We start from the raw sequence: 268,357 nt of genomic DNA, 5'->3' as shown, positions 1-268,357 counted from the left end.
ACCAAGAAACCCGGAGAAGAGGCACAAGGGGGGTTTATCAAAAAGGAGCTTTAAAAGAGGTTTCGATACAGAGGACGCGGCGAGCATGGACACCGTCCACACAAACAGGCACCAAAGTCTCATTGCGGCAACATTAAGCCGTGACTTTACATGCCTCCTAGTTTTAGGCTGCTTGTTCCAATGCCTTCGCGATAAGCCGGCAGAATCAAAACTCTTTTTTTCTTTCTTTCCCCCTCTCTCTCTCTCTCTCTCTCTCGGCAGCTTTGAACCCGTGGAATTGGGGGGGGAGAGGGAATGTTATCAGCAACAAACAAAAAAAAAAAGTGTGTTTGTGGAGAGGGGAGGTAGTGGTAAAGGCGGCAGACCAGGTTTTTTTCCCCCAAGCCGATCTCTTTCGCGGCGTATCCAGCCCGACCCCATTCAGAAGAAAGGCTGCAGCCGGAAAGAAACGGGGGGGGAAGACATCTGTACCTTTTGTTACATACACACACACGAAACCCACAGTTTTCTGGCCTCTCGCGCAGATCTGTTGTGGGGTGGGGTGGGTGGGAGCCACATAATTCCGGAGGCGAAAAGGGGCACAGGGATATTTCCAGAAATGAGCGAAATAATGCAATCCACGTAGCGACGCCCATATTCTCCCGTTCAGATTCTACCTCTGGCTGAGAGAAAACTGCCTTGAAAGTTTCTCTGCTGCCCTCCCACCCTTTAAACCTGAGACCCTGCCTCGTTTGCAGACTAGAGCACTTCTTTCCCCCGCCCGATTAGCCCAGGTTAAAATCTTAAAAGCTCGGGCGCCCCTCAAGCCGCTTCTCCCAACATCGGGATGAACGAGAAAGCCGTTTTAGCTTCACCTATTCTTCCACACACACCCCTCCACCCCGGAAGGTAACTTAGCGCTGCTCCTCCTTTCCCCATGGCTTTTCTGGTTGTAATTGTTGCTGCTGCTGCCACCGAGGCTGCTCCTTCATCTCCGCCCGCTGCACCAGACCCAGCCCGGCCAGCACCGCTGTGGCTCCCGCAGTCCAAGCGGATCGGCACCCGGGCTCGCAGGCAAAGGGTGGGAGTGCACAGCGCACTTTTCTGGCTTGGCGCCGATCCGGACGGCTGCAGAAGGAACTGGGCACCGGCTGTCATGTCTTTTCTGCTGTGCGGGATTCGGCACCTGGGCTCCCGGGGTTTAAGCCTCCGGGCCGGCCCGCGCTGCTCCAGGATGTTCGCTTCGGGCTCCTTGGAATCACTGCCGGGCGGTTCTTCCCATTGGGGCGATGGTGGGTGGCTGCGAGCCTGGAAGAGGTGGTGAAATGCAGAGCAATACCTCGTGGGGAAGGAGTTCGCCGTGGCTCCCGCAGTCCAAGCGACACCGATCGCTGCCACCCACCATCGCCCCAATGGGAAGAACTGCCCGGCAGCGATTCCAAGGAGCCCGAAGCGAACATCCTGGAGCAGCGCGGGCCGGCCCGGAGGCTTAAACCCTGGGAGCCCAGGTGCCGAATCCCGCACAGCAGAAAAGACATGACAGCCGGTGCCCAGTTCCTTCTGCAGCCGTCCGGATCGGCGCCAAGCCAGGAAAGTGCGCTGCGCACTCCCACCCTTCGCCTGCGAGCCCGGGTGCCGATCTGCTTGGACTGCGGGAGCCACAGCGGTGCTGGCCGGGCTGGGTCTGGTGCGGCGGGCGGAGATGAAGGAGCAGCCTCGGTGGCAGCAGCAGCAACAATTACAACCGGAAAAGCCATGGGGAAAGGAGGACGAGGAAGATCTAGCAAGGCGGTGCGAGCACTTCATGGCTCCTCCGGTGAGCGGATTGCGAGAGCTGCGCGACTGGGGCGGAGACATGCGAAGTCGCATGGAGCTTCTCATAATGGAGACGCAGAGCCAGGTGTGCAAGGCGCTGGCCCAGGTCGACCGCGGCGCCGCTTTCACCGTGGACTGCTGGGAAAGAAAGGAAGGTGACCCGAATTCTGGGGTAGAGTGGGGACGCGTTCCTTTCTCATGGGCCGTGCACTGCCTGGCACCTCTTGTAGGTTGGAACTAATTTGGAGTACAGCTTCCCCTCAATGTTGCCGGCGCTCCCAAAGTGTCATCGGTCAGCACCAGCAACTCAGATTCGGGTACCCGGCGTATAAGACGACCCCCGACTTTTGAGATGATTTTCCTGGGTTAAAAAGTCGTCTTATACGCCGGAAAATACGGTAATTAGGTTTAAGGATTTGATAAAGGAACAGGGAAATTTGAAAACCAAACAAGAATTAGAAGACCAGGGTATAGATATAGACTGATGGACATACACACAAATTCAGTCCAAATATAGAAAGGATATAAAATTATATGAATTTCAAAACGAGCAGTAGGAATTAGATAGAATTTTACAGGGAAAAACTAATTAGCAAAATATACAAATATTTACTGAGATATAAGATGGAAGATGAGGTGGTTAAAGAGACATGCTGGGCAAAAAAATTTGGATACAGTATAGAACTGGAGAAATGGGAAAAATTGCGGGAAACAAATGTAAAATTGACAATGTCAGCAGCATACAAGGAAAACCAGGACAAGATGTTTTATAGATGGCATCTCCCACCGGCAAGACTCACCAAGATGTTTCCAAATACATCACCGATTTGTTGGAAATGTAAGAAATCTTTTGGAACATATTATCATTTATGGTAGACATGTGCATCTGCAAAAAAATATTGGACTAAAATCAAAAAGTGGCTTGAAGAGATAACTGAACACAATATAGACTGAAAACAGGAACTATTTTTATTGGGAATACTCTCCAGAAACCATACCAAAGAAATGCAATATCTAATTTTACACATTATAATGGCAGCCAGGATAACATATACACAGAATTGGAAAAGCAACATTATACCAAAAGAGGAAGAGGTGATAAGGAAAGTCTTGGATTGTGCAGAGATGGACAAATTGACGAAAGAGATAAAAGAAAAAGATGAAATGGAATATTATTTAATATGGAATAAATGGTATAAATGGCTAGAGGTCAGGAATAGCAAGAAAGAAGGATTACTAATATGCCACTAAACAGACAATGTAAAGTAATATAAAGATACAATAATATGTATAACAGATAAAGAAATACATACATAAATAAGGAACAAGGGAACCACAAATATAAATATATGTAAAGATGAGGAGGGGAAAATGTGAATTTTAGAAGAACACCAATATGAAATTGTTGTAAAATGGAAAATTTATGTTTTGTGTTTGTTTCTGTTCTTGTTTTTAAAGAAAAATTAATAATAAAAATTATTTTAAAAAAAAAGACAGCCATTTTTGCTTTGGCCCCCAACCTTTGGAATAGCATGCTTCCCAAAGTAAGATCAGCTCCCACCCTCTTGGCTTTCCTAAAACCTGGCTTTGCCAACGGGATTGGTACCCCAATGGGGGAACCCTATTTTGGAGGTGACAGTAGATCAGTAGAATATCTCCACCTGGTCTATACATCAGTTTTTTATCCATTTTAATGTTAATTTTAATGTCTTAGCTTTTAATGTCTGATATTTTAATGTTTTAATCCTATAATAGTTTATTCTGTATTTATGCTTATACTTATTGTATAAGTCGCCTACAATCACTTGTTGGACAGTATAAAATATTTAATGAAGGAAGGGAAGGGAAGGGAAGGGGAGGGGAGGGGAGGGAGGGAGGGAGGGAGGAAGGAAGGAAGGAAGGAAGGAAGGAAGGAAGGAGAAAGAAAGAAAGAAAGAAAGAAAGAAAGAAAGAAAGAAAGAAAGAAAGAAAGAAAGAAAGAAAGAAAGAAAGAAAGAAAGAAAGAAAGAAAGAAAGAAAGAAAGAAGAGACCTCACAGGCCTAGAAAATTGCCAGATTCTATTGGAGTGCAGCTGGAAATTGTAAGGTAAGGTAACAGAAATCCCTAATGCCATTGTGTAATTCCATTTGATTTTTGATAGCCATAGGTTATCCCAAAATCTCTCTTTTCAACTAAATTACTTTCTTCCAGTGTGGCTATTACAATCCGTAACAGACTTGGAAGGAAACTTGGAGGTCATCTAGTCCAACCTCCTGCTCACGCAGGAGACCTGTACTAGGGATTCGAACCGCCAAACTACCGACCTTTCTGATTGACAAGCTCAGTGTCTGAGCCACCTAGTCAGGGTAGGTGGATGGAAACATCAATAGATGGATACATCAAGGTAGGGTTAGTAAATCGATAATAGCATAGCAAATACAATAGATATGTCTATACGTTCACAGGTTAGAATAAATACAATAATAAAAGCAATTTTATTATTGTAGTTTTAATTTAACAGTAGGAATGAAGAAAATTGCATATTATTTTCTGGCCAAATATTTCCTTTCTTGAAGTAAATATCTTTAAAGCCAGATAGTTGAAGAACATATGATACTTTTACGCTTTCCATGCTTTTTCTTCAGTATGAAGAATCAGTATGAAGCAATATATATGAGCAGAAAAAGACCCAGATATTTCTTATCAACAATTAGTTCCAGTTTGGTGTAGTGTTTAAAGCATCAGGTTAGAAAACAGGAGAGTTCAGTTTAAGTCTGCCTTAGGCCTGAAACTATCTAGGCGATAGGGTTGCCAGGTGTCCACTATTTGAGCGGACAGTCCACTTTTTTCACATTATGTTCACTATTTTTTTCACAAAATAGTGGACATTTTTTTTATTCAAAAGCTTTCTGATGAAATGGTACGTAATCTAAAGCTGTACAGTCTAAGAGAATAAGGATAGGAGAATCACGTTTTGTCTTTTTTTTCATAAGTTAGAATGAGACAAAGATCAAATGCTCATTGTAATAATCACATTTTACACAACAGCGTAAAAATGCATTAAAGTAGTTATCTTTTGATATCAAAAATGTAGTGCTGAAGGTTTTTGCCGAATTTTCGAATTCTGCGAAGAAACGAGAAGAGTTGAAATCATTTTTTGAGTTTTGCGAGTCAGAATTCCATGAAGTTTTGTGCCATGTTCCAACACGTTGGTTAAGTTTGTTTAAAGTGGTCGAAAGACTTCTTTTAAACTGGATACCTCTAAAATCGTATTTTATTTCTCTTGGATCTGATGAGTGCCATAAGGTTATCTGGAACCTTATTTCGGATCAGGAAAATGAACTCGCAAAGGACGATGAACCAACAATTTCAGAATTGTATTTTATTTCACACACTTCTTCATGTCAATAATGCAAGACACCTACTGAAGCTGGAACGCAAGAAAATTCTTGCATGTGATCTTCACATTATCATGTGTAAGCTGCGTGATTCTTTGCAAAAAAAATACGATGAGCAGTTTTTTGGAATGAAAGTTTTATTTGCCTTACGTAAAAAACATTTGCCTGAGAATGCCGTGCAAAAGTTCAAGAAAGAAGCCATCAACGTGTATCAAAGAGCCATTGCGTACCTAGAAAAGTGGTATAATTTCACCGATTCAGTATATGAGACACTAAGTTGTTTCAATCTAATTGATCTCAATAATCCTCCAACTTTAGAAGAAATGACGAACATCAGGTTATTATCACCATGGCGAGAAGAACTTCCACCCAACACTCTCTTCGATGAAATTTCTGCCTTAGAAGAAGTTTATGTTCATCTGCAGGGCGATTCATCCCTTGATAAGTGGACGTACTTTTTCAAGAAAGGGCTAGCTCCGACTTTACTGAAACTGTTCCAGTATTGTGCATCAATTCTGGTATTAAATGCAAACGTTGAACGAATTTTCAGCGTCATGGGAAATTTGTGGACTGACGAACGTAACCGACTGCTTGTATCAGTTTGAACTGAACTTTGCATATTTTTTAATATTTCTCAACGTTGTACTGAAATTAAAGAATTATTCCTTAAACACAAAGAATTGATCAAAGCTGCGCAGTCAAATAAAAAATACACACGACAGCAAAGTAAAATGTAATTTAATATTTTACATATTATTATAATATGTTTGATGTTTTGAATTTTAAGTAAAGTTTTGAAGTGATTATTTTAATACATGTTAAAATGTTTGTAAGAAAATATATAATTTAATTGTAATTTTTTTTTTTTACTACTAACCCCCCAACCCCACCCCACACCCCGCTTGCCTGCTATTTTTTGGAAGCAGACCTGGCAACCCTACTAGGCGATCTTGAACCAATCACTGTCTTTTATGTTGAGGAAGAAGGTAAGGGCAAACCACTTTAGAAAATTTTGCCCCCAAAATTGAAGGGATTTTTCCTGTGAGTCATCAAGACTCAAGTCACACCAGAAAAAGAAGGAAAGAGGCTTAAAAAAAGAGTGGTTTTTGTAAGTTTTAACTACTTGATATATTATTTGTAAGTATTATATGTCTTACCTTTGGAATTAAAAATGAATGCTGGTGATGAAATAACATTTTAATAATACTTTCTTCCAGTGAACCCATTGTGACCTCAGGAAGTTGTAAAGTAGTCCTTTTCATATTAAATCAAATGTCTCTAGCTCACAAGACCAGTTGTTGCCTTTCTCCTTCCTCAGACTGCAATGATTAATACAAACAGATGAAAAGGGGGGAAAGAGCTAATAAAATTATTAACCAGAAACAAATCAGAGTGAATGCTCTAATTATTGTCTTGTTCAAATTCTTGTGCATTTTGTTTTTTTTAAAAAAAGACATGAGTTGATTTGGCTACTTCTGACTCCATGGACATCCATGTTGTCTTCTTGGATACAGTACTGTGCAATTGCTATTCCTTAAAGGTCTACCAGCCACATATTTGTTTGTTCATATTGTTAGATTTCTGTTCCATTTCCCCTCAAGGCAGCATAGATAGCACTTTCTCCCCACCCACTCTGTCTCCTCCCACAACAACCCCATGAACCTGAATCTCCTCAGTCGTATTATTATGTGTTCAACTCCGAATACTTTCTTAGCCTTCTTCAGTTCCTTTTCATTTCTTTCCATCTCCCAAGTGAGACACTGCCAATTTTTTTAGATGGCCACCATCCTCTTTTTACCTGTTCTTTGGACTCCAAACTCCACATCTTCAGAAGAGGCTGGTGTGCATTTTTAAAATATTTTTGTGGCAAGGGTCTCTCCCTCAATGTACCTAACTCTGTTGATCTTTTGTTAAAAATACGAGTTCAGAAGTGAAGATCTTTTCAGAATTCATGTGGAGACGTTTAAGGGTTTTTCCTATAAACTTGCACAGTAATGCATATATACTCACATGCATTTTGACTAATTTGTTGCAATTCAAATTATGCAACAGCAAACTCTTCTACTAAGGGAGTAGTAACTCTTTGTTTGCTAATTATGGTACATCTTGTTCTAATAGGCAAGTGGATAGAAAATGTGCCTTTGAGCTTTCATTTCATTTCAAAGCATTTTCTTCCTATTGGGTGCCTGAAAGAATTAGTTCAAGAGTTTGTTGGTTGATTATTTAGTGATGGTTAATTATTTAGTGTTGGTTGATTATTTAGTGATGTCTCTGCCTTATCTTAAGACAATATTTAAGAGCACTAAATAGTGGCATGTAACACATTGAGGTAGAGCTGCAAACTCACATAACTGGATGGTTTTTCTTCTTACCTGAAGCATTCTGATCTGATCTTATCAACTATGTTCTAACCTTGTAGCATTTTGAAAAGCCAGCTAGATTTTCTGTTAGCAGTATGCAGATAATACCCAGCTCCACTTCTCAATCCCAGACTGTGCAGATGAAGCTGTCAATCCACTAACTCAGTGCCTCAAGGCTGTTTGCATCTGGTTGGGGAGGAGCAGACCAGTTAATTCCAGGCAATGCATAATAACAGAGTTGGAAGGATCTTGGAGATCTTCTAGCTCAACTCCATGCTCCAGCAGGAGACCCTATATCATTCCAGACAAATGGCTGTCCAATCGTTTCCTAAGAACCTCTAGTGATGAAGCACCCACAACCTCTGGATTGGTTCATTGGTTAGTTGTTTTCACTGTCAGGAAATTTCTTCTTAATTCTAGATTTCACCCATTACTTCTTGTTCTAGCGTCAGGTGCTTTTGAAAATAGGTTGACCGCCCTCTTCTCTGTGAGACCCCCTCAAATATTGGAAGATTAATATCATGTCACCGCTAGTTCTTTTCTTTGTAAGATATCTCCACTGCATCCATTGTTCAGAAAAACTCTCTGCAAACCAAAATACAGAATCTCTTGTCAGTTTTTGACTAGTTAAGATACTGCCAGGCAACAAATCCATTTTCCAAAATTGATCTATTGTCCCAGGAAAGTCCAGTCAAATTGTTTCTAGTTATATATAATAAATACATTCTCCAATCTCCATCAATCTTCTTAAGACAGTTCAGTTCATCACTCATCCAACCTGTCAATTTTAAGTCTATAAAATTCATGTTTTAGCCTTCTGAAACATGCCTTCTGTTTTCCAGCCATTTTCTTCTTCAGATCTCCAACAATGACTTAGATTCCAATCGATCCAATTTTAAGTCTGGCTTGGCTGAAGTCATGTGCATCTGGGTATCCTCTTTAAGTTGATTTGAAACCCTGGTAATTTTATCAAGTTTTTTCACCAAAGTTTTCAATTTTATCTTGTAAATTACAAAGAGATTCTAGGGTATGGCTACCCTCAACCTTTTCTTCTCTCCCCCATCCAGTTCAGAATTGCATAGTCTCTTATATTGGTCCTGTCTCTGGAATATACTGCTCCCTCCCTGGGAAACTTTGGTATTCTTGCTGAGAATTCCCACTCCTTCTCCAGTTGTACTTTATATCACAATATAATGTTTTGTATTCTGTTCTATATCTTATTTATGTCATCCCTGTCCTGTTGGAATTAAAGCTGAATGCACCTAACACTCCCTCCTCCATAAGAGATAAGTTGGATGGGGAATGTTTCCATGAGTGAGGATGGGCTTCATCCTGTGTTCAGACACTTAATCAATTAACAGCACCATGTTTCTTTGGGTGATTAACATTGGATTGTTTGTTTGTTTGTTTGTTTGTTTGTTTGTTTGTTTTCTATAGTGACCATCTCACTAATACAATGACTCTTTGGAACCTCTGAGGAAGTGCTTGATGTTTCCACTTTGCTATATTTACATTCTTTATGGAAATTCTTGCTGTAACAGGAGTTTTGAAGTGGTCTACACTATTTTATTTTAAATTCCTCCAGATGTTATAGTTTGGACCAAGTAATTTAACAACCAGTTCTGTCCTAATAATTTCTTCCAACAGCCAGTTTGTCAAACTGCTCAGAAAGTTAACAACCGGTTCTCCCGAAGTGGTGCGAACTGGCTGAATCCCACCACTGGTTTGGACTCATATAATATATTCAGTCCCTAAATCATGAGTAATATTAAGTAACAGGCCCTCTCCTTTGGGTATTTTGAATTAAAGGAGAATTTAGGTGGCTAATGAAACTAACAATAATCATTATAACAAGTTGTGACTAAACACATATATGAATTAAAAGCAATGCACCTTGTGGTTTTTGATTTCTAAATAGTCTCTTAAATTACTAGCTATACATGAAGATAATATGTGGGGATCCATATAGTTTTCAGGAGGTGTTAAATTTCACAGAGATGGACCAGTTATTGAAAAAACTTGTTTCTTGGGCCTCGTCCCCCATTTCATGAGCTGAACTGGTGCAGAGGTTAGACTGCAGTACTGCAGGCTGACTCTGCTGACTGTCAGCAGTTCGATTCTGACCAGCTCAAAGTTGACTCAGGCTTCCATCCTAGCAAAGTAAGTAAAATGAGGACCCAGATCGTTAGGGGCAATATGCTGACTTGGTAAACCACTTAGAGAGGGATGTAAAGCACTATGAAACTGTATATAAGTTTAAGTGCTTAATTGCTATTGTTATTTTGAGGAGGAGCAACTCAGGAGATATCTTCATGTAAGGAGCAAACAGAACAGGAAGATATCTTCTGAATGAACTTATTCCATATGTAGAAAAAGGCCTTATATTTGTGAAACAATCACCCACAATACTTTTCAGAAGTTGTTCCAACTATAGTTTCTTTTATTTTACTGAACTACATGTTATTTATTTGCTTATGTAGGTTTTCTGCACATATTGTGCTGTGATCCCGCAGTTATTCTCTCTCATATATATATATATATATATATATATATATATATATATATATATATATATATATATATATATATATATATATATATATATATATATATAATCAATCCTGAGCAATTCTGATGAGGGATTCTTCTTATCATAGCAGTCCTATGACAATCAACCTTGTGATATACAGATGTCTGATCTTAATGGATTTTCTTCAGGAAGAAAAATGATAGAAGATGTGGTCAGAAAAGGCACTAGCAATAGCACTTAGGCTTATATACTTCTCCATAGTGCTTTAAAGTACTCTCTGAGTGGTTTACAATGTCACCATACTGCCTCCAACAATCTGGGTCCTATTTTACCAATCTCAGAAGGATGGAAGTCAACATGAGTCAATATTGAGCTAGTCAGGATCAAACTCCTGGCTGTGGGCAGAGTTAGCCTGCAATCCTGCATTCTAAAAGCTTCATCACCACTTCTTCCTCCACAATAGAGGAACAAAGATGGAATTGTCAGCCTGGATGTACTGTACTGAGGAGCACAGGAATCAACAACAGAATTCAAGAGTTACTCCAACAATTAGGCATGCATGTAAAGTTGCATGGAATATATGAACAACTGTAGTTCATGTAATTCAGAACCTTAATTTTTTAAAAAAGATTAATTCCAAAGAATGGTAGCTATGGAATGCTAATAAGCTTTTAAGAAACATTTTTAATATGAAACGAAGGGTTAGAGATTTGCAGAGAACAAAAATAAATACATGAAGTAGAAGCCATGCTAAATAGGACCTATGTGTTTAGTATTTGTACAAAGCACACCAGATCAGTGATGTGGCAGGGCTGAGCTCATAGAATAAAAGATTGGAGATGTCAGACCTATCTCTTCTCCTAGGAACAGATTCTTGCTATACTCCTGGTCTGCTTTCTGGCCTTGATGTACCATTTTCCCCCGAAAATAAGACCCTGTCTTATATATTTTTGAACCCTGAAATAAGCACTTGGCCTTATTTTCAGGGAGGTCTTATTATTTTGGGGCACATGGAGCAAGACAGGGCTCCTCTTGCCATCTTACCTGATTTCCATCTCTGCCTCCCTAACCCTAAGCAGAGGAAATGGTGGGGACTGGTTGCACATGCATTTAAATATTTTTGGGGAGGGCTTATTTAAGAGGAGGGCTTATTTTCGGGGGAGGGCTTATTTTCGTGCATGTGCTCAAAAACCCAATTGGGCTTATTATCCGGGGAGATCTTATTTTTGGAGAAACACGGTAGCTGCTTGGTAAATATTGCTGCCACTTCTCATCTTCTACTGGAAACTTTGTTACCTGGTATTGTTATCCTCAAACTGGCATGTAAAAATAGATAAGACTCACATAATATATACCTTTCTTGCAAATAATAATGATAACAATTGTTGATAGGAAAGACAAAAAAACTCTGAATTGCAGCACCTGGAGACATCAGAAGAGAAAGAACTAGAAAATGTGGTCAGAAAACACAATAGCAATAGCACTTAAATGTATATACTGCTCCATAGTGCTTTAAAGTATTCTCTGAGTGGTTTACAATGTCAGCAAACTGCCCCCAGCAATTTGGGTCTTCATTCTACCAACCTTGGAAAGATGGAAGGCTGAGTAAACCTTGAGCTCCATCAGGATCGAATTCCAGGCTATAAGCAGAGTTTGCCTGCAACACTGCATTCTAACCACTGCATCACCATAGAATGCAAAGACCTGCAAATAGAAGTAGGATGACTGTGACAAAAGAAAGCAAAGATGGCAATGGCAATAGCCACCAGGTTCAATTCCAAAACATCTGGAGCAGCGATGAAATCCTGCTGGATCTATCCGGCTCGCATGAACCAGTAGCACCGGCAGCGGGAAGGTCTGTCCACCCGCTGGGACGCCATTACTTCTCATTTTTGACTCTCTGCGCATGCACAGAAGGCACATATGCACGTAGCACGTCCTCCCGCGTGCTCCGGTTCCCAACCCGGTAGCAAAAGTAAATGGATTTCACTGCTGATCTGGAGCATCATTTAAGCACCAATGGCATGGAACAAAATATCAATTGATAAAAATTATATTCAGTATCACCCCTACAGTCTACCCCAATTAGTCCCACATATGCCGATCTCAATCGAACCATTTTGCTTAAGTACTATGCTATGTTAAATGTTATTTTCATATTCTGGCCGCATATAAGTTAAGGTTTTTTTTTTGTTTTTTTTTTTAAATTTGATTTATATGCCGCCCTTCTCCGGAGACTCAGGGCGGCTTACAGTGCATTCAGCAAGTTGTTTTTATATGGGGATCCCAATGGGTCATTCATTGGTATATAGATCAAGGTACCTGTCTCTCACCCTCTAATACAGGCAACAATCAAATAGGATGTGAGCCAGGTCTTCTACCTCTGCCGCTCTGCAAATGCAGAGATGTCCATTGTAGGATATAGAATGGAATCTCCCATATCTGACCATTGGGTCAAGCCAGGGGTGGGTTCTACTTACCTTTACTACTGGTTCGCAGTGGGGCCGCATGAACACTCTTCTGCGCAAGCACAGAAACTTCTGCACATGCGCAGAAGCGTTTTGATGACATCAGGGTCGGTGGGCAGAGCCTTCCACCGGTTTTATTCTATTTATTCTATAGAACTTTATTCTATAGAACCAGTGCGAACCCGGGGCAACCCACCACTGGGTCAAGCTGTTCGAATCTCGCTCCCATAAATATCTCCGTAAGATGTTTTGGCAGTTGTAACTTCAAATAGCTGTCTATTTGAAAAGTGTGTTTCTATTTGCTCAGCCATTTCATGTTACCCACCTTACTAAGGATAGCTGTATTATTTTGTGCTTCTATATCCTTAATTCTTTGGGCAGCTCTTTTTTTAAAATTGTGCTCCTGTTACACAAGAGACAGGAAGGCCACAGCTTCTTACAAAATTTGTTAGTTTGATGATCCAGGAGATTTGTGATTGCAATTTTATTTGCTCTAGTAGACATAACTTGGGGAGTCTATCAGTCTCCATTTCATTGACTTTGTGCCAGTAGTTATATGCTCTAATTCAATGGCATTGAACAAAATATCAATTGCAGAAGGCAGCTTTACTTGCGACAGTTTACCTTCTGAGATGATACCTTTAATGCCACCAACAACATCTGCCTCTCCTAGAAAGGACTCAATAAATGGATAAAAATGCCAGATCCAGTCTAAACATCTGTATGACTATGTGATTAATAATGGCAATAAATAAACCCTATAAAGGCCAAATAAAGAAGGAGGAGGAGGAGGAGGTCATCAAAGGGAACACTGCTTTTAAATTTGTTAATAGCCTCTCCCCAAAGAAATTTAGTATAAGATATAACTTGCTGGGAAGTTCATAAGATGAAAAAGATTCAAACAGACTGAGCTTGAATAGAAACAGCGACACAAGTATATCAGGCAGCATTGATATCAGACTTAAAATACATAAAAAATAAAAATGGTCTTAGTACATCATTAAATATAGCCTATTTCTGATAAAATATTCATTTTTCAAACAAATTTACTTCCATCTCAATTTTAGGGATTTATTTATTTATTTTTCTATATTCTATCTACTCTAGTCTAAAACGGCTCTGGATCTCTTACATTAATGTAACTTTAAAGAATTAAAAGAATGAAAAGTATTCTTGAGCTGCTCAATTAAATTGGGATCAAGGGAAGAGGTTTTTTCTAGAAGACATTTCATAAAGTTTGTACCAGCTTTGAAAAACTCCTGCCTCTTTTATCCATCCAATCAGAGCAGGTCCTTTGATGTTCAACAGTCAGTGATGGAGCAATCCAGATTCGGTAGGGGAAAAATTATTTTGAGCATCTTTTGGCACCCACAAGAGAAAGTACAGATTATTCCAAAAGTTCCCAACAGACACACCTGAATGTCCACAGGTGATTTGAATAATCTTTTTCTCTTAGAAACTAGATTGCTGCACAGCCTTCTTGATTGCAGTGCAATTTACAGAGTGGAAACATGAAATGTGTTTGTGTTTTATGCTTCATCCCGTAGACTGTCTTCAGCTTGTCTTTTCTTGCCAAAGATATATATGGTATTAATATATTTAACATGTTTTTACAGGATATCTCAATGCATTACCCGATTAGGAACTCTTGCAAAGGTCCTGCAAAAGAAAACAAATGATGGCATCACCACAGTCTTATATGAATGACAGTCAGTCGCATATGAATGACATGTTAGATAAGAGGATTTATTTATCATCCGATGTTAGATATATGGAATATTATTTATTAGTTTATTTATTAGTCCAATTTATATGCCACCCTTCTCTGTAGATTCAGGGCGGCTTACAATGCATTATAGCAATAGCCTGCATACTTTTTTGTATATACCTGCTTATTAGGGCTTTCGGGGGGCCCTAAGCAGTGTTGTTCTATACAAAGTTGGCTTATTGCCCCCACAATCTGGGTCCTCAATTTACCTACCTCGAAAGGATGGAAGGCTGAGTCAACCTTGAGCCTGGTGAAATTTGAACTCGCACTAATCTCAGGCAGCTGGCAGCTAAGTGCTAGCACTTAACAGCACTTAGTCCGCTGCACCACCGAGAATAATATTGCACAATTTGGCTTCAGCTGAACTAAAATTAAGCTCTGGCTTCATTCACATAGTCAACTGTATTTCCCTTTTTGTACATACATAGGACAGGGGTTCCTAAATATTTTGCCATTGTACCTCCTTTAGTTTAATCCTAACGTATACTCCTCCCTTAAAAATTAAAACACCAAAGTGAACATAAATGAACAATGAAATTTTAGGAAAGGTGGATTTATTGTAAGAATGTAATCATATATTGCCCCTTGGTTTAAAATGACTGGACCAGAAATTAAGTGACAAGGCTATAAGGTGTGCCTTCATGTGATGGAGCTGACTTGTGGTAGCAATTCCAGCAGTCCAGTTGCCATTGTTGGCCGAATCCTGTGCAGTCATTAGGCGTGACATCACGTGAGTGCCATGTACAACTCCATTGACATTGTTTGTAGGCAGTTAGTAAAGAAAGTGCAAATGATGGTCGTGTGATCGCTGAATGCTGCAACAGTCACAATTTTGAGGAACAGTTCCTGTTCAGAACTGTCATAACTTCAAACAGTCACTGAATAAACGGTCATTAACTAAGACTATCCGTAGAAGGTTCTTTACACCTCCTTTGGATTCTGCATCACCACAAGGGAGGTACACCTTCATGCTTCTCCTCAAACAGAAGAAAGAGTCCAGAGAAAATCCGATATTTACACCACCTACTCTTTATATGCGCTAACTCCATATATTATTCGGGGAGGATCATGTGGTCGGTAAGCCTGGACACCCTCTTGACTGCACATAATCAATTAAAAAATACCTATATTAGGTATGTTGTTCATGTGTTTTTTAAATTTATTTTTCGTGGCAAACCTTTTTTGAAATCTATCACACTGCCGATGTCCTGATAATATCAGGGGGAAATTATTACTGATTACGCCACAAGGCTCCTTAACCAAAGGGTAACGTTGAACCAAGGAAACGAAAACGCAGCGGAGGCAAGCAGGCAGGCAGACGAAAAGAAACCGTCGTCACGGGCTCGGAGTTCGGCGAGTGTTGGCCACAGGGCGGCGCCGCTCCCACAGCCAAAACCTTCCGGCATCTTTGCGCTCAATTGCCAAGCTCAGCGTCTTGGCCCAAAATGCCCGGGTCCTGCTCGGAGATCAAATTGCGGGGAAGAGCTCTATGCGTCTCCTGGCTTTCCTGGGCCCTCTGGGGCAGCTTGGCCCTGGCTCCGGCTTGCGGGTACGTGATCGTGAATTCGGTCTCCTGGTCGGTGCCCAACGAGGTGGAAGAAGAGCTGGACAGCTCCTCCAACGAAGAGGCTCTCCCCGCCCTCCTTGAAGACACCAGCAGCATTTGGAAGCAGAGCTACCCGGCCTCGGTGTACAAAGAAGAAGAGGAAATGCGAACCCGGCCGGGAACGGGGAGATCGAAGCAAATCTCTTCGCCGTCGCGGATGTTTTCTTACCGGAAGGAGAGCTCCAAAGGAGCAGACAGCCCAGCGCTTCCTCTGGAGCAAGCAGCCAGAACGGCCCGGTTCCTGATGCATCGCCACGGCTGGGGCTTCTTGGCCACGATATCAACTCAAGAAAAGGTACCACCACCGTAAACCTGTCTGGTAGCAGCCGGGAAAGGAGCGTTTGCGTTTTCTCCCTCCGAGCGCTCCTCTGCAACAGCGCTGCTGTGGTCCTCTTTTCCAGCCTAGTTGCTGCCATTCAGGTCTGTCCGGCCACGCACTGGCTCTATGGAGCCACGCGGTTGTCATTTGGGGACAAATCCACCACAGTTGAATAGTGGCTTGAATGAGGTGGTTTAATGGGCTTCCTTCCCCAGCCCTGAAAAACAGGAGGACGATTTTGCCTCTTTAGCGACACCTGCAACCTGGATACAAAGAGGGGGAAAAATCCGAAACCAATCAATCAGAAGAAAAATGTGTCCAATCTCCAATAATGTCGGATAATTGTTGCAATTGTAATAGACAGATTCAAATTTGGTCTTTGTTTTTTTACAATTTAAATATAGGGACCGAATTATTAACAATTGCATGAAGTTTTCATTTATGTATTGTACTTTACTTAAAATTTACTAGTCCAACACTAACATTGAAATGTATTTTCCCCTCATTACTTAAAGAATCCTGATAATTCCAATTCACTAACAATGGTGCCAGAAGATGCTTGTAATGTAGTAATTTCAAACTGGCTGTGATAAATGGGAAAAGAAAAGCCAAGTTTGAAATAATTTAAATGCACTTTTAAGAATTGCTACTCCAACAATGAAATGTGTGTTTGCATGTTTACTCTTCTTATAACTTGGAGTCTAGGCATACTGTATGTAAGAACTTTCCAGAAGAGCCTTTTATACATGATTATTTCAACAATGAGATTCAGTTTGTTGTAGTGGTTATAAGGCACCAGGTTAGAGACCCAAAGACTAGGAATTCTTGTCCCAGCTCAGGTGTAAAGGCATCTCAGTGATGTTGGACCAGTCACTCTTTTTTTCAGCCCTAGGAAGAAACCAATGGTAAACCACTCCTGAAATCTTCTTAAGAAATCTGCAGGAGTGAAAACTTGACTGGAATGCACAAAATCCAATGATATACCTATAGCATTTCAATAAAGTTACACATTTAATTCTGAAATCAAATATCACATCTCCATGATGTTCAAGATGCTTCCTGTAATTGAATTGTGAAAGAAGAGTCAATTGTGACTTCAGTTTCCAATATATGTCATTTTTTAAAATATGCACTTCATTTTTACATTGGGCATACCTGAAATTCATATAGAATAGAATTCTTTATTGGCCAAGTGTGATTGGACATACAAGGAATTTATCTCTTGTCCATATAATTCTAATCTTTATCTTATCCTACTTTAAATTTATAAATATACCTTTTCATATACTGGCTTTCCATGAGAAATATCAAGGCTACGTACATCACTTAGAATTTTCTCCATCTCTTCCAAAGTATTAAGCCTCTTAGTTTGGGAACATCTGCATAGCAGATAATTGTCCCCTCAATTGCTTCACCCAGGTCATTAATTAAAATGTTGAATAGCATTTATTTGATACTGTTCTGCAAATTGACACAGAATCATTTATGAGTATTCTCTGGATAGGGTCAATCAACTGGTTATGAAGTCATTTATCAGTTGTGCCATCTACCTCCTATTTAACTATTTTAATAATGCGATATAAAATATATGATTCATAAATTGGCTCACAGAAATTAACGCTATGAATGAGATGACCTGGATGAATTTTAACTTAAAAAGAAAATAAGAAATTACATGTTTTGAGGATCTAAAGAAATTAAGCAAAGTATAATTTGCTACAGATATAACAGCCACAACAACCTGTAATCTAATTTATTCCATGTAGGTATCTGAGCAGGTGTCACCAACCAGCTCACCTGACCTGATCATGAAAAGCCAGGCAGGATAGTCCTTTTCATTCCTTGATAGCACTCTGCCTCTGAATGATAGAAATTGTAATCTAGGGTAGTGAGGAAATGTTTGATTGGGGAGGTCTGCTTGCTAACAAAAGTAATTGATAACATTTTCTCTTTTGCCCAATGGAAGCTTATAATTCAGCCCTATAAATTTCATGCTTGAATGATGAAGTTTTAATTGTTGTTGCTTCTGTCCTTGCAATATTTTTAATAGGACTGTGTTATGAACATGCCTGTTGTGTATGCCTTTTATAACATATAAGTCAAAAGCCAAAGAACATGCTGTAATTCACAATTATCCCCACAGGACCAAACAAGTCCAATGTTTATTTAAAATGCTGTCTGATTTGTCCCAGAGCAAACTCTCTTTGAAAGTAAGAGAAGTATAGCAACATTTTTGGATACAGCCCAAGGAAAAATAGGGATTATGCTTCAAAGGAGAAAAGAAAAAGTTAGGATTTCTCCTGGTCACAGCTCAAGTCAGCATTTTGTTTGTGATTCATAAGCAATTTACTTTGCCCTCAAATTTTAAATTCATTAGTAAGCACTGTGCACTGCTTCAAAGTTACCCCATATTGCAATTTGCAATCCAGAAAAAAAAATAACATGATGTGATATTACCTCCCTATTCTCTGAAACACTTTGTAAGCTAAACTGAAGTGCTGCACTACCCTAATTAATAACTTCGTTATTTACAACAATATTGTTAAAATTCATGCAGAACTGGAAGCTACTATAGCTGACTATTAACATTCTTACCACACACCTTTATATATGCCAAAATAAATCCTAATTTGATTTTCTTTCTATCAAGTATTACTTTGAAGTCACAGCAGATGGCTAACTCAGAAGGTGAAGTAAGACTGCATCTATAGTAATTAATATTTGATTGGTGGATCACCAGTAAATCTCAGGGATGTAGGCTAAACTGGAAATTCCAAAAAATAATATAATCCACTACTACTCTATTGTTAGCCCACCACCAAAGGGGGAAAAACTGTTCTTAGAGATATGCATACATACAACAAAGATCAAGCTCAATTCAAGGGAATGTTTCATCTTGAAAAGTTACATTAAAAGAATTCTTGCATTAAATATTTTGCCATTCATATTTAAAGATCAAGGTAAAATATTACTTTCAGATCTTGTTATAAGTAGCTCTTCATATACGACATACATAAGGCATTTGTATCTGTACCTGCCTTTATACTGTTGTTTAAAACATTGTTATTTGATTTTAATTACTTTTGTGCCATTCTGCTTTATTCAACTTGCAATGAATAAATGGGGTATAATACTCATAAATAAAAGTAATTGGCTTTTGTGAATAAATAAAAATATAGTTTCCCTAAATTGCTCGGAATTCTGTTAAAAATATTTAGCTCTCTGCATAGAATTATTGCTCCCAAAACAATATGACTTTATAAATTATCATAAATATTTATTTATTTATTTATTTATTTATTTATTTATTTATTTATTTATTTATTTATTTATTTATTTATTTATTTATTTATTTATTTATTTATTTATTGGTTCAATTTATATGCCGCTCTTCTCCGGAGACTCAGGGCGGCTTACAATGCATTAAGCAATAACCTTCTAGACTTTTGTATATACCTGCTTAGTAGGGCTTTCGGCCCCCCCAAGCGGTGTTCTTTTTTATACAAAGTCAGTTTATTGCCCCCACAATCCAGGTCCTCATTTTACCTACCTCAAAAGGATGGAAGGCTGAGTCAACCTTGAGCCTGGTGAGATTTGAATTTGCAGTAATTGCAGGCAGCTGGTGTTACTTAACAGCACTTTAGTGTGCTGCACCACCAAGGCTCAGCACCAGGAATACTAGGAAGGTATGCAGTATGCAGTAATTTATTTGCTTCTGCACTACAACTATTCCTTTTTATTAGTTTCTAAACAGTGTGTGATAAAAATACCCATTTTAATCCGAAACATCGAAGAAAAAGTAAAAAAAATAATAATCTATGAGTAACAGAATAAAACTCCTGTTCTCTTCAATAGATACTTTTTCTTTCTTAGTATTTCAGATTAAATATGATAAATTGCAAATCACTTCTGATATCTAGTAAAGTTCAGAATAAATAATAACGATATCTAGACTTTAAACTTGCTTCAAAATATTTGTATCAAAGGTGCTTTATAAGAGCTAATCATTTGAATTTTTTCAGATCCAGGGGGCACCATTTGGGACTTGTTTATCTATCAGTGATGGCCCCTCAGACAACAGCACCGGGATTCCTTACTTTTACATGACTCCAAAGGATAAAACTGTAGCTGATCTGGTGAAAAATTCAATTGCTTCATTGACATTACCTGAAGCAGAAGGAGATTTTTGCAGGTACAATAATTTTGGTAACTTTTACTGCATAATAATATTTATTTCTTTGTATCTCACCTTTATTATTTTTATAAATAACTAAAGGCAGTGAATGTATCCAACACACTTTTCTCCTCCTATTTTACCCACACAACAACCCTGTGAGGTGGATTGGGCTAAGAGAGAGTGACTGGCCCAAAGTCATCCAGCTGACTTTCCTGGCTAAAGTGGGACTAGAATTCACAGTCTCCTGCTTTCTAACCTGGTGCCTTAATCACTAGATGAAAGTGACTCTTTTTCAGAACTTCAACAGTTAACTCTTACTAGATAGCAATTCAGCACAATAAATGTGTTGTTACTCTTCATTTGCTTTGCGAGTTGCATGCATAACCTTTCGGCACTGTTGAAAGTGGTTGCTTGAACTCCATCAACTCCAAAATTTAATCCAAAAATGTGAAAGAAATAAGATCAGAAAATCTCTGATTTAGTTGTGTATCTAGAATAGCAAATCATAGCTATATTTTCCAAAAGAGAAGCAAATGGCAATATAATTTTTCCCCAATTCAGTAGCTTTAGAAATAACTTTGCTACATAATTATCTGCAGTCCACTTATTCAATTACTTAGTTTTGCAGATTCATATATTTACTACCACAGAAAACTACATCTTTGCCAAGTACAAAGTTGACTTCTTAAATGAAGTCATTTACTTTTTCTTGAGTTTCTGATATGAAGATATAGCAGATGAATTTGCAAATTTTAAGCAAATTGTACCAAGCAGGATACAAGAATTGTGATCTGAGCAAAAGGATGATAGTCTAATATATAGGACTAGTGGGTTCCATTTTGACCCATTTAAACAACTGACAGTTGCTGAGTTTGAAGTTCAAAATACTGCCTTAGACTGATCTATATTACCAATGATGCACAGTTCTATAACTAATACAATAGTACAGAGAGTTCAGAAAGCTGAAAAAACATTTTGCTACCTCAGATGGTTGATGTTTGGAGTTATGACAGAATGTTGGACTGTTTAATTTTATTGTATTTGTACTCTAAGGTGGGGGTGCATAACCCCAGGTCCATGACCCTATATCCATTGGGAACTGGGCCACGGAAGTGGCAAGCAAGCAGGCAAGACACAAAGCTCCATTTGTGTAAGTGGCGGGCACGGACATGAAACCAGAGGTGGTATTCAGCAGGTTCTGACCAGTTCTGGAGAACCGGTAGTGGAAAGTTTGACTAGTTCGGAGAACCTGTAAATACCACCTCTGACTGGCCCCGCCCCCTCTGCCTCCCAAGTCCCAGCTGATCGGGAGGAAATGCGGATTTTAGAGTAGCCTTCCCCTGGAGCGGGGAGAAAATGGAGATTTTCTCCTGCCATGCCCACCAAGCCATGCCCACAAAACCAGTAGTAAAAAATGCTTAATCTCACCACTGCACGAAATCATCCCCTCCCCCCCCCCCACCACCAGTCCACAGAGCCTGAAAGGCTGGGGATCACTGCTCTAAAGGATAGGAAAGTCCTATAGGATTTTTTTTTATTATTTTAACAAAATCTTAACTTGAAAGGTTGGGGCCCACTGCTCTAAGGGATAGGAAAGTCCTATAGGATTTGTTTTATTTTAACAAACTCTTATTTTAGGTACTATGCATCTTGATAGGGAGAGAAGGGGAAATGTAATAGGAAAACAGTTTGTAGGTCTATTAACATATTTACCTCAGCAGGTGGCAGCACTTAGCTTTTCTTGGAAACTAAGGAGCATCACATCTGGTTAATGGTTGGATGAGGGAGCATTTCAGGGCAGAAAGCAAGACTGAGAAGTCAAAAAACATTTTCTGGGAGAAGATAACATCAAACCTGTTTTACTACATAAAATTGTCAAATAATTTTGAATGGATGCAGTCAGCAGGAGATGGAACTCAAACCTGGAGTCTCTTATCTAGGCACAAAATTACATGCCAATATATTGACCAGTTTTCTCAACATGAGCAACTTTATGATGTGTGGATTTCAACTCGCAATTCCCCAGTCAACCACGCTGGGGTTCTCCACGTTTGAGACTAAAGATTGAACAGCTATTTCTTCGAGGAAACAACAATTTCAAAAACATGTGGCCCTAAATAGTCAGCATGAGAAGTGCTTAGCCCTTTCTCTACCAACAAGTTTTCTATCTCATATACGACCTTCTTAAGTTGCTTTTCTCTTACCAAGATTGAATTTCAATTTTTCTATGATAAATGGATATCTAGTACCTGAAGGCAGGAATGTTTAAAACACAAAGAGGGAGGATATCAAATGATGTAACAACCAACGAAGGTGACAATTAAGCATTAACTTTCTCATTACTTTTCTGCTTGTAGCCATCCTCTCTGAAAAGTGTAATGAGAATGAGATGAAATGAGATAGCTACCTACTTGACAATAGCCAAAAAAAAAGGTAGGCGCAAGTAGTTTTCCTGGATCTTATTGCCACAATGCCTTTCTAAAAGAACAAATGATATAGAGCACAAGAGATAATCATGGCCATCTTTGAAACTAGTGATCGCTATTAGAAAAATAATAATTTCAAGGTCTATTCCACATATGACCACCTATTGGTAATTATACATTAGAACCATGAATTAAAAGTTCCTGCTGGGCCAGACTCTTAATATTAAGTCAATTAGTTAAATTAAAAGACACTTTAGCTTTTGTAGCTCATTTTAGTTGAGTTTAGTTTACTTTATTGTCATTGCACATGGTACAATAAAATTAAATGCCGTCTTCAGTGTACATTATAACTATAAAAATAAAAACACAAACATACATCCTTTACATTTTATATAATTTTCAGGATAATTTAATATCTTTTGGGGAAGGAGATTTTTTAAAGATTATTTTATTATTATGAGGGGATGGGCATTGGTATCAAATGTCTCCAATCCTATAAAATTGTTTAATATATATTCCCTTTTTTAATAGCCAAACTATGGTGCAGTGATTAGAGTGCAGTACTGCAGGCTACCTTTGCTGACTGCCAGCTGCCTGCAATTTGGCAGTTCAAATCTCACCAGGCTCAAGGTTAACTCAGCCTTCCATCCTTCCGAGGTGGATAAAATGAGGACCCAAATTGTTGGGGGCAATATGCTGACTCTGTAAACTGCTTAGAGAAGGCTGTAAAGTACTGTGAAGCAGTATATAAGTCTAAATGCTAATGCTATTTACTGAAAAACACCATCATATTTTATTTTTTCATTATGAGACTACCAGTCTTATTACTGATCATAATTTTGCTTGTATCTAATGTCTACATGGTAGAAATATTTAAAGTGAGCAGTTATGGTTTCTGCCAAATAAATCTGAAATATTACATTCATGGTCTATTAAAAAGCTTGTGCTCAGAATTCAACTCCGCAGAGTTGAATTTGTTTCTGTTTGTTTCTGTAAGAAAGTATTTATTAGATGTTTATCTGCCACAATTAAGAGATAGTAGTTCATTGGCTGAAACATATAGCTTCTTGTTTTTTTTAAAGGCTATATACCAGGTGAAGTGTATCATGAAACACCTTGTTGGATAAGCTACACTCTTTAAGTTTGCTGTAGTGAATCAATGTAATTCTTTTTATTTTCTTGACAACTGTGAATGAGAAGATACAGAGCAGATAAAATTGTTAATCCAGTAGACTTTATGCTGGCAGTATTGTTACAGAGACATATATTTTAATAAGCAGGTTGCTTGTCTCTCAGCCATTTTAAACTTGGTAGTTTAAAATGGAAGAGCCTTGGTAGTACAGTGGTCTAAGGCACCCTGTTATTAAGCTGGTTATTAAGACCAGCTGCCTGCAATTACTGCAGGTTCGAATCTCGCCAAGGCTCAAGGTTGACTCAGCCTTCCATCCTTTCTAAGGTAGGTAAATTGAGGACCCAGTTGTGGGGGCAATAAGCTGACTTTGTATAAATATACAAAAGGATGCAGGCTATTGCTGAGCACATTGTAAGCCGCCCTGAGTCTCCGGAGGGCGGCATATAAATCAAATAAAAAAAAAAAACTGGGGATTTCTGTTGAGTGAAAAAAACAGGAAGTAGTAGGTTGGATGAAAAAATTATTAGCATATGATTCACTTGGAATTACGTAAGACTTTATGTCCTCATAAGCTACAATCCATTTATTATATACAAGTATTTTGTTTTGAGATGACTGAATATACTGTGCTTATAATAAATATATTTTCAAGTATCAGCATATCAGTTTATTTCTATTAGTTTACTTCTATTAATTTACATTAAGTAGAATATAATTTCTATTAATAACATTATGCAGTGACAGTTCAGTTTTTATTGAACTAAACATCTCTGCATGGTAAGCACGTTAGAAAAATTATTACAATAACTCTTTTCTAAAAAAACTATATTCTTTTCCCTTCCTTGCCAATGTAACCTGTCCTCAGCCCTTACCAAAAATATTGTGGTATTAATAATAAAAACACTAGCCTTTTTCTGTATTCATTTCCTGCTTATCTGTAAATCTATCTGCTAATTTTACTAAACTGTTCTGTTGAATGGTATAGAAAGTAACTGGGAGGAAAGGAAAAAGCTATAAGCTTTCACCTGGAAGAGAGCTCTACAAATGCATCATTCCTGTGGGACCCATCTTATAGGAATTTCCGTCTTTTCCATTAAGGAGATCATCTGGAATTTTTACTGACTAAGAAGAGTATGGTCCAAAACAGGGGCCCATTCATTGAATGGCTACTATAGTGAATGTGGCTGGTCACAAAGCACTCATTTCATAAACTAGTAAATTGGTGGCAACCATACAAGCAACCTGCCTAAGAAACTGAGTGCAGAGCAAAAGTGGAGCATATGACAAAGCACACATTTCTTTTTCTTGCTTAGGAATGCTCTACATGCACAACTTCCTTTTCCACTCCATTCCTGGATAGTGTATTAATTACATATGGATCTTATATCTGGTTATATAAGACAGTGGTTCACTTTGAAGGACTTCAGACTATCTAGATTTGGAATTCACAAGCAAGATAAAAGTTTTTGTCACGGGGAAAGTGTCTGCAAGCAAGCAATGACATCTCAATATTTTTTTTTCTAAAGAAAATCCTGGAAAATGTCCAATTCATCATGAGCCACAGTTGAGTCAAAAATAAACTTTGGGAGCAGCATCAATTTCTGCCTGGAAATGTCTAGTTTCTGGTTGCATCAAAGGATTCTGAAACAACAATACTTGAAAAATAAATTTGAGCTTGAGCTGATGCTTTGAATCCATCTTCATACATAAATGTTACTGTTACATAGATTTGGACAAAAAGAATTTGTAATATTATACAGAATTTGAAATAAAAATATTTATAGTACTGTTTTTTTTTCTCAATTAAAGGTGAGCACCAACAATTAAGCAAATAAATGCATTTGTAAGCAAACATGTCTTTCTTATGGATAGGACTTTACTAAATAAATAATGGTTCTATTTTGGATTTATTAAGATATTAATTATTATACACGTCTATGTTTATAGAAAAACAATTATTGACCCTGATGACCCAAAGTGTACCAGGCTAACTTTTATTGGAAATATGGTTACAGTGCCTCCAGAAGAACTGGAATCTGTCAAGCAAGCTCTGTTTTCTAGGTCTGTATGAATCTACTGTTATCCTCTGAAGTGTGTCTGGTTGGAAGAGGGGGAGAGAATATAAAATAAGCATTTGGAGTATTATTGGAAAATGTAAGCACTGTCTTCTTGAATACCAGAAAGTCTTTGGAAGAAATTGCTTACTAATCAGATTGTTTAGGTAGTCCTTAATTTATGACCACAATTGAGCCCAGAATTTCTGTTGCTAAGCAAGGCAATTGTAACTGAATTGCACCCAATTTTATGACCTTTTTTGCCAAAGTTGTTAAGGTCATTGCAGTTGTTAAATGAATCACCCAATTGTTAAGTGACTCTGGCTTCTCCCATTGACTTTGCTCGTTTGAAGCTCAAATGGCAATTATGTGACCCCAAATGTTGCAACCGTTGTAAACACATACCAATTGTCAAGTGCCTGAATTTTAATCATGTGACTACAGAGATGCTGCATAAAGGCAAGGATCGCATGATTCAGCATCATTGTAACTTTGAATAGTCACTAAACGAATGATTGCAAGTAAAAGACTACCTGTAATTGAAAGCAAAAATTCATTCCAGCCATTATTAAGCTCTTTTAAATTCCTTTGGTCAAAAATTCAGTTCTCCTAATTATATCACTGTTAACTGAGTAATAACCAACTTTAGCATGAGGAAATAATAAATAACAAAGTAACTGACCAAATTAAATAGATTTTTCTTACTCTGAGATAGCTCAGTTTTAAGATTATCAAAATTAAACTGTCCAAACATCGAATTTCCTAAAACTCTGTGACATACATTACTTCTGTTTATTCTACAGTTTCTCTTTGCATGTATCCCATATTATAATAGAAGAATAATTGTTTTGAGTTCCTTCCCTCCATTCTTTCCAAGCCATGACATAATGTATGGCTATGTAGTTGAATAAAATGGAAAGCAAAAAGGATACATTTTCAAGAGGCATTGTGCAATGATTAGCCAATAGAATTTGACGAATCTTGCAGTTCAAACAATCACTGTTTAATATTCACTTTTGTATTTTCTAAATATATTTAACTGCTGCTAAGTCATAGACAAATCTATAAAATAATGTCAGCCAATCATTTCTAGCTGTTTGGTTGTTCTTCCAGGCACCCCATAATGAGAAAATGGCCTCGCAATTATGAATGGTTCTTTATGAAAATGAATATTGAACATATATGGCTACAGGACTGGTATGGAGGAATTACAATTATTACTTTGGAGGAATATTTCAAAGCAGTTCCTAGTAAAACATAATTGAACTTTTAAGTATGAGAATTCAGCATTTTCATATTTAATTCAGAACAAAGAGTTTTATATACTATGTTATCAGGTATTTATTTAATATTTTTGTGCAAAGTTTTGAATGTGGCTCCATCTTAACTGAAGCAGAATTACTTCTGAACATTAGAAAAAAAGCTGCAGATGTTAAAACAGCCTGGAGACAGATCATACTAAGTTATTGCTTAAAATGTTTTGAATACTTTTGGATTTTTATAAATATGAATCTCACAAGATCTATTGAAATAATACAATCTAAAACTAGGCAGAAATTGCAAACCTATATGTAATGAGTGGTATAATGATTGATATATTAATGTGCTTAACTGCTGTTAATCAAACATCTAATAACATATTTTATATATGTTGCATTTTAATTAAATTTATATTATAGATTTAATTTTTCCATAGCTACAGATTTATCTCTTAAATGAACAATTTAGAAATAGCTTTATGAAAAAAGTAAAAAAAAACTAAGATCTGAAACTTTCCAGAAATGATTAGATAATTTACTTTACTTCATTTTCAGACCAACATATAATATACTAAGAATGCAGCTGGCAGTTACTGTTCTGCACATAAATATTAAGCTATTGCATGAAACCCTTACTACTTCTCAGAACTTCCTTGCTTCAGGAAAAAGAGATCTGAAGTTTTTACTTCATTTCCAATATTATACAGTATTTCTGCTATTGTTTAAGTCTAAACAAGCTACAGAGTATTAACAATAGACTGTGAATTTTAAATAATGGTTTATAAATCTATTTATTTATTTATTTTTTATTTATTTACTTATTTACTTACTTACTTACTTATTTATTTGATTGATTGATTGATCGATCGATCGATCAATTTATTGACTTGTATCCCTCCATTTTACATTTGTGAGTTCTCAAGGTGACCAAGAAAAGTTAAAAATGGTAACATTAGCTAGCTGATAATTTAAAACCAACACTAAAATTTAAGCTGTTATCAATTAAATTCTTGATAAAATATGCATCAGTAGAAATATTAATTCTGGGAGTAGGGGCCAACCACAACTTACGAGGGCCGGGAAATAAACAAAAGGCCATTTCCTGCATGTCAGAAAGATAAACCAGTGGGAATATCTTCAAGACGGCTATTCCTGCTGGTTCCTTTTTAGTATGCATGGTAATAACAGGCCAAGTGCTACCTTAGAGAGAAAAGTCCTGAGCTGTTTAGGATTTAAAGGTCAATTTCAACACTTTAAAGCACTGGCAACCAATGTAGATCTTTCACTAAAGGCATTGTGTGATTCTGGTATCTTGACAGCAGTCTATCAACTACGTTTGTATAATGCAGTACTAGTTCTATTTTTAATTTGCAGTTCTATTTTTTCAAGAATTGCCCACTATTGTGTACTGTACTAGTTGAGATGGGACACAATCAAGGCACAAAACAGCATCTCCAATCCTAGTGGGTCATAAATTGTCATGGCTGGCATAACAGGTGTGTCATTGTGAAAAAGCATTCCTCACTGTAGCAGATTTTAAATCAAATGCCTACAAATTTAAGACAGCTAAAACTGAGCAAGTCCTCCCACATTACAAATCTAGTCTCTCGGGGAAGTGTAGCCTTGTCATTTGGACACAATGAGATACTACAATTAATTAAAAATTGAAGCATAAGCTTTGTCATTGAATTCCCAGAGACCTGAATAGAGAAGGGGTATCAGACTAGGTCAGCCTAAAAACTCACATATATATTAAATGTGGCAACTTCAACACAGCCAAGTTGAAGATATTACTAGCCCACAATAAGGCATTCTCCTTTTTATGCTGATGTTACAGTGTCAAAAACCAATCCCTTTCTAAAAGTTAAGGGATAATTTGTTTTATTTTGGGACCAGTTAATAAAGAACAGAGTAGACATTCTTAAATAATCTCTGTAATATAATTTATAATCCCTGCATCACCTAATATGTGGGATTGATTTTAGAGCCAGGCCAGTTTCAAGTGTGCATGTTTCTCCTACACCTCCCAATAGTGTGATTTATTACATTTATATCACCTTTTTATACTGTAACATTATGTTCATGATGATCAGAACTGACAATAATGGGTTGTTACATCTAGAAATGCTCTAAATTATATATTTTAGCCATTTTATTTTGCTTGTATCCAAGAGGAGGTCAATGAAAACTTGTAAATTCCTTACCCCCATAGTAAATTTCAAATGGCTTTCCTGTACTGGAATTATTATTTTAAGATGCCATATGGCAAGCAAAAGATGGATCAATAGATTTTATTCTTATTTATGAAGAAGAGTAAAATATTGTAATGTGCATGCCCTTGTTGTTCAGAGTAAAACAGAATGACATGTATTGGTTTGATTGTGCTTCACTAGTACTGTATATTGAAAGTAATGCATTTTTGTGCCTTTGGTGTGATATCATGTATTTTTAGAGTGATAAACAAAGGACATCATCAAGTTGCTCTTAAGAATTCCATTCAGGTCTATCATACCAAACACTAAAACAATCAAAAACAATCTAGCATGATCATGCATTAAATAAGTGATTTACAATCAAGAAGTGAGAATATTTCTTTTGGAAGAGTAGCATAAATCTTTTAACATCGCATAAAGATTGTCAATTATTTTATATACAGCATTATGCAACAGATCTTTAGCAATGGTATAATTATTGTAAATAGCACAATATTAATTTATGCCCCAAATTTAATGTGATTTAACTATTTATTTATTTATTTATTTATTTATTTATTTATTTATTTATTTATTTATTTATTTATTTATTTATTTATTTATTTATTTATTGGATTTGTATGCCATCCTTCTCCCGAAGGACTCAGGGCGGCTCACAACAATAAGAAACAGAAAATACAAAAGTTAAAAGACAAATTAAATCAGAATATCCAATAAATAAGATTAAGCGTGGGAATACAAATTCAAATTTAAAATTTAAGAATTTAAAAAGCTGCTAAAATCAATTTAGGGTCAACCCAGGCCCACCCGCTGGAAGAGCCAGGTCTTCAAGGCCCGGCGGAAGGTTCGGAGATCGGGGATTATCCGGAGCTCCAGGGGTAACGTATTCCAGAGGGTTGACTGGTGACTGGGGGTCACCAGTCGACATTGTCTGGCCGAAGGTACCCTGAGGAGGCCAACTCTGTGGGAGCGAACCGGGCAATGGGAGTCTACCGGTGGCAGGAGGTGGTCTCGCAAATACTCTGGTCCTAAGCCACGTAGGGCTTTAAAGGTGATCACCAGCATCTTGAATTGCACTTGGAAGACAACCAGGAGCCAATGCAGACCGCGAAGGAATGGTATGACATGGGAGTACTGAGGTACCCCCATGACAACCCACGTGGCCACATTCTGCACCAGTTGAAGTCTCCGAGTGCTCCTCAAGGGCAGCCCCATGTAAAGTGCATTGCAGTAGTCCAAACGAGAGGTGATGAGGGCATGAGTAACTGTAAGGCATCTCGGTCCAAAAAGGGGCGCAATTGGCGAACCAGGTGAACCTGGACAAAGGTCCCCCTGGCTCCGGCAGTCAAATGATCTTCTGAGTTGTCTTCATATTTCCTGGTATCTCACACAAATATGGCTTTCATAGTGCCAAGATAAAAGCAACACACATGCCTTCTGTTCCTGTTGGAGGTACATGCCTGTTGAGGTACATGCCATTTGCATATGGGCAACACAGGATTTATGTAGTTTGTTGACGGCAAAGTGAGTTGTGCCCAGAATATTTTGGGAGGTGTTTCAATAGTTTTGAAAGAGAAATAGGGGCCTTAAACATCTGTAATGTGTGAAGAATCTATTTTGCTTCCTTGCCTTCCCATGTGCAAAGTTTGGGTCCTTTCTACTTTACAAGCTTTAGGAAATATAAAAGAGCTACTAAAGGTAGGAGTCTGCAAATTTTACTCTGCTAGTCATTGTCAGCTATAGGGGGCAGTGCTCATCTGTTTATAGGCCATTGAACCAGTGCTGTCCAAAGACATTTTTATGGTCATGTGGCCAGCATGAAGTCATGGAGCATTGGAGCACTGTTACCTTCCCACTGAAGTGGTACCTATTGATCTACTTGCATTTGTATGCTTTCAAACTATTAAGTTGGCAGGAGCTGGGGCAAGGACGGGAGCTCATACTGTCATGTGGAACTCAGGTCTCGAACCTAGCTGACTTTCCAGCTGACAAGCTCAGCGTCTTAATCTCTGAGCCACCACGCCACCTGCTAATGAACTGTTTATTTATTCATTTGTTTATTTAATTTATCAAATTTAGAGATTTAGCAACTGCCCATCTCTCAGAACCATTCTTTTTGGACCAGTGGTGGAGGCATTTCCCTCACTTCAGTTGAAGGATGCATCCATCCTCATACAACTTTTCACCTTAAAGAGATTCCAATTTTGTTTTTATAATATCTATTAAAATATAGAATTCAGAATAAATGTCTGCTAAACTCCTCAGTGAGGTTTTCTTCAGCTAAACATTTCCCTAATTGTGATTTAGTGATGCCGTGTAAAATTTCCTATGGAGATCTTAATCTTGTTGATTTTGATTGGCAAAGTAAAATCATTATGTATTCAGTCATAAAAAGAGGTATTCAGAATCAGAGACTTAACATGTACAGTATTTTAATATATTTATATTATCTCTGATATTAATATTTCAAAAGTCTAGCAGGCATTAAGCTCTCTTTCTAACAAAACAGGTCCATAATAACCATGTTTTATATCTGCTGTATCTCTGGTGAAAAATTTATATATTTTAAAATATAATTTCAACTGGGTAAAATTACACAATCAGTAATATAGTACCTGTGGAAGAACTAAGCATTGTTTTATTTGCTACTTAACCAAAGAATGTATTTCAAAAATATTTTCCTCAACTGGATAAAAATATTTTGCTTGTTTTGCCCTACTTGTCCATTTGCACTTATGAATGACTTGATCATTGTAACGCACTTATCAAACATTAAATGTTAATAAAATAAAATGTTAATAAAGTACTAATGGAAATGGCCATTCTTTTATTAATAAAATACATTAATGTATCAATGCCTGGTGTAATGTATGAACTCGGCCAATTATCTTTAAGTCCAATCATTTTTTTTCCAGTAGTACTGTATGTAATCACATTGGCTTGGAAATATGAGAATTGTAAATACAATTCAAGATCATTGAAAAATAAAAGTTAACAAGATTAAGTGCCAGAAGCAGGCATGCATGTAAAAATAAGAAAACAAAAATAAATGAGGGTATACCATAATATCCCTATATGGTATTGTAGGAAGAAATATTACATATGTAATGTACATACAAATGTACATAGTACATAATACATTAGTATTGCAGTTACTGAACAGATAATTCAGTTTCAACAAAATGGAGACACAACAGATGAGAAAGAAAAAACTGGATTCACATACTTCGGGAAAGAAATGAACAGGTAAAACTATTTAAACACATACAGTGAGTGCAAGACTGAATTTTTTCTTGTAAATGAACTTAAAATGTTTCCTCATAAACTTGAGTTGTTACTTTAAGATACAGAGAGGGAAGGAGAAAAAAACAGAAATAAAATGAAAAGTTCTCTTTACTCTGTTCTTGTTGGCCATACAAATACAGGGCAAAGGCTCTTTCTTTCTTTTTTCTCTCTCTCCTCCATTTTTCATTGCTTCAATCTTTTTTTTTTTTATTTCTCTAACAATTTCAAATTCTTGTCTCTAGGGATCAGATACATTTTACAGTTACAATTATCTTGAGGGCGCACAAAGACTTAGACATACACACATAAAAACAAGGAAGACAAAGAGAGGAAAGCAGAACTCTGAGATTTACACACACACTGATTATTCCCACCATAAATCTCAGTTAAATTAGGAAAGGCACAAATCTTAAACAAAAATTCCACATGGTTGCATAGAAGACAGAGAGACAATCAAACAAATAAAACAAACAAAAGCCCCAACATTCCTATTTATACATTTCCCTTTTCTTTAAAGTACCTTTATTTAGCCAAATTTGTCTCCCGGTGTTATCTCTTAGCACAGCCCATTTTCTGCACAATTTCCGAGCTTTCCTTTTGCTCATGCCAGGTAACACTGGTGTCCACCTGGCGTCCCAGGCCACAATCAATTCCTCCAGGGGATTTCCTACCACCCTCGAGCTACTGCTTCCCATGGTCCTTGGAATGTAAGGTTCACTTTGGCTGTAGCCGGGCACCACTCCTACGGTTTTCAGAAAAAAGGTTCTGGGAAGGACTTTGATTCCCTGATGAAGTACGGGCCCCTTCCTATTTAGGGAATTTGTCTAGGTTTTTGGATCAAAAAAAGGATCCGGGAGGACCTCACTGCCCCTACAGCTAGTACTAGCACCTCCCTCACTTCAATACTCAATACTCACAAATACACTGGGCTGCTTTCTGGAATACACCGGGGACTCTCTTTTACTCTTTTATTTTATCCCCCTTTTCCACTTTCTCCTTGCGTTCTCTCGGCTTTCATTCCCTTCAAACACAAAGTTCCACGTTTGGCAACCCCCCCTTGCTTTCTCTATCCTACCAGTCACGGCTCGGTGGAGCTAGCAGTAGGCAGAGGGGTGGCTAGAGGTCGCTCAAAGAGGTGGAATCAGACTGTTATCCAAGTGAAATCCCACACACACACTTCCTCCTACCCTAACAGAAGGTCCTGTGCTCTGGCAAAACCCCCATGCTCTCCAGACTGTTGGTCTTTCTGCAGCTAGGAAATGCACAGAGGAAGCAAGATCCAGCTGTGATTGGGAGAAGGGCCCTCGCACACACATGCAGGCATACACACATTTCCCATGCTTTTCCATGCTTTAAAATTAAAATTTTAGAGGTACTAACTTTCTTTCCAAGCAGCCTTTGAGCTCAACACTTAAAACCCCTTTAAAACCTAGTTCCAAATGGCCAAGGTCCACAAAAACATACCCACAGACTCAATGGGCCTGCTGCTAGCAAGGAAGGCTTACCTGGGCCTCGTCCATTGTTTAGGTTAACTTGGAGTCCCATGTGGATCGCCAAATTGTAGGAAGAAATATCCTCCTTCTGGGTTCTGGTCCAAGTGGGGAAAAAGACATTGGAAACATGGAGACTGCTTGGAAAGATGGTTTAATGGTGGACACGATCACATGGATTGAGTTCCTGAACAGAAAAAGGGCAGATAAAGCTGAGTTCCCAGGTTTTATGCTCTCTCTGGCTTTCAACTTCCTGGGGCCCCGAAAGAGTATCCTGATTGGTTGTCAGACTCCCAGGGGATGCGGGTCTTAGCTAGCTTTGCTGGCTGATGTAATCTTCCCAGGTGCCATGTGGTGAGTTTCTGTCCTAGATGGGTCCTCTTGTGTTGTAGATTTGTTTGACAAAGGATTGGATTTCTGCCTCTGGCTCATTGACAAAGGAGGGGGGGAGTTGCTTTGTCTTTAAAACATGCTTCTCCATTTCTCATCCAGGGAAACATAATATTCTGCCTTTTTAATATTTCCTAAAATATTTCATTCTTCTAGGAAAGGGGTAGGTGCTAACTTCCTACAGTATTTTTTTCATAAAAGCACACACACACAATAAGCATGCAGCCTTGAACATATGTGCAGTATTTTATTTCTTTACATATGTAATCATTGATACTTGCTTCCTTTTAATCAGGGGTGAAATCTAAACATTTTTGCTACCAGTTCTGTGGGCGTGGCTTAATTAGTGGGTGTGACTTGGTGGTAAGGTGACTGGAAGGGCGTGGCTTGGTGGTAAGGTAGGCGTGGCCAAGTCAATGTCACTTCTTTGCCCTTTTTTAACCTACAAAACACAACACAACACAACTGGCTCACCCACAATATAAAAGCAGCTGTGCTAGACCCAAAATGGCCCCTGCAATAAGCAGGAACCTTATACAGCCACAAAAAGCCCAAACAAACAACTTTCACACTTCACACACACAAAATTCCACATACAGCTTTGTGAGATTTTGTGTATTTGTGTAGTTAGAGTGAAACACTACAGAAACACACTAAATCTCAGAAAGCTGCACAAATATTATTTTATTTTATTTTTATTTTTATATAAAAGCAGCTAAATTTAAAACTTCCTAAACTTTAAATGGCTAGGTCTAAAAAAAGAACAACTAAAAAAAACCCTAATTAATTATTTTTTTAAAGCTCCCAAAGGGGAAAAAAACTTACCCAATAGAACAGGGGTCTCCAACCTTGGCAACTTTAAGACTTGTAGACTTCAACTCCCAGAATTCCTCAGCCAGCTTTGCTTTGCTGGCTGAGGAATTCTGGGAGTTGAAGTCCCCAACTCCCTGCCTGCTTGATTGCAGGCAGGGAGATTCAGTTGCTTGCTGATGCAATGGATTGCATTGCGACCAGCAGCTAAGGTAAGCAAGCTGAGGGGGGGAGGGGGAGGGATCGTCAGAGCCATTTAAAAGGAAAAAGTTTTTTTCTTTTACATGGCTCTGGCGATCCAAGCTGAGTTGCCTGATCAGCAGGCAACTCAGCTGGGATCGTCAGAGCTTGGCTGGTCAGAGCCATTTAAAAGAAAAAAAAGGCTCTGATGATCGCGCGGCTCAGCTGGGCATGGGGGGCAGGGGCAGGGATTTTTGCTACCAGTTCTCCAAACTGCCCACCGCCATCGCTATCTACTTGCCCGAGCCGGTCCGAACCGGGAACATTTCATCCCTGCTTTTAATGTAGACTAACTACAAACTTTTAATGTGACAAGAGCAAGGATGAAGTCACTCAGTTTCAATACAGAAAGTGCAAGGCCTGTTCTCAAGAGGTAAAAAAAAATACTACATCTATCATTGGTTTAAGAATGTGAAAATTCAATAAGGGTTGGGAGGGGAAAAAAATTTATGCTTGATGAAAAATGTTGTCACGTGTGTACCAAGATTTTCAAATGATTTAATTCTTTTGTCTGCAATTAAGCCCGTTAGAAGAAATATCCTTCTGGGTTCAGCTTCAAGTAGGTGTAGGAAGAAATATCCTTCTGGGTTCAGCTCCAAGTGGGGAAAAAGACACTGGAAACATGGGGACTGCTTGGAAAGATGATTTAATGGTGGACACAATCACATGGATTGAGTTCCTGAACAGAAAAAGGGCAGATAAAGCTGAGTCCCCGGGTTTTATGCTCTCTCTGGCTTTCAACTTCCTGGGGCCCCGAAAGAGTATCCTGATTGGTTGTCAGACTCCCAGGGGATGCAGGTCTTAGCTAGCCTTGCTGCCTGATGTAATCTTCCCAGGTGCCATGTGGTGAGTTTCTGTCCTAGATAGGTCCTCTTGCGTTGCAGATTTGTTTGACAAAGGATTGGGTTTCTGCCTCTGGCCCATTGACAAAAGGCAGGTGGGGAGGCAGGAAGATGGGAGTTGCTTTGTCTTTAAAACATGCTTCTCCATTTCTCATCCAGGGAAACATAATATTCTGCCTTTTTAATATTTCCCAAAATATTTCATTCCTCTAGGAAAAGGGTGGGTGCTGATTTCCTACATAGGGAAAAAGACACTGGAATCATGGAGACTGCTTGGAAAGATGGTTTAATGGTGGAGAGGATCACATGGTTTGAGTTTCTGAACAGAAAAAGGGGGCGAGATGCTGAGCGTGCCTTGGTTTTATGCCCTCTCTGGCTTTGAACTTCCTGGGGCCCAGGAAGAGAATCCTGATTGGTTGCTGTCATAAATAGCCTTTTAGGTTATCTGTGTGCCAAGTTTGGTTGAAACTTGGTGGGTGGTGCAATAAGGGGCAATTAAATGGCTCTGCCTGAAGGAGGTAGATCGTTGTTATGTAGAATAGACTGGCTCAGGCCTTAATAGCCCATTAACAAAGGTGGGGGGCTGAGTTTCTGCTTCTCTGAGTTTCTACTTCTCTTTTAAGGAAAATATTCTGCCTTTTAAATATATCCTAAAATATTTCATTTTTCTAGGAGGGGGGTGGGTGCTAACTTCCTACACCTCAAATCAACTTTTCTACAAAATCTAGCTTTCAATCAAAAGCTGAAAGGGTGGAGGGAATAGGGATTTTAGTGTAATTCAGTAATTATCAACCTTGGCAAGTTTATATGTGTGGACTTCAACTCTAGAATTCATCAGACAGCTAAATTTAAATTTGCCTAGGTTGAGAAACACTAGTTTAATTGCTCAAAGTGCTGCCAAAATGCTAAGTGAATAAAACTGTGAATGAATAAAAAAGCTTTCACAACGAGTCTGGTCTTCTTAACAGCTCGCTTTAATAGAGCCTCTTTCACCCATCGAAATTTAACTCTGGACTCCAAACTTAGTCTCACGCTTTTTCTCCAGAAAGAGGGCCTTTTTTTTCTCTAGCCAGCTTATTCTATGACAGGGGTGGGGAACTACTACGGCCCTTTTTACGGTCTGTGAACTTCAACTCCCAGAATTGAATGGCATGGCTGGCTCAGGAATTCTGGGAGTTGAAGTTCACAGACTGTAAAAAGGGCCATAGTAGTTCTCCATCCCTGGCTCTATGGGGAAAGACTTAAAGAGGCTGAATCGTACGCCGAGATGGAAAACACGACCAGAGTCTTGAGTTGCAAGCAAGATGTAATAAGCGTCCGTTGGTTGATGCATACTCTAACTGGGTAGAGGCTACTATCATGGCATCAACCTCTTCAGGAGCCATAAATAGGGTCCTATGCAAACTATTTGCCACTCACGGCCTGCCCGACGTGGTGGTATCAGATAATGGGCCGCAGTTCACCTCGGCTAATTTCCAGATGTTCCTGGCAGGGTTGGGTATTAGGCATGCCCAGGTGGCACCCTATCATCCTGCCAGCAATGGCCGGGCTGAGCAAGCCGTCCGGTCTGTTAAGGAAGCTCTGGCCAGGTTTGGGCAGGGAGACTGGCAGGATAAACTAACAAAATATCTTTTGGCACAGCACGCCACCCCATGCCCAACTACAAATCGCAACCCGGCCGAGCTTCTAATGGGCCGGCGCCTTTGGACCACCCTGGATAGGTTGCACCCTAGCTATGCCACTGATAAACCACTGGACTCATCCAGCCAAATCAGAAATTTCGGACTAGGGGACAGGGTGTATGCCCAGAACTATGGGGGGGGGAAATCCCCTATGGTTACCCGGACAAATTGTTCAAGTAACAGGACCCTGTTCTTACAGGGTAGAGCTCGATGCTGGGCATACCTGGTGGCGCCACGTAGACCAACTTTGTGGACGTCCATACACCATCCCTGTAACACCTTGCAGTTCACCTCCCGGGATCCCTGTGGGGCCGACCCAAGCACTACGCAGCCAGCTGATGTCCACAACATACTGTCCCAATCAATGCTTCTGACGCCCGGCTTACCTGCAGACCCTGTTCTTCATCCATTGGCTGACTCGCCTAGCTTGACTAGATCACCAGCCCCAGTAGTTCCTGAGGGTCCAGAACAAGCGCCTCCTCCATCATTCGAGGCCCCAAAATTACGCCGATCCGGAAGGGTGCGCAGGCGCCCAGCGTATTTTCAGGAATACACATGCACCATCCAAGGAGGGAGGAGTGTGGCATATGTAGCCACACCTCTGCCCAGCAACACGGAAGTGTTGCCTATTGGCTGTGAAGTGACAGCTCGGCAGGAGGGAGAAATGAGTGCATGTGATTTGCCACCTGTTTGACAGCTGCTGTATAAATAGCAGCCCTGACAGAAATTGTTGCCTTGTTCATTCGTCCTACTGTAATGGGTGTTTGCTGTTGTTATGACCTGAGGCCTTGCCTAGTAAAGGGCATTGTTATTTAACACCGTCTCGCCTCTTCTCACCTCGCTTCAAACAAAGCAGTTGGGAATCCAGAAGTGCTTGGTTTAAGCCACCGAATCTCGCGTCCCAGGTGAACGGCCGACACCATTCCGCCTCAGACGCTGCCTGGACGGACCGTTCGCCTTGCGCATCCGGAAGCGATGAGGCTGCTGTCGCAACGCATGATGCTGCCGCTGCTTTTCCTGGCGGCGGGGGGATGGCCGCGGGTCTCCTGGTCGCTGGTCTGGTACACAGCCTGGGTGAGCACGGTGTACACCGAGCCGGGCACCAACCACACAGTGCGGGACAGCGCGGAAAGCGGGCGCTATGGGAACAGCTCGCCCAAGGAGAGCGCACAGGGCCTACTGGGCATCCCTTTTGGAGGAATGGCCCACCACGTAGAGGGCTGTGACCCCAAGGGGGAATACGAGATCCCCATGGTGCCCGGAAGCTCCTCGGGAGAAAAAGAAGCTGGAGCGCCCTTCTTGCCGCCTCAGTCCTGGATCGCCTTAGTGGCCCACGGAGGCTGCCACTTGAAGGACAAAGTCGCCAACGCAGCTAGGAGGAAAGTGGCTGCTGTGGTCATCTACAACAAGCCTCGGTTCGGCAACTCCACTCTTACCTCTGTGTCGTACCTCGGTCAGTGTAGTGAGGGGAGAAATAAGGAAAGTAATTTGAAAACTACCTTATTTTTATTGCGAAGGTGGTTGGGTGGGTACCGACAGCGATGGTAATGGGCAGGGAAGGTTTGAAAAATGAATTCAAACTTCTTTTCCCACCAGTTACCTGCAAATATCTCTTTAAAAATCTCTTATTTTGCACCTCCCACGTGGAAAGTATCATATTTCATCCTTGAGCAGGGATGTAAAAGCCCAAACTAGAAAATATTTTATTTCTGGGGTGCAAAATTCAAAAGCCTGGTCTTCTCTTTAAAATGAAGCAAATCCATTTTAATTCATTTTAAAGACACTGATTCAGAAATAGGTTGGAAATTAGATGTAATTACAGAGTTTCTTCTGTAATGTGTTGGTTAAGTCAAGAAACTGGATGGGAGGTAACAAAATTCTGCTGCTCTTTTATGGAAAAAAATGCTATTTCAAGTATCGAAGAAAATTAGGCTAATTAGATTCATGCTATTTAATGAATTTCTATATGAAGAATTTGTTATACCCATTATATTCTGTTTTGATTATGAATACATCTTTCAGTTTTAGGTAGATTAATATTGATTGTTGCAGATTGTCTAAGAACTGTAAAAGTTCTGATCAATATTATGTGTAAATTCTAGGGTTACATATTGTCTTTATATGATATGAAGTCAACTTTGGATATTCTTGCTGAGAAAGAAACTAAAGTTGTTTCTCTATGGATGAAAGTGGATTTTGGCCTTGCAGATTTTGCTGAATCCTCATTGTCTATGTTTATCTGGACTGCCGGGAGTTATAGTTCAGTAACATCTGGAGGGCCCTTTCTATTTTAGGTAATTTTTCTTGAATTTTATTAAACTTTTTAATTTTTGGTTTATCAAATTAGTTTATGAGAAGATTAGTGTTTTAACTGTTTCCAATGGTCTCATTGCTGAAGCAAATTTATGATTCCTTTAAAATTTGAAAAGGCTTTATGTTTTTATGTTTTTTTTTCTATAATTTTTCTTTTCATTTAGTTTTGTTTGTTTTATTGTTGAGATTCCTAATCTATCTCAGAATGGCTACATGTATTCTGGAGGGGTATGCTGGAAGCAGAGGAATACAAAATACTACTGGGCTACAGTGAAAGTTTTGAAACATCAGGTAGCTTTACTGTGAATTTTTCAGTACTTGCTATATATAGTGTTAAGGACATGCAGCTATGATAATAGAAAAATTGCATGTTGCTTATTTCTAAGCAACAAATGATAAACATCTGTTCCATCAGAAAAGCAAAATATATGAGTTTCCAGTTGTTAGTTCTGAAGCCAAAGAAGATGTAATATATGTGGAAATTGGAGGGAGGCAGAGATCATGGGAAAAACTGGGCTGGAAAAAGTAAGGTTAAATTATATCCCACATTTGGAATGCATTCTTGATAAAATGTTGTTAAATATTAAAATATGAAACTGGATTTTCTCATTAAAATGCCTTTATGTTTATGGTTTTATGTTTTTTAAAACTACAGACCCATTTAAATACAATTATTTTATTCCAGTAGTGTGAAGCCCAAATAAACTGGGCTGTAAAAATTCCCAATGTCCATTTAGTAGAAATTATATCACTGCCCTGTTCCTTTCAGACTTTAGTGGATTTTTTTCTTTAAATCTGACCCATTGTTGCCTTTAATACTAGAAATGGATCATGGGCCAGCAACTTAAATATTTTGAACAAATGTGGCAGAAAAAATGCTGCAAAAAATTCAATTAATTTTAACATGAATCTTGAGTAGTCAAATTCTATTTTTACTATTTTGCATACTCACACTTTATCTGTTTTGTTGTGCGGTAGCAATCTGTGTATGCTCCAGAGCAACTGGAGGTTGCACAAGGAAAAAAAGTCTTGCTTAAAAAAGATCAACAGATTTAATTTTTATACTTCAGTGCAAGAGGTGATCATGCTAGGAAATATCCTTGCCTACTCCCTTTAGTTCATAGTCATATTCTTGGGACCAAGAAATCTTGGAAGTAAAAGTACGGCAAGAACAATTTTAATTTACTTATAACTATCAGCAAGATGGCTTGAGTTTCCTTCAGCAAATAAGAGTTGTAGAAGAATGCATCTGATTCCTGTTTTTCTTTTTTTCAATAGGTACTGCTGATACAATTGTAATTATGGTTGGGTATCCAAAAGGAATGGAGATCCTGGAGCCAGTCCTAAGAGGAATTCCAGTGAAAATTACTATTAGTGTTGGTAAACAACATGTACAAGAATAAATCAACGGACAGTCAGTTGTGTTTGTAGCAATTGCATTTATCACAATGATGATTATATCTTTAGCATGGCTTATATTTTTTTATGTACAACGTTTTCTCTATACTGGATCACAATTTCGAAGCCAGGTAATTACTGGTGCTGATTATCTTTTTACCTTGTGTAATATAAGTCCATCTTTCTGCCCAATCTTTGAATGCTGTTTAACCTGAAAAGTTCTCTTAATGTGCTGCCTGTTACTATCTGTTATAACTTGTTTCCAGAACTAGATATACCTGAAAATTATAGTTCAGATTAGTACTTTAAGCTAGAAGTAGGTAGCAGTTATTTTCTGTTGATGAAACTAATTGTTATACTTATCCTTATTTTTCTATTATCTGTGGAGGTGTAACCAAGTTGAACTGCCTCTTTAATTAATTTAACAATATACTTAGTACAAGGTGAGGCTGTTCAGAACTGTCAAAAGTATTTCAACAAGCAGGTGTTGTACAAACACTTAACAGTATTCCAATTGTTGAAACAGCTGCTCCTGAGCTACTTCCAGCACAACTGCTTTAACAAATTTTTAAAATAATCCTTTGTCCATGTTTCTATGCATTACATTTCAAACGCTTTGCATGGCTCTGCTGAGCAAACAGTCAAATAAGCTCAGGATTTTAATCCTTGCAACTTCAGCTTCTCTAGTACAAATTTCCATAAATTAGGCATAAAGCAGATATGATGGAAAAGCTTAATGTGATTTTTAAATTATCTTTTTTCTCCTGTTTGTCTATTGCTGCTTGTTCTTTTCTCTCTTCAATCTATTTGTCTATACTAGTATAACTCAAAGAATCACAGAGTTGCAGGGCCCTTCAAAGTCACCTTACTCAGCCCTCATCTAGATAAAATCCACTAGAGCAGGGGTGGACAAATATGGCCCCTTTATGACCTGTGGACTTCAACTCTTAGAATTCCTGAGCCAGCTTGGCTGTCTCAGGAATTCTGGGAGTTGAAGTCCACAGGTTGTAAAAGGGCCACAGTTGCCCACCCCTGCACTAGAGCATGATGTCCAAACCTTTGGCTTACCTGGGCCACATTGAGTAAAGAGGAGTTGTCTTGGATCACATATAAAATATATAAATAACAATCTTCCTTTATTGTTTACATTTTTATTACGACCTTGTGGGGCTGTGTTACTAGCTGTCCAGGGCGCATGCAGCCCATGGGTTGGACATGTCTGCAACAGAAAATCCCTGATGACCATTTTCATTTTTCTATATGAAGATCTCTAGAAAAAAACTTACTACCTCACATTGCAGTTAGTTTCCCTGGCTGACAATTCATATAGTCTGTACTTTTAACTCATTGGTTCCAGCCTGCTCTGTGGGGTGACAGGAATAAACTCCCTAATTTACACCCTAGGAAATATTTGAAGATCGCTACCATACAGTATCGACCCTCAGTCTTGTAACGGTTTCTCAGAGGGTTTTGTTTTAATACTGTTCACTAGCTTGCTAGAATTTTCCAAACTTTCCCCAATTTGTCACTGTCCCCTTTGAATTATGGAGCCCAGAACTGGACACATTACTCCAAATTAGTCCTCATTTGAACCATGTCAAATGAGACAATTACTTTCAGTGTTCTGGACTGCCTGTAAAGTGCCCAGGATACCTTTTGTTTTTTGTTTGGGGTTTTTTGGCAGATATATCACATCACTTTGGTGGCTTGTGTTGATACCCTGATTCTTTTTATGTGTACTACTTTCTCTTTCTACAACTGTCACATTTTTCTTCACCCGTTGAAGAACTTAGTTTTTCCCCTATTAAATTCTATCTTATTGTTTAAACCAGGAGTAGTCAACCTGGTCCCTACCGTCCACTAGTGGGCATTCCAGCTTTCATGGTGGGCAGTAGGGGTTTTGTCCGATACTGAAGCACTTTCCTTTTTTTAATTTAATTGATTTTTTTAAAGATTTTATAGCATTATTTAAAAACACTTTCATTAGGTTTTCATAAAATTCCCTGTGACAATTTAAATTTCTGAAAATATACTATTTGTATCGTCCGCGCATAAGTTTAGTCCACGTTACATAAGTGAAACTAAATGGCGCTATAGTGCGACCGCAAACAAAAGAGCCTCGTCCCAGAATAGCTCGTGCATTACCATTACTGGGGAACTGGTGGGCGGTTAGAAAATTTTACGACTAACAGAGATACAAAAGTGGGCGGTAGGTATAAAAAGGTTGACTACCCCTGGTTTAAACCCTCTGCTCGAATATTAACCAATGGAAATATTTTCCTATGGCTCTTAACTAATGAATCAAGCCATTTGAGCAAATATTCTTGGAAGTCTTAATTTTTTAACATGAAGCCATTGTAACTATTTTGTTCAATAAAAAGAGAATGTTAGCAAAATGGTTATCATCTGAATTGTGCTATTGCATTCATGCAAAATTTTGGTCCTTATAGCATACTCTATGGATTTTCATTTTATGTCTTCAACTTATAATACTGCCCTAATCAAGGAACTACAAACACAAAGAAGCTTTCTAATAGTAAACAACAGCCTACTGAAAGAACCACCAAGAACACTCCCAGCCACACTGACAGGGCAAGCCACTAGTACATAAAAATAAGAGCAAACCCCATTCCCTTCAAGCACTGATGGTGTTACCTATTTTGGTAATGAAACACTTGCAAGAAAACTACCAAGCTCAGAGAGCACCAAGGATCTCTAATGGTGCAGATTTACTTATACTATGACAGATCTTAGATGAGTGCTGCTCAGAACACTGAGCAACATATTTCTTTGTAACATGCATATTTATATATCTTATTTTTTTAAGGGTCAGAGAGAAGAAACTATTGCTGCAATTGCCCAGCTGCCACTGTATACTCTGAAGGATGAAGATAAGGTAATTACCTAAATTTGGCATTGGGAATAATAAACTTCACTTTTCTAATAAGGTTTTTTTTTAATATTTGCAATTCCTTTCAAAATGAATGCATTTTCTATGCCATACAAATTATCAGTGGAAGTTTAGTAGGATTAATAGATCTCTTCATCTTAACTTACTGTATTTTCTTTCAATTTGAGATTAAACAGCTAACTAATTATACTGACAGTTGCATCTCACGTATTTTATGGACATATTCCTTCATATGAAATTGAGTTTATATGTTGTGTTTCAATATATTGTAATTAAGTAGGTTTCTGATGATTTGCATCATTAAGATCATAAAAGGTATCTAAACCATAAATAAAAGAAATAATCTTATGCAGTGACAGCATCCTTGTATTCAAATGCCTTCCAGACTAATCAAGTTTTAATTTTATTTATTTATTTATTTATTTAAATTTGATTTATATGCCGCCCTTCTCCGGAGACTTACAATGTGCTCAGCAATGTGCTTACAATGTGCTCAGCAATAATTAATTTTTGGAACTCCAAAAATAAGGGTGTTTCCCTAATCTGGGATGATGCTGTTCCTAAGTATAGGTGCCACTAATGAAAAATGTTATTTGCAGGCCCATGTTCCTTTCACCTCAAGCAAATACTAGAAAATTTAGGTGGAGTGTACATACCAGACAATGCAGACTGATTACTTCTGCATTGAAGAGGTGGTCCTATTTGTATCAACAAACTATATAGAGATTTATAGATTAAAATCAATTTTTGAATTGTACCCAGATACCTATTGGCAACCAGTGCAGTGAATACTAACAGTCGTCAACTTTTGACTGTAATTTAGCATTTGTCTGAAATGTTATAGGATTTCTTGCTTAAGCAGGGGTTTGACTAGAGGTCCCTTTCAACTTTATTCTGATTTTAAGGAATTATGGTTTTTAAGTCATTAAGCAGGTCACCATATGACCAGACCTGATTTTATAATATTTTTTACAACTTTTTTGCTGCAGTCTTAAGCAATTCAATTTTACCCAATAGCCATTTTTTGCCAGAAACCAGTAATAAACGAGAGGAACCAGCAAAAGTTAAAAATCATGGTCACATGATTATGGAAGGCTGCAAATGGCCATAAAAGTAAGCCAGTTGCCAAGCTCCCCAAATCTGAACACATGACCATGGGTGGGAATAGTGGTGAAGCTATTATAACTTTGAATTTGGGTCATAAGTGTCTTTTAGTATAGGGGTGTCAAACTCAATTTCATTGAGGGCCGCATCAGGATTGTGGTTGACTTCGAGTGGGGGGGCAGCTGACACTGCTGCTGTGTTTGCTCTCCTTGGCCAGGTTGCTCATGGTGTGTGCAGGAGGGCAAAGTGTGTGGATCAGAGGGAGGCCCACTTCATCTCATTAGGAGACCAGGCTTTGTAACCAAAGCATCCTCAATGATAGGATGGAAGACCACTAGGAGAGGTCAGGAGGGGACAAGGGGATGGCAAAAGGCAGCAGGGCTGCTGGTGGCCAAGTGCTTCCTTCCCTCCCTCCCTTCTTTTTCCTTCCCTCTTATTTATTTATTCATTCATTCATTCCCCCTTCCCCCTTTTCTTCTTTTTCCTTCCTTGCTCTTTCCCTCTTTCCTTGTCCTGTTTTCCCCACTGGAAATAGCTGTTTGCAACACACAAGGAGGGGATACTTTCCTAAGAACTCACAATTCAAGAATACCAATGTGCACCTGAGTTATCTCAGGGTGGGGAAGGCCATGGGGGGCCTAGTAATAGAATAGGCCCTCAAGACCTCCCTGACCCACTAAAATACCTCATGCTTCTCCCTCCATTCCTTCCACAAGGACTCACTTACCTTGCAAACATCTATCTCCTTTCTTTGTTTCTCTGTTTCTTTGCCTTTGCTTTGAGGAAGGGAGAGTTGTCTGGGAAATGCTTTTCGTGCCGAGAATGGACGCTACAATATCGCACAGATTCAGGCACCCCTCCTCTTTTGCAGTGTCAGGGACCCAGAAACGTTAATCTCGACGTGAAAAGTGTTTGCTGGTCTTCTGCTCCTCCCTTCCCCCCTCCCCAACTACTTTCCACTTAACTACTTAATGAAACCTTGTTGCCCCATAGAGCATACTTGCATGCAAATGGGGGGAGAGAGAGAGAGAGAGAGAGAGAGAGAGAGAGAGAGAGAGGGAGGGAGGGAGGGAGGGAGAGAGAGAGAGAGAGAGAGCGCAATCCAATTGTGTTTGTGTATGGGAGAGAGAGCGATCCCTACAGGGCACCCAAGCTGTTGACAGGAGCCACTGAGCAATGAGGCGGGGTGGTGGTGGAGTATGAAGCAAGGCGAGGGTGTGTGAAGCTGCCCCCCTCCCCTTTGACCCACACCGGCTTACCTGAGCGCCTTGCAGCCAGGCACTGAAGCACGAGACAGCGAGACAGGGGGGCGCGGGGGGGGGGGCTCTCCAAACTCTCTGTGTATGCTCCATGGCTTAGGACCAAGGTACTTACAAGACCGCCTTCTGCCACCAATAGCCTCCCATCAACCAGTATGCTCCCACAGAGAGGGACTCTGCCTTCTCTGTGGGGGGCACCTGCCCTCTGGAATGAGCTGCCCCCGGAGATTCGTAGGATCCCCGACCTTTGCACCTTTCGCCGTGCCCTCAAAACGCTATTGTTTCACCAAGGAGGGCTGGCCTAAATGCTATTTTAATGGGTGGTTTCTATTTTAGCTCTTTCGGCCAAATTATTTAATATTTTTAAATTGTCTTTTAACTTTCATATAGTTGTGGATTTTATTTTTGACTGTACACCGCCCTGAGTCCTTCGGGAGAAGGACGGTATAAAAATTTAATAAAATATATAAATAAATAAATGATGAAAGAGAGCGTGATCCCTGCTTTAGTTGGGGCATTCAAGATGCTGGGGGGTGGGGAGAGAGAGAACTAAGCAGCCGGTTTTCTCCTTGTCCTCCCCACTCAAGCAGTCCAGGGTCTGTGGGATAGCAAGGCCTCTCATCCCTCCTCCCCCCCCCCCGCACGGCAAACTCCAGCTTCAGTCAGGGCATTTAAGCTGCCCCAGCGCAGCGAACTTTGGCGGACTGGAGGCGGGTGTGAAAGGCCTGGCCCTGCAGTGATTCCTCGCTCAGTTGAAAAGCTTCGTTCAGCTTTCAAATAGGAAGGCTGGCCCACGTAAGTAAGCAGCGCACCAGGGCCACGGATGGCATTGTTTCCTGCACCCAGCCAATTCTGATTCCATGGCCGGCCTTACTGTTGGTGACGCTTCAGTGCCTGGCTGGCGGAGCTCTCAGGTAAGCCACTGCGGGGCGTGGAGTGGTGTGGTGGTGCAGCTCCACATACACCCCACCTTGCTTCGTACTCCACCCACCACCACCTCTCTTTCGCACCAGTGCGTTGCTCAGCCTCCTGCTAGGCGAGCAAGAAGTGGTGAAGAACAAAGCAAGGGCGGGGGTGTGGAGGCCGAAGCAAGGCAGGGGTGCATAGCTGCCCCACCCGCCCCACTCCAGTTTACCTGACGGCCCTTCATCCAGGCCAAACCCTCACCACCATCCCGCCACCCAGGGCAGCCACATCCCTTCACTAATTTTTCCAGCTCCTTTCGCCACCATGTGCAGATTAACTAAAGTAGTCTGTGGGACTAAGGTTAAAAAAATAGTTCAGACCTTCCAACTTTCAACAGGAATGGAGGAGAAAGCCTTGGTGCGGGGGGGGAGGAAACTACAGAGTTTGTGAGCCCCCTCCCCACACATTTTGGGTTGGAAAAGCCACCTGCACCAATCCAGAAGCCAAAAAGGGACACAGGGCGCATGTGCAGGGGGCGCTCACATTGCATTTTGGGATTGGGGCATGCGTCCATTCGCGTGCACGCTCTTGCACTTTTTTTTTTAATTTGACTTATATGCCGCCCTTCTCCGGAGACTCAGGGCGGCTTACAATGCGTTAAGCAATAGCCTTCATACTTTTGTATATTTTTACAAAGTCAGCTTATTGCCCCCACAAACTGGGTCCTCAATTTACCTACTTAGAAAGGATGCAAGGCTGAGTCAACCTTGAGCCTGGCAAGATTCGAATTTACTAATTGCAGCCAGCTGGAGTTAAATTACAATGCATTAGTCTGTTGAGCTATCCAGGCTCCTGGTGCCGAATGCTTTGGGCATTCGGCACCAAAAAGATTAAGCATCCCTGTCCTATTAGACTATGTACCAGTTACAAAGTCTGGTAGATCTTTGTATGACAAGGAGTTAGCCATCTTGGTTTTAAATACCATCAACTCGGTGCTCTTCCAAACATTATAACTGACTACTGAATTGAAGCAATTAACAATTATTCGATTCTGGTTCTTAGAATTATTTAATTTCAAATCCTATTTCCTTTGTACAAAGTTCCAACTAATGGAATTCAGAGTTTTAATAAAAACAATAGAAGATGGCAGCATTGCACACAATTATCCTAGTCTTTCATTTTTCCAAAAATTCTAGTTCTACTGCCTGACTGAGTACATTGATTGCTTCTTCTCAGAGTTGGCCCTGAGTGTAATATATACTTCAATCTGTTTTTGTTTTGCCAATATACTTAAATGTAGCTTTATTTTTTTTTTAAGTGTTGGGCTATTGATACAGAAAATTGTGCTATATGCATCGAAAACTATAAAGCCAAAGATACTGTTCGGCGTCTGCCTTGCAAGTAAGATTATTAAACTTTTTAATTTTATTTTAGTGGGTCTTGATTAAAAATATTCAATGAAAAAAGACTGTTTAAAAGAGGGTACATACATTGAAGCTATTATCCAATATGTAGTTCATTCAAGTACAAAGACTGAAATCACTAAATCTATCTCACAACGTGACTTTTGTATGTCATGCTGAGAAAAACTGGGATGTGCAGTAAATCTAATAAATTTAAGAGAACGTGTTTTGATTGATATTAAGACAAGTTTTCCTTTTTAAGTTTTTACAAATCTCAAGTATTATTGTCATTTGAAGAATTATTTTATGGACTAGAAATATCGTATCTAAAGGCAATTATTATAAAATCACATTTCCAAACTTATTTCTGCTGGAATATATTTAGAAGAGGTGGTTCGTTTTCCCTATTGGTCTCACATTGGATAATTTATTCTCCTTAAGCAAGTGATCATTAACTAAGTGTGTCTTCAGGGCATAAAATATTTCAACAATAATTCATATTACAAGAGATATCACTCTGTCTTGGTTTGCTTGTTTAGGAAATTTATCAGATCAGAGCTTAATTTCACATATGTAACTTACGGTTTTTGTATTTAATATATTTATGAATATGAATTTACCAAAGACTTTGGGCAGTGAATCAACAAAAAACAATCACAGTCCATCATATCAGTTAAAAATGGCTTAAAATGAATAGTAGTAGTCCCCCAAAAAGAAAAAGTACCCTCATCAGAGCTCCAGTTGCCAAATGCTAAATAAATAAGAGCTCCAGTAGCATCCTGGCCCCAATGCCTGGAGGTATAACCAGGTCCCAATAGAAAATAAATTGCGTTGAACTGTGGGATCTTTGGTGGCCTCTGAGCTTGGTTTTCTTGCAGACATTTCATTACCATACTAGGTAACATTAGTGGTAACAATCAAGCTCAGAGATCACCATGAGCCCCTCAGTATAGCCAGATCTTTATGGATTTGCAGAAACCAGCTAGGTTGGCTGCATATTTCAGGGAGGAGGTTAATTCTATAAGATGGGCACCATGATAGAAAAGGGACATTTCTCGGCACAGAGAATGGAGCTCTTTCCTTCTGCACCACCACGGCACATTGCCACCATTGGATAGGCATAAATTATCATGGTAATTGAAATCTTCTGGAAAAAAAAATTCAACACACCTGTAAATTTTGCTTTGCACAAACAAGGAATGATAATTGATATGTATTCTGCAAGAACTCTCTGAATGCCACCTATTGTTTTCATTGAATGTTACATTTTTGTGTTAGTTTATAATTTTTCTGTTATTGTACGTAAAGATATGAATTATGAGCCTAATATATTGGCAAGTGAGGCGTTTCTTTATTCAGTTTGTCAAACCCAAGATGAAAATAGATTTCCTATATTAAGCTTTTATTATCACGTTTTGACCAGCTGATTTTATTATATAAATATGAATTTGTATTTATAATACTAATTCTATAAATATGAATTAGAATGTCCTTATACTTGATTTTGATGGTAGTGTCTCTATCATTAGACATATCTTCCATAAACTGTGTATTGATCCCTAGTTGCTGGAACAGAGAATATGTCCAATGTGTAAATTAGATATCATGAAAGCACTAGAATATTGGGTATGTAGCAAACATATGTAATAAAATATATTTATTTTTGGTAATGCCTATGTTTTCTACAACTTGTGTGTAGAAAATAAAAAGTAGAAAATAACTTGTGTTATTAGCCCATCAAAATCAGTAAGAGATCTCAGATTTTCAAGTTTGCCATTAAGGTTTTGAAAGTACACTGGGTGGGGATATAGAAAAACAATTCTGGAGCTGCATGTGAGCTAAACTTCAAATGTTGTTCTTGGTATGTAATACTGTGTGTGCTTCTGTAATACTGTATGTGCTTCTCTGAACGATGCTTGTTGTTAAAATACTTGCTTTTCTTCAGAGATAATCTTTTGCTGGTTTCAAATACTACAAAGTCTAATTCCATCAAATTTAATTTTAAAAAATAATTTTATTCTTAGAATTTATCGATTAAACTTCTCTCCCGGTTCTATCCCTTCCATAGTAATTAATGGGATTTTCTCTAACTTTAAAGGAAGGATCTAAAAAAGTTGCAGTGCCTGAATCAATGAGTAACATACCAATTGAAAACAGGATATAGAATATTTCTATGGAAGAAGATAATAACAAAACAAGTGGCTTATCAGTATCCTGTACTAGCTCAATTGCATTAAATAATGTTTTAAAAGAAAATCCATGTGAAACAACAATTTTACTTGGTAGGTAATTTTAGAGATTTTTCTTTTTCTAGGAAAAAAGTATTTGTAAATTTAGACTTAGTGACGGATATGTTTTACCTTTATCTTTATATCATTTAAATATCTGGGTAATTCACAAAAGCTCTTATATCATTTCTGTTTGCATAGAGCATTGATCTCAGAATTATAAAATTTGAGTCTTTTCTAGATTAGAAAATAATTTGTGACATACTTATCATTAGGAATCAGTACAGTAGTATTTTGTTCTTTCATCAGAATAATAATTACAGATAGTTCCATAAGAAATAAATATGATACATGGAAAGTAAAACGACTCAGCTAAAAATGAACTAGGGAAAAGAATGGGAAAAAACATGAATATAAATTATATTAGTTCTAGGAAACTTTTTTAACTGTTTTGGAAATTCAAATTGAATGTATTTAGAGATTTATTTCATTTGTCTTTAATATTGATTATAAGCCAAGTTGGGATGTTTTTATTAAAAGTTAAACTGATGCAATGCATATTATAAGCAAATGTTACTTGTTATAATTCTTACATTTAGAGTGTAGTTCAACATCACGAATTTCGTATTTCTTTTTATAGAACTGGAGAGTGGAGATAATGAACGTGATCATTTGTCTTCTGGATCACTACAAATTTAATGAGAATTTGAGAAACTTGAACTCATAGTAAAAAAAATGTTTTTCAAAAATGTTTATGGACTTGAATCTAGCTTAATAAATACATACTTCCTAACATACTTCCTACTTCCTAGCAAGACTAATGTCTTGCTTACAGAGCTTTTCTCTATACAAGATAAAATACCGTATTTTCCGGCGTATAAGACGACTTTTTAACACATGAAAATCTTCTCAAAAGTCGGGGGTCGTCTTATACGCCGGGTGTCGTTCTCCTGTAACCAGGCAGACCAGCCCAAAAGGCTCTGACGAGCCTTAAATGGCTCTGGCGATCCCAGCTCTGGCGATCCCAGCTCTGGCGATCCCAACTGAGTTCCCTGCAACTCAGCTGGGATGGCCAGAGCCATGTAAAGGATAAAAAGTTTTCCCCCTCCAGCTTGCTCACCTCAGCTGCTAGTCCCAACGCTTGCCTTGCTTCGCTTGCCTGAATCTATTCCATCAGCAATCAGCAATCAAGCAAGCAGGGAGTTGTGGACTTCAACTCCCAGAATTCCTCAGCCAGCAAAGCAAAGCTGGCTGAGGAATTCTGGGAGTTGAAGTCTACAAGTCTTAATGTTGCCAAGGTTAGAGACCCCTGTTCTATTGGGTAAGTTTTTTTCCCCTTTGGGAGCTTTAAAAAAAATAGTCAATTGGGTTTTTTTCAGTTGTTCTTTTTTAGACCTAGCCATTTAAAGTTTAGGAAGTTTTAAATTTAGCTTTCATATAAAAATAAAAATAAAATAAAATAATATTTGTGCAGCTTTCTGAGATTTAGTGTGTTTCTGTAGTGTTTCACTCTAACTACACAAACACACAAAATCTCACAAAGCTGTATGTGGAATTTTGTGTGTGTTTAGAGTGTGAAAGTTTTTTGGGGGGGCTTTTTGTGGCTGTGTGAGGTTCCTGCTTGTTGCAGGGGCCATTTTGGGTCTAGCACAGCTGCTTTTACATTGTGGGTGAGCCAGTTGTGTTGTGTTGTGTGTGTTTAGAGTGTGAAAGTTTTTTGGGGGGGCTTTTTGTGGCTGTGTGAGGTTCCTGCTTGTTGCAGGGGCCATTTTGGGACTAGCACAGCTGCTTTTACATTGTGGGTGAGCCAGTTGTGTTGTGTTGTGTGTTTGTAGAGTGTGAAAGTTTTTTGGGGGGCTTTTTGTGGCTGTGTGAGGTTCCTGCTTGTTGCAGGGGCCATTTTGGGACTAGCACAGCTGCTTTTACATTGTGGGTGAGCCAGTTGTGTTGTGTTGTGTGTGTTTATAGAGTGTGAAAGTTTTTTGGGGGGGCTTTTTGTGGCTGTGTGAGGTTCCTGCTTGTTGCAGGGGCCATTTTGGGTCTAGCACAGCTGCTTTTACATTGTAGGTGAGCCAGTTGATGTTTTTTAATTTTTATTTGGTGTGCATTGGAAGAGGTGTAGTCTTATATGGCGAGTATAGCCCAAACCCTATATTTTAACAGGAAAAGTTGGGGGCCGTCATATACGCCCAGTCGTCTTATACGCCGGAAAATACGGTACACTAGTTCTGTTTTTGATCTACGAGAAGAAGGGAGGGAAAGAAAAAAACCTGCTTTTTAAAAAGATTATCTGAAGGTGTCAGGTTGTTACTTATTCTCAGAAAAAAAATGGTGCCTTTCATAGAATGACATTCCTACCTCTTTCTATCCCTTGTCCTATTATTTGTAACAAAATAAAATTTTATCAGGAAAAAACAAGTTATAACTATTTCAAAAATACATTTGGAAGACTAATACAGAACCATGAGTACAGTCAATAGAATCTTAAAAATGGCCTAATGATAAAATATAGCAAAAAAACCCCAAGAAATTCGTAAATACCAGATTCTGTTCCTAGGGAGTTTGTTCTAAAACTATAGGTAGACAAAAGCATTTAACAATATAGATAAAGGGATTTATTGGTATTGGTCCACTTATTAACAGTGATTCTATTGACATACCTCTATTCTAGGCATGGGAGAGCATCAAGTACATGGTTTATGTTGTGCCTAAATGCAACAGCTGTTTACTTTGTAATCATTTAGAAAAGAACTTGTTGCAGAGAGCATAGACTGTTTTGTCTTTTTATGGTGCTGCCAAGGTCAGATAAAAAGGTCGCTTCGGGAACTTTGTCATCATGCCTCAAGAGAGTAAACTGTTAAGAGGCACTGCAATTCGGCCTTTCATTGTCATCACTCCTAAGCAGCACACAGGTATACATTTTTATAGACATAATTTGCATTTATCTAAGATAAATTCCAGTTAGTTCCAAATTGTAATTGAATACATTGTTTAAAATTTGGTTCTGTAAAGGATTAGGAATAAGATTGTTTTTTCCAAGAAAATTATTTTTTAACAACTTTATATTATGATTTTGCAGGGTATTAGCCATCCCTTGTTTCCCAGCCTTTGTTTTTCAGGGATTTAGAGAGAATATTGGTGGAAATATGCCATTTCTGCCTTTCTATAAAAAAAGTAATTTTTCAAAACTTAAGATTTATTGATCCTTTCTTTTATAAACTATTGTTTGTGTAAGTATATTTGAGAATAAATATTTCTGCTACATTTTTATATTACATGAAGGGGATGGGATTCCCATTAAAATTTTCCTTAATCTGTTCTAGAATACTATACAATAATTATATCACCAATTTAGGCACCATTACTGTACGCAAGCCCAGCATTGATCAATAAGGCAGTCCTCATGAACGGGTTCCCCAAAAATAAGACCTATCCTGAAAATAAGACCTAGCTTGATTTTTACAAGTGCCCAATATAAGCCCTACTCCCAAAATAAGCCCTAGTTAAGTCCCATACCACTCTGTTGCACCTGGTTGCATGAGGTGGGACGAGGCCCACGGGTAAAAAGCTAGGGTGGGGATGGGGGGTCGAGTTGTTCCACATGCCCTGCACCCACTTACCTTAGGACAGTGCAGCCAAGCCTCGCACACCCTGACACCTACCTCGCCAGCCCACTTCTGTGGCCATTTGCGCATGTCACCCCCAGCCTCTGTTTCACCGTCAAGAGGCCTTTCTTGAAGGCCTCTGCAGCTGAGAAAGGAGCTCTGGACTGACGCGTGCAGCATCCCCCGGCCTTCGTTTCACCGTCAAGCGCTGTCAGAGCTCGTTTCTCGACTGCAAAGGTTTTTCCTGAAGGCCTCTGATGATGAAACAGACCATGGGTGTTGTGGGAGAGCGACAAATACCCGTAGAAGTGGGCCAGCAGCAGCCACACAGGCTCCTGCTGCGCAGGGCTGTTGATGCCGTGAGGCAAGACAGTGAAAGACTTTCCCTGAAAATAAGACCTAATGCCTTTTTTGGAGGCAAAAAAAAAAAAAAAAAAGACCGGATCTTATTTTTGGGAAAACACAGTAATTAAGTAAAAATGATTGCCATTTGATGACACCTTGAAAGTGTCTTCTCGAAATAGAATTGAATGTGTTTTTGAACATCCATTTTCAGAAGACAATTGGCTACAAAAATACCTGGGAGATGAAACAGAAGTATCCTGAATTACATTTGTTTTTTCTGACAAGATTTCAAATGTCAAAATATTTTAAACTTAATATTAGATATCAAAACATCTATTTTGTTGTACAAAACTGTTGTACAAAACTGAAAAATCTTTATAATATAATCTTATTCTAATCTGTGACGTGTAAAGCTTAATTATTAGTCTGATGTTTATACCATTAGAACTTATTACTGCTTGTATCTTTTTAAAACAATCTTTTATTCTAAGTTATTAAAGGAGTGCCTTAAAAACAAATGTTTTTGCCCCAAAATAGCAAGAATTTCTCCCATTACATTTACAGATATCCTTTCTTATTTTTTGTGAAGCTTTATTATGGACTATAGTAATTCAGGAGATTTATCAAAAACTATAAAAGGTTTAACTAACCGCTTTGCAGAGTGAAATAAGACTTTAAGAAATCACTTTCAAAATGCCGCTTCTCAATTATCAGAAGCAAATACAGTATTTCACATTAGCAAGATCACTGCCATGATCTGTTTCTGACACCCACTATTTCCTGATGCATAAAGTTAAATTCCTAGTATTCTCAGTAATGTCATATTGACTGGGAATTCCTGGGAGTTTAATGCCATTGATCTTAAACTTGCTTAAAACAATCCTAGATCAAGTACTTGATTAAATCAAACATATACATCTACAAAACTTACAATAAACGAAGCGGTCTACTCATAGCATTTAGTAGCACTTTTAAAAAGTAGCATCTTTTAAAGGGTGATGTTGGCATGTTCTAAGCTCAATAGCAGCCCTTTACAAGAATGGGCTCCTTTTGGGTCCACAATTTTATTATTTTTAGTGGGTGATCTGTTAATTGGAAATACATAAGTTCCCAAGTTTTTCTAATTTATTTTTTTAAAACTATTGATTAAAAATAAAAATTATCTGGGACTCAAACGAGAATAACAGAATATTTTGCTAGGTAGGTTGGCACCAATTTAGCGTTTCAGGTTTAACATCAGGTTATTTTACTTGAAGTTCAAATTAGTTTAAGTAGTTCCATCATCAACAAAAGCTTCAACAAACAGGCATTATTTAATAAAGCACAAACATTTTAATTGTAAGGAACAAAAAAACTATACAGAAATTTTTTCACACTAATCAAGTAAAAAAAAAAGTTCCAAATCAGTCTTATTTGGACGTCTTTGTTTCTGAAGGATTTTCACCAGTGTCGAGTGTCTTCAGCAATCGAAAAAGTCCAGCTGCTTCTCTTATCCGACTGAATTCAATACAAAAGGCTTGTACCTCTATAAATAAGTCCTGTACATTAATTATTTTGTTTCGAATCAAGGATTGCAGGAATACACAAACAAGGCGTACCAGCCGATTCTAAAGCAAACAAATAATGGATTTTTTAAAGAAACAGATTTCAATCTTGATATGGCAAAAAAATATTTAAAGATGCCAAGTCATCTCATAATTTATCTAAATTTGCAAATTTTAAATTCTGCAATTAACTGATGTTCCTAATAGCACATAAGTATTTACTGAAATGTCATTATTTCAAATGAATTTCGAATTACAGGTAGTCTCAACTTACAACCCTTCGTTTGGTAACCCTTCAAAGTTAAACTACTGAAAAGTGATAGCCAGACCTCATATTTACAACCATTTTGGCATCTCCACAGTCACATGATTAAAATTTAGGCACTTGGTAAACAGCATGTATTTTAGGACAGCTGCATCTTGAAGTCATGTGACACCATTTGCAGCCTTCCCAGCTGGTTTCCAATGAGCCAAGTCAATGCGGAAAACTATACTTGTTTAATGACATCATGATTCACTTAACTGCAAAGATTCACTTAACCATCATGGCAAATAAAATAGAAGATGAGGCTCAATCACCTTGCTTAACAACGGAATTTTGGTCTCAATTGTGGTTTTAAATTGGGGACTACCTGTATCAAAGGAATTAAGACAAAGTGAAATAGGATTCTTTTGTTCTACTGTTCTGAAAACAAGCCTTTTTTGTTTCCCTTTTTATATTCACTACGTACAACCCCAAAAGAATATAATTAATGTAGCAAATGCTACATTAGTAGGTTTCTCACAATTTAATGGTGGATTGTTCTTTCTACTCTATAATAATCCACGGTACGGTAAACAGGCTTATAAATATGTTTTTATAAAAGAAAACTAGTTGTGTTCCTGCCTAGATTCCGACAGCAAAGCATTACCTCTCCCACTTTGTTTCTTCTTCTCTTCCCTCAAAAATGACAAGAAAAAAAGAAACTGAGATGATAGCCATAGCATTTAGACTTATATACCACTTCACAGTGCTTTACAGCCCTCTCTAAGCAGTTTACAGAGTCAGCAATTGCCCCCAACAACCTGGGTCCTCATTTTACCCACCTCGGAAGGATGAGTCAACCTTGAGCCACTCAGGATCAAACTGTCAAACTGCTGGCAGCCAGCAGTCAGCAGAAGTAGCCTGCATTACTGCATTCTAACCATTGCAAAAATCAGGGCTCCTCCTATAGGACCCAATGATCTCAAAGTATGGCTAAAGTACTAAAGGCTGCTGTTTCTAATAGCCTTTCCCAAAATTGCCCTATTTTTGCTAAGAGTTTACTAATCAAATAAGTCATTCCAGAGTACTTAGACCCATAATTATATCCCAGTGAAGTTATTTAACAAAATAAAAGATTTGTGCAAGAATACTACGTGCTGATTGACTTTAGTCAGAAATGTTATCTCTGGAGCAGGGAATTAGTATAAAATAGGAATTATCAAAAACTAGTTTCTTTCAAGATAAGCAGAGTAGCTAACAGTGAAGTCTCTTAATAGATCTACTAGTTTATGTGAAATTTCAAAAAGCTACTAATTATCTACATAGTGACCCTTGTAAGGATGGTGAAAGCAGCAAATGACTCATTTATCATCACAATGATATGCACCATTATCTGAAATTTTAAGATTGGGAAAAAGCAGGAATAGATTAAGTTGTTTTTTCATCCAATTTCCAATCTAGATTCACCTTGAAAGCACTATCATTGTAATAGATACCAGCTGCTTGCTCATATGATGTCAGCCCACTGGGTAAAAATCAACTCCACAGGTAGGCTACTTTTATTGAGATAGGTTATAATAAAATATTGCAACAAATTCTGAATTAGAGAGGCATCTGCTTGAGCTGCTCCTGAATGTTATCTCATTGTGGATTTTAACAAATGCTTCAACCTTTTTTCTGTAGGCAATGGATTTTGCATGTTTCCATCAAAGGTTCCTTTTTCCCTACAGTTCATTTAAGAATGTCTGCATTCATCAAAGTCAGGAAAATGGCATATTAATAAAATCTGACATGTAAATGGAACATAGGCTCAACAGCTCACCCTTTAAAGGGGAAAAATCTGGAGAAATCTTTGTCCAAATGGGAAGAGATAAATATCAATACAAATATAAATGTTTCAAAAGGTTAAAATCCTCCTTCAAATGTAGAACCAACAGTTATGGGTCCCTGAGTTGTTAAAAATATCCAGAAACTACAGGGCTACCATCGAAGCAACATTCCCATTCAACCAGAAAGTTCTTTGCAGCAATGACTTTTTGTATTTTAGCTGTCAATAAACAACATATTCAAGCATATGAATAAACAAATTTATACAGAGATACTGAAATACTCTGCTCTATTCATTGTAGACATACATTTAAAGTATTTAAAATATAGTGATGAACAGAATTTTGCTATCATGTTTACATGTTTGAAAAAAACTGATGACTATTTCTGTGATTTTTGTTTATGCCCTTGGTCTTCTAAGTATGCAACAATACATCATCATAATATGCTGTATGTGAAATATGCCGAAAACATAAGGAACTTACTTTCTTTCTAGTCAAGGGGTTTTGCAGTTCTTAAACTCTGCAACAATATTTTTTGCTTCCCCAAGTTTTTTTACTGCATTTTCAATTACTTTATTCAAAAAGCCTATAGTTTCTTTTTGGACACTTACCTGCATATACTTATCCTTAATTTGTTCACAAGTAGAAATACAATTGGATATATAAAGATGAATAAATTCTGGAGGAAGATCAACTGCTGTAGTGAGCCTATTGAATATTTAAAAGTTAATTATTTTCAAATTGGCCATCTTTGCTAATAATCCATCTGTCACTTCAGTTCTATCGTAACAGAGAGCCAGTTTGCATAGTGATTAAGGCATCAGTTTAGAAACCATAAGACTATGAGTTCTAGTTTTGTCACGAAAGGCAGCTGGGTGACTTTGGGCCAGTTAGTGTCTCTCAACCTAACCCACCTCATAGGGTGGTTGTTATGGGTAAAATAGGAGAAGAAAGCAATATTAGAAATGTTCATCATGAGTTATTTATAAAAATAATAAAGGCATGATATAAAAATATTTTTTAAAATATTTTGTTTTTTTATTAATATATACATTGTATTCTTATTCTATTATATTCCGTGTTTCTGAACATTCTGTTCCTTTAGTCCTCAAACTTTTTAAATGGGGCCAATTCACAATCCCTCAGACTGTTGGGGGGCCGAATTGGCTGGTTGGGCGTGGCTAGTTGCTGGTGACTGGGTGGGTGTGGCTATTTGGTCATGTGACTGGGTGGGCGTGGCCAATTTAGCAGTCCATTAAACAATACACATAAATTAAACTTTAATTTGTTTTGCTCCTGGGGTGTTTTATTTGCTTTTATCCTGACAGAAGAAGCAACATTTGTCCTAATTTTAAAAAGATGATTGTTATTCTTGATACAATCCACAACTTGTTTTTCAACTAGAACAATAATTCTGAGTGATTGTATATGACTGTTGCCATATTTCCTTCAAAATACTTATTATATCTCTTTTGTGTAAAATAAAGCATCTAACACGACTAGCAATACTATTATTAAATGTTATTATACATAAAATGTTAAATAGTTAAATGTACCAAAATAACATGCTGTGCTAGAGAACACGGAGTAAATTTAATATCTATACATCCATCCTTTTTCAGAATGCAACTAAATAATCATTATTGGTTAGATTATGGATATATGAATATAGTTCACATCAAATATTCTATTCAGAATGTTATCTTTCCCTTCCTCAAAGGAAAGGAAACTTTGCAGTCTTTAAAAGTATGAACAATTGTTTTCAGTCACACCATAAGATGCCATTATGTACCAGTATAGCATATTTGAGTATTGACTTTTTATAAACTGAATATAGTCAAATATTATATATGAATAGTTACTGTGTTAATCATGGTGCCAAAAAGAGTAAATATTCTTGAAATTTATCTTAAAGAATCACCAATACAAATTGTCCTGATATTATAAAAATTACACTGAGTTAACTGTCTTTGAGTCCAATTAAATAACTATAAGTGTGTCATTAGGACATCACTTCCAGGCAAGACTCTTTCTTATAATTTTCTTTTCCCCAATATTCTCCCTCCCATGCATATAGACAAGATCTGCTCTATCCTATTACAGTATCTGAAACTGCAATCAGAACACCAACATAATCATAATTATAAAGTACCTCCCATAATCACAATTAGCCATTTATACAGGAGAACAAAGATGTTACTAGAGTGGATAGTAAACTAACCTATAGTTGTCCTAATATCTCAAAAGGTTAGGCTTAGGACTTTAGATTACCGTATATTCCAAACTGCAATTTACTTTCCACAGAACCTGTGAAAATCAAATTATAGGTAGTCCTCGACTTACAACCATTCATTTAGTGACGTTTGAAGTTACAATGACACTAAAGAGATGATTTATGACTGGTCCTCACACTTATGCAGCATCCCTATGGTCATATGATCAAAATTCAGATGCTTAGCAACCAGCATGTTTTTATGATGGTTGCACCGTCTCAAGGTCATACTACCATTTGCAACTTTCCCAGCCAGCTTCCAATAAGCAACAGAACCATGTGATTCACTTAACAATTAGATTTAAATCATAAAATTGGGTGAAATTCATTTAACAACCAACTTGCTTAGCAACTGAAATTCTGGTTCCAGTGGTAAATTGAGGACTACCTGTATTCCACTAATACAATCATTCAAAGTATAATTTCTTAATGGGAGAAAACTGTGATGGAATTTTGTAGATGTTCATGTAGATGTTGAAAAATCAAGCTTGTTTAACTAAATATATATATAGTAAAGAAGCATTTTACTTACCGATTTACAACTTCCATTGAATGTAGAGACATATCCATGTTGACTAATACTGAAAAGTACTCAGTTATCTGACTTGATTGCATTAATTTAAGCAGCATTTCTATAGCTACTAAAGGATTGTTTTCCACCAGATCAGGCAATTTGGCAGGAGTGAGGCCAATATGGTAAACAAGCTTAGGATCTTTCTCCAATTCTCCTAGAAGCTGCATTTTAAAAATATAAAACAGTTTAACTATTAACAATTATGTGATTACCTTTCAACTTAATTTATTTATCTAGATTGCTAGTTAAAATAAAATTATAGAAAAATCACAGTAATTATTGACGGCCAATATGGCATGATGTGCAAAAATGAGGGAGATTGGCAGTAAAGGTTTTAATTCTATTGCTAGTAAAAGTGATTTCTGTTGAACTAATTTTTAAGCATTCATGTTCTATTTTATAAAATTAACACAAGGTCCAAACATTAAACAAGTAAATAAATCTACAAGTCAGCAATTTAATTATCTACTCTATCCCCCATATGAAGCCATATGAAGCTTTAAAGACATGTGCCATGCATATATTGAATTTAAACTCAGTCAATATGAAATTAAATAAATAAATTTTAATTTCAGTAAATAAAACATTTCAATTTATTAACTGGGTTTTAGTCTTATCTGGATGATTGTGCTCACCATAGCCAGGTATACTCCTAGATTTTCAGGTTGTAGCTATGGCAAGAAGCACTCTGAAAAGTTTAGGAAACTGCAATTGCTTCAAAGTGGCTGCTAGACTAGAAATTAGTGTAAGATAGTGTTGTTCCGGAATGATGATCTCAACTATGGAATTCTTTTTTGGCACATTTAAAGCTGACATTAAGCCATAAAACAGTACAGCCTGGTAACCTAAGGTACAACTTCTCAATTATCTGGTTACCTGAAAAACAACCTCTCAATTATAAACCTGATATGAAGGACTGCAGAAGCTGTTCTTGAAGTTGCCCATATGTTCAGAGGCTTTTTACAAGATACAAAGAAAATGGCCTTTTCTGCAATTGTTTATTCATTCATTCATCAAATTTAGCTGCATGTAGATTGCATTACAGTAATCCAACTAGATCAGGCCTGTCAAACTGGCACCCACCTCTCACCAGCCCACAGAGAGCATACCCACCCCAGCTCCGCAAAGGCAAAAAATATTGTGATACATCACAATATGGCCCGCGATGCGAGCGGGTTTGACACCCCTGAACTAGATGGTGATTAGATTGTCTAAGTGACTGAGTAGAGCCTCTCAACCTAGGAATAGGTACAATTGACACCCAGTACAAAGTTGAGTAAAGGTCTTCCTAGTCATGAGTACCACCTGCTCTTTGATCAGAAGTCATGAATCTCTGTGATGAAATACATGAATATCTTGCAGAAAGAGGATCTGCCTAGGAAACAATAGGCATGATCCCACAGTTGCTTAATAGTCAAAGAAAAAACTAAGACTGATCTTAATGGATCCAATACTTAAAACTGAAAGCAAGAACTTTATGCCTCCAGCCTTGCAAGAGTCTGCTAATATGGTCTTACAACCAAGCAGAATTAGTTCATCTTGTCATATTTTCAAGCGGTTTTGCCTGGGAAGATGCACAGTCTTGTCCTCATATTGTGCATGGGATCTGTCTGGAGAGTTTAGCCCATCCAGCACCAAAGATGGCACAGTCCTAGAACCTGCAAGGCTCAAAACCCAAAACAGCTATCGGAAGATGTAATAAGGGTGGAAAATTACTGACACTTTACCACTCTAACCACCACAAAGTAGGCCTTAACAGCAATTCTAACTCATGTCCAATCAAGTTCTTCTCCCTCTATAATGCCAGCGGTGCTCTATTTATCTCTTGTCTTGCTTCATCTGACTTAATTGCTCTGTAAATCGCAGGGAGTGACAGTATCCATGAGATGGTAGTGGTTGTAAAGGCACAATCAATCTAAAGCTGTTTTCTCATTCAAATTGGCAACCAAGGCTTCAGATGGACCATGCAGCAGACTAGCAGGAATAGCCCCCAGCTTTCTCTGACAACCATCAGAGTCCATCAGTGGCCAGAGAGAACTGATCATATTGCTCCCAGATTACAGTACACAGCTCTTTTGTAGTTGGTTGGCTACTTCTTTCTTGTGTCTTTAGGAAGATTCTTTTTACCCCAATCTTTAAAGCCAATTTTTAATTATGTTTTAATAACTTAAAAATTAAGAAAAGTTAGTGAACACTGTAAAGTGCTTTGAGTTCTCAGTTTCAATGGCAAGGCAGTACATGTCAAGTCAATATAATAATCTTAAAGCAGCAACTCATGGCAAGGTTACAGGGGAATGTTTTTACTTTTTGATGTGGTTACTGAACTGTTAATCTTATATCACAATTTTGGGGTTCTAGTAAACTTGAGCTAGCTTTAATTTAGTTAAAATTAAGATATTATTTTAATAATAGAATTAAACAAGTCAGCAATTGACTTCATACCTGCGTTTGTTGCTGTGATGACAAAGGACTTTTGAATGCTTTGGCCATGATTCGTTTGATTTCCACTCCAGCGCTATTTTTAACACACATTGACTTATCCCACTGAATTGTATGATCTGGCTCTATTGGATTTAACCAAGCTAATTCATCTTCACAAATATGGAGAGGTGGTGGTGGGCGGATAAATTCTGGTCGAAAATGACCTGAAAAATATATTACATTCTTTTTAAAAATATCTCTTAAAAGTCAAAATATTTATCCAACAATCAAAATGTTCCCAAGCATATGATCTGTTTCTATATGTTATATTGTATATAATACAATATATCATTCTTTGTAGCTTACGTTGCAATATATAGTATAGCGTATTTAATCTACAAACTGATAATCCCAAGCATTTAGACCAGCATATTTCTATGCTCATCTTTCTTAGCATCTATTGATCCTAATTTTATATAAAGTGGCAAACTTTTTGCAGAGATATCCTTTACAGAACTCTCCAATGCCAATTGGGATAGTAATAAAATCACCATGCCATACTGTCCAACAAAGCTATATTCTGGAAAAGTAAAGCATAAGGAACAGAATTTAAGACCATTAAAAATCAACTTTATGATTCTAAACAAACATGCAACCATCTTTTCCTTACATCCTGCTTTTCAATCTGAAGGACTGCATTCATATGAACAACACTAACTATAAACACCAATTTCAGATATAAACACGAACAGAAATAAGGCATGGAAAAGAATATGATTATTTAATTCTTATGTTGTAACCCTATAAAAGGTATCCCAAAATGATGCATACTTTCAATAGGTGGTTTTGGTCCACTCACTAAGGCTTCAGTAATCTGGGATGCAACAGAACTGTCAAAACCAGAATTTGAAGAATCTGGATCAGGATCACTGAGAATGCTAGGAAAGCTAGCTTTACTTTGTGTTGGTAGTTCAGACTGACGTTCTGAAAGAAAAATTAGATTAATTCAATTTCAGCATCCAAAATCTTGAATCACAAAAACAAGAATAAACTTGTTGACAAATCCAGACTATTTCTGTTAATGAGAAATTAGGATTATCTGCAAAAATTAGGCACCAGGCTAGAAAGTAGGAGACTGTGAATTCTAGTCCCACCTTAGCCATGAAAGCCAGCTGGGGGACCTTGTGCCAGTCACTCTCTCTCAGTCCACATCACCTCACAGGATTGTTGTTGTGGGGAAATTAGGAGGAGGCAGGTCTGTTCACCGCCTTGAAATATTTGTAAAATAACTACAAATACAAATAAACAAATCATTCCTTCTTTTAAAATCCAAAATTTTTAATCTCTAGTAGCTCTTTGACCATACTACTTTATTTTTAAAGATAAAGCTGAGTTTCCAACAAGCGACTATTGGTGGACAAAATAGTTTACACAAATTATTCCATAAATACTCAGTTATTTGGATTAACAAAATGGTTCATTATCACATCACTATTGGTATTTTGAGTTCCATAACTCTTCCTGCATGTCTGCTGTGATTCCTATTAAGCAACAATGTTATTCTTGGCCTTCATACATCATTCTTTATAGCTGAAAAGGAAACACTTTGTCTCCACGTATTACATTTATAAAACATCATACTTTTTAAACTGTAAACTTGGCACCTGAGAATCAGTCAGTACCAGAGACAAAGTTTCTGAATATACCTTGGTACCCAACTGCTTTGAAACTCATTGAATTTGGTACTCAAGGCATTTTGATGCAAAAAAATTATTCTGGTACTCTTTCTTTGGTACTCAATGCACAAGCTAGAACTTGTTAATGTCAATTGTTTTGTGATTCACTATATTATTCCTTATGGGAAAAATTTGTTTGGTATGCATTGTTTTTAGTAGTCATTGCACCTCCCAGAACCAATTAATGAGTACTGATGTACCACTGTAGCAGTTAAATGGTAATCAATTTACTGACAGACAGAGAAAAAAAATCTAATTTTTATTGTCTGGAGACACTTATATACCACTACTGTTTATAACAAAATTTTCCTTTAAAATGGACAGACTTAAATATAAAAGAAAATAAAATGCAAGCATGTAATTTCTGTAGTGTCCATGATCAGGGTTAATTTTTAGGAAGGGTTTTGACTGTGTCAGTTTCATTCTACCATTCAATATATTATTTTGAAGTGTGTTTAATCTATGGAATTAACTTCTAAATATTAAACTTAGATCACTCATCCCAAGATACAGTGACCATAGTTACTTTTTTAAACACAAAAGAAAGAGAATGAATTTAGCCATCATCCTATAATGTATATTGCAAATAAATTATAGAATGGTCCATCAAAACTAATTTACTATTATAATGTGTGAGCTATGCTTACTGATATAAATGGCATGAAACTACTATCAATGCCTTTCTCACACTTCTGATAAAGATTAGAAAAAATAAGCCCATCTGTTACTTACACTATATTTTCTGTAGGTGAAAAGCAAAGGTAGCCATATTAGCCTTCAGAAAAAAAACATCATCAGAGCAATTTCTTTTCCTTAAGACCACAAACAGCACACAAATTTTCAAGTTCTCTAGTGCTCTTTGAGACCAAGAAGGTAAATAGAACAAATAAAAGGGAAAGAGTCTGATTTTCAAATGACCAGGTCTACTAAAATATCTACCTAATAATCTAAGAATCAGATTAAAAATTAAAGTTGTTCATAGTTTCATTCACCTTTATAAAAAATATTATGAGAATAGATTCTAATCTCAATATGACCATAGTATTGATTGATAGGAGTTTCAAGTCAGTTTGCTACAAGGAAGAGTTTGAAAATTTCAAGTTTATAGCAAGGGTCAAAAGCTTTTTTAAAAAATCTAATAATAAAACCTCAGAACCAGCTCAATTATAACTCTCTCTTCTCAAAGCAGGGAAAATGAAGTGAATCTCACGTTGCACTAATGAAGTATTTCTATACTCAACAATATTAGCATAAAATTCCATATATAAAGTGAATTCTGGGGGAGTGGGAAAATGAGTTTATGAGATTTTTATTATATATATATATATATATATATATATATATATATATATATATATATATATATATATATATATATATATATATATATATATATATATATATATATACACACACACACACACACACACACACACAAACACACACACATACACATATATACATATATATATATATATACATACACATACAGACACGCACATGTTATGAATCATACAAAAAAGCAATGTTCTGAATTACTATCACAGCTCTTATAGAAGCGCATTGCATTTCAGAGTATTTGTCATTTCAATAATAGATATTAACATAGCAAAGGCTTAGAACTTTGACTGGATTTGCAATTCTCACTATGCACAAATGACACATCACATATAGATTCAAAATTTCTATAAAAGGATATTTTATTTTACAGGGAAATTTTTATTTTAAGTATAGGATGTTGATTTTCAAATAATGACAAAACAATGAAGTATTGCTTATGTGCTTTGTTGATTTAGGAACAAAAACACACAGTGACTCCATAGCAAATTGGAAATTATTATTTTACTTTCTAATATGTCATAAATTATTTCTTCAAAACTATACATACCAGTAATTAACATTGCAGAAACTCATATAATTAACTTCAGGCAAAACTAAAAATGTGCTATGGAGTTATGAGGAAAAAGAAAAATATTCACATGCAAGTTTAAACACATTTTATATTTCATTAAAACAGAGGTCTGTAGGAATGATTTGTTTGTTACCTGCTAATGCTAACTGAAGACCGCTTATATCTACAGATTGGCCCATATTTCCTACATCCATCGATACAATTTGTCTTGGAGTCTTTTTGAAGAGTTCTCTAGGAGGGGCCAACATCAGCTGGGAAAGAAAGAATCTTTCTGGTGGAGTAATTGCGGGCAAAAAGCCTTTAAAAAGAAGAAGTTATTTTATAATACCAGCAATTTTCAAAGAAGTTATAGCATTTCTATTGTTATGAGCTCAATCCAGAAAGGTATGAATTCAGTGAAATTAGTATTCTTGCAGATAAAAGCAGGGGAAGGGGATTCTCACCATGCAACCACCCATCTGATAGTCCGGGCTTCCTAGGCTGTCCAAAATCCATTCGAGAAAATTTGGGAGAGGAGACTCTAGCAGTGCTAAAAGTGAGGTTCTGGACTGAGGGAATTGTGAAAATACATTTTTCCTTCTGTCTTCAAGACTACCAAGTAAGCAGAGTAGAAGTGCCCATTAAGAAAATACTAGGTTAGCTTTTCACAAGCGACATCTCCTTTTTTTGTATGCTAAATCATACAATAAAATGAAATACAAAGCTTCTGTTCAGCTAAGAGAACCAGAACCATAGAGAAGCGATAGAAATAATGGATGACAAAATGTAAATAAGGCAGGAAAAAGTCCACCATCATCTTTCCCAATTTGAAGGGAATGCTGCTCACATGACCATAATAGTGCATATATCATTGGCTATTTTCATATGCCCCACGTATAAGGGTTCCATGATATCAATAAATACAAAACACTACCTTCATTATTTGCCACAATTCATTGATCTTATCCATAGATAAAACCAAATCAAATAATGGCAGTTTGTTATTTATCTAAACAAATCATTAGCTGTTATTAATCACTTTCTAGTAACAATTAAATAGAAAGGACAGAGGAAATATTACTTCCAGTATGAGACTTAGTTTCCAAACATAGCTGAAAGTCGTGTTTGATAAATATGCATTTATTGCTGTACAAATACTTGTTAACAAAAAGCATGCTGATAAACACAGAATATATGCTACCTATTCATCAACTGTCTACTTTCATTTTGTGTGGACATTTTTATACCAAAACCTGCAGGTTAATAAACTATGTAAGGCATAGATGGTTAAATTAGAACAGAATAGGAATGTTTTCCAATCTTTCATCAGGTAACATTTAGCATTAAACTGGGGATCCCAGTCTCAACAACAATCAAAAGTTGGGAACTGAAGACATCTGAAAAGAATTAACGAAGGATTACAGGAGGAGCAGTTATTGCAATTAGATTTAAGATTATGTCACACATCAAAAGGCCAAGAGGGATATATTGAACCCCCGATAACAGAGAAATTATTCCTCTCAATCTGGTTGAAGCGACTGAACTATGGTTGCCCCCTCAGTTTAAAAGAAGGGAGAAAGAAACTCGAAGTTGCAAAATGCTCAGATATTACAACCCAGCTTTCAAAGTCTATAGAGATTCTCAATCATCCGGGTCATGGTTGACCCAAAGGTGCTTTTTCAGGAGGCCAGCTTGTTTTTTTTCTTTGAAGACGTTTCACTTTTCATCCAAGAAGCTTCTTCAGCTCTGAAGAAGCTCTGAGCTGAAGAAGCTGAGAAGATAAAAATCTTCAAAAAAAAAAACAACCCCAAAGTCCAGTTGGCCTCCAGAAAAAGCATCTTCAAAGACTTCATGTTGCGTCCTACTCTCCCCCACCCCCCAATTTCAAAACTCTTTCTGGGAAAGTCCAGGCTTTTTACCGAAATGGCAAAAGGGCGCCGACCCCAATGGCAATTCGCCCAGGCCCAACTGGAGGCCAGGTGAGGGAGCTACCTGAGAGCGGCGGCCTTTCGTTGTCGTCCCCGCCGCCGCTCCCTGCCGCTCCGGGGCCCGAGCCGGCGGGGGCGCGCTCGGGGGGCGCCGGATTCAGGAGGTGGGCGAAGATGGCGGCGAAGGGGTTGGCGGCGAGCGGCTCGGTGCGATACATCTCCCAGAGGAGGTAGAGGGCAGTCAGGCGCTGCGGCGGCGTGGGAAGCAGATCCGGCTGCTGCAGCAGCAACACCAGGACGGAGCCTACGCGGAAATGCTCGGCCTTTCCGAAGTAGTGGTGGAAGGCGGTGGAGAGGCCCTCGAAGGTGCTGCCTCCGGCCTCCTCAGACACGATGCTCAGCAGGCTCGTCAGCTCCTTCGGAGAAAGGCTCATCTTTCCCGGCAGCGACGCGACGGTCTCACTGTTGTTGTTGTTGCCGCCGCTGTTGCTACTATAACCGGCGACGGAAGCAGCGCCGTCCCCACCACCGGGAATCGAACCTGCCGCCGCTTCCACAGCACGGCCAGGCTCGGGACTGAGGCGGACCCCGCTCGCTAGCATCCAGCTCCACCCTTCCCGCTCTCGGCGGCCTGCTGCGCGCGCCCCTGCACTCGACCTACCTAGCGACTCCTCCCCTCATTATTTTGTTTTCCCTTCCCCGCGCGCGCGCGTGCCTCAAAGAGCCACGACTCTCCCCACCACCCACCCGATTCTTTTCCCCCTCCCGCGTTCCCCGGATTTATTTATTTTTTTCCTCCCCCTGCCGCTGCTGCCGTAAAGCGGTTTGTATCGTTTGAAATGATTACTCTTTTTCAGTACTGCCGTAAAGCCAAGAAAACAGGAGGAGGAGAAGGAGGAGGATATCGATAGAGCGGTGTTTCTCAAGCTTGGCAAATTTAAGATGTATGGACTTCAACTCCCAGAAATCCCTAACCAGCCGTGCTGACTGGGGAGGTTCGGGATTTGAAGTCCACACATCTTAAAAGTTGCCAAGATTAAGAAACACTGCCATGTAAGAATGGAAACTAGGAGCTATTTCATTAGCTGTTTAAAAACGTCATCTCAGGAAAACAAAAGGAAGAAATTGTTTTCCTTGCGTGTTGATTTTTGAAGTCTGGAACGAATATGTTGCTTTGTTAATAGACTGGTAGTTTAAATTCCAAATGGAACTTTAAATAAAAAGTAGGAAACTGAATCTCATCTTAATATTTTTAGAGGTAAAAATGAAGAACTTTTATTGCACCGTACAATGTAAAATCTATGGGTTTAAGTACTTCTCTATTTGGCATCTTGCTTGATCTTGAAAAGCTAAGCTGGGTCAGCCTGGTTAATACTTTTTGGGATGGCTACCAAGAAATAGATAGATAGACTGTAGACTATATCTGAATATTGGGGAGGGAAACCCCAAGAAGACAATGGCAACAGTACTTCAGGACGTGTTACCAGGAAATCTACATAGATGTATCTATAAAGTCATCAAAAGTCAAACTCAGTTCAAGGAGACTTTTCCCTTTATGTTATCAGGTACATTCTGTGACGTTTAACAGAGTTTATTTCTCTTATTTCACCCTGAGTTTTTATCTTATTGTATCCATTTAATTTTAAGCAAATCTGGAGTATAGTTAAGCTGAGACAATTATTTTCATGGCTATCTGATCTGAATATGTTATCTGCACATTTGATTCTGTTGAAGATTTAAACTAGTTCTGTGCTCTAGTGCAAAATTGGTTCAAATCCCATAAGCATAAAATCCAAAAATAAAAAAAATTAATACTTTGAATGTCTTAATGTCTCATTGATGCATTAATGAATGCATCTTCCTACTTTTGGGGTCTGGGTGAAGTATGTATCCCTTCATATCCTTAGGATTTTTCCCCATAATATTCAACTGAAATTATTGAAATACAAATCACATTTGTCTATTCAGAATGAGATAATTACATCTTAGCTAATAATCATTGTCACTACTATGATACAGAAGTGTGGATCTGATGGTTTTATATTGGATCAACCTGAAAACAGTCAAATTAAAAATCACATCCATCTGCCAAGTTTAATTATTTTCAAATACAATATAACTTGTTTTACTTTACACTGTTAGGAAGAAATGAAGAAGATAAAATCAAACTAGAAAATTTGCTAGTAATATGTGAAAGTGAACATGAAAATAAACTGGGAAAATCAAAGCAGGAAATTAAAAGACATTATGAAACTAAATATAAAAATAAAGAGGGGAAATCAAAGTAGGGCCTTTTTAAAAGACATTGTGAAACTGAGTACAAATTCTGGAATGGATTATCTGATAAATTTACTAGGTATGGGTTTTTGATAGAGAAATTAACAAGAGTCTGCAGCCTAGTTGATTTAACTGTAATGCCTAGTGTAATACTGTAAATTGGCAAGATTAAATATTCTAAGTTTTTTCTATTTTTTTTACTCTCTTTTGTTTACTACTACCCACTATTTGCACTATATTATTTAAGCCCTAAGTTTGATATGGATTCATAAATACTGGGAGATATAAAAGTTATAATAAATAGTTATTAAGTATTATATCCATTTTAAAATATTTTTCAATATTTGTACTAGGATCATATTGTGTAGCTGAAAAAATTAAAATTGTTTCACATGAGTTTGATCATGATGGAACACTAAAATCTCATCTAGGATGATTTTATTGATTACCAGGACCCTGAGTTATAAAGAATCTATCTTATCTACATGAGGTTTCAGTTTATTTCTTATCCTCTCCAGAGTTGTCAGCAGAAAATCTATAGTATATTTCCTGAAACTCATTTTATGACTGAAGCACAGTAGTGACAGAATTGATTTCAAACAGAATGGCTGTCTAAGAGAAATAGTGCAATATCTACACTGTTTAAAATGTGAATAAAGAACATATCAATCAATAGTGTTGTAATAAAGAAGAAGTAGATGGATATAAACCTTAATTTTTGTTTCTAAAGTAACTGATAACATCACAAGAGAAGACTGTTTTCAAGTCCCTTAATTTTATGCAATTATGCAAATATACATAGTAACATTTAAAAATTAACTATAATTTATATATAACTATATATTATATATAACTATAATTTATAGACATTTCTCTGTCCAAATGGAAACTTTGTCTTCTTCCTTTATCAGCACCTAGATGTAAATATTTGCATAAATATTATGAATTGCCATTTGCTAACTGATCTCAGGTTTATATCTTACCAACCAGCTAGAGCTTCATTATTTTTAATCAACTTTACAAACAGGACAAAAAAAAGTTCTTTAATTTTCTTTTTATTTATTTTTCTTTATATATTAAATTTATATGCCATCCAACTTGCCAAGAGGAGACTCCAGATTGCTTACAAAACTTTTAAATACATATAATATAGTGTGTTTCTTGCTTTAGCAGCATCCCATAATTCAAATTTAAACCCATAATGCTACTGTTTTGAAAGAGACCATACTCAGCAACATACAGAAATTCTAACTGAATGCAACATGTTTCGTAAAAGGAGTCACATAAAAATAGTTTTACTGAGAAAGAATGGTATCAAAACAATGGATAAGAGGATTATATTTCATGAATTTGACCATAACATTATAGGGCAAAATCCCTATGCACAGTAATCAGTTTTTGGGGTGAAGGGAGTATTGGACCTATATAAACAGAGGAATAGCTGTGTGTCTTCTATTAAACATACTGAAAATGCATTTGATATTGCAAGGGAGAAAGAACATGAAAAGTTCAAAGATCAGCATTAGTGTGGGAGGAGGGGAAGTGAAGATAAGTGAGAGAAGAAGAGAAAGAGACACACTGGGAAGATTGGGAAATCAGTGGTCAGATGAGTGGGATATACAGCTGAGACCCCTGCAGTAAGGAACAAGTACATATGCCAGTGGATACATCCCTCAAAATCATTCTGGGATCCCTCCAGATTTCATGGTCTAGAGGACTGAAAAGGCATTAATCATTAGCAATACTTTCTTCCAGATTTCATTGTCCAAATTAACATTCTGTCCTATGTTCCAAGGTAGAGAAATAATATAGAAGATTATGATGGTTGAAGATGCAGCATGCACCTAAAAGATATTTAAGAAACCAGAAAATCACATTCTTCTTATCCATTATGCAGCCTTGCGTTAATGATAAAACAAATTGTGTATATGATTTTGGGATTCAAGTGGATTTGACATAAACATCATGAAGATACATGGCTCAGATCCAAATTTTTGCAACTTGGCAATGCCCAAATCAGTTGAATCCCAAATTTTAATTGCTCTTTATTTTTATTTATTAAATGTATATGCTGTCCATTTCACTATCCAAAGTTTATCTGAAAACTTTATTTATTTGAACAATTCATAATATGGCCCATTTGTAAATCTAGACAGGAAATCAGCAGCAGAAACCACAAAATCATGCAATTAAGTAAAAATAAATATCAACCACAAGCACCTATACTCAAATGATTATGTACATACAGATATAATCTTGTGTTTTGATCATCACTTTAGGAGATAATAAATAAGTACAGTTAGCAGCAGACATATTTTTACATAATTCAGAGCCCCAGTTTATCATGGCTAAATTAAAATAGAGATAATTCTGGTTACTGCCTGTTACTATCATTCACATCATCCATAACCTGCAACAAAATAAAGAAGTATGTTAAAGGAAAGATGAATGCAGCCAAAACTCATAATTCTATTTTATTTTGGAGATTGGCTCTACCTCCTCTGCATACTTAGCCATCACAGTTAGAGTGCCATAGCCCATAAACAACATGAGAAAGTTACTTGTAAAAGCTACATGCTCAACAAAAAAAAAAAACCTGCCCCCTGATAGAAGCTGAATCAAGCCAGTTAAAATCTGCCAAGGTGCCCAGAATAGACTGTCCCTCCTGGGTTGATTAAAAGCAATCCTAAATGGTCAATTACTGTCCAGACTGCTTTTTATGTATATTGATAGCACCGATGGAATTCCAAAAGATCAGACCTAATATTCCTATTTATAGAATTGTAACAGGCTACTTTACTGATTATCATTCATTCAGTCTATTCAGCAGAATCTATGCCAGACAGCTGTAGTGGAAGTTGCCAAACAGGTTGAACTCAAACATTGCCCCGACAGGGAGACAAGCAAGCTTTTGACATCAGTTGATTACTGCCTAATATTAAATCATCTGGAAGAAAAATATACACAAAAGTTGATGTCTGCTTTACATGCAGCTTTTGTCAATTTTAAGCAAGCTTTCAGTCAGATTCACAAATACAAACTTTCAGTTGGAATTTCATCTATATAAAACCATACCTGATGATGAAATATATAAAAATATATAAGAAATACTTTATGCCACCAGACTTGAAATTTTGAGTTTAGACAACTTAGAACTTCACCGTCTTCGGTCTGACCTAAGCATAGTACATAAAATCATCTGCTACAATGTCCTACCAGCCAATGAATACTTCAGCTTCAACCAAAACAATACAAGAGCACACAATAGCTACAAACTCATGGTAAACCGATCCAAACTAGACTGCAGAAAATACGACTTTAGTAACAGAGTTGTCAACGCCTGGAATGCACTACCTGACTCTGTGGTTTCTTCCCCAAATTCCCAAAACTTTAACCTTAAGACTGTTTACTGTAGACCTCACCCCATTCCTAAGAGGTCTGTAAGGGGCGTGCATAAGCACAGCAGCGTGCCTACCATCCCTGTCCTAATGTTTTCTTTTATTTGTATCCATTTCTTGTATTTATAATTATGTTTACACTTGTATCTGTCATAAAATACATGCTTGACAAAATAAATAAATAAATAAAATGATAATCTGTCATCTATATTAAATACTGATGCTGTATAACACGGTAATTCTTTCTCCATCATCAATAAGGCTAAAGAGAATAGTGTGGATTTTTTTACTGTAGAAAACAATAGATGGATATACATTTTGATAAAACAAAAATGATGATTTTTCTCTAAGACAGGTGGGGAATTATGGCCCTTTTATGACTTGTGAACTTCAACTCCTGAAGTTCACAGATCGTAAAAGGGCCAGTCACCCACCCCTGCTCTAAGCTCTAATCCATCTGAATTCTATAATGAAAGGTATATAAACCAAGAGATGATATCTGGGAGACAGTTCTCATTCAATGAATAGACCTAAAGCGTATACAATTTATGCGACTTAAATCCTAAAACATACAATTGAAATAAGATAAATGGATAGAAATATTATCCCTAATCAAAGTACAAGAAAGAAGCTGAATGGCATCCATGATTTACTATATGTAAACTGTAAAAGGAAGGGAGGAGTCAATTGTCCTGCTGTATCATATTGGAAACGTCAGTTCACAACTCAGATCGCCAATGTCCGATGACGGATATGGCACAAGAATAATAATTACCTCACCAGTTTGTAAGTAGCAGACTATAGTTTAGAAATAGGTCGTATGACATGAGGCGAAACCATAATGTGGTTTGCTTGGCTTTGACTTAGCATATGTGCCAACACCAACCAACTGCAGTTCATTCATAAAAATCATAAAATTATAAATTCATAATCTGGAAGTTTGCAAAATATTTCTTGACTTCTGATTTTTTTTACAGTTGATGAATCCTAGAAGCATAATTTATTCACCACTTCAATATCTTCATTATAAGTTCCAAGGCTGACTGTGATACTAAAGGATCATCAGCAAAGTCTAATTACCGTATTTTTCAGAGTCTAAGATGCACCTTTCCCCCCCCCCAAAAGGGGGTGAAAATTTAGGTGCTTCTTATACACCAAATGTAGCCCCGCCCACCCACTGGCCCCCACCCTTTGGCCTCTGCCTCGCAGCAGTTACCTTCTTGCAAGCAAACAGCAAGAAAAAACAGCTCCTTTCAGTTTCAGCACAGCATAATTAGCACAAGTTGATTGGATCCGCCTCCCGACTCTCAGCTGATTTGCTCTCAGCTGTTCTGTGCAGGGCTCTGCTGCTTGCTGCAAGGAAGAAAATTGCTGGAGCAGATTTTTTTTCCCCCTTGTGCTAATCAAGCTATGCTGAAAACAAAAATGAAAGTAAAGTAGGCTGTTTGCTGTTTGCTGCAAGGAGGCAAAATTTCTCAGAGACAGAGGCAGATTTCTTTTTCTTTTTTTCCTCACCAAAAAAGGTAGGTGCATCTTATAGTCCGGTGTGTCTTATACTCCGAAATATATGGTATTTGGTTATTGGTTACATTGTGACCAAGTACTGGTTACTGTTACTGCTATATACTTCCTGATTATGTAAACAAAGTTATTGCTATATACTTCCTGATTATGTAAACAAAGTTATTCCTCCTTCTCTTCTTCCTTCTCTTTCTTCAGTGAGATTGACAGACACAACTGTCCAATTCCAGGCCACTTCTATTCACTAATGTCTAAAATGTCAACATGTTGTCTATTCATTTAATATTTCAAAGTGCTTTCCTGCATTTGTGGTTCTTACATTCTGTGTTCTCACTCTAATTCTATCTCTGCAGCTTTGGATTTCTTTCCTGCTTGGCAACTTTAGCAACTAAACATTCCAAACGTTTTAATCTTGCCACGTCATAAATACCTTTAGCACTTTAAAAGAGTATCAGCTCTTCCTCAGCAGCACACTGAGTCTATCTTATCCAAGGGGCCCATTATACCAAACGATATCATCAGTCATTTTATCTTATCTGTCTATTGGGTTTTCCTGATAAAATACAGCAATAGTTTATATTACCTTTTCCAAAGCTGTATGAAATGAGGCAGGGGTGAAATCTACTTACCTTCCCTACCAGTTTGGAAGTGCGTGCACGTGTGCACATCACATGCGATTTTGGACCCTCTGCACATGCGCAAAGCCTTCTGATTAAAACCAGGAAATAATGACGTCCGGGCGGGTGGGTTGAGCCTCTCACTGCCGCCACTACCGGTTCTCCAAACCACCCGCCGCCATCGCTACCGGTTCGCATTTCACCCCTGAAATGAGGCCTTTATAGTTGCCATTAAAGTAATCATCTGCCTTCAACATTTTCCTATATTGATGCTTTCTGACATAATTTTATACACACACACATATCTACATCTACATCTATACATATGAATACCTATATATACAAACATACACATATATATACACTTATATACATATTTCTTTTGAGAGTGGGCTTCAAAATTTCATTTTAATATGTACCATTGTGTATACAGAAAAGTGACAATAAAGTTTATGTCATTTCATGTCATGTCATCTTAATCTGGGCGACTGGGATGTCTTTCATGCTTTGTGTGAACCTGTAATCTTAGCCTATATTGCCTGAATTTTTTGCTCATCCATCCAAGAAACACTATTACCTAACAGAGTATGATAAGGGAGCTTAGCAGCCTTTGGGGGAAACACACGTACATGCTTTAATTCTAGAAGAGACAGAACATGAAGCATATGATTCTTTTAAACAGGTAGAAAAATGGATATAGATACTGCCCGACAAACTACTGAAATGGCATTACTTTCCTCTGATTGTCCCTCCTTGTCTTGTTTGTCTCAAAAATGCCAGTTGCTAGAGGACATTCTGAGACATATATCATGAGTAATTTTAGGACGTGTCAAATTTTTCAACTTTCAACTTCCAAACATTAGGGGTGCTCAAACGCTTTGACATGCCTTGGGGATTATACAGATATTTTGGTTACTTTAATATAATTTAGATGTGCTTGGTAAGTAACTACATAAGTATAACTGTTTTAACATTTTGTTTGTTTCATTTAAATATTGCAGTGTGCATGTTTTCAATATCATTGAGTATTGCGGGGCCTTTAGTTTTAGTATACAGGCAGTCATCAATTTACAACCACAATTGAGCCCAACGTTACATGGCTAAGGAAGGCATTTGTTGTGAGATGAGTCTCATTTTATGACTTTTTTGCCACAGTGGTTAAGCAAATCACTGCAGTTTAAAGTGAATCATGCAATTGTTAAGCAAATCTGGCTTCCCCCATTGACTTTGCTTGTTGGAAGCTGGCTGGGAAGGTTACAAATAATGATCACATGACCTCAGGACAGTTGCCCATGGCCTGAATTTTTATTATGTGACCATGGGGATGGTGCAATGGTCATAAGTGGGAAAATTTATCCAAGTCACTTTTTTTAGTGCCATTATAACTTAAAATAGTCCCTAAACAAATGGTTGTAAGTCAAGGGTTAACTGCATTTATTAATGCTCAAATGTTATTAAGGTGATGACATTTTAATTCTCATTTTTATCTTGCATTGATATTTAGGCTACTAATGTTTATTGCCTAAGATTCATGTCTATATTTACTTAAACAAAATTGCTAATACGTATGTGTACTTTCTTTAATAGTTTTATAAATTTTCATTTATATTAAAGAATAAAATTAGTTTATATTTGCTCAGGAATAGATTGAAAGAAATGGCATTTGATTGCAAACTGTATGAACTATTCTAGATTTCTTCTCATGTTATTAAGCTGTACATATTCAACAGTACAGTGGTGCTTAAACTTTGTGAACCCTTTTGAACTTGGATTTATGGATCCGACACAAATATAGTGTAAAACATGATCTGTTTTTCACAAATCCTTAAACTACTGTAGATAAAGTTAACTCAATTAAACAAATAAATCAAAAACATTAAACATGTTCATTTAATTATTGAGGAAAATGATCTGTTTAACCAACATACTCTTGCCTCAAAATGATCAAAAGTATATATTTCTATTTAGAAAGATGGCTATTAAATAAAACGTGGTTTCCAGAAATATTTGGAAAAAGGCACTAATACATATTCCACAGAAGATAAATTATGATTTATTTATGAGAATGATAACGATGCTTCTAAGTATTGTTGTAACTATTAATTCAGGTTCATCTATAAGACATTTTTATTCTATAAATTAAACTAAAAATCAGTATTTTCCATAGGAGAATTCTTCTAGCATTTATATCATTTTGGTTGTCTTTTTCCTATTTTCTGTTTCTGCCATATCTTTTTTGAAATTAGGTAACCAGAGTAGTAGAAATGTTTCAACAATAGTCTTTCACCAGTACTATATAAAAACATTGTAGTGCTCGGCTTACAACAGTTCATTTACTGACAATTCCAAGTTATGACATTGAAAAAAGTGACTTATGCCCATTTTTCACAGTTAAAACCTTTGTAGCAGTGTCACACAATCAAAATTCAGACACGTGGCCACTGACTCACATTTAGGATAATTGCCGTGTCCTGGGGTCATGTGATCACCTTTTGCGACCTTCTAACGAGCAAAGTCAATGGGGAAGCCAGATTTACTTAACAACCGTGTTACTAATTTAACAACTGCAGTGATTCACTTAATAACTGTGGCAAGAAAGAGGATAAAATGGGGCAAAATTCACTTAACAACTGTATCACTTAGCAACAGAAATTTTGGGCTCACTTCCTTTGTGCCCAAGGACCAGATCTATTTTGGAATTAGTCCATTGGTCTCTCTATGCCAGGGGTGTCAAACTCATGGCCCGCGGGCTGGTGCATCATGTGCCGGCCTCCCCACCCCCATTTTAGTGAAGGGGGGAAAGTCATGATATGTCACATGACAACATGATGACGCGAGTTTGACACCCCTGCTCTATGCTGATAACAGATCCTTTTCAGTTTGAGTTTTTCAAATACAGTATATCTTTCCAGGAGCCTTGGAAGTTGTTTTAATGGCTAAGCACCTTCCTGGCTGCACAGTTTGATGTATAAAGGGAACACAAATTGGAACCATAATCTTTTTTAAAAACTAAATGTAATTTGTCTATAATGTTATTTAGAATCCAGAATAAGACACTCTAACTAAATAATTTTAACCATATGAATTAATAATACAAAAATTCTAATTGTAGAGTTATGAGATTTAGAAGAATCCTGATTCTGTTTTAAGAATAAATGAAGAAAAATGTTTCAGTAATGCGATAAGAACGGGACTGGAGAATGAGCAATTAGGATAGTAATGTCTGGGAGAAAAAAATATAACATTGTTTATTTAATTGTCCACATTTCTATCCAACAAAAGGTCAAGGTAGTTAATATTGTGAAAGTGAGAGAAAACTTTTTTTTTAATGGTTCCTTTTAGTCATTGTTAATTCCTGGCTACTGCTTGGAGAAGTCTATGCAATTTTTTAAAGAAACCTTTACAGAAACTTTTTAAAGAAGAGAATGGACAACCATTTGTCTGCAATGGTATAGGGTTCCCTGCTTGAACAAGGGATTGATTAGAAGACCTCCAACGTCTCCTCCAAATCTGTTATTCTGTTCTGTTCTGTTCAGTTTGCCTTTGTCTTATTCCTAGGGCTGAGAAAGGATGACTAGTTCAAAATCACTCCATCATGTCTAATAATATTCTTTTAGGGGTATAATTTTGACCAACACGATTGCCTGCTATCTATATGGCTCACTATTAATTTCAATGTTTCATTAGTACTACAAAAATGAATATTATGTATGTGTTTTTAATGAAAACTCTAGCAGCCTCTCCACCAGATAGTTTGGCAATCTTTAAATGGTAAAAATATTTCATAATATTTAACATTAATATTAAATGAGCATACCGAAAGAAGCAGATTCAGATATTAATTTGTAAGGATTGTATGGCAAAATAGTAACTTTTTATTGTTGTAATTGGCAATAATAACTTGATACAAACTCAGATTAACCAAAGATTTCCTTGAGATTTTGTGCATTTTCTTACTTTGTGAAGCTTGTTTAGAAACTATCTGCCGCATTAGTAACAAAATTAAAATGGGATATTGATTTATAGTTCAATAATAAATCCCAAGCACCAGGTAAAATATATGTCTATTTATTGTAATGAGAATTATTTTTATAATGTAATGCTATATATTTCAGCTCATAAACTGTAAAGTAAGAGAATGTTACTCTAGTCATGGTTTAATCTCTTACGTATTCCCATTTTTTTAAAAAATGCAATTTTGACATTCTTTGGGTGATTTTGGCTGTTTAAATAATCAATTAGCAAAATAAAGGTAATTTAAAATAACATGTAGGACTGAATAAATAAATAATGAAGCACCTTAAGGGCTAACGGTAGGGAAAGTCATTAGGCGTTCTTCTCAGTAGCAAAATTAACACAGCCTGTACTTCAGAAATATTCATCTGACAACAGCTATCACTCTGCTGGAGCCTTTTCTAATGCAAAACTATGCAATATGTTTGTAGAAGGCCTCTAGTTAACAACTCAATAACATATTAATGTTCTAAGAACAAACATAATCAAAATCATAGGACAAAAAATGTGTAGCCTTTGGTTATCCTTTTAGAATACTATAATAATCTTTTAGCCTGAAGAAATAGGCAGGATTCTTCCAAGCATGAAGCCAACCATCTGCGTGGTTTAATTTCCCCCTGCTGCTTGCTAATTAAAGCAGTAGAAAGGGGGGAAAATAGGAAAAATGCCACATTTGTGTAAAAAATATCCTCACGTCACATAAACACCAATGGAGTTATGGACCTAACTAATCTTGAGTGTTTTTGGAGATCTCAAGTAAAATAACTCCAATGGCAGTTGTTGCGAGAAAGACAAAAGTATCATAATGTTGAGGATCAAAACTAAACATAATGATTTTATTCACAACTATGATGTAATCACATTTATTATCATCTCCAGTTTGGACTATTGCAATGCGCTCTACATGGGGCTGCCCTTGAAAAGTAACCAGAAACTTCAGCTTGCACAAAATGTGGACACAAAAGGAATCCTAGGTGTCCAAAGAATGGCGGATGCAACACCTTTATTATGTGAGCCAGTGTGTTTCTGGGTCCAATTCAAGGTGTTGGTTATGAACTTTAAAGTTCTATATGGCAATGGCATCAAGCTACTATGGGACCATCTTCGACCCATCACATCAGCCTTTCTCAACTGGTCAAGTAGGAAAGCTATGCTGCAGACCGGTCAGTCAATTTATTCCCACTGGCAGGGTCCAAGAAGAGACCGTGCCAGTGGTCTGCTATTGCCTCCACCATTTAGAATATTCTCCTCCCCCCAGAGGGGGGGCCCCAAGGCAGGCCCCCAATTCCTGGCTTTTCAAAAGTATCTAAACACCTGGCTCTGCCAGCTTACTTGGGGCTCAAAGAAGAAAATTTATTTATTTTATTTATTATTTTATCGGATTTATATGTCGCCCTTCTCCACAAGGATTCAGGGTGGCTCAAAGCAATAAGCGACAGCAAGTCCAGATTAAAAATTCAAACAATAAAAGAAACTAAAATTCCCATTAAAACCCCATTCAGTCCAGCCTTAGGGCTGGTTAGTGCCCTGAAAGTCTTCCCCCTGCCTTTTAATTAACTTTTAAATTAACTTTTAATTTAACTTAAATTAACTTTTAATGTCATGTTTTTAACTATTGTTGCCCTATTTTAAAGTTTTATATTCAGTTTTTATGTTTTAATAGTTTATCTGTACACCACCCAGGATCCCTCTATAAAGGATATGGGCAGTTTCTAAATATGATAATAAATAAACATACAAACAAACAAATGATTATTTACTGTTTATTGTTTGAGGCACTACAGCTCAAACAGCAGCTAAGAGAAGTGCAATTAAAATTACCAATGGTCAGAGCAATCTATGAAAAAGGTAATAGTACTGTATTAAGTATTCAGGGGGAAAAAGTGACTGAGATAAATGTTACTTCAAAAACCCCATTCTTACTTAAGGACTTCTCCCACTGCTACCACCCCCAATAATTGTAGGCTATCGACATTTACAGATAAAATATTTTCAAATTTTAAAAGTGGGAAATTAATATGATATAAAGCAAAAGTCCAGCTTCCAGAATTAATTTTATTTTGAAAAATTTTTGAAAAATTACTGTAGTCTTAATCCCACAGATACACAAATTACCCATGGCTGCAACTTAATACTTCATTTGGAAATGTATTTCCCTTTCTAGAAAAAAAGACAAACACAAGTACGAGTAAGGAGAATTTCATGGAAGAAACAATGGAGAGAGTGACAGGTAGAAATCTATAACCAATCATGTCTTTCAGTGGCAAAGGTGCTGTGAAATGCAAGTTCTCTCAGCAGACATTTTGAGTTCTCATTCCATATTCTCAAAATGAGCCTTGGTAGTACAGTGGTTTAATGCATCCTGTTATTAACACAGCTGCCTGCAATTTCTGCAGGTTCGAATCTTACCAGGCTCAAGGTTGACTCAGCCTTCCATCCTTTTTAAGGTAGGTTAAATGAGGACCCAGTTTGTGGGGGCAATAAGCTGACTTTGTATAAATATACAAAAGTATGAAGGCTATTGCTTAACGCATTGTAAGCCGCCCTGAGTCTCCGGAGAAGGGCGGCATATAAATCAAATTAAAAAAAAAAATTCTGGATATTCCCCCCCTCCCCCACAAATCTGGAAAAGTCTCTACTGCTTTAAGTAGATAGGTGGGACATTTGCAATTCCTTATTGCTTTTGAAGCATCCCTATGTCTTACAGTCTAAACCACTGTATAAACCATGTCAACATCTTTTTTGGGGGTGGTTTAGTAAAAATAATGTGTGCATATGTAACCAGGTATACTGTATGTTGATTTAAAATACAAACGGTATTTGGAGTATTTTTATTTAAATAGAATGTTATATTTAAACAAAGTAGGAAATTCTTAACCTCTTAATAGCAGCTCTAATCTATGTTACATGGAAAGAAGGGGCTTCAAAATGGAATAGTTATTCCAATATACTACCGGTGTTTCTCAACCTTGGCAACTTGAAGATGTGCGGACTTCAACTTCCAGACTTCCCCAACCAATTTCTATAGAGATGCACTGAAGGATTTTTTTCCCCTAGATCTTTTCCCACTGCAGTCTTTCCCTGGATCCAGCAAACTTTTGAATTCTTCCTTTTTTTGGCTTCTCACACCACCCCAAATCTGGCCTCAATCTTTTCTATTTCTGGAGAGTCATCCTGCTGATGGACAATCAGACATAGCCCTGAGCTGCTTTTGAGTGGGCAGAAGCATGCCCAGCTTGGCTTCTGAACTTCTTCCCAAACCCTTTACCAGCAATGACTGTAAATTGGATCTCTGTTTTCTTCTGTGTAACTAAATTAATATGTCTGTCTGTATCTGTATGTCCCTGGTCTCCCCTTCTGTTGCATGTAATACATGTGTACATGCATTGACAGGTACAAGCTGAACTGTGTCCTGCTTTGGATCACAGAACTTAGAATGGAGTGGTCGCCAACTTCCAAGACACTGCCCCAACTGCCACTACATTTTTAATCATTTTGTTTTTGCAAGCTTCTCCCACCATATAAAATGTAGTCCCATTGAAATCTTTTTATAGTGTTTTCCTGCTAATAATTTCAAGCCCTTTACATATTATTTCCAACATTCATACTTATTGTCTATCATATTGGTTCAAGTATTGCTCTATTGTAGACGCAACCCCTTGATGTGGTTTGGTTGGTCATTTGGGACTTCTGAGCCTGGCCCTCACTATTTGTCCTTACAGTATATGTTAGTGGCACATTCTCTCTTTTTCCCCCCCCTCCTCTCTTATACACAACAAAGATTATTATTATTATTATTATTATTATTATTATTATTATTATTATTATTATTATTATTATTATTATTTATTTATTTATTTATTTATTTGATTTGTATGGTGCCCTATCTCCATAGGACTCAGATAATCTATCTGAATCACTAATATGAATATGCAAAAATCTATTTAAGGTGTGATGAAATTAAGTTGCTGATTATAATTAGTTATGTTTTAGCTATCCCCAGCTCCTATTTCCAGTGGTTCATTTCTAAAAGTATGACAACCATTTGATAAAACACCTTCCTGGCTTTGGAAAAGAAGAGCTCTCCCACGCTCCCGGTCGTTAAGAGATGAATCTCAGGAAGGGAAAGGAAGCTGTTTTCTACTCATGTTTAGAGTCGCTCTTTACTGAGTGCGACCAAATCTTGTTTCCAAGAGCTTTGTCCTCTGGGACAGCAGGCAAGATTGCGTGGAAGCTCTGCCTGGCCTATTCTCAGTCGGCTAGTAGACGAACCACCCAAGCGGGCTGTGGATTTCCTCTTTTCGTTTTTCCCCCCCTCCGCGGAGGCCAGACTTCTCTCTCTCTCTCTCAGGCAGAGACGCGCCAACGGGGGAGGAGAGGAGTCCGGACCGCCTCGGCTGTAGCCCGATCGCTCCAGAACAGCGCCTCGTTCGCTCTCCAGGCAGCCTTCCGGGCAAGGAGCGTCCATCCCCTCGAGAGGCAAAGACCCGGAGCGGCGGCTCCTCCCCCGGACTCGGGGCGGAGGGAGGCAGGGAGAAGGACTGAATCGCTCTCTCGCTCTCGGTCTCTCTCGCGGACGCGGCTGGAGCGGTGGCGGGCGATGTGACCCTGGTAGCGGGGCGAGCTACAGCTCGGCGGGAAGATGTGGCTGAAGCCCGAGGAGGTGCTCCTGAAAAACGCCCTCAAGCTCTGGGTGACCCAGAAAAATAGCGGCTACTTCGTACTGCAGCGCCGGCGGGGACACGGCGACGGTAGCGGTCGGTTCACCGGTACGGAGCTCCCTGGGGTTCATGTTCGGCCGATCCCGCCGGACTGGGGAGGGAAGAAAGGGCAGAACCGGGCCCTGGGCGGAGAGGCGGAGGAAGGGCGAGTCCTTCCAGGCAGCCGCGCACAAACCAGCAGGGAAAGGCGTAGGAGTTGCTTGCGAACCCCTCAGGTGCAAGAGGAGCGGTGGTCGGTCTTTTGGCCTGGGAAAACGACCCCGTTCCTTCGTCCCCTTCCAGAGGGAGGCCCATCGGGCTTCCCTTGCTGTCCCACGAAGGGGTCTGTACGCCACCACGAAGTCTCCTGGACTTTGAGGTGCCGCAAGGGAGCCTCTGCCTCCCCATTTGTACATCCCGGCGCCCTCTTGAGGGGCAGCGAGGCGGAGGCGGAGGAAGGAACTTCCGCGGGGATGAGGAGGGAAAGGCCGCCGCTCCTGTGCCCGAAGTGGGAAAAGGAGGGCAGGAGGAAAAAGAAGCCCCTGCTTAGGCAGACTCCGCCAGGGAGCCCCGCGAAAGAATGTCGAAGCGGAATACTTTTCGTAGGCTTGGTCTGCAAATAGTGGCTTTCCTTTTCCTCCGAAGGAGGCGGGTGGGTTGGGGATGGTCTATAAAGGATACCCAATTCTGTCTTTCTCTCTATGCTGTCTCGTTATATAAACTCCCTAAATCCATTTGTAAAAACACAGAATATATTCAATAAAAGAAAACTTTATTTGTGCTTTCGGAAAACCTGATTCTTGCAAGATGCTAAAACTTATAAAATATAGGATGAGTTCTTTTGATACCTCACAGCTGTTGAGGTGAAAAAAAGGGGGAAAATTAGAGAATTTTATTTGAAGAGCACAGTTCACAAGAGAGAACTTGAACTTGAAACTATTTGGAAGGAAATAATAGATGTATTTAAGAATTACCATATGTAAACCTCTCCACCACCTATAGACACACTGTTTTTAAATACTAAACTTAAGTAAATCCTACATTCATTTCTATAACTTCTAGTATAGGTCTTGAAGGTATAATTATGGACATAGAAGTTTATTTTAAACAAATATATACAAGCACTTTTCTTAATTGCTTTTGCTTGGAGATTACAAAAATATTCTTCAACAAAGTAGTTCAAATATATCTGAAAATATTCATCTTAAAACAATAATAATGTATTAAATAATATTTATTATTTAACTTCTACAACAAATGGTTCAGAATAGTCATGGTGAAACTATCTACAGTATGCTAATTATAGAAATAAACTGTTTCATCATTTTTAATATTGTTGACAATTCTTTTACTATAATGATGGCATGATAGTTATCCACATAATTGTGTGGTCACTAAGAATCCACAATGACTTGGCTCACAGCCACCAACTAGTTGTGAAATCAGTTATTCACTAATTTACCTGCATTTTCTTTTCTCTATGAACCAGTTTCAATATAGATTATAGTTAGCAGTTATAGTTATTAAACTGCGCTCTTATTTTAGTGATGTTTGATGCATATAATATGATATGTCAAAGCCAGACAAATCTCATTATGGCTTAACAATGATGTTTGAGCACAGTGTATCTCTATGAATTAACTATGCTGAAAATGTCAGAAATTCCTAAGCTAGAAGTGTCAATTTTATCCTGATTATTAAAAATACAATTTTTCACTTTGAATTTATTTCTCAAATATAAGTAGTAATAATTCTACAGTATACTTCAGTAGCCAAATTACCTCTATACTTACCTTGTAATTAAAATACATTGCCAAATATAGAAGTGATAGTCAGTGGATTTCAAAACTGAAGTTTTCAAATTTCATTGATCCTTTCAAGCCACTTGTAATGCCCATTTGGCTCCATCTATCCAGCTTTCCAATTTATTCTATCTGATATTGTCTTTACTAATAAAAATCCCTGTTATTTGTCCTGGTAGCAAAGAAAGGAGTATATTAACAATACACTTATAAATACCATGTGCTGATAGGAAAATGTTAACATTAAGATGGAAGTGATAATTTTTTTATTTTCAGCCTTCACTTTTTCTGATGATTCCATTTTCTACATCACTTCTTTATTTATATTATCAGGCTTCTCATATTTTTCTACAGATTATTTATATCAGATATAATTAATTTATAGAATTCACTGGCTAATGTATCTTTAACCTATATCATCACATGGTTGATGTATGAAGACACAAGTTATGGTTTAAATTGTGCAAACTAGGTGGCTTGTTTCACAAACAGTGGTTAAAATATTCTGATTTAGTGCTACATGTGGATGCAACCATTTACCCAAGAAATATTAAGAAGTCTGAAGTCTTTACTAAAAATAATTTGCAGTGGTAATTTAACACCTATTAAATTGTATGCTTGGATGAAACATGATGCTAAATATTAAACACATGACCAAAACAGTAACTAAATCTACTGAAATTTATTTCCTGACTAGATCAACTTTTTGCCACCCCAATCAAATCCTGATAAATCTAGTTTGAGAAGATATAATTTGAAAGGTATTATGTAATGTGCCTATTGTCTTAACAATACACATGTACTGTATTAATTTCATGAACACATTGTTGAACAGATTTAAAGAGATGAAACATGAAAGTGTCTTTGAGGTTTTCACAAGGGATTGATATTATGACATTCTTTATAGCTAATTATAAGAAGGAATGTCCTGCTGTTATGAAACTGGTGTGGGAAGATTACAGACTTTAAAGTTTATGGAAATAATGCAGTTAAAGTTAACAGTCTCCCAAATTGCACCCATAAACTCTATTATTTCTCTTAAAAGTCTCCTTTTCTTTAAAATGTCGATCCATTTCCTTAGTTTTTGTAGTTCATAGTTATGTATAACATCTTTCAGCAGCAGAATACCTGCTTTACCCAAAAGAAGCAGTCGTGCTTTACCTATTTTAAAAAATTGCTTTAATTGTGAGAAAATTTGGCATTGAGACCTCATGAAAAATACAGTGTTTTAGCAATCACATGATAGCAGTGAGAGACTAGAAGGTTCCAAATCCTGCTGTGCTTTACTGAAAGTGTAAGTGCTTCATAGAGATTTTGCTTTTTCATTATTAGTCCTTACTAGCATAAACAGCAGGCTATTATGATAATCTAAAATGTATGGAGCACCAGGTTGCTCATTTTTTCTTTACTATTATTATGTCAAAATATGTATAATTAAAGTAAGCTCACAGTATTTTTTTTAATTCATGCTTCCTTTTCCCTTTTCTTATGTTTTCCTTGCTCTGCCTCCCATGTTTTGGGTATATTTCATATCCAGTCTCTGTAAAAATATATTTATAAGGTGCTGTAGAAATAAATGTACATGTTGAAAATCTCTTATCAAAATCAATTGGATTTAAAAGCTTAGGATGCACCCTAATTCTTGAAATCTACCCATCAAATTTATAGATTTTTCAAAAATATTTTGATTGGCTTCATTGAAGATTATACTGCATTTTGACATTGAATTTGTTAGTGTGCTCCTGATTAAATTTATATGTTAGGGAGATTTACCATATATAAGATACTGTCTTAGTTAAAACTTAAATGTTTTAAAAACATGACTTTTTGAAAATAAGCATGATCCAAACCGGAGATAGCCCGCATTCCAACTTTTATGTAAGAAAAGACACACATTTGAAACAGACATAGAACATTATGTCACCAGCTGTCATAATTCCTGTCTCCATTTCAGTGTAATGCCTTTAAATACAATATTCTCCATTTTCAAAAAAACGTTTGTTTGTTTGTTTATATCCTGCCTTTATTTTTTTTACAAATAACTCAAGGCAGCAAACATATCCAACACACTTTTCTCCTTCTATTTTCCCCACAACAACCCTGGGAGATAAGTTGGGTTGAGAAAGAGGGACTGGCCCAGGGTCACACAGCTGATTTTCATTGTGAAGGCAGTACCTGAACTCAGTGTCTTGCTTTCTAGCCTAGTACCTTAACCAGTAGGCCAAACTGGTTCTCAGTGATGAGAGAATGATAGAATAAACTAATGAGAGAATATTGGCTATTCATTTTATCTTCTCTCACAGTTTTTGTTGAAAGGAAAACCACCGACTTTGTTTAGCTGCTGCTTTGAGTGATCTAAAAATAATGTCCATAACTGCTAGAATTAAGATGACCCTTGATTAAGAAGTATATTAGTATATGGTATTCATGAATAGTGATTATACTACTGAATTCAATTGCAAGTTTTCAGCAGTGAGAAACTAAAAAAAAGTTTCTTACTAATAATGTCCTACATACAAATATACATCTATAGAAAAAACAAAATTCTTTCTTAGAGCACACAGAACTTTTGACTCCTTTTGTTCATAATCAGGAATAGTGAAAATAGTTAATGTAGAAAATAATGGCTATGGTCCAGATTGTGAATACTATCTAGTTTTGGCATCTCGTATATGAAGTATGTTAAATGGTTATGGCATTTACATGCATTTGAAAAGTCAAATGATCTAAATTTGTGTTCGCTAAAAAAAGATAGCATTTAATTGATTGATGGCATTACATAGCTATTGATAACTATATTTATACTTTCTCTTAAAACGAAAGTGGAGGTGGTTTTCACTGACTTTTTAAAGTAGAATTAGTTTATTTTTCCTTTTATATATCTGTTGCTGCTTTAATGTAATTCTAAGATAAATGCCAATATATAGATAGATATAAAAAGTCATGGGCTATACATGTGAAAATTAATTATATATATAAAATGGAGTGCACCGTGGGGAGTATATCTATTGCTATTAATGTAACTCATAAAATCCAACCAAGTTTGATAAAATTGTGGTATCTGCTTATGAAATCTCATTATTTTATCTGTGATTTTTTTCTAACATGGCAATTGAAAAGACTTTATTAATCCACAACTCAGATATGGTTTTCTGTGTTGCACAATTACAGTTTTGGCTGCTATAATTAAATAATCATTTTTTTAAGCTTATGCTTTGCTCTTTTAAATAAGTATAGTAATCCTAACTGTGGAGATTATCTGATTGTTTCAAACTTTAATAATTAGATTTACATTTTCCAGCAAAATATCATATGTTTAATATCTCCTACCTAGATTCTAAAACCAGAACAATATTGCAGCTCAGATCTCTAGAATCTGTTGCTTATCAGCTTTCCAGCAAATGTTTCAGGTCTTTGTTATATCCTTAAACTTTATGAAAACAAATCCATTATTATTTCAACCAATCATTCAGGGAAGTGATTTCCTTTTTTTATTATTATAAGCATATCCTTAGCAATGAAAGTAGCGTCAACTCAATTCAGATCATCCTGCAAGGCCAGATTTCTCATCCTAATTATTATTTTAGGATAATTGAATTCTATATTTTTAGACTTCTCCGGTCCAGTATCAACTTAAGAGTCATTTGATTTTCTATAACAACTCCTTTCCATCCATTCAGAGTGATAATATACAAATGAAAACAAGGCACAGGACAATTACTGGCTGATGTAAAAAAGCATGCATGCATAAACCATTCAGGTAGTTCTCGACTTACAACCATTTGTAAATAGTGACTGTTTGAAGTTACAAGAACACTAAAAAAAGTGACTTATGAGCTCTTACAATTGTTGCAGCATCTCCATGGTCACATGATTAAAGTTCGGGCACTTGGCAATTATTGATTGCACTGTCCTGGGCTCATGTAATCACCATTTGCAACTTTTCCAGGCAGCTTCTGAGAAGCAAAATCAATTGAGGAAGCCAGATTTGCTTAATGACCACATGATTCACTTGACAACTATGCCCAAAAGGTTGTAAAATAGGGCACAGCTCACTTAACAACTGTCTTGTTTAACAATGGAAATTTTGGGCCACACTTATCTTTTCAATATTTCATCATTGGGTCAAACTGGTGGCCTGTGGGCCGGATGCCTCACGCATGGGCCACGCCAACTCCAGTTCTGCAAAGGGAAAAACGTCACGACATCCGTGCCCTTATGCAAGCAACCAAATAACCCAAGAAGCCTTTAATTAAGTGTAATTCAAATTGGGAAACCATGGTTTAGGAACAAGCAAGATAACAAGCCAACCTGAAGCTATGTTTAAGTGTATTGACTTATTCAAAAGTCACTTAACAGTTCACAACGGTTTAGGAAAAAAATGGGAAACTGATCAATTTAAAAAGTTTGGGTTTGTTACAAAAGGAGTAATAGAGAGAGATTTTATGCATATTCAATCAAGATACAAACATGCAAATACGTCTATCATCTTTACAAGTCAGTGCACATGATAAAGCAAATACCACAGCCTTTTTTTAAAGCCCCCACATCAATAGTATAATGCTATTCAGCTTCTCTCTACTAAATAACCTCTTCCACCATTTTCAACCATTTTCAATCAGCAGGACATTTATCAGGCTGTAAAGAGTTAGGGTGGAGTAAGACAGCTGGCAATGATAAGAGTTTGATTGCTGTTTCCTAACCTCTTGACTCAAAGCACCTAAATTAAGCATATTGAAAGATATTCAATGCTAGAGGAATATTTAAAGTTTGTTTATGAAAAGAAATTCAATGTTAGAGGGATTTTTTTTTGGCTGCAGATAGGTGAATGAATCAGTAAGCAGTACAAATTAGATTCCCTTTTTAAAAATCAGAAATAATATTTGTACTGAGTTTTCAGATATTCAGATTGTTTTGTATATATTAACATACTCAGAAGGGTGGAGATCTCTCAGGTTTTCTGCTCTTAATGGCTTGGATTTTAAAAGATTATTTTGCTTTTTTTAAAAATAAAAAACTCTTCAATCATACTAAAATTATTTATGAATTTAGTTTTCCTCCAGTTTCATTACTATTATCTGCTAAAGAGATGTCCTGTCTTACAAAATAATCTATTTCAGGAAGATTCCTAGGAAAGATTAGATTGTACAAATATAAAGTGAGTTCAAGTCTCGCCTTAGGCATAAAAGCCAGCTAGGTGAATTGGATCTTTTAATTGTCTTTCAACACAATCCACCTCACAGCTTTGTTGCTGTGAGGAAAATAGGAAGAAGAAGGAGTGTTAGCTATATTCACTGCCTTGAGATATTTATAAAAAACATTAAAGGCAATCAATCAATCAATCAATCAGTAAATAGCATTTCCCATTTTAATAATAGTGAAAGGACATTCATACTTCAATAATTCTTTTTTTCTTTTCTGATTACAGCCCTCCATTCCAAATGTCCCAGAGAATTAGGACAAAGCTTAGAAAGCTTAGACTAAAACGATGAAAAATTTCTTGTACAAGCATTATTATATAGCAGCTACACTGGAAAGACATAACTACAATCCTGTGAATGGGTATTTAGGGGAATTTAGCAATACTTACTTCCTGATTTGCACATCTTACAGAAATTCTATTTCAGTTTCCCAAACTGTCAGTTGACAGTTGCTTCAGCCCAGGCAACAGACTGGCGTCATCTACTTCACTTTACCTAGTGGGAATTTTTTATATTGCTTATGCCATCTAGCTGCTAATTCCTCTTCCACTGTCTAGTATCTGTTGGCCTTGATAGAATAGTAATTTATATAACAATTGTTATGAAATCTTCTTCTCCATGAGTCTTTACATTTTATATTTTACATGTAAATAAAATCAAATTGCCTTCAAGTTGAGTTAACTCTTCTTGATTTGTGAAATCTTTGGTGCTCTTTGAACTTGGTCATTTGCTTGCAAACATTTCATTACCAGACTAAGTAACATCTTCAGCGATGTTATATACCCGTGATGGCGAAGCTATGGCACGTGTGCCACAGGTGGCACGCGCAGCCATATCGGGCACACGAGCATTGCCCTTGCTCAGCTCCAGCACATATGTGCATGCCAGTCAAATAATTTTTGGGCCTTCTGGGCCCACCAGAAGTCAGGAAACGGGTTGTTTCTGGCCTCTGGAGGCCTCCGTTTTCACCCTCCCCAGGCTCCAAGAAAGAAATTATGGGTGCGGGCATGCGCACGTGCAATCCCCCTCCAGGTCCCCTGCTTTTGGCACGCAACGGCAAAAAGGTTAGCCATCACTGTTATATACAGTAACTTGCGGTATAGGTAGGTGTATTATTTTCATCATGTTTTCTGATGGCTAGTTGGTGTTCATGGATGCGCTCTGCTAGCAAGTCTCTTGCCTGTCTGTCATACAACCGCTCAAAGTTCCAACCTCTCTGAAAACGAGTTATAAACCAGTTCCGATGGTTGGGAGAATACAGTCACATGACTGCACTTCAGTCGCTCAGCAACATGGTTCCATTTATAGACATTTAAAATGTCCCACAGTCAGATGACCACATTTTATTATGGTTTTGATAAATATGGAGGATACCTCCATTTTTCAGCAAAATCCTGCCTTAACAAACATGGCATTTATTTTACTACTGTTGTGTTTGCCTAATGACCATTGCAAAAATCAGATCGAGTTTTATGACATATGACTCCAATGGCCAGGCTCTATTACAGTCATACTGTATGTCAAGGACTACCTGTAGTGGCTGTTACAGTCCTTCCATTGTGTGTTTGTAGATAGCTCCTTTTCTTCTTCTTCTTGGGCTACTGGGCTATAGTTGGTTTCTATGCTACAGTGATACTCTGTGGTTATACTAGTCTTTTAGTTGTCTCTGAGATGTTTTTAATGTATGGCAGTATTATCCTTTTAATAGTTTGTGTTTGTTGTGCTGTTGTGACTTGAATGATCAGATGCTTTTTGATAACATTCCATTTTGTTGAAAGATGTTATATAGGTGGTCTGTTTCCTTTCTCTGGTATTCTGAATGCAGTTGCAGTGCATTAATGCTCGTTTGAATAATGTTATTGTACAGCTTCTCTTGTGGGAGTTTTAGTTGTTATTTTGGTAATGGAGCATTTGGTTAGTGTGGATGGTTTTTCAATAGATTTGTGTTTCTAATTTGCTACCATTTCCTCTGCTGATGAGGATATCCAGGAAGGGAATGTGCTGTTGTTTTCTTCTTCCCTTGTGGATTTTATTCCTTTGAAGATGTTGATTGTTTCATGTGTATTCTGTTGTTTTTTTTATAAAGACAAAGTTATCTACACCACATATCCATATTTTTGACAGTATAAGTGGGAGAACTATAGTTTATAGTGCTGTATTATGGTCTCTGCTATAACTCCCAAAAATGGTCATCCCATGGAGTTCCTCTGATCTGTTGGTATATTTGTATATCAAACTGAAACTAGATAGTGAGGCAGAAATTGATGAGATCCATGATTCTCAGTATTTGATTTTACTGTATTTGATTAGGTCATATGTGTTGTGCAGTACTGCTGACAGGGATTCTTTTAGTAGTTTTGTGTCTATGGATATAAATAGTACTATGACATCAAATGAAACCATAATCTCCTATTCTATTGCTGGATCTTTGATTTTCTGGAAGCACTGTAGTGGGGAGTTGATAGAATATTTGTTCCCCTCTGTGAGATGTCCAAGCTGTTTTGTAAGTAGCTATGTCGTATGTTGGGCTTCCTGATAATAATGCAATTGGATGAAGAGTTATGTCAGGTTTATGTATTTTTAGATATCTACAGAAGCAGGGAGAATGGGCCCAGTGCTTTTCATCTACCACTGTTTTTCTTTTGTGATTTGACATTTCTTGGTTGTTATGGTTTCTCTTCATCAGTTTCTGTATTAGGTTATTTACTAGGATGTACGTTTTTGTTATAATATTTTTAACAATGTTTTTGTTACAACTCTTGTTGACATTCTGGATTACGGAAGTTTCACATCCAATTGCTAAAAAAAAAACAACCCATATTACTTGGCTTCTGAACCCAGCTGGGACTAGCCAGCTGCTGTCAACAACTGACAGAACATATATATACAACAATTCTATATATAGTTTACATTATTCTTTTTAAAAAAAATTCAGTGTGTCCAAATCAATTGTAGAACAGACATATTAAAATAGATAAAATAAATGAATTTAAAGATGGAGTATATAGTATTTACAGCACAGAACTCATTTTTTGTTTTAGTACTGATTTGTTATATATTAAATAAGTGTGATGGAAAGGTTAAAGCAAAACAAGGAACTGGATTATGAGAAATTCAGTTGTGAAAGAGGAATTGAACATAGTTTGAAACAAGAAGTACACATATGTGATATTCTCTATTGGATTCATTGTTAGGAGTTGTTCAGTTTCATTTTTATATACAAGTCCTTGGCTCATGCAGATTGAGATACTGATTCTCTAACCCCACTTAAATAAATTGTCAACTCTTGTTTGGCACTAAGATTTCCTGTAATAGATGCTATATTATTTTCTTGAAGTAAATAATACTTTTAACAATATTGCTCCAACTCATCCATGCCATCCATTTTCTAAAGTTACCGGTATATACTGAAGCCTATTTTCGTTATTTGGCCCATTCCAGACCCCTAACCTTATTAGAGTGTCAAACCAAGCCCAGAGAAAACACAGCAAAGTCCAGGAGTTCAGTCCTTATTTGCTTACACCTAGTAGACAGAATCCTGCCAAACTAAAGCTGTAACTTTTTAACTTACTAGGTATATTCAACTCAGCGCTGCAAAGTCTCTTAATCTGGGCCTCACTCTGGGAAAGTTCTGTCTTGCAAAAACTCTTTCCCACTTTTTCTCCATTTTACAGTGTTTACAAGCAATATAATTAATAAATAATACATCCGGCCTGCAACTTGGGGGTTGTCCTGGACTTGTGATTCCTGTTTGAAGGTGGCAGTCCTGGCTAGAGACCCTTTGCTCAAGTTCAGTTTGTGCACCAGTTGTGGCTTTCCTGGATCACAAGTCCCTGTGCTCAGTCATTCAGGCCCTAGTCATCTCACGACTGGACTACTGTAATGCGCTCTACATGGGGGCTACCCTTGAAGAACATTCGGAAGCCCAAGCTGGTGCAGAGTGCAATGGCACGGGCAGTTCTTGGGGCCCCAAGAATGGCCCATGTAACACTACTGCTTCATGAGCTGTATTTGCTGTCAGTCTGCTTCCGGGTGCAATTCAGGGTGTTGGTAATCACCTTTAAAGCCCTCCATGGCATGGGTCCAGCTTCTTGAGAGACTGTCTCAGCCCATTGGAATTGGCCTGTGTCATCTGTACTGGCAGGCTTGCATTTGAGACTGCTTCCGCAGGCAGGGTGAGCTCCTACTACACACTCCACCTTCTGCTGACCCAGCAGTTCAAAAGTGGGTAACTGCAAGTTGATTGACATACATTGGGAATGAAGTCTATTTTTCAACTACCCTTTTCCTCCTGTTGTATATTTGTCTAGGTCGTCTAGTAGGAGCTCTGGATGCTGTACTTGATTCTAATGCACGTGTTGCTCCATTTCGGATTTTGCTACAAGTACCAGGATCACCTACTTATTCTGCCATTGCATGTGGTGAGTTATTGAACGGATCAGAGCTTTACTGGGCCATTGCCATTGGTGAGTCATATAGCACGTGAAAACTGAACTCTGAGCATGCTGTGATTTGCATGTCAAAGAAAGTTGAAGGTAATATTACTGTGTGAAATAAGTAACACTTCTGTTTGGGTAAGCCATACTTAACAATTTTCATATTTTGTAATGTTTTCAAGTTTGGAAAATATTAAGAGTTGATGACCCAGTATTAAATGTTCTAATTATGTCATTGTGGAAGCTAAAAGACACGAGCATGGCTTTTCATACTGGAACTCACATGCATTATTTGCTTTTCCCCCCTAACAATTTAACAAAATCTATATGCTCACCCTGATCTACAAAGGGTTTTAAACATTTTGCAAATATATATGTATGTATGTATTTATTCGTATGCTGTACATAGGTGTGAATAAAATATTAACAATTTTGTCTGTTGTTGAGAATACACAAAATTGAAATGTGATTGGACGCATTTCCACAGAACTGAATAGGGATTGTCACTGGATCCTGTTTTGATTTTCAGAACAGCAGTTTTCAGCTTCAGCTCTGAGTAGCCTGTGTGTATATATAGTGTTGCTCCTGCATTCTTTGTGTTGGTGGTGGCAGGGGTGAATAAAATTCCTCAACCCTTAAAAGATGTGAGTAGGTGGATACCCTGCTGCTGGAAGTATGAGGAAGGAATTTTTTTGTTGATTTTTTTTCTGTTCACAAGCAGCTAATTTTAATAGTAAAGATCTTAATATTCTTTGATGATGCTTGGTTGAGGAATTGTAGACACTTAAAAACTCAGTACTTAAAAAGTTTTAGATTAAGTCCTTTTGTTTGTAACATTAAAATGGGAAAAATATAGATGCATAACTCAATTATTGATCTCCCCTCCCCCCCAAAAAACAGCAGATTCGTTGATTAGCAGAGTGCAGCTTTGTTTATATGGTTACATTTTTCTTTTTTGCAGTTAATAATGTTTTCTCTAATATTGAGAAAGCTGTGAGATTTTTATTGCCAGTTTGTTGATGTGATTCAGATTCTTTTTTAGGGTGAACAATTAGAAATCTTGATAATCCTCTACAAACTTTCCCCTTATTGAATTCTGCCTTGTATTCCATCCTCCTCCTTAGTCTGCCTCCTTTTTTTTCCAAACTTTAATACTGATTGGTTCAGTGGTGGGTTGCTACCGGTTCGCCCCAGATTGGGTGAACTGGTAGCAGCAGTGGCGGGAGGCTCCGCCCAACCGCCCAGATGCCTCTGCACATGCGCAGAAGCAGCACCTGTGCAAGCACATGAGCGAACCGGTTGCAATGGGTTTTGAAACCCGCCCCTGGATTGGTTCTGATATTGAAAACCTTTTTTAATTAGAGAAGAATGACATATGTAAAATAAATCATTTTGTCTAGTTAGTAGGATGATAATTGATATTTGTAGGATCAGTTTTTGTTGTGAGCTGCCAGAGTTTGGTACAAGATGGACTGCTATATAAATGTTTTAAATAAATAAAATATTAATTACAGCATGCAACTGAAGCATTTCATGGCTATATAAAGAAAGATTAATAACATACTCTGGAGAAAAAAAATAAATTATTTAGATTAGCTTTCCAAGGCATGCTGCCAAAAGCATGGAAATAATTCTCTAGGCTTGATAACAGAAGTCAGGAAAACAACAGGTGGACTCTGTCTTGCTCACAGCAATTGATTTTTGCCTACAGTTTCTTTGACCTTGCAGAAAATGAAGGGTAAAAATGCTAAGATTATCTTGCACTGTTCTTGTAACATACTTGTTCAGAAAGTACACATTTTAAAAAGTGGGCAACACAATATTCTCTCTATTCATGGTGATCAACTATCAGTAAATCTCTTTCATGCAATAAATTTGTTTCAGTTTTGCTACTGTTAGTCATATTGTCTGGTGGACACACTAATGAAGGCTACAGTGTTTTTATTCAATCAGAATTTGGTTTGTAGTTAAAAACTACCACATATGATAAGCTGCATATTCTGACCTTGTGAGAGAGATTTTCTGTCACATTATATCAGAGAAAAAGAGATACTATTAATTTGGTTGTTCAATGCTCATTAATGCAGGTAGTTTTCGACATATTGGAACTGGAAGTCCCATCACCTAGCAATGTAGTCAATAATTGACTGTACTGTCTAAGCATCCAATTTTACAAATTTTTTCCATAGTCATTACGTGACCATGTCATTAAGTGAATCTGGCTTTCCCCATTGACTTTGCTTGTTGGAAATCCCCTGGAAAGGTTGCAGATGGCAATCCCAGGACTCTGCAGTTATCATAAATGATGCCACTTCCCAAGAGCCCGAATTTGGGGGGAGGACAGGACGCTACAATAGTCATAAGGACTAGCTGTAACTAATTTTTTTCAGTGCCGCTGTAACTTTTTACACTCCTTAAATGAATGGTTGTAAGTCAATGACTACCTGTAATCATGCAGTAAAATGTACTTGTGTGAGTACTATAAGCTTTAATCAAACAAAATATTCAGAATATTGACTCATAAAGTGAGATCAGAATGAAGATTTGCAAATTAAGTGCGATATTTATAGGAATATATAAGCCAGTGTATTTTTTTTCTTCAAGGTCCCTTTGTTTAAATGTATAAACAGGTTTGAAACTAAATTTATGCCTTGTTACATCTATTCACAAGTTTATTTACAAGAGCTCAAGCAACTGTACAATTTTATTAAAACTAAATCTAGAATAATCATTTTTGTGATCATATAATTGCCATAAGATATATATATATACCTGTAATCAAGTTATTTTCATCCATTTCTCTTCCTTTCACACACAGAAGTCATTCTGTACTTGTTCTGATATTAATTTTCATTAATATCCTGCAACAATATTCATGTAATGTAAATACCTCATTTAAAAAATGTAGTTGTCCCTTCCACTTTCTTCCCTTTTCAGAGAGCAACAGCTGTTTATTAAACAGGTGAGCAAGATGCAGTATTTCAAAAAAAGATATGTAGATAGGACTTGGCCAGGAATACCAGAGCTATAGGCTAGATTGGGAAGCAAAAAAAACAAAAAAAAAAACCCACCCCAGTAGAAGGCAGTGACAAACCACTACGTACTGTACACCAGGAATCAAACTTGACTTGAAAGAAACTTTACCTTTTAAAATTTAGCTTCAGTTTTATTGCTTAGTCAAAATGCCTGAGTATAGGCAGCTGTGGTTTTACAGCTTGTGGGGGCATTTTGCAGCCTATCTTCTTTTCAAGCTCTAGTAGAGATGAAGTTAAAGCGTGCATTGTGCTGAAACAGACCTTATCTTGATTAATTGTGTTTATCGAGATATACAAGGTCTTCCTGTTGAGGACAGTTAACTCTTGGACAGTTTCCCTGGCAGTTGGCATTCTGTATGGGAAACTTAGCCATTGAAAATGGAAAACATATTTAGCTATGTTTATCTCTCTCTTGTAAGAGGTAGCATGCAGTATCTTTAATGATACCAACATCAGTTTTGACTGCAGTATGTTTATGGTGTTTTTTTTTTTGCTGATCTCAGTTTCCTCTCTCCATTGTGAAGAACTGGAAAGGGTAATTAAATAGGGTTTTTTTTTCTTTTTCCTTTCCAGGAATCATATTCTTAACATATACTGGCCAGGTTCAAAGGTTATATTAGCCATGCTCCATGAACCTACCATTTTGGTTTGTAGGTTTTCATGTTACCATACCAAAGCATATGTACTCATTACCTTATTATTAATAAATCACATCTTAACAAAGTTTGGGAATCTGTTCTCTTTCTTATTTCTATATATTTCCATATAAAACAATATAGGAATTGTATTATTTTTTTTATTTCTACCCACAAATATTTTAAACCACTTGCTGAAGTAATAGTCTTTGCTCTTGTGACAATGGATTCATTATCTTATTATTAAGAAATTAAACAATCTTAATTTATTTACCTGTAAGCATTAATCCATATTCTTAGCTTTATTTTTAATTTATAGTCCACTTTTCCACAACAAAGAAAATTAAACTATCAGTATAGACATAATGTGCTGTCCAAACTCAGAACACTCTCAAACTATGCTTAAGATAGAATTTCTGAGTTACATAATTTTATCAGTATTACCCAAAATTAGTTGCACATTTTCTTACTGGCCTCCTCCTGTCATCCAGAGATGGGTTTGAAGGATCGTTCTGTGATTAATGTTTCTTTTAACTTGCAGATAGAAATTAGAGATTAAGGGATGTCTGCAACTGAAACCACTGCATTCTTGATCATGATTTATTTTCAGAAGAGGAGGAGACAGAGCTTTCTAGGCCATTACATAGCTCTTTATTTTCTGAGCAGTTTTTTAATGACATATGTTAGCAAAACTAAACATAGTTGAAGTAGAAACTAAGCTTACTGTTTACTGGTGTTATGAGGGCTCTGCTTGTATGGTTGTTTAGTACTACACTGACAAATTCAGGCAAACAGATTTGCTAAGTGTATATCCTATTCACATATTCTTTGTTTAATTAATGTGAACTGAACTGAAAACTGTATATATTCTGGATTATTTAAATCACTTTCCCCTATTTTTAAAGTATTTACATTGTGAGGGCTATCTATGCACATATCAGACTAGGATATAGAACTTTCAAATGGGAAATGTAAATGAGAGCTCACCAGGGGTGAAATCCAGCAGGTTCTAACAGGTTCTGGAGAACCGGTAGCGGAAATTTTGAGTAGTTCAGAGAACTGGCAAATACCACCTCTGGCTGGCCCCAGAGTGGGGTGGGAATGGAGATTTTGCTATCTCCTTCCCCCAGGAGGGGAAGGAATGGAGATTTTGCAGTATCCTTCCACTGGATTGGGGTGGGAATGGGGATTTTGCAATATCCTTCCCCTGCCACGCCCACCAAGCCACACCCCAGAACCGGTAGGGAAAAAATTTGGATTTCACCCCTGGAGCTCACATATTTAAAGGTTTATAATTGCATATGCAAGTCACACACAGATACACAGATCCCTTGGAGGCACGAAAAAAAAGAGAAATGATCAGGACTGTTTATTTTCTGATGTATTTCTTTAACCTGTTTATATGCTTGCTTTGTTTGTGATTTTTTAAAATGAAAAGTATTAAAAGGATGCAAAATTTAATATAGTATATAAAGATACCCTGAATAGTTTTCTCATCATTATGTTACACTTATAGATAGGCCAGAGATAAACTAGTTTTGAAGTTAGCCAACAGAATGCTAGTTTGGACACCCATGAAGAATACTGTTATGATTCTTCGCCGAATTGAACCCTAAACAACTGAGCTGTTGTGGAATGTTAATCTCCATTTGATTTAGCTTTAACTCATCAGAAAACACTTGTGACTGGTGAGTCTGTATGATGCAGGTGATGTATGAAGAAATGTCATTGTAGCAAAAATCACAATAAGAGAGTTTGTCATCTGTAATTAAATAAGAGGATCTGACTTTATTTTCTCTTTATGGAAAAAGAAAGTGAAAGTATATATTCTTGCTATAATAAAAATATAACAAGTATACAAAAAATGTTTTCTTTGTGGAAAAACTTTCTCCCCACAATTGTACTGTCTTGCGCTAGGTGCCACAGTTGAGGAGATAAACCATCACTGGGAATGGCTGGAACAAAACCTGCTCCATACCTTGTCTGTGTTTGATAATAAAGAAGATATTGTCAGCTTTGTTAGAGGTAAAATAAAGGTAAGAACATATTCACTATTTTTCCAATAAATAAATAAAGTGCCATTATTAATAAATGAACTATTTATTATGGTGTTCTCCATCATTGTTTTGGATAAATAACAGGTTTACTTTGTATTACCCTTTTTCTTTTAAGGGTTTATTGTATCTCAAAAATATATAATGATAATTTAGTTTTTGTGTTTTGAGATAACATTGAGCTTGTGGTGTGAGATGGTGTCAGAAATATAACATAATCACAACACAATGATGCCAGACTTCTACAGTAGGAAATCATGAGATGATTCATGCTTAGGTTCCTGGATTCTTTTTTATTCCCATAAATATTCCCAGTTGAATAAATGGAAATGGTCAGGAATGAGACAGATTGGCTTTTCATTTGATGAGCTGGGTCAAGTCAAGCTCTGCCTCCAGTGATGGGCACTTCCCCACATTCTTGCCCATCAACCCTGGAAGTCAGTTATTGTTGTTGCCTTGTTATTATTGGGACAAAGGTAAATGAGAGGGGTACAAGAAAGTGTGCTTCTTTATGGCAATGGAGAACTGCAAGAAGAAAAAGCCCCTCAGTGAAATATTTGGCCAATGAAAAACTGCATGGTAAGGAACTAGATGTTTGTTTTAGGTTCATCAGTTGACTTCCCAACTCGTCTTTTTTATTTATGAACAGGTATCATTTATTAGCTAACCCTATGAGCTAGTTAATAAGTAATAGCATATCACTTTGTACTGAATTATCTCATTTTAATTTTGTTTATTTTTTACAAATTATTTGCAAAGACAGTCAAAACAGCTAATTTTGCTATAGTTCTGTAGGACATTTTGATGTATTGTATAACATTTGAGTAAATGTTAACTAAGCCGTCAGGAGTTTAAAACACAGAATGGCTTGTACACTAAAGCCTGCAGTATTTATTCTTAATTTGTACATTTTTTAATCTAGCAACAAGTGTTAGAAGCATTTGTCCGCACATAATTATTAAGATGCACATCTCTAACACATTCATCTTTCATTGATTTAGGCATTAATAGCAGAAGAAACCAGCAGCAAGGTAGCAGAACAGGAAGAGGACCCTGAGAAGTTCAGAGAAGCACTAGTAAAATTTGAGACCAGATTTAACTTCCCCGAAGTAGAAAAGCTGATTACATATTACTCATGTTGCTGCTGGAAAGGGAAAGTTCCTCGTCAGGGATGGCTTTATCTAAGCATTAATCACCTCTGTTTCTATTCCTTCTTTTTGGGCAAGGAATGTAAGTATCAACATCTGATAATGTAGTAAAGCCAGCACACTTTTCAAACTGCTGAATTTTTGTTGTTTTTGCAAAGTCATGTCCAACCCATCACGACCCCATGGACAACGTTCCTCCAGGCCTTCCTGTCCTCCATCATCCTCTGGAGTTCATTTAAGCTCATGCCTATTGCTTCAGTGACTCCATCCAGCCACCTCATTCTCTGATGTCCCGTTCTCCTTTTACCCTCAATCTTTCCCAGCATTAGGCTCTTCTCAGTGAGTCCTTCCTTCTCATTATGTGGCAAAGTAATAGGTTTGTTAAATAAGGCAAAAGTTAAACAGAAGCATGTTTGGATAGTGGCAGACTGGAGTGGAAAGCATGTAGCTAACTGGTAGGGCTTTCTGAATTTCAAATTGATCTGACTCAAAATGTCAGACAAGTTCCTTTTTTCACAGAATAATAGATTTGGAAGGGACCTTGGAGGTCTTCTAGTCCAATCCCCTGTTCAAGCAGGAAGCCCTATTCCATTTCAGACAAATGCTTGTCCAATCTCTTCTTAAAAATTTGCAGTGTTGGAGCACCAACAGCTTCTGAAGGCAAATTGTTCCACTGATTCATTGTTCTAACAATCAGGAAATTTCTCCTTAGTTCTAGGTTGCTTCTCTCTTTGATTAGTTTCTATCCATTGCTTCTTGTTCTGCCCTCAGGTGCTTTGGAGAATAGCTTGACTCCCTCTTTTTTGTGGCAACCCCTTAAATATTGGAACACTGCTATCATGTCACTCCCAGTCATTTTTTTCATTAAACTCAACATAACCAATTCCAGCAACCATTCTTTATCTGTTTTAGCCTCCAGTTCCCTAATCATCTTTGTTGCTCTTTTCTGCACTGTTTCTAGAGTCTCAACATTTTTTTTACATTGTGGCAACCAAAACCAGATGTGGTTTTGTATTCCAAGTGTGGATTTATCAAGACATTATAAAGTGATCTTGATTCTATCCCTCTGTTAATGCATCTTAGGACTGCTTTGTTTTTAGGCAGCTGTAGCACACTGCTGGCTTATATTTAAGTGATTGTCCCTAAGACTCCAAGATCCCTCTCACAATTACTACTATTGAGCAAGGTACCACATATACTGTACATGTGCATTTTGTTTTTCTTGCCTAAATGTCAACGCCAGAGCTGACAGAACATTACTTTTGTCACCACTGAATTTCATTTTGTTAGGTGTTCAAGTCTATCAAGATCCTCCTGTATCTTAAGCCTTCCAGAGTGTTAGCTATTCCTGCCAAGTTGGTATCGTCTGCAAATTTGATGTGTTCCCAATTTGATGAGTTTTGCACCTCTTCCTTTCATGAATTGCTGAAAACAGTTAAAACTATATTAAAACTGCACACTCTACTTTGTGATTCTCTTGAAAACATTTTATGGCTTCAGCAGTTTATTGGCTCAAGGAATGAGAATGCTGTCCACTATTGAGTCAGATTATGTTGCTGGTCAGCCATCCACCATTTTAAGTACTGTTAACAGGTCAACTGTCTGTATTTGTTATAGACAGCCCTGTTCATGTCTAGGGATTATCTTTAAATCAGACATTCTTAATCTGGGGATTGTGTGTACCACGTCAGTGGCAACCTGTATTAATCTTTATATATTATTACATATATACCAACAACTGCATCTCAAAGGATCTATCTGTTAAAGTACTGAAGTTTGCAATGATGTATCAGTCATTGATCTCATTCGAGATGCTGATGAGTTTGCATATAGATAAGAGGTAGATCAGCAGACCCTGTGGTGCAGCCAGAACATTTTGGAGCTGCTGAACACTCTTAAAACTATAGAGATGATAGTAGATTTTAGAAGCAACTCTCCTATTCTACCACCTCTTACAATATTAGGCAACACGGTATCAAGAGTAGAGACCTTCAAATTTCTAGGTTCTATTATCTAAGATACCTATTATCTATAAGGTGTTGAAATGATGAACTAACTTTAGAAGCATCATTAAAAAGGCACAATAAAGAATGTTCTTCCTGCATCAGCTCAGAAAGCTCAGATTGCCCAACAATCTGCTGATACAGTTCTACAGAGGAATTATTGAGTCTGTCATTTGTACCTCAACAACTGTCTGGTTTGGCACAGCAACCAAACAGGACAGGTACAGACTTCAACGAATAGTTAGGACTGCAGAAAAAACTATAACAACCAGCCTATCTTCCATTGAGGATCTGAATACTGCACAAACTATAAAGAGAGCTGAGAAAATTTCTACAGACTTCTCACATTCTGGACAGAATCTATTTCATCTTCTCCCTTCAGGACACTGCTATAGAGCATGCCAAAACATGGAATAAAGATTTTCCCTGCAGCTCTGTCTCAATTCTCATCTTTTCTGATCTTTCCTACTAACTTCTCTTATTGGTTTCTTATGATTCATCAATTGTTATTTGTAATTTATGATTAATGATTGTAAATATGATTTATTATAGGTCTATGATCTATTACTTGCTGTTTATATGTACACTGAGCTTATGTACTGGAGACAAATTCCTGGTGTGTCCGATCACACTTGGCCAATAAAAAATTCTATTCTATAAAGAATTCTATAAACAGTTTTCTATATATTATTTTACATATATTTGTTTTCATAGATTTTCACGAGTAGAGGTATGCAAGTTTGGTGTATTTGGGTCTTTTCCCGTGTAAGATTGAGAGTATCTTGGCGACGTTTCGACGAGGTCCCACTCATCATTTTCAGGCTAATTCCTGAAGCCGAAGGCACCAGCCTGAAGATGACGAGTGGGACCTCGTCAAAATGTCGCCAAGATACTCTCAATCTTACACAGGAAAAGACCTGAATACACCAAAAAGTTTTTTACATATATGTATATACATATACAAGCATGTGTACCAGTGGTGGGTTTCAACCGGTGTTACCATTGGTTCACATCATGAATGTGCTACGCGCGTGCTTCGCTTCCGCGCAGGCGCAGTGTATTACACAACAGCTGTGACGTGGCAATCCGGTCTGCCGCGCCTTTCAGCTGGACTAAAAATGACCGAATGTAAGGTATGTATAATGCAGGGGCAGGCGGGAAGGCCAACGTAACTGTCAGAGAGAACCAGTTTGCTCTCAGCTCACCATCATCGCTACTGGCTCGCCCGAACCGGGTGAAACCCACCACTGATGTGTACATAGACCCCCCCCCCACATTAACATTTTTAACTTGACATTCAGGAATTGTATATTCGTTTTGCTATGTGCCTTTTTAGAATAACTGTTTTTCTCCAAAGAAATCTTTAGGGAAAAAAGGAAAGATTTATACAGTTTGCAGAAAAACCAGAATGTGCTTAGAGTAGTTTTGTTACATTGCCTATAAGAACAAAGCATAGCGATTAAAATACACTACATAGATTAATGCTTCCTCTGTGTTACAGCAGATAGAGATTTATGTATACTCTTTTATCCCAAAGAATGACTGTAGTAGGATTCACTTTTAAAGAAACATTAAGAGAATATTGGTATTTTTGTGAGACTCTGCATTCTGATGATTTTTTTTTGAACCAATATTTTTGTTACTTTTAATTTCAGTAAAACTTACTATATCCTGGGTTGATATTCAGAAACTGGAAAGAACCTCCAATATATTTATGACTGACATTATCCGTATCACCACTCAAAATAAAGAACGAGATTTCTCCATGTTTCTTAATATTGATGAGGCATTCAGGATAATGGAACAGTTGGCAGATGTAACTCTCCGCAGGTTACTAGATAATGAGGTTTTTGAACTGGATCCAGGTCTGCAGGACCCTACTCAAATCACCAAGAGGTAAAACATAAGCTTGTTTTTATTGTTTATTGAAGACTTTCTCCCACTCAGTGTTATTGTAGCATAATCATGTCTAAATAAAAGATCATTTGTCTGAGAAAACAACAAATGAAAGAAAAATAGCCTTTGAATATTTTCTATTATTTTTATAGTCACAAATGATTCTAGATCTGTACAGATATTTTAAAATAGTTGATGTAAATTTTGTCTCTCAGGGTCAGGCCCTATTGTTTTTGGAATCAGGAGCCATCTATGTTGGGGCATTGCAATCAATTATTAGTACAGTAGTTACTGTACTAATTGAACCTTGAACCCAAAATTTTAATTCTCAAACATACGCATCTCTATAAACTGAAAAGACATTGTGGCTTTTATTTAACAGTATCAGAGTTTATTAGGGCAGTGCAATATTACAGATTTTGTTTTAATGGTGCATGTTGGGGCATGAACATAGCACCTTTCTGCAGTACCTTAAAGCAGCTGGCCTATTCTAAGGATTGGATAGTCCTGGGGGAAAAATTATGGCTCCATTACGATATTTTAGACCATTTTGCATTCTCAAATATTCTAAAGCACTTTTTGGAGATGGAATCTGAGCTGCAGCACAGTTCTGGTGTCTGTGATCTTTATTAGATGAAACCTACTAAAATCCCAAGATCCTATAGCCGTGATGGTGAACCTATGGCACGTGTGCTAGAAGTGGCACACAGAGCCATTTTTCCAGGCATGCGAGCTATTGCCCAACTCACCTGCAGCTGCGCATGCACGCCCGCCCCAGCTGGTGTTCGGGCCTCTAGTGCACATGCGCGCAATTCAGGGGACCCTGATGGTCTTCAGAGCTCTCCTGCGCATGCGTGCACGTTTGTGCATGCATATGTGAATACTAGTGTGCAGCATATGTGCATATATATTTTAAAAAGTTGATGGCTCACATCTATTTGCATTTTGTCAAAAGGACCTTTTCAAATTGGAGAGTTTATTACTAGTTTATCTATTTTGAATACAGTGAAAAATACCATGTTGAGTCAATTACAGTCTTATTCATGGCAGATTTTCCAACTAACATTGTCTTCCTTTGGATGCTTGTTTGTTTTTTAATAAAATAAAACTTGTGAGTCTTGGAAACCATAGATTGCTAGAAGATAGTCCTTAGATTTTTCTAGCCCACAACATTACATTCTTTAGTAGAGCAGTAGGAACAACTTCTTTGTTTTTATTTTTATTTTTTTAAAAACCAGTTTTTGAGAAGCCTACATATCATGAAACAAGTAGCATAACTTCAGTAACAAACTATTTATAGAAGTCTTTTTGGTACTATGTTGTTTCTAAGGGTTGGTAAAAATATTTCAGATTGGCTTGATTACAACTGCAGTCAGCTAAAATCTTACAAAGGCATGCATACTACCCACTAACTTGCTCATGCTGAATCCTTGCCAAAATTAATTGCATATCTAAAACTATATCAGTTACATTCTAAAATAACAAAAAAGAGACTATTTAACCACTTGTATCCATCTCATTAGACACCTTGGGCTATATGAGCTAAAACCAACCTTCCCTGAAAAGTATATCCATCTGTAAGAGTTTCATTCCTGTCTTCCTGTTAACTATTTTCAAATGGTATGTAGGGAAGTTATTAACAACAAGGAATGAATATAATATAGTTGTTTAACATGGTAAACAACATTCTATTTTCTGATGTGTCGCCATGGTCAAAGATGAGTAGACAGCACTCAGCAGTGGAGGCTGACCTATAAATAAATCGTTTTAACAGACTTGTGATGCAGGGTTTCTTCAAATAATACGATTAAATTTGAAACGAACCACACAAGCATCTATTTTCTCTCTCTTGCATATATTTCTTCTACTCAGGAGATCCTATTGTATTAAAAAGGGCACTTAAATTGTCTGTAAATAACTATCTCTCTTTTTGTAATAGGGATTTGGAGACAAGAGCACAAAATGAATACTTCAGAGCCTTTTTTAGGTTACCAAAGAAAGAGAGGTTGCACGAAATTGTGGATTGCTCTTTATGGACACCCTTCAGCCGTTGTCACACAGCTGGGAAGCTGTATGCTTCTGATGGTTATATTTGTTTTGCTAGCAAAGAAGATGGCTGCTGTAATATTCTTATTCCGCTTACTGAGGTTAGTATGCCATTCACTGATACGTTTGGTTTTAAAATCTGTTATGCCTCTGAAAGGATGGATATGATCCATAACTTGAACTACTTTGACCATTAATTAAAGTATTGGTGTGGGAGGGGGAAATTATTAGAGGTATATCTATTTATCCCAATCAGTGTAATAAGTCATTTCACAATTACTTAAATTAATGTGATTTCCAAATCAAAAATAATAACTATTGTGAAGATGAAACATTTTTGCTAAAATGTTAGTATCAGTTGTGATTTATTTATTCATTATAAAAACGTAACAAATTCAGTTCATACTGCAGATTACAATCTTAAATAATCTTTGCATTTTCATTTCTAGAATGAAACAATTGAGCATTGATGGCATATCAATATCAGAACTTTTCCCTCACTTTTGTGGATAATTTTTGTTCACAGGTTGCTAGTATTGAGAAGATGGAGGACACAAGTCTTCTACCCAATCCCATCATTATCAGTGTAAAAAGCAAGACAGCTTTTCAGTTCATTGAATTGAAGGACAGGGATACTCTGGTGGAAAATCTATGCTTAAGACTGAAACAAGTGAAGGCAAATAACCTTGTGCTCCAGAATGCTTTGAAAAGCAAAGATATGGTAGTTCTTGTTCAACTTATTTTATATTTGGCTCATTGATAATAACTTAGTAAAGTAAAAAAAAACCTTAGTAGTAGTAGTAGTAGTAGTAGTTGTTGTTGTAGTTGAAGTTATAATAGTAATAGAAATATTACTATTGTAATATTTATACAATAGTATATATAAATATTGTAGCATTGTTGCTTTAAAATAGGGGTTATATACTACAATTTAAAGTTGCTGACTTTCCTGATGTAATATTCAAAGTGGGATCAGGGAAGAATTTGCAAGGTGATTCCATCTTTTATTTATTTCCAACTAATGTATTATACTTACCTTATTTTTCGGAGTATAAGACGAATCTTTTTAGGTGCTTCTTATACAGCCCCGCCCACCCACTGTCCCCCACCCTTTGGCCTCTGCCTTGCAGCAGTTACCTCCTTGCAAGCAAACAGCAAGAAAAAACAGCTCCTTTCAGCTTCAGCATAGGCTAATTAGCACAAGTTGATTGGATCCGCCTCCCGACTCTCAGCTGATTTGCTCTCAGCTGTTTTGCGCAGGCTCTGCTGCTTGCTACAAAGAGGTAAATTGCTGGAGCAGATTTTTTTTTCCCCTTGTGCTAATCAAGCTATGCTGAAAACGAAAATGAAAGTAAAGCAGGCTGTTTGCTGTAATGAGGCAAAATTGCTCAGAGGCAGAGGGTGATTTCTTTTTCTTTTTTTCCTCATCAAAAAAGGTAGGCGCGTCTTATACTCCGGTGTGTCTTATACTTCAAAAAATACGGTAGATTATATTCAGAATAATAATTGATAGTGGAACTCTGCATTTGCTCATATTGATAGAATTTCCATGTCACATGAAAAACATTTTGGTTTTGTTCTTACATGATTATGGACCTAGTTCTTATGGTTTCTTAAGCAAACCATATCTTAATGTGATTCATCAATTGTATTATGTTGATTTGGTATTGCACTATAAAAATATATACGTGTAACATTCCCTAAAATCAAAAACCGCAGTTGGTGAAAGTAATTATTTGAGAATAACATCCAAAGAGATAGTAGAGTAGACTTAGAAAAAAAACCTTTTTGATATATATATTAGTAGCTTTCAATTAGATCTAGATTGTTCGGTATGATACAAAATTGTTATTTATTATATTTACACAGGACAACTCTCATGTAATACATGCTGACTATGAATTGGATGGATTTGGAACAGCTTCTCAGAGTAATGATAAGTGTGAAAATGACAGAAACAGAAGACACCTGCCGAATACAGAAGCTCTGAGTTCAGCATTTCACCCTTCTGGAATGGATGGCCTTGAGTTCAGAATGGTATGTAGTTGGAAGATTTTTGGAAGCTATTCTTTGAAAATATTTATCAGTTACATCTACTGCTTGTTATCATATTTATTAATATATTTTAAACACGATTCTATTACATTGAATAGTTTCTGGTATGATGCAGTTCTTTTATTCCCCTCCAAAAACAGTTAAAGGGTTTTCTTATTTGTTTCCTTTCCCTCTATCAGTCATTCTCCTGCTTCTGCAAATTGGAGTAAATATAAGAGTTGTGCAGGTAATTCCCGGGTTACAAGCGTTTCCATAGTGAACATTCGAAATTACGTGATAAGCGCCCCCTAGTGTTTAGGAATAAATCGCGAAACTACAAATGTTGCACCACCACGGCAGTTGTTTGGTCTTATGAATGATTGCAGAGGCTGTGCAACATTCACCCTGCCTATTCCCCCTCCCCCCCCCGCACCGGATCTCCATAGATACTAGGCCTGTGGATAGTCATCTTGCGAAGATTTAGAGAGCCTTCGCTTTCTTGGCCTTTGGTGTGTACACAGTGAATGGAGGCCTAAAGTACTGCAAGATCATGCTAGATCAGTAGTGCGAGAACTCCCACTATTGATTTGCGTGATCTCCCGGTACTTTAGGTCTTTGTTCTCTGCAAATGGAGGCCTGGATGAGAGCTGTGGCAAAAGGCTTTGCAAATGGAGGGAAGGCCTGAAACATCGAAGTTTGCAAAGCCTTTTGCCATCTTTGCAAAAAGCCTTTGCTGCTGAGAATGGAGCCCCCGGAGGAAGCGTATGTCACTCTGGAGCTCCGTTTTCGCCAGGAAAGGCCTCTGCTGAAGAGAAGCACCATTTTCAAGAGCCTGTTTCCAGCAGACGAAGCTTGCGGTCTCCATCAGGGTGACAAGTGTTTGAGCGACCCTAGGGCAGTTGGAAGCAATTTGCTCAAACACTTGTCACACTGACAGAATCTGGAAACTTTGCATGGAAATGGGATGGTTGTGTGCAGGTCTTTCTGTCTTGTAATGCCAAGCATGTATATTTCCATGGCTCTTTGTACCACTCATAGCTTTTGTATCGATTTTGAGGTTAGTGTCCGTGTTTTACCAGCATATGTTAGAGCAGGTAGCACATAATGATTGCAAACTTTTCTCTTCTGACATAGGGGTGATTGTTCTTGAAAATTAAGCTTAGCTTGTTGAATGCCTGCCAGCCACATTTAACATGCCGTTAATTTCCTTTATTGTATCACCTTCTATTGAGATACGTTGGCCAAGGTATATGTAGTGGTCTCCTACATCTACTTCTTCTCCAGATATACCGTATTTATCAGACTATAAGATGCATGGTGTATAAGACGCACCTATATTTCGAAGAGGAAAACAAGAAAAAAATAGTTTTTGGCCTCTGCGCATCTGGTTTTTGCCCTCCCCAGCCCCCAGGAGCACTTTGCAGGCCTCTCAAACCCTCTGTCCCATTATTGCGAAAAATGGACTCGTTTTTCGCAAAAATGGGACACGCCGGGGGAGGGGGTTTCAGGAGGCCAAAAACAAGGCCGTATTCAGTCTATAAGACGCACCGACATTTGCGGTGAAAACAGTCTTATAGTCCGAAAAATACAGTAATCTTTTCCTTTCTTTGATGAATTTATTAAACATTACCTGGCTCTTTTTCATATTTATTTTTAAGCCAAATGGTTCTCCTGTTTTATGCAGCTCTTGTATGTGTCTTTGTAACTCTGTAACTTTTCTGGGTCTTGTGAGAAGAGAACAACATCATCTGCAAATCTTAAATGATTTAAATAGACGCCATTAATTTTTATTCCATCTTTTGCCCAGTCTAGTTTGTGAAATACGTCTTCAAGGCAGGCTGAGAAAAGGATAGGTGATATTGTATCACCTTATCATACACCTTATTCTATGTTGATTTCCACTTTAAAATCATTAAGGCAAATTGTCACTATTGCTTTTTCATATATTGATTGCAGTAAGTTTATGTAAGTAGTGTCAACACCTTGGTTGAGCAATGCATTAATTATTACTTGCTGGAAATACTAAATCAAATGCCTTTTCGTAGTCGATGAAAGCCATGCACAAAGGCATGGTGTACTCGTGCCTTTCAATTATACACATACACACACATACTGGTATATACATATGAATAAATACCCATATAGTATTTACTCAGTTGTTAAGTTTATCATTAATTATAAACCACACTGTATCATTCTCTCATTTTTAGAACCCAGAATTTTAAATTTTTTAGCAAATTTGTATAATGGATCCATTAATTAAAATTAGAGATTAGAAATAAGAGATTAATTAATAATAATGTTTCCAATCATTTTCAGTTATTAATCATTTTATTCATATTTTTATAATAATCTTAATGATTGCAATTTTCTGTTAATTATAGCAATATTGTATTGCATGTATTAGCTTTGTAAAAATTAATTGGTTTTCACCAGTCGTGGTGAAGCTCGTATTGAAAAAAAATGAAATAGAACAGTTGATTGATTTTGCCACCTGTGTCTCATGTAAAATGATAGGGGATTTCTTTCAGTCTTTCTAAATGACAGCCAAATTTTACAATATCATTCCATTATAATCTTATATATTGACCAAATTAGAGGATTTAATCCATTTCCTTTTTTTCATACTTTCTTTTGTATTAAATAAAACTGCTTTTTAGAATGAGAAGTTATTTCCCAACAATGCGGGTTCTAATAAAGGCTTTAATATATATCCTTTGTGTTTAGTCTAGAGAGCAAATAAAAGAGAGGCTGTGGGATGACCATTTTGCTGAGTATGGCCGAACTGTTTGTATGTTTCGAACAGAGAAAATTAGGAAACTGGTTGCTATGGGAATCCCAGAATCATTACGAGGCAAACTATGGCTCATTTTCTCAGGTGAGAATTCAGTAATTTCACTACTCCCCCAAGTATGTCATTTCATCATATAAAAAAGGGAGACCAGAAGGTGATGTCCATTTTTCTGTGCTGGTTAGGAGAATCATGATTGTAGATTAAATGGACCTACAGTATGTAAAATCTGGCATTAAACTGTAGTATTAACATAGGATGTTGCTTGTTTTCTATCCAGATCGAGGATTTACTTGAGGCCACATAATTATAATCCAGTCCAATCCAGTCCTCCTGCACCACTCTGCCGGACAAAAATGGGCTGTGTGGATGGCCATGAGGCCCCCCAGGCAACACATTTTTGGCCTCCACGGCCTCCAGCAGCACTCTGCCGGCCCATTTTTGCCCGGCAGAGTGCTGCAGGAGGCCGTGGATGCCAAAACGGGCTGCAGGGGGACTGCACGCGGCCCGCCATTGCCTGTTTTATCTGGCACAGACACCGCGGGCCAGTCCTTTGATATTTGCAGGCCAGTCCTGCGGGTCAGATTTCAGCACCCGGCGGGCTGGATCCGCGGACATCCCTGATCTAATGTATAAAGAGATTACATTTCAGCATAAGAAAATGTTATTTTTTTTGTTGACTCAGCAGTATGTGAACATTTAAATGTCAGGTATTTCTTTTATGCAATATAATAAATATGTTTACTTCTATATTTGCTATAACAGTAGATAAATTTATATAATTTAACAGTGGTTTAAATATTGAATACCAAAATATTATATTATACACTAGAAACTGCAGAGATGTTATACTTGGCCCAAATAATTGATTTGTAGGTTGTGAGATCTGAATATTTAAATTAGGATTTTTCCAATAAACTGATATAAGGGTGATTTATTTATTCCCACAGTATGTTGCATGTGGGTCACAGTTAAACTTAGTTTTTATAGGTGTTAACAAGAGAAATCACATCATATTTGTGAACAAACATTTATTTAACTGTGTTTATATTGCTAAAGTATCCATTTTGCATTTATTCCTGGGTCAGATGCTATGTCTGATCTGTATTCACATCCTGGTTACTATGAAGATTTAGTGGAAATGTCCATGGGTATGTATTGCATAGCGACAGAGGAAATAGAGCGTGACTTGCATCGTTCCCTACCTGAACATCCAGCCTTCCAAAGTGAAACAGGCATAGCTGCATTGAGAAGAGTCTTAACAGCTTATGCACACAGAAACCCCAAAATTGGGTATTGCCAGGTAAAGGTTTTTTATGACATTAACTTTTAAATGACTTTTCTTGGCTTGAGAATTGTGGGTCTGTTGACCTCTACCAGCCATCTTGCTTGTTCAGTTAAGGCCTACTAATACTTTTTAATACGATAAAGCGGGCTAGTTTATCTATCCTAATCCTATCTCTGCCCCATAGAGGTTTCTCTGCTAACTGTTAGAACACGGTTTTACCACTATGCCACAAACACAACCAAATTTCAGTTTTACACAACCAAATTTCAGTTTTACCCTAATCACACTTATGTTTTTTTCTATGGAAACCAGTATCTCTGATCTAAACAGTGATATATACAGGATATTTAATAATCAATACATAATGATACAGTAATCAGGATGTGTAATATCAAAGTCGCTTATATTCCTCCCCCTCTTGCTTCCGAATAGTCCATGAATATATTGACCTCAGTTTTACTGCTATATGCTAAAGAAGAGGAAGCTTTTTGGCTGCTTGTATCAGTTTGTGAAAGGATGCTCCCAGATTATTTTAATCACCGGGTAATAGGTGAGTCGCTTTCTTTCTCTTTGTTATTGTGCTGTTTGTCATCAGTGATTTATTTATTTATTTATTATTCTTTTGGAGATTAATTTATTTCTGAGATTTAGAAGCCTCACAATTCCAAAATTACTCTGTGTGGCTAACATCAAGTTAAAACAAGAAAAACAGCAAGAAAACTCTGTGCATTTGGACAAATCCACTCCCTCTAAGAGAAGTTTCCTCAAAAATAAGCCTATCTTGATTTTTAGTCTGTTCCTAATATAAGCCCTAAGACAAAATAAGCCCTAGTGAAGAGGGTTGGTGTGGCCAGCACAGGAGACGAGGAGCACACGTGGGCTGATAGTGTCCAACAGCAGCCGCAGACTTCGCAGCGCAGGTGAGTTGATTACCTGTACAAGCAGCAGGCGGAGGCAGAGGTGGGGAGGCACATGATCTGGATGCGTCATGTGGGCTGCGGGAAAGCCAAGAGTTGGTGGGCTGGAGCAGCGGCCAGCCTTGGGAGGCTCATCTTCGCATCTCTGGCTTGCCTGTGGCCCGTGCAGTGCATTGGGATAGCCTGCATTCTGCCCACACTTCTGCCTCCGTCTGCTGCCAGTGCCGCCATGCAAAGACTAGGCTCCTGTGGCTGCCCTTCCGTGATAGCCTGCCAACTCGCCTTTCCTGCTGCCTGTGCAGATCACCTGTCTCCCCCCCCACACCCCGTGCCTCTGCCTCGGTCTGCTGCTTGGACAGGGAATCAACTCGCACTGTGCGTGCTGCGCAGCCCCAGAGTGCGCTGACCAAGGGGCCAGCAGGCTGCAGCTGCTGTTGGATACCATCGGTCCCCAGTTTGCTGCCTCTTCTGTGTGCACCAGGGGCAGGGCGCCCAGCTGGGCTGATCACCCTGATACCGTGTTTCCCCAAAAATATGCCCTAATGCTTATTTTGAAGCCCCCAGAAATATAAGACCTGTTCTTATTTTCATGGAAACATCATAGCTGCAAACACCACACTCCACGTCCAGTGACAACAGCCACGTTTTTAAGGCTTTCTGAAAAATAATCAGAGTAGGGGTGAAATGGATCTCTGGGGTGTTTTTCTTTGGAGCAACTTAGTGAACATCTTTAAAAAATTATTCTATTTAATTATATTGTGATGTTTGAAGTGAAAGTAATTCTACTCCCTTCCAGTACTTGGCATCCCATACTTCTCTTTTTTCCCCCCAAGACTATAATAGGCTAAAACGCTTGAGAACTCAGTGATGTTCCAAGCTTAAATTCATAGAAGCAGTACTTTTGTATAGGTAGTGGTAAACTAGGCTTATTTTTAATTGTCTTACATTGTGAATTGTATTTTAAATAAAGCTAAAGTAATGGATTCTTTCCACCTTGAGTAACCTGGCTCGCTGTGATTTTTACAGGTGCTCAAGTGGACCAGTCAGTATTTGAAGAGTTAATCAGAGAGAGACTTCCTGAATTAGCGGAACATTTTAAAGACCTCTCCACACTAGCTTCTGTTTCTTTGTCATGGTTCTTAACACTTTTCCTTAGTATCATGCCCCTTGAAAGTGCTGTTAACGTTGTAGACTGTTTCTTCTTTGATGGGATAAAGGCCATTTTCCAATTGGGCTTAGCTGTTCTTGAAGCCAATGCTGTGGAACTGTGCAGCAGCAAAGATGATGGGCATGCTTTGATGATTCTCAGCAGGTACTCTCCATGTTCTGCCTCTTTTATCTAAGGTTGACATCCTAGTAGTTTAAACTGCCAATTTAATTCATCTGTTGCTTTATTAACATTAATAGATTTCTTCAGCAAGACAGAGCAACAGACATGAATGTTTAATAGGATGTATCATAAATCACTGCTGGGCTGAATTGTTTCCAGCCCCAAAATTGTTTGCTTCTAGAAACTCTCTGCACAGCTTGAAAATAAGCCTTTTTCATTGTTAAGGAAATCTAAGTCCTATTGTATAAAGAGATGCAACAAGCTTGGTATGATTTTTTGACAGTGAGAAAAATGAGAGCATGTGTGAGTATGCAGTGAGGAATAAAAGTATGCTTGTATCATGTTGCATATTTTGCAGTAGATTTAAATATATTTCTATTTTAGATTTCTAGATCATGTTAAAAATGAAGAAAGCCCTTTGCCACCAATTGGGAACCAACATGCCTTTTTCAGCGATGATATGGAACCTTGTCCTATAACAGAAATAGCGGATCTAATACGGGATTCATATGAGGTAGTGCCCAATGTACTAGGTAATGATTTAATTGGAATTTTGAAGTATTCAACATTTCAAATGAAAACATCTTTTCTTGTTCTAGAAATTTGGAGACCATTCTGTAGAACAGATTGAACACATGCGCTACAAACACAGGATCCGTGTACTCCAGAGTCATGAAGAAACCACTAAACAGAATGTGGTAAGAGTTTTCAAAATCTTAGTTTTAAACTTTAAAGAAGTATAAGATATTTAAAAATGATTTGTAAAGATACAGAAAAATGCATCTTGAAATACAAAGCAACTGAAGCAGACACTTATGGCTCTTCGGATGTTACTGAATGGAATGCAAATGTGTTCCTTTTTTCTTTATGCTCCATTCTTTTTCCTTTAACACACTGTAAGTTTCATTCAAAGTCAAATGATGAAAAGTAGGCAAAAATACTTCAGATGAGGCAGGTTTGGGCGCATTTAGCTCAACAGGTTTTTTTTCATATGCCTTAATACTTATGCTAAACATATTCCTGTTTTCTCTTTAGCTCAGAGTGGTTATTCCAGATGTTTCTATTGTTCCAGAAGATTTGGGGGAACTATATGACTTATTTAAGGTATGCACCTTTTTCAGAAAAGTTTTGCATTAGATGAGATGGATAGTCAGATAGATATTGTGTATAGTTTATATTCAAAAATCAACAAAGATGTAATGTTTGCAATATTTTAATGGCATCTAGGTACCTTAGATTTTAGTTTTTCCAAAAATCTAAGAGAATTATTGAATTAGATTTTGATCAGATCTTTTCAAGTGGTTAAGGTTAATGGAATAAATTGGTCTGTTCTTCTAGAAGATGTTACAATACAAATAAATTGTGTTTCTTCTTGACAAATTATGACACAGAAAAGGAATCTATTTCTGAAATAAGTAAATAGCTAAGAAGAGCAAAGAAGAGCAAAAGAAGGGCGCCACCACCAAATAATACTAACCAGGTTACACTTTTATTTCATTCTTCTGTAGCACACATTGCAAAGATACCTTGCTTTTCCAAGCTCTAACAGTATAATAGTGTCTTTGTTGTTATGTTAACCTGCCAATGATAAGAACTAAAATATACCTGAGTTCCAGGACATTTAATATTATAAAAAATTATTGAAATTAAAATAAAGACATTCATTTTTTCCTGTCTACCAGATACCTTGAGCAGATACGTTTGTATGCACTAAACTTAAGAGCAATATGTAATGTTGACATTATTATGCAAATATTCATATAAACAAGTGAATATGCAGTTGCCCACTACTAAAATCTTCCTGGATAAGATTTTCATTCCAATATTTGGTTTGTTTTTTTTCCAGAAAGAGCATTTAATAAGCTGTTACTGGGAATGGAATAGTGCAGTTGTTATTCAGCGTCATGATCCAAGTCGACCCTATGCTGAGCAATATAGAATTGATTCTCAGCAATTTACTAATCTTTTAAAACTTGTTTCACCTTGGATATGTGGTGAACATACTCAGGTTCTAGCAGAAAGAACATTCCGCCTTTTGGATGAAAACATGGACCATCTGATTGAATTCAAAGCATTTGTTACCTGCTTAGGTAGGTATTCAATTTATACTGATTTTCTACTGCAGAGAGTTTTCAGGAAAGTTATGTATCTGAACAGTGCAAATGCCACTGGGTTGTTGCACAAAAGATGCATGTGTCGTAGAGAAGAATATTAAGCTGTAAGTTTGCATTTCTAGCAGTCTGTTTTACAGGTAGGCAAGCTGACACTGTGAACAATGATTCACAAAAAATTATGTGACAACAAATGTTACTAGTCTAATGTGAAGCCAGAATGATTAGCTTCCATTGCTATTATGGAAATATTTTCATTCATTTGTTCATTCATTCGTTTCTTGTACTTTATACAAGAAACATATCTCGTTTTATAAATTGCGAAGTAATTTATAGTTCCTATCTTTCTCTCAATTGTTTGAACACCTGGAATTAATTATAACTGCCAGAAGATAGTTTTATAAGCAAGTTGCTAGGATTTGTCTTTAAAGTCTGTGCTATTTTAGCATGTGAATTATGCCTGCACTACTTTCTTTCATATGGATTGTTCTTAAGGTTGTCTACATGCAAGATGAAGTCTAACAGAATGGTCATTCTTAAAGAAGTGTTCCTTTGCTCTATAATAAACTTAGATGTTTTCAGCATAGAATTGTAAATGATTGAATTTGTAATTGAAGTTTAAATACAGACCTTTTCTTTATTATAATTTTTCACATAAATTACAAGTTTGTTATGCTTTAAGAGAAAGGGAGACAAGCCTCTAGTATACTTTCTTTCTCCTACAGATATTATGTACAATGGAGAAATGAATGAAAAAATTAAACTGTTGTACAGATTACATATTCCTCCTGGTAAGAACTTTCAAGCTATATTTAATTTTCTTTCCTTTTGGTTTAGCTTACCTCATCTGTATATAACTGTGATTGGAGCAGATTGGGAAAAGAAAATTGGTGAACTCTTTATAGTTATATCTGTAAACTTCCAATTATGTACCTTATAGTGTGATCAGAAATTCATCTAATAACTATTAATTAGCTAAACTGATTCTGGTTTAACAAACAATACCAATATATTGAATCAAATCTTTCTTGAACACCTGGATTCAAAATTCATTCTTGCTCTTAGCCTGACCTTCAGAATTTTTGCACACTTAGCCCTTGGAAGTGATTTTGCTAAATGATCTATCTTGGGCATTAAATTGTGCTTTCTCCTCTATAAAACATCTTCCTGACCATAAAATGATAAAGGGCAGGCTTTTTAGCGATGGATTTGCAGTCCTTTCAAGTCTCACGAGCATTAAACCTTTTTATCAGGTCCTGAGATCTTATGTTTGTGGCATGACCACTCAAGATTCCAAGGGCGGCATTTAATGTGTATGTGTTTTAAAGGAAAGAACCCCTCAAACTCACTTGTCTGATTAATAGGGACATCTGACACAACTTTCCTTAAGAGAGCTGTGTATCTGAATGACGCTTGGACAGTTGAGGTGGAATTGAATCAGATTTCTTACACTTAAAAAAACTAGACCGATTAAACATTACAGGGATGGTTCCATGATCTATCTGAATTCAATACATTCTGCTAAATGTAACAATAGCATTACTTTGCCATTATAGCCCTCACAGAAAATGAAAGGGACAGTCAGTCACCACTAAAGAATTCTTTGTTATCAACTTCAAGGCCACTAGTAATTGGAAAATCAAACAGTAAGTAATCTAATTTCAAATACTATTTTTTTTCTGTAATTAATAAAATGAATAGTATAATGTGGTGGTGAAGCTGGGGATGGGAATGGGGAGACCCATGTTCAGGAACTAGCCTTTAGCCAAACTTGTTGTTATGGGGGAAGATGAGAGGGAATATTGCATACTTAAGCTCATGAACGTAAGGTAGGATCTAAATCTAATAAATTAATACCATTTTGTGCCATAAGATATGGAAGGAGTCATTGCAGGAATGACTGTAATGAATTTAGATTCCAAAAGCAATTTCACTGACTCGTTTCGGAGACAATACACTTGACATTTCTGGAAAATGCAAGCAAAGAAAAGCAAAAAATATTTGTATAGTGTCATTCAATGTTACTTTTTTATGTTCACTTCCTCATCATGTATATATATCTATTACCTAGGTGATGGCATAGATTATCAGAAGCAGTTGAAACAGATGCTGAAGGATTTAGCCAAAGATACCAAGGCTGAAAAAGAACTACCTAAAATGAGCCAGGTACAAGATGAATTGTAATATGCATTATTTTTGATTCTGAGGAGCCAAACTAAGATTTGTTAACCAGCCTATAGATTTCTACTAGTAATATGAAACAGAAGACGTCAGACAGTAGTATTAATCTAAGCTAAAAGGAGACGCGCTGCATCGCTACAATTCCCAGCTTTATTCCCCCAGAATGTTGTAGTATTTTCCCTTTGCTACATCCATTTGCGACAATCTTCAACATTTGTACTTCAGATAACAACTTAGCTAAAATGCTTATTTATAACCAAAGGAAAATATTAAGATATTGCTTTAATGCAATCTCCATAGCTCCTCCTTAGAATAAGACAAAGGATGAACACTAAGGTAGTCAAGTTGAAATTTTTTCTTAGGCAGATGGGAAAACTAACATTGGAAGATTGTACTTCCATTAAATTAAAGAAGCTTTAATATGCTATAGATTTTGGAAAATAAGCCACTAAAATTGCATTATGTTGACCTCATCTCCCTTTGTAGCAAGAATTTATCCAGTTTTGTAAGACCTTGTACAGCATGTTCCATGAAGATCCAGAAGAAAACGAGTTGTATCAAGCTATTGCTACCGTGACTACATTGTTACTTCAAATTGGAGAAGTTGGCCAAAGAAGCAGCAGCTCAGGCTCCGATGATTTCAGCGAGGATTTCCAGACGGAGGCATCTACTTCAGAGCAGGATCAAGTTTTTACAGACACTCTGAAGATCTCAAAGAATGTGCCCTCACCTGCAGCAGGAGACTGGATTGTTTCTTTTGAACAAATCTTGGCTTCCCTATTAACTGAACAATCCCTGGTCAATTTCTTCGAGAAATCCTTAGAATTAAAACCAAAACTAGAGACTGCAAAGCTGACCCAGTGTAACTCCAAATCAAGTGGCGGAAGCCAGCCATCACGAGGTGAAACTGAGCAGCTAAATGTACAGTAGCAAGCAATGGTCATGTACTACCAAAATGCATACTGTAATTTTAGGGTTTTTGGACCAACACAAATATTTAATACTCTTAGGGACTTTAAAGCCAAAACACAACTTAAAATGTGGTTTCGTGGTAAGGAGACCATCTGTTTTCTTTTTGAATGTAATTTAAAACTCCATCTTCACTTTGAAAAAGATGCTGAGCTATTTAAGCAATTCTACCAAAAAGTGAAAATAAAACAACTCCCAGTTGACAACTTTGGCCAACTACAGGTTTTATGAATTATTGCCTTTTTTGCACTAATGCTTGTTTCAATGCTGGTAATTGAAACTATTAATATATTTGAATCAAAGTTTGTATGTCATGCTTTCAATGTTCCGTGTACATGAACTATGACTTTCTTTTTTCTGTGTGTGCCCTTTTCAATAAAAGATTTTTGTATCTGTTGCTTTTCAGATTACTCCATTTCAAGTATGTCATGTGAATAGGTTAGACAATTTAGAAGGGAGTATGACTGGAAAGGTTTCAAATTATGATGTATGGTGTATGTATGATGTATGTATGATGTACTGCGTAACTCACAACGACCGGCAAGATCCCACAGGGTTGGTCTCCTCCAGGACATTGCTAAACAATGCCGGTTGGTGGGCCCGCGGGTGAGGGCCTCCTCTGTGGCTGCCCCAGCTCTCTGGAACCAGTTACCTCCTGAGGTCCAGACCATCCCCACCCTATTGGCCTTCCAAAAAGCGGTGAAGACCTGGCTTTTCCGGCAGGCCTGGGGCGTTGATCTCGCTCTTGCGATCCGGCGAGATCCGGCCATGAATGGTGTGAATGAGTTTTAATGTTTTCAATTTTTAAATGTTTTTCATGATTTTAAATGCATTGTGAGCCGCCCTGAGTCTTCAGAGAGGGGCGGCATACAAATTGAATGAATGAATGAATAAATAAATGGTGGTTATCTTACTCATGTTTTCTTCCAAAAAGGTCTTTAGATACCCGTCTAGCACAGGAATGGCAAGTGTACTTCAAAGGAAAGCTGGGAAAAAAGCCTGCTTTGGTGAAGGGCCAGTCATTTTCAAGTGGTAAAATAGATGACTTAAGGAATTCAGGTTTTTTTTAAAAAAAAAACCTAAAATGCTTGCTTGGTACTACCACTCTATGGGCTGCAAATCTGATGCACTATCTGATCAGGTGAATATTAAATAAACAAAAGGAAGCAATAAATCCTCAGACAATTGGAACATGTATAGAAACTTACACTCTTTTTCTCTACCCGAGGGAAAAATTCCTGCCAATATCATCTTCATTGAGAAATACTTGCAGTCTTAATTGTTGATCTGAAGGGGGACATGATATTTATTTTCATCCAATCTTGACATGTCCTATAATGGTCTAATATATTTATTTCATTCCAGTGCTTGCAAGGGAAGTTGTTTTGCAAAAAAACAGGAAGGGTGAAAAAGATCTGACTTTGTTTCACTATCGGACAAGAGGAGCCAGCAACCCATTAGAAAATTTGGCTTCTGATATATCAGATATTCCAAGAAAGAAGACAAGGTTGCCCTCTGTTTTTCTTCATATCATTAGAATTATCAAGAAATATTGTGACCTACCAGGCAATTGGAAGACTTGTTTCACCTTTGGGCAATTGTGGAATTCAATTGCTGATCAGTAACCCAGAGTAATCTGATTGCAAAAAAGATACGTCTACCTGTTTAATACCAATTTAGTATTTTTATTGTAATAAAAGCTTAGTTTTCATCTACATTAACAGTCTGTAGACCTGCAAACAAAGGAAAAAAAGACAATGAAACCATAAGTTACTGAGAGAGCCGAATATACAGGTAGTCCTCAATTTACAAGTTCATTTAGTGTTCAAAGTTATAATGACACTGAAAAAGTGACTTATGACCATTTCCCACACTTATGACCTTTGTAGCAGCCCCATGATGTGATCAAAATTCAGTTGCTTGTCAACCGATTCATACTTATGACCGCTGTGGTGTCACAAGGTCACGTGATCACCTTTTGCAACCCTTTGATGAGCAAAATCAAATGGGGAGCCAAGATTCACTTAACTATGGTAGTAACTTATCAACTGCAGTGATTCACTTAACAACAGTGGCAAGAAATGTCATAAAATGGGGCAAAACTCAATTAACAAACATCTCACTTAACAAATGTTGGGTTCAACTGTCGTAAGTTGAAGACTACCTGTACTAACAGAATATAACATATGCAATTATATATGTAACTTGTTTTTCTTAAGAAAATGGTGCAATTATTTCTGTTCTAAACAGCGATACAACTACATTTAAAGAAATATGGATCTCCGTTCTAATATAGAATACAATTTACCTTTGAAGGTGGTGACTGGCACATAAGTAACCAGTGTATACAATTTATTGGGTGAATCTTCATCTTCATTACGCTTTCGAGATAAGCGTACTCGGATACGATAAGGAACATTCCTGTAAAATATTTGCAAAGTTTAGAAGCATGTTTTTGTTCTTTTATGCTACTACTTTGCTCTCTAAAAGGTAGGCAAGTTATGTATAATAGCATTTTTTTACTTTTATTTTTTTAACTATAAAACCCCAATGTAAAAATTTTTCTTTATTTCTAAATAAAGCTGCTGTGCTTATTTAAAGTAATATTAATTACAGACAGTCCTGGCTTAATTACAATTTAGATTGGCAACTCCATCACTAAGCACTGTTGCTAAACAGAAAATCAGCTAGTAATGATAGGGTTACACCACTTCCTATTTAGTCATTATGCGAGAAATCACATGACTGTAATTTTACTTCCGCTCTCTCCATTAACTGTTAGTAGGAAGCCTGATGTGAAGCGTACCAACGGCATTAACATGACCACAGACCGATCAATCAATCAGAATAGAGCTGGAAGAGGTCTTCCTAGTCCAACTTCCTGCTCAAGTAGGAAACCCTATACCCGTGATGGCGAACCTATGGCACGGGTGCCAGAGGTGACATGCCGAACCCTCTCTGCTGGCACATGCACCATTACCCCAAGTCAGATCTCTGTGGCGTTTCTTTTGTGAGCTTGTTTCCCTACAAATGACAAAACAGAAGCTCACAAAAGAAAAAGATCTCACCTCTTGCCACGCTGCTGGTGTTGGGATGCCCCGCCTCCCTCTGGCCAACTGGTCTTCGGGTCTCTGCTGCACATGTGTGCATGGCCATGCATGTTTGCGCATGCATGCATCTGCACACATTCACACGGATGTGCATTTGTGCATCTGCAGTTGGGCGACGTCTAAAAGGTTCGCCATCACTGTCCTATACCATTTCAGACAAGTGGCTATCCAATCGCTGCTTAGAAACCTCCAGTGATGAAGTACCTACAACTTCTGAAGGCAAGCTGTTGCACTGGTTAGGAAGTTTCTCCTTAATTCAGATTGCTTCTCTCCTTGACTTGTTTCCATCCATTGTTTCTTGTCTTGCCTTCTGCTGCTTTGGAAAATAAGTTGAAACCCCCCCCCACCCCTTTTCTGGCAGTCCCTCAAATACTGCAATACCACTATCATGTCACACTTAAGTCTTTCTTTTCTCTAGACTGGCCATACCCAATTCCTGCAGCCGTTCATGTTTTTATCTCCAGGCCTTTAATCAACTTAGTTGCTCTTCTTTACATTGTTTCCAAAGTCTCAACTTTTTTTTTTTTGTAAGGTGGTGACCAAAATGGGATGCAGTATTCCAGGTGTGGTCTTACTAAGGATTTATAAAGCAGTACTAATACTTCACATGATTTTGATTTTATGCCTCTGTTTATACAACCAAGGATTGTATTAGCGCTTTCGGCTGCAACCGCACACTACTGGATCATGTTTAAGTGATCATCCACTAGGACTCCAAGGTCCCTCTCACAGTTACTGTTTTTGAGTCAGGTTTCACCTAAGCTGTGCTTACACCTTTGGTTTTTCCTGCCTAAGTGTAAAATCTTGCTTTTTTCCACATTTAAGTTTCATGTTGTTGGATAGGACTCATTGTTCAAGTCTATCAAGATCCTTTTGGATCCTGAGCTTGTCTTCTGGGGTGTTGGCTATTCCTGCCATCTTAGTGTCATCTGCAAATTTGATGAGTTCCCCTTCCTCATCTAAGTCATTCATGAAGGTATTGAAGAATATTGGGCCTAAAATGGAACCCTGTGGTTCCTTCCCTCCATATAGATGTAGAACTATTCGTTGAGTACAGTTTGTCAGCCAGTTACAAATCCATCTGATGATGGTGATGCTGTGATGCAACTAATGCAAGGATTGATCACAAAGCTGGAGTTTGTTTTTTAGATTACTGTAATTTCCAGCAGTCATTAAAAAGACAGTAAGCAAGGACTATCTGTAATCTGTATTCTTCAAGAAAATGAACTCAATCACTTGGATGTATAACTGCATCTGATTATTAGAACTGTAAAGTACAGGTAGTCCTCGAGTTAAGACCCACCATTGAGCCCAAAATTTGTGTTGCTAAATGAAACATTTATTAAGTGACTTTGCCCCATTTTACAACTTTTCTTGCCACAGTTAAGTGAATCATTGTGTTTGTTAAATTAGTAACATGGTTAATTGAATCTGGATTCCCCATTGACTTTGCTTGTCAGAAAGTCGCAAAGCTGATTACATGACTCCAGGACACTGCAAATGTCATAAATGTGAGTCAGTTGTCAAGCATCTGAATTTTGATCATGTGACCATGGGGAGGCTGCAATGGTTTTAAGTGTGAAAAACAGTCATGTCACTTTTTTCAGTGCCGCTTTAACTTTAAACAGTCATTAAATGAAATGTTGTAACTCGAGGACTAGCTGTACATTAAGAAGCACCAGTCATTCTCAGTCCACCCTACTCCACAGGTTTGTGGAAAAAAATGAAAGATAAAAGTATTATGTAAGGGAGAGCCTCGCATTTGTGTGAAAGGGATGACACAAACCAACAAAATTCATTTTTTCCCTTCAATCACGTGCAATATTCAGAGACTCTCTGGATAAGGCCATTTTCTTGGTAAGGTTTTTTCAGAAGTGTTTGGCCATGGCTTTCTTCCTTACCAGTTCTAAAAAAGTTTCACCAGCCAGTTTAGTAGTTGAATGTATTAAAATACTACATTAGCCTCTCATCATCCTCAAGTCTTACTTGTGCAAACACTGAGCATTCCTTTGCACTGAGCAGAGAACAGGAAAGCACCTCGATCAAAGAAACAATCTGATGATACCTTATTCCTTTCGTCCAGACAGCCTTGTTCAGACGGGTATCAATGCGTACATCAGGAGTACCCATTTCCTTCATGGCAAATTTTCGAATTTCCTTAAGAGCACGAGGAGCCCGTTTCTTGAAGCCTCTAAGAGTACAAAAACAGATAAAGACATCAGCTTTAAATAATATAAAAGGTACGCACATTCAAAGAAATGTTTTGTACATACCTTTTCACACAGCTATATGTGCGAATGCACACATTCAGTATTTTCACTGTGAATGCACACAGCTGCCTTCACACACACAAAGCAGAAGCAGACTTTGAAGCAATTATACAGCCTGAGACACAGCTGCTTTAAAGCTGTGAAGGGTTCTTCATTCATTCTAACACATCCAGTGAGTTTTTGAAAATGTTTGTGCAGCCTGAATATAATGGGATATAAATCTATAAACCTCTATTTAAAAAAAAACTATTATGTTCACTACTACATACCTTTGGTATGTTCAAATCTTTATTACAGTCAAAGACCAGTAAATTAAAAATGAGTATCTAATTAAAAGTTCTAGAATAAAATAGTAAGAAATAACGAATAAAATCTATGCTGAAATCATAATTTGGCAGCCTATCTATTAGTTGCACGTAAACAAGAGCACAGACTAAGCTATAATATTAGTTATATTGTGAAGGCCTGTAGTTATCAGGTACTAAAACACAACAGGATGATAATATCAAAAGATTTAGAGCATTAATTGTATACAATGGTTATAATAGATTGTTCATCAGGTTCTGGCAAATCTTTAATGCAGGTGCGCAGAATCTAGTCACCTGCATTGTGATGATGATACTTTTGGTATGTTTTAGAAACAATTTGCAGAAGCAAAATTCAGGAACTTTAGTGTTCTAAACAGGTATTTTAGGGCAAAAAAGGGGAAATTCTAGGAAGCTCTAGAGGGCTTTCAAACTACAACCTTAGCAGCACTTTGAAGTGATGTCATATTCTGATAAAAAAATATTACAGCTAGCTGGCCAATATTTTAATTTCAGGCTTTTTTATAAATTGGAGAGATTATGGCAACACTAAATACCACCTTTCAGGGCTTTTACTGAGCCAGTCCATAATACCCCAGAAATTTCACTGGCCCTGTGGGACTAAGTGCTTCTAATATCTGTGCCATTCTTATTTCTTTTCAAATAAATCCAATAAGTACATTTTATGAACCAACCTTAGCAATTACTGATCTATTTCTGAATTTAAAAAATTAAAGCTATTTTAAAAGGGAATTAACAAAATTTTGACAATTAAAACAGTCTGATCAAAATTTCAATAGAGGAAAAACCACTCACATGCCATGGATCCTTTTGTGAATATTTATTGTATATTCTCGAGTAACCACCTCATTGATGGCTGATCGGCCTTTCTTCTTTTCACCACCTTTCTTTGCAGGGGCCATCTGTTCATAATATGCAACAAAAATAGAATATTGTATACACAGAATTTTAAAGAACAGCATAACATCAAAAGTTTCACACAACGCACATATATATACAGATTAAAAACAGTTCTTTCACTTCCATTGCTAAAAGTGAATCTAATTATTTAATAATGAATTATGTTCACTATTCAACTAGCTCCAAAGGACAAATGGCTTGGGATAGCAAAATATGTAATGGGATTATTCTTGTTTTTGGAATCATTTGTCATCTACAAAATCTGATCCCAAATTTTGGGACAGCTCAAAAGCAGTTTCGGGCAACATTCCTTTTGAACAAGTGTAAAGGCAATGCTAGTTTTTTCCAATATACTTCATTTATACTAATTACACAATTATTTGATTAGAATATGAAGTATCTAACTACTACATTCGTGTACTTCCAGTTTGAAAGGATTAGCTGGTGAGATCACCATTGCCCAGGGGACGGCCAAGTGGTACCATACTTATTTATCTATTTGTTTTATGTTTTATGTTTATGTTTTTATTAAATTTATATACTGCCCTACTCCCGAAGGACTCAGGGCAGTGAACAGGCACATAATAAAATACATAAATACAAAAGTTAGAAACAATTTAAAACCAAATTAAATAATTTAGCCCAAGACAATTAAAAAACCCCATAATTTAAAACAAATTAAAATTTCAGTTTAAAAAATTAAAAAAACTTGCATTTAAAACTTGCATTTGCACACTTTCAAAATGCTAGGTGGGCAGGAGCTTGGAAAAATTGATGGGAGCTCATCCAATAACAATTTGAAAGACAAGATATGGGACTAAAAAATAGTGGCAAAATAAGTTTAGAGAGTTTAACAATATGCATCGCTGAGTCTCTGTCATAACACCACATTCAGTCCCTTCAACTCTTGAGTTACTGAGTATTATTCTATCAATAACGGTGTTGCAACTAAGATACAACTAAGAATTGGTATATCCTATGGACCGCAAATAATGCATAAGAAATCCTACCTCAACAAAACTTTAGAATAGCAAGCAAAGCATTCAATGGTGCAGCTACAGTATGTAGAGTTGGGGGGGGGAAGCATAAAAACCTTAGAATTTACTTATGTTTGCTACATAGCACATCCTGGGATCTTTACACAGCAGCTAAAGGAGAGCACAAACGGCTGATGCTTTGGAGAAACATTGCATCAAGGAAGTGATTATCGCTACAAGGGAGTCTAGGGACAAGAATGCACTAATTCACGATTCATATTTGGGCAATGACTTTTTTTATTTTATAAAAGTTTTTTTTATTTTGAATACATTAAAACAAGACACAAACACACAACATTTATATACATATCACTTTTTCCTACAGCTATTTCTAAGTGATCCTTTCTTGCTATTTACATCTATTTACACATATTTTAATTTTGTCTTATTCAACAATTATTTTCCATCGTTCTTTATTTCGTCTACATTGTACTTGATCTTCAACATTCCCCCCCCTCCTTTATTCCTCTTTCTCATTTTTCTTATTCTCCAAACATTCAACTTTTTTGAATGGTTTTATTCATTAGTACTAAAGATGAGAATCATATTTTTGCCCATGCCAAAAGCATTAGATGGACATAAAAAATGATGTCGCTGACATCTCGGGATTATGGACACTTTCTATGTATCTTCCTGGAGACTTCTTTAGAATAATACACATATATTATATAGATCAATATCTGCCTCCCAGCCTGTTTTATATTAGCCATTACTGTTGCTTCTAATCATCTCTATTTACACGCATTCAAGCGAAACGGCCCTGCGTGCAGGCCGGACACTGCGAGAAAAAAAAAAACGTTTCGGGCACTTAATGGGAAATTTTCAACGTCAGCGCGAAAATATGCAGCCCTCCGTGAGGGACATAATTCCAACAGCCGGGATGGCTCAGAGCCCCGGCCCTAAAAAGTCCCACCGCCACGGATGGAGTCGGATAATAACCAAAACCCACATTACGGGTACTCACCCTGCTTAGGACAAGCTCGGAAAGGAAGAGCCACAGGAATTATGGGAGGAAATCACGGAAACCGGAAGTATCATAGAGCTCGAGGAAGAGCGACGGAAAGAAAAGTTAGCTTCCGGGTTAGAAGGCGGATGTTGAGAGGTGGGTTGTTTGTTGGGACGGGAGACGTGCAGTTTTATCCATTTTTTTTTTGTTTTCCACGGTTTAAGTGGAAATTATAAAAGTTCATAAGAGGCAGTGAAAAGAAAAAAGGATACATTCGTCCTGGAGATACGGCAGCAATTGGGTTTTTTGCTAAGGCAAATTGGATTGGATTTTAAATATTCTTAAAACAGAATAAAAAGTGTAGAGCAGGGGTCTCCAACCTTGGCAACTTTAAGCCTGGAGGACTTCAACTCCCAGAATTCCTCAGCCAGCTTTGCTCCAGCTTTGCTGGCTGGGGAATTCTGGGAGTTGAAGTCCTCCAGGCTTAAAGTTGCCAAGGTTGGAGACCTCTGGTGTAGAGTGTATCTTCCCATTGAAAAATTCTTGATTGAGGTTGGGTGAGAAAAAAGAGCTAAGAGAGCCCAAGCCAATTGTATATCATGTATATCATGCTGCTACCGATAACCTCCCACCGGCCAATACGATCTCACAGAGAGGGCCTCCTGAGGGTGCCGTCGGTCAAGCAATGTCAGCTGGCGGCCCCCAGGGGGAGGGCCTTCTCTGTGGGAGCGCCTGCCCTCTGGAATGAGCTACCTCGCGGAATACGGCTGATTCCGGATCTCCGCACTTTCCGTAAGGCCCTGAAGACGTTTTTATTTCAACAAGCCGGCCTGGCCTGAATAGGTTTTAAGGGTTTTTAATTGTATTGCTAGGGGTTTTTAATTGGGGTGGCCGTTTAATTTAATTTATTCTTAATTATTTTAATTTTTATATTGCATGTTATTTTAATTCTCGGCTGTTCACCGCCCTGAGTCCCTTCGGGGAGAAGGGCGGGATATAAATTTAAATAATAATAATAATAATACCACATTTTTATTCTCTACTCTCCATGCTGCTCCTCAATCTTCAACTGTTTGTTCCGATTTCCCATTTTGGGAATAAAAAAAATGGCTTAGTGTGGGATTTTGCAATCTCTTGCGATTGGAAAGAAAAAGCCTGCCTGAGAAGAAATCAATTTTTAAATAAGAGATAAACCAATCTGGGAATTCCCAGATATTCGGGACTTTTAACTGCCATAGACCTGCCAGCATGACTAATAATGAAGTGCTGAGAAAAATGTAATACTGTATTCATTATGCAGACCACTATGTGGTCTTTCGCTTGGTACTATTTGACGTCCACGTCAAATGATAACTTGTTAAGCAGGAATATAGTCTCATTTCATTTTTTCTTGGGCATCCAGAGGAGGAAGAACATCTACAAATAATAATTTGAATACAATGGATGTGCAACTCATTGATTTAAAATCCTTTCTATTTGGAATCCTTTGTAGTTGCCAGTATTTCAGAATAATAGCAGCATGATTATTTCAGCATTCCTGACATAGCGTAGTGTATATATATAAAAAAACCTTTTATACCCAATACATATTCTGTCTGTCAAATAAGACTAATTATTTGTGTTTATTGTGTGTTTACAGTAGAGATGGAAAAGGTTACATTCCAACAGAGTAAGATTTCAAGAACCATATTCCAATGTTGACAGAGGAAACTAAAGCAGATAGAATCCATGAAATAAAACCAGCATTGTAAATAAGGAGCAGTAGCCATTACAAATAACTCCCCTGTATGCATTTTTAGAAGTAAACAGATTAGTACTTCCATATGCCTTTTCCTTGCATAGCACCTTGAAATAGGCAAGGCTATTCTGTAAGTGTCCAGAGCTGCTGTAATACTCAGATGGGTGGCATATAAATTTAATAAATAAAGTTTATCAGTTTCTTCTTTGCAAACCTATTCAGAAGCGATTTTTTTTCACAAGTTTTAATGTGGCTTGTTTCCAAATAAGCATGTATAAGCCTGCTTCCCCTCCCCCCCTTAAGTGCAGCTTAAGGAGCAGAGATGTGATGTTTGCCATCCTGTAGCCACACATAACTGCCTGCACAGTTACACTCTGCACCAGCTGAATCTTCCTGATGCTCTTTAGGGGCAGCCCCATATAGAATGTGTTACAGCAGGATTCTCAACCCCCTTTAAATGCCCCCCCCCTCTGCAGACCACAGATTGAGAACCACTGTGTTACAGTAATCTACTCTGATTTGTTATATAGGAAGAAGATAAATCCAGTTGATAAAAGTGGGTGTCAAGTGAACATGAAAAGAATAGTTCAGGCAGGGAAAAAACAGTTTCAAAATAATTTTATTGATTACAGATTTAAGATTTAAGATTCTTTTTTTTCAAATAATTTTATTAAGAATTATACATAAAGAGAATAAAAGTCAATACAAACTACAAAAAATACAAACAGAAAAATATAAAAAGAAAGGGGGCCATGTAATTAAAAAAAAGGAGAACGGGAAAGAGAAAGATAAAAGAAATAACTTCCCCCTTCATTCCAGCAGGTAAAAATAATTTTAATAACTTACCACTATCTCTAAATAAAACTATCTTTCTTCTCCCCATGTCTCATCTCGTAGATAAGGAAAATAAGATCCAAATGGTACATAAATCAATCTTTGTCAGCAAAAGTCCAAGAAGGGCAACCAAATATAACTATATTCTTTTTTTAACCATGGTTGAATAAGTCTACGTATGCATCTTTTCTCATTTTTAAAATTATTCTTTAACTCTCTTTTTTAAAAAAGTCTCAGAGGTAGTGTGCTGCTCATCTGTGTTTCAAAGCAAAAATGCTTCAAAACGTACAGATTTCTTTTATATCAATAAGTAAAATTATTCTTCGTCACTTAAAAAAAATATCCTTCCAAATCTTAGCAGAGCTCTTTTGTCTATTCAGACTAAAAAAATATCCAGATGAGATTCATGGTTTAATACCTGTTCATCTATTTTAAAGAATGAGTCATCTATCTGATCCATTTGTATTACATTTAAATCCTCTTCAAATTAATTTCATAGACATCCATTGCAGCTCACAGTTGCTTTACAACTTCATTAGAATAAGCTCTGTCAATTTTTTAATCATTTCATCCATTCTATTAAAAAAATGTCCTAATGATTTCTGTTCTTTATCTTCTGGTTCTAGTGTCCAGCCTTCAAGGTCTCCTTATCATTAAAAAAAAATTAAAGCAGTTTCCATTGAGAAAATATCTTCTAAATAATTCAGAATTATAATTCCAAATCCCTTTAGCCCCTTAATCTGTTGCCAACTTTCAAAATCCATCTACCAAGTTCTTGTTTGCTCCAAATATAATGTTTCTAAAACTTTTAAAATCAAATTTAAGTCATGGTTTTTTAAGGAGGTGGAAACTCACACAATGAATACAGTAAAACCTTGCCAGTCTGAAGAGTCTCAATATGCAAAAAAAAAAAAAAAAAAAACCCACCAAAAAATCAAAAACATGATTAAGATATAAAGCTTGGCATAACTTAGTATCCATAAAGGCTATTTTGTGAGTATGAGCTTAATATAGTCCCAATTGTAAGACATACCATGTATAGGCATTTAAAAACAGCAGTTTCCACAATCAGCTCATAATCTCAATTATATTTCCTTTGTTCTGGAGAAATTATGCCAGTTAGGATCCAGAATCTAGCGGCTCATTGGAAAAGCTATCTTGCTAGCCAACAAAAGTCAGCAAGGTGTCAGCTCACCATGGTATGTACAGGAACTCTCCAGTAACTAAACTTCTTAAAGAGCAAGGTTTGTGTGATTCTACACAATTTAGTTATTTTCAAGATATGCCATTTGTAGCAACAAACTATTTTGCATCTATAGCAACATAGTGGGAACAGAGTAAGTTTTGATCATGACCTTAATAAGCATTAAATAGAAAAATTAATACAATTAATCTTACATCTTCACTTAACAATGGTAATTGAGATCAGAATTTCTGTTGCTAAGCACTGCAGTCATAAAGCATGATATTACGTGACCACATTGCTTAGTGAGAGCAATCCTGAAAGTACCTGTTGCCATTGTTAACCAAAAATCATGAATCATTAAGCAAGAACCTCATGTGATTATGATTTGCAAATTCCTGCTGGCTTAAGCAAAGTCAGTGGGGAAGCTGGCTGGAAGTTGCAAGTCCTGAGTAGTCAGAGGGTGAATGAGTACTCCAAAGTGAGTTGGAGTGCTCTGGCACTGCACGAGTGCATGCAGGCTGGGGAGGAGGTGCTGCAGTGCTGCAAAAGTGCACGGGTCTGGAGTGCATGGGTCTGGAGAGGGGACATTGTAGCACAAAGTGTGAGATCCCTGGAGAAAAATTTGCAGGACCAACTTCCAACTTTCTCTGCTGGCTTTCCCAATGACTTTTCTTGTGAGAAGCCAGCAAGGAAAGTTGCATCATGTGACTGGGGAATGCTGCAACTGTCATAAGTGCAAGCCAAGGGCTCATATCACAGTCACATGACCATAGGGAGGCTGGAATTTTGAAGACTATTCAGACTTACTCATTCAGTGCCACTGCAACTTTGAATGGTCGCTGAACAAGTTGTTAACTAAGGACAACCTGTATTATCCTATTGGCCTCTAAATATCAGACATTTAAATAGCATTGAATATGTATAACTGGGTTATCTGTAAACAGTAGAAGTGTAGGATAATTATCCTGATTGTATGGGGGAAAAGCTACAGAGAAATATTTCCTATATGCCTTAATAAGTTACTACTTGGTAAATGAGCATCTGCATTTAATTCATACTGTATATGTTGTACTACACACTGAATAGTTAACTTTTTAACTTTGCTGAATACAATACTTTGAATGCTGCTACTTGTCTCAAGGGACAGGACTGAGAAAAGGAAGACAGAAAGGATGGAAACCATAGGCAATGACCAAGTTACAACAAATAACAGGCTGGTTTGGCAGCCTTACATTTCTGACCAGAGCATATGTCTTATCAAGAGCATACGTAGAGATGTGTATTAAACCTATAACTCTGAAGCTGTCTTGCTATATCTAAATTCTCACCCACAAAAAAAGTTTAAAAACATTCTAAATTCTAAAGAGTTCATCTTAGATAAAGTGATAAATTGGAATATAAAGTAGATTTATTAAAAGTAAAAGATAAAAATTACTATTTCTGATAGCTTTTAATAGACTTTTGCTGATTAGAACTGAATAATGGACTTTTATAATTTGATTATTGCTAAGGGATGAGATAGGGAAAGAAGATTTTTCTTCCTGAAGTTAAGTTACTGAAGTTATTTATACTATCTGTAGAAAGAGGGAATTGTCTTTTATATATCTTTGTTTTTTGTTCCTTTTTATTTTCTTTTTTAAATCTCTCTTTATTTATCTTTCTCTCTTCTTTAATTTTTATATTTTTCTCCGTTTGTATTAGTATTTGTATTTGCAAACTCTAATAAAAATTATTACAAAAAAAACTAAGCAGTTCATCTTCCATACACAAAATAATCTTCACATATTCTCATATACTTTTATTTGATATAGAAATTGGTTGGGGTTTTGGTTTTTTAACAACAACATTTTTTACACTACTTATTCTATAATAACATAAAATATCTCTTAGAAACATTAAAGTAAAGCATACAAAGTGCAACGCTTTAAGGAAAATTCCACCTTAAATATAATCATGAAATAGATATGTAATAGAGTTGCAGCATTTTTCCACTTAATGGGTTGTGACACAGTGCATATTCTTCCAATGCTTGTTCTGTGACTAGCGAAGAAACTCTTCCATTATGAGAGAAAAATATAAAGAGTTTGGACAGTGTGAGTTTATGTTGGAATAAATAGCTGCACGATTGTGCTTAGGTTCACTGTTTATACTATACTAAATGAATAGGAAGCTGTCCATTGTAATCTCTTGACAGTAGAAACATTGGGTGGAGTGACGATAACAAGTTTAATACTTGCAATTTATGAGTCCAAAGGGTACAGACTAAAGATGTGTTGATTGTTCTAAAGAAATGACAGCATGATCTATCTCACTGCTTATTTGGCCGCTGAAACAGGAATTTCCCTAATTCAAAGTGCCAAGTTATGCTCGTTGTGCAGTTGTGCAAAACAATTAACAATTATTCATAATAAAAAATAAAATCTGAATATATTTTTCATTTTAAATGGTTTTCATTTTAAATGATCAAAATAATGAAAGCCAAGTGTTTTTCTCGCTTCTTGATTTTTGTAGAAAAGTCGGAACACTTTCTGATCAAACTATTCAACTGAGTCATCTAGGAAAAATGTACCAGTTAGCGCCCCAGTGTCAAAGTAATGGTACATATTAGTATTAGTGGTCATTATTGCTGTGCAGCATTTTAGACACCATCTACCAAGGTGTTCAGAGTATGTGCAGCAACACATGAATGTTTAAGGTATGAAAAACTTTAAATTAGGTACATCTTTCCTAAGAAAAGACACAGTTCCATTCAGATGTTGCAAACAGGTGCTACATTCATGCTCCCAAATAACTGTGAAACACTTTGTAAATGGAATCCAAAACACTGCAGTCTTATTATTTCATAGCATAACCACAAAATAGTGCAAATACCTGCAAAATGTTCCCTTTCCATTTTATTGCACTATTTCACCAAGGTCCTAGTATTCTTTATAACACAAACATTCTCCTCCCACTAATAAAGTTAAATGTGCATTGACAGAGAAGGTAGAATCTATTGCCGATGTTGCACATTTAAATTTTCAGATAAACTCATGGTACTTCTGGCAGCAGGTTGGTGCTTCATTGGCATGTGGTGGTACTCAATACCTCCTTCCTGTAGAGAGTAGGGAGTAGAGGGCAGAGAATCTGCTTGCTCCCTGTGCAAAGAGTCTGCCGGCGGTACCTATATATAAGAAACAAAATGTAATGCAGTTAAAAATGGTTCAATAAGTCAAAAATAATGAATTCAGTTTTTATTGCAAAATGTGTGATTTTTTTACCTATTTGACTATATTAATCATGGTCCAGATTTGATACAATTATAGACCAAAGGCCTAATTAAATTGGAATTCTTTCATTTAGTCAATGGCTTGGACAGTAAACAGGGAATATGACTTTTGTTAACCAATGTCATCAAGGATTCTCTCTTAAACTCTATTTTGTATCAGACAGTTTTCTATTATATTTTACAACAGCACCAAAACTTTCTACAACGATCTTGTTTGGCATCAATATTTCAGTTTAATTGCATTTTCAAGTGCATGCACATTTGGAAAATCAGTCCAACTGAGTTCTTGGGCCTTACGACCTATATCTCATATTAAACATTCAAACTTGTTATTAAAAACTAAATGTGTTTTATCCCCAGTGATTGATAACATCTGTTAATAGACTTTATTACTGATAAAGTGGGTACATATCATCTCCTACATTAAGTTCACCGTGAAAAAATGACTTATTTTAAGTACCAGCTTACTGGCTATAATATCAAAAACGAAGTCAAGTCATCATTCTGGGAGTTCCCATGTAGCAAAAGGAAAAAACAAAAGGAACAAGGAAGATATTATGATGCATAAAACAAAAGGAAGTGCACTTGACAAAGACAATGTGCTAAAGTCAGATTTAGAAATAATGACCTCATGTACACTGCCCATTTTCCTGCACAATAATCACATTAAAACAGTTTGTTCCAGATAACAAACCGAGGGAGGTGGGTGGTTAAAAAATATGAAAAATAAACAAACATACTGATGCTTGCATGATGTATAAAATATGAGCAAATTTTCTATAGCTACATACAGTACTGAAACTAATTTACAGTTAGCTTCCTCCTTTGTTTAGAAACACTTGAAATATGTCTAATAGAGAATGCTCTTCTTTTTGCTCTCATGCTAAAATTTTGAGCTATTAGAAGAATACTGTAAGTAAATGTACTTCAAAATGAAACTATTTTAAACCAGTTGAAATCTTTAAATATAAGGAGAGAGAGTTTAAACAGCAGGAACTCAGAAAATAAAATACATATTAATATCAAAGAAAAACTTTAATTAGAGTAAGTTACCTAAGCGGGTTTTTTTAATTCTTGCATCAATCAATAAGAATGGAATTACACTCTTAATAATTTTGCTCAAAGGGCTTTTGCAGATGTCCTTTGGATGATGTAACATTTCTGTAGATATACCATACTGTTGTTTTATCAAAAAACTATCCAAATAATCATTCTTGTATGATAGACTACAAAATTAGATAGCTTTAGTAGAAAGATTGTATTAGGGAATATAGATAGTAAGTGTATGGATTATTCTTCAGAAACTTAAGATTTTTGATTTCTGTTCATTTTTGTTTGATAAGAAAACTTTGCTTAGTTGATCGATGAAGAGTTATTTATGGGACGGTTGAGTTTCTTTATCATTTAAACTGCATACAGATGCAGAATTATCTGAATATTTTGTTAACATTTTGATGAAACAATACTTAAATTTTAGAAAGTTTTAATATGATTCAAAGTTACTGCAATATATTGAGGATTCTGGCTGGCAGTCATTACGAATATTATAGTACAGGCATTGGTTATGAATCAAATCAAATGACAATAAATATAAATAAAACTTGAGGTTCAATATGGTATAAAATAGATATATAACTCAAGAAATGGTATATGCAATAAGTCAGCTATAGGAATTATTTTAAAAAGATAGGATGCTTTTCCTGCATATACAGATAGTCCTTGATTTACATCACAATGGAGCCCAAAATTTCTGTTGCTAAATGAAACATTTGTTAAGTGAATTTTGCCCCATTTTATAACCTTTCTTCTCACAGTTGTTAAGTGAATCACTGCAGTTGTTAAATTAGTAACACAATTAAGTGAATCTGGCTTCCCCATTGACTTTGCTTGTCAGAAGTTCACAAAAGGGGATCACATGACCCTGGCATACAGCAACCGTCATAAATGAGTCAGTTGCCAAGCGTCTGAATTTTGATCATGGGAATGCTACAATGGTCAGAAGTGTGTTACTTTTGGTCAACAGTCATAAATCACTTTTTTCAGTAATGTTGTCACTTTGAACAGTCACTAAATGAACTGTTGTAAGTCAAGGACTTCCTGTACAGTAGGAACATGCCCCCAAAATATCTATGTACTGACAGATGTCAGAAACTAATCTAATATCAGTAACAAAGTCAGTAACTAATAAGTAATTAGAGCTGTGGTGGCACAGTTGGTTGGAATGCAGTATTGCGGGCTAATTCTGCTGACTGCTGATTGCCAGCATTTCGAATCTCACCAGGCTCAAGGTTGATTCAGCCTTCCATCCTTTTGAGGTCGGTAAGATGAGAACCCAGATTGTTGGGGGCAATAAACTGACTCTGTAAACTGCTTAGAGAAGGCTGTAAAGCACTGTGAAGCGGTATATAAGTCTAAGTGCTATTGCTAATGGCCAAGATCAATTTTTGCAACTGAGAAAGAAATTCCCTTCATTGCTATATAAAGAACAATGAAGAAACATTATTACTTTTTCTTAAAAGCGGTTTTTGTTGCCCCTCCAGCTAAAAGGACATTCAAGTCAGATTTACATTAAAATATATTTGTTCCAGCCAACCTGAAGGTAGCATTGCTGTGGAAGATGTTGATGCATAGATTGCAAAGATGAGGGTTGAGATGGTGATACTCCAGAGAATCCTGGGTGCAATCCTGGTTGTCTCATAAGCACCACTGGTGTACCGTTGCTGGAAGTTTGTGCTTCCAAACCTTGGCAAGTTTGTATTTTTTGAAAATACCTATGAAAAGAAATAGTTTTGCGATTTTCAGTTAAAAAAAAAAACCCGTACAGTAAAATCTAAATTTTATTGATTATCTGTTAGGAACAACAGATAAAAATATGAAGCATTAAGCAACGAACCCTATTCATTTCTACCCTCCATGAAGAGTCTGTGTATCTAAAATTCTTTCGATAGGTCTCCCAGCATGACAGAAGCTAAGCAGGGATGACAGCAATGTTGTGAAGTCAGAAATTGATTTAACGGTTATGATACTTTTGTTTTGGTGCTAGTAAAATGACAACTAGTTCTTCCATTAGAGATAGAAGAGTTGGAAACTATGGTTTAGTATTTAAATTAGAAATTGGGCATTACAAAGAAAATTAATGAAAAACATCTTCAAAAATGACTAAAGAAGAGTTGTTGAGGATATATCAGTAGGAGAGAACTATTTTTTCCAGAAGTTTACCATAGATATTACTATATCCTGGATAATACGTTCTATGAAGCCCATGTTTTCTACATAAACTTCCAGTTGTGAGAAAGCCATATGCTGTTCAGATATTATTACAGACATGACTGCTATATGAAAGCTGTACAAAGGTTTCAGTTCCTAATTGGTGGCTAAATTTGATAAGCCTGTTGCTAAGCAATATTTGCACTTGCTGGATGACTGTAGCAGTTTTACTTGAAGCTCTCCTGGGCCATGAGCTTCATCATTATGAATCTAATCTTTGATGGTCTTGATTTTGTTCTATTAGAATTTACAACTTGCCTGGATATATTGTTCTGCCCAAACATGGACCTCAACTTTTTTAAAATTTCACTAAAATGTGAATTCATAACAACCATCTCAGCCCTGCCTCCCAGATCCATTCATCATGTGACAAAGACCATGAAGCAGGGGTGAAATGCTCCCGGTTCGGACCGGATCGCGCAATCCGGTAGCGATGGCAAATGGTGGTTCGGAGAACCGGTAGCAAAAATCCCTGCGCCCCTCCCCCATGCCCAGCTGAGCCGCGCGATCATCAGAGGCTGTTTTTTTTAATTTTTAAAAGCATTTTTTCTACAAAAAATTTTTTTTCGGCCGAAAAAATGCTTTTAAAAGTAAAAAAAAAGCCTCTGATGATCGCGCAGCTCAGCTGGGATCGTCAGAGGCTTTTCAAAGCATTTTTTTTCTACAACCCCTTCAGCCGAAGAGGTTGTAGGAAAAAAAATGCCTTTAAAAGCCTCTGGTGATCCCTGCTGACTTGCCTGATCGTCAGAGGCTTCTAAAAGCCTCTTACGGTTGTAGAAAAAATGCTTTTAAAAGTAAAAGTAAAAAAAAAAAAGTTGTCCATGCCCACCCAGTCACATTACCCCTACCCCACCAAGCCACGCCCACAGAACTGGTAGTAACAAATTTTAGATTTCACCCCTGCCATGAAGTGGACTATAACTGTAGAAACCAGGAGACTGTGAGTTTTGGTCCTCCCTTAGGCATGAAATCTTATGGACCAGTCACTCTTTCTCAATCCTAGGAAGAAGAGTGTAATGATAAACTACTTCCAGAAATGTTAACAAACAACTCTCTTATTATTCATGGAGGTTACAGTCCAGTGAGCAAGCACTGATAACAAAACCACTTTTATCAAGACAAGAAAAATACATTTTAAGCATAAGGAAAAACCTGTCAGCATTTTGCACAAGCATATAAAAACAAAATTCTAACTCCAAAATTGCAGACCCATTAAAATGCTTCCTTTGGATTCTGAGGTCTGCTGTCTTTTTAGCAACAGTGGACACGCATACACACAACCATGGATAACAAGGACCCCCTGTATGTTTAATGTATAGCAGGGACTGCATAAGGACTAAAACTGTTGTTCCGTAACTACTGTTTGCTTAATCTATGTAGCACCACTAAATTATATGTAGATTCATGATTTAATGGTGAATGCTGTTTCTCTCATACATTTTGAAACTTCCCCACCAACAGTTTCAGGAGACATACTTTTCGCTGTGTCCAGCTGCATCAACATCTGCTATCCTTGCATGACAGGATCCAGGCACCATTGGCTGAACAGGTTGACTAAGTAGCAGTCTAGACAACCAGAAATTAAAGAACATATTTAATGTCAGAACAAATAAATTGAACAGAGGAAGGAAAGAAGGAAGGAAGGAAGGAAGGAAGGAAGGAAGGAGGGAGGGAGGGAGGGATTTGCATATTAGAAGGTCAGAAGGTTAATATCTGAACATTATGCAGTCATGTGAAACAGCACTGTGAATCATTCTATTACAGAGAGTCAGTGGTGGGTTGCTACCGGTTCACCCCAGATTGGGCGAAATGGTAGCAGCGGTGGTGGGAGGCTCCACCCACCCACCCAGATGCTTCTGCGCATGTGCAGAAGCATCATGCGCACGCGCACAAGCAAACCGATAGCACACTAAATTGAAACCCACTACTGCAGAGAATCCTCGACTTACAACCATAATGGAGCCCAGAATTGTGGTGATTAAGTAGGTCACTACATGTCTGTGCCCGGTTTATGACCCTTTTTTGCAGCAGTCATTTTTCACAATGCACTTTTTTTTTTTGCCAAAAACTGAAAGTAAATGTCAAATACCAGCAAATAATGCCAAAAATCATGGTCACACAACTATGGGATACTGCAAACAGCCATAAATGCAAGCCAGTTGCCAAACGGCCAAAATGCGATCACATCATTGCAAGCAAGATGCAACTCTCAGAATTTCAAAAATGGGTTGGTTCTCTCTGTGTATGTATGTATATATATTTGTATACATATTGTTTTGCTGTTGTGCATTGGGAAGCATTGTTTTGTGCACTGTGAAGCAACTAAAATACAATTCACATTATATTTTAGGCAGATTTTTTTCTATTTCTATATCATACAGTTATTCTTTTTTTAAAAAATGCATCTCTATCTGTATCTGAATTATTTATTAGGGGACACTCTAAAATGAATTTAAAGGAATGTAAAATAATGTATTTTCCATATAAAAATTAGATGAATTGCTAATGTCAACTTATAAATCAAAAACAGAAAATATATTTCTGAGTTTCTTTGTATATATTAAATTTTCTGACATAACTTTGGTATATGTCACCAGAAAAACTATAACGTTTTCTTAAACATATGTTGGAAATGTAATCAAAAAGAAGGGACACTTTAAATGCTTGGTAGACATGTAAAAAGTCTAAAGTAAAAAGAAAATTTTGGACTCAATTACATATAATAATTCAGCAGATTTTTAAAATTCACATCTTTCGCATTTTTGTCTTTGCTCTTTTCTTCCTTTTTTCTTTTTTCATTCTAAATATTAGTTGTTCTTAGTTTTTATTGTTTTTATTTTAAAAACCATCTTCCTGATGAAAGAATATAACTTTCTACATATTTATGATTTTTACCTGTGGCATACCTTTTTAAAAATATATACCTTTGTAATAGCATTGCAGGGTAGGTTATGCATGTACGTCTATATGTCTGTTACAGTAATAATCTAAACCTCTCATTAATTTGTAACTATACTATTGCAAATAAAGATGGATATTAGTCTTAAAAAAAGAAAGCCACAAGCTTATTGCAATTCTTTTACCTTAGTTGTCGATCATGGCCCAAATCTGTAAGGCTGTGCTGAAGGCTGCTATCCTGTGAAATAGCAGGAGATGGTGCTATAGCCAAAGATGGTGACAGCACAGAAGTATTGCTTAAGGGTGATGTTAAATTGCCAGAAGAATGACAACTATCTTGAATCTCTTCCGAGGTTCTCACAGATTTCTTATCCTAGAACAGTTTAAAGTAATAATAAGGTGCAGTGGCTCTGCCAAAACCTTTTGAGGAATTAAGTGACATATTTTGATTTCTCCTTCATGCTGAGAAAAGCCTAGAAGCGTAGAGCTTATTCTGAGCTAACCTGCCTGTTTTTCTCTCTTGATTGCTGAATAAAGGAGATGGGTGGGGGGGAGTGAAATCTTCACATACCTGCAAAACTGTGGGAACTTCAGACTTTCAATTTCCATCCCAGAGTCATGTGCCACTGAGTCAAGGTCAGGTTTCATGATCACAGCAGAAGTCATGGTACCAAGTTTTGATAAATGCCTCAGGGTTGCTGTTCTTACATATACATTTTCTTAAATAAATAAATAGCAAACCTAATCTAGTATTTAGCAGCAGTTTTCTTATTATTATCAAATTAAGTACTAGAATTGCATGGGAAATTGCATTATTGGACATCTGAGGCTAGAACAAAGGATTTTCCCTTGAGAACATATGAAATCTCGTATTCTAAATCAAGTTCTGGTTTAAATTCAAATATATTGTTCTCTATTATGAATCCTTTTCTATTTATTCTAAAACAGATAAGATGAATAATTCATAATCAAGAAATTGCAAATCTCTAGTAAAGTGAAGCTCTAGATAGCCCTGGGATAAAGACCCTTTGTGCATAACTATGCATGCAAAAATCTTTAAGATCAAACATTAGACTATTATAGGAACCAATGTAACAGAATATTCAAGATGTGATAAAATATATAGGCTTTATTAGAAATTTATCAGTAAATGTTACTTCCCTGAAATTATAAATAATATATATAAACAATGTATGTATGTATGTATGTATGTATGTATGTATGTATGTATGTATGTATGTATATATATGTATGTCTTTTTCTTTTTCGTAGGCTTTTATGTGCATATTCTTTCTAGCCAGGTTTTACCTACGTAAACTAAGTTGTTCTACAGCCCTGAGATCTGAGATTTCACAGAACCAGGGCTGTAGAACAACTTAGTTTACGTAGATAAAACCTGGCTAGAAAGAATATGCATATATATGTATGTGTATATATATATATATATATGTTTTCTGAGGTTTTCGCGGGTGTTTGTATGTAGGTCTTTGGTTATTCGGGTTTTCTCCCGCGTAAAATTGGAGGTGTCTTGGCAACGTTTCGACGAAGTCTCATTCGTCATCTTCAGGCTGGTGTCTTCGGCTTCGTGCTTCCAGGAGTAATGTGTGTGATTGCAGCTGTTTCTTCCTTTTAACTGCCCGTGGGGGTGTGAACTGATTGAGTGGGAGCTTGGCTGTGTTCTGATTGGGTGGAGGTGTGTTTTGATTGGTTGGAATTTGGCTGTGCTCTGATTGGATGGGGGGTTGGCTGTGCTCTGATTGGATGGGTGTGTGTTCTGTTTAGGTGGGGGCTTGGTTGTGCTCGGGTTAGTCTGAGTAGCAGGGGGATTTGAGCTGGTGAGCTGCATTGCTGTTGTTTGGCTTCGTGTTTGTGGTCATGCCACATCTTCATGGTGGGTGTCAGTTTGCTTCATGTATGGATTGGAGGGGTTTTAAGTGGCTAAAGATGCAGCTGTGGTCTGGCTTCTGGTTTGTGGTCGTGCCTCATCGGTGTGGGCTTGTCTTTTGCGTGGATGTGTGGTGATGACATCCTGTGTGGTTTTCGTGAGTGTGGATCTGGTGCCATTCTTTATGTTAGGGACTCGTTTGTCAATAAGGGCGGGTTTCCAAATGGCTGGTAGGCGGGAGGTATCATCTCGTTTATTCATACTGTGTGGACGTTTTTCTATCTTGATGGCTTCTCTGATTATTCTGTTGTTAAAGTGTTCAGTTTTGGCGATAGTTCTGGTCTTTTTAAAGTCAATCGTTGCCAAGACACCTCCAATTTTACGCGGGAGAAAACCCGAATAACCAAAGACCTACATACATACATACATACATACATACATACATATATACATACATACATACATACATACATACATATATATATATATATATATATATATATACATACATATATACATATACATATACATATACATACACACACACGTGTGTGTATATGTGTGTATGTCTGTGTGTTTGTGTATGTGTCGATCCATCAAATAATCTCATGATAAGTATTGTATTCTGCATATTTTCAATTCAGTAATTGCAACTTGCTGGATAAAATAATTCGTTTAAATATTTCATACTTTGGGGTGTTCTGCTTACCTGTATATTAGAATCTTGTACCATGCAGAGCTGTTCTTGGATTTTCTGCAGCTCTTCTTGCTGCCACTGAATGTTGGCTTGCAGTACACGAGTCCGCTGCTCAAGTTGGTTCTTGATGGTTTGGAACATAGTTAACTGGGCAGGGAGCTTAAGCAAGAAATAAAATTTTCTGAGTCTCTTTTTACTAGGTTTGGTCAATATCGTGAAAACTGTGGATCTCAAACATGCATCCCCCTCTGGTCATTTTTTGGACACTTAAAGTACCTCTTGGAAAGGAATGGGCCAGCATGGGCCTGTGTTTATCAAGCTCAGCTGCATAGAGTGTTCTCCTTGTGCTCAAAAGACAGCTAGGCTCCAAACTCAGCCCTGCATTAGCATGTTGTTGGAGCCCAACTTGTCTCCATAGTCTTGCCTTGTTACAGCTGGGGTAGAGAATGATACCCCATCTGTTACATGGACAGGGCACAGCAGAGCAGGGCAGGGCATTTTAGCACTCCTGGATCAACATCAGGGTTTCAATCTTGAGTTGAATGGACATCAACTCCCAGAATTCCCCAGCCTGAAGTCCACCTAATTTAGAGCTGTCAAGATTAAGAAACACTGGTCTACATTGAGATTTCTGTTGCCAGCACCATTCAACTTCCTATTTCTGGCATGGAAAGTTGGGTCGGTTTTAGAATGGCTTTTTTTTTTTTTTAATGATAAATTGATGTTTGGTATGGCATGTTGCAGTGCTAATAATATTTTGTACCTTTGGCTGCTAGACACATTTATGTTAACATATATGGGCTTCCCTTGTACAGTGGTCCCCAACATACGACCACAATTGAACACAAAATTTCTGTTGCAAATAAGATGTTTGTTAAGTGAACTTTGCCTCATTTTATGACATTTCTTGCCACGGTTGTTAAGTGGATCACTGCAGTCGTTAGGTTAGTGACATAGTTGTTAAGTGAATCTGGCTTCCCCATTGACTTTGCTTGTCAGAAGGTCGCAAAAGGTCGCAAAAGATCACATGACCCTGGGACACTGCAACTGTCAAAAATCTGAACTGGTTGCCAAGCGTCCGAATTTCAATCACGTGACCAAGGGGAATGTGCTGCAACGGTCAAAAAGTATGAAAAACAGTCATAAGTCACTTTTGTCAGTGCTGTTGTAACTTTGAATGGTCACTAACGAACTGTTGTAAGTCGAGGACTACCTGTATTAGAGCCGTCAAGCTGCCCCTCATTATAGCACTTATAGTGATTTCAGTTTGAGACTGCTGGGGTAACTGTCCTAGATAACTCATATGCACAGTACAGATAGATAGCTTTGTGCAGCAAACATTCATATTTATAACAGTGATGAAAAAGTAGCTTTGCAATGAATCCTTGCATTTACAACCACTGCAGGTCTGTAAAACAAAGGAAAGCTTAAAGATCATAACCACAGTCGCAATTTCACTTGATGACCATTTCACTTAAGACTGAATCTCTGGTTGCAATTGTGGTCACCAAATAAGGATTACCTGTATTGGGGAAGCAATATATTTGAATTCATAATTGACCAATTAACCTTTCTCTTTTATAATAAAATGCAGACATTTTCAATATACCTTGGCTTCTTAAGAGATTTTCCCCAGAAATTCAGGCAGTGCTCAACTTACAACCATTTGTTTAGTTACAGGATCCAATCTGGGTCTTCACCAGGACCAGAGGCTTTGTCTTCCGAACTTTCAGACTCATGCAGGAGCCCATCTTCAGGAAACTTCTTGGAAGCTCGGGAGACAAAACCTCTGGTCCTAGTGAAGACTCAGATTGGATCCTGCAACATTATCCTGGGACACATATATTTGCCTTCATTCATTCGTTTAGGGACCGTTTGACATTACCCTGGCACTGAAAAAAATGATTTACAACTGGTCCTCACACAACAACTGCAGCATCCCTATGGTGATGTGATCAAAATTCAGGGGCTTGGCAACTAGGATGTATTTACAACAGTTGTGGTGTCCCAGGGTCATGTGATTGACATTTGTGATTTTCCCAGCCAGTTTCTGACAAGCAAAATCAATGGGGGAAGCTGGATTCACTTAACAACCACATGATTGACTTAACTGCAGCAATTCACTTAGCAACCATGGCAAAAAGGTTGTAAAATGGGGTGCGACTCACTTAACCACCATGCTTAGCAATGGAAGGTCTGGGCCTCGATTGCAGTCAAAAATAATATAATAAATATAATAAAATTATAAAATGTAATACAATTTGGACTTCATTGAACATTAAGAATTAAAAAGAGCCCAAGTACTTTTATCATTGTTACTGCTTTTATACATTTTTCTAATTGTTCACTTTGTGTTCATGAGTTCCATTACATAGTGTTAGCAGCAGAGATATTGATGTCCAGATTTTTCTATCCATTTAGCACTGGGAAAACCAATGGAAAATAAAACTCCTAGATGTAGCAAAATGAGTTGGTTTAAAGAGTAGGGCACACTCAGAGAATTACTTCTTGCCAGTGTGAATAAAACTGTAATCATAATCTTGCAAATTCAATTAAAAATAAAAATTTCACATAAATTTTATGCTTCCTCGTTTGGAGCAGATCTGTCTTCCTATGTAAACTCTAAAAATATATCCTAAAATGTCAACAGAAATATATACATTTATTATTAAGTCTTACTTGAGCTGTAGCAGGTAGGTTACATCTCTGTTTTGGTAAGTTCTGCTGTGATATTTGCAATGCGGAAGACTCCGGGATAGGCTTTGTTATTGTGGCTGTATGATATATTTATAGTAAAATCATTATTAAATGACAATATTTCACGCTTTTACATACATCTACATCCCTTACATAGCCAGCTATACAGCAAATAGACCACATTGCTCAAGCAATCTGATTGAATCATGCCTAACTTCATTCCCCCTCCTTGGTCCTGCCTGTATTTTTTTTAAAAAAATATCTTGTGTAGCAAAATGCATTACGGAAGTTATCACAGGATAATCCATGCCATTTGCTTTTAAAAATATATTTATGGTTTTATGCTGAACTGAGAATAAGGATGTACTTCTTATTGTTCACTGCTGGGTGAGAAGACATACAGTCACAACAGAACTGAAAGTGTGCAGTTAGAATGAAGTATTCTAAGCTACAGTAACTCTGCTCACATCCATCAATTCAATCCTGACCAGTTCAAATTGACTCACCTTCCATCTTTATGAGGTCAGTGAAACGAGAACCCAGATTGTTAGGGGCAATATGCTGACATTTTTAAATCACCGAGAGAGTGCTGTAAAGCACCATGAAGCAGTATTACTATAATTCATTCATTAATAAATAATAAATAAATCATCAATTCATTCAATTTCTATAACTGTGCAATTTAACCAAGTGATTCTGGATTACTTAACATGGCCATTATTATTTATTTATTTATAAATTTATTTATTTATTAGATTTATTTGCCATCCATCTCACCTCAAGGCCTGAATTTAATAGACAGGGCCACTTTTGAAACCTTTGTCTCTAAAAAGCAGCTTCTGTATACCTATTACTTTAATGGTCCGGCAACTTGCATGGCCTTTTAAAAATAACAGATATTTTAAAATAGTACTTCTTTAAGGCCTGTTGGATAAGTAGCTTAAGGTTACTTTGTAAATCTCTAAGAACTAGCTTGAAGCCTTATTCATTCTTTTGCTTTATTTATTTACAGCTTTGGGTTCATTTATCTGCAAAGTTCTAAATAAATGTGAAAGCAAGGGTGGATTTTTGAATTTTCACCAATTGTTACAGAAGATAGGAGTTAGAAAGAAAGACAGTTGTGATAATATCACAGGCAGGGACTGAGTGTTTATTATCATATTTTTAGTTACAATAGAATAAAGTATCTTCTTGTGTGTTTGGGGTCTTTTCATTTAACTTTCTTTTGGAGGGCGTTTGGGGTAAGATAAATTTAAAAAAACTGTAGTCCAAACTTTTGTAACATTGTTCAACTTAAAATATTTAAACCAAACGTTTCACATGGTATGACTATTCATTTTTCTACCACTATACTATCATAGCTTTACAATGCAAATATGTTACCATTTATTGAAGCAACATTCTGAAGGATACTGTTCATCCAAATATTTCAATCTGTATTGTTGACTCGGTTCAAACCTCACCTCAACCCAACTTACTAGATGGCTTTATGGAAGCAATGTAGCTAAATATAGGCGATAGACAGGCAATCTAATCATAAGGGCCAAGTGATTATTACCAGGAGTAGATTTGATGTGACACTATGATGGTTAGTGGTAGTCAATGTTATATAAAATAATAACTTTAAAAATCCTCATGATCCCCATTATATTATATTAGTTCAATCTTTCAATTTTCTTTTATACAAATTATATTATAATCTTTATAATTTATCCTATACTGGGTCAAATAATACATTTCAGTTCTTCACTCCAAATTAGTATTTTGAGAAAAACCATAACTTACATGCCATTTCAGGCAAGGATGAAGGCAAAGATTTGTGTAAACCATGAGAAGACACAGAAAATATCTGGCTGTTGAGTGTCGCTGTGTCTAATTGAAGTGATTTAAAATGCTGTTGAGGATTCAAATCTGAAACATTGTCCTTGAAAATAAAGCAAAAATATTTATATTATATTTTGCTAAGTACAAATGTAGACAGAAAAACCTTGAAAGAATGTACAAGGGAAGAAAGTATTAGCCACACACACTTTTGAATACAACATTTCTGTAGTCTTTGAGAAGTGCATATGGAGCTCCAGATGTCCCGTGAACACAAACAAGAGTGACCCCAGAATTTATCCTCCCTTTGCATTGTAAATATTATATTGCAACATGCTTCTTCAAAATAAAAAGATGTATACACTATGGGTATGTACCAAAATACACATAAGTCACTGCAAGATACAGTAGTCAAGCCCCGGATTGGTTGGCAAACCCAGGATGAAAGAACCACATGAATTTCAGAAAAGCATTTTTTGCACTTTTCAGGAATAAAAATATAATTTTGAAAACTGTAAATTCCTAGGCAGAGCGATTAAGGCAGGGTCACTGTGCTTTAAAGCATTTCCTGCCCAAAGCTTAGAGTAGAGTTAGAGTTAAGATCTTCTCACACCCACTAACCACCTTCTCCACTTCCTTCCCACTGTCTTCCACAACAGTACCCCACCTGTATATTAACTAAATTATGTAGCACTCTAGCTGCAGTCAAAATGTAACTTCATTCATTGCTCTGATTTTTCTCTAGAGAATGTAATACAAGAAAGGGAAGTTGTTCCTGCGGATTTAATTCCACTAGTCATTGTCAAGTATAGGCAGCAGCACTCATCTCCATTTGGAGGTCATGAGCTAGTGCTGTCAGAAGACTTTTCCCCAGTCATGTAGCCAGCATGATGTTGCGGAGCACTGTTTCCTCTCCACCAAAGCAGTACCTATTTATCTACTCGCATTTGCATGCTTTCTAACTGCTAGGTAGGCAGGAGCTAGGCAAAAACAGGTGCTCACCCCATCATGCAAGCGCTTTCCAGCCAACAAGCCTAGCATCTTAATCGCTGATTCATCCCACCACCCAATATAATACAATATAATTCAAAAACTATCTAAAATTTGAGAGTTAAAATCAAAAACATTTGGGCCAAAACATTGGAGAAAAATTTTGTCTGCATGTGTGTGTACATAAATTCACATTAATCCAGTCCAAATACTTTATAACTGCTGATGAAAAAAAATAGAAAAATGTAGGCATTCTATTATACCTTTAATACCGAAGAGATGATATCTGTAGATGCATCTTCTAAAATCAGATTTTGCTGCCTTTCCACTCGAACATCTGCATAACTGATTGAACATTATAATTTTCCGTGGAGAATTATATCCATTCTATCATTTTCAAGCTCTAATGCACGTAATTAATTATTTATTACATGAAACGTGAATGTATTATGTAATTAAAACATGAAGTTTATCTAATTCAAACATGTATAATGGATTACATTTTATATCTACAATAAGGTTATCCATATATGCAAAATAAAAAGAAAATATTGTTTCTAATCATAGCATATACCTTCATAGGACTAGGCTTCAGACAAAGAACATATAACTAATAGATAAAATTTGATGATAAGGGTTGCTTTCTGCCGTCATTGGTCATATTTCTACAGCAGGCTGTTCCAAAATGTATTATATAAACTACCAAGCTGCTCTACTTTCCAAACAGTGTACAGTAAGATTTAACTTTGAGATTTTGATTGTGACGTTAACATGTCACTATGCTCAGTTCATAATAAACATTAGAATTCCTATTTTTACCCCCTATTTTGAGCCAACCCAGGTGTTATTTTGAGTGTCACACCACACTCAATGCAATCAACAAGATTATCTTCATCTAGCTATTTTACCAGGACACTGAAAAGACACAATTTGTTACATTCCTAATAATCATTTCTCTGCCTATTCTCAGAACTTTAAAAGGTTCTGATAAAATACTTTAAAATTTCATAGATTTAAGAAGTAGTCACTATACCACTTTTAACTTTTTCATTTCTACCACTACCATAGAGCAGCCAAATATCTTATTAAAGTTATTTATGATTTATTTTACAATTATTAAATAAAGTAACAGAAAATATTATAATGAATAATTTATTAAAATTAATTATTAAGTTTATTTGTAATTCCTGAAGACTCAAAGTATTCACTGCAGATTTCCATAGTAGGAGTGTCAAACTGGCAGCCCACAGGCCGGATGTGTCATGCAAAGGCCACACCCACCCCAGCTCCGCGAAGGGTGAAAATGTCACAATATGTCATGTGATGGCAACATGACGTGGCAAGTTTAACATCCATGATTTAGAGAGAGAGAAACAGCCATTATTATATATTGAGTGGCTCTTAAGCTAGATCTTCACACTCTTCTGGTACAACAAGGACTCTCCTGATAGCACGTTACCGTATTTTTCAGAGTATAAGATGCACCAGAGTATAAGACGCACCTTAGTTTTTGGATTAAGGACAATAAGAAAAAAGCAGATTGGCGGGTGAATTGGCCTCCCGGAATACCCCCAATCAGCTGTTCCCAGAGGTGAATTTTAGCAACAGGTTTATTGTTGTGAGCTCTGTGCCTTGCTTTTTTTTTCTGCCTCTGAAAGCCTCGGAAACAGAGCTTCAGAAAAAAAGCCTCTGAAACTTCTTTCAGAAGCTTTTTTTCTGAAGCTCTGTTTCGGAGGCTTTTTTTCTGAAGCTCTGTTTAGAGCTCTGTTTGGAGGCTTTTTTTCTGAAGCTTCATTTCTGAGGCTTTTTTCAGCCTCTGAAACCTCCGTTTGAGAGGCTGGGCTGGGCTACATTCAGAGTATAAGATGCACCCAGATTTTCACCCTCTTTTTTGAGGGAAAAAGGTGCATCTTATACTCCAAAAAATACAGTAATTGATTTTCCATACCTCAATACTGTATGAGTGCACACAATGAATTCCGGTTTTGAGTTCCATTGGTGGTAGGTGATATAGTAATGCGTTTGTAGCCAAATCCATTGCTGTCCTTTGGTCAGAAATCGATAGCAGCAAGATTTCCCTTTGCCAAATTGCATCACTATTGGTGGATAGAAAGAAAATTGCAAAAATATTTCAAATATGTCAGTTAAAATTTATTCTGGGAGATTTATGAATTTCCCAGCACTCTCAAATTTCCCTAAGGATACAAGAATTCTCTTGCTAAAAATGAAATAATGCATAATATCTAAAAATTTAAAGTACATAAATTCATTTGATTACATGAAATTAATAACCATGTGCCATGGAAAATATATGGATTATCAAGTTGATAGGAACATTTTAAGTATGATGTGCTTATGGATTTCTATTCCAGCATATTCCCCTATTGAATAAAAATCCTATATAACTTATACTATAATTTAATTGCATTATTAATGTGAAAAATGTACGAACTAGCTGAGTTTTATTGCTATATTATAATTTATATTATATATTTGTTATTATTGTGTTATTATTTTATATTTCCTTTTGCTTTGCGAATGTAAGCAAAATTTGATAATGTGGCAGCAGTAAAAGGAAAACTGCTTGCATGCTGATGTCTGTGATTTATTAAATGAGAAGGAATTGGGCCTTTAGTTTCTTTCTAACAGAGGAGAATGAAACACAAATCTAACCTGTCAAACTGAAAGTTTTAAACTGAATTTTGCATGGATAGATAGACCAATTGGCTTAAGCCTGATTTGCAGATTTAGGATTAATATTACAAGGAATGGACCATGTTCACTTTTACAAATTAGCTTTTCCACATTTGAGGTTTTGCTAATTAGTAATTGCCGAGTACTTTATCTGTACTATTTTATGCCTATCACTTCTGAGATTTAATAAAATGAATGAAGAATAAAGTGTAGCCAAAATTAACTCACATTGTTTTGTTTGTTTGTTTTATTGGATTTATATACCGCCCTACACCGACTCAAGGCGGTGAACAGCCACAGAATAAAACACATAAATACAAAAATTTAAAATAGAATAAAAATGAATTAAATAATTTGGCTGAGACAAATTTAAAATACCCAATAATTTAAAAACAAATTAAAATGTACATTTAAAAGGGGAAAAGATTTAAGCCAGGCCAGCTTGATGAAATAAGAAAGTCTTGAGCGTGCGACGGAAGGTACGCAGATCCGGGATCCTCCGTATCTCCGGGGGGAGCTCGTTCCAGATCATAGGTGCCCCCACAGAGAAGGCTCTCCCCCTAGGGCCACCAGTTGACATTGTTTGGCCGACGGCACCCGGAGGAGCCCCTCTCTATGGGAGCGTACTGGCCGGTGGGAGGCTATTGGTGGTAGCAGGCGGTCCCGTAGATAACCAGGTCCTAAGCCATGGAGCGCTCTAAAGGTGATAACCAAAACCTTGAAGCGCACCCAGAAGACCACCGGGAGCCAGTGCAGCTCGCGCAGGAGGTGTTACATGGAAACGCCACATCGCTCCCATAACCGCCCGCGCGGCCACACTCTGCGCCAGTTGGATCTCCGAGTGCTTCTCAAGGGGAGCCCCATGTACAGAGTGTTACAATAGTCCAGACGGGAGGTGACGAGGGCATGAGTGACTGTGCGTAGGGAGTCCCGATCTAGAAAGGGACGCAATTGGCGGATTAGGCGAACCTGATGAAAAATCCTCCCGGTCACGGCCGTCAAGTGCTCTTCTAAAGACAGCCGTGAATCCAGGAGGACGCCCAAGTTGCGAGCCCTTTCCATGGGGGCCAATGATTCGCCCCCAATAGTCAGCAATGGCACCAGCTGACTATATCGGGATGTTGGAAACCACAGCCACTCAGTCTTGGATGGGTTGAGCCTGAGCCTGTTTCTCCCCATCCAGATCCATACGGCCTCCATTATCTCAAACACTTGTTTTAAATACCATAATTACTTTTTCAACAATACTCCTTAAATTCCAAATTACAGATATTTAATATCTGCATAATTTTGTAAATGTTATATAAAGTTTCATAGAATACAGGTTTACATTGATATCAGTTCACCACCTGGTTTTCATTTTTAATACAACACAGGGCAGCACCTGTCTCCTTGGATTCTCATGCCCACAGGAAAGCAATACTCACAGTGTTCATGGCATCGTGCCAAGAGCTGTAAGTCATCTATATGATAGTAATCATAGCCAGAAGTTCCCAGCACTTCAAAAGGCAAATATCCTATAATTGGTGGGGCTCTGTATTAAGATAAATAATGTTGTTTGAGTATTGCAAATATGAAGAACAGCATTTGAGATTTGTGGTCCAACAGAGAAAATTCCAACATACAGAAGCACAACTGACACAAAAAGACAGGTGTGTTACTACCAGAAGTCAGGAAGAATATATACAAATACCTTTCAAAAATCTTACCAAATCATTTTTAAGTATTGGAATAAGGAAACAAAGCAGAGGAGTTAAAAGCAAAATCAGTGGAAAAAAGTTAACTAATTTATGACTGGGAGCAATAAAAGCTACAAGACTGGTGTCAAACAAAAACAACTAAATTCCAGGTTGAATTTTTTTAAAAAAAATACAATGATAAGGAAAAAATAATGTAAGTAATTTTAGGCAACACTACTGCAATAGCTTGGGGAAAGTACTGATAGAATCTGATAGCCATGTCTTAAAGTCTTTTAAAGGAAGATCCTTTCTAATTAAGAATAAAGGAAGAATATCATATACCCTGTCTATATAATTTGATATCACAAATTGAAAGACAAGGAAACATGTGGTAGGGTTTTTTTTTTGTTATGGTTGTTGATTTAACAACCGAACATTAAGAGTGTAGGTAACAATCTCATAGACAATTTTTAGACTACTATATTCTGAAGGACAGACATAACTTATTAGAAACAGGATGCATAATGGTTCCATTATTAAGACTATGCAGTATTTATCTACCTGGGTCAAAACTGAATGTTATAATTAATCAAAATTAAAGTGAGAGCTAATTTTTTTTACCTGCCTTCCTCTGGCAAATCTTTTGCATCATTTTCTGCCTACCCAGTTGGCAACCTTATAAATGTTAAAAATAAATAAAAGAATACAATTTTGGAGGGTGCCCAATTCTAAAGAGCAGCTTTTAAAAGATAGGCTACTTATATGAGTAAGCTTAGGTGGCGAATACTTGATCCCGTGTTTCTCCTAATTACGTTACCTTTGAAAATTCAATTCAATGTGATTTCTTTGTTTATTTAAGAAAATATACCCTTATGAATATAGAATTATATTGTTTTTAAAACTTTCTTGATTCTAGTTTTTGCATGAACTTTAGGAATACAATATGTAATCTATATTGTGCATATTGTCTGACTAAAAGTCCAATGCAACCACGTTGGTTTATTTTCTTACAATATATATTCCACTTTATATCAACACATACAAATAGCTCATTCAATATACATCATATACTTCCAAAACTACATAAATTAATTAATGTTGACTAATAAATGTTTGATTTAATGACGATTTTAATAACATATGCCATTATGCAATTATTTATAGAAAAAACAAAGCACTATTTTATAAAACTTAATTCATGTCAACAACAATAATCAGGGGAGGGGGCATTATTTATACTAACCTGTGATCCAGAAATAAAAATTTCCATTCCAAACTGTGTCTTGAAGTGAATTCCTCTAAAGATTCTTCAACTATGCACATTTCCTACATTAGAATTAAATTCTGTTAATTGATGAAAAGTATGTTTATTTGGGGAGATTATTATGATGCTTTATGATTTCTGAAAAGAAGATTAAATGTTATGGGTAAATGTTATATGTTAAATATTGCTGGGAATAAAGACCCAAGAGCTGGGAATAAAGACTCAATGGAAGAAATTCCATTGTGAAGAAGAAGGTATTCTAGGTTTGCATTTTGGTTACAGCCAGTGGTGGGATTCAAGTAATCTAACAACCGATTCTCTGCCCTAATGATTTCTTCCAACAACCAGTTTGCCAAATTGCTCAGAAAGTTAATAACCGGTTCTCCTGAAGTGGGGCGAACTGGCTGAATCCCACTACTGGCTACAGCATGCCAGATATGCTTAACTGAAGCACTTACATCCCCGCACACAACCTAGCAGACTCTGTAGAAGATAAATGCTGACACAATCCCCTTTCTTTTATGGTATACAACTTAACTCAGCTAAAATTAAAAGTTCAGTTGTGACTGAATGCATGAAAAATGCCTTACTATACATTATGACCAAGTAAAGATTATTTTCCAATAGGAATCTTATTCCTTAATAATTAGATCCTGTGCTTTGGCCTAATTAATGTGTTGAATTAAAAAAACTTAAAAAAAATTTTTTTTTGCAGACTTGACTAATTTCTTGTTTTGCCTGTGCATGCAAAAAATATTAGACAAAAGACTTAATTAATTGCAGTGACATATGTAAGAAGAAACTAATCTCCAAGAGAAAAATCTAAACAATGTTCACAATTTGATTGGAAATAGTATCTGCAGATAATAACTTGATTTACTTTTAACACTTTCCCTATTTATACTTATTTCCATTCAGGAGCATATATATCAGCCTTTCTCTGGTTTGGTTTTCTGTAGGGAGGCTGGTACTACAACTTCCAGAATTCCTAGCCAGTAACATTAACATAACTTTTAAAATGTTGCTACATCTTTCAGGCTGCTTTAATGAAAGGAAGAAGTGCTGAGCTAATTCTGTCATTAGAAATTATCTAACATTAATTATTTCTTCTCAATCCTTTCCAAGGCATCCACAATCCTAGATATCAGTAGGACCATTGTTATTGGAAAGATTCTAAGACAGACAAACTTGCCTTTAAAAACTGAGGAGTGGCCAGCCGAACAGTAGCAACAAAGCAGATTTGTTTTCCTTGTGGTGTTCTGTAACCCTTAGGAACAGCGTCTTCAGAGCTGTGACAGTCAGATAGAGGCACTGGATAAGAAAATTAGAAGGCAAAGAGTTATGCCTTTCTGGATAATTATAACAATAATTACATGAAGGCAAGCAGTTCAGAGGTTCAAATCCCTAGTGCCGCGTAACGGGGTGAGCTCCTGTTACTTGTCCCAGCTTCTGCCAACCTAGCAGTTTGAAAGCACATAAAAAATGCAAGTAGAAAAATAGGGACCACCTCTGGTGGGAAGGTAATAGTGTTCCGTGCGCCTTTGGCATTTAGTCATGCTGGCCACATGACCATGGAGATGTCTTCAGACAGTGCTGGCTCTTCGGCTTTGAAACGGAGATGAGCACCGCCCCCTAGAGTTGGGAACGACCAGCACATATGTGCGAAGGGAACCTTTACCTTTACCTTATTATATCTGTGGCCCTCTTACTTGGGGTTTTTCAATTACTGTATGTTTATTGGGCACTATATCATTGATGTAAAGAAAGGAGAAAAGATATAGCATGGAGATATTTACTTCTCTCATAAAATGGGAATGGAAGATAAAGATTTCTTATAGAAAGATGCCAGTAATTTTAAAACGGTAAATTGTGCATTCTAGATCAGAAGACAGAGAACATACGATTCTTAAGAAGAAAAAGAATGGAAGAAAAGAAAAACATTGAATAAAAGATAAATAGGATAGCTAGTCTTTGCTGTGAATGCTTACTTTTGTTGCTGTCAGAAAATGAATTTTTACTGAGCTGCTAATTAAATTATACAAATATAACAGATTCAAAAAAACTGAACACAACAAAAGTGCTCCCCAAACAAGATGAATTAATGTGTTATTCTAAGAAATTGCTCGTTTTTCCTGCATTTAAAATATTATGGCTAAAAGAATGTTAGATGTCTGAAGCAGATGAAAGAAGATGTCCTTGAGGAAGATGAAAGCAGATGTCCTTGAGGAACCACATATGGACAACATGTAGAAAATACTTTTTGATTAAAGATCATGTGGCCAATGGACTGTTTTGATCTGCAGGGTGAGTTCCAGTCATAACCATATGCATTTTGAATTAATTCCTATAAAGCTCAATATTTTTTGCTTCCTTAGCAAAGTGTTAGGAATTTCAGTCTGAACTATGAAATCCTAATTGCATATTAGAAAACATTCTTTGTTGTGCCAGTAATGTTAATGCTGACCTCTGAAAGATTTTTAATCCAAGCACTGAATGTCAGCAAGTCATCTTTTTAAATACCTTTTAAGTATTTTTAAATATTTTAAAATAGTTTCTTTTTAGAATTATATTTCACCATGTAAATGTGGTCATAATTTCTTCCTATAGAACTGAAAAGTTCTTACCATGATTGTAAGATAGGAAACTCCCTACAAATTTTATGTATTCATATGTTGGAAAATCCTTTGGATTCAGACTTCCTCGCAGAAGATGGCAGTAAAATTCTAAATCCTCATTACCTGAAATTTAAATAAAATACAAGGCATGAGTAAAATAATCATTATTTGTTAATTATACAGTTTCTTATGAATTATATAATTACACAAAAGGAAAATTCCCAATGAATTCAGTGATGCACAAGATTCATATCTCAAAGTTTTGATGAAGCTTTGCCTGAATCTAGGTTGTTCAGAACTATAAATAGATATTTCTCATGCATACTTAAATCAAGGATTGAGATTAACACTTTCCCCATTATTCAGTACCATTCTATGAAATAAATCACACAGACTTAAAGATAATGAAAAGCAATGGAATGTAAAAGGCATTTTCCTTTTCTTTGTAATGTCTCAGATTCAAAAATAATAAAAATAAAATTTAAAATCTACACTTGTTATTGTGAAAGCTTTATCTATTTCCCATATAATCTTTTTCTTCTAATATTTTGTTTCAAATCATTTGTACTAAAGAAACATAAATTTTGAGACTTTATGAACAGTCATATTAAAGGAATTCAATATGTAATCATAAAATATTTTATGAACATGTCTAATTTCTGATGACAATATGAACTTTTCTTCACTAAGACTATAATTAATATAGCTGAAATCAATTCCATTTTAAGATATAATAATTGTGTTAAATTGTACAGGTAAATGTTGCCTATCTATAATTTGAAAATTAAAAGTGTACTTTTAAATGGCTAATCAACTCCTTCATTTATTGTCTTATTTAATTTTGCATCACAATATTTTAAGCCAACTTAAAAAGTTATTTAGAAACTTTTTTAAATCACTCACATTTTAGATAATCCGATGAAACAGTATCCATTAGAAGCATATGAGAGGATAATATTTTATAAATATCTGAATGTTCTTGTTCAGGGAGGAATTTTAACAAATTTTGATCCATGACTTCAGACTGTAAAATGACAAAACTGTATTAAAACAAAGATAGAAAATAGGCATCTCCATTCTTTGCAATCATTTTGAAAGTATTAAAAATTTAATTTTTACATCAGATCTGCTTGTATGCCTATTATTTTATCCTATATATAGGCAGTAACCAACAGGGATAATTTGATTTCATGATCAAGGTGATTGTCTCCCTAAATTTCAGAAATGATGAAACTTTTTTGAATCTGGTTAATATTGACAGCAGACTTCCAAGTTCATCTCTTATTCTTGAATGAACAATAAGAACATTTGTTTGTATCCAATCTTCTCACATCTCACCTGTGCTCCAAAAATCCTTAAAAACTCCAGAAAGCTCCATTATCACTCTGGGATATAATTCATCTGTGCCTGGAAACTTGAAGTAGCATCTCCTTACTTATTCTGGGCTGTAAGTTCCTTCTTACTTTTACTTTTCCTGTATAGAAAAGTAATGGGAGAAGGCACAGCCAAAAGGGAGATAATTGATATATCTCATTTAACACATTGGCACACCAAGTCTTCTTTTGTTTTTCACTGCATTGAATCAAAGTCAAAGAAGTCTGTTTTTGTTAGGTTGCCTCAGGATTTTTCTGTCATTTTGGACTTTAGCTTTCCTGAGACAAGTCTAACAAGTCTGGACAACTCTACTGTATTTATTCTTGCACTATTTTTCATTTTATACTCTTTTATCTCTTGATTTCCTGTGTAATCATATTTCCGGTTTGTCATCCACTTGGAATAGTCTGTGTTTTTAGTAATTTAATTGTCAGAATTTCTGATCTCAGCTTCTCTTCTTCATCTCATTTTTTACTCCTAGTATAGACTATTTAGTTTTTCCAAATCCTTGCATACACACTCTGTATGCTGTACGCTGTCACATTCCTTTCTAACAACAATTCTATAATGTTGCCTCTTTTCAATGGGCTTCCAAATTTGGATTGCAAAATTCTACATAGTCATAAGAGGACAGCAAAGAGATTTACCGGTGATCAGAATTATGGCATTCTGATGCAAGCTCCATCTCTTTTACATGAATCATGATGCCACACACACATAAAGGGCAAATTCCTGTCCAAGATTTCATTTACTAGTTTTTCTTAAATTGGTCAAAGGTAAATTTCATGATGGCACTTAACAGTATTTATGGCTTTTTAAAGACTTTCTTTGAGAGTGTTAGTGCAAGGTAAGTAAGATACAAAATGAATGTATTTGAACCACTCACGGGCAAGTGTCCGAGAAGAGGTGTGATGCTATCAGAAACATACACGATGCTTCCATCAGTGGTGACTGCTATAACAAACCCATCCAGTGCCTATAAAGGAAAAAGTATGTTAATTCTCTAAAAGAGGTAGTAAAATGATGCTTGTATTGCTATTGAGAAATGCAAACAACAAGTTATAGAAGACTCTGAATATGGCATAGAAGTCAGATATGTGAATTCCAGAGACTATGAAGAAGAAGAGATTTTGGTCAGATTTTATGAAATGATCAAAAATACATGCAAACTATATGCGGCCTGTACACAATTTATATCCAAACCTGGATTATAAACTGCTTACTCCTTCAAGCTAAAATGTGAGTGCTTTGGAGCATTTATTTATTCCTACTTGCCCCAAAAGGTTTATATAACACATAGGTATCCTATAAATAGCCAATATGGTCATGTAAAATTGTCAGTTATGACAATTATGTCATAATTGACAAATAGTCAATTATGACTACATTGTAACAGAAATTTCCTTCCCAGTTGCTACATGTAGGAGGACTACATGTAGTTTATATTTTGTTTTCTCTTCTTGTCAATCTTTTATATAATTACTTGGCATGCATGGCTTTTTAGTTATTTTTTTTTTACAGAGATCCATCAACAATTGTAGTTACAGATTGAAATACCCATCTTATAGAATACCATCAGATTTCTTCAATTAAATATTTCAAAACTGGAAATATTCCAGACATGCTGATCAATTCACAAGCCACCACTGATAACTCTTTTGAAGTAAACATATCTGAAGGGGACAACTTCTTTAGAAAACCATTCATATTCAAAGTTTTGTAAAAATTGCAGTTTTCACCTCCAACATCAGTTGAGTGAATTCTTCATTGCTGAGAAAAGAGGGCTTCCATTCCTGATGAATATCACAAAGTTCTGTCTGCGCTGAAAATTCTAAACAAATTAAAATATCTTATTATAAATCTACTAATGACTAGGTCACAGCACAACTGCTATAAGATTTTTTAAACAAATTTATCTTGACTTCTATAAGGGATCTACAAAGGTAAGGATTTTGTGTTCAATTGCAGAATGATTAATTTGCAGAATGCATCTTCTCTTTAAAGTGGTCCTTAGTTTCCATAATATACAATTTTAACTTTTAACATACAAAGTCTCCTTTTTTCTTTACTTGCTCTTAAAGGAGAAAATCACACAGAGTAATCTTTATTCTCTTCAACACCCTTTCAAACTTGAAGTTTGTTATAGTGACAAAAACTTTCTTAAATTAAATTCTGGATGTTTATTAATACCTGTCACACATGGCGTAATATTCTAGGACATTGCTTTGCATTTCAATTGTTTGATTTTGATTATTTGATCTTGATCCTGTTATAATTGTTGTGCATACTGCATATCTTTATACACATTAAATATATAACATAGGTAAATAGACATATTTTGAAAGACACATGGAAAAGCTATTATCTTCCAAAGAATTATATCTTCCAAAGAACTAACTATATCTATCTATCTATCTATCTATCTATCTATCTATCTATCTATCTATCTATCTACAGCTGTATCTTTCCAAAGAAAGTCAATATTTCCACTTACATATTATTTGTTTTTAAAAACATGTCTCCTATCATTTGTGAAGGATCCCTGGAATGTAATTACTGTAAATGTAAAATAATTGTAATTAATAATTCATATTTTGGCTTTATATCAAAGCCATGTATTTCCAAGATGATGACTACACACAGCATGTTTTGCACCCATCAGATTCTTTGCACATGCTGATATTTTCATTAATTAAGTATAATTAGTTTAACTAACTGGGAGTTTACTATATGGGACTATCAAACTTCCACTCCTACTTCCACTGTTATTTTCATTAATGTCTCTGGCCTTCACCAAGTGTCAAAGGTATTTTCAGAATCTTTTTTAAAAAGTGAAGTGTTGCAGGCAAGAAAAAAAAAACATGTTGGTGAAGTACATTATGAGTGCATTTTGCTTGCTTTTCTCTTTGTGTACAAATGTTTTAGTTTTAGTTTAGTTTAGTTTAGTTTTAGTTGTTTTGTTTTGCCTATTTGACAAATTGTGGTATAAATTTTAACTTTATGTTAAAGATCTACAATTAATTTTTATCTGCTCAAAAAAAGCCTAATAAATAGAATCAGACTGCAGACAACTTTGTTCTAGACATATGGAAAACAGCATACTGTTATAGCTAAAAGTTTTGATTTATATGCAAAGGTACACAAGATTTTTTTTCCTGTGTTTGTACTGTGCTTAGTTATAAGCACATAATACATAAAATAATCAACTATTATTAATATGGCATGTGTGTTGAGATGGCATGCTGATTACATGTACAAGTAATTCTCAACTTACAACCTTTCATTTAACACTTGTTTGACGGCACTAAAAAAAAGGTGAATTACGACTGAATTGCACTTGCGCTTATGACCCTTGCGATCTTGTGAACAAAATTTGGTATTTGGCAACCAGCATATATGTAGCATCACATGACTGCCATTTCCCCATTTCCCAGAGGGTCTTCTGACAAGCAAAGTCAATAGGGGAACTAGATTTGATTAACAACCATGTGATCCATTTAATGACCATGGCAAAAAAGGTAGTAAAATTGGATGCGATTTATAACTGCATCATTGAGCAACAGACATTGCAGTCAAAATTATAGTTGTAAGTTGAAGAATACGTAAATGTGGAATAGATATCACCAAGTTGCCTTATAGAATTGGAAGCTAGAGGAAAAAATAGTGGATTCAAGAGTGTCTGATGTTCTAGGCTTCCAATTTCAAATCTACCTTTCCAATAAGTCTTCTAGGAAATAATGGTTCTGTTATTTGCAGTAACAATTAAGGCCGTCATTTCATGAGACTAGCTATGACTCTCTCAAAATTCCCACGATTCATATCTGCTTAAATTCTTATTTCTGGCAAATTGGCTAAACAGGACTTTGTTAAAATGTTCTTAAATAATTTAAATTCTTAAATAATTTAAATAATAGAACAATTGTAAAATATTTAAAATTTGACCCATCTTAATTTTTAGATACCCTGATGTTAACGAAGTATTTCAAAGCACAGCAGTTAGAAACTAAAAGATCTCAAACTAATTTCAAAGAGAAATAGTTTCAGTTTCAGTTAGCTTTATTGATTAGCTATAGGCCATATCAAAGCACAAGATGAAAAACATATCACCAATAAAATCTTATTCAAACAATTTAAAATAAAAGTAGGGTAAAATATAATAGTTATAGGATAAGATACACTATAATTTGATACATAAATATATAAAATAGAGTAAAATGACATAAAATTATATTTCGGTGTCACCCTTACAATCTACAATCAGTCCCACGTATGCAGATCTCAATCGAACCATTTTGTTTAAGTACTGTGCTGTGTTAAATGTTATTTTCAGGTTCTGGCTGCACATAAAGTAAGTTGTTTTGATATGGGGATCCCAATGGGTCATTTGTTTGGTATATGGACCAAGGTACCTGTCTCTCATCCCCTTATACAAGCAACAGTCAAATAGGATGTGAGCCAGGTCTTCTACCTCTGCCACTCCGCAAATGCAGAGACGCTCATTGTAGGGTATAGAATGGAATCTCCCATATCTGACCATTGTGTCAAGCTGTTTGAATCTCGCTCGCATAAATATCTCCCTAAAATGTTTTGGCAGTTGTAACTTCAAATAGCTGTCTACTTGAAAAGTACATTTGTATTTGTATTTCAAAGGGAAATAGTTGTTTTCAGCTAAATAACAACCGGTTGCAGTAAATTATTTGCATTCAACTCTTAATTACAAAGCAATGGATATTAAGACAACTCAGTAGAGTAATTCTTCATTTTAAAGATAACACAAGAATTACCATTATGTTTCTGGAGAAAGCCAATGACTTTTTCAAGAACTGTCGTTTTGTCCATTTTACGTGTGTTTCCAGGAAGCATTGAGCTGAGCTCCTTAATGAGAACATTGAACTGGTCACGTCTCTTCTTTTCAGACTTATTGCGTGAAGCCCTATGAACATAATTAAATTTTTAGTAGACATGGAATCACTCGGTTATTTATTACTGTGATCTGTTCTTAAGAAAATTAATTCTTTACATTAGAATGAAATAAACTAAAAGACAACAAAGTGCTAAAAGAACTGCTTTGGCTGAAAGTATACCCTAGTGTTGTAAATTCAAATTCCTAAAGCTAACATATGAAGGAAAGAATCCTGCATTTCTTACATACCCATGTTCAATGCAAAAATGTAAAAAAAGAATGGCACAAAACAATTATGGAGATTCTACTGCTTTTTTTGTACAGTACCAAGTTTTTTTGCTTCTTGCTGTTTTTCTTCTTTAAAAACCTATGTTAAACATACAAATACATTTCCCAAAAAACTGGCTACTTACCTCTTTGCCCTGTCTTTCTCATCCTCATCCATCAGATTGTCTGAACAGCGTTTTCTGTTGAAAGAATTAAAAATAATTTTAATATGTAACTTCACTAGATTTCTTTTATGCTTATATTTCAAACAAAATAAATGTGCCATAACTTAATTCATTGTGACACTATATTTAAGTCAGTAGCTCTAGGAATCATCAATCAGTCCTTGTATTTTCTTGTTTTAGTCACAATACAGCCTTTTCTGAACAATAATTTCCATCCATCCATGGTTATGGAAGGATGCCCCAGAAATATCTTGATGCATATAGAATGTAACTTTTTCCCAGAGTTCCAATACAAAGGCTACTTGCAAAATAGCATTACAGAAGTGAAAACATGCAGTATGAGACCCTGGGAAGGAATCAACTCCTGCATATTCAATATAAGATGCAAGTTCCTACAACGTTTTTGGCAATATTTTGGAAGTGATTTGCCATTGCCTTCTTTCTACAAATCAGAGAGAGTTACTGGCCTTAAATTACGCAGTTAGCTTCAAGTTTAAGGTAAGACCAGAACTCATGCTCTTCCATTTTCCATCCCAGTGCCCTCAACTTCTACACCAAACTGGCTCTCCTATTGTCTCCAATTAAGATACCACAAAAACATTAATATAAGTATAATTGTTTATTGGGATACTATGTTGTTTTCAGATAGATGCAAACAAGCAAATACATAAGATCTTACAGTATCTAATAATTAACAATTTAGCTATTCATAAATGGCAATTGGGGATTTGTCAACAATGCTAAAAAAAAACCCAAAGCACTCATTCATAATGCAGCAAGTCAGCTTCAAAATTTTCCTGGGCTCTTGCTCACATCCAAACTGACCATGTCATCAGAGATTCACAAAATGATTTCACTATTGCCATCCCAACAATCCAATATATATCTACAGGTATATATAAGTATCCTCGACTTACAATAGTTCATTTAGTGACCATTCAAAGTTACATCATCACTATAAAAAGTGACTCATGACTGTTTTTCACACTTACTACTATTGTAGCAGTCCCATGGTCATGTGACCAAAATCTGGATGCTTGGCAACTGACTTATATTTATAACGGTTGCAGTGTCCTGGGATGATATTTTACAACCTTCTGATGAGCAAAATCAATGGGGAAGCCAGATTCACTTAACAGCCATGTTATAACTTAACACCTGCAGTGATTCACTTAAGAGATGTGGCAAGAAAGAACTTAAAATGGGAAAAATTCACGTAACAACTGTCTCACTTAGCAACATGAGTTTTGGACTCAGTTGTGGTCATAAATTGAGGATTACCTGTATTTTCAACAATCCCAACCAAATATAGTTATGATGACATTTCTTTCTATCTAAGTTAGCATATATATCAACTTATTTCTGCATCATCTGTTAGAATTAATTTCAGCCACTGTGTATTTTAGTAACACATTTGTTTCTTGTCTTAACAACTTGTTTATCCCAACCTTTGGGATATATAGTATACTGCAATCCACATAAACAAACGTTTCTGTATTACCTCTTACATCCCTAAGATGTTGTTCATGTGGCATAGAAATATTACTTAACTAAGCAAAAAACCCATGTTTATATTTTCCACTGAAATATTTTGAAATATTTGATTGTGATTGAAATATCAATATTTTGTCTTTAGTTGCCATCTGCCCCCATCCATAAAAAGAACTTCTTTGTATAAACCCCCCCCCCCGAGTGACATTATATTTGTATTCCACATAATATGACCAAGATCCAGCCATAGCGGTATTTTGTAATCCCATTTGAATCGGTGCTTCTTCCAGACTCTCATCAAAGAGTTCCTAAGTATGTGGCTTTTGAATACTTTATCCACTTTGTTCTCATAGAATAAATATGCATGCCAACCAAATTCAAGATCATGACTTTCTATATTCAATATTCCAGTCTTTATCCTTCCAAACCAATCACTTGCTTGCGTCAAGGCTGCTGCTTCATAATACAATTGTAGGTTTGGAAGTTTAAGGCCTCCCCTTTCTGGAACATCTTGCATAATTTTCAGTTTAACTCTCGGCTTTTTCTCGTTCCAGACAAACTTATTCACTCCTCTTTGCCATTCTCATAAAAATCCTGTTTATTTTTATCTTTTTGCCAATGGCATTGAAACTCTTTCAAAAAAGAAGTAATTAACTAGCCTTTTGATTAAAATCAAGTGTAGTAACCTACCAAATTTGAGTCTTTGTTGACTGATTCAAATATTAGATTTCTTTAGTTCAGGAAAGACTTGCCTGTTTTATATTACCGTACTTCATATATGTTATCATTTTTTTCTATTTCCAATTTTGTATCAAAAATACAGCTTGCTGCTTTCCTCAAGGGCATCTACTTCTGTAACTGTATATTTAATAAAACTGTATATATTTGTTAGTTGCAGATGTAAAAATTCTATATTTTAAAACATTCTCTAATACAAAGGATTAAAATATAAATAAAGCTGTGAAGTCAGTTTTGTGGAAAATGGAATAGTTTTCTTATCTTCTAATTAAGCTTTTACCAAAAAGAGAGTAGCAAACATTGTAGACTAATATGAATAAAGATATCCATCTGTACATCTCAAAGTATGCCTATCCCTATCCAGCAATGCCAAACAACCTTCTGAACACAAGAAAAAAAGTAGGTCAGTTGGGCAACACTGTTCTTGTGATGCAATTGTAATGGTTGTTTTGCAGTCAACACTTCCTGAGTTCATTGCAGCAATGAAGACTCTATGAAGATTGTCTTAGATGATATAAAGGCTTTCATTAACATGTGGTACAGGTTTAGCTTTTAGACTAACACAAAAACAAGAGTAGCAGCATGTGAAAAGGTTAAGAGAAGGGTATAAAGCTTGATGAAACGTCATCCACAAAATTGCTTGCTCATTTTATTCATTTCCAAATAGCTATAGGAATACATATAGAGCTGTGATTGAGATGTTTGATAAACAAGCAAACAAAGAAACAAGCACCTAATTTCACATGTGTTGCAGTACATGGACATTCAGGAACCTGCTAGATCCAATATATATAACATTTTCCTCTTTAATTTTCATAATTAAAGTCTTCAAGTTATGACCACAGTTGGGACAAGGCTTGCTGATCAGCAATGCTGATCAGCAATTCAGTTGCACCTCCTTTTATGACCTTTTTTGCTGCAATAATTTATTCTTATTTAAGGGAGAGGGGCAGTTTAGAAAAATGAAAAATAAACAAATAAACAAACAAATACATAAATATTTCACACCAAAAAACTTCCAGTGAAAGTGTTTTTCACTGATACATTCCTACTACATCTTTCCTGGCAGGCATAGCCAGAGAAATGATGATTTAGAAACACTGACCCAAAGACATTGGGAAACTTAATAAAATACATCTTTCTGAATGATTGAGTTAAACTGTTCTGTCTATTCAGAATCCAGACATCACAATTTGGTGGCAAGCCACAGTAGTATCAGTAGAGGCAGGATAACTCATGGATAGGTGGACAGCAGACAGAGGGGAGGCATCTCTTATTTTACTGGTAAGGCATCAGTGTTCTTCAGAACAATTGTCCAACAATTGTTTGTTTTCACAGTTTTAATCCTCATTTGCTACATCCTTAAATCATATTATATCAGGAAATGTTGAATTCAGTTTATCCTTCCACCCAGCAACAAATATATCTCAGTATATTGTCAACAAGCACAACCTCTTTCCAACTTGTCTTCTCATTATTATTTTAAGATATACACCATCCTGTAGCACAGGAGGTGAGAAATTAAAAATTATTATACTTTATTGCATTTGAAATAATTCCAGTATTTTCTCTGGTAAAGTTTCAAAATTACTATTTCAAAAAAAAATTCTTAAAATTCAACTTAAAAGTGATGCTTGATTCTTCATGACATAAATTAGGTAGATAACTATAACATACATGAGTTAAGTTCTAAGCATTGACATCATGCAGGATCTTTATGTTCATTTAGTTTTCTATAAGATAAAATTAGAAAATCTATTATTTCCATGAGTCTTCATCTATCCATGTAGTTTTCACATGTAGAGCAGGTTTAAGATACTCAATTATTATAAAAACAATAAATCTAAAATTAAATGATTTTAAATAAAATACAGAGCTCCCCCCCAAAATATTAAAAACAAACAAAAGAGAAGAGATGGAATAAACACAGAAACTACAGCAATAGGGATAGATAAAATATATTACAATATGAGATCAGACAGAAATATTAAAATCAAAGCCGGCCATGAAGAAAATATTATGCAGGTTAATCCACGACAGAATATTTGACAAGACATGCAAGGTTAATTCTTCTGATGCATTTTGAATAAAAGATGCTTTGCATGCATAGTCAATCTCATAAGCAATATAGTTTGTGATTTCCAGGCATGATCTAATAGTTCAGAAATACATTCTTTCCACATAGCAATAAGATGGTAACATCTAGTTGACACTGAAAAGGTTAAATAGGGTCAGATCAAATTATGACTTGAATCTGAAATAGTCATAAATCCCAGGGCTATAGATTAGGTTGGGAATTTTTTAAAAAAACATCATAGTAAAAGGTAACTAACAACCACTTCCAGATTGTAATCAACAAGACTGCTTGATCTGTGTGTTTTTTCTCTGGAATGAGAGAAAGAATAGACCTTGCTTTATTCTACAGAATATCTTTTTAGGTATGTGAAAAAACTGTCCTTAGAGAAGATTTTGAAAAAGTGCTTTAAAACATGTTTCTTAAATTATAGAGAGTTTTGTGAAGAGATACAGAAATTATGATAAAAATAAAATGTTTAGACAGATTATACATATTATAGACCAAACTAAACTAAACTACACAGAATGCAGATGTTGTGCAGTCTAAAAAAGGAAAGAGGTTTGTTTTTAAACATTTTTATTTTTAAATTGGAGAGGAGCTCTTTCTGCACTATAGCAGCAAAATTTTGACTCTTTGCTCAATACTTAGGATGATGCTATACTGCTATTTCTACATTAAAAAAGATACCAGAGGAATATTTCAAAACCTTATTGTAGTGAAACTCCTGAATGCATCAAACTAAAATTTGGCATGCTATATATGTACTACAAATGGTATACCATCCCTACTACTTTCATCCCACTTTGTCAAAAATGAATCAGCTGCAGGTCTAGAGATGTTCATAGGAGTGTCAACAGTAATGGCAAGTATGCCCAAGCAATCAAAGCATTAATCCCTTTATGACTAAAAAGGGATATAGCTTCAATCATGTAGTGGACATGTCAGACCAGTTATGTTTGATAGAACTGACTGCTCCTCTGGATGCCCTGAGATAATTTTTTTTTTGTTCCATTATACCAGATGTAAGTTGCCCCCAGTTTGGATCTGTTCTATAGAACCAGAAAAACCAGACAGAGGCTCCACCCACCGATCCCGACGTCATCACAATGCTTCTGCGCATGTGCAGAAGAGCGCGCGTGCGCACAAGCAAAGCACAAGCGCACACGGCCCCATTGAGAACTGGTAGTAAAGGTAAGTAGAACCCACCCTTGCATTATACCCTGTGGACAAATACCCTATTTTCTTTGAACTCTTTATCAAAGCAGCTCACTTTGAATCAGTTTGCCCTCAGATGTTAAAATGCAATGGAGGAGATGTCAATATATGAGATATAGCAGAAGGTAGTCTCTGTTTACAAGAACCTCTAATACCAGGAGATGAATTCACATCAGCACTCTGACTATTACCAAGACAGCTGACACACCTTGGGGGGGAGGGGAAAACAGGTCAGAGGTGAGGCGCGAATTGAGTGAAGTCAGAGTTGGTTGGAACCCTGACACTAGCCTTCTGCTGGGTCTTCAATTCCATATCTACAACACAATACATTTGCCTGATAAATCTGTCTCTTACAAATCTTGTACTAAAGGTGGAGATGCTGGCTCACAGGTATCCTCATTAATCCAACAAATTTATCTATTCATGTGACACATGAATTCATACATTTGGGAAACAATTACAGTCTTAAATCATATAAAATTTTATGAATTTTATTTATAAAATAAAATTCCTGTATAAAATCCCAAGGCTGTTTTTAATATCAAGTATTCCTGCATACTCATCAATATCATAACCAAATTTTGTTCAGAAATTACACATTTTATGACTTGGTATCCTTCATTATCTCCCTGGTTGCCAAGTTTCTATTATTTTTCCGTATTGGATATTATTAGTGAACCATACTGACTGAATGCCTAATTCTTTTCTTCCCACTTATTTTATATTTCCTTTTGATAACTTTTCCATCTAAAGACTTTAACCACATATATTCAAAAACACTATGGATAAAAGTGAAACCTTTTTAAAGATCAAGTTGTTTTAAAAATAGGGTATATTTTTAATTAATTAATTTAATTAATCGTTCCGTTTCAGGATAAAGAATGTTACGCCAAGTCAGAATAAGAGTGAGAAACAGCGGGCAAAAGAAACTTGGAAGGATAGAAAAGAAAATATAGTTAAATCTAATTTACTCCAACACCGTTCATTATGCTTCCCCATACCTTTCTATCGTTGTAAATTATCCTTGCTTCTCCCACATCTGAACATCATTTCATACATTATCTTTTGAGGATATTATCAGTTCCATTCAACCATATCTTCATTTTCCTCCCAAACCATTTAAATCATTTTGGTTTCTCACCACAATGGTTATTGTCACTGAGATTTAAGAAAGCCACTTTACTGATAGCAATAGCACTTAGATTTATATACCGATTTACAGCCCTTTCTAAGTGGTTTAGAGAGTCAGCATATTGCCCCCAACAATCTGAATCCTCATTTTACCAATCTCAGAAGGATGAGAGGCTGAATCAACCTGGTGAGATTTGAACTGTCAAATTGCAGGCAGTCAGCAGTCAGGAGAAGTAACCTGTAGTACTGCACTCTAACCACTGCGCCACCACAGCTCTAAAGCAACCTGCTCTTCACTTGGGTCTACAAGATATAGGAGTAAAGTTCCTCATCTTTGTAAAATGGCCTGTATGGTAACTTTCTACATTCTCTTTAATATCAATCAATCAATTTTGCTTAGGACAGTATTCTGCTACCTAGGGTTTTGGAAAGAAAGTTTAAAATCCCTGTATTGGGCCAAGGTAATATCCCTGTACTGAGTCATAATATTGCATGCATTGTTGTGCTTCCCTCTGTATCATCTGGCATCTGCATCTAATGACACCCTTGTTAATTAATCATTTAGGTCAAATGAACTTGTTTTCTTCATTAGCAACTAGCCCTCCAAAAATATCTAAAAGCAGGGGTAAATGTATGCTACCATAATTGCTGTAACAGAGTTTTAGATTTAAGACTCGAAATATTTACTGGCTTATTTATGCCATCAGTATACAGTTTGATATTAGTTTTATTAACTATATGTCTCTTACTATGTTTATCTTAGTTTTTGTGATCACATTAAATTAATTTTATGCTTTATTGTAAGAAAATAACTAATCATCACTAACAGGCATGGAGCAGTTTTCAAACACGTTATAAAAATGGTACAGAAACTTCATATTTTAACATTTTTCCAACTTCACTTTCAATCATTGTTAAATGAATAGTTTGAAACCAAGGGCTAGTACAAGGGAAAATTTTATTCCATAAGTTCAAGTCTTTTTGTATCATACTGGATTTTGAAAAAAATCAAATTATTTATTATTTATTAAACAAATGAATTTAATAACAAAAGTATTTTTTTTTCTTTTAACGGTCCTGTAATCTTTATTATTTCCTAAATAAATCCACAATATCAAAATCAGAATACCTTTAATGTACCTTTTTCCTTTTGGAAAAAATATTTGTCCTGAGGACAAATGGTTCCAATAAGAATCAAACCAAAGATATCAATGGCAATAATAAATAACTAACTTTATTTTGCCAAATAAAAGATCAAGGATCAATATAAGGATAGTGCAAAATGCAGAAGGAAAACTGGCTGTGCCAAACTATAAACTATAAACCATAAACTATCAAGCCAGATGTTTTACTTGGATTACAGAATGGACACTGTTAACATATGACTGAGTTATCTCTATTGAAAGACCAGGACTTCCAGAAGACATGCATAAGTAGCTTTCTCAAATATAAACAGAAGTAGTTAGCCTATTTTTTAAAAAAATCCTATTTTATATATATAAGAGGAAGAAGGTATGTGGACATGTTCGCAACCTTGAGTTATTTGTAAAAATAATAAAGGCAGGATCCAAATAAATAACAAGGGCAGGGGTGGGTTCTAAATTTTTTTACTACCAATTCTGTGGGTGTGGCTTGATGGTCATGTGACAATTCTTTAGGATTTAGCAGAGGTACTGGTCTACCAGGCTTTTAACTGCTTGCAGAGCTGTACTAGTCTACTCATTTGTTTTTGGAGGCACTGGTCTACCCATTTATTTTTGCAGGCACTGGTATACTCATTTATTTTTGCAGGCATTAGTCTACCCATTTATTTTTGAAGGCACCGGTCTACCCATTTATTTTTGCAGGCACCGGTCTACTCATTTGTTTTCTTTTAACACTGATCAGCTGTAGGGTGGCCCTTTGAAGCCCAGCGGCAAGAGTTTAAACAGTTTTTTTCCCTCTAGTCGATTAGCTGGGACTCAGGAGTCAGCAATAGATTGGGGGTGGGGCCAAATAAAGGGTAAGAATAATGCAGGGGGTGGGCGGGGTGGGGGGGAAGAACCGGTTTGGTGATGTCATATCGTCACCGCTACCGGCTCGGTGGAACCAGGCTGAACCAGGAGGAACCACCACTGAACAAGGGTCATTCCATGTCAAGTGGTCATTTGGTCATTTGGTCATATAGTCATTTGTGTGACCCTGTACCGCAGCCTTCTATTGTATGATTCTGAGGATTCAGCAACTTTGAGACATAATATCTCCAGCAATATTTTGAGAGAAACAAAACCCGGCCATCTTGTACAAATTACTGGAGGCAATATGCTGATTCTGTAAACCACTTAGAGCAGGGATGTCAACCTCAATTTCATTGAGCATCAGGGTTGTGTTTGACCTTGGGAGGCCGGAGTGGGTGAGGTCAGGGTGGGTGTGGCCAGTTCGCCATCACTTCTGTCGGGGGCACCTGTGGTGGCCCAACGCTCTTCCAGTGAAAACAGACTCCTGAGCTCTGTTTTGGCTACAGCAGCCTTCTGCAACCCTGGAGGGACTTGGGAGTGCTGCCTGAGGCCTTCATGAGCTCCATTTTCGGCTGTTACGGCCTCCTACAACCCTCTGCCAGTGAAAACAGAGCTCAGGAGGGCCACATGCAGCCCTTCCGAACTCTGTTTTTGCTGGCAGGTACTTAACTGTTTCCAGGGCAGCCCTATGGGCCAGATTTAAGCACCACATGAGCCGGATCCAGGCCCCGGGCCTTCAGTTTGACACCCCTGGCTTAGAGAGTGCTGTAAAGCACTATGAAGTGGTATATAAGACTAAGTGCTATTGCTATTGTTAATTTTAGTTAAGTTAACCATTTACACATTTTAACTCTGCATAAGGCCTGTAGCACATCCAAAGTTTGAATTTATTTTAAGATATGCCTTTAAAATGTTACATTTTACCTAATCTGTGACAGTCTTTCTCAGATTAGACAAAATTCCTATTACTTGCTTTCTTGATGATCTTACTATTCTTTTACTATTTATGATATTGCTTAGAGAAAAAGCAGTTATTTTAATTGCTAAAAAGAAACCAAGAATTTATATAAAAAAGATAAAATTAACTTCCCTTCAATATTACACTGGGAATTCCTATACTGTAGTGTAAACTCTGATATTCGTAACACATATTTTCTTTAAAATTAATATTGATGTTCTCTTGGGATATTTCCCAATTTTCCTTTGAAATATGATTACATTAAAGTCTGATTTGCTTTATGATTGTTCTGGAAGAAGAACAAAAAAACCCAGTAAAGATTAATATCATACCAAGTCTAAACTAATCAATATCAGTCAACGTTGCAATTTTATGCATCAATCCTTGCATACTTTACATTGGTTTAGCTATATACCACATACCATTGTTGGGAAACAATGGTATGTGGCAAATATGTGTGTGTGTGTGTGTGTGTGTGTGTGTGTGTGTGTATGTATATATATATATATCATAGAAAACAAACATTCAACAACTGTGGAAATGTATAGAAACAAAAAGTATTCCAAGAAAGCTCTTGTATAAAGTATAGAAGATTACCTTAATGGTGATATACATAAATTGTTGCCTACACAAAAAGGGATGAAGCATTTTTTAAAGTCCAGAACTACAAGATAACATTCAGAAGTAGCTCAGATGGATGCCTCACTATATTCCTGAACAATAAGGAGGGAAAGGACAAAATAATCAGATTGCAAGACCCTGACATAAAACACAATTCAAGTCAAAATAATTTTAGCCTTCTAATGGAGTTGACTTCTAGTTGGATTCACAGCTCCACAGTTGGCCTTTGGAAGTAAGCGCTTGAACCTTTTACGTTACTTGTAGGCCATCCTTGTAAATTATGTTTGGCTTGTATATTATTTCATAATTTTATTTTATTTGTGTGCAGACCACGGTGTGAGTGGCAGAAAGAAGGAAGCTTTTTCCTTCAGTGTGTTTCCTGAAGTGAGCTTTGTTACCAGATTTCTTTTTATTCAGGTTTATCTTTCAAAAGGAAAGGAAAGACAGACAATCTTGGTTAAGCAGAAACTACAATGGCTAAAATATGGAAAGTGAGTTATATTTATCTTATTACTTATTGTTAATTACTCTGAATATTTTCAGATAATAAGATATATTATCATCAAATAGAAAGGCAATCCGTTACCCAAAATGTTAGTATGTAAAAATAGATTTAAATAGCAAAGGAAACCTGTCCAAGCATACTGAAAATTCACTTTAAAATATAAATCAAAAGTAAACCTCAGTAAACCTATTATATTCTATCTTGATTCAGCAGATTTGGTAACTAAAGCTGATTAATTCGTTGCAGAAAAACTGTACAAGTAGCAGGTAATTCTTGTGTTCCATTATGACAGAAATAATAACGGAAACTAAATAATTATCTATATTAAGAGACTGCTTGTCATGTAATTTAAATGTTTTTAAAGGAAATGTTTTAAAGGAAGTCTTCTGAAATCAAGTTTATATGCATGCACATTCATACAAATACATATATAGATATATGCAAAGCTAGGAGAGAGAAGGCAGAAAGATTAGAAGTGTGTGGATGATCACACAAATACCCCTACACACATATACATACACACACACTTTATCAGTGAATGTGTTGGTATGTAGTATAAATTTGTTGAAAACGGATGTTGGCTTAACTGAACGTCCCTTTTCTGGGCGCTGCGACCACTATCCATGGCTGGGATCTTCCCTCAGATCTTGACATTAACTGAGTGAGAGCTGATTAAACTCTCCCTGACTAGCCACGCCTCCAATCCCATGCTCCTCCATTCTATCACGAAGGCGCAGCAAGGCACAACAGTGAAAGCTAACTGGCAAGTCAAAAAGGAAACTGTCCTCCAATCCGGAACACAGGCAGGCAGTCTTCAAATCAGAATGTAAAACACCCGAAAAAAACAAAACAGGGGGCGAATGGGTAGTGGTCACAGCGCCCAGAAAAGGGACATTCAGGTAAGCCAATGTCCGTTTTCCTGAGCGCTGCTCCCACTATCCATGGCTGGAATATACCCATGCTCAATCCCTAGGGCGGGAGACTGACTGCCTCCGAACCCCGGTCTAAATGGACGCTCTGTAGTACTCGCCGACCAAAGGAGGCGTCAGCCGAGGAGTAAGAGTCTATCCTATAGTGGCGAATGAACTGCGAAACCGAAGACCACGTCGCAGCACTGCAGATGTCCACTACGGAAGCTTGTGTCGCCCATGCCGCAGAAGTGGCCACTCTACAGGTGGAGTGTAGTACAATGTGTCCTGGGAGCGGCTTCGCTGACAACTCATATGCCAATGAGATACATGCCTTGATCCACCTGCCCACTGTGGCCGATGATATCTTCTGGCCCATGGAGGCCAGGTGGAACGAGACTAGAAGAGCCTCTGTACGACGAAAGGTGGCGTCCTGCGAATGTACGTTCGAAGTGCCGGTCTGACATCCAGCTTGTGCCAGCATCTCTCTATAGCGTTCCATGGGGACGGGCAGAAGTCCTGCAAGGTGAGTTCCTGTGCCCGATGAAAAAGGGAATTCACCTTGGGGATGAACGTAGGATCAAGTCTCAGAATCACCACACTGTCTTGAAACATACACAGGTCCTCCCGGACTGATAAGGCCGCGAGTTCCGACACCCTCCTGGCGGAGGTGATGGCTAAAAGAAATGCCACCTTAAGTGACAAGTGTTTCAGCGAAACAGCAGCTAAAGGTTCGAAGGGTGGTGAGGTCAGGGCCTGTAAAACAAGAGGGAGGTCCCAGGTCGGGTAATGGTGAACTTGGGGTGGACACAAGTTCGTAGCACCATGAAGGAACCTCCTGATAAGCGGATGGTGAGCCAGAGAAGCATAAGGAGGGCAAGCAAGTACTGTGGACAAAGCTGCCGTCTGACATTGTAACATCGCAGGGGCTAGCCCCTTATCTAGTCCCGTCTGCAGAAATTCCAAAACCTCCTCGACCTTCGCCGAAGTAGGGTCCACATGCCTTGAAGCCCCCCAAGCAAAAAAGGTCCTCCAGGAAGCCTCATAAATTCAACAAGTGGATGGTCACCTAGCCGCTTGTATAGTTCCAACGACGCCGTCTGACAAATGAGCCTTCTTCAGGATGACCCGTTCAAATGCCAGACGGCCAACTGGAGCCACTGGGGCTCCGGATGACAAACGGCCCCCTGGCGCAGTGATATCCGGTGTGACGGGATTACCCAAGGCTGGACAACTGAGAGTGCAATGAGATTGGTGTACCACGCTCTGTGGGGCCAATTGGGAGCCACCAGGATCAGGTCAGCTTTCTCTGACAGCAATTTCCGGATGACACTAGTCAGTAGAGGAATGGACGGGAATGCGTATAGGAGTCCGCTGGGCCACCGACATCGAAGGGCATCGCGATCCTCTGCCGAGGGGTCCGGATACTGGGACACAAAACACGGCAACTGTGTATTCTGCCGAGTGGCGAACAAGTCTATCTCCGGTTTCCCGAAACGGGAGCAAATTTCTTGAAAGAGCCGAGGATGCAACTGCTACTCCACCGGGTCGATCCACTCCCGGCTGAGCCAGTTGGCCCGTACATTGTCCACCCCTGAAATGTGATCCACTCGTATCGAGAGCAGGTGACGCTCCGCCCAGTTGAAGAGACTTTCTGTTTCGAACATTAGGGCTCTGGATCTCGTGCCCCCTTCCCTGTTTATGAGCGCCTTGGCCGCTGTATTGTCTGTGAGGACTAGGATGTGGCGGCCCTCCACCGACCTCCGGAAATGAAGAAGGGCAAACCTGACTGCACGCAGTTCGAGCAGGTTTATGCTGCTCTGACCTTCTGTGAGCGACCACTGACCCTGCGCCACCAGGTTGCAGAGGTGTGCTCCCCAGCCCTGGAGGCTGGCGTTGGATGTTAAGGTAAGTCTCTCCGACTCTAGGAAGTCGCAGCCCTTGAGAAGTGCCAGAGACGTCCACCAATCCAGGGATAGACGAACCTGAGGACGTAAGTACACCCGGTGACTCAAGGAGGACTGGCCCGACCGCTGGAACGGGAGGAGGAACCACTGCAACGCTTTGAGTGTCTGCATGCCCACGGAACAATGTTGTAGCAAGACACCATTTTCCCGAGCAGTTGTGCTAGGTGGATCAATGGAACCCTCTCCAGGATACGTACTTGTCGAATCAAGTCAATGATGCTCTGAACTCTGTCCGGGGACAGGAACACTTGACCCCTGACTGAGTCTATTAATGCCCCGAGATGTATGAGTCTTGTGGCGGGAACCAGGTGGCTCTTCTCGAAATTTATCGAGAACCCATGGCGTTGGAAGGACTCCAGAACAAAACTCCTGTCATGTGATGCCTGATCGTGAGACGATGATAGGATCAGAACATCGTCGAGATAGCACATTATTCACACCAGCAGGGGCCGTAACGTGGCCGCCACCACCGCCACCAGCTTCGTGAAAGTGCGGGGGACGGAGGAGAGGCCAAATGGCATAGCCCAATACTGGAAGTGCTTCCCGGCGTATTCGAATCTCAGATACCATCTGTGAGCCGGGGGCACCAGGACATGCAGGTAAGCTTCTCGTAAGTCCACCAACTGAAGGAACTCCCTCTTTCGCACTCCCGCCAGTATTGACCGGAGAGAGTGTATTTTGAATCTGCGGTAACGAACCGACAGATTCAAGAGTTTTAAATTCAGGCTTCCCCTCCAGCCTCCTGAATTTTTGGGCACTAGAAAGAGTGTCGAGTAAAAGCCCGACCTGTGTTGATCCGTAGGCACCGGTTCTATAGCTTTGATATGAAGCAGGTGGGCAATCTCCTGTAACATGAGCTGGTGACGATCGGGGGAGGTTGGCACCTGACCAGGCACAAAGCAACTCGGCGGAAGCCCACAAATTCGACAGAGAGACCGGACGAAATGGTGCGCCGCACCCAGGAGTCCGAAGTCGAATGGGCCCATTGGCGATGGAAAAGTTGAAGTCGCCTATCGATGGGACCCGCTAACAGCGAGTCATTTGCCCCTGCGGGACTGCTTGTAGTTGGAGCCACGAAAAGGCCGCTTAGCTTGTTGTTGGAATCTGCCTCGGTCATGAAAGGAGTCTCTCCCTTGTGAGCGGTCACTCCCAGAGAAGGAGGATCTGCGGGAGAAGGACCCGCCTGAGCCAGGAAAGGACCGAAATGGCTGACGCTGGCTATATGGCATGTAACGCCTTTCTGAACGGCGGTAGGAAGACGGAAGCACCTTCCGTTTGTCTCTGTCCTCTATTAGTAGTGGCTCCAAGGCCGCCCCAAACAGGTTGGGGGCCTTGTACGACGCAGATGCTAGCCTCCATTTTGTTTTAAGATCTGCCTTCCAATGGCGCAGCCAGAACAAACGCCTGGAGGAGACTATGGATGCTAGGGCACAGGAAGCAAACTTCACCGAATTCCACGACGCATCAGCAGAGTACTCGGTGGCTGCGACAATCTTATTTATATCCTGATGTGGTCTTGTCTCCTCCGGTGGAAGACGTTGTTGAAGTTGCTTCAGCCATATAAGGGAGGCTCTATTAAAGAAAGAAGTTGCAGTAGCAACTGATCGCCCAAGTCACCGCCTGGTGCGATTTGTGAAAGGCCAGTTCCGCCCTACGGTCCTCCGCCTTCAGACCGTCCAGAGAGTCTTTCGAAACAACGGAATTGGAGGACAGAGACGCGACTGGAACATCAACCATCGGAAGGGCCAAGAGGTCCTCAAGGTCCGGAGCCGCACAATATAGTTTTTTGTCAAGTGTACTGGGCGAGGTTAACGAACCAGGTTGACCCCAAGGGGCTTGCAGCACGTCCAGGAACAGCCGGGGGCACGGAATGACATCTTTGTCCGGCTTGGAGGAGTGAAACAGAGCGTCGTGGGGTCCAGTGGTAGCAGAGGCACCCGACGAGTCAACCCCCGGGGCGCCCAAATTGGTAGTAAGTCGAGCCTTGTGCAGAAGTGACTTAAACATGGACGGGCAGAACAATCCCGTAAAGGCTGGGTTGTCCGGAGGAAAGTCGTCATCATCCGAAAATTCAATGTCCTCAGGGTATTCCTCACCCTGGTCTGAGTCAGCCTGAGGGCAAGAGGTCCCCTTCCGTGCGGCATGCAACGAGGAAGCTGGCTGAGGCTGTTGGGTGGGCTGCCCCGCCAAGGATTGCAGTGGAAGTTGTGTCGCTTGAGGAAGACCAGCTGCTAAGAAGGATGAAAAGGCAGACGAAAGGATAGCCTGCAGATCCAGCGGAGCTGTAGGAGAGGGCCCGTCCGGACCACGGAGGCCAGCAGAAGTTGGTGTAAACGTGGCCTCCGGCAACTTGTAGGGAGGCCTATGTGAAGAGGCCAAACCCACTCCCGACACGTCTGGCAAAGATTGGGATTCCCCTTGGAAAGCCATAGTGGCTGGGCAGGCTGCGTGGCCTCCTGTAGGCCATGGTCAGGTGAAGAGGCCAGAGACTCAGAAGAAAGCGTGATTCCGGCTGCAGAAGTTGAGGCAGCACGTTGAGGGGCATTGGTGTCTAGGCCCACTTCGGCCATAGCCGCACATCGTGCCTTGTCCCATTGACGCTCGAGGGTGTTGTGACGGCGTTGGGCATCCTTGTCAAGGCCCCTGGGCGCTTTGGACTTATGGGATTTGCGGCTGGAGACCTCAGACCGCTTCCCCGAAGACTTCTTAGCCCGCTTAGATGGCCTATGTGATGGGCTCAGTTCAGGCTCAAGGTCGGACAACAATGAAGAGTCCGCCATGCCACCTTTCAGACTCAGAGTCCGACAAAGGGAGGGGCTTCTATTATTAATTATTTTTTTTAATAGGAAATGAACTATTTACAGTAATTGTCCACACTTATGACCCAGTGCGTGTCGGCCGCCAGGCAGATGAAACTCACAAAATATCGTTGCTAAAAGGAACAATGTCCACAATTTAGCGCACAGGCGGAAGGGTAACAAAAGTCCAGATGTCCTTCCCCACGTCCACTAGTTGGGGAAGGGCCCAGGAAGCACCGGTGTTACGCGCCCAATAATCGCCTGCAGGGCCTGATGGTGAACGCCGCCTTAGAAAGGTGCCCGCTATGGAAATGACAGGCAAAATGGCGGGCGTCCTGAGATCTCTTCAAAATGACGTCTGCTGCACAGCAGCAACAGAAAGGTCAAGCACTCGGCCCCGCGCCGACAAACAATCAGACAAGGCGCGATCGAAATGGTGCCGGTCACCTCACCACGTCCACGATGTCGGCTGCAGGAAGGGATCCATATCGGAGGGTGCACCGCAGTAGTGACGCCCCTCTGAAGCCGGCGAAGGCAACTCCTGATGATTTGAAATTGGCAGCAAGCCTGCCCGCTTTAACCGTCGCCTCCGGCTCAATGAAATAATCAATGGAGTGCGCACCGCCAAGGTGACGCAACCCCGGAGCCACTGATGATGGAAGTAAGAGCAATGGCGATAGCGGCAAGCCTGCATGCCCAGCCCACGCTCGTGGCTAATGAGAGGGAGCCGGATCCGCCCGGAAGAGTCGGAATCCGGCAGCTGCGATCTTCTGAGGCGCGGGCAGCCCGGAGCCCCAGACACACCACGCGCAACCAGCAGCCCAGCTACCTGCAGCTTAACCGTGAAAGGAATAATCAAAAATAAAGGAAAATCTAAACAAAGAAAAAGAGACCTAGGGAGAGAAATTTTAAAATAAATTCAATTTTCCACAGCTCTGAAATTCACATCAGTTCTTGTCAGTAACTGAGTGATAGACAGGAGGAGCATGGGATTGGAGGCGTGGCTAGTCAGGGAGAGTTTAATCAGCTCTCACTCAGTTAATGTCAAGATCTGAGGGAAGATCCCAGCCATGGATAGTGGGAGCAGCGCTCAGGAAAATGGAATATTTCATTCATTACTCCACAGATCAATAGACTTCAAGACATAAAGATGTATTTCTCATTTTCAAAGACATACACATATTATTTTAAAAATCAATTTAATTAAAAACTGAGTGGTTTTGTTCTATGCAACAAGTCATTAGCTTCCCTAAAGCTAACTATCATTATCTGATCATGGAAGTTCTGAGATGACATCAAAGTCCTGTTATGCCAGTGCCTTGATGCAATTCCCAAGTAAACATGAAGCCACAGTTGCCTGCTTTTTGTTTAGATTACAAAATATGCCTGGAGCTACTACACATTATATAAGCCAGGACTAAATTATGCAAATTTAATGTAACAAACCTACAATAATTCTTTTCTTAAAATGAATACTCTCACTTCCAGGATCATTCATTAAACTAAATGCAACATAAATAAATATAGCACACATGCTATTTTGTACTTTTTATGACATAAAAGCTTGCTGTAAAGCACACTACAGGAACTACTATTACTGTATATTTGCAAATACCACTGGGATTTTGCTGATAAGTTATGAAAAATTCTATACAATTATCACATGTGTGATTGCAGCAAATTTTGGCTACTTATAACAGTATACAATAAATCAATTTGAACAACTGTCCATGGTAAAAAGCAAATAATCATAAGAACAATGAAAACAGTACAATACTAAATTAATATATCACAGTACAACATTATTAGTCTTATAACAACACACAATCTACACACAGCAAGTTGATATGGGAGCCAGTCTGGTGTAGTGCTTAAGGCACCAGGTCAGAAAGCAGGAAACTGTGAGTTCAAGTCCTACCGTAACCATGAAAGCCATCTGTGTGACTTTGGGCCAGACACTCTCTCAGCCCAACCTACCTTACAGGGTTGTTGTTATGGGGAATGTAGAAGGAGGAAGGTGTGTTGGATATCTGTTAGATATCCACTGTAAGGTACCTATACAGTTTTGGTTAAATTTTTCTGGGTATTTTTTTATCCCATAGGAGGCCAGTTTCAGAGATTTTAAGTTTGTTGATTTGATTGGACTGAATAGGACTCGGCTGAACTAGAATTTCCATCACTAAGCAAAATGAAAATAAGTATGATGTCCCATGACTGGGCCACTTAGTGACAGATATTCTATATTCTAGAAATCCCTGGTTACTGTTGTTAAGCAAATGATGAAAATTGTTATGTGAAGTCCTCACATGACTGTGACTTCCTAATGGTTTCCTCATTAAATTGCTTGCAGAAAGCCAGCAAGGAAGGTTGCAAATCTTGATTTCATGGCACTGCAATGGTTAGAAATCCGGGTTGGTTATTAAGTATTAAGATCATGGTGTATGACCATGGGAATCCTGCAACAGACTGGACTTTGAAGACCAGCTATAAGTACCACTGTAAATTTGATCACTTAAGAAGCGGTCATTAACCTAGGACCACCTGTACTTGAACAGGATTTGGAGTAAACTTTGCTCTCTGACTGTCTGTCAATCTCTCTCTTCAACATTTAACAACATAAAGTTTGGCATTACTTTATGTTACACTTAACATGTATTCTTATTTGATTTGTAGGATAGACCCTGATCTCAGGCATTTCCCAAACAGAATTATTTATATTACACGATTAAGGTACTTCTGGGCAGCACCACTCCAGGAGAAGGAAGATTCATCCAAGAAGAAGCATACAGAATTTAGCCTTTCTTTCTGTTATACACCATTTGTATCAGAAATAAAGTTATTTATTTTATTTTATTTAAGCCTTATATGTAGACGCCCATCTCACAGCTTTGTGACTTTGAAAGACATATAAAAATATCATTCATCATGCCACTCCTTAATGGATTCCATGTTACAATCAATTTCATCCTTCTCATCTAAATAATCAACACAATGTGTGTCACTGCAGGATTGTCACACACTGGCCTTTTTTCTGGTTTCCCAAGAAGATAACAGCATCGGTAGAATTTTGTGTTTCACCCAATATCCTGTTTCTGGTAGCCTGTATTCAGCAACAATCATTTGACAGGAAAATATTATTTGATATTTATGAACCCAGAAAAATCACCAATATTTAAAAGATCACAATTAGAAATATTCAAAATTAGACACTCCTTCATAATCACATTTGCACCAAGCAACACCCTCCCATAATCTAGATTTCTGAATTGCTTCGGCAGCAGCAATCAATTCCTTCCAGGGTGGACAAATATTGTAGGCAAAAATGTCCCTTCCTAAACAAAGAACTGTGTGTTCACTGACTGACATCAGTGATAAACAGGAAAACATTTTTTAATAGAAGTCAAATAGTAATTATGTATTTTTCTTCATATCTTGCTTCCAGAAAGCGTAGCACAGTAAGGATATTTTCCCACTTCAGGTTTGACCAATGTATTACCATGACAACAATACAATGACTGAAGTTGTAGCTACTGTATTACACTTTTTAAAAAATGAACTCATCTTCTTCGAAAAGCTTCCAATTCTCTAAACAGAAGACTATTTAGTTTGTAATAGTAATTGGTAAGTAATTAATATTTTATTTTACTGTTTACAATTGACCAGTCAAAGCGGCAGAAAATTATAATACAGTGAACAATAGAACAAATAAAATATATAGGAAATAATCAGAAGAGAAGGTGTGAGGTTCATGAAATATTCAAAACATGTCACCAGGCTGTGACCTATAATTAAAACTGTTGCAGAGTAAGGTAAAATACTGCTTATTAGGTATATTTAAAATGGTCCATAAAATGTAGTAAAACAAATGTAATAAAATGTAACAAAATAAAATTATATATACTTTATATTACAGAAGGAACAAAATGGGACATTTAACAGTCTAAGTGGTGCCCTGGATTTGGCAGGGGTTCCCATGTGTCAAATAATGAGATTATTTTTTTGTAGCTGCAACACAAAATCCAGCTATTGAATGAATAACATTAATACAAGATTTCTCAAAAGTGTGGCCAAAGGTCCTTCGCAATGGTCCACAAAATCTAAATTATTTCCCAGTGTATTTTGAAAAGTAATTCAGTACAGGTAGCTCTGGATTTATGGCCAAAATTGGGTCCAGAATTTCCATTGCTAATCAAGGCAGTTGTAAAGTAAATCATGCCTGATTTTATTGTCCTTTTTTGCCACGGTTCTTAAGTAAATCACTGCAGTTGTTAAGGAATCATGCAGTCCTTAGGTGAACCTGGCTTCTCCCACTGATTTTTGCTTGTTAGAAGCTGGTTGGGAAAGTTGCAAATGGTGAACACATGAGCCAAAATACTGCAACCATCATAAATACATGTTGGTTGCCAAGCATTTGAATTTTGATCATGTGACTATGGGGATGTTCCGATGGTTGTAAGTGCGAGGACTGATTGTAGGCTAGACTTTGAGTAGGTTAGACGGACTAGGCTGTGTTATTTCTGTGAGTCATATAATATATGTGGGTATATGCATAATTTTGTATTTATTTTGTCATGTTTATGTAGTGTATATTGGAGGAGGTGACCCTTTGAGAGCTGTATGCAATGAAATTTCATTTTAATGTATGCCAATTAATGTACATTTAGAGTAACAATAAAGTTACTCTAAGTCAATTGCTGGAGAGCTACAGGGGCAGAGACTTTTCAAATAAGGGATCTCATAGTATCTATCCAAAATAAGTACAAGGGAATAACTCCATGACTCCACTTGAGATAGACAAGTAGATGTGCTTCTCATCTCACAGTTGCATGAAAGGTTATGCCTAAATAGTGAAAGGTCTGGATTATATATTTTGTAGTCATTGATTGACTAATTTATGCTCTTTTACTTTCCTAGTAAGGGTTACAGCTTTTGTTTTCTTGTAATTAATTAACTAGCAGTATCTAGTTTTCACAATAGTGTGTGAGTTCTTTTAAGACTCTTCTCAGCCCTATGACAGAACAAAGAGGATGACTGTATCATCGGCATCAAGAAAGATTGGAATATGCCTCTTGGCCAATGGATGAACCCACGTTAAAATATGAGATCACTGAATTTATATAAAAATTAAAAAATGGTGGGACTAGAGAAATAAATCAATTAATGACCTTCACACTGCATCTAACTCCCGGCAGATGTTACTGTAAAAATATAATTAGGTAAAAAAAGTCTTATGTTGATAGTGGTAGCCAACAATTTCTTCCATTGAATTTCTCTTAAACTAAACTGATTTGAAATCTGAAAAGTATGAGTAATTAATATTCAGGTCTCACTATTTCCGTGATCTGATAAGAAATGTTAGAACTAAATTATTTTGACACAAAGCTGGAGATCAAACAAGGGAGTCTTATTTGTCTCATTCTTTTTCAAACTTTTATTCACTGCAGATCACTTTTATTTTGTTTCTTACTGTACATTTTTCAGCCTGGAGGTCCCATGATGAAACTGGGCACTGGAAGTTGAATGCAGAAGCTTTTAAAGTTCATTCAGATAAAAAAAAAATTTAATAAACACAATCCAAGTGACTAACAACCTACCATTTCCCAGTGTATGATACAGGTAGTATTCCTATACCATACAACCTGTTACTTAGCAACAGTTCAAAGTTACAACAGACCCCCAAAAGGTACTTTCACACCAGATTCAAAGTTCTGACAGCCACACACACCCAGTCATGTAATTGCATTTTCAGCATTCAGGCTACATTTACAGCCATTGGAAAAAATGTATTCACGTAACCACAATTTACAATGTTTTTTGCTGGAAAACCAGCATTTATTTCTGATTTCTGGCAAAAAACACAAATTGTGGAGAATTTGCTTAAAAATTGCCATGTTCACTTAACAACTGCTGCAAAAAAGAACATAAAATTGGGTTGGTCATATGATGACCAACTTAATGACCAGCATGACTTATGACTGCAATTCTGAGCTCAATTACAGTTGTAAATTGAGGACTACCTATGTAGGAGACAGAAATAAGGCAATGTGATAAGTTAAGACTAAAACCACAAAAGCCTGAAACACCAAGTCATGTACCTTTTTTCCATCAAAGAATACCGTAGTCCTGAGGCAACATTCTGGCATTTTCAATTCTACCTCAAAGTGAGTACCAAGATAAAATTCAACACCCATTATGTGTATTATTGATTTTAAATAACTTGTACTACATGAGATATAAATGGGTGGGAAAACTATAGTTGACTGATACAGCACATGTTTGAATATAAAATGTTCAAAGGGGCACAGGATGGAAAGGGGCACAGGATGGAAAGTAGGATAGGAAGTTGCTGATTAGGAAGTTGCTTTACAACAGTGTTAGGAAGTTGCTGATTAGGAAGTTGCTTTACAACAGTGTAAGTAGAAGTGAGCTAGATGGATTAATAATCTCACTACAAATTGTGTACAAGGCAGCATCCACACTCCTAGCATAATAGCTACCTAATCCATGCTTGTTTTGTACTGGTTGCACATTATATACCTGTACCTCTTCATATAGTCACACCATTACAACATGGGTTCCAAAGAGGTGGATTTTAGGAATCATACCAATTGCATGAATACTAATGGAGTCATAATCCACCCATTGTGGAAGGTGCTCTGAAGTAAGTAAACATCTTTAATAGCGTACCTTATCATTGAAAACAATCATGTGAAATTACTTCTATTTCCTGTTTTGAACAACAGCTTTTCTTTCTCATTTAAAAAGAAAAATCAATACACAAACAGAGACTGGACATACATGAATATTCTTTCTCATTATGTTGTATGTAAATTTAGGTAGCTTATGAAACTGCAATTAGTGTCCACACAATTGATTTTTGTTAAATATTTATTAAAAATGATCCCATGATCCTCACCTGTCTTCTATGATCTACCCATTTCTTTCCTGAGTAATAATTATGAGCAGTGGTCATCTGTATACACTGGGGTGTGTTTTTCTTTATCCTTGAAATTCCAGAATTTCAGATCTATAAAGATTCCTAGTTGCCATTTCCCTATCTGAACCTTATCATGTTTTAAGATAATGAAAGAAGCCTTCCTAACAGTATTTGTACAGCTCTTTAGTAACAATGAAAGAAACCCTTATTTCCATGGAGATATTTTTCCATTGAGATCAACTAAAGCAGATTAATACACAAAGGACATTAATTAATCTGTCCTAAATTGTTAATGGGTCAAACACTTTGATTACACAAGAAATGTTATTTTTAAAATAAATAAATAAATAAATGTTTGCTTCCTTGCTATTAAATCTCTCACACTGGACAAGCACACAGCTTCTGGAAAAGTTCCCTTCTGTTTTGAAACCAAGTATAGCTAGTCCTCAACTTACAGCAGGTGGTTTAATGACTGTTCAAAGTTAAAGTCACTGAAAAAGTGTCTCATGACCGTCTTCCACACTTACGACCATTGCAGCATCCCCATCATCATATGATCATAATTCAGATGCTTGGAAACTGACTCATATTTTATGACAGTTGCAGTATCCCAGAGTGGTGTTACAATCGTTTGCAACCTTCTGAGAAGCAAAGTCAATGGGGAAGCCAGTTCACTTAACCCCGTTACCAACTTAATAACTGCACTTATTCACTTAACAACTGTGGCAAGAAAAGTCATAAAATGGGGCAAAACTCACTTAACAAATGTCTCACTTAGCAACAGAAATTTTAGGCTCAATCGTGGTCGTAACTCGAGGACTACCAATATACAGAGGTGAATCATGGAGTTAGTTAAAAAGTTAAAAATAAAACTTATTTTTAAAATTAAAAAAACTTTATTTTTATTTTATAATAAAAAGGAAAATAAGAAATAAGTAAAATAAGAATAAAATAAAAAAGTTACTTTCAAATTTTGAAAAATGCATGTATGTGAAACATCAGGTGAGACAACTGCATCTTTGGAGTTTGTACTTCTGTTCCAGGTCTTTCTTGAACTCATCTCTGCCTAAACACATGATTCCCATTAATGTATGTATGAGCTAATAAGTAAAATATGAAGATGTTGTGTAGATGTATCATTGTTTACCGAATTAGATTAATATCACCTTTCCTTCAGGAGTTTGAAGCAGTTTATTGGAGCTTCCTCCTCTTATTTTTTTTCCACAATAGCAATCCTGTGGTTGAACTGAGATACAGTGACTGATCTATAGAAGTGCCTACTTTAAATAAAATCTGTCTAGAAGCTGACATTAAGATTGCAAATGGAATACAGAAACAGTCAACCTCTGAAAACTGACTGAAATAATCTGAGCTGCTTCACGTTAATGTTATCCCTTTTAGGTTGGCTCTATGTTATAAGAGATTGTTTGAATAAAATATTAATCTGTATGTTTAAAGAGTGATAAGAAATAATATATTTGCTATAATAAAATGAAGAAATAATATAATTCCTGTGGGCTCCATTAATAATATGTAGTCGTGCAGAATAGATGTGTAGTTAGATCCTCAATAACTTTTTATATTGGTCTTTCCATGCTTCAGGATCTATATTTTGATTCATTGCAACCCAGCATGCTTTCTCTGATTAGAAAAATAAATAAAAAATATCTCTACAGAACTTGAATTGATTTACAGAGAGAACCATTCAAGCTATATTCTGTCCCTAAAAATGAAATAAAGGTAATTTCTTTTGAAATTGACAAATGAATACTCTAGGGTTGAGTTATCAGACTGAATGCTTTAAATGCAGATCAAAACTTGAAACACTGAAATAAGGAACCTTTCAGGCCTTTTACATTACAGAAATATTAAATGGTAGGTGTATATTTTGTATTGTTACTCACATAGTCAGCTAGATGTTTAGACTAGATGTGGCATTTTTATCCACCTATTGCATCCCATTAGTTATCATTGCAGGATGTTCCAAGTAAAGCAACCACTTGCAATTCACTGATGGTAATTTTATCAGTGTTAATGATGTTCCAGTGGTATTCCAGATGATTGCACCCAAGGTGCCTATTACTATTGGTACTATTTTTGCTTTATTTTGCTACAGTTATATTTTTATTTTGTATTTTATGATTTTTCCCCCCAGTACTTTCTCTTCTATTCTGCTGTCTCCAGTATTGCCATGTTCGCTGTTCAGATTTTTTTGTCTTTCTTATTGACAATTGCTGTGGGTGTTATATGGCAGGTGTTTCTTTGAATTACAAAGCACTTCATTTTCTGTTATTTTGCCTGTTTTTGGGTCCCAACAGTTCTTGCTTACAGGCAAATGTATTTTTCAAATGAATTGAGAGACTTGTAATTAAACCATCTTCAAAGTGGGCACTGTTGGTGTCAGATTTATATCCCAAAATTACAATTAAATTCTTTATATTGTCAACTACTTATGCAGTAGCCTTAGTGGTTTGATAACTTTCTGCACTTGGTTGCATCTCTGGATTCCTCATCTTCTTTCAATTACTTGAGTAATTTGTTCGTTTTGCTCCTCTTTCGTGACATCTTTGGAATATAATTGATTTATAAAGTGAACTGTTGTTTTTAAATACTCCTCCAAAATAATTTTTGCAATCTCCATCTGGCTTAGATATCTTTGATATTGCTTCATCTTCTGTTTTTCTGTTCCCTCTTGTGGTCAAAGAATACATATTTTTGTAGATCAGCTGCTATCTCTTGGCCAATCAAAACCCATTAAAATTGGAAGATTTTAGCCAACCACAACAAACAATCCTAAATTGCAAATTATAACTAAAAATCTCAAATAGAGGTGGCAAATTCATGAAAATAACAAAATAAAACCATAACTTTTCAAATCTTTACATTTTCCCATCAATATTAAAAAAGAAAAAAAATAGTCCACAGTTCTTTATTTTAGCTTAGCTCCAGCAACCCTTCTCCTCTTCATTCAATAACAATGCCCCAAAATAATGCAGATCTTCAAAAGAAGTATGACTGTCAGTTTTATGATTGAAAAGAATCTCTTTTAGCTAAGTAAAGATAATAATTGAGTAGTGAAAGCCATGACCTACTGTCCATTTGAAAACTAAATTCCAAAATGGCTATTTTTTCAACAACAAAATGACTCCAGTCCATCTCCCATCTTATGGTCAACTCACCCAGCTACTTTGGAGCATTGCTCCAGAGACTCCTTGCAGACCAACACTGTATGGAGGATATTGAAGGATTATTCCAGGACTCCCTATAATCCAGGAGTCATATAAACTCAGTGTCACTGCGTTCTTTTATTTACCAGCTGAGCTCTCATTTCTGGACTATCAGACTTTCCGTAGCTTGCCAAGAATTGTTATCAGTAAGCTAAACTGCGCATGTACTCCACCCACATTCCTTCACACACTTTCCTTTCTTCTCTTGCCAAGAAAAGTCCGACTGCTGAGAAGCAGCCGGCACGAACTTTATACAAAATGTAACTAATTAGATCAATTAGATGTTTTATTTTCTTTACAGAAAGTAAAGTTTTTCTGAGTTTTCTTAGAAGATATATCTTCGGGGTTTTGTTTTCTTAAAGTATGCTGGCAAGAAAAAGTCTCGATCCACTCCTCTTAATCAAGGTGCGATTATCCCAAAAGCAGAATGGGATTAATCAGCGCCCTGACACTCAGTTCCTTGTTTGTAAATTCAAAAAGTTTAAATCTGGAAAGAGTTTTCTGAACTGGTCAGTTTGGAACTGAACCGGAAGTCCAAGCAAATGCTATTTCTTGCAGATATTCCAAAGCACCATTGTTGCTCATTGTCATGGTATTGTTTGTAGCCAGCCTGTGCAATTATTACTATGATTATGGTTCATTGCATAGTCAGTGAGATATTTAGACTGGATTTGGAATTTTATCCACCTATTGACACCTTCGCAAGGATCTGCAATAGACAAATATTGTTGTTTGATGGTATTAAAGGTATTACCACAAGATGTAAGCTGTTCCAAGTAAAGCTACCTTTCACAATTGATTGGTGGTGATTTACTATTACATAAACAAAATTGTGAAATCACAGCTACTAGTTTTTTAACTGCTGTTAGCCTTCATACACATCAAGTTCTTCCCAACAAAGTAGGATGTCATAACGTATCAGCATATATGTGCTGATCTAAAGTGTGGCCTTTTGTAATTGACATATGGAAATGTTGCCAATGTGCATATTTTCTAAATGCCATCTAATATTTTTTGTTATGGCACCCAGTGTGCTGATAACAACTGGGACCACCACACCTGGTTTATGCTCTAATCTTTCAATTTTGATTTTCAAATCTTGACACTTTATGATCTTCTTCAATTATTTGTCTTCTATTCTACTATTTCCTGGAATTGCCACATCTTCTACCCATACTTTCTTATTCTCAACAAAAACTGTAATGTACAAATAAATTCACAATGTAGGACTGGTAGAAATTTAATAATTTAAGTCCAAACCAAGGACCTAAAAATTATTAAGGTAGCATGTAAGAATATAGACAGGTCCAAGCAGGGTAGCTTTTTTGAAAAATTAGGATGTTCAGGAGTGATAATTCAATATTTTGAGATATTGAGGAAATACCTTAAATATTGCTTTGAGGGATCTAACCACAATTGCTATACAATGGATTTATATTTTCATAAATATTCAGCTTCAACCTGCGAGTACCAGTATTTTGGGGGTTTTTTCCAATTTTTTTCCTCAATCCTAGTATCACCCAGTAGAGCAACAACAATTAACCAGACTTTGTTTTCAATTATTCTTATATCAGGCATGTTTTGAACAAGATGCCAGTTCTGTTTGAATCTTAAAGGTCCTGATCATTTTCCAAAACATTTTCAATTTGATGATCCCAGTAGTTTTTCCTACCTTCAAAGCCAAACCACTGGCAATGTTTCTAGTGAATAATTCTGGCAGTTCTGTCATGATGATGCTTGTAATCAGCTTGTGAAATTTTACTATAGCCACTCTTCAAATAATCAATTGTTTCATCTGTTCTACTACAAAGGCAACATTTGCTGTTGTTTGTCATAGTTTGAATTTTCATCTTCATGCAATTAATTAGCAAAGCTTTTTCTTGAGTTACTATAATAAAAGCTTCAATTTCTTTCTTTAACACTTCTCATCTTAAGCAATTCCATGTTGGGGTTTTATTGGCTTTCTTTCTATATCTTTCAAGTATTGACTAAATATTGGCTTGTTCTTCCAATTAACGAATCAGTTTTCAGTTGTTTCTTTTCTATATTCAGCCTTTGCCTTTCCCGTTTCAAGAGCCTTTCTTGAGTGACTTCTTCAATAAAAGTTTTTGGCTTTTTTAATGTAGTCATTCAGACCATTCTTTTCTTCCTCCATAGGTTGTTTCTCCTATAAGCTCTAGGCAAATAGAGATGATCAATATCAATTTTTGGTTGCAAAGCATGGTGCATTTTGATTAGTTTTCTCCTCTTCCAATCCACATTATTAAGTTTCATCTTGATCCATTCCTGCTGCATCTGGAATAATAGGGACTGCTCAAGTATTAACTGGTTTAATGATGTTTCCATCTTTGGAAATATCATTAGCTTTGATTTCAAAATTTTCTAAACTCTGAATATTTGGTAGAAATATTTTCCTTGATTTTATTATTATTGTCCTGTACTCCAAATATATGTAAAGGTAAAGGTTTCTCTGTCCAGTTGTTTCCAACTCTAGGGGTTGATTTCTTAGCCAAGGAAGCCAGCAAGACATTTCCGTGGTAATGTAGCCAACATAACCAAAGTGTAGCCAAAGTGCACAAAACACACTTTTATCTTCCCACTAAAGTGGTATCTATTTATCTACTTGCATTTGCATGCATTCAAATTGCTAGGTGTGCAGGAGCTGGGACAAGAATGGAGTCTTACCCCGTTGCATAGCACTCAGATCTCAAACCCGGACTGTCAGCTTTCCAGCTAACAAGCTCAGCATCTTTAACCAATGAACTATTGCATCACCTACTCCAAATAGGGAGCCTGGATAGCTCTGCAGACAAGGCAGGTAATTTAACACCAGCTGTCTGCAATTAAAGTAAGTTCGAATCTTGCCAGGCTCAAGGTTGACTCAGCCTTCCATCCTTTCTAAGGTAGGTAAATTGAGGACTCAGTTTGTGGGGGCAATAAGCTGACTTTGTATAAAATATACAAAAGTATGAAGGCTATTGCTTAACGCACTGTAAGCCACCCTGAGTCTCCGGAGAAGGGCAGCATATAAATCAAATTATATATATATATATATATATATATATATATATATATATATATATATATATATATATATATATATATATGACACCAAATATAAAACCTATACTGCATGCTGCTGAAATAAATTGTTTCCTCTAAAATCTATTTCTATCCTTTGAGAAGAAAGTACCAGTGAGTTCAGTGAAGCTTTGTACTAGTAGTAGGGTTAGAGGTTTTACAGTGCAAATCTATGCAGGTCTAGTCAAAAGTAAATTGACTCATTAAATTTCATGGGTTATACTTTGGAAAAGTGTTCAAGGGTTACAGCTTAAGCAATTGCATTTTGCAGACTGACTTTAGATACACTACATAAAATAAGACCTTATTTATAATATTATATTGCAAATATTTCAATATATACATATTGCAGAATTGTAATATGCTATATTATCTTTCTTATAAAGGTAATTTACCTTTAAAGACATTAATATACTATTTATATCATGTAAATACATATTATTTGAGCCATTTGTGAAACTTAATTTTTCATAAACAAATATATAGGCCAACTGATTGTTTATCAGAAGTGATGAGACTTGAACTTAAAGCTAGAGGTTTCTACGTTGGGAAATGTAATTTTAATATCTCTTAACATAAATTAAAAACCACAGAATACAGCGAGCAGAACATGTGAGCAGAACATGCTATTCCCTCATAAAGAAGACAACACTATTTAAATCAGTGTTTTTCAAAGCAAAGCTGGCTGAGGAACTCTGGGAGTTGAAGTCCACAAGTCTTAAAGTTGCCAAGGTTGGAGACCCCTGCTCTAGCCATCAAAGTATCTCTTCCGGTCTGAACAACAAATAATGATCTGATACCATAGATGCCCTTAGTTGATTCAGTTTTAGATCTTGATCCTATTCATGGAAAACTTCTGAAATGAATCAAAAAAGGATGCCATCATTATACAAAAAGATGCTGAGCAAATAGAAACAGTTCAGAGAAGGCAAACAAAGACAGTAAGGTGCCTGATGTCAAATCCTATGAACAGCAAGTAAAGGAACTTGGTATGTTAGTTTAAAGAAGAGAATGACAAGAAGAGACATGATAACACACTTCTGACACATGAAAGGATATCACAGGAAAGAGAGAACTGATTTATTTTCTGACATCTGAAGGTAAGACAAAAACCAATGGAAGGAAGTTTAATAGTGAAAAATCCAAACTTGAATCAAGTTCAAGATATCAGAGTTTCCTAACTGTGACAATTCTTAAGTAATGGAACAGGCTGCCTCCTGAAATTGTGGTGCTCTATCACTGGAGATTTTCAAGAAAAGACTAGCCAGCCATTTGCCCAATATGGTATGAGGATTCCTGATCAGGAGATTGACCTAGAAGATCTCCAAGTTCTCTTTCAACCCTATGATTATAAGAGAATATTGGTAGTTCACCTTCATGTTATTCATAACATTGGCACAGAATTTATGATAACTATAACAAAAACAAATGCTTAAATGTATATTTGGACAGTAAGTCCACAAAATCTTTCTCTTAGAAAGAGATGCAATCAGGGGTGGGTTCTACTTACCTTTACTACCGGTTTGCAACATGAGTGCGTGTGCGCATGTGCAGATCGTCAATTATGATGTCTGGCTGGGTGGGCGGAGCCTCCCAATGCTTTTACTACTGGTCCTAAAGAACCGGACAAAACTGGGAGCAACCCACCACTGGATGCAATGAATCAGAAACACTACCTATTATCTAATGCCATAGTTCGAGCGACTGACATATAGATACAACTAATAGTTGGTTGTCTCAATTTCTGCAAAACACTTCTGCAACTAGAAGTACAGATTTCCTCTATAAAAGTGTGCCAAATATGCTTCAAAGCACTTGGGAGAGCATTAGAAAGGATTTGACGTATGCAGGGAAAGAGAAGAGCAAAGGTAGGTCAGTCCTATTGTGTAAGATAAAGTTTATTCATGAAATACTGGATTTAGCCTGGTATGTATGGGCATTTTTCTTTCAGAAATGTTATCCAAAACAAAAAATTAAGGCTTAAAGGTAAAGTTTCAACAGTTCAACGAGTATCTTATCAGTTTTTCAAATCTATGCTACTACTTTAATTCCAGTAAACATGATGGATAATGTCAGTAATACATTTATTCTATTTTAACAGTTAATACTTGGAATATCTTGCCTGTAATTAAAAAAATGTCTACTTTTATTAGCCTTTTTTAGAAACTTATTCATGAAATACTGGATTTAGCCTGGTATGTATGGGCATTTTTCTTTCAGAAATGTTATCCAAAACAAAAAATTAAGGCTTAAAGGTAAAGTTTCAACAGTTCAACAACGAGTATCTTATCAGTTTTTCAAATCTATGCTACTACTTTAATTCCAGTAAACATGATGGATAATGTCAGTAATACATTTATTCTATTTTAACAGTTAATACTTGGAATATCTTGCCTGTAATTAAAAAAATGTCTACTTTTATTAGCCTTTTTTAGAAACTTATTCCTTATTTTTTTTATTTTTTTATTTTTTTATTTATTTTTTGCTTTAATTTATATGCCGCCCTTCTCTGGAGACTCAGGGCGGCTTACAATGCATTAAGCAATAGCCTTCATACTTTTGTATATTTATACAAAGTCAGCTTATTGCCCCCACAATTTGGGTCCTCATTTCACCTACTTTTGAAAGGATGGAAGGCTGAGTCAACCTTGAGCCTGGTGAGATTTGAACTTGCAGTAATTGTAAGCAGCAGATGTTAATAACAGTGCTTTAGTCCACTGTACTACAGGCTCTTCCTGTAGTACAGTATATTTGTTACTATGAAAAGAAAGGAAAGTTTACTTGACCGTAATGGCACTCCTGAATCAGCTATAGCTTTCAAGTATTATATTGTTCCTATTTGATTGAATTTGCCTTCAGAACATTGGTGGTCACAAAGGCTAAAAGAGGAAGTTCTTTATTCCCACTTTATCTCTGACCCAAATTCTCCATTATAATAATAATAACCGTACTGGTCTGCATTACATGGCTGCTGTGGTGGATATAATGCATCAGAAACACTAGATAACTACTGGCGAATACTGGATTTGCAAAAACAAAAAAATACAGAGAGATCTTTTTGAAAGCCCAGCAGCATATTAAGCACATCAAGACTTACAGCCTAAAGCTACAGCTAGCTTTTTTATTACCATCTTTTTAAAGAGTTACATTTAAATTGTAATGTGCAATCCAAAACTGGCATTAGCCTTGCATTAAAGAACAGCATGGGGGGAAAAAAAGCTATGAACTAAAGAGTAACTCAAATTAGCAATTCAGTTAATTTTCAATCTCTACACTTATTGGTTCGAGTTTTGCACATAGAATAGAACATAGAACAAATAGAACATAGAATCACTGGGCTAGAAGAGTCCTCAGAGCTCTTCTAGTCCAACCCTTTGCTCAAGGCAAGTGACCTTACACCACCCTGGTCAAATGAGTCAACAATACTGTGGTTCCTTATGCATCCTCCAGGATCTAGCTATCAACATCCTATTATTTCTGAGCTAACAGTCAAAGGCAATCTCCAAATTAGAACAATTCTTGGTCCACTCTGCAGGGGAGATGCAATGGGAAGGCGGTCGACCGCGGGCATCCGGGATGGCGGTGTACCCCGTAATTGTCCGGTGACAGAGCGCCCCCCAATGCTTATGATCGGGAAAGGTGGACCAAAGGTCCCGGGAGCCGCCGGGGCGTCTATTTATCTGTGTCACTGTGCCAAGCGCCGCCTGCGCGGCTTACCTGAGGTGCCCGTGCCGGGAGGAGAGGTGGGCGCGTGTGCCCAGGAGGCGCCAAACGCCGCTGCTGCTGCCGCTGCTGCTGCTATCCGCGGTGGCGACCTGGGTGCGCGGGCTGTCCTTCCCGCCGCTCTCGAGTTTGATTCGGCCACTGTCCCCTGAGCTTCTGCGGCTCTTTCCCTCTTGCCAAAGGCCGGGTAAATGCTCTCTGGCGCACGCCAATGCGTCGGGGAAATGAGGCTCCGGCGCTTTTTTGAACCCGGACTTGTTGGTGGAGCTGTCGCCGCGGCTACTTCTGCTCCCGCTGTTTCTCATGGTGTGAAGGGACGCCGCATGCCGGGCTCCGGCTTCCTCCCAGCGCCGGCAGCGCAGTCCCGTGAGGGACGGAAAGAGAAGCTCGGGAGAGACGCGCAAACGGCCGCGAGCCTCCCGAGGAGAACGCTGGACACCGGAGGGTGGCGGTGGCGCCCGCTGCTGCTGCTGCTGCTGCTGCCGGTAACGCAGGCTTCTCGGAGAGCATTAAGTTGCAGGCGCACCGATTCCAGCAGCCGCGTTTTGCCTTGAAACTTGCTGTCCCGGCGACCCGAAGGGGACATTCTCCCAGCAGCGTCTCAGGCGCTCCCACCCTTAGCCGGGAGGGAGTAAGGACGGCTGGGCGCAGTTTGGCGCCTCCCGGCTCTCCTCAGATCATCGGGGGGCCTCGCGCGCCTGCTCGCTCGCGTGGCCTGCGTGCTTCCAGCGGGAATGGGAAGCGCCGGGGATCTTAATGTAGTAAGGCGGGGGAGGCTGGAGCGGGAGGTTCCCCGGTGCTCGCCGCTGTTTGGGAGAAAATCAGCCGGAATCTCTAGCCTGAGACGAGTGAGAGCCGCGGGGCAAGACGCAAGCGATGAAATGGGTCACCGCGGGCATCAAAAGCGCCGTCGGATCGCCTCCCACTGTCCGGGAACCAACCAACCAAATAAATAAATAAAGTAGGCTTCGCTTCCTTGAGCGGCAAGAGAGAAAGTTGCCGAGGGTTGGCGGCTGAAGGAGGGCTCCCGCCCGACGGTGCCTTCCCGCTTCTCTTGTTTTTGTACAAGTGCAGGAAATGCTCCACTGACCTACATATTTTCCCAAACATCCGTGACCTCCCCCGGGAGGAGGAGAAAAGGGAGGATCCAAAAAGAAAGTGTCTTTGGGTTCGAGGATGACGGCTTCGAGCGAAGACAAAATCCTGGATAATGCAAATAGGGCGTGTGGGGGGGTGTTTTCTTTTCAATGCTGAGTACAAGAGGAAGTCAAACAGGTATCTGTGATTTGTATAAAAGGCTCCTGATGCTCTGACCAGGAGGACGCGCAGGAATTTAACACGCTATTTGCGAGTTTTGCATCAGAAAGTCATCCAGGTCATGGTTGTCCCAAAAGATGCTTTTTCCCCCCACAAGAGACAACTAGACTTTCTGGTTTTCCTTTGAAGAGGTTAGGCTCACCCAAGAAGCTTCTTCATCTCTGAAGAAGCTGAAGAAAATTCTTGGATGAGAAGAGAAAACGTCTTCAAAAAACTCCACAGAAAGTCCAGTTGCCTCTTGAAAAAAAGCAGAAAGGGCTGCTGGCTTTGAGAAGTTTAGATGTCTGTAGGAGCCTCCTTTGAAATGTTGCAAACTTTTTCAGATGGACTAACCAATTTATCTGTTTGTCCTTCCAGATTATGACCCTGCAAAAATGAATCGGGTTTTGAATTTTTTTTTTAAATTCAAAAATCAGGTTTCATTTTTTAAAAAACTTCAGATTCTGGACTTCCTGTTAAACTTCCAGGGATAAGTTTCCTAATTTTGGTAACAAGTTTCAAGATAAACTACATTTCTTTGCTGTTAGACAACTAGTACACTCACAAAATATAATTATAATAGGTTCAGCTCATCTTTGGGATTAAAAGTGCTATGTTTTTTTTAAAATGAATCAACAAAACTAATTTGAGAAGTTTTTAAACAAACCCCTACAATTGCTGCATTCAAATTATGTGACAGTTTTAATACTAAAAACTTGGTTAAAATGTTTTATTATTATTGAAATACAATATCCCCACAATTTTTTCATATTCATATCCAGCAAGTAAAAAAGATAGTGAGAAATAAAGACAGCAAAAGCAAAGGGAGCAAGCTACAAAATATGCATAATTTGAAGAGAAATAATTAAAAATAAAATACCAGTAACTGTAACATTTGGACTAATTGCTTTTAGATTTCATTCTAGTATCATGCATTCTAATGTTCTTTATAAAAGGTGTGGTCACTAAATTCCAGTATTAGAAAGGGAGTTTACAAGATCTTTACTTTTTTACAAGATATAATTTCCCTCAGGTATCATGGTTTGCCTAGAAGTAAGATTAGTTGAATTTTACATTAAGCTCCAGGAAATATGATCAGCCTCAACATTACAGACCAAGTGTACAGACCAAGCAGTGATGGCTAACCATTTTGCCATCGCGTGCCAGGAGAGGGGGGGGGGCGGGGGAGGTTTGTGTGCGCGCATGCCCACACCCATATTTCTATGCGCCCTGCCCTGCACATGCACGCGCAACCACCCCTCCCTTCCCGCTTCTGGCATGCGATGGCCCAGGAGGCCCGTTTTTCTTTCTTACCTGGCTCCAGATCCTCTCTATGCATCTACAGAGGGCGAAAACAGCCTTTCCCATTCCCTTGGAGGCCCTCCGGAGGCCTGAAAGAGCCCATTTCCCAATTCCCGGTGGGACACGAATGATATTTTTTGCTGTCCTCAGCCTCCAGAGACTCCTAGAGAGGCCTTCCCCACCCAACCCAGGTCCTCCGGAGGCAGGAAACAGCCTGTTTTCCTACTTCTGGTGGGCCCAGAAGGCCCGAAAATCAGATGGCCGGCGCGCGCATGCGCGCCAGAGCTGAGCTGGTGTGCCCACTGATATGGCTACACGTGCCATAGGTTCGCCATCATGGGTCTAAAGTGTATAAGCTAAAGTCAGCTGCAAGAGTTGCTTGAAAATGCAACCATCTACCTGAAGTACAGGTAGTCCTCAACTTACAACAGTTCATTTAGTGACTGTTGAAGTTACAACGGCACTGAAAATAGTGGCTTATGACCATTTGTCACACTTATGACCATTGCAGCATCTCAGTGGTCATGTGATTTACATTCAGATGCTTGACAACTGACTCATATTGATGACGGTTGCAGTGTTCAGGAATCATTTTGTGACCTTCTGACAAGCAAAGTCAATGGAGAACCCAGTTCTCTATTCCTTTAACAATCATGTTACTAATGTAATAACTGAAGTGTTTCACTTAACAAATATGAAAAGAAAAGTTGTAAAATGGGACAAATTCACTTAACAATTTTTTCACTTAACACACATTTTCAGCTCAATTGTGGTTGTAAATTGAGGACTATCTGTATACTAAGAATATTTAGTGTGGTACTAGAAGTAACCTCCAATCCAATTAAGTTATTGGATAGTTAAAGACATAGTTGAGTAAACATTGCAAGAAAAGCAGGTATCACGACTGCTGGTGCTACGGTTATGATGCCATAGTCCTGCATTACTCATATATAATACCGGTAGGTAACAAGTAAACAATGAGTACTTATTATGCCTATAACCACACCACCTCCACCACGATTCTGCAACACACCAACTCAGGTTTCCTCAAGGAAAAGTAAGAATCAATGAAAGTATTTATTTTAGCAGTTGCATTTTGAAAAACAGAAGGGCTGACAGAATCAGAGCAGGATTATGCAAAGAAGAAATATTTGAATTCCTCATCTCTGTGCTTGTCATCACCAGCACTTCCTCTTCCAAGTCAATTGCACTCAGAGGTGGGAGAGGGAGACATTAGCTGCTGGGGTTAAATACCTGCCTCTTCTTTCTCCTTCATGCATCATGATGGCTGCCAAACACTGCTAAAATATATGTGTAATTTATCAAATCTAATCACACATTGAAATAAACTGGTTTTCATACACACGCACCCCACATATCCTATACCAGTGATGGCTAACCTTTTTGCTGTTGCGTGCCAAAAGCGGGGTGAGGGTGGGGGGGGTCACCCACATGCGTACCCACACCCATAATTCAATGCGCCCCGCCCCCGCACATGTGCGCGCAACCCCCTGCGCTCCCCCTACTTTTGACACGTGATGGCACAGTGGGCTCAGTAGGCCTGTTTTTTTGCCCTCCCCAGGCTCCAGAGGCTTTCTAGAAGCCTGGGGAGGGTGAAAACGGCTTTCCCCACCCCCTTGGAGGCCCTCCAGAGGCTGGAAACAGCCTGTTTCCTGACTTCCGGTGGGCCCGGAAGGCCTGAAAATCAGTTGGCTGGTGCGCACATGCGCACTGGAGCCGAACTAGGGCAACACTCGTGTGCCCACAGATATGGCTCCGCGTGCCACCTGTGGCATGCGTGCCATAGCTTCGCTATCATGGTCCTATATTGTTAATATAAATATTTTTATTTATATTATTTAGTGTGTGTGCGGGGGTGTATACTTTGTTTTTGACAAATCTTTGTTCCCTGATGGTAACGAGATCCCTTTCTAAACACAAACAAACCTGCTACTTGACAATCTGTTTTAGAACCCTGCAGAGTACAAACATCAAACTGACTGTTCTGTATTCTCTTGCAACTTCTTTCTTCTTCTGTTTGAATGTTGGGAATTTGTTGCTATTGTCCAGTTTTTCATTATATCACTAGTGTTTCAAAAAAAGTTCCACTACTTCTCCAGCAGCCTGGCATCTGATTCACCTGTCCCTACAGACTTTGACATTTCACTTAAGGTTATTTTTCATTTATCATCCTTGAAGTGTGTTAATATCCTTTCCTCAGAAATATTAGAAATAGCTCTCTGTCTCATAAAGAATATATTAAGTAGTTTTTCTTTCTCCTTACTTCTCTGCACAGTAAATTAACAGTGATATACTGAAATATTTTACTTTAGACATACCCTCCAAATTTTCTTACTACATATATTTTGAAAGCATTAAATCAGACTTATCTCTGAATTTCGGCCTTTTTGATTCTACCTCTATAGGTTTTAGTTATCCTTTAGACTCCTTTGTTATTAGTTTCTATTTGTTTCCTATACTGCATATCTTCTTTTCACTTCTCAGCTTGTTTGGGAATTATTCTTATCTATCCATTAGGGTGTCTTACAGTTATTCCAATTTTTCCTTCATGGGGTAATAGTGTTTGGATTTGTTATTTCAAGATGCCATTTTTGGGATCTCCCTTCTCTTGTTTATTATTTAGGATTTTGAGTCATATGAGGTTGTTTGTTTTTTTAGCCCAATATTTCCAGTATGGTTATTCTCCATTAAAAAGGGTGGAGACGGAGGGAAAATGCATCCACAAATTCTTCATAAGAGGGCTTTATGTGATTCTTGGTTGCACAAAGATGTTCGTAGCCTACTCAAGCAGGTAAGATTCCTATAGTTCAGAATTTATGAGTTTCATCTGAAAATGGAGATGAAAACCTGCCCAACAGGAATTTCTATATAGTTTTAACTGGTGTACTTCTTGAATTATAAAATAGTTTGCTACATACGTTTAGGATTTAAATGTGTGTGTTTGTGTATGTGTTTCTCCTGACTCAAAAGTATAATTAAATATATATTCTCGGGAACACTGAATTCAGTGGGATTTAATTCTAATTAGATGCATATACAATTAGTGGTTGAATTATTTATTATTAAGTTTAGCAAGGGGAGCTGTTTACTTTAAAAACCTTCCTCATCTGAACTCAATGGGTAGAAGTGATTGGAGGTGTTAATGTGCATCCCAGCAGAATACAAAACTGCAGGTTTCTCTGTTGTCTTTCCTCAAAGCATAAATAGTAACTTTATTTGGTTATGCTATGTCACATTGTCAGTTTGAGTAAATGCTTTCCACAGTTATTTTGAAGAAGAAAAAAATAGGTCATTATCTGTATTTCTCGCTTGTATTATTTGTTACTAATATTCCTTTTGAAAACTAGCCAACATACAGTGCCTGCTGAGAAGCTATATAATTAACTTGCAGGTCAAATGAATGAACTGTGTTTTTGTTCATGTTACAAAGAATTTGGAATGTCATGTTTAATTATTTCTGTCTGTAGCACAAAAATATAAGCCTTTTGTTGTTTTTGCATCCTTTGTCCCTTGCTTTGAGAATCAAGTTATAATCATAATCAGATTAAATCTAGTATTTAAACATATTAAAAAAGAATGTATTTTATTTCTTCAGCTAAAACTCTTTTTTTCCTCTTGCTGGAGATTACCAGTAGTGATTAAATAATCCTTTAAAGAACTAAACATGTGCAAAGAAATGTAGGAGATAAAGCAAGAACTGAAGGTTTATTAATTTATATGTCTAATGCAGAGTAAAATATGATTTCTTAAAACTCTGTAAAAGTCAGCCTTGAAACTTCATTAGCGTACCATTTTAAATGCAAAATCAAAACTGAATGAAACAATCAGATACATGCATTGATTTCGATTTCCTATTAAACCTGTACCTAACTGCTAAGCAAGCAAGCAATCTATAATATTGGGGACTCTCCATTATTATATAGGATTACAATATTATCATTCATTATGTATATGTTCAAACAATAAACTATTAAAAGTCAAAAGACTTCAAAAGAGAAGTAAGTGCCCGTTAAAAATGTCCAAACTATATTTTGACAGATTAATGCTGGTTTAGACAAATCGCTGTCTCCAAATGCTTTTAACACTAATATTCTCCACCAAAGTTTACCAACATTCTTAGGAAGCTTTTGTTTCCACCAAAGTTTACCAACATTCTTAGGAAGCTTTTGTGTGGATATTTGTGTATTAATCTTGACTTCTAGATTTCCTGGACAAGTCCCTGAAATTTACTTGAAAAGATTTCAGAAGTTGTTTGCCATGGATTACTTCTTCCTAGGACTGAGTGAAAGAGACCAACCCAGAATGATGCTGGGGAATGCATAATGAATCACAAGTGGTACACAGCATAAATCAGAAAAACTAAATGAAGTGGTCAAGAGGTGCATTGTGGGTCAGGGAGGATGTCCAGGGGTGTGGTGCGAATTAGAAAGCATCATGTGAGTGTACGACAGATGGGTAGGAGTGGGAGAGGGCATGGGGATTGCTGTATGCATTGGGAAGGTTGTATGGGGGTGTGCAGGTGGACAGTTCAGTGTGAGCACAAACATGCTGGGGAGATTGTGTGGATGAAGGAGACTTACCCAAGCAACCTGCAACCTACTCCTATCTGGATCAAAAAAGTTGATTTTTTGCAGCTGAAAGATTTATTGATCTTTATTAGGAAGATAAATGTATGGCCCAGCTATCAAGTAGACTGCAGAATTGAAGTTATCAGCAATTTACAAACCAATAACCTATTGATATAGATTGAAAATGGATGATCAGAATGAATTATTCCTTCTATTTAATGAAATGTTTATTGTACAACTTTTATGCATGTGTGTGCGTTTATGACTATACGCCATATATGTTTTTTGTTTTTGTTTCAACTTTTTCTTTCTTTCTTTGCCATTTTATGTTTATTTTGTGTATTTAGTTCATAAAAATATTTCTTGTGGTAGGGGAAAAAGGGAAAATCTTTCTTGGGGATTTCTGTCCATGGAAATTCCTTCTCCTTCTCCTTCTTCTCTTCTCTCTGCTTCTCCTCCTCCTCCTCCAACATTATCATCCTAGCAGGTTTCATAGAATAAAGGCAATAAAAGCAAATTTCATGCCAGCATGGTCTTCTGTCAGCCTAAGGATTGGTGAACAGTACTTCAATTTAACAAGTAGAAGAGTCAAGATGAAAAAAAAAAGTAGGCTAGCTTTTCACCCCTTGCTAGTACTCTAGCTGAAATGATCTGTTTTTCAATTGTGAGAAACCAAAGATTTACAGATAATTTTCTGGCAGGAAGTAGAGATAACTACTTTGCTTATTAAATGTACATTGATGCATAATGAGAGAGAATGCATGTTTCTGTGTACAAGAGGTTATGTATAAGAATGTTATATAAATGTTCACACTTGCTACTGATTATTCCATTGACTGGATGTTTATACTTACTTATTAGTTGATACGAATAACATAAATTATTTATTTTTTGCTAATATTAATTTAATATTCTTCTCCCTACCTGCCACCTCCATTTTTGGACTGCATTGCCAATTAAAATTTGGCTACTCTGTGCAGTCTTTTTTCAGATTCTAGGAGAAGTTTAATTTCCAAGTTGAACAAAACCTACTTCTCTATTTCTATCCAAAAAAAACCCTCAATGCTAACATAAGTGGCCATGGAAGAATAACATGGTTATTATTTTACACCTAAAGATGCTGGGAATAACAATTGCAACCAAGATATTTTTAATTATTTTCCCAACTGCTCAATACCTTTTATATATCATATTATCAGTAGTTGCTTTTCTCATTAACTGTCAGCCCTCCCAGATAAACCAGACAGAAAACACAATCAGAGGAAGTAATTCTACTTTATTGTAAGACAGGTCTACATTTACCGACTCTTGCAAGTCTCAAAGTATAAACCATCAACTTCTTCTTTTTACAGCTTGATCAATTACATCAGGTCCTTCAAAATTTCTTCCTTAAGCAACTGCAGGTTCCTCTCTCTCTTGTCTCTCACTCCCTAAGCATCATCTCTTCCCCTCCCTCAAGGTCATTCCTACATCCCATTACATTATCATGCGCCAGAGATATATCCCAAATTAATGATACCAAGGATATTACTAATCAAGTGCAGCACAATAATGAATGAATTGAAAAAAATACAGTAAACCTGGACCTCTCCATTTTATAACACATGCTTGGGTAGAGCCACATTTTGAATTTTGTGGCCCTGGGCACTTTTGCCTTCATGAACTTTCCTTTCTTAAGAGTAATAGTATTCATGATTCTATTTCATATGTTCTTCAACATGCCCTTTGTATGTTTATAAAAAAATAGGTATGATTTTGTGTCTATCAATTATTGACAAATTATGGTGTTTATTGAGTCATCAAAATTACTGAATGTAATATTCACGCTAGTGCAGAATCATTGCATGTCCATCTTTCCTTCCGCAGGTTACCTATAATATATATCTCAGATGAAGAGTAACAATAAAAATTATATGTCTGGCATAGTTAATATGTATCACCATGTTTGAATTAACAGGTCTTTATGTGCAGCAGATCAAGAGCTAAACATGTTTCTATGGTTATCTTTTCTAGCCTTGAAAATTATGATAGAAGTGCTTTTTCCTTGAATTCAAACTTGGACTGTGTCTGTATAATTAACTGTTAAGGTATTCCTTTAGATAAATGCTATGAAACATTTATTTAATCAACATTGGTAGGGGGAGTGATGAGGACAAGAATTTTATATTAGAAATTTAGGGTTGCACAGCTCAGTAATTTCTCAAATTATGAATAATATCATGTTTTCAGCATGTTCTATATACAGTAGATAGAGAATATAGCTAAGCAGCTAGAATCAGCTAGAATTCAGGAATCACCTAAATTGATTCCTGAATCAAGTTAACATGGAACCAGGAATTCTGTTAAATTCCACCAAACATTCTTAATCTAGCAAATTCTCTGAAGCTGTTTAGAGAAACCCAATTCAAAAGTTTAGAAGGGGGAAAGAACTAAAAGTAAGATTAATTGTGGTATTGCAAATGGCAATTCAAATTATTATGCAAATAGCACTGTCAGAGAAGCTCTCCTTCGTAAGGGAAATTTAACTCTTCTTAATCCTGTCATAAGCCTCCCACTTAAAATAACTCTGAGTACAGTGCATGAAATAACATTGCAATTTTGGGAACAAGATAGGCCACATTTAAGCAAATTGCTCCTGGTTTACCTGATACAAATTGCCTTGTCTGCGAAACAGTTTTGATTTGTTGTCCCTGCATTGTATCATCCCATTAGGAAATAGCATCCTGAAACTGTAAAAGAGACAGAAGAAATTATCTGATTTTCTCTTTGGATTTATGCTAGAATATGAGAAGTTGCATTCTTACATTTCTCTCTGTACTAGGAATTCACAGCTTCTGTTTTCCAAAAGATAGATGTACATATGTACATATTGAGTGTCAAAAAATGATTCATTTGTATAATTTTCCTCTAACTCCATTAGTACAGGATACTTGTATTGCTCCCTGAAATTTGTCAACTGAAGATGAGACTTTAAAAAGAGTGCTGTGTTTTCTGACAAAGATTTTCACACTCAGAGACAAAACTGAGCATCCTATAAAATATTGCGGCTTTCACAGTATTGTGTGTGTACAGTGGTAAAATGGATTAAATCAAATTGAAGAATAGTATGTGTGTGATATAATCATTTCATGGAATAATAGAAAAAGAGTATCTTAATCGAGGGGTGTGCAGATAATGACACAGCTTCTGTAGCGAGAAAACAAAGTCATGTTATATTCTTTATCTAATGCTCTTACAATTTTCTCCCATCCATTAGAGTGGAAAACATGGCAGAGTGCAATGTTGGAAGGAGCCACACACAGTGCTGCCAACTGCATCATTTGTGATATACTAATTATATTTGCATGCCATATGCTGTTTGCTATATGGGATATTACTATTTGCACTCAGTCAAGACTGTGGGGAGATGCTGAGAGCTTCAAATGAGTTGTAACAAGCCTACAAGTAACATTATATTTATAAGAGCACCATTCCATACTTCGTAATTGCTTTCTGGTAAATTTTCCAATCCTTTGTTTTTTTTAAAAAAAAATTCTACAAATGTTCTGCTTCAAATTATAAGCTCATTTAAAATATAGCACATCACCTTCCTAGACATCAGGTCTAAGCTACAATGAGATTATGAGCAAATGATGTCATGATACATATCCTGTCACGTCATCCCTCTCTTCCCTCTGTAAGTCACTGATCACTATAGGTATAAAGTGGAAGTGTTTTGCTATACATAAACTTTCTTTGAGTTGAGCCTAAACACAGTCTTGTGGTGGAAAGGCCAAGTATGTTTCAAATTTAAAAACTAAGTGTCTGCCTCTCATCTAACTGTAAAATAGACCCTGGATAAGAAAGAAAAGTCATACATGACTTCAGAATATATGTATTACTTCTTACACTCTGAATGAACACAGAGGGGATTTGTTGCAACTTTGATGCCCGCTCAGTAGGTTAAGATTACAAACTCTGTTCAACCCCAAACAGCATGCTGTCTTAGGAACTGAGAGTCAATATGGAAACTAAATGTAATATGACATTAAAGGTATCTTTGATTTGACATGAGGGTTCTTAAATGTCAGTAGTAGTTGTGAAATAAAAGGTAAATCTTTCATCCTCTCAATTCAAACAATGGGGTATATTTCACTACAAGGTAGAAAGAGTTAGACTCCTGAGATGTTTAAACATATACACTTTGAACACATACATATATTGTAACATCTTAAATTGATCCTCAGATATGTTGGAAGAAGACAATACACTTTTGACAAAATACTGCATTTTCTATCTGTTACAATTATTCAGATAATAATTCACATAATGAGTGTTACTTTCACATCTCCTGAAAAAAAAGGTAATAATGTTGAGTGGTTGTGCTAGTGTGTGTGTGTGTGTGTGTGTGTTTATGCATGTATTTCTGTATCATTAGACCATTAGCTTAACATTAATAAGTACTCAACATAGTGCTCAATGATTTCCTTTTGTCTTTCCATCTGTTCATGAAATTCCAAAAAACACAGAAAAGAACGCAATTCATTTTGGCACCCTTTTTCATGCAATGTTCAGAACTGGATTCATCACCAGGCCTCTTGATATTGTTGATAATTACTTCCATCTGTATTGCTTTGATTCATAATGAAGGGATATGCATATACAAAAGGTCAATGAGTAAAAGAGGCAGACAGCCCACCAGCAATTTCCCATCAATTTAGTACACTAAGAATAATCAAAATTGGAATTACTGTTCTTGCATGACATGTTCTTGTTTCATATTTACGTCACAACATTATTGAACAAGATATTTTTATTTAATCTGAGCCTAATAGCCAAAAGGATCCTTTCCTTTCCCCTTTTCCTTTTCCTCTTCCTTTTCCTTTTCTTTCCTCCCCTCCCCTCATTTCCCTTCCCACCCTAGTCTTCCATTTTCTTCTCTTGCTTTCTTTTTTGAGTCTTTGAGTCAGTGTTAATTCTTGGTGACTGCCTGGATTAATCCCTGCAGTTTTCTTTACAAGGTTTTTTGGAAGTGATTTGCCATTAACTCCTTTCTAGGGCTGAGAGGGAAAGACCGACAGCCACTTGGCTTCATGCTAGAACTCATAGTTTCTACCATGTTTCCCCAAAAATAAGACCTTGTCTTATATTTTTTTAAATCCTGAAATAAGCGCTTGGCCTTATTTTCAGGGAGGTCTTATTATTTTGGGGTGCGTGGAGCAAGATGGGGTTCCTCTCGCCATCTTACCTGATTTCCAGCTCTGCGTTTAAATATTTTTGGGGAGGACTTATTTTTTGGGGGAGGCTTATTTTAGTGCATGCGCTCAAAAGCCCAATTGGTCTTTTATCAGGGGATGTCTTACTTTCAGGAAAACAGGGTAGCTTGGTGCCTGAGCCATTACACGAAATTGGCTCTCAGAAAGGAAGATAGAAATGATTCAATTCTCTGGTTGTTTTATTAAATCAAGTGAGGACATTCTGAAGTTCTCCAAATGTTTTGGACTTCAGTTTCATCAACTTAATTAAAATTGTCTATTTAGAATGTAGGTTCTATAATTTTGCAGTTTCTCTGGCTTTCTTTATGTTGTGAACAATTCAAAGATATTTGCATAGTGCTTTTCATTTACTATACAGACCTCAGATATTGGCTGAAGGAAACATGGTTTGCCAGAAGCTATTGTTGCTGAATGCACCATATTAAAACACAATTTTTCAGCTTTTTCAGAGATTCTCTATTTTCCTGCCTGTTCCTGACCAATACAAAAACATTAATGATTGCTTTTGATACTGAAGTGTGGCTTGATGTCAGTGTAATTTGTAATGAGACAGAGAACATTACTCATTTTCTTTCCTGTCAAGTACAGGAAAGAGATTCTGTGAGATTCTGAAGCAAGTTATATACAAAATAGCAAATGTATTTAAAATGGGGCAGAGGGGAGAAATGCAGTTCGCAATATTCCATGCAGTTGCTTAATTCTACTATGCTAAATCTTTTTTTCCCCTTTACTTACAACACTCAATTCTTTCATTTGAATCCTGAGCAACATGAGTGAGTCAGATCATGACGAAACAGATAAACTATTATTAGGAACATGTTTATTTATAACCAGCAGTACAGCACTCAGCAACAAAATATACAGGCTGTGCCTTTCTGATGATTTGCTGCCTGCCTCGAGTAAGTTATGAGCACACAATGGATTGTAGAGGCCTTTATACCACCACAAAAATGCAGGAAGCTTTCAGGAATACCATGTCATTACCATTATCCACTGCTGTTAATTACTGTAAATAAAATTAGAGCACGTTTGTCCCTTCCTGTGATGGGATCCTGGTTCAAATCAACACAGCAGTAATCTCTAGGAACCGAATTATAAGCCCTTGATTTTGCATGTTATATTAGTTAGGTTTACACTTGAAATAAATGCACACTCATTAAATGGAAAATAGAAGAATAAATGCAACAAATGGAGGTCGGCAAATGTGTATTATGTAGTGGGGTGGGCGGGGAGAGAAGCATGAAGACCATTCACAAGAGTGCAAGAAAGGGAGTGGAGGAATTTGGAATTACACTGCTGTCCCATGCTGGCAGACTTGCTGTCCATGCTGTCCAGTGATTATGCATTCAGTGCAAGGAAAAAAAAGGAGTGTTTAGGGCTGCTAGCTATTTTTATGGTCATTCTGATTCCCAAGTAAAGAGAAACCTTCTTGAAATACATTTTTTATGCATGCTTGTTGGGGGGTCTGCGGGGCCTGCTAAAAAAATCAAGCAGGTGATCGTTTTATTTCTTTAACATTTCTTTAATTTACAAAAGAAGACAGTCACAACTATTTCTAGAATTGATAGCAACCACCCTATGGGACTAATTATGATTCAGAGTGCTCTTGGCAGACTTTTCTTCTCTACAAGGATCCGTCCAACTAGGAGGAGCAGCCTTACAGGGAGGATGGAAAGATCCAGTTGAGCAGGTAAGTGAGTATTTGGTAGTTTCCTGTCCTTTTCTTCGTCTCCCTTCAGAGTTTTTCCCCACAGGACATTTAGTGATCATGGCTCTGGTTTGTGGAGGAAAGAGATCCCAGAACCACTTATCACCTGCCTACCTTCTCATCTGTAGTAGTGGATCTGTAGCAGTGGTGAAATCCAATTTTTTTTACTACCGGTTCTGTGGATATGGCTTGTTGGGCGTGGTGTGGTTTGGTGGGCATGGTTTGGTGGATGTGGCAGGGAAAGGATACTATAAAATCTCCATTCCCATCCACTCCAGGGGAAGGATACTGCAAAATCCCCATTCCCTCCCCACTCCTGGGAGAAAGATATTGCAAAATCTCCATTCCCACTCCACTCTGGGGCCAGCCAGAGGTGGTATTTGCTGGTTCTCTGAACTGCTCAAAATTTCCGCTACCAGTTCTCCAGAACCTGTCAGAACCTGCTGGATTTCACCCTTGATCTGTAGTGAAGAAAGAAGGTTCCAACTGGAGCAGGCTTATGTAAGTATTGTCACCTGGCTTCTTTCTTGCCCCCAAAAGAAGTACTTTTTGTCATCCAATCAAGTTTGCCTTCCCACATTAGAGAACTATATCCAAGACTGAAAGTTAATTGAAATGCTAAGTGCTTCTTCCTTCTGCAGTTATCTGGATTATTTTCTGGGTCAGATTTCCCTTTTTCCTCATCAAATTCACACCCAGCCTTTCCCCCTTTTCTTTGTTCTTAAACATATTTTACTTTTCTTGTCCTGTTGCTTCTTTAGCCTACTTCCCCCCCCCCCCCGCAACCAGGCTTGTTTTTTGTACCTTTCATGTTCTCATCTTCTTAAGATCTAAGGAATTAGTTGATGTCAGCAATTCATCTGCTAGCAGAGCAAATATCCACCAATGGAATATTGTAGTATAAATGTCATGGATCTGACTAGGACTTTTCTGGCAATTCTCTAGGCTGATTTCTCTTTCTCTCTGCTAGCATTCCAATATGACATCTCCAGGTCAGAATATCATGGAATAAAGAAATATAAGTAAGCAGTTGAACAGAAGTAGCCCCGGAGAGGAGAGAGACAAATGCTATCACAATTATTTAATTAGGTAGGACTTTTAGAGCAGCAGTTCCGAAAGTATGGTATTTCAGCTGGTCTGCAACATCAAATAAATAAACATTTTACAATTTCTCAGTTTCAGTTTCTTATATAGTACATATTGATAGATATAACCCCCATAAAGCAAACCTCTTTGGGATCCTCATTCATTTTTAAGAATGTAAAGTGATATTTATATATAAGATTATATAGGATACTATTATATAGAAAGAGAATTGAAATTGGTTACTAGGCAGTATGTATCTGACTTCAAAAGGAAAGGAAGGAAAGTGACCAGAACTGAAAAATACAGAGAAATTAGGAATAGAAATTTCCTTAAAATTCATAATTGTTTTCTGGATCCTAGATGTAATAAATAAATTAATAAATCTTCCTTAAATATAAATGTGGATATCTAGGTATTTTACATAACATATTTAAAATTATGCAATTATGGCTATCTACTTTCAATGGATAAAATAGGGCAGGTTTCTCCTGTTCTGACCTCCTTGCTGGCAGCTTGAATTGAGGTAGTTTCAAAAATAAGAAGAGGCAAAACTAAAAGAAATTCTGGAAACAAGGTGCTAATAGGGTAAGCACTGGGGGAGGAATGTTGTTGATAGGCTGGCTAGTGACTCAAAGGGAGGGCTTGTCAGCACCTCCCAACAATCTCAAAACACACTTCTGGTCACATTTCACAACAGATAATCTGATCTCGCCTCCAAGAAAATGAGTGACAAAGCATTGCAAATAAAATACTTCTTAAAGCCTGTGTAGGTTCAGGTGAAGGTATAAACTTAATTATCAGTAGTACTTAGTAATAATTTTAAGCTGTTTCATTCTTGGACCATAAATGAGAAGATAATATCATGCAACCAAGGAAGATGGACTCATGCCATGGTTACTTCTGATAGAGAGTGAGCCTATATTTCTGCTGCTTTGAAGACTATTTTTGGATTTTATATTTTTCTTGATCAAAGCATAGAATGTCTGATTGCAACAATATCTTTACTTGGAATCAATACTGCAAACATTAGCAGTATTGTTTTTATGATCATTGGCAAGAGTTTTATACAGTTTTTGTAAAAAGTTAGAAGATTTAAGTTGAAATGCATTTACATTTTCTAAAATGTCTGTCACGGTAAATAAAATGACTTAACCAACTAGACTCTATGAATACAAATAGTAGAATATTCAAAATGTAAATACTTAAAATTGATTAGATTATAAAGCCACATTATAAATAAAATACCAACATAGTAAACAACCAAATAAGTATGAGTGTGGACACACATACACATACATACATATAAATCTATTCTGATCGGTGTCAAGTAAGACATAAATGGCATTAATCATTCACAATTTTGACTTTCAAGAAAGAGAAAAAGTTGTCAAGAAGGATCAAAGTAGTCCAGAAATTGCTAGAAAAGTGAAGTTTGAGCCAGAAATAGAGCTGGCATTTGAGGACTTTGAATTCCAGCAGGATCATTCCAATTTTTAAATGTAGTGCTAGAGAATAGTCTGGACTAAATAATATAATAATATTTATTATTATACAGTATGCACATACTTGAGAACCACAATAGCTAGGAAATGGAGTTGGCTTTAAAGAATTTTAGAGCAGTACAGTGTTTTTCCAAAAATAAGACCCAACCCCCAAAATAAGACCCAGTTAAGATCGTCAGCCATATGGATGTGCCCTAATACACCTTTTTGGGAGAAAAAATTAATATAAGACCCGGTCTTATTTTCAAGAAAACACGGGTAGGTATGTCACTTCAGAAAGGATGAGTAACAGGGCTATAGTCTGTATCTATGTGAATTCAATTTATTCAACTAAAGTAGAATAAATTTAACAACACATTTGGCTTGGCTGATTATGTGGCCCTTTTCTCTGTAACTCATATTTACTTCTCTAAATATGTAACTGATATCTGCAGAGAAATAGCTGCTACTACCACTTCTGACCCATAGAACTGCAGTTTTGTGCTGCATCCAAACTTAAAGTAACATCCAAAATATGGATGAATGAATCAAACAACTTCCACCAGAGTCTTTCTCTAGGGAGAGAATCAAAATCTGATTTTAAATCAATGAAGGCAACATAAAAAGATTGGAAATATGTATATTTCTCTGCTAAGAATTGTAAGATACCTCACTGATTCATAGTCAGCCTGCCTTCCCTAAAGTATTACAAACATTGATAGTGTGAAGATGGATTCTCCTGAGAAATTAGCTCTTGATCCCGTGCTTTCTTTGAACAATTAAGTCTCATTGTTAGCTACACTCTAAATTTCCCACACTATTGATTGAACTCATTATGACTGTCAGGGAGAGAAGAATTTCTCTTCAAACCTTATACTCAAAAAGTCTATGGCTTAAATGTTCTTTTGCTTATTTGAAGGTTGGTTTAGTGTGTGTGTGTGTGTGTGTGTGTGTGTGTGTGTGTGTGTGTGTGTGCGTGCGCTTTAGGTTCAGGGTGGGAGATCCATTTCTTTCCTCAAAACTACAGCTACTACTCCTGTGTGATGGACCGTCCCCAAAAGTACTTACAACCCGATTTTGAAGTTTCAATGGCAGCACACACACCACATGCGTTATGTGATCCCATTGTAGGTGTTTGGCAACCGGCTCATATTTATCACCATTTGCAGTGTCTTGCAGTCATGCGACTGCAATTTTTGGCAATTTTTGCTGGTTTCCAGCATTTGTGTTCAGTTTCTGGCAAAAAAAAAAATGCCCATTAGGTATAATGGATCCACTGCAAAAAAAAAAAAAAAGTCATAAAATTGAGTGTAGTTACCTGCTTAACAATCACATAGTCACCTGCTAAACAATTGTCACAGATTATAACCATAATTGTGGGCTCAATTACAGTCAAAAGTTGAGAACTACTTGCAATAAGGGATGGCATACCTTGAGTTTCCGGTGCTTCCACCATACCTACAGAAGCTCAGCTTCATCTCTATACTCCTTAGCAGTTCTGCAATAGCCATCCGGACATCCAAAATTTAATGTTTGTTTGAATTTAATTCATAATAAACATGCATTCCAAATCATGAAATTCAAACTCTTCAATATTGACTGTATTATTGACTCTGGATGAAATGGGTCACACATAAATTTAACAAATAAAAATAAATATAGGAGAACTTCTGATCAAGAATGCTTCTGACCACGACCAAATCGGGTTCAAACCAAAATCTTCACTTTTTTTTTGCGGCCGATTTCCCCTCTCGCACCATTTTTTTTTTTTTTTGTAAGCGCCAAATTTCCAAAATAAGGTTCAGGTCACGATCAAATTGGTTTGTGACCAAAGTTATGGAACATAACTTAACTTCCATAACTTCCATAAAGTTATGAAACATAACATATGGAGATACGGAGGATCCCGGATCTGCATACCTTCCGTCGTGCGCTCAAGACTTTTCTATTTCATCAAGCTGGCCTGACCTAAGTCTTTCCCCTTTTTATATGGAAATTTTAAATTTGGTTTTAAATTATTGGGGTTTTAAATTTGTTCAGCCAAATTATTTAATTTGTTTTATTCTATTTTAAATTTTGTATTTATATGTTTTATTCTATGGCTGTTCTCCGCCCTGAGTCCTTCGGGAGTAGGGTGGTATACAAATTCAATAAAATAAATAAATAAATAAATAATAAACTATGTCGTGACCAGAGATTCTACTGTATATAAAGAATTGCTTTTGTTCTGAAAAGTTTCATTTTGTGATTAAATAAAGTTAATATGTTAAAATAAATGTACTTATGAAACTCAAATTGAATTCTCTTTAAAACAAAATATTGGCTTTGATCTATTTATTTGGGATCCTATACCATGCATGACATATACAAAAAGAGGAGAAGGCCACAAGGCAATCCCAAAAGAAGATGGAGAGACAACATAGCAATAGCAATAGCACTTAGACTTATATACCACTTTACAGTGCTTTACAGCCTCTCTAAACGGTTTACAGAGTCAGCATATTGCCCCCAACAATTTGGGTCCTCATTTTGCCCACCTTGCAAGGATGGAAGGCTGAGTCAACCTTGAGCCTGGTAGGATTTGAACTGCCAATTTGCAGTCAGCCGGCAGTCAGCAGAAAGAGCCTGCAGTACTGCACTCTAGCCACTGCACCACCATGGCTCATAACATGAAAGACACACTACAACAGCATCAAATAACAACGATTGAGGCCATCAGAAGTAAAAGAACCAGAACTTTGTATCTCCCTGGACACCTGAAGTGGTAAAAGAGGAAGTAAAGAAGATCTATTTATTAAATATGTAATGTATATTTTAATAGATAATCTGCTTAACTACTCACCTTGGCAACTAGAACAATTGGAAAATTAAAACCATTTTAATTTTTATGTCCCGAAAAAGTACAGAAAGAAATTAAATTTATAAAATCCAGTGGTAATTTAATTTATCCTTTCACTGTGTCTCATGGATTAATGAAAATTGTTATTATCTGATCAGATATTTCATGGATGAAATTGCTTACATTCATTTTATATTGGGTGGCCATGTTTGGGTGATTGGAATTTTCTGAGTTGATACTCAGTGACACTGAGTGTCACCTAGTTTTTGACCCTGTTGATTTCTCTGTAACTGTAGGTAGGGATTAAACTTCTATCGCACTTGGCTATGGAAAGTGTTCAAGGAGATAACTGGGAGGGAAAGATTTTAGCAGCTTTGAAAGATCTATGGATCTTCCCATTCCATTCCAGAAATGGATCCAGGCTGGATCCCAATGTAATGGATAAGCCTTGTTTGGTCTCAATCTCCTCTTTTTGGAAAAAGTTGTTAAGAAAGTGATGGAGCTACAATTACAGAGGACCCTGGAAGATAATTATTATCTAGACTCTTGGTAGTCTAAGCCCCAGTATGCAATGGAAAACACGCTGCTTATTCTCTTGCATGACCTCTGTCAGGAGTTGGATAGAGAGATCATGACTACCATTGTTTTTCTAGATTTCTCAGCAATCTCTGTTGATTGCCATATCCTTCCAGAGTGCCAAGGGCACCGAGGGCAGATCCCAGTAATTATGCCAATTAATCTCAGGTTATTTTTGCATTGGAACTGGGTTATCAATTGCAGCAATAACATCAGACAGCTCACTTATGCCTCTCTAAAGTAGTTCTCACAGTCACTGTACTACTTGTAAAATAATCAAGAATAACAAGGTATTTGTGAACCATCCATAAGTATATAAGCTAGTCTAGTAGTAGTAGAAATTCTAAATGGAAGGAATTCTAAATGGAAAAATAAAGGGACGATTAAATTTTATTGTAAAACACCCAGGGAGCTTTGACAGTTTAAACTAACAAACAAACAAACAAACAAACAAACAAACAAACAAAGGTGACATAGAGCCTGACGTGGCTCAGGAGTTTGTGGCCCCCCCACAGCAACTATGGATCTGGCCTGGGCCAATGTATGTCTGTGATCTAGTTTTACAACATTAGATCTAGTTTTTGCTGCACCTGTTCGTGATATGTTTCCAAACGTGATTCAAAATATTGGTTATGACGTATAGAGCTTTACATGATATTAGAGGGACTGGCTGTCTCCCATAGTGTCTACCTAGCTATTACAATCCAGCAGACAATTGATTCCTCTTAATTAAGCGCAGTTATCTTTCAGGAATCAAAGAGGCAACTGCCTTGTAAATGATGCCCGTCCACCCACCATTAGATCTATATGGTTCCCAATCTGATGGCAAGGAAAGTCCCTCGAGTAGGATGGATAGCATGCCCCTGTTGGTGATGGTTTATGTTTGCTTTGTGATTGAAATACCATTGTTGTGGTGAAAAATCGGCTCATCTGAAGCAATTAAATCACTTTGAAGATGCAAAATAAATTCATTGGCATGCAAACAATAAAGCAATGTGCACTGAGCTCCAAGCAAAACAATGGCAGCTTGCTGGGCAACCCTGAGCAAACATAGAACCACAGCTTATATACCCTTGGTCTACTCCATTGCAAAAACAAGACAGAAGCAGAAACATCATGACTTTGGAATGTTTTTGATAAACCCATCTGGGTGACCTTCTTATAATTTATCCCTTCCTATTATTAGGTTAGCATGTCACCTATGCTATCTCTGAAATATGGTCGATGAATAGGAACAATTTGGTTTATTGGGCTACAGGTCCCTGACTGACTCTTCCATCTGTTACTACTCAGGATCAATTCAGCTTGTGGTGTTCTTACATTTTAAACATGGATAGGGAGCATCTCAGGTTTGGTAGTGAATGCAGCTCACATGTATAAGGGCTATCTTTTACCACCAAACCATCTTTATTAATGTTGCGTAATAACTATGCAATAATACCACATAATAACTACATATTTGTAGTTATTTTTCTTCTTGTTTTTGGTTAATGTGCTGCACTTTGCTGTTTTTGTGTGATTTTATTGTTGGGAGCCACTCAGAATTTATTAAAGTTGATGGCATCCAAATTGAAATAAATACACATTCAAATGAAGCAATTCCTTTGGCATCTGTGCTTTCCTATAGAATATATTTCTATTACTGCCTCCATGTAGATAATGGAATCTGACTCCTATTTCTAATCTCCCAGGGGAAGGGCTTTACACATTTGAAAACTAAACTTTTTTCCGCCACTCAATTCTCAAAAGATCCTCTTTTTACCTTAGGGATCACACTTGATATGGGAGTGTGGGAAGGGAAGTTCAAATGAACAATTTGAGAATATACAACAAGAGTTTTAAAATAACTTTTTTGGTATGGAATGACAAAACACTTTAGTATATGAACCACAAGTAAACATATGTATGGAATGTCAAGGGGTGTTATGTATGCCTCCTTAGTTACATACGCACGTAAGAGAGAGATATCCGACTTCTCTTTCTAATTCTCTGTGGAAATTGCCACTAAATTGCTTCTTTTCAATGCAGTCTCTATGGTTATGTTCACAAACAGAATCTTATATTCCCACAAGATTGTTGACAGAGAGGATTTATATCTTCATAGCAATACTAGTACAAGTGCCCTAAGATTTCCTCCCATTTTTCACACAGAAATTCCTTTGCACTGTCTCTCCATGGAGTGGGAATTGTTTATCCTCAAACCACACTACTTCCACTGGTCTCTTGTTGCTGAGAATAGGCAAACCACATCTTTATTAGGACAAAAAACAATTAGGATTCTGGACAACCAGTTGGTGGCAGCAGACAGATATAGAAAATGCCTCTTTGCTGTCATCTGGTGGTCATTGGATTGTTGCATCTCAGATATGGTATATCTAAATGGAAGTAGCTTCAATTACCGTACTTTCCTTCTTGTATTTTTTTTCTTCTCCTACCAGCCCTCTATGATTTTTCTTTCTTTCACGTTTCATGTCCTTTTGATCCTGATGGCTTATTTTTAGTGTTCTGACTAATTCAGTTGAACACTGAGTTGGAACATGATTGCTGGCAAGAGACTAAAGAATCGCTCCACTTTTTCCTATCTGTCCTGTTCCAGATTGTTTTCCCAAATGTGATTACCAGCAAGAAAAGAACATGTTAATTCCTAACAACCAACTGCAGATTAAAACCTGGCCAACTGAGAAAAGTAAATGGGACTTTTGGGATTCTGTAGGCTTCAGAAAGAGGAGATGACTGCTGCTGATTACCCATTTGTGATTGGCAGGCTGCAATACTCCACACACTCATCCAAATTAAGTCCCATTGAGACCCACTGTGAGATTTTGTTTTGAGTAAATGTTCTTACCACTGTACTATAAATAATACTTCAGAACAGGACTCAGTAGGACCCAAACTACTGCAGTCATTCATGTTTATGACAGAGAATCAGTTATTATTAGAGTAATAATTAGGGAGGAGACCCAGTTTGATGTAGTGGTCAAGGCACCAGGCCAGAAAGCAGGGGACCATGAGTTCTAGTCCTGCCTTAGGCACAAAGCCAGCTAGGTGACCTTGAACCAGTCACTCTCAGCCCTAGGAAGAAGCAACACTTGTGAAATTTTACCAACAAAACTGCAGGAATTTTTCCAGGCAGTTGCCAGGAGTCAACATTGACTCAAAGGCATTCCCCTTCAAAACATTATTAGTCCTGAAGCAAAAGAAGACAATAAGCATATTCTGTACAAAAGGAATATTAAATAAAGTATCAACAAACCATTGTCCAAATGCAACACACACCCCACTCCAAAGAGTTCCTAAAACAGCTATAGATTTTTCAACTGATTTAGAAGTGCTTCAAACTTTGTGCAACCAGCAAGCTCTTTTGATGCTTATTAAATCACCAGCATCTTTTTTCAGATTGACATAAAGTCTTCGTTACTTTATTACTATTATTAATTTTATTAAGGAATTTTTGAACAAAATTGAATTGAAGAGAAAAAGAATAGAGAAAAGTAATAAGAAAGTGAAAAAGATACTAAGTAAAAGAAATTTAAAAAATAAGAAAAAGTAATAAAGAAGTGGCATTTAGTCTTAACAGCAATTATAAGTATATTTGTAGTTTCTCTAGTGCTAATGTTCAGTTATAACTTCCTTGTTCCCATAATCTACTTTTTCTAATAATCAAATCCACCAGTTCATTTTTTATTTTTTTCAGCAAAAAGTTCATAGTTGCTTCAGTCACTAATAAATACAGTTCTCTGAGGAAACTAATTTTGCCATCTCTGCTCGTTCAATTATCTTCACTTGTGCATATTTCAAAATCTTGTCATTTTTGTGCCTGTAGTAGTCCCACAGTACTGATCAGATTATAAAAATAATCCTCCAGGGCGCTTTTATAATTGTCTGTTCATTCATCCCAGCAAAAAGGATTCAATTTCTAATATTCAACTGAAAATATTCAGTTTCAGTTAAGTCTTTTCAATTCTTTGTACCGCATGTGTTTCAACAAAAAAAAAATCTGGGTTTTTTACAAGATCTCCAGGCATGGTTAAATAACTCTTAATTTGTCCACACTTCCAACCTAAATTTGAAGTACCTTAGTAACAGTCTAGAATATTTTCCTGGAGTCATATACTAATGGTACATAATTTTATAAAAAAATATTTTAAATTATAATATGGGTAAATTTCAACACTGTTTTCCCACTGTGTTCCCATAAGGATAGCAGTAGTCACTGGCATTGTTACCAAGACAGTATAGCATATTGTTATAACATATTGTATAAACTAGCATATTTTTCTATCACAGGCATATTTCCTCCTCATGTGATCCAGGATTTATGTAAAACTGTAAAAAGTAGCCCAATGCCAAAGAAAAAACAATTAGTTTAATACCTATATCAGCTACATCATTATTGATTGTATTGATTAATTATATCAGTGATCTTAACACTGTGGATTTCCTTAAAATTAATTAATCTGATATTATCTGCTCAGTATAAGTATTACCAGGCATAATATAATGGTCAAATATTCCATTTTTTCCTCCTTAATTATTTTTTTTCTTCAAGAAAATGATTTGAGAAAAATCAGATAAACTACAAATAGACTTAGAATTCCTATAAAAATCCATGAATGATGTAGGATATTGCTGAAGCGAAAACCTTATCTGAAAAGATACCAGAATTTACAAAATCATTGAATCTCTGAAGCTGAAGAATCAGTCAACCTGTCTTCATTAATCATGAAGTTCTGAGCAACTTTTATGAGTTGCTAGAATAGCCTGGCAACCCCAAACAATAGTCCTAATCCTCAAGACTCTAGTCTTATCTCTTTCCCAGACCATGATTTACACATTCTTTTCCTGCAGTCTTCCAATTACAGAACACTCACCCGCTGCAAAATACAGAAGAGTGCAAAAGAGAACTAATGCAGTAGGCATGTCCCAGGGGTCGGTTCTACTTATCTTTACTACCGGTTCGCAGCGGGGCCATGTGCGTGCGCTCGCATGCACAGAAGCATTTTGATGACATTGGGGTCGGTGGGTGGAGCCTCCCGCCGGTTTTACTACCAGTTCTATAGAACCAGTGCGAACCAGGGGCAACCCACCACTGGTGTGTCCAGCTCGCAACCTGCAAGTCGCATCCATCCCTGGTCAGCTAATAATGTGGCCCCACAAGGTTGTAAACTTTTAACATTATGGGATTCATATACATTAGCTATGTTGTATATTTTATATTGAGCCCTAGACAATTCCTCTTCACTCAATGCAGCCCAGGCAAATCAAAAGATTAAACAACCATGTAATACAGTGTATTGTTACACTGACAATTCTTTTTATTGGCACAGCAATGGCTGAATTCTTCTGAACTAAATAAGGAAAAGCTGTAGGAGATGACTGGAGAAGATGCTCATATTTACTTCCACCTATATTTAAATGTAAGAGGAAAATAAAAGACCACTGTTTTGAAATAGAAAGTAAGACGGAGAAAGGGAGAAGTTTGGGCTAAATGAGTTAAAAGCACTGGATATCCTGATTGGGAAAAAACAGGAGATGTAGTTTGAAATATTTGGAAGATTCTTTAGAAAACTAGACTAGACGTTGTCTATTGAAGTATTTCATCTCTCCCTCTAAACATCTCTTCTGATGCACCTGTAAATATATTCATATAGTAAAAAGTACTACAAAGTGCTTCAGTACCAGTTCTTCAAAAGAAACCAAATCTTATACTTCAGAATAATTGGGTGAACACAAGTATATAATAGAAAACCATGGAAATTTTTCAGCAGAACATTCAGCAAAAGAAGTTCTCTCCAATACAAGTTTAATATGGGGCTATCATATGGGGGGAGTACATGGTGTTTCCAGTTAATTTCATTTGGAGGGTTTTAGCTGCATAATCTCAGTTAGTCCCTTGGGAACAACTGAGTTTTTGAAGTTAAAGCAAGACACATTTATTTTATTGTAATGAGGGGAAAAAGCAGGACTTAATTTTCTAGGGCACAGGACTGTTGCTATCATCTGTAGCTTTACAATTAAATGAAATAATAATTATTAACTAGACAGCTGTTGGGTCACCCTTCAGAGATATTTTCAGAGATACCTAAACAGAAAAACAGAATGACCAAGGCCTGATTGCTATTGTTTTGATTGTGAAATTAAAGAAGAAAACATCATTTAACCAAACAAGAAAAATGTGTGGCAAGACAAATATAGATGTTTTTCATTTAACAAAAGACACTTTTGATAGCAACATTTGTGATTGATCTACCAGTCTTTAAGGATGCTCCAGTGTTTTCACTTCTTTTTTCTTGGCTTAAAATGACATAGAGTTGACCATATCTCCAGATAAATCAGCACATTCTTCATGGCTTTATGTATAGTGAGAACAAAGCATGACTATGATTGTCCACTAAAGAAGGACATTTTCACCTTCTCATGAATGTAATTCTTCAAATCATGGCAATATCATTTTTTAAATGAACCAATGCTTACCTTTGAAAAATGAGATTCTTCTAGAGTTCTTTCACAATCATCCACACTCCACTGCAAAGTTTTGGAAGAGCTAGGATCCTCATTAAAATGATGGGAGATCATTATCTTCAATTCTAGGTTATTGGTAGCAATCCAGAAAGTTCAAATGAATCAAGAAATCCTCTTTTGAAAAATGAGTAGATTAGCTCCTTCACTGACAGAACTGAAGGAACATTATTCTTTCATCATTCCAGAGAAGTGTCTAATGCAGTGGAATTGATTTTTCTCATCATTTCATTGAAGACAATAAAAAATAGTCTCAGAACAATTCTGCAGTTCTTCCTGATCTCATTTGCAACTCATTCATCATTGCTATATAAATATAAAAGCTGCCAGAGTCATTGACTGAGATAGGTAGTTATAGAAATTGAACAAATAAATAAATAAATAAATTTGAGCAGTTCACTGCATAAAGGTTGCAAATTACCTTATCCTGACCTTTCCCTTCATACAGCTGAAATTGGCAGTTTCTCCAGGGAATAGAAACTAATAATAATGAACACAAACTTTGGCCGTAGCACCAACATCTGAAGAAATATTTATGGCATGCAAGTCATACATTTTGCCTCACTCTTTCTTTGTCTTAGTATTAGTAGTATGTGCTGTAGATATCATAGATCTTTAGTTGGAATACTATTGGTTGTGACTCATACTGACCATGTAACAGAGAAGATTGCAGAAGTGACAGAAAAATAACAATTATGGATCATTCTCTGATATTGACATCAGACTTCCTTTCTCTGGTGACACGAATGCTTTGTCAATCTGGATCCAGATTCTTTTGGTCATTGTTGTTGTTGTCATTGTTGTTGCTGTATTTAATGGCTGAAGATAATTAAGCACATTAATTCTGTAGTTACAGAAAACCTAGCTTCATTGACTAGAACAGGGGTCTCCAACCTTGGCAACTTTAAGCCTGGCGGATTTTCCATCAAACTATGCCAAATAGTCGATATTAGTTATATGTATTAAGCTGAGTTTGTAAATAGCTGGCAAGATCATATCTGACAAACAAGAACTGTTTTCCATTAAGCTTGGTCTCTTTGATGATGTGCCATATGCTAAATAAATAAATATTTGATGGCATTCCTCATTTGCCTTGGGCGGATCTTAAAAAGAAGTTTTGATGATTTTGGAGGTATTGCATAGCCGTCCTTGTTTCTATACCATAAAATGGCTGTGAAATCAGCCTGTAATATAAAGCATGTCTGTGGAATTTGGTAACAGTTCTGACAAGTTGATGTGTGTGATTTGATAGCTCACAGCAAAGGACAGTCTGTAGTCTTTTTCATTTTCTTCAGTGGGAACCTCAATGTTGATTTAATACAGAACTTCAAAAATATTTACAAGAGCTAAAAGTATTTTCAAGGAATGATTTCTTGCAGCACATTTTAGTCATATCCAATTTACATCATGTTATGTTTCTGTGGTTAAGAACTAAGTTTAGCTCATCACTAGGCTTTCCTCTGTAATGTTTCAGAGCACTCTAATAATAATAACATTATACTCCAAACCCTTAGGAACAGTTCTAACAGAGGGTCACATTTTCTTTCATTTCAATTAACCTACTTGTCATATACAAGGTTGTCTACATTCAGAAAAAAATGCCCGAAGTGTTTCTTATGCTCTTTTAGTGTGTTGAATTAAAAACTGATGATATCTTCTTGTTATTTGCACCAAAAATATAAGGGACATTTTTTCAGTTGAGCATCCTTATTGGGGAGTCAATTTTACTGTCTCCTGGTAACTTTGTTTAAAATGTAGCCCTTTTTCATATTCTAACACAGCGGTTCTCAACCTGGGGGTCGTGACCCCTTTGGGGGTCGAATGGCCATTTCACAGGGGTCGCCAAAGCCCTCTCTCGCCCCCCCCACGCCTTCACTCACCCTCACCCTCTGCCTCTGTTGGATCGCCGTTCGCCGTTCGTTTACCCCGCCCACTCCCAATCTATTGCTGCCTCTGGAGTCCCAGCTGATGGCTAGAGGGGAAAAAACTTTAAATTCTTGCCGCAGGGCTTCAAAGAGCTAGCTGCAAAGAGGTAAATTCCTGGAGCAAATTTTTTTCCCCCTAGCTATGCTGAAAAAGCGAAATTGAAAGTAAGGAAGCAGGGTCTTTGCTGCAATGTGACAAAATGAGGCAGAGAGATTTCTTTTTCTTTTTCCTCACCAAAAAAGGTAGGTGCAAAACTGCAAACAATGGGAAATTTAGGGCAAAAGAGGAGGTTCAAGATTTTAAAACATAAAAGAAAAAAAGCTCTATTTAACTAGGGAATTGTAATAATTGAGATACTATTAATTGAATATTGTGTTGAAAGCAGAAATGGTTAAGTTGTGGTTTGGAGGAATATAAGGGGGAAATTATTTAGTTTATTATTATTGGTAAATATAATTAAGTGATTTGTAAGAAATTGGATTGCATGGAAATAATTGGAATATTCATGTTCATATTGATTAATATACAAAAAAGATATATATAACTAATTGATTTATATTAAAATGTTGAATTTGTATTAAACAACTGTATTACATAATTACATAATTAACCAATGTGAGGATGGATATAAAAATAGATGACAATGCGAAGGGGTATAATATAGAATAGAAGGGAAAAATTGAATTTGATTAAGATTAGAGATGAGGATGAAGGGTAATATTGGTTTTTTTTAAAAAATAGATGAGGAATAAATATGGTAAAAAGGAAATATAGAAATTGTAAATTTAATTGAAATGACTAAACACTGTGTTGGAAGAAATATCCTTCTGGGTTCTGCTCCAAGTGGGGAAAAAGACACTGGAAACATGGAGACTGCTTGGAAAGATGGTTTAATGGTGGACAGGATAACATGGCTTGAGTTCCTGAACAGAAAAGGGGCAGATACAGTAAATCCTCGGGTTTTTATGCTCTCTCTGGCTTTGCATTTCTTGGGGCCCCGAAAGAGTATCCTGATTGGTTGTCAGACTCCCAGGGGGTGGGGGTTTTAGCTAGCCTTGCTGGCTGATGGTCACATGTGCTTCCCAGGTCACATGCTTCCCAGGTCACGTGTGGTGAGTTTCGGTTGCTAGATGGGGCCCATTGTGTTAGTTTCTGTTGCTATTGTGTTGCAAATGTCCTTTGACAAAGGATTGACTTTCTGCCTCTGGCCCATTAACAAAGGGTGGGGGGCAGGAAGGTGGGAGCTGCTTTGTGTGTAAAATATGCTTCTCCATTTCTCAGCCAGGGAAATATAATATTCTGCCTTTTTAATATTTCCCAAAATATTTCATTCTTCTAGGAAAGGGGTGGGTGCTAACCTCCTACAACTGTTTAAATTTGTGAACCGGCCAAATACTCTGCTCAAAGAAAATACGTTGTATGTTTGTATGTGTGTTTCTAATTATTGCTATTTATTCGTATTTGTTCTCTTTTATTCTTTAAAGTTTAACAATTCATTCTTTATCTTAATATATATATATATATATATATATATATATATATATATATATATATATATATATATATATATATATATATGTTATAAGATATATATATATATATATATATATATATATATATATATATATATATATATATATATATATATAAATAAGTTATATATATATATATATATAAGTTATATATATAACTTATGACTGTCCTCACAATTTACGTTTTTGCCCTATCTTGTCACCATGGTGAAGAGAAGCAGTTGTGAAATGAGTGACACGGTTGTTAAGAATGGTACAATGGGCATAAATGATGACCAGTCATAACTGCGAAGACCAGTCAAAAGTGCGAGGACCTGTCAGAAATCACATTTTTCAGCCCTCTGGGTAGTCCTTTTGTGCACAGGGACTACTCAGAGGGCTGAAAAAGTTATTTTTGACTGGTCCTCGCACTTTTGACCAGTCCTCGAATTTATGACTGTCCTCACATTTTACGTTTTTTGCCCTATCTTATCACCATGTTGAAGAGAAGCAGTTGTGAAATGAGTGACATGGTTGTTAAGAATGCTGCACAGGCATAAATGTGAGGATGGTCATAAGTGTGAGGACCAGTCAAAAGTCCGAGGACCTGTCAGAAATGACTTTTTTCAGCCCTCTGAGTAGTTCCTATACACATAGCCATGGCCACCCGGTCACATAACCAGCTAGCCACGCCCACCCAGTCACATGACCTCCAAGCCACGCCCACAAAATAAGCCACCCCCACAGAACAGGTAGCAAAAAAATTTAGAACCGACCCCTGGTTGGGGGTCACCACAACATGAGGAACTGTATTAAAGGGTCGCGGCATTAGGAAAGTTGAGAACCACTGTTCTAACACAATAATGCAACTTCAAAGTCAATGTCCCTAGTTTAAATAGATTAAGAGTTCATGAAACACATTTGTTAGATTGTGTAACAGCATTAATGCTAAGAGTTCCACTGTACACATGGAACATTTTATTATATGCGGTGATTGCATTTCTTCTATAATCTGTCAAAAATGTTTTTCATATAAAACATCCCCACTAAACCAGTAAAAAGCCAGTAGTATCTATTGAGTGCTACTATTATTGCACTCTGCAGCAACCTAACAAATGTTATGCAAATCATGCTGAGTGCACAGATTATGGAAATCAACTGTTCAAGAGGCTCACCATAGTGTCCATGGCATTGAACTAATTGTCTCTCTGTCCATGAATTACAGTTAATGGGGCTGTTCCATTATGAGATATCTGTACTTATGAACTTATGGACCTGCCTGAGAATGTCAGACAATTGGTATGTTTTTTGCCCACGATTACTTACTCTAATTGGCATCAGAATTTCAACAGTAAGATAACACAGTATTTGCCAACTTATTCTTTCTTGCTAATATAAGTCATTGGCTTCAGTATTTTGAAAGACATCAGTTCTTCACAGCTCATCAAAATTAATGTCAACTGGAGTCATTTTTTTCTGTTTTAAAAACAAATGGGATTTTTGATTGAGCTATAGTTAATGAAAGGAAACTTTAGATGGAAAGCACTTTATTTGCTCACATTTGGTGCATTTTCTGAGCTATAATACATTTCTCATGCAAAGAAACGATCATGTGGGTTTTCTCTGCTTGATCCTGAAAAGAAGATTAATCTTGTTTTTAAGTTTCTGTTATTCCTATTGCATCTGTGTGTGGGTGGGCATGTTGGGTGAAGAGACAGGCAAAGAGAACAGCTCATAAATACATAGCTTTTAAACCCATTTTTTCATTATATTGTTTTTATAACTTGCAAGACGATTTCCATTCTATATAATGGATATTCTTGTGAGCTAATTCACAGATTAGATTAAAGGGACTAAAGCTGAATACCAACTGTTAAACTAAATAGAGACAAATTTAAAGGGTAGTGTTGCATGAAATAGAAAAAAAAAATGTCTCAAACCCCAAAGAAAAATGCTGTGTCTTGAAAGTTCTGTGGTTTTGGTTGGGCTGCTATGAGAATTGTTTCTCTGATCTAAAGACTAACAGATACCAAAACAAAAAAAGATATACTACTACTTCCCAAAAAAGGCACATAGTCAATCCTCCACACAGAAAGATTAGGAGAAAACGGACAAGATTTCTTTTGCTCTATAGTTGCCTCTAGGGATTTCTCTTTTAAAAGTAAAGCCCTTGCTAGATTTCTTGAGTTATAACTTTTATCGTCCTTCTAATAAAAATTATCAGCTACCCTTACTGTATTCTTGTTTCTTTCCTCTTCAGGCTGCAAAGAGAAAAGTCTGACAATTGCAGTTTTTGAGTTTTGGGTTGCTCTGGCTTTCAGCTTCAACAATGTCTTGAGGATTTAGCAGCATAAAGTTAGTGCACACCAGGCTACTAGAAGATTTTAATGTTAAATCTCAAGGATAGGAAAAGGAAAGCCTTGGAAAGGTTTGAGAGGTGAGCTGATCAATTGGATATGCTGTGCTTGAAACCAAATATATCAATGGTAATGACAAAGACTACACACTACTATTTTTTTAAAATTTTATTAAACAAACATTAAAAATATTGGACATAGTTTGACCATCCCGATCTTGTCGTATCTATACATATTTTTAACATAACAACAAATATAATTACTATTTAACATACATTACTATTTTGTTCTTATATACATATCCCTTGTCCTCATTTACGTATTTGTCTAAATATTATCCAGTATCGATTTTACAAACCCTAATTCTTTTTTGTTGCAACTCCTTTTCTCCTTTCCAATCATTGGTACACTTCGTTCCAAATTTTATAGTATTCAGACTCGTTCTTGTTTTTGAGTTCTAATGTCAGCTTGTCCATTTCTGCACAAGTCAAGATTTTCTTTATTATTTCTTATTCCGTGGGAGTTTCTTCCTTTTTCCAGTATTGCACATAAACCAGCCTTGCTGCTGTTAAAACATGCAGCATTAAGTATATCAATGACTACACCACCACCAGCCCATCTTATCTGCACCTTGAAAAAGGAAGGGCATATGGATATTGGAGGATGCCGGCCTATTGGAAATGCTATGATTGTCCCAATTATCCAATTACTACCCACTTTTCTAATCTTTCATCATATTCCTCATCCAGTCTTTTCAGGCATCCCTCAGAACACATAGAACCTATCCTGAATTAGATGTTATGGAGAAGTTGAGCTGGGTGCCATCGGCATGTTGATGCTATCTCTCTGCAAAACTCTCTCTTTACTTGGCTGGTAACTTCATGTAATTATAAAAGAGCATTGGGCACATCAAATTATAACTGCCAAAGAATAGGCACCCAATGTTATGCCTTGCAAGTGTGAGTAGAATCATCTCCAGCCCATTGAGAATAATACCAAGTCAACAATATCAAAAACTGCTAAGAGATCCACCAGATCAACAGCAATTCTCCTTCTATCTCTTACTGTTAGGAGGGTATCCATCAAGGCAACCAAAACATTCAATCTTAACCCAAATAATCAAAGTAGTTCTTTTACAAGAAAGTGTGCAACTGCACCAACACAGCACCCTGCTCAGAAATGGGCAATAGTTGTCATAAATGTGTGGATACAAGGATGTTTCTTTCCCTCCAAAGAGTGAGCATATCCTGATTTTTTTTAAAGGATGTGAATTATTACTACATCTTGCAAAGTTGAAGATATTTACATATGTTTCTTTTTATAATTAATGGCATAGATACATATGTATCCTGAGGACTTGAGATAAATTCTTAGGCAAGTTTTTGTCAGTTTCTCCCATTCCTGCTCATTATTTCCTTTTTCCTTGAATAGTTACTGGCACATTTAAATCTAATGAGAAACTTTGTTCTCTTGCAAGCATCTAATGAGAACACTACATATTTTCAAACAATTCTGGTACATGAAACAATGTATTTTTAAATGCTTTGAAATATTGCTATTTCTCTTAACAAACATATATTTTTAATCTTGTCGAAAAAGCTTATTTCAAATTAGGGAGACTCTCCACACTCACCCAAAACAGCCATGTATTCCAATCCTACAATATTCAGTATTTTATTGTAAAATTTAATTGTGGAAATATTGGTGGCTACAACTATTTCAAAACAAAATGTTGGTGCTTAGCTACTTATGATCTTTATTTTCAAAAATATTCTTGGTTCCCCTATGAATGCAGTAGCAAGACATCGAACTGGAGGGCAACATTTCATTCTGAAGCTCTTCCTAATGCCAAAACAAAACTGAATTATCTTCACTATCATTTCCTACTAAAGGAAAAACAATTAGAAATAAAAATGACCCGGAACAGGTAGATATGACCCAGTAGAAGGATGATATGAGAAGATTCAGGGAGGACTACAGATATATATACCTATGGACAATTGACTCAACTCAGGGACAAAGTGGAGAAAGAGTCTGTTTAGTTATTCAAGTGTATATGTGAGAGAGAAAAGGAGGAAGGAAGATTCAGTTAGCTAGTAACTCAGTAGGAGTAATTAAAGCAGTTGTGTTCCTTGCAAGATTCCTCCAAAAGAAGAAAATATTTGTAGCTCATGGTTGAAGTGTGGAGGTCTTGGTGCTGAGTTTGGTTCTTTGCTAGCAGACATTTCATTACCCAACTACATAACATCATCAGTGTAATGAGTATAGGGTTTGTCGCTTTTAAATGCTACATAAATGTCCCTTATCTGTATGTGTCTATTGATGGAATCTCTGGAAGCTTGGCATTTGAGTAAATCAACCATCAATAGACACATACAGATAAGCCCCATTTATGCAGCATTTAAAAGTGACAATTAAAAAAAACAAGAAAAGAAACAAAAATATAGAATATGTCCTCACACAATCAAAATTCAGATAAACAGGGATCAACACAAGACAAATAATCAGGCAGAAAACAATAATCTACTCAAGGAACCTGCAAAAAGAAAACTACAAGGTGGCACAGTGGTTAGAGTAAGGTGACCAGATTTTAACATTGGTAAAGAGGGACATTGTGGGCGTGGCTTATTTTGTGGGCGTGGCTAGCTGGTCATGTGACTGGGTGGGCGTGGCTAGCTGGGCATGTGACCGGGTGACCATGGCTATGTCTATAGGGTAAGGTGAACAGATTTTAACATTGGTAAGAAGGACACCATTGTGGGCGTGGCTTATTGTGTGGGCGTGGCTTGGAGGCCATGTGACTGGGTGGGCGTGGCTACCTGGTCATGTGACCGGGTGGCCATGGCTATGTGTATAGGGACTACTCAGAGGGCTGAAAAGTCATTTCTGACAGGTCCTCACACTTTTGACTGGTCCTCACACTTATGACCATCCTCACATTTATGCCCGTGCAGCATTCTTAACAACCATGTCACTCATTTCACAACTGCTTCTCTTCAACAAGGTGACAAGATAGGGCAAAAATGTAAAATGTGAGAACAGTCGTAAGTTCGAGGACTGGTCAAAAGTGTGAGGACCAGTCAAAAATAACTTTTTCAGCTCTCTGAGTAGTCCATATGCACAAAAGGACTAACCAGAGGGCTGAAAAAAGTCATTTCTGACAGGTCCTCGCACTTTTGACTGGTCCTCACACTTATGACCATCCTCACATTTATGCCCGTGCAGCATTCTTAACAACCATGTCACTCATTTCACAACTGCTTCTCTTCAACATGGTGACAAGATAGGGCAAAAATATAAAATGTGAGGACAGTCGTAAGTTCGAGGACTGGTCAAAAGTGTGAGGACAAGTCAAAAATAACTTTTTCAGCCCTCTGAGTAGTCCATATGCACAAAAGGACTAACCAGAGAGCTGAAAAAAGTCATTTCTGACAGGTCCTCGCACTTTTGACTGGTCCTCACACTTATGACCATCCTCACATTTATGCCCATGCAGCATTCTTAACAACCATGTCACTCATTTCACAACTGCTTCTCTTCACCATGATGACAAGATAGGGCAAAAATGTAAAATGTGAGGACAGTCATAAGTTCGAGGACTGGTCAAAAGTGTGAGGACCAGTCAAAAATAACTTTTTCAGCCCTCTGAGTAGTCCATATGCATTAAAGGATTACAGCAATAGAGAGGGATGAAGGAATGGAAATTAGAGTAGGAGTGAGGGTAAGAGAGGGAGGAAGAGAGGAGGAGAAGGAGAAAGAAAGAGGAAGTAGGGAGGAGAAAAAGAGGGTGGGGGGAAGAGAAAGTAAGAAGGAAAGAAAAGAGAGAGGTGGTAGGTTTGAGGAGAAAGATTGCTGTACAATAAAAAAGATGAAAGGGAAGAAAGCCAACCCCAAGCAAATATAAAGATATTAAGATAAAGAATGAATTGTTAAACTTTAAAGAATAAAAGAGAACAAATATGAATAAATAGCAATAATTAGAAACACACATACAAACATACAATGTATTTTCTTTGAACAGAATATTTGGCTGGTTCACAAATTTAAACAGCGTTTAGTCATTTCAATTAAATTTACAATTTCTATATTTCCTTTTTGCCATATTTATTCCTCATCTATTTTTTAAAAAAACCAATATTACCCTTCATCCTCATCTCTAATCTTAATCAAATTCAATTTTTCCCTTCTATTCTATATTATACCCCTTCCCATTGTCATCTATTTTTATATCCATCCTCACATTGTTTATGTCAGATGTAAATGCCTTATTCCCTAATGTGTAAATAATGTATATATGGGATATCAGGGGTTAACTTATTCTTTGACTCTTAATGTATTCATAATTCACCACTCCCACTCTTGGCTCCACCCTTTGTATATATAAGGAGCCACCTTCACCATTTTCTTTGCTTCTATCTGTGAATATTTTATTTATTTATTTATTTATTCGCATTTCTATACCGCCCTTCTCCTTTCGGACTCAGGGCGGTGAACAGCCAGATAAAAAACATCTATACAAACATCACAATTAAAATAGAATTAAGATAATTTATAAATTTGGCTCATAATTTAAAACTTGTCAATTAAAATAAATATTAAAATTTTAAAAATTTTAAAACTAACCCTAAAATCAGGACAGACCAGCTAGTTGAAAAAAATGAGTTTTTAGGGCCCGACGAAAAATCCGGAGGTCGGAGATCACTCGTATCTCTGGGGGTAGATTGTTCCATAGGGTAGGTGCCACCACAGAGAAGGCTCTCCTCCTGGGGGTCGTCAGCCGGCATTGTCTGGCCGACGGCACCCTGAGGAGACCCTCTCTGTGGGAGCGAACCGGCCGGTGGGAGGCTATTGTGAATATTCAGTGAATATAGAATGCCTATTATAATTAAAGAGAAATATATTTAAACCTCTAACTCTTATTATTATTATTGAGTCTGATCCTGAAAATATTGCAACAAGCTGGTAGCAGAGGATGGTTAATTGACTCAATAAATACCTAAAAATGTCTAAGAAAGATAGGCCCAACACCAGGGCCTACAGCAAAGAAATAGAAACTGAACAAGAAATAATCAACGAATCCACAAACGCGATTTCGAGAGAATCCGAAGAATACACCACTGAAGAAGAAGAATTAATAAATGAAAATGATGGCCAGGAGGAAATCGAAATAGAAAATAACGAACTCAGGTCAGAGATATTGAAGTTATTAAAAAGCCAGAAGAATGATGAAAGCCTCATCGCGAACCTCCAAGAAATGCTGAAGAACAGCGGAGCAGCGAGAGAGAAAAACATCGCTAAAGAGAAACCCAAAGACCAAAAAACTGTGAGTGATATGACTACAGAGAAAGTCGTTATGAAAAAGAAAAAATGCGATCCCGCGTGAAATTTTGAATGGCAGCCATCTTGGTTTCAACAAGCCTCCAAAGTGAGCGAAGCAGAGCCAATCAAAATGCTCAGTTCAAAATTTCTGGCGCGAAAAACGTTATCAGACAACGAAAGTGAAAAGGAGGATTCAAACTCTTCGGAAGAGCCAGAATCAGAAAGTGAAGACGACTTAACGAAATCCCAAGTAAAGTTAGCAATGAAGACGCTTTTTGCTGCATTTGGGCCAAAATTAAAAATTTCCAAAGCGCCAACGAAGAAGCAAGCGAACAAGCCGATACTTCAAGACCTGCACGCTCCCATCCTGACTTCGAGAGCGACGACGCCCGAGCCCAGAGAGCCATGTCGATTCCGCCCTACACCGCAGACCGAAGCAAGTGCCAACGCACCCAAAAGAAAGAGAAGAACAGTCGCCGCCATCAGAATTCCTAAGACCGAGCCAGAGACCGACTCGTCTGAAGAGGAGCGGAGCGAGCGAGCTACAATGGAGAGAACCTTCCACGACGACGCCAAAGAAGAAATGAACAACGCGCATGTGCGAAACTACGTAGACGGTCCGGAAAGACTTGAACTGGCCAGAGAACCGCGCAGACTCGTTGCGAGCATCCCCATGCCGTTTTGCAATTTCCTACACTTGCGAGACCACGGACTACCTCAGGTTGTAAGTAATGGACAAAATAATGTGGGAAACTTACCCAGTGACTTCCCAAAACTTAGGGTTGATGGCATTAATTTGCAAGAATGGTATCAACAGCTCCAGGTTCTCTTTATGAAAGAAAATTTACTATTTTTTATCACTAGTCCCCCAAGAAGACCTTGGACTTTAAAAATAGATTGTTTACACCATAAGGCATTTTTCTTAATAATATCTAGCGTGTCTCCTGCAATGTATCATAGCATCAAACCAAATCTAACTGTTTCAGAAATAATTCAATGCATGTTTAATTTGTTTCACAGCGATAGTGTAGCTACCACCACAAGAATGTCTAAGGACTTCTTTTCTTCCAGAGTAAAACCAGGGGTTTCCATAAGTGAGCATTTAATATCTTTAAACAAAATAAGAGCTGAGCTGCATTTGAGGGGGGAAGTGATTTCAGATCAAACAATGAAAAGTGTTATTATCAATTCACTTGATTCATCATGGGATAGTTTTATGTCACACTTAGACACCATCAATCTAGGATATTTATCAATAGAAAGTCTGTCTAACAAATTGATAGCAGAAGACAATTCAAGAAAAAATCGTTATAGCAATCACACAGAACACAAATCTTTTAGGAAGGTAGCTTTCCAAGAAAAATATAATGAAACTTTTAAATGCCACAATTGTGGGTCCGGGGAACACAATAGAAGAGATTGTCCCAAAATTTCAAAGGAAAGACATAAGTCAGAATATAGGAATAAATACAATTATAGACAGTCTTCCACAGATAGACATAAATATAGAAGCCCACCAAATTACAGAGAAAGTAGAGGGGGCAGAGAAAATTCAAAAGAGAGAAAATCTGGTTCACTGAATGGACTAAATAAACAAGACAGCACTAAAACGCAACAAAATGAGAACAATAATTGGCTTATTGATTCTGGGGCAACTAATCACACCACTAATAACAAAAATATATTGTCTTCATTTACAGAAGATAAGTTTGTAATAAAGGTAGCTAATCAAGAAAAAGTTCAAGTATTAGGCAGAGGGAATGTGACCTTGCCTGGTCTAGGAAAAATAGAGGGGGTATTGTTAATACCAGAAATACCTCATAACATATTAAGTGCCATAAAACTAAGCAGAGATTCTGACATCAATATAGTTTTCTCAAAGGGAAAAGCAACTTTAGAGAAGAATAAAACAAATGTAGGCACTGTGATGATTAAAGGAGGCCTACCCTATCTGATAACAAAAGAAAGATGGTTACATAACATTGATTCAAATATGGAAGATTGTATTGAGGCAGATGATGAAAATATTAGTAACAGTGACAATGATGAATGTAAAATATCTCATGATCACACAGATACACACAATGAGAAGAAACCAAAAATAGGTAAACCAATTCATGACGAGTGTGCTCACATCTTACATAGGAAGTTAGGACATGCAAGTTTTCCTGTAGTACAAAAAATGACTGAACACGCAGAAGGTGTCAAAATAAAAAATTGTGAAAATTATTTGGAATGCTCAGTATGTAAATCTACTAAACTAAAAACTAGTCCCAGGCCAAAAAAATCCACCAGATCAACTAACAAAATTTTTGACTTAGTACACATGGACTTAGTTGGCCCATTAACTCCATCAATCACTTATAGAAAACGTTACTTCCTAACAATAGTAGACGATTACAGTCGCTATGGTTTTGTTTACACATTAAAACACAAGGATGAAACCTTTCAAAAATTTAAGGAATTTTACAAACGCATAGAAACACAACATAATATCAGAATAAAACAAATTATGACAGATAGGGGATGTGAATTCATGTCTAAAGAATTCTCCCAATGGTTAAAGGATAGAGGAATGCTACATTACACGTCTAGTCCATTTTCTGCGTTCCAGAACGGGATTGCAGAGAGAAAGAATTCCACATTACAAACCATGATTAGGTGCACATTAGAGGATGCTGGTTTAGGCAAACAATTTTGGTCAGAAGCCTTACATTATTCAAATTACACTCAAAATAGAACCTGGTCCAGTATTGTGAATAAGACACCATATGAGGTGATGTATAATAGGAAACCAAAATTAGCACACATGCACATATTTGGGGTCACTGCAGACGTACACATACCTAAACAGTTGAGAAGAAAGGGAGAAAACGTATCCAGAAGACTAAGATTTATGGGATATGAAACTGGCACCAAAGGGTACAGATTCATTGATAATAATAACAAATTTATAGTTTCCAGAACAGCTGTGTTCCATGAACAGGCCAACTGGTCTAAATTACATCTTAATGAAATATTTCCAAATAAATGCAAAGATACAAAATCTCGTGAGGAAGGGACAATAGAAAATCAAAATATCAACAAAAATAAAAACAAAACCAAAACATGGACAAATAGTCAACACAAAATAAAGACAGACACATTAACAAAAAAGGAAGCAAGATATTTGCATGACTACCATAGCAAACCTGAAAGAGCTATTAGGAACAACAGAAATCAAATACCAAATAAATACAGAGATTACATAATGCATATGGATGGTGAACAAATAACACCTAATACATATGAGGAAGTATTAAAACTCCCTCGTGAAGAAAAGGAAAAATAGGAACTAGCTATGAAAAAAGAGATGGAAAGTTTGCAAGGATTAAATGTATTCACACCTGCGATTGCACCTAAAGATAAAACAATTATTGGTACCAGGTGGATTTATAAAATTAAAAACCTAGAAGGAGGCAATACACTATACAAAGCTAGATTGGTTGCACAAGGTTATGCACAAAAATATCCGGAGGACTATACTGACACGTACTCCCCCACAGTAAGAACAGAGAGTGTTAAAACAGCTCTAGTAGTAGCATCCGCACTCAATCTTGATGTATTTCAATATGACATACAGACTGCGTATCTACACGCAAAACTAGATAAGGAAATATATGTAAGAGCACCTCACAGTCAATACACTAATAAAAATGAAATTTGGCTATTGAACAAGAGTTTATACGGATTAAAGCAATCTGGCAAAAGATGGTACGATTGCTTGGTAAAAGTACTTAAGACCATGGATTTCAACGCTACCACTGCTGATAACTGTTTCTTTGTCAAAAAGAGTGATGATTACATTGAATTTGTATTGATTTATGTAGATGATATTTTATATATAGGAAAACACAAAGAGAGAAGAGAAATCTTTGTAAACAAGCTAAATGAACATTTCTCGTTGAAATCTCTAGGTAAAGTAAACAAATACCTTGGTGTACAAATTAACAAAACTAGAAGGGGATTCAAACTTACTCAGAAAGATAAGATTATTGAACTTCTAAACAAATGCAATTTAAACAATGCCAAACCCTGTGACACTCCTATGCAAACTGATTTCCTTAGAAATACTGATGAATCTTCCCCTGAATTCAAGGATAATACATTTTATAGATCAGTCATAGGTTCACTTCTTTATATATCTAATTGGACTAGGCCAGATATTGCATTACCACTCAATTTATTATCAAGGCACGTTAGCAAACCAACAATGTATCACTGGGAAGCTGTCAAAAGAATTTTAAGATATCTGAAAAGTACATTAGACTTTTGCCTAGTATTAGAACCTAGTGATAATAAAGAACCAAAACTTACATGTTACGCAGATGCGGATTGGGCTGGAGATATATCATGCAGAAAAAGTACTTCTGGTTATATTTTTCTATTAAATGACTGTCCAGTTTACTGGTACACTGGTAAACAAGAACTGGTAGCCACTTCAACCACAGAAGCGGAATATGTTTGTTTATCCAAAGCTGCAAATAACCTTGTATGGTTTAATGATTTAATTTCAGATGTTTGGAAAAAACCTGCTTTGCCTTTTGTTATGCATGAAGACAATAAAGCAGCCATTGAAATATCTAGATCCGATGCCATTGGACAAAGATCCAGGCATATAGATATAAAATTTAAGCATGTGAGACAATTGTCTCAAGATGGATTTATCAAAGCAGTGCATTGTGATACCTCTGAACAATTAGCAGACATATTGACGAAGCCTTTACCTTCTAAACAGCACAAATACTTAACTTCCAAATTGTATGTCTTATATTGTCCTGAATCTGAATGTAATTGGTGTTGTATAGCGAACCGGCATTTAGAGGGGGATTTGTCAGATGTAAATGCCTTATTCCCTAATGTGTAAATAATGTATATATGGGATATCAGGGGTTAACTTATTCTTTGACTCTTAATGTATTCATAATTCACCACTCCCACTCTTGGCTCCACCCTTTGTATATATAAGGAGCCACCTTCACCATTTTCTTTGCTTCTATCTGTGAATATTCAGTGAATATAGAATGCCTATTATAATTAAAGAGAAATATATTTAAACCTCTAACTCTTATTATTATTATTGAGTCTGATCCTGAAAATATTGCAACAGTTTAATTATGTAATTATGTAATACAGTTGTTTAATACAAATTCAACATTTTAATATAAATCAATTAGTTATAAAACTATCTTTTTTGTATATTAATCAATATGAACATGAATATTCCAATTATTTCCATGCAATCCAATTTCTTACAAATCAATTAATTATATTTACCAATAATAATAAACTAAATAATTTCCCCCTTATATTCCTCCGAACCACAACTTAACCATTTCTGCTTTCAACACAATATACAATTAATAGTATCTCAATTATTACAATTCCCTAGTTAAATACAGCTTTTTTTCCTTTGTGTTTTAAAATCTTGAACTCTCCTCCTAAATTTCCCATTGTTTGCAGTTTTTCACCTACCTTTTTTGGGGAGGAAAAATAAAAATAAAAATAAATCTCTCTCTGCCTTATTTTGTCACGCTGCACCAAAGACTCTGATTTCGGTTTCGTTTCTGAAGCTTAGCTAGGGGAAAAAAAACTGCTTTACACTGATTGCCTGTAGGGCGGCCCTTTGAAGCCCCGGGCAAGAGTTTAAACAGTTTTTTTTTCTTCTAGCCATCAGCTGGGGCTCAAGAAAAATCGGGACTTTTTTGAAACGCCGCGGGACGCGGGACAAATTGCTCAAAAGCGGGACTGTCCCGCCAAAAGCGGGACGTCTGGTCACCTTAGGTTAGAGTGCAGTACTGCAGGCTACTTCTGCTGCCTACAGGCTGCCTGCAATTTGACAGTTCAAATCTCATCAGGCTCAAGGTTATCTCAGTCTTCCATCCTTTCGAGGTCTGTAAAACGAGGACCCAGATTGTTGGGGGCATCATGCTGACTCTGTAAACTGCTTAGAGAGGGCTGTAAAGCACTGTAAATAGGTACATAAATCTAAGTGCTATTGCTATTGCTACACCTCCATCAAAACTGGCAGGGAAAACTGTTGTATATAAACTGGCAGCAAAGCTCACTCACAAAGATGAGGTCACTTTGTCAAATAGTAAAACCTCTGCAAGCACTAACAACAGAGGTGGGTTTCAGCAGGTTCTGACCAGTTCTGGAGAACCGGTCAGTTCTGGAGAACCGGCAGAAATTTTGCATAGTTCGGAGAACCGGTAGTAAAAATTCTGATTGGCCCTGCCCCCATCTATTCTCTGCCTCCCAAGTCCCAGCTGATCAGGAGGAAATGGAGATTTTGCCGTATCCTTCTCCCAGAGTCGGGTGGGAATGGAGATTTTGCAGTATCCTTCCCCTGCCATGCCCACCAAGCCACTGTTTCAGAAGCTGCTTCTGGCTGTTTTTGCATGTCCAGAGCAGAACAAAGCAAAAAAACCCAACAACAACAACAAACCACAATATGGTACTATGGATCTGAGCCGGAAGAGGTGCTAGTTTGTGGGATCAGAATCATCCCTATCTTGAATTCAGATCATTGGAGCAAGTTCTTAATATTAGTGCTCATCCACTTGCTTTTCAGTGCAGTGGTTGTATGTAATGCAGAATACATATAGTCCTTGACTTACGACCTCAATTTAACCCAAAATTTCTCTTGCTAAGTGAGTTATGTGAATTTCCCCCCATTTTATGATATTTCTTGCCGTACTTGTTACGTGACTCACTGCAGTTGTTAAGTTAGTAATGTGGTTGTTAAGCGAATCTGGCTTCCCCATTGATTTTGCTTGTCAGAAGGTCGCAAAAGGTCACAAAAGGTCATATGACCTCGGGACACTGCAACTGCCATAAGTATGAATCTGTTGCCAAGGGTCTAAATTTTGATCATGTGACCATGTTGATGCTGCAACGGTCGTAAGTGTGAAAAACGGTCATAAGTCACTTTTTTCAGTACTGTTGCAAGTTTCAATGGTCACTAAATGAACTGTTGTAAATTGAGGACTTCCTCTTATTGAAGAACCAATCTACTACATTCAAGCCTGCAAATTTCACAACTGCAAGAATAAAGGGCATAAAGACCACCCCAGTCCATGCAAAGAGAAATTAAAAATATTGTTCTGACCTAGGCTTCCCAAGAGCATGAAGCAGAACCCATTTTTATTAAGTTACTGACAATTCTTCTCATTCACATCCAGCACAGTCTTTCAAGGGAGAATTTACAGTCACAGACCTTATCTGACTTGGAGAGCTGCCAGGCCAATATCTTCAAAACTTGGCAAGGAGTCACAAACCAATTAAGCAAACTAATTGTCTCCTGCAATCTCTACTCCCCTTTCACTCCTCTTTTATTCCCTCTGGGTGGGGTCATTAATCGTCCATCTGTGGCCTTACTCCCAAGTCGGCCCTTGTTCTTTAGCTGTTCCCTTTGTCTGGCAACTCTGCACATGTGTACACTGGAACAAGCTCCAGCTGTTCATCTGCCTCACTGATGTCTGACTCCGAAGGCAGCTGATAACTGGCATATGGTCCTGGCCCCCCGCTCTGCCTCCGATGCAGAGCCCTCATCAGAGTCTTCCCCAGACTCCATGTTCCTCCCCAACCTCCACACTGTCTGAATCTGCTGCCCGCTCCGCTGGCCGCTGGCAGGCCACAACAAATATTACTTGTATCAGTCTCTCACACACAAATAAACACAGTCCTTGTATCGTGGTACGCGTGCTGCTCTGATCATAAGGTCTTCTCCCTTAAGAAACAGCTGTTCTGTACAGCAGAAATGAGAAGGCATCAAATCATCTTAGCCTTGAAAAACCTAATGCTTCAGAAGCAAGAATGAAAGATGAGTTGTTGAACATAGAGAATTTAATTCTAATCAAAATGATAACAACTTAAATGCAATTTGCAGCAGAACTTTAACTATTAGGTTTTAAGCAACAATCTGTTCCTATTTCAAATATCACAGGTTTTTTTTTTTAATTTGGCAGACATGGCTTGATGTTTTTCTAGAGTCCCATCTTCAGTCTTTTTTCTTTTTGTGCTGCCCTTTCTAAAGACATCATTACTCATTAAGTCTATTGTGCAGCAAGCAAAAATAGGTCAAGGATGAAATGCTCCCTCTTAGGGAGAGGCACACAAGGATTGTATAAAGCTATTTTCAACTTTTCATGGGATTATACCGTGGATGAATGCTGCCACCATTGATTTACAAATCAATGTTCCACATGAAGGAGGGGGGAGTTAAATATTTTCAGATTTCATAGTTTAAAGACATTGGTTTAGGGTTCTGTTTGAAAAGATGATTCTGTGAGTCTTTAATATACGTTGCATGGATTCCATCTTGCTCATGTACACCAAACCAAACATTCTGAAACAGAAAGAAGAGGCAGTGTTCTGTATAGTTGGAAGCAGACTTTATACTAAAGGATGATTTCAGGTAGTTTGCATAAGGTTTGGACTAGTGCAATAGTCACTTCTTTGTCCTCCAGCATAGCCACAAATGTTTACACAACCTTCACATATATTACCATCTTACTTCAATATGGGCTGTGTAGTCTCACATTGTCTTCTGTGTTTGGCAGTTGAACCAATTTATTCCTGACTTGGCTGTGGTGTACTTAGAATAACAGAAAAGGCTACTTTCCATTTTCAGCACTGAAACCAGGTTATTTTACACACACACACACACACACACACACACACACACACACACACACATATCTATATATCTATATATCTATATATCTATATATCTATATATCTATATATCTATATATCTATATATCTATATATCTATATATATCAGTGGTGGGTTTCAAATTTTTTTACTATCAGTTCTGTGGGTATGGCTTAGTGGGCGTGGCATGGCTTGGTTGACATGACTTGGTGGGCATGGCAGGGGAAGGATACTGTAAAATCTCCATTCCTACCCCACTCCAGAGGAAGGTTACTGCAAAATCCACATTTCCTCCTGATCAGCTGGGACTTGGAAGGCAGAGAATAGATGGGGGTGGGGCCAGTCAGAATTTTTACTACTGGTTCTCCGAACTATTCAAAATTTTCACTACCCGTTCTCCAGAACTGGTCAGAACCTGCTGAAACCCACCTCTGATATATATCCCTATATTTTCCATGCCTATCTCATTCTACTTCTATATCATTGCTTCCCTGTGTTGTACAAGAGTCTTCGGATTTTTTTTTGTCCATTACTGGGGCATATCTATGGATCTTCTAAACAATACTGCTCTTTGCTCTTTTCAGCTGCCATAGCAACATGCAACCAAGGTTGGAGATGCTGAGGAAAGGATCTAGCCACAAAAATGCCAACTCTGCTATCATTGCACATCACAGCTTGTAAAAGGCTTTAAAATGGAAAGGAGGAGCAGGATCTTCAGTAAGAAAGTATTGCATCATGGCAAGTTATTCCACCACCACCACCACCACCACCACCACCACCACGCACAGATGACCAGAGAATTTGATATAATGCATATTAAAAGTATAAGATGGGCATCAGCAAGTTGTTTTAATTTTCTTTTAATGCAGGAACATGGACCAGGGGCAAAGGGCTGGAGTTGGCAAAAGTGAAGAAGGTCGCAGGTCAGTTTCAAGCTGCTGGAGAATGAAAATTGTAGGATGAGCTGTAGATGCGCCCTGGGAATGCTTACAATTATCAGTGAACAATTATCACTGAAGCCAACAATTATCAATGAACCTAGAAAGGCTAGTCTTTAACTATTGATTATGATATGAATATGTGACCAGAATCATTCAAGCTATTGTGAGTTATAGTTCTTATAAATTTTAGTTAGCTTATGAAATTTATCATCCATAATATCAATGGAAACAAACCAGGACCAGAAATGTTGGGAAACACCCAACCAGGCAAAGAGTACAGAATTAGCCTCAAATCTTGTGCAGATGCAAGAGATCCAGAACTGACCCCCTCTTAAACTTCACAGAGCCTTATCTATCTCCTCCCAATTGAAGGCTGGCAGCCTGGGGAGATTCCTGTATAATTAGCATAATGTAATAAAGTAGTTGGCTTGAACCCTACATGTGAATATCTGGTTGCTTGTACTTGACAAGAAATTATCTTATTAGGTTTTCTCCTTTCCTTATGTTTGGCATGACCCTGGTGTGCATCAGAAGTATTATTATGAAGTGTCACTGGATCCTATTACTTTTGTCTTAAAGCTGCACCCTTTTTGGATGGATGCAAGCTTCATTTCTTTTGAGCAATGTCATGACACATGTAAAAAAGTGGAAAGACTTGTGATATGAAGCTGCAACACTGTTTTCCTCCATCTGATGTTCCTCGATGTCACCATTTAATAAATACCTTCCTCAATGTAGAAAATTATAACCAAATATAAGTGATAATTATAACCAAACACAAATCAATCTCAGCATATAGAGACATAATTCTTGATCAAAATTGTCTCCTTTTCCTCCAGACTATTTGTTGTTTTAGGCTAGGAACACAAATTTGTGCTATTTCAAATTGATTTTAACTTTTATCAGCTCCAGCTAGAGATTTGGGGAGATAGGTTAAAGGTGTCCCATGGTATAATAGATAATTAGACGTTGTTACTATGGTTGAATCAGCCTAATAATCAATCTGGGTAATCAGTTCTTGTATGTAGAACATTTCACAATAATCTAGAACCCATTAAATAATGCATATATTAAGATGACATGTATAATCAATTCTGTACAATTTAAAAAGTTAATATTTAAAAAGTAATCAGTTTGACTAGGTGTGTGCATGTGTGTGTGAGAGAGAGAGGTTCTGTGATATTTGAAACATAGGTTTTTTTTTATAAAACTACATCCCCAGCATTTTTCACTTTTCATTACTTGAATTTGGAATGAAATTCCAGAGAATGTTCTGTGTCTTAAAATATTTTAAATGTATCTGTTCACATTCCTTCCATTAGCTCTTTCACAATAGAGCAGTTCAGAAAATCTATTTCAGTGCAGTTTTACATTTGTGACCTACTGACCTACTTTTCTGTTTCTGACTGCTACAAGTTGGTATCCCTGAAAAAGGATTTTTTTTCATCCATGAATTGTGTTTGACATTTTGAGATAAAAGCCATTAGAAGAATAACAATTTAGTTTAATTTGTTTTGTTCTGCTTTTTAATCAAGCCCAGTGTAGTGGGTTGTTAATTTAGGTACATTCTTATTTAATTGTGAAAGTGTTGTACAGAGCTATTTGGAATTTCTCTTCTTTAGAGTGAGAAATAGAATGCAGTTTTGCTTTATGGCTAATACATCCTGAAAATGAGAGGAAAGAAGGCTTATTGAATTAATCAGTGAGGGAAAGCAATCTTTGTCTTCTCTTAAATAAGCTGTTGTTGAAATAATTTTGTAGAGAGTGGGTTGAAGGAATAAAAGAAAAGACCACAATCTGCTTAAAAAACAAATAATGTTTTCAAAGTGTTATCATAGCCAGAGAATATATTATACATGCATAGTCAGTGAGCTGACTGACAACTTAATCCTTTCCCTCCAAGTTATACTGTCTCTAGAAATCAATTCATCAAATTCAGTAAAAAGCACAGCAATTCAATGATACAGAACATCAAATGTTTAAAGAAATGGCACACTCAGACAACAATAGTATCGTTGCCGCAAATATATATGAAGTTCTGTTTAAAACTGACTCACAGAAAAATACTTCATTCACTTTCCCCTTCATATGATAGAAGCATACAAAATAGGAGTTGGGATGGTATTTTTAAGATATAAATTTCAAATTAATCCCACCAGAGAATGTATTTCTTAAACCTGTCATTTTCTGAGTTACTGTTATTTTGTTTCATACAGATTTGAGGGATCTAGTCCGACCCTAATCAGTGCAGGATCCACAATAGCAACTCTGACAGATGACTGTTCAGCCCAGTGGTGAAATCTGGCCACAACTATCTGGCTCACGCAAACCGGTAGGGCCAGCGGCGGGAGGCTCCACCCACCTGCCAGGACATCATTACATCCCATTTTTGACCCTCTGCACATGCGCAGAAGGCTCTGTGCATGTGAAGAAGAGGCACGTGTGCTCACATTTCCGAACCGGTAGCGAAGGTAAGTGCATTTCACTGCTGGTTCAGCCTCTCTCTGATGAACTCACCAAAGTCTTTTTCCACCAACTGACAGTTCACAAAGCCAGGAAGTTCTTCCCACTCTCTAGCCTGACTCTGGTTCTTTGTAATTTAAGTCCATTCATTCTATCTTGCTCATTGGATAGCAGAATAAATCAACTTCTTTTCCTTTGTGAAAACACTTGAGATATTTGAAGATGTCTATCATGTCTCCCTCACCTGTCCCTTCCATATGCTAAACAAGCCCCGATTCTTTAACCATTCTTCAGAGGCCTTGGTTTCTAGATCTTTCACCATTGTGATAACTCTCCTTTGAACTTGCTCCAGTCTGTCACTGTTTTTATCAACAGCTAATACACCCCCAATAGCCCTTTTAATGGGTTCATCATATTGTTGTCTATAAAAATGCAGTCAACAAGAACACCCCAATCCTTTTTGCACGTACTATTGCCAAATTATGTCTTTCCATCCTGTTCCTGAACCCCTGCTTAATTCTTCTAGATCATTTTGAATCTCTTTCCTTTCATCTAAAGTATTAGTTAATCCTCCCAATTTTGTCCATTTGCAGACTCTTTATCTCCCTTATCCAGGTCATTGATACTAATGTTGTACAGCACAGGACCAAGGACAGAGCCTCATGGGACACCCCCTCCTTCCACCCCCTTCACATTTCCAACCAAGCTGAAGTAGAGCCATTAATAAGCACTTTTTAGGTATAACCATTCAGCCAACTATGAATCCCTCTAACAGTAATCTAATCTAATCCACATTTACTATTTTAAAGCGATTATTAACCTGCATTCTACCTGCTGTTAAGCATATAATGATAACCATAAGGCAGGAGTTTGCAATGCATTAAAAATAAATTTCAAATTAATCCCACCAGATATCTTTATTCCTATAATTTGCTGGGCTACTGTTTGGATGGTTTGTAATTATTAACAACCACATTGTGCTAGTTTACTAAACTATTTAGGGAACATGTGTTGATGGTGCTACCATTAATGATTGATTTATACAGCTGCCTATTAATAATTATTTTTATACTAAAATATATGTGCAAACTTATTTAATTTGTTCTGAGTCTTCTCCATTAATTTCCACTGAAAGCTTCGGTCTGTTTTAGATATCCAACATGAAGCAGAACATACAGGTCACAGAGAGGTTACAGACATGTCAAAGCAAAAGAAAGCTGTGAAAATGGTAGATTAGAAAACTAATTTATTTTGCATGCAGACCAAGAGGTTCTATCTGTGCATTCTATAAAAATGCTTCTATAAAAATGAATAATTTGTTCTTGGCTCTCTATAATGTGGCAGATGTGATCCTTTAAATGCTAGTGGAAGTTTGTGGGGAGGCTGAGAAATGAAGAGAAAAAATGGTAGATGAGTCACAGGACTTGTCTTAGAAATGACAACTCAGCTCAGGTCGGAAAAAATCTGGGAAAAATGTCTCAGAGTATTCAGAGAGACTCAAGCTAGTGGTAGACTGAAACTACCCCTATAAATGAGGCTACAAGTTTTTTCCTATAATTTCCAAGGGTCACTATTTATGCCAGGTGACCATTAAAGCTACTTTATTGAAATCTGTGCAGTCTTGTGGGGGCTTCACTGGAATCGAAATTTCAGCCCTAAAATGTAAAGCAGGAATGGACAAAAGGCAGACTTAAAAAGCCAATTTTGGGTATTGAGTTCCCCCAAAGAGTTGAGTCATCAACACTGTGGGAACGGTTAGTTTGGAAAAATTTTTCTGTGTTTATATGTAATGTTCCTATTGTACTGCTTACATTATAGTTTTAGCATTTTTCAAAATAGCAGGAATCTCTTTTCAAAAGTTTTCACCCATCATACTGAAGGGAGATCTGAATGGCAAAAAAGAAAGTTGGAGAGAGACCCCATGAAATAAATTGTCTATCCCCGTAATGGCAAACCTATGGCACGCGTACCAGAGGTGGCATGCAGCTCTCTCTCTGATGGCACACGAGCCGTTTCTCCAGTTCAGCTCCGCTGCACATGTGTGTGTGCCTCCCACCGGCCAGCTGGTCTTCGGGTCTCTGCCGCATATACCCAGGGGCAGGGCACGTGCAGGGGGGGCCAAGTGCACATGTGGGGGGGGCATGTGGGGGCCACGTGCACATGCATGGGGTGGGACATGTGCAGGGGCTGCATGCACATGCACAGGAGGTGCATGCGCGGGAGCCATGCATGCATTGCATTTTGGGGTTTTGTATGTCCACGCACGTATTTGTGCACACAAGCACGCGCTTTGGGCACTTGGTCCAGAAAAGGTTACCGTCACTGGTCTATCCTGTAGAAATTATGAGACAGAGAATTGCATAAATTGGAAGGCGAACTCTTTATAAAATGCCTGGAGCTCTTGTAGAAAAGACAGGATATAAATCTAATGAATGAAATGATGGAGAAATAAATTCAAAAATGTTTCAGAATTACCTAAATTAGCTAAAACCTGACATGTACAATATTCAAAGAAAGCTCAATAGATATAATGCCTAGCAGACCTGTGCATATTTTGAAAGAACCAAATTTAGGGACATAAACAAAGTCCCAGTGATGGAGTGATGAAAATTAATGTGAGTAATTTCCAATTGCAACTGGCATACTCCCAGGCTGTTGATCAGTCAGTTGAAAACAACACATTTAAGACAGTTAATTGAAACATATTTATGTATTTATGGAAATCTTTGTATTTCCATAAATTAAGAACTGACTCAAAATAAAATATTATTTTGTTGTTTTAAAGTAAAAAAAATACTAAGAAAAACTAAATAATTAAGCACCTCACATTTGTAATCTTCTTCATTCCATTACCATTTAATATACCACAAAAGATTACTCAGAAGACTTTTGTTCCTAAATATTAGAATCAATTACTATAATTTCCACACCATAAAACCCAAATTTTCAGATTTCGTGCTTTATGTATTTAGTAAGTTTTACAAATGAAGTATCTGTGCCAAAGGCAAGCAAATTTAAACTAGCAACTGACACCTCCATAAGAATTATTCATCTTGAAATTAACTTATCCATGTATAACAAAGACAGAAACAAATTCTGGAAGTTCATGATATCTACAGTATCATGAAAGCGGAGGCACCTCCAAGGCAAAGAATGAAAAATATTAGTATAGATGCTAGGAGATATACACCGTGTTTTCCCGAAAATAAGACCGGGTCTTATATTAATTTTTGCTCCAAAAGACGCGTTAGGGCTTATTTTCTGGTTAGGTCTTATTTTGGGGAAAATACGGTACTAAATGCGTCCATCTGGCTGACAATCTTAACTGGGGCTTATTTTGGGGGTAGGGCTTATATTACAAGTATCCTAAAAAATCATGCTAGGACTTATTTTCTGGTTGGGTCTTATTTTCAGGGAAATGGTGTGTGTGTGTGTGTGTGTGTGTATAAATTTAGACACTGCCTATCTCACTATCAAAAACCATATAAAAGAGACATAATTAAAGGCAAAATTAAAAAGAGTGAAGAACAGAATAAAAACAGAATTAAAAAGCTGAATTAAATGGTGGAGAGAGAGGCCTCAGGCCACCAAGCACTTTAGGATAGAATGAGGCCAACCTCACTTCTCGGGTCAGGGTTAGGGTTAGGCTTAGGGTTACATACGATAGGGACAGTGGCAGATAAGTTTTTCTTTCTAGATTTTGCTAGTAAAAATTGTTTTTTTAAAATTTTGTTTATTTAGAAATACAAACAAAACAAAACAAGTAATAACAAGACATACAAAACATGTAAACAAAAAAAAAGTCAGGTATAATCTTATCAAAGTTATCACAACTGTAGTCTGTTATATATTTCTCATTTGTATATTTGACTCTTCCCTAATTGGGTCTTTTACATTGTGTCTAAACTTTTTTAAGTCACTATTGGCCTACATTAAGTAATTTGTATTTCTATATCTCTTGGGTTCCACTGGCTGCCTCCTAGTCCTGTTTTTTCCTTTTCCTATCTTCCAACCAAGTGTACCACTTATCCCATACTAGATAATAGTCATGTTCCTCTTTATCTTGAAGTTCCTTTGTGAGTCTGTCCATTTCTGCACATTCCATGATTTTACTAATTACTCTCTCCTCGCTTGGTATGTCATTACTCTTCCAATTTTGTGCAAAAATTATACGTGCTGCTGTTGTTATGTGGATTATTAAATATTTTATTTCCTTTTCATATTGTCCAGATATGATGCCTAATAGGAAGGTTTCTGGCTTCATTTCTATTCTGTGTTGTGTGATTTGTTCTATTTGTGTTCTGATCATTCGCCAATATTGTTTTGCCTTTGGGCAGGTCCACCATGTATGATAGTAGGTTCCTTTGTGTAGCTTACATTTCCAGCATGTTGGAGATGTGTTGGGGAACATTCTTGCCAACCTGGCCGGGGGAATATGCCACCTATAAAACATTTTGAGCAGGTTTTCCTTGTAGGGTACAGACATTGTCAATTTGTAATTTATTGTCCATAGTTTTTCCCATTTATCTAATTCGATATTATGGCCGAAGTTCTTTGCCCAGCTTAACATGTTGTCTTTAACCACCTCCTCCTCTAATTTATATGTTCATAGATAGTTATAAATGTTTTTTATCAATTTGTCCTGTAGTCCTTGTAAAATTTTGTCTAATTCGTTTTGGCCTTTTTGGAATTCAAATTGAGTCAAATCTTTCTGATGTCTTGATTTTATTTGTAAGTAGGGCCACCAGTCGATGTCTGTACCCATCTCCTGCAATTCTTGTCTTGTTTTTAGCTCCCCTTGGTTGTTTAGTAAGTCCTTATAAGTTTTCATTTTGGTGCTGTCCATGGTATTTGGGTAAATCTGGGCCTCCATAGTTGATAACCATTCCGGGATTTTATAATAATGTGCTTTTTTGATGCCCTGCCATGTGTGGTATAATGCCTGTCTGATGGTATGTCTCTGGAAGTATCTGTGTTGTTTGTTGGTGCCCTCCCACAGGAATGAATGCCATCCTCGCTGTAGATCAAATCCTTCTAAATTTAGCAATCTTTTATTTTTAAATTCCATCCATTCCTTGGTCCAAATCAATGTTGATGCTTTGTAATATGTTTCCAGTCCGGTTACGCGAGTCCTCCTCTTTCTCTTGAGTCTTGTAGGTATTTGATTTTAATTCTTGCTTTCTTACCTTGCCAGATGTAATCCGCTATTAATTTGTTAAGATCTTTGAAGAAATTCTTCCCTGGCTTTATTGGAATCACTTGGAATAGGTATAACATTCTGGGAAGGACGTTCATTTTGATTAAAGCAATTTTTCCCAATAGAGATAATTGTAATTTTTTCCAGGTTTCTAAGTCCTTTTTTATTTGTCTTGTGAGTTTATCATAATTGTCTTCTCTAATTGATGTACTTTTGTTGGTGAGCCATATTCCTAGATATTTTATCTTCTTTGTAGTTTATTGCCGAATTTCATAGTTTCTAATTGTAACGTGAGGAATTTCCAATTTAGGTTATTGAAGGCCTTCTGCGCATCTAAAAAAATTAAGGCCATTTGTTTGTCTGAATTTGTTTCGCAGTATTTTAATACGTCCATTATTTGTCTCAGATTATTCTTTATCTGTCTCTTTGGGATAAAACTGTTCTGGTCCGGATGGATATATTTCTTGATTCTTTCTGTAATTATTGATGTAAATAATTTGTAGTCCACGTTTAAGAGCGATATCAGTCTATAGTTTTTAATATGGGTATGGTCTGTCTCTTCTTTCGGTATCAATGTTATGATGGCCTCTGTCCAAGAATCGGGAATCGTGGCTTCCAGAAGTGCGTCACTGAATATTCCGAGTAAATTTGACGGCTAGAACTGCAACAATAAAAGAAGATAATTATGAACCTTTAGTCCATTAAATAAAAGAGGACTTAGACAAATGGGGGAAATTAAAACTGTCCTTGCTGGGGAGAATAGCAGTGATAAAATCAAACATACTTCCAAGACTCCTTTATTTATTCCAAACAATTCCAATAAAATTAGATAAGAATTTTTTTGATAATTTGGACAAAATAACTACAAAATTTGTGTGGGAGGGGAAAAAATCAAGAATAAAATTAAATATATTACAAGACGACAAAATTAGAGGCGGATTTGGGTTCCCAGCATGGGAAAAATACTATAAGGCTGCAAGCCTATTATGGATCAAAGAATGGATAACCTTGGATAACCAAAGACTGTTAACTCTGGAAGGACATGACTTAATGAAGGGATGGCATGCCTTTATATGGAGCTCAGGAAATAAAATATACAAACATTTCAATAACCACACTATCAGGAAATCTTTAATCAACACATGGCAACAAATCAAATGCAAACACTACATGAAAATTCCCGGCTGGCTATCAACGATAGAAGCAATAACTCACCCCAACATATTATCAAAACAAAAATTTTTAAGATATAGAGAAATAGTAGATGTACAAGGAAAATTGAAAACTAGGGAAGAACTTAAAGAACAAGGAATAGTAATAGACTGGTGGCCCTATTCACAAATAAAGATAAGATATAGAAAGGACCAAGAGGAGGGAGGAATAGACTTAAAACAAAATCGATTGGACAAATTACTAGAATCTAAAGAAGGGAAATTAATTTTGAAAATTTATAAATATTTATTTGAATATGATTTGGCAGAAGAATTGGTTAAAGGGCAGATGATAGCATGGGCAAGGAACATTGGGCACAGTATACAGTTAGAAGATTGGGAAAGAGCATGGGAAAACAATTACAGCATGACAAAATCGGTAGCCTATAAAGAAAATCACTATAAGATGTGGTACCGATGGTATCTGGCCCCCGCAAGGTTAGCGAAAATGTACCCAAATGTAAATCTGGCCTGTTGGAAATGTAAAAAGACACAGGGGACTTTTTACCTTGCTTGGTGACTTTGCCCAGAAATTAAGAAATAGTGGAATAAAATAAAAACATGGATATTAGAAATAACAGATTACGAAATTGAATTAAAACCCGAAGTCTTTTTATTAGGCATGATTAAAAAGAACATTAGAAATGATATAAAATATTTAATACTTCACATAATTACGGCGGCTAGACTAGAGTTAGCACAACTCTGGAAAATAGATTGTTTGCCAACCGACCAGGAGCCAATACAAAAAATCTATATATGCGCAGAAATGGACAAATTAACTTTAGAGTTAGAGGACAAGGAAGACTCAAAATATTTTATAATATGGAATAGATGGTATCAGTGGATAAACCAGAGGAGGAAGGAATGGTTAAAGATGAAATTTAGAAGAAATCAACACAATTAAAAACAGCACTGTCAGATGGATAGAAAAGGAAATAAGTCACTGTGTGTATGTATATATGTATATATAATAATAGAAAGTAGTACTGTATATGTAAATTTGTTTTTGATTAAGAGAAACTTGTATGTTTTTTATATTTGTTTTAAATGTTTTTTAAGAATGAATAAAGTTTTATTTCAAAAAAAAAAAAAGAATATTCTGAGTAAAATTTCATCTATTGGATGCTGGCAAGCCTTATAGAACTCTGCGGGTATACCATCCGGTCCTGGGGTTTTATATATTTTCAGTTTCTTCCTCGCCTCTATCAATTCTGTCATCATAATCTGCCTGTCCAAAAGATTCCTGTGTGATTCTTCTAGTTCTTGGATATCGACTTCATTAAGGTATTGTTTGATATCCTCTTCTAGAGATTCTTCCTGTTCATATAGTTTCTGGAAAAAAGTTCTTGCTATTTCCTTTTTGTCCTTGTTCCTATAGTGTATCTCTCCTGTATCATCCTGTAGTTCATGGATTGTCCTTCTCTCTTTTTCTTGCTTCAATTTATATGCCGGCCATCGCCCTGTCTTATTTGCTATTCAAAATGATTTTGTTTTACAAATTTGATTTTCCTCGCAATTTCTGTTTGTGTGATAAAATTTATTTTATGTTTAGCCAAATTTATTTTTTCTTTAGTCCTCTTATTTAGAGGTTCGTTCTGTAGCTCAAATTCATATTTTTGAATTCCTTCAATAAGTTATCTTTTTCCTGTTGTTTTGCTTTGTTTTCTTTCACCAGATATGATATCGTTAAGCCTCTTATGTAGGCTTTCGCCGTATCCCATAAATTTTGGAGGGATGTTTGTTCTTTGATGTTAATCTCAAAAAATATTCCCATTTCCTTTTCTATCATCTGTGTATATTCTTTACTTTTTAGAATTTCGGTGTTCATCATCCATCTCTTATTCTTCCGATATCCTTTCCAGATTAATTTTATTGGGTTATGGTCTGCCCATGTGTTCGTCATTATTTCTATTTCTTCTAGGTCTTTCCTGAGATCTGTTGACATCCAGGCCATATCTATTCTGGACCAACATAGGTTGGATTGGAGTAGAAAGTGTACTGGTTTTTATCTTTGTTTATTTCTCTCCATGCATCCTGGAGGCATAATTCCTGTGCCATTTCCTTGAAAGTGTCTGGAAGGGGGTTTTTTGGTTATTTTTCCTGGTACTGCAATAGTCTTTTTCTGTATCTGAAATTGCGTTTAAGTCACCTATGATGCAAATGTTCTCATAGTCTAAGTCTTTTACTCTATCATGTATGTTTTGGAAGAAAGTGTGTTGATTCTCATTTGGTGCATAAATTGAGATTAATAGTATTATTTTGGATTCCATTTGTATCTCAACTATTAAAACTCTTCCCTCTCCGTCTGAGTATATCTGTTGGTAATCAATCAAGAGCTTGAGGACTCACTCACCTATCTGGAAATGGAAAAGGCATCATTTTACCTAAGGTTCCAGAATACAGTAGAAACTAAGGAGGAAGACCTGGGAGAGACAATGATGGAGATCCTCGCTGAAACAACACAGAGAGATAAAGACGATATACGAAGGGACATAGACGAGGTGTACAGAGTGCATACCAACTATGCACGCAGGAACAAACTGCCAAAAGAAGTCCATGTTCGATTCACGAAGAAAACAACAAAAGAAGAGATATACAGAAAAATGAGACAGGATGCAATCTTTTACAAAGGGAAAGAAATAATAACACTGAAACAAATTTCAAGATGTGTCAGAGATCAGAGGAAAAATTATAACTTCCTCACAAAACAACTAAATAAACATAAAGTGATGTTCCGCTGGCTACTACCAGAGGGTATCTTAATTTCGTGGCAGGACAAGAAATTTAAAATAGATAGTCTGGAAGGAGCTCAAGAATTTTTTGATCAACACTTTGTCCCTGAAGAAGACCTAGAATCTAGAATGGAAGCGGGAAATAAGAGCCAAGAGGAGCAGTCAATAGAAGAAGCGAAAGATGAACAGGAAGAGAAGAGAAGATTGGAAAGAGAAAGAGAAGAGAGAGAAGGAGCAAGGGGGAAAACACAAAGAATAACAAGAAACACCAGGAAAGTAAAGACAACAAGCAGATAGGAAGAAAAATGGAACAGGAAATAAAGATGATTTCGATCAACATTCCTCGACTAAACGCCCCAGTTAAAAGAACCCGGACATTTACCAAACTACAAAAATTAGGAATGGACATTATAAATTTACAGGAGGTCCACATTAAACAACAACACCAACAGATATTAGAAAACACAAGATTAGGGAACTTTTACACCTCACTGGCAGAACAGAAAAAAAGAGGCATTGCAGTCTACATTAGGAAACACCTAAAAAAATTGTTTAACCAACAGGTCTGCAACATATCGTCCCTGTCTGACTGGGAGGCACAAGTCAATATAATTGAGACAAGAACAAGATGGTTCTTCATGTAACCTGGTTCTATGCCATGAAGAGCTTTAATTAGACCCAAAAGCAAACTAGAACCCAGTGCAGCTCACATAGCAGAGGTTATGTGTGTAATCTTCAGAGCTCTCGCCTAAATCTCTTTATTGTTATCACCCCATGAAGTTTTTAAAGAAGAAATGTGAAAGTTATCAAAATTGGTGAACCTACTTGCTGACTTTTTTCTAAAAACATTAAGGAAGGCCTTCAATTTGCCATACCTGGGACAGACCTTGGAGGCAGCTTAGATGTTCACAGCCACCATAATGGCCATGGGTCTATCCCAGGGCATCCATGGCCCAACTCAGAACACTGGTGGCCACATACCACATATATGTTTTCTTGTTGGAGCAGTTCAATGTGACTGGAGAGCAAAGCTCTCCCTGTCTCCTCTGTCATGGTCAAATCACACTTGGTGCCTTTGAGATTTTCTTATGTTGCCTTGCTACACAGGAAGGCAGACCTATTTGACTGATCTTCTCCCAGTGATTGATGGATTTGGTTAGGGGTGAAATCTAAAATTTGTTACTACCAGTTCCATGGGCGTGGCTTGGGGAAGTTAATGTGACTGGGTGGGCGTGGCCAACTTTTTTTTTTTTTTACTTTTAAAAGGATTTTTTCTACAACCTTAAAAGGTTGCAGAAAAAAATGCTTTTAGAAGCCTCTGACAATCAGGCAAGTCAGCTGGGATTGCCAGAGGCTTTTAAAGGCATCTTTTTTCCAACAACCTCTTCGGCCAAAGGGGTTGCAGAAAAAAATGCTTTGAAAAGCCTCTGATGATCCAAGCTGAGCCGTGTGATCATCAGAAGCTTTTTTTTTTACTTTTAAAAGCATTTTTTCAGCCAAAGAGAGGAAAAAAATGCTTTTAAAAGTAAAAAAAACAGCCTCTGATGATCGCGCGGCTCAACTGGGCATGGGGGGAGCGCAAGGATTTTTGCTAGCGATTCTACGAACCACCCGCCGCCATCGCTACCAGATCGGGCAATCCAGTCCGAACTGGGAGCATTTCACCCCTGGATTTGGTGGGTTCCAAAGGGAACTGGGATTATACCTGAGCTCCTGCTATATGGTCCTGCAAAGGCCCTGGCTTTTGCCTGGGATGGGGAGGAGGCCAGAGCTATGGATAAGATTGAAGACCTCTCTTGGTCCATCATCCCCAGCACTTCCCAAACATTATGGAGGAATTGAGGTAGCTGAAAAGGATCAAGAAATGTCTAGAAAGCCACTGGAGGAAGATGAGAGGTGAGTTAGTGCTGCTATTTAGATTACGTTGTGGTGGTAAGAGTGGTAAAACATCAATATTTCTGTGTTCTTATTCTATCCTCAAAATGCAATCCAACAGCCCTGTTTAAGGCTCCCTGGACCTTCCTGGGCAAGGGAGGTCTGGAGATTTACTTTCAAGACAATGCAGAAGAATTCTCTGTGTATCTGGCAGATAAAATTGCCCAGATTCACTTCCAGTGGGGGGCCAAGCATGGTGCAGGTTCTGTGGAGTTGCCTGGGGAGAAGACTTGCTCATTATCTAGAAACAATTTGATTCTGTTAGATCTGAGGAAGTGGCTATATTCCAAAATTCTCAGTGCATTAGATCAGTGGTAGTCAACCTGGTCCCTACTGCCCACTAGTGGGAGTTCCAGCTTTCATGGTGGGCGGTAGGGGTTTTGTCCGATACTGAACCACTTTCCTTTTTTTTAATTTAACTGACTTTTTAAAAAATTTTCATAGCATTATTTAAAAACATTTTCATTAGGTTTTCATAAAATTCCCCATAACAAATTTCTGAAAAGATACTATTTGTATTGCCCGCACATAAGTTTAGTTCATGTTACGTAAGTGAAACTAAATGGCGCTATAGTGCGACCGCAAACAAAAAAGCCTCGCCCCAGAATAGCTCACGCATCTCCCCCACCACCTAGCTGTAACAAACAAGCAGAGCTGGTAGCCGGTGCCCCCCAAAACCCAATCCACGATGCGTGAGAAGCATGCGCAGATGATGATACACGGCACAGGCTCTTTTGTTTGTGGTCGCACTGGTCAGTACGCAGTTAGATTTGTGAGAATGAGCACGTACCTACAGCTTCAAACAAAGTATTGTGAAATATTGTGAGCCCATGTCTCAAAAAAAGAAATATGCTCGTGGCTATTTGCCAGAGTATCTGAAGATGGGTTTCATAGAATCTGTTGTAAATAAACAACATCCAACGTGTTTATTGTGTCATAGAACATTATCCAATAAGGCAATGAAGCCAAGTCGATTGCGAGAACATCTTTCTACAAATCATCCAAATGATAAGGACAAGCCCATTGAATATTTTCAGGAAATATATAAAAAATTTCAAAATCGTTCAACAATCATTGCATCATTTAAGAAACAACATGCTGTGAATGAAGATCGATTAATTGCCGCTTATCGCATTTCACGACTAATTGCAAAAAGTGGTAAAAGCTATAATATTGGAGAAACTGTAATAATACCCTCTATAAAAGAATTTATCTCAACAGTAATGCATCAGGATATACCTGAAATTTTAAAAATGTTGCCCCTAAGCAATAGCACAGTAAAGCGACGAATTGAAGAAATGGCAGTTAATGTTGAAAAAAAACTTATAAGTATTCTCCAAAACTCTTCATTTTCCATGCAATTGGACAAGTCTACCATTGCAGATAATAATGCTTTATTGATGGCATATGTACGTTATTTTGATGAAAACAATACATTACGAGAAGAAAGGCTATTCGCAATAAATCTCATTACAGATACAAGAGGATTATCTATATTTAATACTGTGAAATCATACTTCACAAAAAATAATATTCCTTTGAATAATATTGTTGCATGCGCTACTGATGGAGCACCATTGATGATAGGTCGCTATTGTGGATTTGTTGCTTATTTGAAGGAAGAAGTGCCAAATGTTTTATGTATTCATTGTGTGGTGCACAGACAACATCTTGTAGGAAAACATCTAAGTACAAGTCTCCATTCATCATTAACTATAATAATTCGAGCCATAAACAAGATCAAATCCAATGCAAAAAATGATAGAATGTTTCGACAGCTTTGCCAGGACAATAATGAAGATTTTATTACGTTACTTTTGCACACAGAAGTTCAGTGGCTGTCAAAGGGTACATCTTTGGCTCGTTTTGTAGCATTATATGATAGTGTCATACAATTTTTTGAAAGTCATAATGAGACTAATCTGTGTCAACAGTTAAAAACAGTAAAGAATGATGCCTTTTATTTGGCAGATATTTTCAAGAGATTTAATGATGTCAATTTGGAGCTTCAAGGAGCTAATAAAACTCTTATAGGTTGCCAAAGTATTGTGTCATTATTTATTGACGAACTACTTCGTTATAATCTATTGAAGAGAGAATTTCATCAGTTTCCTGAATTATCATCTATAAAAAATGATGTAACTCCAGAGGATATTGACAGATTCAGTAGCCACCTCAACAAACTTAAATTGGACATGGAAAAACGATTTGAAGATATTTTGAAATTGAAGGTGTATGACTGGATGAAAAATCCTTTTACCGCAAATATTGAAGAGGCTGATACAATTTGCCAAGAAGAACTGTTAGAAATTAGATATGATGAAGAAAGTAAACATAAATTCAATAGTGGTGGATATGAAAACCTATGGGAAAATAAAAAAAATGCCTGTCTTATATCCAAATATGTGGAAAATGATAGTCAGTTTATTGATACCTTTCCCTACCTCATATCTTGTGGAATCAGGCTTTAGTACTGTTAATCATATTATGACCAAAGAAAGAAACTGCCTGAATATTTCCGAAAGAGGAGACCTTCGTTTGTTCCTTACAAAAATTGAGCCAGATATCCAGTATTTAGTTTCGCAGCATCAGCCTCAGGGATCTCATTAATAATTTAATTAATTAAATGTAATTTCATCAGACTTCATGCTTCTATGTATGCAAAGTATAAATAAAAAGATAGATTTAACTACAATAAGTTGTTTTATAAAGATTTATTCTGCCAAACTTAGCAAAAGTCCGACATAAAGTATTTGGTAAATAATAATTATTATTATATGCTTTAACTTGCTGTAACTCTGCTTTATAAATTTTATAAAGTAAAGTTACTTCCCTACTTTATAAATCACCATTACTGTGGGACCGGTGGGCGGTTAGAAAATTTTACTACTAACAGAGATACAAAAGTGGGTGGTAGGTATAAAAAGGTTGACTACCACTGCATTAGATTGTCCCTTTATAACTTCCTCATGTACATCCGTCTATGTCAGAGTGCACATGGTGTGACTATTTTGAGACAACCCAGGAGCAAAATACAGTAAACAGAGGTTTGTCTTTCAAATAATGGCTTATCTGCAAGGAATATATACATACACGTACTAACTAGGCAAAGTCAGGCAATCAATCATCAACAATAGCATGGAAATGCACACGAGAGAGAGACACCCTAACAGAGCCTCTCTTATGATAATGTCTCTTAAAGTGGTAACAGTCAAATAACCCTGCTGACTCATTACTATCATTGTATCATCATTACAGCATTACAGCATCATGGCAGCTGGTCAGCTCTTAAAGTATTTCCCTGACAATCTATCTTCTAAGGAAGCTTCATTTGTTCAGTTCACCCTACAGTTGTGTGAATGTCTGTTAGAGTCTGTCTCTTGGACAACTTGCGCAATATTAAAGAAGAAATAAATTATTATCAACAGACTGAATATATATTTCTGGCACTGTTTCTATATTTCTGTTGAAGAAAAGAATAGATCGCTACAAAGTAGGCCAGGAACTCCAGAGAGACAGTACCATTGCCTTTGATTTCTTTTTCTACCTTGAAGTTCAAAGAGCATAAGTAAGTTCTTTGCAAAAGGAAGTGCAGAACTCTTTGAAGGTCTGACAATACACTTACCATGTGTAATATAAAGAGGGCTTCAGTAATACTAAGTAATAAAGGACTCAGCATGCATGTGTGGGTATCACATCACTTTTATATTGCAGATGTTATATCTTGGGAATACTTTTATTATTAGGAATTGATTTGCTGTTGAGGTTAGCAATCTGTATTTTATTTTACCTTACCTCAGCTGCTGGCTTCAAATCCTATTAAGGACATTCAGTGCCTCTTATTTATTGCTAGGAAGTTATACATTTTAATCACATAATAATAGACAGCAAAACTTATGTGTCAGATGGGTGAATTTCTCCACCAGTGTATAAACCATAAATTGGCAGCATTAAACAGCCAGGGCTGGATTTCAAAGTTTTTTATTTCAATGGCCAAGGCTGCCATAGAAAAGACAGTGATGTAATCATGATAGCTTTGGACAGAAATGGTTCTTGTTGGAAGAAACCGGAAGCGTCGTGGTGAGACTGGCTGGAAAATAGCGGGCTCCGACGAGCCTTGCAAAAATCCAGTCAGACAAATCACTGTCGGGGGGGTCTTCAGATCAGATCCTGTAGTACAGTGGTCTTCGGATCAGAGCCTGTAGTACAGTGGACTAATGCACTGTTATTAACATCTGCTGCTTGCAATTACTGTAAGTTCAAATCTCACCAGGCTCAAGGTTGACTCAGCCTTCCATCCTTTCAAAGTTAGGTGAAATGAAGACCCAGATTGTGGGGGCAATAAACTGACTTTGTATAAATATACAAAAGTATGAAGGCTATTGCTTAACGCATTGTAAGCCACCCTGAATTTCCGGAGAAGGGCGGCATATAAATTAAAGCAAAAAAAAAAGATCCATCCTGTAGGGACGGTGAAGAAGGAGAGGCGCCTTGGATGACCAAGAGGAACAGGCAAGTTCCTTGAACACTCGGGAGGCAGCTCTTCGAACCGGCGGCTGGGTGACAGCCATTAAAAATGACCGCTTTGAAGCTGGGGCAACCGGAATAAGATTTTGTGCAGGAGCGGTGTTTGAACGGAGTACTGGTACC

The 268,357-nt window shown here is 37.2% G+C and overlaps 6 protein-coding genes, 2 long non-coding RNA genes and 1 other non-coding gene across 11 annotated transcripts; 4 read left to right on the top strand and 5 right to left on the bottom strand.

Moving 5' to 3' along the window:
- Positions 1 to 15,290: 15,290 nt before the first annotated feature.
- Positions 15,291 to 32,335, top strand: CREG2 (cellular repressor of E1A stimulated genes 2). The gene is made up of 4 exons (XM_087895351.1): positions 15,291 to 16,199; positions 20,246 to 20,415; positions 25,906 to 26,019; positions 27,126 to 32,335. The coding sequence occupies exons 1-4, from the start codon at positions 15,744 to 15,746 to the stop codon at positions 27,271 to 27,273; spliced, it is 888 nt and encodes a 295-aa protein (XP_087751477.1). The 5' UTR covers positions 15,291 to 15,743; the 3' UTR covers positions 27,274 to 32,335.
- Positions 32,336 to 39,195: 6,860 nt separating this feature from the next.
- RNF149 (ring finger protein 149) lies at positions 39,196 to 52,612 on the top strand. The gene is given in 8 exon segments (XM_087895350.1): positions 39,196 to 39,676; positions 41,815 to 42,065; positions 44,762 to 44,830; positions 49,433 to 49,515; positions 51,047 to 51,143; positions 51,616 to 51,799; positions 52,386 to 52,432; positions 52,434 to 52,612. Coding segments are annotated over 8 exon segments (1,248 nt in total). The 5' UTR covers positions 39,196 to 39,198; the 3' UTR covers positions 52,473 to 52,612.
- LOC148113530 (uncharacterized) lies at positions 41,698 to 54,546 on the bottom strand. Its single transcript, XR_015734534.1, has 3 exons — positions 54,406 to 54,546; positions 52,339 to 52,432; positions 41,698 to 41,879 (listed from the first exon to the last, which is right to left on the bottom strand). It is a non-coding gene; the product is annotated as an uncharacterized LOC148113530 (long non-coding RNA).
- Positions 54,540 to 54,648, bottom strand: LOC117673817 (small nucleolar RNA SNORD89). The gene has a single exon (XR_004593579.1). It is a non-coding gene; the product is annotated as a small nucleolar RNA SNORD89 (small nucleolar RNA).
- Positions 54,649 to 57,004: 2,356 nt separating this feature from the next.
- On the bottom strand, positions 57,005 to 70,959 carry CNOT11 (CCR4-NOT transcription complex subunit 11). Its single transcript, XM_034431276.3, has 7 exons — positions 70,199 to 70,959; positions 68,361 to 68,525; positions 65,411 to 65,563; positions 64,601 to 64,803; positions 62,117 to 62,319; positions 59,924 to 60,020; positions 57,005 to 57,302 (listed from the first exon to the last, which is right to left on the bottom strand). Exons 1-7 carry the CDS (start codon positions 70,734 to 70,736, stop codon positions 57,105 to 57,107), a joined length of 1,557 nt encoding a protein of 518 aa, XP_034287167.1. The 5' UTR covers positions 70,737 to 70,959; the 3' UTR covers positions 57,005 to 57,104.
- A 405-nt stretch (positions 70,960 to 71,364) lies between these two features.
- On the top strand, positions 71,365 to 71,951 carry LOC148113529 (uncharacterized). Its single transcript, XR_015734535.1, has 2 exons — positions 71,365 to 71,501; positions 71,700 to 71,951. It is a non-coding gene; the product is annotated as an uncharacterized LOC148113529 (long non-coding RNA).
- A 14,110-nt stretch (positions 71,952 to 86,061) lies between these two features.
- TBC1D8 (TBC1 domain family member 8) lies at positions 86,062 to 124,935 on the top strand. 3 transcript variants are annotated; one of them, XM_034431279.3, is made up of 20 exons: positions 86,062 to 86,730; positions 97,975 to 98,085; positions 103,688 to 103,806; positions 104,826 to 105,054; positions 108,631 to 108,871; positions 110,811 to 111,018; positions 111,444 to 111,638; positions 112,787 to 112,954; positions 115,679 to 115,829; positions 116,831 to 117,045; positions 117,463 to 117,580; positions 118,974 to 119,259; positions 119,662 to 119,791; positions 119,877 to 119,975; positions 120,313 to 120,381; positions 121,124 to 121,367; positions 122,114 to 122,179; positions 122,945 to 123,034; positions 123,460 to 123,554; positions 124,056 to 124,935. In XM_034431279.3, exons 1-20 carry the CDS (start codon positions 86,604 to 86,606, stop codon positions 124,497 to 124,499), a joined length of 3,405 nt encoding a protein of 1,134 aa, XP_034287170.1. In that variant the 5' UTR covers positions 86,062 to 86,603; the 3' UTR covers positions 124,500 to 124,935. The 3 variants fall into 3 exon arrangements, with proteins under 3 accessions (XP_034287170.1, XP_034287169.1, XP_087751475.1); XM_034431278.3 differs by having other exon boundaries at positions 86,153 to 86,730; positions 97,975 to 98,130; XM_087895349.1 differs by lacking the exon at positions 97,975 to 98,085 and having other exon boundaries at positions 86,315 to 86,730.
- Positions 124,936 to 126,202: 1,267 nt separating this feature from the next.
- On the bottom strand, positions 126,203 to 133,230 carry RPL31 (ribosomal protein L31). The gene is made up of 5 exons (XM_034431280.3): positions 133,146 to 133,230; positions 131,040 to 131,146; positions 129,714 to 129,839; positions 126,847 to 126,959; positions 126,203 to 126,271 (listed from the first exon to the last, which is right to left on the bottom strand). The coding sequence occupies exons 2-5, from the start codon at positions 131,144 to 131,146 to the stop codon at positions 126,240 to 126,242; spliced, it is 378 nt and encodes a 125-aa protein (XP_034287171.1). The 5' UTR covers positions 133,146 to 133,230; the 3' UTR covers positions 126,203 to 126,239.
- A 6,157-nt stretch (positions 133,231 to 139,387) lies between these two features.
- On the bottom strand, positions 139,388 to 203,885 carry NPAS2 (neuronal PAS domain protein 2). Its single transcript, XM_034431282.3, has 19 exons — positions 202,758 to 203,885; positions 169,351 to 169,404; positions 168,819 to 168,967; positions 165,774 to 165,865; positions 164,921 to 165,010; positions 163,564 to 163,684; positions 162,670 to 162,783; positions 161,238 to 161,356; positions 160,025 to 160,107; positions 158,530 to 158,636; positions 156,357 to 156,504; positions 154,672 to 154,753; positions 153,383 to 153,521; positions 151,580 to 151,674; positions 148,913 to 149,059; positions 146,504 to 146,691; positions 144,897 to 144,986; positions 142,747 to 142,924; positions 139,388 to 140,048 (listed from the first exon to the last, which is right to left on the bottom strand). The coding sequence occupies exons 1-19, from the start codon at positions 203,066 to 203,068 to the stop codon at positions 139,878 to 139,880; spliced, it is 2,478 nt and encodes an 825-aa protein (XP_034287173.1). The 5' UTR covers positions 203,069 to 203,885; the 3' UTR covers positions 139,388 to 139,877.
- Positions 203,886 to 268,357: the final 64,472 nt, after the last annotated feature.

Source organism: Pantherophis guttatus, chromosome 5, assembly GCF_059756535.1.
Source record: "Pantherophis guttatus breed Tessera chromosome 5, ASM5975653v1, whole genome shotgun sequence".
Lineage (NCBI taxonomy): Eukaryota > Metazoa > Chordata > Lepidosauria > Squamata > Colubridae > Pantherophis > Pantherophis guttatus.
Note: the sequence above shows the minus strand (reverse complement) of the source record. Positions and strands in the feature narration are given on the sequence as shown.

What these genes read in the sequence shown, in the direction of transcription:
- CREG2 (XM_087895351.1), top strand. Translation starts at nt 15,744, where the DNA reads ATGCCCGGGTCCTGCTCGGAGATCAAATTGCGGGGAAGAGCTCTATGC. An exon ending in CGATATCAACTCAAGAAAAG is followed by an intron (nt 16,200 to 20,245) that starts GTACCACCACCG and finishes GAATTTTTTCAG; the next exon opens with ATCCAGGGGGCACCATTTGG. An exon ending in GCAGAAGGAGATTTTTGCAG is followed by an intron (nt 20,416 to 25,905) that starts GTACAATAATTT and finishes CTATGTTTATAG; the next exon opens with AAAAACAATTATTGACCCTG.
- NPAS2 (XM_034431282.3), bottom strand. Translation starts at nt 203,068, where the DNA reads ATGAGAAACAGCGGGAGCAGAAGTAGCCGCGGCGACAGCTCCACCAAC. An exon ending in TTTTTATTTCTGGATCACAG is followed by an intron (nt 158,637 to 160,024) that starts GTTAGTATAAAT and finishes ATCTTAATACAG; the next exon opens with AGCCCCACCAATTATAGGAT. An exon ending in ATCCTTGCCTGAAATGGCAT is followed by an intron (nt 151,675 to 153,382) that starts GTAAGTTATGGT and finishes TATATCATACAG; the next exon opens with CCACAATAACAAAGCCTATC.
- TBC1D8 (XM_034431278.3), top strand. Translation starts at nt 86,604, where the DNA reads ATGTGGCTGAAGCCCGAGGAGGTGCTCCTGAAAAACGCCCTCAAGCTC. An exon ending in TTACTGGGCCATTGCCATTG is followed by an intron (nt 98,131 to 103,687) that starts GTGAGTCATATA and finishes GTCTTGCGCTAG; the next exon opens with GTGCCACAGTTGAGGAGATA. An exon ending in TAATACGGGATTCATATGAG is followed by an intron (nt 119,792 to 119,876) that starts GTAGTGCCCAAT and finishes TTCTTGTTCTAG; the next exon opens with AAATTTGGAGACCATTCTGT.
- RPL31 (XM_034431280.3), bottom strand. Translation starts at nt 131,146, where the DNA reads ATGGCCCCTGCAAAGAAAGGTGGTGAAAAGAAGAAAGGCCGATCAGCC. An exon ending in CACAAAAGGATCCATGGCAT is followed by an intron (nt 129,840 to 131,039) that starts GTGAGTGGTTTT and finishes TTGTACTCTTAG; the next exon opens with AGGCTTCAAGAAACGGGCTC. An exon ending in GCCAGTCACCACCTTCAAAG is followed by an intron (nt 126,272 to 126,846) that starts GTAAATTGTATT and finishes CTTTGTTTGCAG; the next exon opens with GTCTACAGACTGTTAATGTA.
- CNOT11 (XM_034431276.3), bottom strand. Translation starts at nt 70,736, where the DNA reads ATGCTAGCGAGCGGGGTCCGCCTCAGTCCCGAGCCTGGCCGTGCTGTG. An exon ending in TCTTCAGTTAGCATTAGCAG is followed by an intron (nt 65,564 to 68,360) that starts GTAACAAACAAA and finishes TTTTTCTTTCAG; the next exon opens with AACGTCAGTCTGAACTACCA. An exon ending in TCAATGGAAGTTGTAAATCG is followed by an intron (nt 60,021 to 62,116) that starts GTAAGTAAAATG and finishes AATATTCAATAG; the next exon opens with GCTCACTACAGCAGTTGATC.